Consider the following 288,358-nt stretch of genomic DNA (forward strand, 5'->3'; position numbering starts at 1 on the left):
TGTCTTATTCTTCATATTCCAATGAAAAGGGAACAATTTAATCTTGGCGTTGCTATCAAGCCCTTAGCCATGGATGTCGTAAACATTCCGAAGCTGTAGCCCGTTTTCTGGTGTCATATTCAAGCATCGGCAGAAGAAACTCGGAAAAGTCCTTAGCATCACGTTTACTCCAATTATAACAATTTCTGAGTGTGTCATATATACTCACAACTTTTCGTTTATTGTTACTTGTTTGTACATTTCTTCCGAAGAATTCGGAAGAAAACTTTCCTGACATTCCTATGTAGTGTGGAATTGGTCCAAGTTTTTCTTTCATACAATTCAAGTGTTCAACATCCTCTATAAATTTATCTGCATTTAGAGGAACGGGGAACAAAAAGTGTCCAGTGGCAAGTTCGAATGCGACGCAAGCGGAACTCCAAATATCAGCACTTGTGTCGTAAGGAGCTCCAATAATTACCTCAGGAGACCGATACACTCGTGCTTGTATTTTTTCCTTTAATTTGTGACTCACGTAGCACGTATTACCAAGATCACCCAACTTTACGCTCAGATGCTGAAAATCTTTGTTTCTTGCATTCTTACCTCGCAAATGACGGCTGCAGGAACATTTACTTTCTGCTTTGAGCTGTTTCCTTTTGTGTAAGTTTAGTTCTTTGGCATCGACTTCGCTGTCTCTTATCGCTTTTAATCCTAATTCAAACACTGTTCTTGCACTCAAGGAAATCAAAATGTTGTCTAGCTTTATATCAGTATGGATTATTTTACATTTGTCGTGTAAATAAACTAATGCGTCTAGAAGTTGAATCATAACACATTTGACACTGTCAAGGGGAAGCCCATTGTAACATCTATATTTTATTAAATCCGACAAATTGGGCCCTAATAGTTCGAGGGCAATACAAACGTGTTGTCCGTTGGCGGTCGAAAATTTGAATCCACTTTTAATTTGTACGATTTTCTTGCCCTTGAAATCTTTGATATTAACTTTTTGGATTTTTTGAAGTAACCTCGTTTCTCGTAAAGTTTGTTTTCCATAACGATCATTGTTTCTCACTATTTTGACAGCTACGAATTCTTGGTCCTTCTTGTCGTAACTTAACCACACTGTTGAGTAGTGTCCGCGGCCAATGGGCATTATAACGAAATACCTTCTATTCAATAACTCTCCCTTTTGGGCAGGATAATGGTAGCCTACTTCCTTTGAACGATGATCACTTCCAAATTTGTCCTCAACGTTTAATAAATCAAACCAATCACTGGCTTTGTTGTTCGGATCTTGTTTTGTACCTTTTGATCTTTTCCCGTTACGCCGTACGTTGTTGGAATTTTCGGAGATACTTAAACGTCGTCTGAGCGAATAGTCATCATCATCTGTAGAATATTCATCATCACCATAATTGCCGTTAGCACAAACAGAACACATTGACCCTGATGAAGAATTGCGACACTCATCATCCGAGGGTTCAATGCTTTCTTCCGAAAACTCGCAACTTTCCGATTCACTACAAGATGTCGATGAATGATTGTCGTCGTCTAGATTATCACAATAAGAAGCGAAGTAATATTTTTGAAGGTCTTTCTTTCCATCTATCGAAGATGTCAACCTTCTATTGTTATTCTGGAAGCTAAGGATATCAAGTACTTTCATAATTTTGGCGACCTTTGATGCAGACAGTGATGACTCGGAAATTGGTCTTTTCAATCCTCGCATTCTGTTGGAAGGCGAGATATCAAGAATTCTAACATTAATACTAAACACTTTTCTATATGAAGAATAACTTTATTTGTAACATGATGGTATGTTGGAATTAATATTATGGCACATACATATTTTTTTTTGTACTTTTTAAACTAAGGTTACTTACGTGAGTGTATTATTACGTCATTTTTAATCCTGCTTTTACTAAATCTAAATTGTGTAATAACTTATTTTATTTTTTAAAAAAAATCATGGAAATTGAACGACTGTTATTGTTATTGTTGGCTTTCTCTAGATCGATAAAAATGAATTTAATCTTGTTTGTGGTCGAATCAAGAAATAACAACTGAATGGATTGGCAATTTTTGAATGTGGTTAGTATGAACTAGAACTGCGAACTGGATTTTTATTAAAATGCATAGATATAGTAACAGAAGTTGGCGGAACATAAAAATGTCAAGTTGCAACAATGGGTTTGGGTACAAAAGCTCGCGGCCAGAACCTCGCGGCGACAACCTCGCGGATCAAAACCTCGCCTCCCAAAACCTCGCAGGACAAAATCTCGCCTGGCCAAAACCCCGCCTGGCCAAAACCCCGCCTGGCCAAAACCTCGCCGCCCAAAATCTCGCGGGCCAAAATCTCGCCGGGCCAGAACCTCGCCGTGCCAAAACCTCGTCTTCCAAAACCTCGCGCCCCAAAATATCGCCATACCCAAGATCTCGCCTGACCAAAATGTAAATGTTCCAACAGATGATAAGAATGACGGTATGAAAGACGCTGTTTCAGAAGAAGTATCATGGGTATTTGACCAAGTCCCGCGATACCATATGAAAATTCTATTTCTGTATTAGAGGATTTCAATGTGGAGGTAGGGCGACAGGATGTTTTTAAACTGGTTATAGGGAAAGAAAGTCTGCATAAGGAAAGTAATGACAACTAACGGGGTTAGTTTCGTGAACTTTGGAACATCCAAAAACTTAAAATTTTAACAAAAATCTAATAATATTTATGAAAGTATGAAATAATATATGAGTTTTTACGACGTCCCTTGATTTTGTCCTGTAGGTTAAAGGAGACGTAGATGACCAGGATGAAGGAAATGATCGAATAAACAAAGTGGGAGTAAACGGAAATAACCCACGCACACAATGTTTTGTATCTTATTATTATTATTATTATTATTATTATTATTATTATTATTATTATTATTATTATTATTATTATTATTATTATTATTATTATTATTTGTAATGTGGAATTGCATATTAAGAAACTCATTGGGTAAATTTTAAAGAAAACTTTCATTCGTGCCGGTGTTTTGACCACGCGAGGTTTTGGCCCGGCGAGATTTTGGGCGACGAGGTTTTGGCAACGCGAGGTTTTGGCCCGGCGAGACTTTGTCCGGCGAGGTTTTGGCCCGGCGAGATTTTGTCCCGCGAGGTTTTGGGCGGCGAGGTTTTGGCCACGCGAGGTTTTGGCCCGGCGAGATTTTGTCCCGCGAGGTTTTGGGCGGCGATGATTCGGCATTGAGATTTTGTCCGTATCCCGCAACAATGAATTCATTAGTTATTGGGTTATTCCATATGAACTAAACAAAAGGTGGCTCATATGTTTTAGATTTTGTGAAGTTTTATACAAATATTGTGGTACCCAAACGTAACACACCTGTAAAATTTTACAGATCTGCCTCAAAGGGAACTTCTGTAGGAGCCATTCGAAATTTGGGGGTTTTGTGCAAAAAACACCTAAGTCCGATCTCGACTTAGAGTACTGAAAATAATGTCAAAATTTGGCAATTATTTTTCATTAAAGCCCACCTAATATCAACCTAAAATTTTCAAAATAAGTAGCTCTGATGCTCCTCTTTAACATATGAAAAATTAGGAGGGTTTTTTTTTTTGTATGTTCAAGAAGAAAACAATTATGACAACGTAATTTAAGGGCGGACTTAGGCACTTTTTGCACAAAAGCCCCAAATTTCCAATGACTGTTTCCAGTTTTCCATGCTGAAAATGTTTATAATTGTCAAAACTGAGGTGATTTAATGAACGAATTGTGCCGGAAATTTGGAACTTCAAGTACCATAGCTGAAATGACTCAGATTCTATCATTAGTTACAAAATCATGGAATATTAAGACAACTGTTGAAACATTTCAAACAATCAAGTATCTCGTTCGTAAAGCCCAGAAGGTCATAAAGGAGTAGAGTATTTTAGCCAAACCTGGTTCTAAAAAACATGGTATTCCTTTAAACACCTGTAATTTAGTCACAGAATTTTACAACAGTGATGAAGTGCCCTGAAGTGCTGGATTCAGTGTCAGTGATGACGGATAACGGGTGGGCGGGGGGCTTCTTTGATCGAACATAATTGAAATTTGCCAGTTTTTGAAAAGAAAGCATGCCTGTGTCAGAATTAGCTTATTCAAGTTTTTTCGAACTTCAACCCAAAGAATGTGTGAATGTTGATGGAAAAAAGAAGCCACAATGTTGGGTGCATTGTGCTATTCATTAGGATGTGAAAATGCTATTGCATGCTATTCATTTTAATGGAAAGTACACAGATCTCATCAGCAATACAGTATGTCATATTAAATCAGAAGATTGTATGCTATGGAGATGCAATAAGTGTCCTCTGTACAGAACCTTACTGGCTACTTAGGTACATTAGAAGGACTGGCTCACTAACAAGATATACAGTACAAAGAATGGGTTCAAACTGACAGAACCCAAATGGAGACAATGATTAAAGACACACAAAAGAGACTTTGGATAACAAATATGTTTGACTATAGTTGATTTTGCTGAAAACTATTCCTGTATTATTCAAGATGAAGTTTAAGGGTACCATTGGACCAACATTCTACTGAACTGTGCAACATTCTAATTCGTTTGGAATCTACTTCCGAGATCCTGTAATTTCTGTTATCAAATGTCTCATTATGATGTGTTAGTGATATGTTAAAGCTCGATACAGTTACATTTTTATGCTTTCCAAGTTATTCTTTTGAAGTACGTTAACGATGTTTTTCCTCAGATTAAACACGTTATCTACTTTAGAGATGGGTCAGCAGCCGATATAAAAACTATACATAAAAAAAAAACTTTGTCAACTTATGCCTCCATAAATAATTTTGGACTCATTTGTGAGTGGAACTATTTTTCCACAAGCCACAGCAAAAGTGTTTGCGATGGCATGATGGGACGCTGAAATGTCTAGCGAGACATGCTATAGTTTACAGAGGCCAATGGATAACCGGATTGTTACTGTTGCCGATTTATTTGAATTTTGTCAAACTATAACCAACGTCAAACATTTTCCTATTTTTGTGACCGAAGATGTTCAAAACGTTCGTCCAATACTTCAAAAGAGACTGGAAAAGCCATCACGTTGCGAGGGATATGTGAAAATCGTCATTAGAGCAACCTACATTATGCTTTATTTTTTGTTTAATTATACTTTATTTTTTCCAAATTATGCTTTATTAGAATATGCTTTATTGTTAATTTCAATCATTGTTTTACATTAATCGTGTATCATGTATAATATTTACTATACATTAAATAATCTAAATATCTTGATCTATTTATTAATATTTTCTGCAACCAGTTTCTTTCATATTTAATGAACTTTCTACTTAATGCACTGTAAAGAGATATGCTTTACTCGAGTCAGTTTTTTTCTATCTTAGAGATGCGTCTTAGAGATGCATACATACAGAAAGGGAAAGTAAAAGATGTCACCAAAAAGTACAAAAAAATGTTCAAGTTCAAGAGGTACACATAATAATACAGTGTGGAGTTCTTGTGTACTATTTATTTTTTCTTTTCTTCACAGGAAAGGATTACACAAAAATTTACAGAAATAAAAATAAGCTTTTCATTGTTGCATTGTTATGTTGTCAATGATTTTACATTGTAAATATTGGCTTAAAAAATATTAATATAGTATATGTTAAACTTGCAGTTAAATCAAGTTTTCCAAGAATTATGCAATATATTTTAAATTATGCTTTATTTTCTAAAATTATGCTTTAGTTTGTTTCGGACCCTTAGACAACCACATCCATGTTCAAGGTACCAACCATATGTCTAAATTGCTATTATGCTTTCTATGCTTTTGGGTTGCTTTAATCATCATTATAAAAAAATGAAATGAAATCTTTGAGTTTTACGTCCCACGGTTATGCCGGTTAGGCTAAAGGAGACGGTGATAATGAGAGATGAGTGAAATGGTGGAATGAAGAATGTGGGAGGAAACGGGAGAACCCCGAGAAAACCCACGAGCACGGTGTTTGTCCACCACAAAGTTCACTTGGCGGGGGCTGGGATCGAACCCGGGACCCCAAGCACCAGAGGTGAACGCTCTACCACTGAGCCACCGCGCCCCCATAATCATCATTATAAAGAAAGATATCAGCCTGTCAAAACTTAAAGTTAGTAATATATCTTCTTCAAAGACAACATTCACTCTAAATACTCGAGCAGAATTGAAAGACATTAATTAACCTTTCATGTGATCAATTTATTGCGTGTATTTATGAAGACAAATGGTGGATTGGAAAAATAATTGAGAATTCACATAAACATCGTGACTGTAATGTGAATTTCCTTCATCCCCATGGATTCAAGAAAATATAAGGGGCGATTAACTGAAACCCGTTCAGCGGTCATAATTCATGAAATAAATTTTATTTCGAGCGGAAACTTGTACACTATCTAGAGGCGTCTATGGTTAGCGTGCAGTAAAAATATTGTTCAGAAGTCACATGAGCGTTGAGACACTTGTCCCACTGTGTCACTAACTTACAAAAGCGTCCATGTAAAATTTGGACGGCTGACTATCAAACCAATCACGCACAGCGTTCTGAACCTCAGCGTCAGACTGAAATCTCTGACCTTTCAATGCCTATTTTGGAGGCCCAAAGATGTGAAAGTCACAAGCTATGGATTGAATACCAATGCGTCTATCCGCAGCTATAGCCACATGTACCTTTTCATGCGTGTCTACACTGTTGTTTTGGAGACGCATGCATCACCATATATGTCTTTCATATGCAGGAACACTTCAGCTGGTTGACAACCTTCGGCACTCAGAAACTGGATGACGGCACGCTGGTCCTGTTTGGAAGGATTTTGAATCTTGAACGCCATCTTTCACTCGTTATACTGCAAAACGGAAACCGTATCAACAACATTCCTACACCCAACACACAGGGACATTAGCAATTACACACTATTAAAGAAACAATATCCTCCTACACACTATACCAATAATACATGAAACGAACGGGTTTTAGTTGATCGCCTCATATTTTTCTGGCCAAAAACATTTGACGCATGCTGGATAACGTATGAAAACTGAATCATTAATATTGGAGTACCCAGTATTTCAACTGGCATTGGCAGAAATTACAGCATTTCTGAAGAAGAAATTCAAGCTATTGAGACCTTCTCTGCAATTGGTAATAAGAGATCTTAGGCTCAATATTTCAAATTGCTTACAATCAACTAAGCATGTATATGTTATTTGTGTATATGACGATAGTTCATTATTGTTCAATATTTCTTTTGTTAAATCAATCAAACAATATTTTTTTTTAATTGTTGAATTTATTTTTTATTTTTTTTACAATAATTAAATTTATATTTAAAAAAAACAAAACTCTCTTGTTCATATAATGAATAATGTGCTTTTACATATAATAACAAAATATTATAATTTTGAAAATAAATTTTAAAATTATATAATCACAGGCACGTAAACAAAATGGTTATCACTTTTACGACAATTTTACTCTTGTAAGACTAAAACTTACACTACAATTTTTTCCAAGTTAGTTACTATTCGTTGCGTGTTACTTGCCACGGTGTTACTTGCCACTATTGGAATTTCGTGTTACTTGCCACGGTTACCTTATCGCATATTTATCTATCTATGACAGCGTGTCCGTTGCCACGCACTTGCATCTAGATTTCACCTTGAGGGGTTGGAAGTAATTTACTGTGTTGTTTTTTCTTGGCTGGAAAACTCATTCTAGTTTCTTATAACAGCGAAACACACTTTCTTCCACAATTTCTTCTTTATATATATATTTCTCCTTTAATGCTGGGCGTTTCTCTATTTCCTCAATTAATTTTTCGTAGTTTTTATCACTAATTAAAGACATGCTAGTCACTAATCAAAGAATGTATTAATTTCCATTGCGAACACTTCTTGTCACGCGCTACACAAGGAGCGAACTGCTACGTGAAAAAACTTGTAGAAAACATTTTGGAGATATCTCGACAACGTTTCTGTTGCCGTCGCCTCAGTGAGCGGACTCCCATAAGATTCAATGCACTTTTAGATGTTGCGCAACTGTTCCGTCGCCAAACTGTTGCCCTACTGTCGCCCTGCTTAGCGACACCTCGGCAACTATTCTGTCGCTGTCGCCTCAGTGAGCGGACTCCCGTAAGACTCAATGCATTTAGCCAGAGCAACAAGATAGTTGCCCGACAAAATGTTGCCAGTGAGCGGTAGACCTAAGGCAACAGCTTGGCGACGGAACAGTTGGGCAACATCTAAAAATGCATTGAGTCTTATGGGAGTCCGCTCACTGCGGCGACGGCGACAGAAAAGTTGCCGAGGTAGTCCAAGCAGAGAGAGATAAAAAAAAAATAGATGTTTTCTACAAGTTTTTTTCACATAACAGTTCGTTCCGTGTGTAGAATAGGAAAAAAAGTGTTCGCAATGGAAGCTAATACATGTATGTCTTTAATTAGTGATAAAGACAATGAAAAATTGATGAAATAGAGAAACACTCAGCGTTATATACCGGTATATAAAAAACGTTAGCAAGAATATTCAGATATAAATTGAAAGAAGAAATTGCAGGAGGAAGTGTGTTTCGCTATTGTAAGAAACTGGAATGAACTTCCCAGAAAAAAAAAAAATGACACAGGTATTTACACAGGAGTCTATTACATTTTGAAATGAAAATGAAATGAAACCTTGGAGTTTTGTTCCACGGTTATGCCGGGTAGGCTAAAGGAGACGGCGATGATGAGAATGAATGAAATGGCAAGATAAAGAAAATGGGAAAACCCATCCACACGGTTTTTGGCCACCACAAACCCCACTTAGCGCGAGCTGTGATCGAACCAGGGATCCTATGCACCAGGAGTGAACGCTTTACCACCGAAACCTATTAGATTTTGAATCTGATATCACAGTACAACCAAATGGACCAATGTCATTAGGCGTCTAATTATTATTAACAGGCGTCTAATTATTATTAACAAGGTAATATTACAGGTAAATCATTCTAATACACACATAGTACATGTTTACCTTAATGTCACTATTAGCCTTTCTTCAGGTGGTACAGCTAGTGTGAAGTTTGTGTTTATCTTTGATAAAAGTGCTGAAGGAAAACGCTAAATTTAGTTTCCATGCCTTTATGAGACAGCAAGTGCAAGGTATACCGCAAAAGAGAAGTAAAGTATCTTCTATAAAGTTTGACGAGAGAATACAATTCTCGAGAATCTGAGAAGAGGCTGTGTATCAGAATTTAAAAAAAATGTATCAGAAGTTTGAGTTACGTACAAAAGTTGGAATAGTTGATTAAGAAGAAAAGGGACATGCTTTTGGATTTTGTAAATAATTACTGTTTATAATCATAATCATTATGACGTGAGTAGTAAGGGCCTGACTATAGGAAACTTTTTGGCCCCTGGGTCCCTGCCTCAGGACCCATGGTCCCTGGCCGGGGTCAATGACCTAGGGGTACCTAGGACCACCCCCTCTAAATTTTGGCAGGGGTACCTTGGCCCACCCCCTAAATTTTGGCAGGGGTACATAGGACCATCCCCCTTAAATTTTGGAAATTGCCAAATCTAAAAATTTGGTATGGTAGCCTAGGACCATAGTATGTACCTCTATCAGTATTGGGTGTCTATGTCGTTCCCTTTCATGGGTAAAAAATTGCCAAAAATTCAAATTTCGGGGGTTTTTGACCTAATTTATCTCCTTGGATGAGGTATTATTACCTTATATGATTATATGGTCATGTATAGGGGTCCATTACCTATCATAAGACATAGGTACATTTGTGCACCCCTTTAAATTTTTGGGAGGGGTACCTTGGCCCACCCCTTAAATTTTGGAAATTGACCAATTTAAACATTGGGTATTATGGTACAGGACCCTAATATGTATCATGATAAATTTGGGCGGTCCACCTCGTTCCCTTCCAGGGGCACAAAATTGCCAAAATATAAACGTAAGCAATACGTTATACCACGTGTTTGGTTTTTGGTCGATTTTATCCCCTTTGATGAGATGTTATTACCTTATATGGTTATATGGTCATGTATAGGGGTCCATTACCTTTCATAAGATATCGGTATATTTGTACAATCCTTTAAAAATTTGGGAGGGGTACTTTGGCCCACCCCCTTAAATTTTGGAAATTGCCCAATTTCAACATTGGGTATTATAGTACAGGACCCTAATATGTATCATGATAAATTTGGGTGGTCCACCTCATTCCCTTCTAGGGGTACAAAATTGCCAAAATATAAACGTAAGCAATACGTTGTACCACGTGTTTGGTCTTTTGGCCCAATTTATCCTCTTGGATGAGGTTCTATTACCTTATATGGTCATGTATAGGGGTCTATTCCCTATCATAAGACATAGGTACATTTGTGCACTCCTTTCAAATTTGGGAGGGGTACTTTGGCCCACCCCTTCAATTTTTGAAATTGCCAAATCTAAAAATTTGGTATGGTAGCCTAGGACCATAGTATGTACCTCTATCAGTATTGGGTGTCTATGTCGTTCCCTTTCATGGATAAAAAATCGCCAAAAATTCAAATTTCGGGGTTTTTTGACCTAATTTATCCCCTTGGATGAGGTGTTATTACCCTATATAGTTATATGGGCGTATACAGGGGTCCATTACCTTTCATAAGACATGGGTATATTTGTGCACCCCTTGAAAAATTTGGGAGGGGTACTTTGGCCCACCCCTTAAATTTTGGAAATTGACCAATTTAAACATTTGGTATTATAGTACCGGATCCTAACATGTATTATGATAAATTTGGATGGTCCACCTCGTTTCCTTCTAGGGGTACAAAATTGTCAAAATATAAACGTAAGCAATACGTTGTACCACGTGTTTGGTCTTTTGGCCCAATTTAACCTCTTGGATGAGGTTCTATTACCTTATATGGTTATATGGTTATGTATAGGGGTCTATTCCCTATCATAAGACATAGGTACATTTGTGCACTCCTTTAAAAATTTGGGAGGGGTACTTTGGCCCACCCCTTAAATTTTAGAAATTGCTCATTTTATATATTTGGTATTATAGTACTGGACCCTAACATGTATTATGATAAATTTGGGTGGTCCACCTCGTTCCCTTTTAGGGGTACAAATTGCCAAAATATAAACGTAAGCAATACGTTGTACCACGTGTTTGGTTTGACCTAAGTTATCCCCTTGGATGAGGTTCTATTACCTTATATGGTTATATGGTTATGTATAGGGGTCTATTCCCTATCATAAGACATAGGTACATTTGTGCACTCCTTTAAAAATTTGGGAGGGGTACTTTGGACCACCCCTTTAATTTTGGAAATTGCCCCTTTTACATGTTTGGTATTATAGTATAGAACCCTAATATATATTACTATAAATTTGGGTGGTTCACCACGTTTCCTTTGATGGGTACGAAATTGCCAAATTTTAGTACAACCACGTGTTTGGTTTTGGCTCAATTTATCCCCTTGGATGAGGTCCTATTACCTTATATGGTTATATGATCATGTATAGGGGTCCATTCCATATCCCCTTAAATTTTGGAAATTTTCCAATTTAAGCATTCGGTATCATAGTACATGACCTCAACATGTATCATGATAAATTTGGGTGATCCATCTTGTTCCCTTTCATGAGTAAGAATTACTAAAATATAAACATAAGCAATATGTTGTACCATGCGTTTGGTTTTTGGCCCAATTTCTTCCCTTTGATGGGGTTCTATTACCTTATATGGTTATATGGTCATGTATATGGGTTCATTTCCTATCATAAGACATGGGTACATTGACGCACCCCTTGAAAAATTTGGGAGGGGTATTTTGGCTCATCCAGTCGGTTTTAGAAATTGTTTTAATATAAGCATTTGGTATCATAGTACAGGACTTCAATATGTACCACTATAAATTTGGATGGTCCACATCGTTCCCTTTCATGGGTAAAGAACTACCAAAAATCGAATTTCGGAGGTTATTGACACCTATTTAGCACGTTATATGGTTTATTACATTTATATGTTTATGTTCCCTTTTAAATTTGGGAATTATCAAATAACAAAATTCGGTAAACGTTTTCTAGGACCCATTGGTGTTCCTCTTATGGCCAAATATTCAAAATTTAAATGTTATTGACCGGTTTTATTATTGAATAAGTACAGGATTTATTACTTTTTTTCATAAGACACAGGTGTATTTGTGTACCAATCTTAAATTTTGGGAGGGGGTACATTTCTTATTGTCGTATCAATAATTGGTAATTGGATAGTATATCATTCATTGGGTAAATCATTGTCAAATATGAGTATGATCACGTGATCAGTTATTAACCTATGATGGGATTAGGAGTCCAGGACATTGGTACATTAAAACTTTGTAGTATAATTTAAGAATGCGTCATTGGTTTTGATTATTCACGCCAAATATAAACGTAAGCAAGACGTTGTACCACGTGATTGTCCTTGATGAGGTAGTGTACAGGGATTCATTTCCTTTGTTGTGGTACTTCTTAAGTTTGAGTACACACACTTCTAGAAAACAGTTGGTTCTACTCAGGTAAACAATTGACGGACATTATTGACCTTATTGAACATATAATAATATGATTAACTCTAAGACTTAGGTATATCAGGAGAAGTATTCTTTAAATTAGAAACAATACATTGAACTTTAGTCACAGCTCATAGTCTAAGATCATTGGTGGTGATTGATTTGAAATCTGATAGCTATCCTTATTGAATCTTATGACTCATAGATGAAAGGCAATACATGCTACAACACTGGCAAAGTTATTGTTAATGCAATTTGATTGGTTGATCACTATCTTTCCTGCAATTTGATTGGCTGATCACTATCTTTCGTGCAATCTGATTGGTTGATCACTATCTTTCGTGCAATCTGATTGGTTGATGAGTTTTAAATCTTTGCTGTATTCAGTTTTTAAGTTTTGTTTTACATTTAAAAATCTTGTTTTCGTTCAACATTTTGCACTCAATGATAAATATGATCAAAACCGTTTATTTGTTAATCGAATAGTTAAAAACCGGATAAAGTTTGACGGTTAACCGTGAAACGTAAAAATTTTTTAGTTTGAATTTTTTTTTGCTTGAAACATTTTGTTTGAAAATTCTTGCTTTCAAATTTTTTGTTTGAATTTTTTGTTTGAGAATTTTGTTTGAAATTTTTTTTGACCACTTTTGTTTCAAAATTTTTTGTTTAAAATTTTTTTGTTTGAAATTTTTTTCGTTTCAAAATTTTGTTTAAAATTTTTTGTTTGAAATTTTTTCGTTTCCAAATTTTTTGTTTGAAAAAAATTTTGTTTGAAATTTTTTTCGCTTCAAAATTTTGTTTGAATTTTTTTTTGGTTTGAAATTTTTTGTTTGAATTTTTTTTCGTTTCAAAATTTTGTTTCAAAGATTTTTTGTTTGAAATTTTTGTTTCAAAGTTTGAGTTGACATTTTTAAAAGTTTGTGCACCCATTAGTAAAGAACTGGAACTGTTTAGAACTAAAACCTTTGACAACATTGTGGTGCAATAGTACACGTCAGAACATAGGGTTGTACTTGAAATGAAAAAACACAATTCATTGAAATGGATCATTTTATTACACTCCACATACATCCATACCAGATAGTGGTTCTGGATATTGTCGATACAATGTATTTTGAACTTCTTGCACTAGTTTGTCTTTAGCATATAATTTTAATTCCAGTTGAAGTCTTTTAAGGTCTAATGCAATATCAATTGGTGGAAACTCAATGTCCATTTGATCACAAATAAACTGTTTATCAATACAGGTATGCACCCACGAACGATGTTGACAACCATCACAATATCTAGATACATGTTGTACAATATGCATAACACATTTTTCAAAATAGTACTTTTTCAGGAATATACTAGTTTTGTTGCACACTTCCACTGCATGTTTAACACACTGAAATACACTGATGAATTTGTTCCATTCCGTTTGTGTTAGATACACCATGTTGCGAGGGACATGGAATGTACTCTTTTTACGTAACAGCACCATCTTCTCTTCGAGGACTGTACGCATCACCACTTCATGATTTGAGCCTAATGATTTGACTATGGTCACATTTAGCTCATCATGAAAATAATCGTTCATTTGGTCGATTCGTGAACATAATATTTGCCATTCTTCACAGGTCAGTTGTACACCAAATTGTTCTGCTTTGCCCAATCGAATCACTGGTTCAAATGTTCTAGCACTGATACCAATCATCACATGTTTTGTTTGAAATATATTTATTGGATAATAGCTTGCGAAGATGAACTCTTTATCGTTAGAAGTACACATCTTTCCTCCTGAAAAGCACTTGCTCAAATGATTTCGTGGGATGACACTGTATTTGCTGGTTTATAGTTATTGCTGACGTCATTGGTAAGGAATGTGCTGACGTTTGAATTCATGATTTCATCACAGTTGCTGACGTCATGCCGACCAACCAAATTCATACAACTACAGCTGACGTCATTGGAAAGAAATGTGCTGATTCATGATTTCATCACAATGGCTGACGAATCCGGCTGCGTACTAAATTCAAGTTGATGACTTCGACCCAAGAATCCTTTGTAACATAAAGATACAGATCCAGTATTTAAGAAACGCAGCAGTTCTTCTTGTTTTGATGGTTCCATGGGTAAATATCTTGCTGGTAAAATTATATTCTTATCATTTTCAAGCTTCACTACGATTCTTACTCCAAACTTTGTAGGGATCATTTGGCTAGCTAAGATTCTATAAGGTACATTTTGTTGTAAATCAGTAATCTTGGTAAATGATTTCATCAAATCACGTGTGTTTAGAAACTGCAGACAAGTAGCCATGATGAAGTTATCATGAATACTAACTCGAACGATACTTATATATGATGCAAAACTGATGACGTTGCATGATCATGTTCTAACGTGTACTATTGCACCACAACGTTGCCAGATGTTTTTGTTCTAAACAGTTCCGGCTAGTGCATACCTGTATTGATAAACAGTTTATTTGTGATCAAATGGACATTGAGTTTCCATCAATTGATATTGCAATAGATCTTAAAAGCCTTCAACTGGAATTAAAATTATACGCTAAAGACAAACTAGTGGAAGAAGTTCAAAATACATTGTATCGACAATATCCAAATCCTTTATCTGGTATGGATGTGTGTGGAGTGTAATAAAATGATCCATTTCAATGATTTGTTTTTTTCATTTCAAGTACAACCCCATGTTCTGACGTGTACTATTGCACCACAATGTTGTCAAAGGTTTTTGTTTTAAACAGTTCCGGTTCTTTACTAATGAGTGCACAAACTTTTAAAAATGTCGAACCAAACTTTGAAACAAAAATTTCGAGAACAAAAATTTTCAAACAAAAATTTTCAAACGAAAAAAATTTCAAACAAAAAATTTCAAACCAAAAAAAATTCAAACAAAATTTTGAAGCGAAAAAAATTTCAAACAAAATTTTGAAACAAAAAATTTCAAACAAAAAATTTGGAAACGAAAAATTTTAAACAAAAAATTTTAAATAAAATTTTCGAACAAAAATTTTCAAACAAAAATTTCAAACGAAAAAATTTTCAAACAAAAAATTTCAAACGAAAAAATCTCAAACAAAATTTTGAAACAAAAAAATTTGGAAACGAAAAAATTTTCAAACAAAAAAATTTCAAGCAAAAAAAAATTCAAACTAAAAAAATTTTACGTTTCACGGTTAACCGTCAAACTTTATCCGGTTTTTAACTATTCGATTAACAAATAAACGGTTTTGATCATATTTATCAGTGAGTGCAAAATGTTCAACGAAACCAAGATTTTTAAATGTTAAACAAAACTTAAAACTGAATACAGCAAAGATTTGAAAATCATCAGCCAATCAGATTGCACGAAAGATAGTGATCAACCAATCAGATTGCAGGAAAGATAGTGATCAACCAATCAAATTGCATTAACAATAACTTTGCCAGTGTTGTAGCATGTATTGCCTTTCGTCTATGAGTCATAAGATTCAATAAGGATAGCTATCAGATTTCAAATCAATCACCACCAATGATCTTAGACTATGAGCTGTGACTAAAGTTCAATGTATTGTTTCTAATTTAAAGAATACTTCTCCTGATATACCTAAGTCTTAGAGTTAATCATATTATTATATGTTCAATAAGGTCAATAATGTCCGTCAATTGTTTACCTGAGTAGAACCAACTGTTTTCTAGAAGTGTGTGTACTCAAACTTAAGAAGTACCACAAGAAAGGAAATGAATCCCTGTACACTACCTCATCAAGGACAATCACGTGGTACAACGTCTTGCTTACGTTTATATTTGGCGTGAATAATCAATACCAATGACGCATTCTTAAATTATACTACAAAGTTTTAATGTACCAATGTCCTGGACTCCTAATCCCATCATAGGTTAATAACTGATCACGTGATCATACTCATATTTGACAATGATTTACCCAATGAATGATATACTATCCAATTACCAATTATTGATACGACAATAAGAAATGTACCCCCTCCCAAAATTTAAGATTGGTACACAAATACACCTGTGTCTTATGAAAAAAAGTAATAAATCCTGTACTTATTCAATAATAAAACCGGTCAATAACATTTAAATTTTGAATATTTGGCCATAAGAGGAACACTAATGGGTCCTAGAAAACGTTTACCGAATTTTGTTATTTGATAATTCCCAAATTTAAAAGGGAACATAAACATATAAATGTAATAAACCATATAACGTGCTAAATAGGTGTCAATAACCTCCGAAATTCGATTTTTGGTAGTTCTTTACCCATGAAAGGGAACGATGTGGACCATCCAAATTTATAGTGGTACATATTGAAGTCCTGTACTATGATACCAAATGCTTATATTAAAACAATTTCTAAAACCGACTGGATGAGCCAAAATACCCCTCCCAAATTTTTCAAGGGGTGCGTCAATGTACCCATGTTTTATGATAGGAAATGAACCCATATACATGACCATATAACCATATAAGGTAATAGAACCCCATCAAAGGGAAGAAATTGGGCCAAAAACCAAACGCATGGTACAACATATTGCTTATGTTTATATTTTAGTAATTCTTACTCATGAAAGGGAACAAGATGGATCACCCAAATTTATTATGATACATGTTGAGGTCATGTACTATGATACCGAATGCTTAAATTGGAAAATTTCCAAAATTTAAGGGGATATGGAATGGACCCCTATACATGATCATATAACCATATAAGGTAATAGGACCTCATCCAAGGGGATAAATTGAGCCAAAACCAAACACGTGGTTGTACTAAAATTTGGCAATTTCGTACCCATCAAAGGAAACGTGGTGAACCACCCAAATTTATAGTAATATATATTAGGGTTCTATACTATAATACCAAACATGTAAAAGGGGCAATTTCCAAAATTAAAGGGGTGGTCCAAAGTACCCCTCCCAAATTTTTAAAGGAGTGCACAAATGTACCTATGTCTTATGATAGGGAATAGACCCCTATACATAACCATATAACCATATAAGGTAATAGAACCTCATCCAAGGGGATAACTTAGGTCAAACCAAACACGTGGTACAACGTATTGCTTACGTTTATATTTTGGCAATTTGTACCCCTAAAAGGGAACGAGGTGGACCACCCAAATTTATCATAATACATGTTAGGGTCCAGTACTATAATACCAAATATATAAAATGAGCAATTTCTAAAATTTAAGGGGTGGGCCAAAGTACCCCTCCCAAATTTTTAAAGGAGTGCACAAATGTACCTATGTCTTATGATAGGGAATAGACCCCTATACATAACCATATAACCATATAAGGTAATAGAACCTCATCCAAGAGGTTAAATTGGGCCAAAAGACCAAACACGTGGTACAACGTATTGCTTACGTTTATATTTTGACAATTTTGTACCCCTAGAAGGAAACGAGGTGGACCATCCAAATTTATCATAATACATGTTAGGATCCGGTACTATAATACCAAATGTTTAAATTGGTCAATTTCCAAAATTTAAGGGGTGGGCCATGGTACCCCTCCCAAATTTTTCAAGGGGTGCATTAATATACCCATGTCTTATGAAAGGTAATGGACCCCTGTATACGCCCATATAACTATATAGGGTAATAACACCTCATCCAAGGGGATAAATTAGGTCAAAAACCCCCGAAATTTGAATTTTTGGCAATTTTTTACCCCTAAAAGGGAATGAGGTGGACCACCCAAATTTATCATAATACATATTAGGGTCCTGTACTATAATACCCAATGTTGAAATTGGGCAATTTCCAAAATTGAAGGGGTGGGCCAAGGTACCCCTCCCGGGGTGCACCAATGTACCTATGTCTTATGATAGATAATGGACCCCTATACATGACCATATAATCATATAAGGTAATAGGACCTCATCAAAGGGGGATAAAATGTACCAAATACCAAACACGTGGTTGTACTAAAATTTTGGCAATTTTGTACCCCTAAAAGGGAACGAGGTGGACCACCCAAATTTATAGTGATCTATATTAGTGTTCTATACTATAATACCAAATGTTTAAATTGGGCAATTTCCAAAATTAAAGGGGTGGGCCAAGGTGCCCCTACCGGGGGTGCACAAATGTACCTATGTCTTATGATAGGTAATGGACCCCTATACATGACCATATAATCATATAAGGTAATAGGACCTCATCCAAGGAGATAAATTAGGTCGAAAACCAAACACGTGGTTGTACTAAAATTTGGCAATTTTGTACCCCTAGAAGGGAACGAGGTGGACCACCCAAATTTATCATAATAATACATGTTAGGGTCCAGTACTATAATACCAAACATGTAAAAGGGGCAATTTCTAAAATGTAAGGGGTGGGCCAAAGTACCCCTCCCAAATTTTTAAAGGAGTGCACAAATGTACCTATGTCTTATGATAGGGAATAGACCCCTATACATAACCATATAATCATATAAGGTAATAGAACCTCATCCAAGAGGATAAATTGGGCCAAAAGACCAAACACGTGGTACAACGTATTGCTTACGTTTATATTTTGACAATTTTGTACCCCTAAAATGGAACGAGGTGGCTCACCCAAATTTATCATAATACATGTTAGGGTCCAGTACTATAATACCAAATATATAAAATGAGCAATTTCTAAAATTTAAGGGGTGGGCCAAAGTACCCCTCCCGGGGTGCACAAATGTACCTATGTCTTATGATAGGGAATAGCCCCCAATACATAACCATATAACCATATAAGGTAATAGAACCTCATCCAAGAGGATAAATTGGGCCAAAAGACCAAACACGTGGTACAACGTATTGCTTACGTTTATCTTTTGACAATTTTGTACCTCTAGAAGGAAACGAGGTGGACCATCCAAATTTATCATAATACATGTTAGGATCCGGTACTATAATACCAAATGTTTAAATTGGGCAATTTCCAAAATTTAAGGGGTGGGCCAAGGTACCCCTCCTGGGGGTGCACAAATGTACCTATGTCTTATGATAGGGAATAGACCCCTATACATAACCATATAAGGTAATAGGACTTCATCCAAGGAAATAAATTGGGCCAAAATACCAAACACGTGGTACAACGTATTGCTTACGTTTATATTTTGGCAAATTTGTACCCCTAGAAGAGAACGAGGTGGAACACCCAAATTTATCATAATACATGTTAGGGTCCGGTACTATAATACCAAATGTTTAAATTGGTCAATTTCCAAAATTTAAGGGGTGGGCCAAAGTATCCCTCCCAAATTTTTAAAGGAGTGCACCAATGTACCTATGTCTTATGATAGATAATGAACCCTATACATGACCATATAACCATATAAGGTAATAGAACCTCATCAAAGGGGGATAAAATGTACCAAATACCAAACACGTGGTTGTACTAAAATTTTGGCAATTTTGTACCCCTAAAAGGGAACTAGGTGGACCACCCAAATTTATAGTGATCTATATTAGTGTCCTATACTATAATACCCAATGTTGAAATTGGGCAATTTCCAAAATTAAAGGGGGTGGGCCAAGGTACCCCTCCCGGGGTGCACAAATGTACCTATGTCTTATGATAGGTAATGGACCCCTATACATGATCATATAATCATATAAGGTAATAGGACCTCATCCAAGGAGATAAATTAGGTCAAAAACCAAACACGTGGTACAACGTATTGCTTACGTTTATAGTTTTGGCAATTTTGTACCCCTAGAAGGGAATGAGGTGGACCACCCAAATTTATCATAATACATATTAGGGTCCTATACTATAATACCCAATGTTGAAATTGGGCATTTTCCAAAATTGAAGGGGTGGGCCAAGGTACCCCTCCCAAATTTTTCAAGGGGTGCATTAATATACCCATGTCTTATGAAAGGTAATGGACCCCTGTATACGCCCATATAACCATATAGGGTAATAACACCTCATCAAAGGAGATAAATTAGGTCAAAAACCCCCGAAATTTGAATTTTTGGCAATTTTTTACCCATGAAAGGGAACGACATAGACACCCAATACTGATAGAGGTACATACTATGGTTCTAGGCTACCACACCCAATTTTTAGATTTGGCAATTTCCGAAATTTAAGGGGGTGGTCCTATGTACCCCTGCCAAAATTTAGGGGGTGGGCCAAGGTACCCCTGCCAAAATTTAGAGGGAGTGGTCCTAGGTACCCCTAGGTCATTGACCCCGGCCAGGGACCATGGGTCCTGAGGCAGGGACCCAGGGGCCAAAAAGTGAGGCAAAGTAACCCCATTACTACTACGTGCAACCCGCAAGTGACAAGGTTCCTATTGGAACCACCTAGAAGTATGAGCGCTCGAATTACTGAAGAATTTCAATTGTTTGTGTCGATTTGCAAGAATACTCATTTCATCAGAATCTTGTTTCTTGTATTTCGTGCGAGTTTTGTGAGTTTTGTGACACGCATAAATGTAACAAGGTTCCTTTTTCTTAAATCAGAAATTTGCTTTGTTTCTTGTGTTTCAGATGATTGTCTTGCTTTGAAAACTGCTTGGGAAATTACTCCCACCCCGTCAGGGTCAAATCTAGATGCAGGTCCGTGGCAACGGACACGCTGTCATAGACAGATAAATATGCGATAAGGTAACCGTGGCAAGTAACACGAAATTCCAATAGTGGCAAGTAACACCGTGGCAAGTAACACGCAAACGTTACTATTTACCCTTAGCATGAGTGATAGTTGTTTATTGTATTCTAACAAAATTAGAGTTCAAATGACAAATATTTTTAGAACTGAAAAATCCGATAAATGAATATGTTTAAAAATAAAATTAGTATTGGTTTCACAGAAAGAGTTTTAGAGAACAGGTGAAATACTTTTAGTACATTTAGATGGCAAATATAAAACCCCAATGCCACAATGATATTATGAAGAGACAGAGCAAGAAATTACAGATATGAAAAAAATATAAGCTATTTATGTATTATGATCTTATGAATCCGTTAAATAATGGATATTCTATACATCAAATATTTTTCAAGAATGAGCCGCTAAAATGAATTATTTTTGAAAATTTATAAGGGAAAATTTATGTTTAATTAAGATAAAAGATTTCTTCTAACTTGTGTGAAGGGAAGGAGCTTAAGATACTAATCGCATTGCCTCTTTGTATAGCTAGGCTAATGCGTTGTACTAAAAATTGTTGGCTTCTGGCGTCGCCTGATTTAGCAATCAAATTGGAACCCAGTTCTTTCAAAAATTTGTGAGCTTCTTTGCTGAAAACCCCCATAGTTTCAGTTGCAAAAGCAACGAAAAGATGCTCTTCTTTCAGTTTAGAATATTTGGAGTGTTTTCTCTTGCAGGCCACTTCAGCTGCACTACCTGCTTCGTTTTGTGTTGATGGCAAATAAGATGGTGCAAAGGTATCCACGCATGTGACATCCCATATCAACCGTTGACCCATTTTCCATGGAGTTAGGGTAATTCCATCTGGCCGCTTTCCATCTTCTCGAAACATTCCTGGTGGTTCCAAAATGCTTGGAAAATCAATGCTCGCCAGTGTTCGTTTTATTATGTTGTTCAATTCACCATGGCGTACTAATCTTCCTCCACTTTTAGTACAACTTAGTGCGTGTAACCCTTTTTCATCCATTCTGCTTTGGCATGTACAAGTAAATGTATGGCAGATATTTACCCCCAGACGCAAAGCTACACATATTTGAAAAACTTTGTTATCTAAAAAGGTTCCAATTGTTTTAGATGGCGTGGCTTGCAACCAAGCACCGGTCTCTTTTTTCTGTAAAGCCTTCATACGCACAGTGTCAATTATACTTTCAGGAATTACTTCATTATCTATTACTTCCTGTAATAATATTGCATCCCAACTTTTTTGTAATTCTTTTGTCTCAGGAATTTTACTGTTGTAGATCCCCTTCCAAATTTCCAAAGCCTCATCCATGTGATGTATATCCACGTTGTCAACTGAACTATTTAAAATATTGGAGACAAGTGGACGCACCCCATGGCAAGAGGAAAGGAAGGCTGGTAGGCTCAAGTCCGATGCTTTCCGTATGTTTAGACCTCCTAGGCGGACTGGAAGGCTTGCTTGTGTCCATTGGGTTTCGTTTAGGGAATAGTTGATTATTAGCTGTAATGCCGAAGCAATTTTTGAGAAGAAAACAAGCTATGTGATTTGGTAAATTTTTTAGTCTCTCAGTTATTACTTTGAAACTATTCATATGTTTCTCGAAATGGATATCATACCCTTTTTCGTGGAGCGGAGACCCTAATAGCGATAATTCATCTGGTTGTAAAATACGTATGCCTGGCAACAGCTCTTTAAATTGGGTTTCTACGTCTGTGTCTATTTTACCCGATGTGTAATAGAGTTCACATTTCGATGGATTCACCTCTAGTCCAATTTTCTTAGATTCTGAAATTAAATGCTTCATGTCCTCTATGACTATATTCGGCGATCCTCCTAGGGTTCCATCATCCAGATAAAAGGCGTTCAATTCAGAACAAAGCGCTTGGACTATCGGATGAATAGCCAAACTAAACAACATTGGACCTGCAGGATCTCCCTGTTGGCATCCTACTTGCGATGAGATAGTTCTTTCTCCATAAAATAATAATGATGGATATGCATAGCTTTGCCAAAAAAAAGGATACAAATGTGGCATAAAAGATTTCACTTCTTTTAGCATTGAATCTCTTTCCACCGAATTAAATGCATTTTTGTAATCAATTTTTAAGATTACTTTGTTTGCGTTTTCATTCCTCTTTATGTATGTCCGTGTGGCATGTATAATAGCTTCATTGCCTTTTTTAGTTGCAAACCCCAGTTGGTGTGGTTGTAAGTATTGAGAGCATTGGTTGTAAACGAGCGAAACAGCTATCTTGGATGCTAGTCGTCGAAAAACACATCCAACTGCTATAGGTCTGATTCCGCCATCCTTTTTTCGTAAAGCACACAAATTGGCTCCAAAAAGGTATTGCCACACGTCTTGATTTACGTTTCCATTTAAAATGGTGTTAACCAATTTCGTTATTTCGCCTAGTAAAACAGACCCTGATGCTCCTGTAGATTTAGAAATTAAGTCTTTCAGGTGTTGAGGGGATAAGCCATCGATTCCAGAAGCGGAGCCACTCTTAAAATTATGGATTGCTCTTGATACCATGTCTTCATTTACAAGGAGAGATGTCAAGCACTCTGGTTGCTCCGGCATTTCTAAAACTCTGGAAGGAGACGGATGTTTGTTTTGTAGACTAGCAAAAGTTTCCTCACTCGAAGGAGCCAGAGAATCGTCAGATATCAGTAATCTTAAGGCACCCCTAGTATCAAAATCAGCGATTTTGGCTGTAATCAGTTTAGATAAGTCTGGTTTGATCTTCTTACTTGAAGTTGCAGGACATTCTACTACAGAGGACTCTCTTAGATTTTGTTTATGTTAGTGACTGAGGATGTTGTTCGGTTTCTGGGGATTCGTAGATTATGAAAAGCAAATCTAAACAATTTCTTCCAAGAAGTTAAATCATTTTTGTTGGCACAATCACTAATGATAGAAGAAAGTTTGTCTGCTACAGCACCTCGTATACCTCTTGGAATCCTTTTTATTACCCATATATTTGATTTTAATTTAGCCAACTCGTGCGTAAAGTCTTCCGTAATTGAGTGTTGTTCCTGTGTAGCGTGTTTTCTAGTCTTGTGTATGTTATATCCTTTCTTTGTAGGGAATTTTTTATCGCATTGAGAACAATACATTTCATTTTCGGATAAGATGGATAAATCTTGTGAACAGTTTGCATTTATCTTCATTGTTGAATTATTTAAAATTAGGCTTGATAGATAATGTTATTGTTGAAGAATTCGATTTTTTTAAAACTGACATGCAGTTTAACGAATAATAACTGACACGCATTTTGCACAATGCAACAAAACACGAAAACAGCACAAAATGAACAAAATCCACTGTGTTCCCTCAATCACCCCATCAGGGCAAAGCACTGCACGAAGAAGCCAACTCCAGTTACACAAAAATGCAAGGAACGACAAAAGTCAGATGACACCAAACACCAGACTCACTCCCAGTGCCGACCAGTGCCTGCAAATAATAAAATGTCCTCGGAGTCACCGGGGCATGTAGAATGTTAAATCCAAACACTTTCCTCAGCAATAAACCACACTTTTCCATTCAAAATGAAGTAAACTCACGGAGCGGCTCAAAAGCACGTCCATATCGTTTAACAATAACAATAACAATCACTATTCAAATAAGAAGTGGCATTTGAAAATGAAACAAAATGACAGAATCAAACAATATTATATAAGCTGCGTAATAGGCACATATTGTTTAAAAATATAAACTTCATAAATTATACTTAAGGTAAGTTTTTCTACATTTTTTTCATAAGAATCATCAACCATTGTAAAGAAACATACTTAGCCATGCAAGTCGTATTACTAGAAATTAAATAATATGAGACTTGAATTATTTTTTCTTCAACATACCTCCCCCCCAAAAAAAATGACCCTCCTAATTTTTTTATATAATAAAGGGGAATATCAGAGCTTTTTATTTCGAAAATTTGAGAATGATGTTAGGTGATCCTTTTTCAGATATAATTGTCAAATTTTTTCTATTTCTTTTTTCTTTGATGGTGAAATTCATATGCTTACTGACACTGACATTGAATCCAGCATTTCAGGGCATTTCATCACTGTTGTAAAATTCTGTGACTAATTAAAGGTGTTTAAAGGAATACTATTCTTATACATTATATATATAACCAGGTTTCGCTAAAATACTATACTCCTTTCTGACCTTCTGGGCTTTAGGAACGAGATAATCGATTGTTTGAAATTTTCAATAGTTTTCATGATATTCCATGAGTTTGGAACTAATGACAGAATCTGAGTCCTTTCAGCAATGATACTTGAAGTTTCAAATTTCTGGCACAATTCGTTCATTAAATCACTTCAGTCTTGACAATTTATATACATTTTCAGCATGGAACACTGGAAACAGTCATTAAAAATTTGATGCTTTTGTCCAAAACGTGTCTAAGTCCGCCCTCAACTTACGTTGTGTCATAATGGGTTTTTCTTGAACATACCAAAAAACACCCTCCTATTTTTTATATGTTAAAGAGGAACAGGTTTTTATATGTTCCTCTTTAACAACAGATATACTTATTTTGAAAATTTGAGGTTGATATTAGGTGGGCCTTTTTCAGAAATAATTGCCAAATTTTGACATCTTTCTTTTTTTTTCATCTTTAATGGCGAAATTCATATGCTTAACCCCACTTGGGAAGTTCATCACTACAATGTTTTAAATGCTACAAATTCTAAGATTGTTTTAGCGAAAACCATTTTCGAATAGGCTCAATATCTTCAGAGATCTAGCGGTTTCAGTACTTGAAGTCGAGGGCGGACGTAGGTGTTATTTTGCAGAAACCTCCCAAATTTCGAATGGCTCCTACAGCAGTCCCCTTTGATGTAGAACTGTAAAATTTTTACAGATGTGTTATGTTTGAGTGCCACAACCCTATGTTTGAGTTTTGAGGAAGATCTAGAACATATGGGCCACATTTTAGTTTCAAATTTGGTGATTTCATATGGAATGACCCGATTTTACATTTCAATATTAGTCTATCTGTTTTAAATTGTTATATATTATAAAATATTTTCCACTGCTTTTAACGTAGACTTTCAACATAACCTACACATACTAGGAAGGAAACGAACAAAGATAGGAAGGAAAATTGGGCATTCTATGTTCAGCGAAAGACTTAGAACAGAATAGAAAGACGAACGCACTGGAAGCGATTAGACAACAAGAGAAAGGGGTAAACTTATTTAGTATTTGGCTCGAGACGATTTCTCATCATTCCATTTCGGTTGAAATACGCATTCTAAGGGGGTGGAAGGGATTCATATGCGCCTTTCAAATATCTCCCATAAGCCTATTCACTTAATGCGAAGAACAGTCTTTTAGCTAGTAAATATTTAAATGGCATTCACTAAGATATATTAGGGGTCGTCCACATATTACGTAACGCGGCAAAGAGGGGAGGGGGTTCGGCCTTGTGTTACGAAGTATGACAAGGGGGAGGAGGGGTTTACGTCTTCGTTACGTAACACATGTTTTTTGCTATGTTTTTTAAAATTTTTGTTCTCAGTAACTAAGTAACTGCTGTATTTATATTTGTTTAACAGGGAAATGATAACAGGGAAATGAAATGTAGTATGAATGTCTGATTTTACACTTCAGGTGTACTCTTTCTCTTATAAAAACAATCTAGTTCTATCAGTTTTCTGAAATGAAATGAAATATCTCAGTTTAACGTTCCGCGACTATGCTTGTTAGGCTAACATAAGGGAGATGATGATTTAGGCAAGTGAATGATGATGATGATGATGATGATGATTATGGGAGAATTGGTGGAATGAAAAAGTGGGAGAAAATGGGAATACTCCTAGAAAACCCACGAACACGATATTCTCCACCACAAACTTAGTGACCTCACGCACCAGAGGTAAGCGCTAGTGAGCTACCGTGCCCTCATATTTTTTTTTTCTAAAAAAAAATATAGATGGAAATAGTTTACAATTACGTATCAGGTACAGAATAATATCTGTCCAATATTGCGTAGACATAATGGATTGCAGTATTGAATCCCCCACCAAAAAATTCTGGGTGCGCGCCAGCGTCAAGACATCATTCGTTTTAATTTTAAGTGTGTGTGTATGTAACTAAATGATAAACCAGAAAAAAAGTAACTCAATCTTGTGTAAAATGGTAGCGAAAAAAAAAAAACTTACGTACATTTGATGATATGATATGATTTACAAGTTCAACGTTATGAACAGTAATATATGATGAATTGGTTCCCCTAGTAACACTTTGACCCATATTCTATATCAATAAACACTGATATACGTAGTATGTAGTAAACCATTGTGCTCATCCGACTGCATATGTAGAGTTTGACACAACTCTTGAAAATCAGCCATCAAGACATACGTTGCTGCTTCGTGGAAGGCTAATTTGAAAGAAATTTTTGTTAATTTGTTTCTGTTATAAAACTTATCTTGATATTAGTACCGTTATTATTATCTAAAAATCAAACTTAGTTACTCGTAACGAATGGCTCTTCAAGGTTTAATTTCAATTAGGTAACCAACAGAAATTAAATTACTTAACCAATAGGTTAACATTCTTACAAAATTTGACCTTGTATACGCATTCGTTACGAGTTAGATTCATGAAGATGTGTTTAAATGAAACCCAAAGTAAACTCTGAATATGGAAATACCTGACGATGAGCTTTCACATCGATGGACTGAAACAAGCAGATGCGTTGTCGCTATTATTATTATTATTATTATTATTATTATTATTATTATTAATATTATTATTATTATTATTATTATTATTATTATTATTATTATTATTATTATTATTATTATTATTATTATTATTCAATTTTGTTCTGGAAACGCTTTAATGAAAAGTAAACGTAGCAACCCGGAATGACACTCATCAAGTTATGGTTAATGCCAGAAATTTTTTTTCAAGATGTGACTTGTGCTAGGTATGCATTCTGAAGGGGTCCAATACTAAAGCCACTATGTTTATATAGTATAGAAGGGTGTTCTTCTGCACCCGAAAAGACATTATATAATTGTAAAATATTTTTTTCAGAACCAAATAATAGAAGTAGACTGTTTTTATAAGAGAAAGAGTACAGATGAAATATAAGATCAAATTTTTTATGCTACATCAATTATTTCTCTTAAACAAGCAAAGTTTTATTGAGAAAGTGTACGAATGTATGTTGAGTTAAGAGTCTGCCTTACTAAAAATAATACAAAATTTACCATTTTTGGTTTGCTTGATTATTCATAAGTGAAAGGAGATAATGAAATGCAAGTCACCACTATCATAGATAATGCTATTCTACAACAGAAAATATGAACCTGAAGAATGTTCAGTGTTGCCATCCAAAGAAATTACAATGTAGCCAGAAATACAATTTCCCTAAAATCTAAGTTAAGACAGTGAGTAGAGGAATGAACTCAACTGCATTTGATTACGTATCATGTTGTTTTGGTTTCTTGTGAACTACTTTTTAAATAACGTTATTATTTAGTTTTAAGAACTGTATGTTAAAACTATTTTGTTTATTACAAACTAAATACAACTATTATTTAAAAAGTAGTTCACAGGAAACCAAAACAATATGATACATAACCAAATGCAGTTGAGTTTATTCCTCTACTCGCTGCCTTAACTCAGATTTTAGGGAAATTGTTTTTTCTGGCAACACTGAAATTTCTATGGATGGCAACACTGAACATTCTTCAGGTTTATATTTTCTGTTGTAGAATAGCATTATCTATGATTGTGGTGACTTGCATTCCATTATCTTCTTTCACTTATGAAAAAAGAAAAATGGTAAATTTTGTATTATTTTTAGTAAGGAAGGCTCTTAAGAAGTTTTGTGGGGGTCTGGACCCGGTGGGCACCCTCCCCGTGGGTGCGACTCTGGCTTATGCAGATTGAATCAATCTGATAGAAGATGATAAGAGGACAATAGAAAGAAATATACAGATTTTATTAAACGCCTGTGGGGACATGGGCTTAGAAGTAAAAGTGGAGAAAACCAAATGCATGGGAAGTTCGTTGTGACCTTAATATTGCAAACTATGGATACATTAAAATATGAAGTTATCCTTTCGACAAAGCGGATATATTCAAATATCTAGGATCAATATTAACAGACCAATACCGTATCCACGAAGAAATTACATGTCGACTGAAAGTGTCGACTTCGTATTATTATTCAGTCCAAAGTTTTTCATTTTCGCGAATTCTGTCGAAGAATTTGAAGTTTAAAATAATATATAAAACGTTAACTATGCTTGTTATGATGCATAGTTGCGAAACATAGTTGCAGGACTGGCAGTATTTGATAATAAAATCCTGAGGCGAATATTCAGACCCAAGAGGAACTTCAATGGGGAATGGCGAAAATTTCATAACAAAGAACGCATAATTTATACCGAATATAGGAGGTTCAGTTGGACAGGCCATGTAGTTAGAATGGAAAATGTAGGAACACTTTCAAAATTTTAAGTCGAAACCTAATTGGAAAGAGATCATTAGGAAGACCTAGGAGTAGATGGAGGACAATATTAAAATAGATCTTGCACTCTATGGGCAAAGTAGAAACTAGATCCAGTTGGGTAAGGGCAGAAGTCAATGTGAATGCAGTATTAAAACGTCGGGCTCCATAGGCCATAGGGTTAGTTAACTATTAATACATGCTGTTTTATCTTTGGATTTTGATGTCCCTTTTTAGCACCAAGACATAGAAGACATTTGCCTGTGGGATCATGTACGAGGTGTCCAGAATTTTCGGAAAATCCTTGTAAAAATAAGGACATTTAACTTACAAGAAGAAGACAGACTTTGGTAAGTGAACTTCGGGGCCATTTTTTGCGAGGTAGTAGTGCACATTTAAAGAGTTAATATTACAAACTGGGAGAGCGCAGTGGGCAATGGAAATGGGCAAAGGGAATGGTAATGGGCAATGGGAATTACAATGGAGTTGTGGGGGAAATCCCCTTTGCTAATACTGGATGTTGCTATAACCAAAGGAGATTTCCCCCTCATTCCCCTTGTAATTCGCACACTATGAACAGATGTAGACACGAAGTGTCAAGAACATTTTTTACACAACGACTGCGGTAACAATAATATTTACGAAATAGATTAAATTTTGTTCCCAGTTAACATGAAACGTTGAAAGATTTTACAAGTGATTGAAAATTTCTATTGTTTTAATTCATTATAAACATATGGGGAATTAATATTTTACTTATAGTTACAAATGGCTACTTTATTGGTTGAAGCAAAAAACAAAAAAAAGTTTGACTCCAATGGGAATCAAACCCGGGACCCTTTGCACTTGAGTCGCAGATCCTTCTCACTCTACCACGCCGTCACTTGATAAATTTGCACGTCGTACGATATATGCGGCGAGTAGAAAACTTTAAGACTTTTTTTTCTCTGTTACTTTTGGCCATTGCACTCTCCCAGTTTGTAATATTAACTCTTTAAATGTGCATTACCACCTTGCAAAAAATGACCCCGCAGTTCATTTACCAAAGTCTGCCTTCTCCTTGTTAGTCCTTAATATCTACCGATTATAAATTAATCATCATTCAACGAGTCCATTCTTAGAATAACGCTGACTGTGGCGTACGTGTTCGAGAACTGTTGTGATTCAGTTTGGATATCTTCAGTAGGAGGTGGATAATGTTCACTTTTTTTTTTTTTTTTTTTTTTTTTTTTTTTTTTTTTTTTACATGAAAACGCTGGTCTTCAAAAGACGAGGGACACACTTCGCAGCAATCTGTCTCATGTTGAGTTCATTCACTAGAACAATAGAAAACTTCATACTCACGTGAGGTATAGTCAAATACTAACATCAAACAAATAATGTTAAAAATAGCTTTGTTATGTTGTTATGTACGAGACATATTCAGTAAGTTTTGCCTTCAATCCTCTAATTTTTCAATTAATTGTTACACGTGAATAATTTTACTCTATAATGAAAGGTTGAACCTTGTGCTTTCGGAGGAGCTTTCCACTTGTCAATATAGTCCCTACCGATTTCGACGCACTTACGCCAACGATGCACTAGTTTTAGCGTCCCGTCGGTGAAGAATGAGGCCGGTTGCTGATTATATCAGTGCCTTGATGACCTGCACGTTGGATGCGAAATATTGGCTTTTCAAGTGTTCATTAAATTCTGGGAACAACCAAAAGTCACAGAGGGACAGGTCAGGACCGTAAGGTGGATGCGGCAAAACATCCCCGAAATTGAACTTCTACAGCTAGGCAATGGTCCCCGATTGTGCCATTTGGGATAAGGAAGACAATCCAGTCATTTTATAGAGGTATATAATGGCACTAAAATTCATTGTAGATTGTTGGAATATATTTGATGTTAATTGAATTTGTTACAGAGTTTATATATTTGTGAGGGTCATTAAAAATATTGACCTCCACGAATGGTATGATTTCATACAAAAAATATTAGCAAGTAAAATCTTCGATTTTCAGTATCTAATTTATATTTTATGTTATCAAGTCCATTTTGATCTTAGTTGAGCCCATGTATCTGTACATTATGACTGTATTAGAAATTTGGGCATTATAAACTATTGGTTTTAAGAAAGAGATTACTTTTCTGTTTATTGGTTATTTATACAGAGTGTCTCGAAAGTCCCCTGATATAAGGTAACTCTGTTATTATCAAAGTTACAACAAAATGTAAGCGGAAAAACCATATCCAAAAATATGATGTTTTCAATCTAAAATGAAGGATTTTTTTAAAAATCGGACGAGCCGTTTGGGCTGTACACTCTTTATGCCCCCAATGTTAAATGAAAATGAAACGTTGCCATTTACCTGGACTCTGTTTGAAATGGGGGCTGGCTATCGACATGTTAGCGTAAAAGACAGTAACTTCACTCACTTATGTTGTGGGTCCAGGTAAATAGCAACGTTGCATTTTCATTTAACATTGGGTGCATAAAGAGTGCAGAGCCCAAACGGCTCATTCGATTTTAAAAATTCCTTCACTTTAGATTGAAAATATCATATTTGGAGATGGTTTTTCCTGTTACATTTTGTTGTAACTCTGATAATAACAGAGTTACCCTATGTCAGGGGAGTTTGAGACACCTTGTATGTACATGTGCTTATTGTGGTTATTGATTTAGGAATGTCCGGGGTTGGAATTTACCATAATTCGCTCTTCTCGCTTGAGATAGTTATGTTATCATACCAAGTTTGCAGTTTCCAGCTGAAATCCTGAATTTAAATATTATTTCTGATGGAACTGACATCACTCTTGAGTCCGAACACCAGGGGCTACGATACTGTGCTTAAATGATTTCAGTCAATAGCCGGAACGCTTACCACGCTAATTTGTCGGAACACAGTCAATCACGGGACTCAATAAAAAAAAGGCCAAGTTCTAAATTAGTTTTAATATTGCATACTAGGTTTGCATAAAGTTTGTTTTAATATTTTTAGTGCGTCAATTCTTTTCATGAACGAACACGACATGGAAATAGTTGAATTTGGCCATATCAGCGAAAAGCATATTGTATTTGAAAAATTGTGTTCGCAGAACAAAACGAAAAGGATATTGGCCTATTTCTAATCCTGAAAATTCTATTTTCCGTTGTTTACAATGAGAATTCGCGCTGCAAATGCTTTTCCAATGTTGTTTAGGGGCATCCCGTTTTCGGTGATTATTCCTCAATAATATGTCCAATCGGGACGTGCGCTCCATTACGACACTCAGCGCGTGCTCTCGAACTACCATGTCAAATTTGGTCAATAACGATTCGGGCATCTCGGAGGAGTATGCAGACAAACGAAGTGAAGTAAAGAGGAGCTTTGCTCCAGTTACTAGTGGTTTGATAGATACACGCAAAATATAATACTACTACTAATAATGAATTAAGAGAAAGGTCCAAATGTTGATTAGAGACAAATGTCGCACAGGATCTGAGTTTCAATAAGAAACAAAGTTCCGGTGCGTCCTGATCTGCTTTAAGCCTTATTCCTCTAACTGAAGTTTCTCTCTAAAATAAATCGTCAATAATTGCTATGATTTTTTCAGGAAAATGTTCAGATTTTAGTCTCTTAAAATATGCTAGCGTTAGGCTTTGGAGAAGCTATTGACATTTCACAATCAAAGAGGAACCTTGACGAAGAGTCCCCGTTCGATCTCTAATTTAGTAAGCTTGTGGTGGGCAAAACAATATATTTCTAATTTTTCTGATTTTCATCCGCCTTCTTCCAAATTATTCTTAACACCAATTCTTTCACTGGTAACACTGCTTTCTTTTATTGCCTTCTACAAGTGTCCACCTACATAGGTTGGAGAAAGGTGTAGGAGTGTGTTGTTTGAAGTACCCTAAACACCCAAAAGCAATAAGAATCATGCTTATATAGAAAAGGAATAGGGCGTAAATCGAGTGCGTCCTGAGTAAAGAGCACATTAGAAGAACGCCTACCTTTCTACCTGAACGAAGAAGCTCTCGTGTATCTCGTGTAATAATTACCGGAAAGGCGCGTGAACCGTTACTTAAAAGGCATTTAACATCTCGACCACCTCGGAGGCTCCTGGATGGAAATTGGTTCTGTTGTTTGGAAAGGGATTGCCGCTGTAAAAGGACAGACGACTTTTAAATATGTTGTAAAAGGAAGAAAAAGAGAAAGCTTCAAATTCCTTTTATAAACAGTATTCGTTGTTCATTTATTAGCCTTTAATTATCTTCTTGACACTTCATTATAACACACAAGAAGAATAGGAGAACGTTCTAGAAGCTTTGGGAATGTATGTTTGGATGTCAATCGAAAACAATGATAAGTTATTTTAGTAGTGAATTAAGTTTTTTTCTTGCTTTCAACAATTTATTAAGTATTTATCACAAAGAGATTCATTTCTTCTAAGACACCTAAACCGTGCATTGTACAGGGTGAGGCAAAAAGATGTTAACATTAAATGGGGGTTTACTCACATGAAATTACAAGGCAAGGATTTGATTACATGGTTTCAACTTGACACCCATTCCGCTCAATGCACTTATGGGGTCTGTCCATTGTGGATTTATAGCTCACTGGGCCATTTGAGAAGGGTGAAGCGGTGTTTCAGGCAGTCCAAGTTGCTAGATTCGAGCAGAGGCGCCGTATTGCTGAAAATACCTTCACTGGAGAATGCCACGTGGCGCGTTATCCTCCATGAACGTACTCATAATGCAAGGTAATTCTCTCCATTGATGGTCTCTTCTTCAAAAAGAGAAGGGTCCAATCACTCCAAATTTGCTCACTGCACACCAAACATTTACTTTGGGGGAATCCCGCATGTGCTCGCAAACTTCTGCGAGAGCTCGGTCACCCAGATGACACAGTTGTGTTTGGTCAGACGGCCCTGATGTGGAATGTTGCTTCGTCAGAGAACTTGAACAGAATGTCCGGTTCCGTGCGCGCCATTTCCAAGATAATTTTTGCACCATTCATACGTGATTGCTTGTCCGCAAAGGTACACCCCGTCCGGTCCAGGCCGTGAATTTTTTTTTGTATTATGTTTGAGGACTAAAAAACCTCCATCCAGGCAGCTATTTTCTTTCGTTCCTCAATCTAATATAAGCACGGCAAGACGCCATGGTTTAATCTGCAAAACAAAAACTAAAACAACATCCATCCATTTAATGTTAATATCTTTTTGCCTCACCCCGTATAGCTTTCGGTAGGTTAGATACGGGAAAATAGCTTCATACCATATACAGGGTGATGCGATAAGGTACGTCTAAATTTTAGTAGCGATTCCTCTAAGGAAATGTCGGGTATACTCGTAAGTATATGGCAATATATTCACTACTACTCATAGGACTTCGGACACTTGCTCTATAAGTAATATTGACAAGGTATGCAGCGACTTTGACTATAGCATAGATGTAATATTAATAAATGGTACTTTGTAATAATATGCACAGCATGGTACAATACAATGCTTCAAAATAACGCGTTTGTTTCATATTTACGAGGGCTGTCCAGAAAGAATCATACTTTTTTGGCCTATCGCGGCAGTGGGTGGGGCTTGGTGTCAAATCGTTGCCACACTCAATACGCATCCAGATGTAGTAGCGTGAGAATTGTGACGCTCTTACTGTGCTTTCTGTGACGTATTACAACGTGCGCTTCAATAGGCACATCCCTTATCTTGTGAGATGCGTTCTGTGATTAGGTTTTTGTTGGCAAAAAATCCACAAGCCAATTGAAATCGATCGCCAACTGTGTAAAGCGTACGGACATGGAATTATTTCCACGTCTTTTCACGATAACGTTCGTCCACACACAACCAAGCGTGCTCGAGAGCTCTTGGAGGGTTTTGGATGGGAGGTGTTCGTTCACCCAATATACAACCCAAATTTGGCGCTGAACGACTACCACCTCTTCTCAGCGATGAAGACATGGCTCGCTACACAACGCTTTGACACTGATGCCGAACTGCATGCCGTGTAAGCGAGTGTTTGAAATCGCAAGCGGCAGATTTCTACCGCTACGGTATTGAAAAACTTGTGCTACGGTATGATACGTGCCTTAATTTGCATGGCGATTATGTGAAAAAATAGCTTAAAAATGTGCCTTTTAAATGTTTATAATACTAACATACGCCAACTTATTGAATCGAAATCCGGACGTCAACATACGCAACTCATATCCACACATAGCTCATGTAATAATAACCATGTTAGCATGGGGGCAATTTAAAGTGCATTCTCAATAACAAACTAGACCATTTAATTTTAGGTAGAGCCGTTAATGTGTTAAGATGGATAGTTATGATTGCATAAATAAAAATAGAGATATCAGATCAGGTAATTACCCAACTGGTGCTGTGGCCTTACGTCAAAATCAATAACAACTGTCATATTGAATTTAGAAGTTAGGTTATCAATTTGGTAACGAAGTTCAATAATAGAAGTGTGTTATCAATTTGTGACCAGCATGTACTCACCCAGATTTTGATCAGTGAAGATTTGAGAGGTTGATCCTTCTTGTCTGATGGTCACTTGAAAACTCTCTCGAGTTCACTGTTCTTTTTGTCCATTTACCTTTTCTTCCTAGTTTTTGGTAGCGTCATTTCTTCCGCTTACAATTACATTTTCAGAATTACCTCATAACTTGAAGTAGGAAGTGTTTGTTATTGCCTTGACACATTGCTACATAACGTAAGTTATACATATTTCCTATTAAAAGAATGTTTTATCTAGACATAGTTTTGAATTGTTACGAGACTTCCTTAATTTCTTTACACGTGTGAACGACCTAACAGCACCAGATTGGGAATTGAGTTTTATTTGCATTTAAAATATGAAGGTTTACAAAATATTAATGTCAAAATTAATAAAATATTATTTGCCCTTTACCAAATCGCTTTAGTCATATTACAATACAATTTTGTTTGTTTATTCTGTTACTTTTTATTATTATTTCAAAACGTCTGCTACTTTCTGGAGAGCCCTCGTATAAGTAAAATGGCAAAACTCCGAAGTATAAATACTTCCAAACGCATATAACAAGTTCCTCTGGACGAGCAATAGTACCGGTATGAAACAGGTAGACAGGAACTAACGATGGCTCTGGAGACAAGAGTTCATAGTGCCTGGAACGCTACTGTCGCCGTCAAAGGTAATACTAATGACTAGTAGAAGTGGATGAGTAAAGGTAAGTGTATAATTTCAAGAGGATGCCGCGAGAAAAGTCTTGTGTGCATTGAAAAATGGCAGCAATCGTTATCCTTCATAACGAAAGGTATTATGCAAGAAATTTCTAAAAAAATTAACAATACCCAACTCTATAGTTAAGTATGCGATATTACGAACTCAGCAAACTAGGAGAAATTTGATAAGAAAAGAGAAAGTTTCTTATCACTCAAGGGAAATTTCTTAAGAAAATCAACAAACACTGACCGGAACTCGGAGCTGGGTTTGCCGAGCCGAAGATGAACATGGTTATCAGGCGCGCGGGCATAGACACTTTTTGTTAAGGGGTCCTAACGTAAGTTAAAGGGAAGAGGGTCTAATACTACAAGACATTTACAGTGCCATCTTTTGATAAGCCTAAAGGGGACATATTAAAGGGTGCAGATCACCACTTCCCTATTCTCACATTTGTACATGAAACATTTTATTAAGAATATATATATATATATATATATATATATATATATATATATATATATATATATATATATATATATATATATATATATATACACATTCATTACTGAAAATCGGGGCCGCGGTGGCTCAGTGGTAGAGCCTTCACCTCTGGTGCTTGGGGTCCCGGGTTCGATCTCAGCCCCCGCCAAGTGAACTTTGCGGTGGACAAACACCGTGTGCGTGGGTTTTCTCGGGGTTCTCCCGTTTCCTCCTACTTTCTTTATTCCACCATTTCATTCATTTCTCATATTCACCGTCTCCTTTAGCCTAACCGGCATAAGCGTGGGACGTAAAACTCAAAGATTTCATTTCATTTTCATTACTGAAAATCGCAAGGAAAATTCAAGCGATAAGTTCACCAAAAAAAAAAAAAAAAAATAGCGTCAGCTTGGTGATTAGTTGACCTCGAGTTTTAAACGATTGAACCGGTTAAAGAATACCATAATTGGTGGTGACTTCACTGCTGCCAATAGGGAAAATTTTAGCGATAGAACTATATAGATATTTCAATGGTCAATAGATAGGCCTACACATCGTGGGTCAAATTCTGCAAATGTTATTTAGAACTTCTGTCGCATATTTTGCAAGTATTTTTGCATAATTTGGCTCCTTGCCATATAATGCATCCGTCTTAAGGTCGCCACATATGTTTCGGAAATCCAGATTTCCGGAAGGTTTGTAGGCGAACAGTGAACAGTTTTTCCTCTTTGCAGGCCGCCACTGATGTTCAGGAAATTCAGAGAGGACTAATTACACAGTTATTCCTCTCTGGATTTCCGGAATGTGTGTGAGCGAAAACTGAGCAGGGGAAAAACTGTCATTAGTTAAACTGCTATGGCTAATTTGATTAAAGCGAAATTCGATTCTGAATAACTATGGAGTTATTCCTCTCCGGTTTTCCGGAACCTGTGTGCTGACCTGATGAAGAGGAAATCCTCACAACACTCTGATCGGGAATGTACAGCTAAAACTGCACAGTTATTCAGAATTGAATTTCGCTTCGATCAAATTAAACTGAACAGTACAACTAGAAGAGGAAAAACTGCCCAGTTTTCAAGAATATACGTTCCGGAAACCCTCAAAGGAATAACTGTACAGTTATTCCTTTCTGGATTTCGAGAACGTGTGTGTCAATCTTTAGACGTAATTCGGGATACTGAAAATTTTCTTAAAATGTGGGATGTACTTCTTGTTCGAAACAGAAAACGACATTGAAGGCACTACATCTACTTGAACTGGTGTTATTCTGCACCTGAAAAGACGATAAGTAATTGTCAAGTACTGCCATCTATATTCTCAGAAGACATGACAGAAGCAGATTGTTTTTGTGTGTAAGAAAAGAAAGAGTACAGATGAAGTGTAACATCAAATCTTTAGGCCACATCAATCACTTCTCTGCTAAACATGTAGGGCAGTATGCAGAAAGAATTTGGTAATGAAGCGTTAGTCACTCAATTAGTGTCGTATTAACCCTGTACTAAGAAGAGTGTATTTTTTGTTATTCACAGTCTGCACAGAGAAAAATCCGTTCTCCGAACAGCGGTATATAGTACTGTACAAATATACGGTATCCTCTTGCTTACTATAGAAATCAGTACGGAGCATACGTTATCCGTATGCTTCATACGCACTGCCCGTAGATGTTACATCATGCCGTTGCAGAATATCTGACATCTAACAGTTTTCCGTATATCACATACATATACTTATGTTACCTTCGTCGGCTATATGTTATGTACGTCCATTTGTATGTGAGTTCCTGACAGCCTACATTGTTTCATACGGAAAGTACGTATAGATGGAACACTTATACAGAAAGTATTATAAGACATCCGTTTTCAGTTATACGTCTGCAGTACGTTAAGTCCAAAAACTACAGGAATTACGCATGTAACCTATCTTTTTAAGTACGCCACCTACATTTTTTCCCGTCAGTGTGCTTGAAGTTCAGTTAATAAGTTGATTTGGATATGATTAACTGATATAACCCCAACACCTCGAGTGAGAAAAATAAATGTGGCAACTACGGAAATCTAGACGTACATATGCGTAGTCTGTAATCATGAAAATACATGAAATACGAAATACGAAACATTTTCTTTGTAGTTTGACATCACAACTTATAAATAGTTATGAAGTCGAATTGTAATTAACGTATTCATTTATAAGGGGAATAAGTAGAAGTCGATTAATATTAGCGACGATAGAAGGATTATCTTGTAATTATAAGGGAAGATCATTTATCGATCAGTTTTATGTATCCCTCGGAAAACTGGAAATTTTCTACTCATCTGTCACTGTTCACGTTAAGAAACAGTTCTGCTATTGTAGAGGACTCGGCTTAATAGCTTCTTCATAGTAGGGTTGCCATTCGTCCCAGAAAATCCAGGACGTCACGGAATCGAGATCTGCGTTCCGAAAATACTTCTCGGGACGCTTAAATGTCCCGGATTTCAGCGAAGAAGGATGGGAGGGAATATTATTGTTTGCTTTTTTTTCCCCACAGGATTAGGTATATAATTATTCTCTTTAACTTCTGAGTATGACAATTCAAAAGTTGAGGGGGGGAAAAACTTGAATACATAAAACATGGATTTAATTAAGTTCACGATTTAACTACTTTGACATGAACGAAGCATTCGCTTCATTGGGCCAGAAACATGCCCGTATCCAGAGAATGTCTAGGGGGGCCGGGTCCCCCTAAATTTTTGCTGCTCCACTATAATGTTCACGGTAGGCTTCCAAAGGAACTATAATATGGTGATGAATTTTAATATGGTTGGATCGCGCCCCCCTAACTTCAGCCGGGCTCCACCTACATTTTTGGGCTGGCTTCGAGCCTGGCCAGCGACGAAAGGTTTTACTGCTCAATCTTATTGTTATCTTTAGTCTTCTGTTTCAATTTGCATCTTGCTTCTGAAATATTTTAATCAATAATCTCTGACCGATATTTTTGGTAATTTCCCGCTGGCCATTCAAGAAGAAAAATATTTTGTTAATTAATAAAACTAAACAGACAACAATGGGAAAATTTTGGAATATTTCTTAAAAAATAGAACTTTATGACGTGAGGGAAAACGTATATTTTGAATTTATTTGCAGCAGGTCTCTTTTTTCTTCTTTTTACGCGTTTACGTTGCCCCTTCTGAACCACCACTTGAATGAACCTTGAGTGTGCTAAAACAGACTCTGAAAGCCACGAAACATAGCAGATCATGAGAAATTTAAAAAAAAATCTTACCCAGGGAAGGGGATAACTCATCTGCTTACGTTTGCTTAACTAGGATGGAGAGAATGCCTACTAAAATGACTAAAAATGTGATTACGTAATACTTGAACAACTTCATCTAATGGAAGAAAGTAAATTAGTACATAACATTTTTCATTTTAAGCATTTCACAGATTCTCGTAATTTAGTGGCCTCTCGGATTTTCATTTTTGAAATATGGCAACCCTAGTCGATGAGGTAGAAGGAAAGAAAGAAAGAAAGACATGTAATTAATTGCCTTTTGTGTTCTCATAATGCAAATTTATTGCTGCTAAGCCAGGGTACCTTCTGCTTTAAATTAATTAGTCACATGTGATTAACTTAGTCAACTACTATGTACTAATCACAGATTCTGAATATACATATGATAACCATGCGTTAGTCAAACCCTTCGTATGATGCTAATCATACGTCAAAACAGCTGTGAATAAGGCCCGTATAGTTCTACTAAGAAAGCGTACAAATGAAGGAACTTCACAATGTTCTATCCATTTGTATATAGAAACATTTTCACACATCAGACTTAATATCCCCATTTACAATTTGTCTGCAATTACTTGTCACCTTTAACTAGTAATGAACATTAAAATCACTTGGGGTTTATCCTTGTATAATAACATTATCCTTATTATTATGCTTGTTTCGTGTGTCATGTTTACATAATTATAGTTAGCCGCTCTATTTACTTCTAAAAAGGGATTTATTTGCATTGAAACATTGTATTAAATGCTAAACATCTTAAGAAATACTACCACGGTATCAACTTTTGTCACACAAGTAAACTGTTTTAAATATTATAATTTGTCAACGACGTAAAGGAGGACATTCCATTCTAATTTATTACAGAAACGGTTAAAATAATTTAAGCAGAATAAGGTAATTATTAAAATTATGATGAGGGTCATTTGCCATCTTACATAATTATATTTTAACATTATTCTTCGTGATTTTCTGTTTTTTCTTCTTTCTTTACACGAAATATTTGTTTAGTGTTATTACATGCAGCTAGACAGAAGAAGAAGAAACATGATATACTGTATATTTACATATTGTGCATTATGAGATTCAAGAGTTAATTTTTTCAAAAACGAATGGATAAAGTGGACAAAACTGGGTGTGCGGTGGGTTTTCTCGGTATTCCTACTTTATCCATTCCACCATTGCATTCATTTTTCATCGTCACCGTCTCCTGTAGCCTAACCGGCATAAGCGTGGGACGTAAAACTGAACGATTTCAACAGTACACTGCTTGTTATAGTTAAGAATGGTTTGCAAGTTTTTCTACTGTGTCCTCCCATCTCGCCAAATTGCTTATCAGTCATTGATTTCTTTAGATTTATTTCTTATCAGTCTATTTTCTTTCTTATCAGTAGCCCAAGATAAGAATGTGATTTGATTTCTTTCTTAGTCTGATTTCTTTCTTATTTTTACCCTAAGATAAGGATATGAATTGATTTATTTCTTATGTGTTTGCACAAACCGTGGATCGTCTATGGACCCTTTTAGATTTCTTTCTTATCAGTAGCCCAAGATAAGAATGTGACTATTTGATTTTCAGTTTAACGTCCCTTTCAGTAGCAAGGCTATATGAGACATGGACCTACAGCTTAACGTGGAATCCGAACCACATGAGCTTCCGCCAGGAATCGAATCCGGGTCTCCCACGTCACGATAAGAGTTGCCGCCACTTTAGGCGAGATGGGAATTCCCATCTTACCTAATTCCACTTTGCATAAAATAGTGATTAGGGAATTTCTGTACTAAAGAGGGAATTTCTATAAGTACTAAATTATTAATCATCAGCGCTACGAAATTATGAAAATCATAATAATTCGTTGTCCTTGCAGAGGCCGCGGTGGCTCAGTAGGATACCGGCAAATGTGGAGAACGTAGACGTGAGAGTCCGGATACAAGACTTATTCTCCACTAAATAATGGCACCAAATCTGGCAAAACTTGCAAACGAATTAAATATCCTCCCTTTGCACACAGAAGCAGTATGGACGAGCATCGTTCATCAACTGCCCGACACTCAAGAATTACTTATGTGCATTGGACGTGCTACAACCCTTACCTGCAAGCATTGTGGTCACTCCCGACACATTTAAACATCGCTACACGTCATGCTCTGGTGCCGATATTATTTGAAACCTCCTCCTTCGTATGTTGAGCTTGATCTGTCATACTTCTGTTCCTTTATTTACCGTAGATCTCCTCTTCTTTCCTGCATTTCAGTATTACCCTAGAACCAAATACAATACGGTCCTCTGGTTAGTTGATACCAAATTGTTATATTTTCATCGTTCCATGCCGTGGTATGGTGAATGCTTATATTTTGACTTTTTTACAAAGAGAATGCCGCAAATATTTTTCAGTCAAGCTAGAAAGAACATTTTTCAGTGGCTTTTTGCAAGCGGCTCTGTCCCACCTGTCGGGAAGGCCATGGAGGCAATGAGTTGTGATTGTTAACTTTTTCTTTTAGTGATGCATTGCCCTCATCATCGTTCAGACGAGTCGGTTCACTCAGAACCACACTCAGACATTTCTTACCAGTCGTCGGTCCTAGATTACTCCTATTTCGTATCTATGTAATTTTTCACATGTAATAATAGTGACAGTATAATAAATACTAAAGTGGTAGATCGTTCACCTCTGGTGCTTGGGGTCCGTGGTTCGATCCCAGCTCGTGCCAAGTGAACTTTGTGGTGGACAAACACCGTGTGCGTGGGTTTCCTCGGGTTCTCCTGTTTCCTCCCACTTGCTTCGTTCCACTATTTCATTCATTTCTCATAATCGAGGAAACTTATTTTCTTATTATATTATTCAAATAAGGAATTCTCGATATTTTGTATCGGGTTATCCTAAGTGATTTCAACCGCAGTCAATGCGTTTCTCATAGTGTAAGTTAGTATTATACAGCTAAAAAAATATCTAACTAATTAGTCCCTGATGTTTTTTTTTCTGGCTATATATTAAATGTTCAAAATGCTGTATATCATATATAGGTTATGAATACAATAGATTTACTTGTTTTTAATTAATGTTAGGACGGAGGCTATCTCCTTGAAGGGTTACGCTCTTTGTTTGGAGTATTTATTTATGGTCTGTATCCAATATCTCGACAGCAGCAATGAAAGGACAACGAAAAAATGAAAATGAAATGAAACCTTTGAATTTTATGTCCCACGGTTATGCCGGCTAGGCTAAAGGAAACGGTGATGATGAGAAATGAATGAAATGGTGGAATACTTATCGTCTTTTCTTGTGCGGAATAATAATACCCGTTCAATACTACATAGGCGCAGTGGCTTTTAGTATTGGAACCCCTCTCCCAAATTTGGGCCTCTACTAACAAAAATTTCTGGGTGTGCGCCTAGTCGAGAGTGAAATACTAAATTTCCCCCTCCCTTTCACAGTCTAGGAAATACTGTATATTCCTCAATAGCTTTTGTAAAGAACATTTGATTTTGATAGAATAAGATGTATATGTTTTACGATCCCCCCCCCCCCACAATTCCTACTGTTTGAAGTTAGGCTCAATCAATTAGGGACTGGAGTCTATACATCATATTTTATAAAATACGTCTTGGGAAATCTTCGTTAAAAATTCTTCGAGTTTTATGAAACATAGTGAAATTGGTAACGGGTAAGGCGATGGGTCTTTAATAATAATAATAATAATAATAATAATAATAATAATAATAATAATATCACTCACTTCTACAGTGCGCAGTATAACTAGTGGTAAAACAAGCATCAAAATTTCATAAAGTACCCCCAAAAATTACTACAGTTAGCCTGTCCTCAAAGGCAGAAAACACTGTTTTGAAATATTTGTGCATCGTCTCCACTATATAACTTATATAATTTCTTAAATTTCAATCAGCTTATTATAAATTTCTCATTTGTTCCTTTTGAACGCGAATAGAAGAGGTAATAGTGAACAAAATCGAATTTCAAGAGATTTAAATGTTTCGTGACCCATATGATGAAAAAGTTATAATTGAAGAAGCATCTATCTGTTAGACAACCGTCGTTCTTTTCTTTGTTCATCCATTGGTACGCAAACATTCCTGGATGTCAAATTTTAAGGTTTTCATGAGAATCTACAGAGTGATATTTTGATTTTCAGCACTTTCTCGAAAGCAATGATGAAATACTAAAATTTTTGGTAGGTATACACTCGACCGATTTTTTGAAAAAATTGTATATATCTATCGCCGTATACGCTCAACCATTTAAAAAATACAGGGTGTCCGAGAAGACCTTTCCTGATTACAGAAATTGATAACTCAGGCTAGAAATAAGATAGAAATATGAAACTGGTGTTGAATTGTTTACAAACTATAAAAGTTTTGGTCACATCAGTACACTTCCACCTGAGCACCCTTGGTAGCACGTAGCACATCTAGGCGATATTCAATTTCCATCCACACATTAGCCAACATCACTGGAGGGATCGATGCAACGACTGTGGTTATTCGTTGCTGCAGGGTTTCAAGATCTGGTACACGTGTTCGGTAGACCTCATCCTTGACATAACCCCATAAAAAGAAGTCTAATGGGTTATGTCAGGAGAGCGTGGAGGCCAAGCTGTTGGTCCATCACGACCAATCCATCGCCCAGGAAATGTCCTATCGAGATAGGCACGGACGTCCAAACCCCAATGAGGTGGTGCACCGTCTTGCTGAAAAACGACATCAGGGCGATACTGAAGCAGCTGAGGAACAGCATACAGCTGCAACATATCCAGGTACACTGCAGATGTGATGGTATCCTCAGCGAAGAAGAATGGCCCGATAATTCGATCGTGCAATAACGCGCACCAAACATTCACCTTTGGACTGCCTCTGGTGAACTCCCTGACCTCCCTGGGGGGTTCTGAACCCCAAATGCGTACATTATGGCGATTCACTACTCCACTGACAAAGAATGTCGCTTCATCGGAAAAGGCAATTCGTCTGAGATAACCATTATCGTCCTCAATACGTGATAGCATTTCGACCGCAAAGTCATATCGACGTGTACCGTCGTCGGGCAACAAGGCCTGAACGAGTTGCATTTTGTAAGCACGAAACACTAAACGTTTGTGTAAAATGTCATGGATAGAGCTTTTTGGCATCTGTAATTCACGTGAGGCCCTGTGCACAGATTTCTTAGGACTTCTTAGAAAAGACTGCCGCACAGCCTCCACCGTGTCTGCTGAGGTTCTTGGTCGACCAGACCTCGGAAGGTCAGCAACCGACCCTGTGTTCTTGAACTTCTCATACCAGGCTTTAATGCTCTTGACATCCGGTGGAGTCCTCCCAAATGTTGTCTGGAACTGTCTCTGCACCGTGGTTGGTGATCGTGTCTCATGGTACCATAGGACACACTGTGCCTTCTCCTGGTTGGTTGGCATGGCTTCTTGGGCTTCTTACTTACGTACTACAAACCTAAAACAAACAAAATTGAGACTTGGTAAAACAGAACAAACCTAACACAGACAAAAACTTGTATAGTTTGTAAACAATTCAACACCCGTTTCATATTTCTATCTTATTTTTAGCCTGAGTTATCAATTTCTGTAATCAGGGAAGGACTTCTCGGACACCCTGTATGTTGTGGAGTTCAACCTTTGGGAAGGGGGTCCAATACTACGTCTATCTTCTTACTCGATAAGTGTAAAATACTTCCACCTTCATTTTCAGGAAAAGAAATTGATAGAACTAAATTGTTTTTATAAGAGAAAGAGTACAGATGAACTGTAAGATCAAATTTTCATCCTACATCAACTATTTCCGTATTAAACAAGCATAGTTTTACAAATGTGTGTTGAGTTAGTAAGTTTGAGGGGAACCGGACCCGTGGGTGCGTCCTTGACTGTAAGTCTTAGCCCTTGGAGTACCAAGATATAAATTTTACTTAAATGTCCAAGATGAGGTCAATTTGACCCGATACGTTTTTTTTGACTGTAAGGCCAGCAAAGAGATCAAATGATAATTGTTACAATACAAACAATGAACATTTATTGTAAAGAGGAAACTGTACCACATAAGAGAAACTAACAAAATGAGATTGGCGCCAAAACTAGCTTGCACGAAAATGCCATGCCCTCAGCGCTATCTACATTTGGCGGGATGAGAATTTTTTCTCCCCTCCTCTCGGAATATGACTGAAAACTCTTTTATTCCACGATTGACCAAGATGGGGTCATTTTGACCCCATTTTCCATTTCTGTAAATAAAAAGACAAATTAGATTCTACGATACTTGTTAAGTGTACAAAATTATTCAAGAGACTTTTATAGAAGCATTCCTAGAAGTCCATTCCAGCATATATTTTTTTAATGCAATAAAAAATAGATGATGTCTCGCTGGGGTCAAATTGACCCCATCTTGGTACTCCAAGGGTCAATGTAGTTTCTTCCGGTTCTATTTCACTTCCCTGTCTTGCATTATTGATATATGTGGGTAACCATTTGTGGTTGGCTTAATTTGACCAGTTTTTTTTTTTTTTTTCAAAATTGCTATTTTCATGTCTAGTTTTGTCCATTTTCTCATAGCTTTTTTTTTTTTTTTTTCATGCTATGCATGACAATTTTGACTAAACGGAAGTGGTTTAAGAAGTGAAACCGAAGGAAAATATACTTTATATTGTATTGGGAATAAAGGCAGTTCAATTCTTTCATTAGCAAAGGAAAATAAATTTTCCATAAGAACAAGCTATGTGTGTATGTGTGTGTGTGTGTGTGTGTGTGTGTGATGAAAACAATGAAAGAAATCACCAAACAATACATCTGGGACATCACATCTTACGTGAAACGTGACCAAAAAGATTTTTTTCCCTTTAAAGTAATATACCTACAACAAATAATACCGTACTGTTAAGTATTGTATTTCTCCTGTCTTCTTCTATTGCATTGACCCTTCTGTTCTTTAACAAATGCTTGCGAACTTGATATTTCAACCACAAATGCTTGCTTGTTAATAGATGCAGTTCATCATTTTTGCGACAAAAAGAAAGAGAGAGAGAGAAAAAAGGTGTTAACTTTTGCATGCTCCAGTTCCCTGCATCACGTTGCACTTCGACTCCTGCATCTGTAATGTTTCTTTCGTGTTATCATAGCTTTAGAATGGGTTGATAGATTAGACATTAGCAAGACGAACGCACATATCTATATGCTTAACGTAGAAGAAAAAGAAATATATATGTTTTCAATTCAGCTGTCACCATTTTAACTAATCGCATATTCCCACTTTTTATTCCCTAAAGAGAATTCCCGCGCGATTTCGTGACTGACCTAATTACGCGATGACTCATTCATTCCTTCCACAATAGGCTTATCGAGTGTATGCGCCGGGACAATAGCTGACAAAATCGTGTGATTTCTTTCTGTTCTTGTCTTTTGCATTTTGTCTCTACCCACGTGTACAGTCTTCATATGCATTAGTATTCTAATTTGCTGATAAATTGAACTCATTCGCATAGACCAGTAGCGTACCCAGGAATTTATTTCGGGGGGGGTCCAAACAAAATATGAAGCTATTTTATATTAAAATTGCTAAAATTGCCCCTAAAATTAGGCTAAATTTTTAAAAAGTCGAAATTTCGGGGGGGGGTCCGGACCCCCGTGTCCCCCCCCCTCCGTACGTCCCTGGCATAGACACTCAATAAAGATTACTCTTTAGCATTTGGACTACTTTTTTTTACCCTTTTATCTCCCATTTGATTGCCTGTCATTTTAAAATGGAGTTGTATCTCTAGTTTCTCACGCTTTTTTGTTTGTACCTTGATCTGTTGGCACGTCGACAGCATAAAAAAAAAAAAAAAAAAAAAAATGGCAAATTGTCTTTATTGCTTCTCCTCCTAGAAGTCACTGTTTCCCTCTACAGTCCGTTTCGCTCACGTGGAGAACTTCTCACGCTGCTCTTTTAAATAACAATATACGTTCAGTAAGGGTTGGCTTACGTGGTTAATTACAGCATGAATATACAGGGTGTTTCAAAACAACACCGACAACGTTTGGGAGGTGATTCCTGACACCTAGATAAGACAAAAAGTACTGACCAACCTGGGTGCACAAATGCTTCCTTTCGGAGTTACTGTATGCCGAAAACATGAAAAAATAACTTTTAAAGGTCCATAGCTCCAAACCTATGGGACCTACTGTAGTCGGGTCAAGACTTCACTTAGGAACTAGTATGTGCCCTATCCAAATATCCAAGTTTCACCATCCTGCAGTACTTCCGCAACAATTTTTATAGAGGTAGTTGGTGAGTACTTCAAATTATATGTACGTAACCAAACTCCTGTAAAAATTGTTGCGTGAGTACCTTAGGATTCCGAAACATGTATTTTTGGATAGCGCACATATTAGTTCCTAAATGAAATCTTGACCCGACTACTGTAGGTCCCACATTTTTGGAGCTATGCACCTCTAAAATTCACTTTTTCATGTTTTCGACAGCCAATAACTCCGAAAGGAAGCATTTGTGCACCCAAGTTGGTCTATACTTTTTTGTCTTATCTTGGTGTCAGGAATCACCTCCCAAACGTTGTTGGTGTTGTTTTGAAACACCCTGTATATATATTAGCATATTCCTTTTCAGCAGAAAGGAACATTGGAGAAAAAGTTAAAGTTGATATTTTCCTACGTTTTTCATTATTTTGTCAGAGTGAATGCAACTGTGTTTCTGAAACATTTTAATTTCAGTAAGATTTATTCTATTGTTCATCTACTATTTCTAACGACATCTAGAACACTTCAATACTACCAGAAGTTTCAATGTTATACAATAATTACTGAGTACAAGCTAAAAGATTTCAGACCAGGGCGCACTAACAGCATGAGCCTCTTTCTATACTTCGACGGTAATCCTGCTGCTGGCGCCACTGTTTTACATCCGTTGAAATATCATTAATGAAACCTAGGCTTGATATAAGCACTATGATCTTTTACCCTGTCTTGATCCGACATTCTAGCGCAGCGTTTCCCAACCGGTGTGCCGTGAATGGGCCGCTGGTGTGCCGCGAGGAAATCGAAACAAAATGATTAATCCTATAGCAATCAAATTGCAAAACGTAGGGAAAAATGTATATTTGTATTTCACATTACTATGAACCTCTGCTATGAATCTACAATTTTAAGTTTCAAGCCGTGTTACTTTTCTGTACATTTCTAATGTTGAAAAAAAAAAGTCTTTGTTATAGTTATGACCATTATTGCTTCTTTATTGTTGCAGAATATTTCGTAACTTGAAAAATTAAAATATCATTCAATCCTTTCAACAAATTACCTACATTTGTGTTTTAAAAGTAAAAGAGATTTGTTTGTTTGTTCGTTATTTAGTGATCTTCCTTCTTAGTAAAAGGTTGGATACAGTTTTCGAAAAAGAAAGCGTAATTTTAAAAACCTGAGTCCAATATTTCATTGCAATTGTTTTCTATTTTTAAATTAGAATGAAAAATAAGCACAATGATTTACCACAGGGAAAAACCAGTGATCGAGCTTTCTTCTCTGTGAGAAGGAGATCAGTAATCACAGAAAAAATACCACGGTATTTTATATTTACAAATAATAATATCTATAAGTGTGCCGCGAGAATCCAAGTTACACCCGTAGTGTGCCGCAAGTCGAAAAAGGTTGGGAAACGCTGCTCTAGCGTCTTCTAGTTGGTCTTATTTATTAATTTTTCGTATTTGCGTGTGAGGACTCATTTTCCAATATCTTTGGTATTGTTTCCGAATATGTAAAAGGAACGTTCAGAACACATGGGAATCAAGTTGAATTGCCAAAATGAAATGAAATGAAATCTTTGAGTTTTACGTCCCACGGTTATGCCGGTTAGGCTAAAGGAGACGGTAATGATAAAAGATGTGGTGGAATGAAGAAAGTGTGAGGAAACGGGACAACCTCGAGAAAACCCACGAGCACGGTGTTTGTCCACCACAAAGTTCACTTGGTGGGGGCTGGGATCGAACCCGGGACCCCAAGTACCAGAGGTGAAAGCTCTACCACTGAGCCACTGCGCCCCCTTGACACGGGACAAATAAGTCAGAAATCGGTAGAGTCCCTACAGAATCGGGCCGGTTGGCAACTCTGGTGGGTGGACGCCGAAAATTGGGAAACATCGGGAAAATCGGGAATCGAACCTAGGACCACGCTGACGTGAGTTTAACGCCGTAACCACTAGGCTACAGTGTTCCTATATTTAGTATAGTTATTTTCAATAATTGTACTGGAGATTTTTTTCGTAAGTGTAGCATTTAGGCTTGAAGACACCGTTCTGGAAAGTTCAGAAATGTTAACGACCGGTTCTGACGAACCAACTGAATGGCACCACTGTTTGTAAGAGCACCTTGATCCAAAAAGTTTGGAAATCACTTGCCTAATCTATACAACACTATCTTTCAGGATTTAGATTTCTGGGCTTTGGGCATCTAAGACTATTTAGAGCGTCACGTTTTGACGGATGACGTACCTCGGCGAGCACACTACCCGGGGAAAGGGAAGGAAGGAAGCGGTCTGGGACCTATAAGTTAGGTACCACCCCGGCATTTGCCTGGTGTGAATGAGGAAAACCCAGGAAAACCTCATTCAGGGTGGCTGGCCTGGAAAAGCGTTTTAAAAGTTTTTCGACCGAGTGCCCCTACCGGGAATCGAATCCGGGACCTGCACTATTTTTCAGTGCTTTGTGTCTGTCTTAAATGAGGAACTTCGGCTCGACTGAGAAACACTGAATATATCGTCCTTTTTATGCTATCCTCTGTATATATGCAGCCGAATATAGAGCAACATGTCATATAAAATCTGAAATTATTTGGGTTTTTGCTTTGTGTATGATATAAACAGAATAAGAGGGAGGGAAACAAAAATATTATTTAGGCGACTAATCTTTTGCCTCATGCGTAACGAAAGTACGCCACGCGGACCATAATAGAAAAAAAAAACGTTGGTTTGTTCTAATTACACAGTTAGTGATTGTTTTTTCTTAGTAACGTTATTTGGACATGGACTAATTCCCTCGGTATTATTGCCATAAACACAAAAAAGCATAAGAAAAGAATAAAAAATGGACGTTGAAAAGTTTTGATTGATGCTTGCTTCACATTTATTTACCTGTTTAGTAATAATAATAATATGAAGAAGAATCTGAAATATACATGTATCTTAAAACATTGTTGTCAATGTTACATCAAGTTTTCACGGTATAAAGGTCTAACCAGGGCGGATCCAGGAGGGAGGACGATCGGTGCGATTCCCCCTTCCCCCCAGAAGAGGAAACTTTTTTTAATTTCCTCTTAGGAGGAAATTTAAATAAAACCCATCCGCGAGTTTGACGCTCTTAAAAATAGCTCTAAGTACCAGTATTACAACCCACCGCTCCCCCAGAAGTCCGTCCTGGATCCGCCCCTGGGTCTAACCAAAACTATTTTAAAATTAAACTATCCATTGGCAGTAGTGGTTTCAGATTTCCCCCTGAGGACTTTCAGTAGATGGAGGAGTGAAAAATATTCCTATAAATATACTTGGTTAATTAGATTTAAATTTACAGTTCTTTTCAAAGAATAACTTACCTACCCCTGAACGAGCTTTCTGGTACGTGTCTGAAGTTACTCCCTCCCTTTGAAATTTCGATTCGAAACCGAAATCAATCGTTTGTTTTTCGTTTATATTAATTATTTTGAAGAAAAAAAAGTTTGTTTCGAAAACCTTCAAGAGATATATACAAAGGAAAGTTGTGGGGAACTTCACACTGTCTTCCCCCCACACACACTTTCAAATTTTGATTCAAAACTGAAGCCAGTCGTTTGTTATTGATTCTTTTGAAGAAAACATCATTTCTTTCGAAAAATGTAAGGAGATACGTATATACAAATTAAAGTTGGAGTGTAGCTAACCACCCTTGTCTTTCATATTTCAATTTCCATTCAAAATCGAAACCAATCATTTATTTTTCATTCGTTATTGATTCTTTTGAGAAAAAAAAATCGTTTGTTTCGAAAGCATAAAGAGATACTTATACTTTCACTGTTCCCCCACCCACCCGCCTACACTTACATATTTTAATCCAAAATGGAAGTCAATCATTTGTTTCTCCTTAATTATTGATCATTTTGAAAGAAATGTCTTTGTTCCGAAAATTGAGGCGCCTAGTACATGTATCTATTAAAATTCCAAAATGAAATTTCGTGACTGTTTCGTGACCTTTTCTTTACCAAATCATAAAATTTTCTAACATTTTCAACAGCGAATTTGTGTGCGAATTAGGCCGAATTTTCATCCTTGAGATACAAACGTATTTTGCTTGCGATTTGGTAGCGTCTAATGCCGACCATAGGCATTTTTGGTGGTGAATTTTGACGTTTTGTAGAACAAAACTTTTCAATTGTACTTACATTTGCACAGTTAAAAAATATCGTGACCCAAAAGCTAAATTTCGTGACTTTCATGACCGTTTTCTGATTTCGTGACTTTTCCGTGACATTCGTGACTTTCGTGACCGACAGACACCCTGTAATATCAAAATCCGACACATCCATTTCGCTTAGTTTCGAGTAATCTCGCAAAACGTGCAGTGAAACTCCATATACACGCGTACAAAGTCCCATATTTGAACTAGTTTTTTAGTATGAAGTATTAAACTTTGAAACAAAATTCTATTTCCATGAAATTCCTTTAGATCAAACATATAACAAGCGATATATAACTCAATTTGGGTAAATAATAATAATAATAATAATAATAATAATAAACGAATTAAGAGGATTTTGATACTAGGCGCCTCAATTATTAAAATACATTTACAAAATAGTTGGGATGTGGCCAAATATACCTTTCTTCCGATCACTTACAAATTTCAATTGAAAGCCAAAATCAATTGTTTGATACGCGTCTGTTGTTAATTATTTTGAGGAAAGAATCGTTTGTTTCGAAAGAAATGGGTGATGCAAATTCACACTGGTCCCACTGTCAAATTTCGATTAAACCGAAGATACTTGGGGACCCAACTTCACAGACGTCTTTCTGCAATGTCCAAGCGAGTTCGCATGATGTCAATTTGCGACAGGCGTGTATCGTATGTGTTGACTTTTTGCACTAGTGTAAATGATATCAATACTAGATACGCTACCTAGAAATATTTTATTAAGATATTATAGTTGCTTTTTTTAGCAAGTACTTATAGAAAAGAACAGAAATAACACTAGATGAAGAAAGAACAGTATTCTACCAACAGGTAACGTACCGAGCACTACGAGTGTCTGTCGTACGAGGTGGACAACTCTGTATTTGTCATCGGTTATGAGTATGAGTCAATCAGCAGACTTGCGTATTTGTGTAACACCCCTCGTTTCGGGAGACTCACAGCATTTTCATTATCTACCTGCTCCCTCAGCAGATTGTTTATCAGGGAGACTCACAGCATTTTCATTATCTACCTGCCCCCTCAGCAAAAGAAACTAATGAAATGCCCTTCCATTTGCCAATTCTCCTTGTCAGCATTGGAGTCAATTCAATAAATAACTAATTGGTTCATATTAACTTTGCATTCTTAGATAACTTATTTTAAAAAATCACTTAACAAAGCAACGTTTATTTTAAAATAATAACTGTGTGACAGTTTCGCCAACTACCTGAACATACTGGCTTTCATCAAACACTTAAGAGTCTTCATCCCGGCGAAATTAAAATACCGCTAATTTTACAGTAATTATGTGATATCTTCAAATAGATAAAATATAATCGAAATGTGGAACAAGAGCGCCCTAGACAATATTATTGTACATGAGAAACCGTTATCACGACTCACTTATCTGCTTTTGATTTCGAGCCATTTTGAAAATCGGCACTTATTTTCGCGTTTCTAAACAGCTGAAAATGGAAAGCCGCTAGGTGATTTGTGATAATGATACCTCACGCAAAATAATATTGTCTAGGGCGCTCTTGTTCCATATTTCAATTATCTTTTATCTGTTTGAAGATATCACATAATTACTGTAAAATTAGCGGTATTTTAATTTCGCCGGGATGTTCAGTGGCTGATGAAGTTAATAAGTTCAGTTAGTTGGCGAAACTGTCACACAGTTATTATTTTAAAATAAACGTTGTTTCGTTCAGCGATTTGTTTTTCTGGTTCAAGTTAATGAAATGTATCTGTGAACATGACATTCCTATCATTTGGTAATTGGGAGCAGTGCAATCAAAATAAACAACCGCTGAATTCTGCCGTATAATTGCCACTGAGAGCAATATGCATTACAGAACTTTTGTGATCAAGATTTATCACTCAATGCAAATAATAAACCAGATACAGTAAGTATTGTGTTTTGAAACGTTGCAAACTTAAACGAAAACGAATAACGCTAATGCGGAGCACAAAGGGCACAGAGATATCTTCGATCCCAGATGGTTTATGGTGGACAAAGAGCGTATGCGTAGGTTTGTTCGAGGTTCTCCTGTTTTCTCCCAATTTCTTCTTTCCGCCATTTCATTCATCTTCATCTTCACCGTCTCCTTTACTTTAGCCGGTATAACTGCAGAACGTAAAACTGGAAGGTTTTATTTCGTGAAAAGCATTCAGGGGAAATGTAGAAGTAAGCAATGCCAAATACGTTAATCATTTCCAAAGACTGGAACTAGTAGTGACATTTAACAATTTCATCAACATGTCTGCTATTTGATCTCGGGCATCTGCGGTAGATCACCAGTTGATGGTCAAATTTCGAATATGGTGGATATATATTAAAATTGTATGCACTCTTAAAATATATTTATTTATTTATAAACTTTTTAAAATATATTTAATCGTGTAATGTTAAGAATGCTTAAGAATGAACTCACAAGTAAACCTTACGTTTCGGTGAATCGAGTTACTGACCGAGACACACATGATAAAGTAGTACTAAATTTGGTCAGTATTTCAGTGAAGTTGTAGGTGCGAAGCTCCAGGGGTTTAGGAGATACAGCTACCAGAACATCACATGGAAGTACAGAATAGTCTTCATGCAGTTGGAGGTAAAAGCTCTGTAAGACGTCTTGTAATGACAAAAGGTGAATAACAAATATGGGTACATATTAGGACTAGGGGGAAGTCATATACTAAGGGTATACCTGACGGCGGCCATCTTGAAATCCGCCATTTTGAATTAAGATTAAGTTTTTAAAATAGGAATAGGGTCATGTGATACATGATTTAAGGCGCAAATTTAATCCGAAGAACAATGGTGAAGTTAATTTTGATTTACGCGCAATTGGTAAAAAAGTTAGAGGGAAATCAAATATTGTTGCAGCATATGTATTAGTCCTTTACCCCACCTTGTAAATTTTGTGTTAATGATAATAATTAAATAAAAAGCAGGTGGATAAATATTAGGTCTATGGTATGAGTTGCCTTGATGGCGGCCATGTTCAAATCCGCCATTTTGAATCAGACAAAAGTTTTTAACAAAACGCATAACATTGACACCTTATTAATAGCAAATTTTACCATAAATCCAACGGTATAACCATTTTTGCTTTATCATTAACCAGCATTGTTATTGCAAAACAAGTTGCTAATTTAAGGAAAAATGACCAAAGTGGAATTGAGTCATAATTGAACTTGGGTCTTTCTTCCAGAAAAGTCCTCAATTAGTACAATCAATATGTAGTTCAGAAAAGAGTGCATGACTTTACAAGGTGGGGTAAAGGACTAATACATATGCTGCAACAATATTTAATTTCCCTGTAACTTTTTACCAATTGCGCGTAAATCAAAATTAACGTCACCGTTGTTCTTCTGATAAAATTTGCGCCTTAAATCATGTTTCACATGACCCTATTCCTATTTTTAAAAACTTGACCTTAATTCAGAATGGCGAATTTCAAGATGGCCGCTGTTAGGTATACCCTTACTATATGACTTCCCCCTAGTCCTAATATGTACCCATATATTTGTTATTCACCTTTTGTCGTTACAAGAGGTCTTACAGAGATTTTACCTCCAACTGTATGAAGACTATTCTGTACTTCCATGTGATGTTCTGGTAGCTGTATCTCCTAAATCCCTGGTGCTTCGCACCTACAACTTGACTGAAACACTGACCATATTTAGCACTACTTTCTCATATGTGTCTCAGTCAGCAACTCGATTCACCCAAACGTAAGGTTTACTTGTCAGATTTTAATCATAGTTCTTGGCTGGTAAGTATTACTACACTGATTGCGTATTATTGCCGAGTGGTTATTGAGTTTCTCATCTGGAAAATGGTGTAGTATCTCTTTCAGCACCGAGGCTATATATGATCTACACCTTAAACGAACGATTCGAACCACATGAGCTCCTACTGGGAATCGAACCCGGTATGAATATACTGTTAACCCATGAATACAGATGTAGCTCCGGGAAAGAAGAATAATTTTCTCAGTCCGGGGGGGAACCCTCCCCCGAGGTATTCACTGAAATCATCACTGTCCATTGGTGTTCCGTAGTGACCGGTGCAATATTGAATAATAATAATTAGGTTAAGATTTTGATCATTTTGTATCTTTTTCACCAATGAAAAACGTTGGTCATTACGATATAATTTTGTTTCATTAAAAATTTAGTGATTTAGAATACATTTGTTGTAGCATTTTTGTATTTTTAAAACCAAATTCTCTATATTGGTATTTTACATTTTTGGCATATTTTGTCATTTTTATTATTCGTTTATCATTTTAATTGCTTATCTTCTAAACGTTTACGAAATTTAAATTGAAACAAGATGCAATAGTTTTAACGTAAAGGAAAGAACATATCCAGTTTTTCCTTCTACGAATTCTGCATTGTTGTGAGATGCAATTCTTGTATAAATCATACCTTTCCTTTCCCCTTCGCCATTGACTGTATGGATATTTTTAGATCATTCGTGAGCTAGATTAACGATTGATGCAGATAATTTTGTACAGCGTGCAATTTTGGTATTCTAAAATCCTATAGAATTAAAAAAGAAGTAGCTAATCTTCGAAACTAAATAGCTTTGATTCTGAATTTGGTGGTGGATATTTTTAATGCCACGGATGGTTGTACTCGATATTATAATGCATGTAATACGACAGTAACAACTGAAAGAAAATTTGCTGTGCAACAGCATGCAGGGGAAGAAACAGTAACATGGAATTAAGCAACATGCGAAGGAAGAAAACAATGCAATAAGTCCTTGGACAGTGTGGCACATCAAATCATTCTGCGTTTTTCGAAGATTTTTGTGAGGCGTATATCTGTGCTGCATGAATATAATGCCATGGCCCCTTGTAGCAACATCTTAGTTAGGCATTGTTCTTCTTCCAGAGCTAAAATAAGTTAAATTGCTATTAAATATCACTCTTGTGCTGGATACATTTCTTAGAAAAAAATGTCCCTGTAGAGCCCTCTCTGATTAGGATTTCCACCCGCTGGAAAAAATTTCCTGAATGAAAGCCTGAACTTAGGTTCTTCTGATTGGAAAAGAGAACCAATTAATGTTTTTCTTACACCCATACAGGGATGCCCAGAGCGGTATTTTAGGGTGAAGGTTGTGCCTATGAAAATAGTTGGGAGAAACGGGTCCATAATTTCTTTAAAAAATGATAGATTGAAACTGGGAAATGAAAATGTGGGAAAGAAAGATTCATTTCCGAGGGGGCAGAATGGTAACTTTGCAGTCAGAACAGTAGTGTCATCTCAGAGGGGCAGTAGGGCAACGTTGTCCGCTGCGGTTTCATTTTTTTTGTTAGTATAGTAGTATACAATTTATTATAAGGCGTGAGTTATAAGCTCAGGGAAGCAATTGCCCCTGACCTCCCCAAATGACACCCCTGGGACAGAGTGGTAATTTTGCGACAGAATGGTAAGTTTGGAGGAAATAATGATAAATTTGGGATAGAGAATGGTAATTTTGGGGAAGAATTGTAAATTTGTGGGGAGAATGGTAAATGAGGAAGAATTGTAAATTGAGGGGAGAATGGTAAATTTGGAGGAAATAATGATAAATTTAGGATATAAGAATAGTAATTTTGGGGAAGAATTGTAAATTTGTGCGGAGAATGGTAAATTTTGATTTGATTGATTGATTTTTACGTCCCGTTCAGCAGCGAGGCTATATAAGACATGGACCTACTGATTAACGTGGAATCCGAACCACATAAGCTCCCGCCGGGAATCGAACCCGGGTCTCCCGCGCCAAAGGCGCGTTCGCTAACCGCTTAGCCACGGAGGAGCTCAAAAAGAATGGTAAATGAGGAAGAATTGTAAATTTGAGGGGAGAATGGTAAATTTGGAGGAAATAATGATAAATTTAGGATACAGAATAGTAATTTCGGGAAAGAATTGCAAATTTGTGGGGAGAATGGTAAATGAGGAAGAATTGTAAATTTGAGGGGAGAATGGTAAATTTGGAGGAAACAATGATAAATTTGGGATACAGAATAGTAATTTTGGGGAAGAATTGAAAATTTGTGGGGAGAATGGTAAATGAGGAAGAATTGTAAATTTGAGGGGAGAATGGTAAATTTGGAGGGAATAATGATAAATTTAGGATACAGAATAGTAATTTTGGGGAAGAATTGTAAATTTGTGGGGAGAATGGTAAATGAGGAAGAATTGTAAATTTGAGGGGAGAATGGTAAATTTAGAGGAAATAATGATAAATTTAGGATACAGAATAGTAATTTCGGGAAAGAATTGCAAATTTGTGGGGAGAATGGTAAATGAGGAAGAATTGTAAATTTGAGGGGAGTATGGTAAATTTGGAGGAAATAATGATAAATTTGGGATACAGAATAGTAATTTTGGGGAAGAATTGAAAATTTGTGGGGAGAATGGTAAATGAGGAAGAATTGTAAATTTGAGGGGAGAATGGTAAATTTGGAGGGAATAATGATAAATTTAGGATACAGAATAGTAATTTTGGGGAAGAATTGTAAATTTGTGGGGAGAATCGTAAATGAGGAAAAATTGTAACTCTGAGGGGAGAATGGTAAATTTGGAGGAAACAATGATAAATTTGGGGTACAAAATAGTAATTTTGGGGCAGACTGGAAAATTTGTGGGAGAATGGTAAAATTGGTGAGAATTGTAAATTTGAGGGGAAAATGGTAAATTTGGGGGAAATAATTATAAATTTGGGGGACAGAATGTTAATTTTGGGGGAGAAAGGTAAAGTGGGGGAGAATGCTAAATTTTAGGGAAAGAATGGCGAATTTTGGTGTGGAAATTTGCAAATATGGAAGGCTGCACTCAAGTATTTCGGAAGAGAGAGATGGGCACACCTGCACCCACACATGCATTTACAATAATTGGTTAAGTCAATAAATGATAGTACCTACAATATAATCCATTAAATAGTTATCTGGAACTTTGTGTAATACGATTATAAGAACTGTGGGAATCAAAATTGTATTTATCATATTAACTTCGTGTGACTTTCTCATCCTCTTAAACGATGTCGTTATCACTACATAATTGCTTTATTTAATTAATTCGCTTTTCTCTTACTTACAATATTTTTTAAAAATAAACAAAAGTAGCACACTTAAATGACAATGTTCGTTTCATATGATTGTCTCAGTGAACGATTAAATAATAATAATAATCCGAATCGTAACATCTCTAATCTCATTATCAATGCAATTAAGATTTTCCACGTTTTGCCCTCGTGGTGGTGAGGTAATGATTATTTAATTTTATGCGTTTCCCATAATCATGTTACGAAAGAGTTTGTTCTAATTGGTTTTCTTTTGTGCAATTATTACAAGTAGTAGGAAGAAGCTTTAAAAATTTTAAACACATCACGATGGTTCGGATTCCATCTTAACCTTTAAACGCCGATTGACGTAACTACTGCATTGGGGCTTAGCTCAGCCTCTAGTTAAAGTAACAAGATGAGTTTGGCACCAATTTTTTTTTTTTTTTTTTTTTTTTTAAGATGCAGCTTTTTGCCGGTTTGCATTTTATGTATGTAGGGGTACCACGGCGGAGGGAGGAGTGTAAAAGTAGTGTTTTTTTTAACAAGGTTTTTTAAAGGGGGGTATTCCCCTTTGGGAGTACACTCATAAAAATTGGTATACACCGTATGAAGCAATGAACTAGGCCACCACATGGTAATATCCTGTATCTGTACTTTTTCTTTATATCGGGGGAGTAGGGAGGGAGCAAAGTTGGCCAATTTTTGGAGTTTCAGTCTTTTGACGTAAATTACATTTTTTTAACGAGAAAAATCAATATCTCATCCCCTAATTAAGCTAGAAAGATGATTTGGTACCAATATATCCCTGAGGGATGATGCTTTAGGCCAGTATATATTTTATGTAGGTGGGGGTACCACAGTCGAGGGGGTTTTCATAAATTTTTCATTAGGTTTTGGGGGTAAATTCCTCCCCTTTTGCAGTACACCCATAAAAATTGGTATGTGAAACAATAAAATAGTCCCCTACATGATAATAACCTGTACGTGTACTTGTTGCTTACACATTAGCATCATTTTGTCAGCGTATGATGACTACAACGGTCGCCAGGGTTCCGCAAAATCATTTTTTTCATATTTTTAAATGATTTTTTTTATGTTTCTTCTTCTTCTACTACGAATTTGATGGGAATTACACGAATTGGACTCTGTGGTCTATAAGCTTTCCAACGGAGTATGAATCATGACTGTGTAATAATTAGGGCGGTGACCAAGAGCCCCCAACGTGAGAGTCTACGATTTTGTTCAAATCCTCCGATGGCGTCTAAAGGTTAAATTGTAGATTGAAGTCTCGTATAACTTTTGTGCTGAAAGAGACGCTAAGCATATGTGTAATTCCCATCATACATCCACGTCATTCCTGAAATTCGTATTCTCATTCCAGGAAGAAATGTTACAAGATGGAACATCTATTACCATCTTTCCGGTTTATCATGAGAACTTACCTGGAAGCTCTACCAGTGTTGTACAAACTCCTTCCTCGGTTGATCATTTAATACTTTTCATTTGATATGTTAAAAGTAAAAGGTGGGACAATATGGGAGAGGTCTAATGAATCCGCGGAGTGTGTGAGAGTAAAGGCTCACACACTTTCTTAATTTCGGCACATAATCGAGGTGATGTCTGAAGTATACCTTGGCCGCGTTTACTTACCCAGGGTGCTCTAGGTACTCATTTCACAATGGCTAGGTGAACCATAAAGCCGCATTATGACGACGGTAGAATGAAAAAAAAAATATCGTTTCTACCGGGGATCGAACACGAGACTCTTACTGACTACGCTACAGCGCCATTCACTTGACATGAGGCTAGTTACTAGAAAAATCTACTTGTATTTGAATTTAACATCCAATATTACAACTTTAAGACTTAATATTATATATATTTCTATTGTTCTTCAATGTTTTTTTACCAGTAATTTTTGTATGTAGGTAAAAAAAATGTCAGAAATAGTTTTACAAAGCTAAAGTAAATAAATTTTAGATATTATTACTTTAATATTATCTGTTTCAAAAAGAAAAAAAGAAAAGAGAAAATAATCAGTCAAAAAATAATCATCATCATACCTTAAACCCTTAAACCATCCCCTTTTTATATACACTTTTTGTTTATTATTTACGTAATAATTGGCTGCATAGAGTAAATAACCGGTTTAGTCGAATTTTATTTATTTATTTATTTATTTACTTTTTTTGAAAATTGAGTTTTTACAGGTATAAGCTTCTTTTGGTGAGTTCTATATTGTGTAGAAGCGGCTAAGAAGAATTCATAAAATTGAGGAAGTTACAACATTTGGTTATGTCAAAATTAGCCAGGTAACTATTGTAAAATTTACTTTTAAAGTGCTCTCCTGTAAAATTCACTTTTCCCTACTTCGCCGGTTATTCACTTGGAACCAGCCAATTGATCTAAGTGTCAGTAAACATACGATTTAATCTCGGTCAGACGCAGTAATAAATTGTTATGGCTTATGGAAATTCCCTTGTTACAAAAAAAAAAAAAAAAAAAAAAAAAAAACTCTCACCTATTGTAGTGTGTGTTATTACAGCACCCTTCTCAAAGATAAAGAACGTTTACAAAGAAGAAAGACATTATTATTAAGTATTGTACTTTTTGGCAGGTTCTGGGACTAATGAGTTTATTTATTTATTTATTTTAAATTTGGGTCTGAAACTGTTTCTTCCACACTTCTCGATCTTCAGCCTCTTCTTTTAACTTCTAATATTTTCTTCTATTCTTCAAATTATCGAACAGTTGTGTTCTTCTTCTTCTTCTTCCTATTCCTCGCTTTCCTTCCATCTTTTCTTTTATGACGGTATGAAGTAGACAATTACCTTCGCAAGATGTGTCCAATCCAAATGGACTTCCAATGACGAATGCTAGCTAAAAGCGTATTTTTTTTTCTCAGCTTGATAAGTCGGAAAATTTGAAAATTCCGTGAACTGGGATGTTATCAATATTTGCAATCATTAAGGCTGTCTTCACATTAGGATCTTGTGAGCCGCTCACGTGAGCTGCTTATATGAACCTGTAGTGTGAAGGCGTTTAATACTTCTGAGCCGCTCAAAAGATCGTGATATCAAAATGGCAGCCATGCCAGAGCCAAAAGAAGCTGCAGCTTTAATCTTGGCGATAAATTGCAAAAAAAAGAAAGAAAGAAAGAAAGAAAAAAAGAGAAAAAGAAAAAGAAAAAGGAGATATAGAACAACTTCGATTCATCCCTTAAATCGATCAAGACTGTAAGAATGTTCATTTTACAGTCTCCTTCCTAAACTGAAAGAATTTTTAAAAATTACTTCAGGAAGTTTATATTTTCGTTTGACGAACTGAATAGTATAAAGTGTTGCATTTCATCAGAGTAACACCAAACTGAGAAAATTTTCAACATCAAATAAATGTACACTTTTCTCCATTCCAACTGAGTTCACACTTACGTGTGAAAGGCTCTCGACCCAGCTACCGGCGGGGGTGATTTTCAAAGCAGCTCAGAGCCGCGGCTCACTTGCACCGAAGCACATGTGTGAAGGCGTACATTTAAGACAATGTAAAGCTAGTAGCTGCAATTCAGGCGAGCGGCACAAAGGATCCTAGTGTGAAGGTCACCTAAAACAAATTTTCTAAAAAAGTAAATTGTGAATGTAGCCTAGTGTTCTCTTATAGCCAGATAAAAACCATGTGTTGACTTCATAACACAATTTTCTTTAAGTAATGTCTTATCATTTTAGACTCATGAATTAACTAACTAACTAACTGTATGGCCTATGGAACCCGGAGGTTCAAAGCCGCGTTCACAAAAGCTCTCCACTGACTTCTATCCTTAGCTAATTGGATCCAGTTCCTACTTTGTATTCCTATCTCTGCGAGATCCATCTTAACATTGTCCTCCCATCTGCGCCTAGGTCTTCCTAATGGTCGTTTTCCGATTGGTCTTCCAGTCAAGACTTTGAAAGCGTTTCTACTTTCTTCCATTCTAGCTTCATGACCCGCCCACCTAAGCCTCCTAGACTTGACGACCCTAACAATGTTCGGTAAACCATATAAATTATGTAGTTCCTCGTTATGAAGTTTCCGCCATTCCCCATTCCCGTTCCTCTTGGGTCCGAATATTCGTCTCAGGATCTTGTTCTCAAATACTTTCAGTCTATGTTCTTCCTTCAGAGTAAGTAACCATATTTCGCAGCCATACAGAACAACAGGCATAATTATCGTTTTGTATATTTTAAGCTTCAAATTCCTCGACAGAATTCGCGGAATAGACTCATGAATTACTAGTTAAAAATAGACTGACTGTTCAATAGTATTTTCTTAAGTTTATTTCTTTTTTTAATGGTTAAAAACATTCTTTTTCTCGCCAGTTCAATATATAACACACGTATTAAGTTTAATACGTAATATCTAGATAGGTTTTTAATGTAATGTCTTATGTTATTGTTATATATATTCATACAGAAAATTCGAGAACCGTATTACATTCATACATTGTTTCCTTGTTTCCTAATCATTCTAATAACGAGTGACAAACAGCATAGAAGTTGTTTCTGATTCAGTGATTCCAGAAAGAAAGAAAGAAAAAAAGTTTTAAGTAAGTTATCATCTACACAGCTATAATTATTATTATTAATTTTTCAGCACTTTTATCTAAACATAAATAATTTTATAGCACAATGCTCTACGTTAATTAGTTGTGTAAACTTTACATCGCTCTGATAAATCTTTGCATTTGTCCTTGGGGAGAATCTAAGCTACGTATTTCTGCCCTTAATTGATCATTTACTAGTGTGTTTATAAGAAACTCTATACATTGAATTCCTGAGCATATATTACCTGGCTTTGAACCACATTAATATGTGAATGGAAGTATTGAGCTTCCATTTGCAGAGACTCACAGGTTATCACGTCATGCTGTATTTTATTTTATTTTTTAATGAAACATTTATGAACGAAATTTGAACAAAATTAAAACGAAGAAAACATACTTCCTGAAGTAAACTATTTTTGAGGATTTTTTTTTTTCATGAGAAATTAATTATACCACTTTGTAGAGCTGTTAGCGAAATACAGGGTGGCGCGGAGCCCACTGACACAGTTCAAAGTTGGATATTGCGCAAGCGCGATAACTTGAGGTGTGTTACGGGCGGGAGATTGGAGGATGCCAGTTTGTAGGAATACAATAACAGTTACCATGGGCATCGTTGGAGTGTTTAACAATGTGTTATCTATGTTCGTACTTATTACGAAACGAAATCAGTCATTAAAGTGCAGCGATTGTTCAGACATTTGACTGTTTCCTGACATTACGCTAAATAAAGGTACATTGTAACAATTGCAGTGTTCTTATGAAATGGCATCCTATCCACTTTTCATCTCCCACCCACAACCCACTCCAACCTATCGTGCCTGCGCAATATAAAACTTTGAAATGTGTTAGTCCTCTCTGTGCCATCCTGTACAATATAAACAAATAATAAACTTCCGGTTAGGAAAAATACCAACCAAAGTAAAGTATATTTACACAACTTGTAGTCCTTAATTTGGTCTTTCTTTGTTTAACAAATAATTAAATCACGAGAATGGTATAGTATATGTTGTGCTCGGTCGACGAAGCTAATTTTATCTTGACTAAATTTGGAATGATGGTAGACTTTGAGTTTAGTACGCATACGAAATATAATAAAAAATGAATTGAAATATTTGAGTTTAACGGCGCACGAGTATGCCCTTTAGGCTAAGGGAGACAGATGATTAAGGCAACTGAATGATGACAGCAAAATTGGTGGAATGAGAAAGTAGGAGGAAATGGAGGCACACCGAGAAAACCCACAGACACGATGTGGTCCACCATAAACCTACTTGGAAGGGGATCGAATCACGGACCCCATGTACCAGAGGTAAGTGATATACGACTGAGCCACCGCGTCCCCTGGAAATTTGTATAAGTAAATCCGATAACAATAAAATATTCTTTCGTTAATGAGAGTGAGATGATCGTCCTTAATGACGGTAGTCCTACTCTCTTTTCTACTATAGTGCTGCCAAAATGTCTTAATCAGTGGCAAAAATGCGAACTAAAACTCACATTTACGCGTTGAGCCAATAAGGGTTCAGCTGTTGCTAAGCGAGAGAGCGGATGATGAAAGGGAGTGGAATTCCTTCAGCCGATAGCAGCGCTTGGAACGGAAGAGTAGGTGTCAAGTTAATGTGGTACATCTTTAGATCTAGTACCTACTCATGCTTAATCTCTCCCTGTAGTGTTTTTCTTTAGAATTCCATTACCCGGAGTGTGCATCCAGATCTCTGTGGTAGTGATAATTTTCCAGTGATCACAAAGGGTCATCCTATTACGAATTCATGCCATATCTGACGCTTAAATTCGAAGCGTACTGATTGGCCAATCTTTGAAGAACGCTGTGAGTTTTGTGCCCTGAACACTTATCCGTATGTGCCACTATATACATGTTTGAGCAAACTGTAATCGACGCTTCCCACGGTTGCATACCAGAATGTGGAGGCGATTTTCTACAGCGGACAGTTCCATGGTGATCTGTAGAAATTCGTGAGGATATCCTGGCTCTCAGTGTGCTCTTGCAACTTTTAATAAGCATCAAACTGTCGAGAACCTTAAACAATTTCGCATTCGTGCCTGTTCTAGATACCTGATAAAATCTTCGATACTTTGAAGTTGGAAATATTACGTAACGTCTCTTTCAACAGACGGACCCCTATGACTACTGTTTAGCGTCTGCTTCGCTCCATACATGGCAATTCTTCCCCTAGTGTGCTTGTTCTATCAGTAAACGGGATTCTGAAGACTAATTCCACAGATATAACCAACATATTGCGCTGACACTTTTCTTTTAACTCTGACCACTATTCAGTCGAGTTTAAACGCTTTTGCACTGGTACTGAGAAGAACCCTTTAAATTTCCGTACCTCCAATACTGCCAAAAGAACTCACAATGATATCATATCGAAACCTACCGAGAAATTTCGCTGAGAGCAAGGAAGTCCCTATAGAAACAACACACACAAAATAATGGCTGCGATTGTGAACTGGAAAGACCCGACAGTGATGGTTAAATGTCCCTCACTCTCCACAGTTATATAAATTTCTACTAATCAACAATAAAGAGACTCCACTTCCGTAAGAAAAGTTTGTGCAATGGCTGAATCTTCTCTGTCGTACCGGCTGATATTTAGAGACGTGCAGTAGCGTTGTTTGAGGAAATATCTTGAAGACAAGATGTATCTCTGCAAGAGGTTCAAGAGTTGAGAAGCAGAAGTGAGCAGAAAGGGAAAATACTTCTTTAAGTCAATACTACAACTCCACCTTCCTCATTTCCCCTGATTTAGTGGCAGTAAAAATGAGATTGTCAGTTGAAAACTCTTGGACCAAAGTTTCAATTTGGCTCCTGTAATAAACAAACGATTTCTGCAAAAAGAAACGATCCACACTAATACTGGACACTATTGTATAAGAATGATTTAATGCATTCATCGATTGACAGGTTGTTTGCGTGTGTTTTTCTCCAACAAAAGACAGTCCGTTTCGATCTATTCCGTGGACAAAACCACTTTGATCGGTGTTGTAACTGAAAGAGAGACATTGCAGCAGAAATTGCTCTCTGGTTATCATGGGCGCCCGGAGAAAAATTTTCTAGGAGGGGGCATCTCCATGGTTGCTATATTACGTCTTGTGTTTAATATAGGTGGTTTGCTATATTACGTATGCACTTGCGTGAGCCAGAGGGGGCCGGCTTCCCTGTTCCCCTTCGGGTGCCCATGCTAGCTGTCTCTACGAATTGTAGTGTGACTCGGTCTTTCTTCCTCCTCGTGCGATACACATTTCATAATTTTCCTGCCGTTAACCCGAAAATGTTTCTTGAAGTTGTTTAACCAAAGTATGGATGCGTTAAACTTACGTTTGCCAATTACATGTTCCCTGAAAATCTTGAAAGTCCGCAATTGTAACTCCTTATGAATAACACTTCGTTTGTCAAACTTCTACAGAACTCTCAGGGAGTTAGGATTTAGATTTCTGATCTTTCGGCATCTATGACCACGTCAAGTTTTGGGGGGATGGCATCCCTCGGCGAGCATACTATCCAGGGAAAGGGAAGGGAGAAAGGATTGGGAAAGGAAGGAAGCGGCCTGGGACTTATAAGTTAGGTACCACTCCAGGATTTCCCTGGTGGGAATGAGGAAAACCTCATTCAGGGTGGCTGTACAGAACTCTCGTTTTGTATAATTTCCCATACATCATATCCTTATATTCTACAACGTTTATAGGACATAGCTTCCAGCTGCATTTTTCACAATTATAGGTACCACACTGAAGTCACTGAACCAAATTTATTACGAACAGTAGATAACTCACGTCGTTGTTTACCACCTTCATTCACCGATAATGTTACAATCCTCTTGCTGTAGTCGTAACTAACAATAAATTTAATAATACCTGTAAATCTGATAGAAATAGAAAACTAGAAAAAAATCATACAATTTAAGGTCTTTGGTTTATCAAAACTCCTGTATGTACGTATTTATCATGTCTGTTCGTGTGTGGGTGTAGGGGGTAATTTTAGCCAGGGTGTAGAGGGTAAAAAAGTTAGAAATCGAGTACGCTGATAGAGTTGACTCACACTGAGAAAAATCCGTTCTCCGGACAGCGGTATATTGTACAAATATACGGAATCCTCTTGCTTACTACTGAAATTAGTACGGATCATACGTTATCCATATGCTACATAGGCACTGCTCTTAGATGTTACATCACGCCATTGCAGAATGTCTGACATCTAACAGTTTTCCGTATATCACATGCATATTCTTATGTTGCATTCCTCATGTTATGTATGTGAGACCCTGACCGTCTATATTGTTTCATACGGAAAGTACGTACAGGTGGAATACTTATATGGAAAATATTATAAAACATGCGTTTTCAGTTATAAGTTTGCTGTACGTTAAGTCCAAAAACTACAGGAATTACGCATGTAACCTTTTTAAGTTAGCCACCTACAATATTTTCTCAGTGCATTAACCGGAAATGAAGATATCAACCATTTCCGGTTTAATGTTGATCATTATAGAACAGAAACAGTAATAGCTAGCGATAAATCCTGCAAATCGATTAATCATCCAAAGAATACATTACATCTCCATCCTTAACTCTCTACTAATACCGGAAGTAAGAGAAATCCGTTACAACTTCCGATTTCAATATTGATCTATATAGAGCAAAGACACTAAGAGATAGCGAAAAGCGGTTTATTTGGAATCGATTTAGCATACTAAGAATAGGTACCATCTTCTGCGTTAACCCTCTATTCAAACCGGAAGTACAGAAATCAACTATTTCCGGTTTTAGCATTGATCGCCGTAGAATAAGAACGGTAACAGCGATAAACGGTTTCCTGCAATAAAGTAAGTGTCCAAAGAATATATATTTCTATCTTGACTCTAATCTCGGGAACACAGTAGTCTAATGGTTAGAGCGTTAGACTCACGTCCGCGTGGTCCTGGGTTCGAATCCCGGCCGGTGCTTCTCCAAATTTCGGCGTCCACCCAGCGTCGTGAGTCACATGATTAAAAGATGAGACAACCACTAGGTCTATAATGCTCCTGATATGCCTGTTAGAAACAGGGTAACGGAGCACACTTATATCATGTGTTTGTCGCTAAGCTGAATGTAATTCAGCTAATCGCTAACAGATGGCGTTGGAGCGGCTCATTCACACGAAAAGAGATTTTAACGCCAAGTGGTTTGGTTCAGTCTAATCTCTCTGCTAACACTGAAATTGGTAGAAATTTATTACCACTTCCGGTTTCAATATTAATTAAGAAAATATGACGATATACAAATCAAAGTCCTGACACGTGAAACGTGACACTGCTACTTACTCATTTTTTTAAATAAAATAAATGTATAAAGAATTGTTTATTATAATATATCTTATTTTAAATTTTAATAAATTACGTATGTAAATGAATTATTAATCAAACCAATCCAATATCTATAGAAGCTTATTGAGGTTTGTTTTGCACATCGTATGGTGCAATCCCAAGGTTATTTCGTATTCCACTGAGGAGCATGGTGTATCTAACGGTCCTCGAAGTTTCTGTGTTCATGATCCTGTTCCTCTGGATTTGATTTTATAGAATATCGAATAAAATAAATTAGACGATGAAGAAGAGGAAAGTATCCCGATTGGGCGGAAGCATTTTTTGTTTTAATCTAAAGAGTATGGTTATCGTAAGACGTCTTTCGGCAGGGGAGAACCGGGTTTGATTCCAAGTGAGATTTCACGTGGAGTTCAAACATTAAGCTCTAGATCAACGTCGTATGTCGTATATAGAAAGCGATCTTAAACTCCAAATCAATCTACCATAACTAATAGTCTGTGCTCTCTCCTCACACATACTTCACTGGGGCGCTCCCAGTAAGTTGGGAATAACACTTTCAAATTACCTTCAAAATTGACTTTCTTTGTTACACAATTTTGCCGTGTAAAGAAATCCCTCTGAGTGTGTCTAGAACAGAGATAGGCAGAGCTCCTTCGTGGCTAAATGGTTAGCGTACGCGCCTTTGGCGTGGGAGACCCAGGTTCGATTCCCGGCGGGAGCTCATGTTCGTTCGGATTCCACGTTAATCAGTAGGTTCCGTCTCATATAGCTTCGCTGCCGACAAGGACGTTAAACTCAAAATCAACTCAACTTAACAGAGATGGGCACTCTCATCCATTTTACGGTCATGAGATCCTGTTCGGTACATAAGATGAGAACAAGTGGGGATGAAGCTGGGGTTAATTATTGTTTGAGGAAGAATGAGGGTCATCGCATCAATGTTCTTTGAGGATTAGGAAATCAATGTTCCTTGAGGATTATGGCAAGTAGTATTACCCACAAGACGAGAAATTTCTCGTAAATTCGAGACGGGACGAGAAATATAATAATTCTCATTTCGTTTTCGAGACGAGACGAGAAATATAATAATTCTCATTTCGTTTTCGAGACGAGACAAGAAATATGATAATTCTCATTTCGTTTTCGAGACGAGACGAGAAATATGATAATTCTCATTTCGTTTTCGAGACGAGACGAGAAATATAATAATTCTTATTTCGTTTTCGAGACGAGACGAGAAATATGATAATTCTCATTTCTTTTCGAGACGAGACGAGAAATATGACAATTCTCATTTCGTTTTCGAGACGAAACGAGAAACATAATAATTCTCATTTCGTTTTCGAGACGAGACGAGAAATATGATAATTCTCATTTCGTTTTCGAGACGAGACGAGAAATATGACAATTCTCATTTCGTTTTCGAGACGAGACGAGAAATATAATAATTCTCATTTCGTTTTCGAGACGAGACGAGAAATATGGTAATTCTCATTTCGTTTTCGATACGAGACGAGAAATATAATAACTCTCATTTCGTTTTCGAAACGAGAAATTCTCGTGCCTGACAGGTATCACTAGTACACCCAAGCTTTCGATCTCAAACACTATTTTAGTATTACATGATTCATAATATTTAAAAAAAACTATAAACCGACAAAATGATTGTTGGAACACAATGAAAATATGTATCAACGTTTAAAGATACGCAAATCATTACATAATATATTATTAAGCAATAAACATGATTTAAATGCTTTGATATCATAGCCTTTGTGGACATCTCATGACACGAAAGAATTTAAATAACTTAGGGCATAAATTTTGTACATAAATTTACAAAACGGACCGAGATAAATTACAAGAATCGACATGAGACGACTCTTACAAAATTTACCAGACGTGACAAAAAAACCTTATTTCTCATCTTGTAAACAACGCTAATGCCGAGTGAGTGAATGTGAGGGAGTTGAGTGGAAGCAAGGACATCAATCTGATTTGAGGATGAGGGCCAGCGAATGAGTGTGATTGTGAGGGCTTCAATATCATTTCTAGAGAGAGGGGATGAACGAGCGAGTGTGAGAATGTTCATTGAGAGTAAGAGCATTAATTGCATTTGAGAATAAGTGCAATTGATAGTGAGGTATAGAAAAAAATGTCCATCTGTAAAGCAAACCAAACTCCCCTTTCTCTCCACATCTTTGGCATTGCAGAAGAGGAAATCAAGTGCTTAATCTTGACAAAGAGAGATATTTTTTTAAAAAAAGATACAGTGCCATGTAAAATCTAAATCTTTACTCCAATTCGCTAGCATTTGATGTCGCTGAGAAGTTACGGCTATTCCTTTTAGTCGCTATCAACCTCTGCTACCAAGAACTACCATTTTTATTTTTTGTCTTTTAAAATGGGTTCCCTTGAGGGATCTTAGATTTCCTCGAGGTACCCGTTTCCTTCCGCATTATCATTCTACCAATTCTTCCATGAACATCCACTTGCCTTAATCAAGCGTCTCCCTTAGCCTAACAGGCATAAACCTGGGACATTAAATTGAGAGTTATAACTTTTCTTTCTTTACTTTTGAATGTAAGAACATCTGCTTATAAGAGGAGCGGTGTTGTTTTTCTTATCATTTTAAGTTACTCCTTTATCATGATAGTGCTCTGACACTTTATAGATACAGATTGTACTTGTGTTCTTCGATTACATATTATTATGAAATTATTGTATGAATACGGTAAATACCCATTCAATTCCCAACCCTGTCATCGCTTGCAATTCCCATAATCATTTCACAAGCCCAGCTACCAAGAAACGACAATTTCCTATTCAAATTTACTATTATATTAAAAGATGGGTTATTTCTCACAATAGTACAGATAAGTATAACGCAGGTTTTAAAACATGTATAGCTATTATGGAAGTTATAATTAATTCTTTAGATATAATCCATATTTCAAGTTGATGGTGGAAAGAACCCACAAATTTACGTTTATCAGACCATGTGCATGAACGTGAGGGATCAGGGTTAGGATTTAGATTTCTGGGCTTTCGGCATCTATGGCCATGTTAGCCCGTCACTAGGATTAGGATTAGGAATTAGATTTCTGGGCTTTCGGCATATATGGCCATGTTAGCCCGTCACTAGGATTAGGATTAGGAATTAGATTTCTGGGCTTTCGGCATCTATGGCCATATGAGCCCGTCAATAGGATTAGGATTAGGAATTAGATTTCTGGGCTTTCGGCATCTATGGCCATGTTAGGCCCGTCACTAGGATTAAAAATAGGAATTCGATTTCTGGGCTTTCGGCATCTATGGCCATGTTAGGCCCGTCACTAGGATTAGGATTAGGAATTAGATTTCTGGGCTTTCGCCATCTATGGCCGTGTTAGCCCGTCACTAGGATTAGGATTAAATTTCTGGGCTTTCGGCATCTATGGCCATGTTAGCCCGTCACTAGGATTAGGATTAGGAATTAGATTTCTGGGCTTTCGGCATCTATGGCCATGTTAGCCCGTCACTAGGATTAGGATTAGAAATTCGATTTCTGGGCTTTCGGCATCTATGGCTATGTTAGCCCGCCAATAGGATTAGGATAAGAAGTTAGATTTCTGGGCTTTCGGCATCTATGGCCATATTAGCCCGTCACTAGGATTAGGATTAGGAATTAGATTTCTGGGCTTTCGTCATCTATGGCCATATTAGCCCGTCACTAGGATTAGGATTAGGAATTAGATTTCTGGGCTTTCGGCATCTATGGCCTTGCTAGTCCGTCACGTGCGAGGGATGACGTCTTTCGGCTATCACATTATCTAAGGAAAGGGAAGAATGCAGCCTGGGACCGACCGGCATTTGCCCCGTCTGAATAAGGAAAACTCAAGAAAACCTCACTCAGCATGGCGTGAGCGTGTTGGAGAATTTGTTTGATATCTCATCAATTTATCCAGAATCAATTTTCATAGAGCATTAATAATAAATAAACGATGTTCTTTAAATGAACTTCTTTTAGTCAGAATATGGATTTAATACTATAACTACAATGCCAGTGATAAAGGTCAACAGAAATGTTCATTTTATACATAAAACATGCTAAGGAATCACCTAGTTTCATTATTTTCTCTCTCTATGACCATGACAAAACAAATAGTGTACACTATTTTTATTGGCAATTCATTGTGATTACCTAGATCCATAATGTTGCATAGAATACGCAGGTAGGACATTTACCTGCTCATTTACATACGTACTTTGGCATATATTGTTTCCTTTATACTGTATTTATCTTTATGTAACGTTTTGTTATGCTTATGACATGAGAATGCACTTGTAAAAATGTCTATTTTCTGAACGCTTTCACTACCCCACACAAACACAGATTCATAAACAGAACAGAGTACATTTACTACAGGTGCATTGGAGCACACAACAGGTAGAGAGAAGAGAGGGAGGAATATTTTGGCGGGGAGGTAGCTCCGCGCGCGCGGGCGGGCGGGCGGCAAGGTATAATCGAAAAAAAAAAGAGGATCGCCGAAGCACCTACTGGTTGGCATACAAGAGCGCCGCGCCGGCTTACAATATAAAGCTATATACGTGAATGTGTGTAATGCTATTTCCCGACCTCCTCAAGATTCCCCACTGTACTACCTTTCGCCCCTCTCCCCCACTTTTGCTTGAGTTTTCTCCCCACTCTCCAGGCAAGGACTAACTGTACCTGCCTTGTGTCTGGGTCACAACTCGGTCATATAAAACGCTAGGTCGGGGGGACGGTTGTCCATTTGTAACGTATACCTCTTCTTGTCGACACACGGTACATATTCAATTCGTCCTTTTTTATTTAAAAAAAAATACGTAAAAAGGAACTGTTCAATTACGAAAGAAGAAGACTCCCCCAAGAAGATTCCCTCGGTTGAAACATCGGAACTTACTTTTGCCAGAGAAGAAAAATTTTGACAGTGATTTTTTTATTATTATTTTACAGTGTCTTAAAAAGTGGAGATAAGAACGTGTTTATTTTTTTATTTTTTTAGTTAGTGTCGGCAGAAGATTTTTTTAAAAAACAGAAATAATCAAATTTGCGCCGAAAATCACATCGTGCCAAGGATTAAAAAAACAAAACACTTTATTGAAACAAAATCTTCAATAAGGTAAGAAAAAAATGTGTTTTTAAGTGTTTTCTCACGTGTTGTGTTTTGTGTATGTGTGATTTTTTTTTCTGTTCAACACAGGATGATTTTTTTTTCCTCAACTGAAGGATTTTATCATGAGTGGACGGACATTTACTGATTTACCAGGATCAAGTGTTTTGTTTGATCAGTGACAGTGTGTGGCGTATTGTTGGATTGAATTGACAAGTGTGACGTAACAATGAAGAAGAAGGAAAAACATGTGACAATAAAAGTTATCTCACAATAGAAAACCATGTGCCAGAAACAGATATAAAGGATTACCGTCAGTTGCTGTGTTTCAAAGTCAGCTAAGCGTGCGGCTAAATTTCGCGAAAACAATTTGTGACAGTGGCTGTGAACTATTTTAAATGGAAAGCTTAGAATATGCAATATGCAATAGAGGGACTGTTTTGGTGTGTGTCTACGTATTTCGACCATAGGAAAACAAAACATTTGCCGTCTCATGCAGAGTCGTTTTGACGTATTATTAGCGTCATACTAAAGGCCTGACTACTGCAGGAAACATGTTAGTCGAACTCTTTAGTATGGCACTAATCACGCGTCAGATAGACTCTGCATAAGATCCTTGGTCTTTTATACGTAACTAACATTTTAAACTATAACTGATTTCCTGCTTAATTGAACCGTTCATTTCGAAAAAAAAAGAAGAAGAAGAAGAGATTAACTATGAAAAATGTAGAGCTGCGGTACTGTAGTCGCTAAGCCGTCTATCTGCCAATCAAGACGCCCGGATTCGATCCCTAGTAGGGGCAGAAAATTTGTCTTATTCTACCCACTTTCTGTGGTTCACTCAGCCTTTTTTATAATGGGTTCTGGGCAACCTGGAGAAGTTAAAGGACCGAAGTGTTTGTGAACTACATCACTTCCATGTTTCCCGAACAGGACAACCAAGATGTCCTCTTCTACCCGGACACGTCCTCTTTTTCATTTCCATGTTTCCCGAATAGGGTAACCAGACGTCCTCTTCTACCCGATCATGTCCTCTTTTTTTTTACTTTCATGTTTCCCGAATAGGGTAACCAAACGTCCACTTCTACCCGGTCATGTCTTATTTTTCACTTCTACGTTTCGCGAGTAGAATAACCACACTTCCTCTTCTACCCGGACATGTCCTCTTTTTTACTTTCACGTTTCGCGAGTAGGATAACCACACGTCCTCTTCTATCAAGACATGTCCTCTTTTTTACTTCCATGTTCCCTGAATATGGTAACCAGATGTCCTCTTCTACCCGGACGTGTTCCCTTTTTCACTTCTACGTTTTCCGAATAGGATAACCAGACGTCCTCTTCCACTCAGACATGTCCTCTTTTTCACCTCCATGTTTCCCGAATGGGATAACCTGACGTCCTCTCCTCTACCCGGACATGTGCTCTTTTTCATCTCCATGTCTCCCGAATAGGGTAACCAGACGTCTTTTTCAACCCGGACATGACCTCTATTTCGGGCCCTAAAATTTGCCGTAGTGGGTTCTTAGCAGTGGCGTAGCACACTTTTGCGGCTCCCCCGCAAAGTATAGAGAAGGGGCCCTAGTTGTAAAGCCGACAGAAGTAAGGTTGAAGTTCTACTTCTTTAAATCTTTATTCATCGCAAGACTTCGGGGCCCCCTATACCTCGCCCCCCCGCACTGCGGGGGTTGCGGGGGCAGCTGCTACGCCACTGGTTCTTAGGAAAAAACGGAAAAGTCTTCTTCTTGATGGATGCAGACAATTGCTTCAACTTCAATGTTTTTAATGTCTGTAAATAATTGTTAATATTAGCATTGTTGCAACGTTCAATTTCCAGGGAAATGCAACACCTAACTAGAACTCCGAAGGAAAGAAACAATATTTTCGTTAGCGGTATTATCAATAAAAGAATAGTTGCACAAGTTCCATTTTTCCGCTTTGCCAGTACGAGATTTGTGGTGTAACTCTATTCCCGAAATCAAAGAATTATGGAGCATTTACCTCCGTTCACAGTCCTTTGGTTTTCATGGACTTTCCCAAAATGGGTGCTGCTGTCTTTACTTGAACTATAAAAAACGATATTTTTGCGGCGCCGATTTGTATATAAGTTTGGGAGGCGCGTTCTGGTATGTGTGATTCATTTTCAAACATCCAAGTAAACAGTATCGAGATTAAGGATGCGCACGAAACGAGTCGAGACACGGCTCTTCCAATAGAGAAATATACATTTCTCCATAGACATCACTTCTACAGCATATTTTCGAGACGAGACAGCCACAAATCTTGTCTCGTGGGCATCACTAATCGAGATCCTGGGGTGCAAAAGCAAACTTTGTGAGGAGCTCTGATCGATGCCCATGCTTACTTTATTTTGATTTTAGCATCCTTTCAGCAGCGAAGGTATATGAGACGCGGACTTACAGCTTAATCTAGGATCTGAACCACTTAAGCTTTTGCCAAACCCGGTTCTCTCATGTCAAAAGCGCGTACGCTATCCGCTTAGCCACGAGGGAGTTCTATGCGTACTTTTGAAATGAAGAAAACCAAATTCACTTTGATACAGACACATCCAAATCACAGTTAATAATAATCGCTTCAAGAACAAACATGTCAGCTACTATCAAATTTTCTTTTATTTCGTTATAAATAGTTAGGTATCTTCTCTTCGCTCGTGAAATTCTTATATTTCAGAGTTAATTGCTCCTCAAATCGCACAGCTAAATTGTGTCTGAGAGCTGTCAACATATAATAAATATACCTATACAATAGTTCTTGCTTTACGCGCTATAATAACTTTTATCTTGTTAAGTTCAGTAGCACTTGTAGTGTAAAGTTTTCAGATTTTATAACTAATAAATCGGACTTCTGTTTGACACTATCGAATTGAGATATATTAGCTCAAGCAACTGTGTTTCTAACTGGCGTATGTCCCTCTTTCTGGTCCAATGGCCATCGCGTGTCTTTGGTCCACGAGGTCCCGGGTTCGATTCGTGATATAAGAGCATTAAACACACTACAGTGGTTCAGATTGCGGTTTAAACTATCGGTCTCGTCCTAAATACCCTTGAAGCTGGCAATGGTCGTAAATACAAATGAATCAACGAAGTCGAGAAAAATCCTCGGGTTCAGCCCTTTAACTGTACAGTCTCAGATTTTTTGTTTCCTTTAATCACTGTTAATCGCTTTCAGTATCACGAATAATTATGATCCAATTAATCCTATTTATTTATCACTAACTTTAAAACACTATGATTAAAAAAAAACAAGGAAAACAGGAATAGCGTGCACTTTCGGTACTGAATAATCACTGAAAGTTGTTCTCCTACCGGGAATCGATCACAAACGCAAGCAGACCGAAAGTATGTGCTCGATTAGGGCAATTTCAAGGCAGAGAAGCGTTTTTTTTTTTTTAAAGACAGAAAAGTATCTTTAATGAACATTTGAGACTATTCTAAAAGAACCAAAGTATATAATAATCCTCTTCTTATCTGAAGTTATGTATATTGTTCAGATACAGGAATTCTAAATTTGTGGTTTTATATTGATTTCAGTCTGATCATTTACCTAATTAAATCAAATTGTTAACGTGAACTTGTTAGTTTGACATGTATACAGTTTTCGTAAATTAGGCACTAGAAATCAATCGTTCACTTAGATCAAGATTTGATTCCAGATTTTGGAACATTAAAGGAAAAATCTTTGTTTTAGAAGTCCAAGGATTATCATGTCTTTTTTTTTTTCTAAATTGTTTACAGAAATCACATGTTAAAATTTAATTTCATTTCTGATTTCTCAGAATCTTTCTCGTAGTATATGCTTTTTTTTAAAAAAAAAAAATCCAAAAGTAAAGCATTTATCTAAATTGAAAACATAAATTCTCTCGAAATAGTTGAATTTTCTTGTTATATGTATAATTTTAAAGCCATTATTGATATTACATTCAAAAAAAAAAAAAAAAATGATTCCTGATCAAATTTCATTTATTCTTACGAAATTCCATGCAATCACGGTTGTCTGTCCACCCAAGATCAATGACGCATCTCATATATTCCCCCGACATTTTCCCACAATAGCAATACCTGCTTTTAAAGTTTGTGAATAGCTCTGAGTTTCAATAGCCAGCTACCACAGTCCATCTTTTATTATAAAGTGTTCTTTGGTGCGAAGTAGACACCTTTTAATAATAATAGCAATAAAAAAGTTAGTATTTACTTTAAATATGTCTTTCCAAAAAATGAAATGAAATGAAGCCTTTGAATTTTACGTAACGCGGTTATGCGGTTAGGCTAAAGCAGACAGTGATGATGAGAAATTAATGAAATGGTGGAATGAAGAAAGTGGGAGGAAACGGAAGAACCCCGAGGAAACTCACGCACGATGTTTGTCCACCACAAAGTTCATTTGCTGCAAGCTGGGATCGAACCAGGAACCCCATGCACCTAGAGGTGAAGTTCTATTAGCGACATCTATCAGCGTAACTATTTATTATTAAAATCAGCGTGATCTACAGACTGTGACGTTTGCCACTTTGTTAACAGGATGAACACCAGGATTTAGTTTACTTGTTCATTTAAGTTCATTGTCCTTTTTCAACAGCTAGGCTATATAACACGTGAACCTACAGTTTTTAAGGTGGAATCTAAATCATTGTAATGCACTTCCAGCGGGAATCGAACCGGGAAACACGTAAAGCAAAGCCCCACCCGTTAGCTCTTTAAACTAGCTGCAAGGGCGGTCAGTATTTAGAAAGCATTAACATGACTTCGTTTGATACTATTTATCCCAGAACTACGGGCAAAAAAAAAAAAAAAATCATAGTCTAAATGGGTATTAATCGAAGAATAAAATGCAATCTTTCAGTCTAACAGAACTCGGTTCAATTCAATAAATTGGAAGAATTTTCTCGTCTCGTCGGAGTCTTGTCTTTTAGTTTAACGTCCCACGATTATGCCCTTTAGGCTAAAGGAGACAGATGCTTAAGGCAAGTGAATGATAATGGAAGAATTGGTGGAATGAAAACATGGGATGAAACAGGAGTATCCCGAGAAAGCCCACGAACACGATGTTATCCACCACAAACTTACTTGGCCGGGGATTGTACCAGGGGCCACACACACCAGAGGTAAGCGCTTATACCACGGAGCCACCGTACGAAAGATTTTTCGAAAAAGGCACAGTAAAATACTGACAGTTATTGTGAATTATTTCTCTAGATTAACTTATATGCAAGGATACTACGACAAGAGGCGGTTGAAGTTATAATAATGATGACTTATATTTAAAGTACAATCAACCATAAAAAACAGCGGCTAATTAACCGTATAAAAAATAAGCAATCAACCACTGCATTTCTTTTTTCTGTGAGCTAGAAGGTCAAAAAACTTTAATCAGTAATTTTGAATAGAACTTTTTGTTAAACTGGCACCTTTTGCTTAGAATCATTCGGCCTCAAGCTTAAACAAATCATCTTTTGACACCGATATATATACTATAACGCTATCAATCGGAACAAAGATAATTGCGTCTATTAATTTGCCCTTTATCCCACCCAGGTAGCTGCACACTTGTTTTGGTTGACTTGTATTAATTTAATTTCCCGGCAGTGAGGTTATACAAAAAAAAAAAAAGTCTTATGCAGAGTCGTTTTGACGTATGATTAGCGTCATACTAAAGGCCTGACTACTGCAGGAAACATTAAGTTAGTCGAACTCTTTAGTATGGCACTAATCATGCGTCAGAACGACTCTGCATAAGGCCCTTATAGTTTAAACAGAGATTTAAACCACAGTAATGGGGGGTCAATGATCTTCCACAGGAATCTAACCCGTGACCTTGTGTACAAAAGGCACACACGAGATCAGCAAGGAGGATCTTGCATCTTATATGTCGGACAAAACTAAATCACATCTGATATTTGATTCCTTCCCCCCTCTTATTTGAAGATACGTATTACCTGTATGACTATAATATTCTCGTTTATCTATGTTTAGTCTCATACCTAAATAGTCCCTCTATTGCAGTGTGATTAAAAAAAAAAAAGTTTAATTCGCATTTCGCGAAATTGCAATTCGCTCCGTTGTGAAATCGAAGCTCTTTTGAGGTTCAAGGCCAGGAAGAAACATGTACAGCAGCGACATCTGGTGTGAACGACGCAGGAGAGCAAAACAACTGTTTTCTACTCTTAAACACTGATGTAGGAGTATATTCATCCACAAAACTTAAAGAAACAATCTGTGTATCCTCGTGTACTTCAATGTACGTCTCTGCAATAACAGAGACTTTTTTCTTTTATTTTATGTGTTCACTTATGTACCATGCAATTCAGTCCCTAAAATTTGTTAAGCTGGCTACATATTACAAAAGAAAGAAAGAAATTTACGATATTTCACAGCATCAACTGAATAACGTGTAACAGCGAGAGAAGAAAGAACATAATTTCGTAGAAGGTTCGTTTTGTTTGATTTTTTAGTTACAGTATCGGATTTTTAGAGCATCGATAGAATTGATTAAAAAAAAAAAAAAAAAAGAATGCTTGAAAGTAATATATCACAAGACAACAAATATTTTTTAAGTGTACCTAGTAAACTGAAAACTCTTCGCTAACTTTACCCCGAAGTTATTTTGGGCATATTTCATTTTTAAGATCTTAGAAGCTCCTTTCAGTACATGAAAAAGTCGTCCAGATATTGTAAATATTTTTATAATGTTAAAAACGGTGTTAATTTTTCCACATAAGTTATGCGTAACTTGTGCTTTCTTGTTTTGTTTTTTTTCAGTTTAGTGTCCCGTTCAGCAGCGAGGCTATATGGACGTGGACCTATAGCTTAACGTATAATCCGAACCTCATGAACTCCCGCCGGGAATCGAACCCGAATCTCCCATGCCATATGCGCATACGTTAACCGTTTTTTTTAATCAACCGATCATTCCTCAGTTTTCTGAGCACCCGAGTTTCTTCATACAGGTTTTAACCCTTACCAAAATAGACAGAACATATCTAGGACACCAACATACCTAGGATAGTTAAAATTCCAACCATGCTCTTCTGAGGAACTCGAACCCCCCAAAGGCTTGCGTCTCATGGTCCGACGCCGAACACCCGAGGCCACTTCGGCTATTGCCACCGGCTTATTTACGAGGAAGCTCTATTTTCTTGTGCTCTGACTGTCCCAAATTTTGAACATGATTTAATTATTCTATTACATTTATTTTAGTTTATTTACTAGAGTGTGGTCCATGTGAGAAAACTGAGAAGTATTTTACACTTTCATGGACAAGAGGCCAATGTTCGCAGTGGTCCCAGATTCAATCCACGGTACGGATGCTTGCCTCGGATAAAAAAAAAAAAAAAAAACTCAACCAAGGCCGATGACGTAGTCCTGCAATCCAGTTGTCTTATGGATGCGACATAGTGAAGCGGGAAACGTCCTGTACCTTGAGAGTTAATCTTATATGATGGTTTGTTCACCTGTCTAGTGCACTGGATTTATCCCTAATTGCAGTTTACAACTCATGTTAAAGTAGTAGGTCCCGTCCGTCAGAACCTCGGTGTCTCCGGAAGCGGATCTAGTTCAGGGCCGGGGGGCCTAGACTCCCTCCTCCCAGTTTTTTGAGTGTCAAAAATAATTGAATCTATTATTTATATATATTTTGAAAATTCATAGTAAAATTATAATATACCTATCATAGACTGAGTTCTCGCTGTCTTCCCCCAGTTTTTACCTTCTAGATTTGCTACTGGTAAGAACGCAGAGCACAAAATTTTAACTCAACTCAACTCAGATTTTACAAATTCGGTTTAAGCCGTAACTTGCCTCCTATCTCGTTTAAACCAGTGTTAAAAATCTTATCAATTAATGAACCAAGAAATAATAATTAGTTTAATCCTAAATTCAGTAAAACAGTTTTACAAAATTGAAGATATCTGATTGCATGTTGATATAATCTCTAGCTGTTCGCAATATTTAAATTAATTATCGTACTTTATGTGCAATGACCATTAGTTAATACAATTTTAACGGCCATTAATTTAAAGGTAAAAAAATAAAATAAAATAAAATAAAGTTGCAACTTACTGTACAGTAGTAGTTCAAGTGCAGAGTGACCTTCGTTATAATAAATTGTTTAAGGAGCATAACATGTAATGGTAACTGAATTTAAATTACGTACTCAACATTGAAATATGTGTTCATTAGTAAACGTTATCTCATAATACCGTACGTGACTTTATTATTATTTTTAAAAAAAATCACAGTTACATACATATAGAGGAAATGTGTTAACTGTTTATACACTGTAACATATCTTAAGATTATTATAAGTTATTATACTTGCATACAGAAAATATTATCTATTTATAAATTTAGATTTGATTCAGTTTAAAGGAAGGGACAAACAAACTTTTATGAAATAAAAATGAACATACACATTTAAAATATACAGAACTATAATTATGTCTGTTGTCTTGTATGATTACGAAACATTGTCAATGGAGAGCTTTTGTGAACACGGCATTGAACCTCCGGATCCCATAGGCTTTAGAGTTAGTTAGTGTGTGTGTGGTACTTTATATTTAGGTAACTACTGGCCGGATCTGAACGAATTTTGGTAGGGAAGTAGTCCATCGTCTAGTCTCCTGAGACCCTGCGTATTGCAAACGTTTTTCGAACGCCCGTCATGGCTACGAATATTTAAGAACATGCCCCAATCTCGGTTATTGTATTCGGGAAGTGTCCAAATTACTGCAGAAAAAGCAGCTGGTTTTTGTTTTTACCTACAAATGGCTCTATTGTCTGCTGAAGGCGGGAAGAAGACAATTGGGGTTATGGACGCATCTGATCCAAGTACATTGATCGAATAATTTCTCAGAAAATAAAACATGGTGAAGTAAATTTCAAGTTTAATGATTTACATATTTTATGCTTATATTACGAAGGGAAATCTACAATTTTCCTTGTGTATTGTATGCAATACATAGCAATTTGAGACCCAAAGTACTGCATACAATTCGACCCATTACCGATCAATAGGAAAGCAGCATGACAAAATGGTTTTTAAATATGTACTATTGGGTCTATTGTTACCTAATATACAAAATTTCATCAAAAGTTCTTGACAAATAAATGCTCGGGTCTCAGGAGGCTAGGGAATAAAGCTCGTTATGTTTGGTGGCCGAGCTCACCCAGGTACAGGCTCGACTCGCCTTGACGGAAAAGCGAATGACGGATCATATATGATATTTTAAATAAACTTTCTATGGGAATTGATGTTTAAATTAATATAAAAGCCATTAGAAACTGTATTCCAGAGCTTTGCTCGCCGGGAGCTTCTGAGTTTAGTCCACCAATTGAATTTCGCTTATTATTGTTGTTATTAGGTTATTATTATTATTATTATTATTATTATTATTATTATTATTATTATTATTACGTAATTATTTTTATTGTTATTTAATTATAGAAAGCGTACACAAAGACAATACATTCGATTTAGAGTTCGAATCCATTTTCGTAATGTTCCAGTTTTATAAATAATTTCAGCAGGAGACCCTCCGAAACATACGTACGTGACTTCTTTAATTGACCGTAACAGCTTAAATATTTCAGTAAATTTTCTTGTTTCTTACGGTAGCCGTATCTAAAGACATCCCGAAAATTCCTACTGACACGATTTTTAGTGTAGGTGCTAATTTGTTCAGGAAATTTAAACCTTCAGTTTTGTTCTACTTTGGAACCAAAAAAAGAAAAGAAAAGAAAAGAAAGAAAAAATTCGTGTGACTTGTGGTCGCTCGAAACCATGATGTCGCAAGTTCAGCAAAATCATTGTATCTTAGTGGGATTAATTATTCTTCTAATCTACTGTATTAACATGTCAGGAGGTGTCCATGTTGCAAAAGACGGATCATAAATAATACTAGTTACAACAATAAGCCTTATACGTACCTTCATAACTTTTTTTTTATTATTATTATCCTTATTATTGTTATCACGATGTCGTCTTTTGATGTGACTAATTTTGCCTACTTCGCGGTCAGTGGTGCAGTTGATTACCTGCGATTTTCAACTGTTTCTTTTTTTCTTCTTGTTATACGTTTTGCGCTGAGCAATGTAGCCAGAGCTTACTGGGTCAAGATGGCCTTGAGTCAGCGATTTCAACACGGAACTGCAGAGTAACTTGGCGGGCGGGAAAGATTACAAGCTGTTGGACGCCCGTCCCGGCAATGGACAGGAGAGAGAGCATTGAACGATCGGCCATGACAGCGAATTAAAAAAAAAAAAAAAAAAAGTGCTTTATAATCTTTTGGCCTCGTTGTACGATTAAAAGTGATAAATATAAGCTGATATAATAGAATAAACTGGACAATAAAGTTTGGTGTGTCTTCCCTTTGATATACACAACTGTGATTTCGTTTATGTATTATTCGTATACAAATTCTTTTCATATACATGTAAGTTTTTCAAAATGCCATATGCTGAAGAAAATGTTTTTACTCTATTTTTTTTTTCTTCGGATGGCGCTACTAGTGTGAAGATTGTCGGAACCTTTGATGACTTAAATCATCCGCATAACAGAATTTCTAGTTAAAGATATGGCTTGTCAACACTGTAGGAAATCGAGAGTTCTTCTCATTAAAAGAATATATTGGTTGACATGTGCACGACATGTCTGCATAATGAAGTTAAATATACTGTCCTAATGACAGTATCCATAATCCTATATTAGTGGTCTATTTCCATTCCACTTTGATATTTTCCCCTCTTTTATACAGGTCTATTCTGTTGAATCATAGGAAAAGGAACGGACAACCTTGCCTTTGCTCTACGGTATCACCTAGTTAAAATATGATTTAGATTTTCCTTCGAGCAGAAGACAAGATGTGGTTTATGGACATCCAAACATTGAGTTACATTCTCGTAATAAGTACCAGCCGCCGAACTAGAGGGTAACAAACGGACACTGCTAAGAATATATCAGTGTTGAATGAAACAGTTTAAAACGAGCATTGTAGCTACTTTTTTTGTGTGTGTGTGTTTCAGGGCCGTGCCGGGGGGAGGGAGCGGAGCGACGGCCCCGGGCGCCGAAGTAAGGGGGGTGAAAAAATCGGGAGAAAAGTGGGCAAAAGAAAGGAAAAAATACTTGGAATATATGTATAGGGGCGCCGTCGCATACTCTCGACCCGGGCGCTGATTTTCCATGGCACGGCACTGGTGTGTTTTGACCCTTCCCGAAAAGGACCAACCCTAATAGCATTATTCAAGCCTTTAAGGTTGAATCTGTAGATTTGCATAAGCTTGCTTTGACACGGCTGCTGACCTAACCAAGACTATAACAAACTTGCTTGTTTCTCGACTGTAAGCTTGCTTCAGACTTACCAATAATCTGTAACATAAGGATAGCCTTAAAACGTCTTTAAATTGATACACCTCTCAAGCATGGCTTAAACTTTATACTTAACAAAGCCATACACAGAGGTTAACTGTAACATGCACTCGTTTTTGTGCAATCTTCATTCTCACATCTGATCTCAGTGTACAGATGTTTATATATTAAAGCATTCTGTACAAGAATCATAAGTTACACTTGGCAAATCCACACATAGAAAGAATCTCTAAAGTTAAGCCTATGAAGGGAAACTAACGGCAAACTTAGACTTGTCGTAGACGTGCTTGCTTACTGGTAAGCAATATTAGTCCAACAACAATCACTCATACTTCAAGTACACATGTAATAAATACATGGTATTGTGTTTCTGGATGTACATATTTTTGTTACAATTTCCATCTATGAAGCGCATTATTAATTTTTGTCAATGGTTTAGAAGTCTGTGCATACGAGAATATGGGAAATACCGTCGAATTTTCTACTAATACACAGGTACTGGTCCTGCCTGTCTCATGGTACAGTAGACTTACCACGTGAATTACCGGTCGAACCCAATGGTACATACAATTCGCCCAATTGGGTGAAAAATTAGTAATCGAGTTCGTTCATGGACACGATTCATCCAATTAATCCCAAGATATGGACAATCAAATCGGCTCTTCAGGTATTCCTATGGGAGTATATAAAAAAAGTTCTGTAATGCTTGCCAATACCGAGCTACAGTGGATTGTGGAGTCCTTGGTTCGATCCCAGGCCAAGTTCGTTCGTGGTGGATAACATCGTGTCTGTGGAGTACTTCCGTTTCCTTCCACAACCTCATTCCACCAATTTTCCCATCACCATTCATTTGTTCTAATCATCCGTTTCCCTTAGCCTAAAAGCTATAATCGTGAGACGTTAAACTGAAAGAAACCATTTCATTTTTACAGTGGCTTGTGAATTATTTTGTGATCAATCTTTATTCATAATATATTGAAAGTAATTAATGTAAATGAAATGTTTAAGTTTTACGTCCCACGCTTATGCCGGCTAGGCTAAAGGAGACGGTGATAATAAGAAATGAAGGGGATAGTGGAATGAAGAAAGTGTGAGGAAACGAGAGAGCTCCGAAAAAAACACACGCACATGGTTTTTGTACACCACGAAGTTCACTTGGCGCGAGCTGGGATCGAACCGAGGACCCCATGGACCAGAGATGAACGCTCTACCACTGAACCACCATGGCCCGCATTTTCTAACGCCGGTTCTACATTGACAGTCCGCTCGCAGTATTACAGGGTATGTTTGGAAAGGCTTAGCACATGCAGAAATAATGAATAATGTTTTTTGGAAGCTGAGACTAGGAACTGGATTTACATTAAGTGTTATTCATCAGTCTAGTCAAGTAATTCACAGGATAAATTAAAAATGTGGCGGAGGTCTTACAGACATCAGTCTAAATAAACATACGGGATTTGTATATATCATTGTGGAGCCTATTAACATCAAAACACAATCTATACATAAACGTAACTACAGGGGATCCTGTGCAAGAACACTCACGGGAGGTCCACCCGGTCCCAACTCCAACCAAAAAAAACTTCCTAACTCAAACTACAATTGTATACTTTCTCAATGAAACTATAGTTGTTTAACAGGGAAATGATTGTTATAGCATGAAAATTTGATCTTACACTTCATCTGTACTCTTCCTCCTCTTATAAAAAACATTTTAGTTCTATCATTTTTTCCTCCAAATATGGATGGAATAATTTTACAATTACTTATCGTCATTTCGAATGTAGAATAATACCCATTCAATACTACATAGACGCTATGCCTTGTAGTATCGGGCCCCTCCCAACAAAAATTTCTAGATGCGCGCCTCGTCCTGTACTCTTAGAACACTATTACCCCCTAGAATATCGTTAGATTGCAGACTAAAATTGTGGTTGTTGAAAAGTTCTTTCAATTCTTAGAAGTAAGGGCACATGCCCTTTTAGCAAAATATCCTATTTACGGCAATGACTCTACGCGTTTCCTATCATCCGCCACTGATGACTTTGTCGGATATTTTACAACACAATACTGCTTGTTTCCTCCATGAATGTGAACATGAGCTGAAAAATATTGTGTATAACTTCTTACGACCTCCCGTAATATTTGCTAAAATTATAACGTATTGTAAATAATGCACGCCATGTAGCCACGTGCATCTTAATTGCATATTTTGAGTTAATTACTAGGTAGGACAACGTTTTTTTTTTCTTATGGCGGTACTTTGTAATAGCCCAACTTCCCCTCTCGTTTACTTCCGTGAGGATTTTTAGAACCGGATTCATTGTTTACTAACAAAGAAACAATAGCAAAATCTATGTTTCTTTTAAAAGTGTACGGAACAAAATAAAACAAAAAACACAGTGTTGGTAGCCTAATACAGCTACTTGTGTGAACAAAATCTGTTTCTCTCTCTTTTTGTTAGAAAATTGCTTCTTCTCCTTTGTTATGAATGCAAAACGAATAACGTTTACCAAAGATACAGTAATTTTCTTGGTATCAGATGTTAATAACAGTGGCGTACACAAGATGTGTTATTGAAGTTTGGTTAAATAATACACCATAACATGAATAATACGGTAGTTCACTCGGAATAAGCCCCTTGCAACAAGATCGAATCCAGGTAGATATCTGTTCATTTATTTGGAATTAAGAGCAGGGGACTCTAGTTCGATTTCCGGGAGAAGCTCATGTAGCTCGGATTCCACACTAGGTTCGATTCCTATAGTTTCAGAACTAAAAGTTATTCCAACTAAGAACGAAGCAACATTGAAAAGTATATATTCCTCGTGGCCAATGGTTAGCGTACACGTGTTCAGCGCGGAAGACTCGGGTTTGATTTCCAGCGGGAACTCATGTGGCTCGGATTCCACGTTGAGCTGCAAGGCTGCGGCTCATATGAGCTCGGTGTTGAATGAGATGCTAAACTCTAAAATAATGCAATGCAACACGAGGGAGATTCTGTAGAAATTTCTTGAATTACTGCAATAAGAACAATACTATATGGATTATGAAGGACAAAGTTCATATGAACTGCAGGTTCTAAAGGAAGATAAGTATAAGGCTCACATAATTTAGCTCAATAAACTTAAGGGTCTTCACTACAGCGAAATTAAACTACCGCTAATTTTATAGCTTTTCTGTAATATCCTGAAAACAAATAAAAATATTCGAACAGCAGAAAAGCAAAATATATTTATATATATTCGATTTGCAACCGTAGATAATTTAACATTTTTTGCGGGTTCTGTAAATAGCGGCATACCAAAACCAGATAGATGAACTGTGGTAAAGTTATCACATGCAAAATCGTATTGTCTAGTTCACTACGTTTGTGCTTTTCGAATATTTTTATTTGTTTTGAAGATATAGAAAAATCTCTAAAATTAGCGGTAGTTTATTTTCACAGTAGTGAAGACCTTTAATCTCTTCAGGATTTGACTCCCGACGACTTCTTTCTCTTCCCCAAACTAAAACTGACACCGAAAGGATGACGTATCATTTCTGCTGAGAACAACAGGAAAACCTTAACACTCAAACTCAATAATATTTCATTAAATGACTTTTTAAAGTAAATTTAAACATCTGATGGAGAGATCTAAATTGTTCATCGTAAAGAATGGGAAATACTTTGAATAATCATGATTACAGTTTGCTGGATCCATAAGTCTTTGAATGAAGGTGCTGTATTCCTGAATGAAGGAAATATTCCTATTTCCCTATATTTGAATTAACTCTGAAATTGCTAGGTGATTTCGTAGAGGTTTGTCCAGTAGAGGGCAAGACCTAAATTAGGAACCTAGGCCAGACAGTTCTCAGAATATTGGGTCTGTCTTTAGAGATATTTGAGGTTTATGATTGCTTGTATGAGGACGCATGTTCAAAACCTCTCTTAGAAGAATTTTAGTTCTGTATTAAGGGAAACTTTTGGACTGAAGCAATCAGAAATTAAGGATTTACTTAGGTGGGGACTCTGGGCTAAAAGAGGTGAACCTAGTCTCTCAAGTAAGCAAATGATTAGAGAAATCCAATCAATTTTTTTATTAAGAAATTTTGATTCATTGAGAGATTTTCCGAATAAAACCTTAGTCTAATTGGAAAGGGCTTATTTATAAACTTTCCCTGAACATTGGGTATTAAGTTGAAGATATTCATGCTCGTTAATTACCTTGACGATTAGCGAACATTTTTTTAAAATTTATATTAGATAAGTGTCTCGTGAAGTTTAAGTTGCAAGTAGAAGTTATAAGGAGAAGAAGAGGCACCATTACACACACCAGCAGCAGTCCTAGAACTTAGTTCATTAATATATCTTTATGCTGTTGGTTTAAATATATCAAACTCACGGGGGGGGGGGGGGGGAATTATCCGTAAATGATGCCTTTGAAGACTAGAATCTCAGTTTAACTCAAAATTCAAACTTCATGCAGTCTAATCGGGAATCAAAGGTCAGTTTCTCGTTCGAAAACGAAAATCGCTAACCATTATTCACGAAGGAACTGAAGTTTTCAATTTAGATACGCCTTACAACTTTGATTTACGCTATGTACCGAAAGTAGTCCAAAAATCACTTTAGTCTATGATGTAATGGCGAGCGAGATCATTGAAAAAAAAAAAAAAAGAACAAAAACAGTGCTGTTTCCTTCACCCACATTTTTGCACGCCTGACACGGACGTTGGGCAACGAGGCGATCGGTCGGGCGAATGGAAAATGAATTCCGTGGCCGGGAGCCATTTGTTGAGCCTGGTCACTCTAGCCAGCTAGGCAGCCAGCGAACGAACACACACACACACACACACAACGAAGCTAAAGCGCCCATTAGCTATAGAGCGCAAACACACCACAAGACCAACACAAAATGAAACAAACAGCGCGTCCGGCTTTTTGGTTTCTCGCTCACTGGGTCAATCTGCTTCTCTTGCAAATAAAAGAAGAAAAAGCACTCGAGGAAGCTTTTGCAACATATGTCCCAATGATCAAGGTCAAAGACATTTATGTTGTCTGTCTGCTGGCTGTACTGTGCTAGAAGGCCAACGACGTTATGAGATGTAAATTATGTGATCACAAGAGGACAAGTGCCGGAGATGGCTCTTTTCGCCAAGTGCGTTATGTGTTCGGAATCTTAAGTAGATTCTGTTAATACTGAAGTAATTTTAATAGCGGAAGAAATTGGATACTGACACGGCTGGCATAGTGAATCGGTCTAAGGTAGAGGTGGCCAAACTTTTTGATTCAGTGACTGTGAAAATCTTTGCTGAGCTACCATTGCCTGTTTCCTGATACCATAGCCTAGTAGTATATATATATAATTTTTATTAGAACAAACATTTAGGGAATACAGAAATATAATTAGTAAACATATGTATCTTATTGCTAACATCTTATTTCGAAGTTAAAAGAAGACAGCGTATTTTTCCAAATATAAGCCGGAAAAAGATGGTTTATATTTGGTCAAACACAAAGCACGAAGGAAGGCCCCGGCGAAATTAAAATACCGCTAATTTTACATTAATTATGTGATATCTTCAAATAGATAAAAGATAATCGAAATGTGGAACAAGAGCGCCCTAGATAATATCATTTTGCATAAGATACCGTTATCACGACTCACTTATCTGCTTTCGATTTCGAGCCATTTTGAAAATCGGCATTTATTTTCGCGTTTCTTAACAGCTGAAAACATAAAGCCACTAGGTGACTTGTGATAACGGTACCTCACGCAAAATAATATTGTCTAGGGCGCTCTTGTTCCATATTTCAATTATCTTTTATCTATTTGAAGATATCACATAATTACTGTAAAATTAGCGATATTTTAATTTCGCCGGGACGAAGACTCTTAAGAGTAGGATGCTGCACAAAGATTGGTTGAAGCAAACAAAGCTGTCAGATGAAGAACTATATTTCTCAAATAAGGGAATTTCTCTTTATGGTAAAGAGTGGCACAGTAGCTAAATAATAGAGCGTTCATCTCTGATGCGCGGGGTTCCTGGTTCGAGTAAGCCAAGTAAGTTTGTGGTAAACAATATTGTGTCCTTGGGTTTTCTCAGGGTTCTCCCGTTTCCTCCCACATTATCATTTCATAGATTCTTCCATCATCAACCCTTTGGGACGTTAAACTGAAAGATTTCATTTCATTTTCTCTCCTAGAACTGACATTTTATGAATTTTATTACCTTGTGCACCCTATAGTATTTGATAGGGTTCAATATTGTTGATATTCGTATTCTCAATGCTCCGAGTGTTCTGAATATATACTGAAAGTATTCTTGATGGTCTCGAAAAAGAAATTGATATAGATTTTCTTCTATTAATACCCAGCAGTGGTGTATGCAGTGAGGAGTTTCGGAGTTTGAACCTCCCACCTTGAGCAAAATATTATGCAAAAATAAACATTTATTATACAATGTAAATGTATAGGCCCTACAATATTAGCTTGAAAACTTGAACTCTCTCCGCCTTGACAAACTTCTGTGTACGCTTCTCATACCAAGCGGTGGATCAGTAGTAGAGCGTTCCCATCCGGTGCTTGGGGTCCCTGGTTCGATCCCAGCTCGCGCCGTGTGGACTTTGTGGTGGACAAACACCGTGCTCGTGGGTTTTCTCGGGGTTCTCCCTTTTCCTCCCACTTTCTTCACTCCACCATTTCACTCATCTCTCATCATCACCGTCTCCTTTAGCCTAACCAGCATAACCATGGGACTTTAAACTTCAAGATTTCATTTCATTTTTTTTCTCATACCAAGATAAAAAGAATTTCAATTAATATTATTTTGAAATTACACTCATCTCTGGTTTTACGAATTGAAAGAGATAATACCGCTCCGATATTGTCAATTTTCCCTAATTTCCGACATTATAAGTCCGTAATGAATAACATACACAAATTACGTTACGAAAAAAAAAAGAGAAATAATAATACAGTACTATATTTTAAATGAAATACACTATCCAGTCTGAAACTACGGGGTACGGTGGTTCAGTAGTAGAGCGCTTACATGTGCGTAGGGTTCCTGGTTCAATCCCCGTTCAAGTAAGTTTGTGGTGAGCTACTTCGTGTCCATGGTTTTTCTCTGGGTACGCCCGTCTTCTCCCACATTCTTATTCCACCAAATTTTCCATGATCACTCACTTACCTTAATCACCATCTTCTTTAACCTAAAGGGCATAACCGTAGAACGTTAAACCGAAAGATTTCCAATCTGAAATTGTAAAACACAAGATGCACTGTAAATATAGGTACACTATAATAAGGTAAATTTAGCCCTTTTAGTCTCAAATGAGGATTTACAGACTGAATCGGCTGCTTCACATTTTTATCCATTGGTTTCGAAGTCAACCCTCGTGTCTATCCGGATGGCGTATGTGCCTTTGACATAGAAGACCGGTTCTATTCTCGGCGAGAGCTTATGTGGTTCGGATCCTATGTTAAGCTATAGGTCTAAGTCTTATATAGCCTCGCTGCTAAAAGGGATTATAAACTCAAATCAAATCCATGAAATCGAGGTACGTAAACTCGTTTGTGATAAAACCGAGGGATGAGTACATAAACATACTGGTTGTAACACCTGCTCATATACATATAGTTCAATGGTAAATTTAATTTTCAAGGCGACAAGCGTATTGCAGTCCGTGTAATATTCTCTCTCTCTCTCTTAAAAAAAAAATATATTCTCATTCGTTTCTCAAAGTGTGGTTCTCAAGGTATTCCTTCTGGTTCACTTAGCTTGAACATGCTGGAAAAAAAAAAAGCCAGCGAGAAATGAAAATGAATTATGTATCAGACATTACAGTTAAGAATTTCAAACAGGAATAGATTACACAATTTAATAAGAAAAAAGTTATACAAATACTATTAAAAAATGAAATATTTCAGTTTTACGTCCTGTAGGCTAAAGGATTGAATTGTCAATGAAAGTGAAAGATTATGAAACAAATCAGTGAAATGAGAATGTGGGAGAAAGCCGAATAACTTCGAAAAACATATACTATGCATTGTCTTGCTAGTGACATAATAAAACTTCAAGATATCAGATTGAGATATATGTGTAGTTTATCTTAATAACTTCTATTGTTCTACAGCATCAAACTTCAGGTTTACAAAAAAAAAAAAAAAAAAAAAAAAAAAAAAGTTTTTCTCAAAAAGTACCCATGAGGATTTCACACTTACTCTTGTCATTTACCTCATGGTTACATCTATCAACTTGTATATACTTCATGTTTGGACAGTTTTTTTCTCGTTAAAACCTACTACAGCGATTCATTAAAAAAAATCTAAAAGGTGTAAATGTATCATCTATATTTTTGTCGGACCCCTAAATTTCAGTGACGCTCTTTGCATCATAATTTTCAGCATCTCAAGTGACAATGATACACTTTGTACAGTCAGCAGCAAAAAACCCGCAGTCTTTTGCTCCAAAATAAGTGTGCAGGTGAGAACGTCGAGGTTTCTCCTGGCATGATTCATGCCATTTAGACGTTATGTTGATTCCCTGTTCTGTTAGGCGTAGTTTTTTCACAATAAACTTACATGCTCTTGTTGCAGTTTTTTTTTTTTTTTTTTTTTGCTGCGGACTGTACCATATTTTTTCAGCACCTGAAATGTGATGACGCTATTTGCATCATAGTTCTCTATTCAATGACACATTTTGTGTCATGGTTTTCTCCATCTAAAATTTCAATGACTGAACAATTTGAAATGCTTACGGATAAATTCTTCTGCGTTTTTTTTTCGAGAAAATTGATTAAAACCAACCGCATACTTCATAATGACGCTCATGGTACTTCCAAATATAATACGGAATGATAGGAGAACAGTAGAAACAAATGCAGAGTCTTATTAAACACTTGCAGGGATATGGATTTGGAAGAAAATGCAGAGAAAACTAAATAAAAATAGTAGAAGTTCGCTGGAATTATAATACTGCAAATTGTGGATGCGTTAAAATATCAAATAATACTTTCGACAAAGTAGATACTTTCAGAAATCTAGGATCAATATTAACAAGAACAAAATATCCATGAAGAAGTTAAGTGTTGACTGAAGGAAAGGAATTCGTGTTATTATTCAGTTCAAAATCGCGAATTCTGTCGAGGAATTTGAAGTTTACAATATCTAAAACGATAATCATGCTTGTTGTACTGTATAGTTGCGAAACATGGTCGCTTACCCTGAGGGAAGAAAGCAGACAGAAAGTAATTGAGAATTAAATCCTGAGACAAATATTCGGATCCAAGAAAAACGGGAATGGACATTGGCGAAAACTTCATAACGAGGAAATGCATAATTTATAACGTTTGTCAAACGTTGTTAGGGTCATCAAGTCTAGAAAGTTAAGATGGGCAGGTTATGTAGCCAGAGTGGAAGAAAATGGGAATAGTTTCAAAGTTTTAACTGTAAATCCAATCGAAAAACGACCATTAGGAAGACCTAGGCGTAGATGGGAGGACAATATTAAGATGGATCTCGCAGAAATAGGACTACAAAGTAGAAACTGAATCCAATTGGCTAAGGATAGAAGTCAGTGGAGAGCTTTTGTGAGCGCGGCATTGAACCTACGGTTTTTCATAGACCATTGAGTTAGTTGTAAGTTAGTTATACTACTTACAAATACTGTATTATATGTGCAAAACCAGTTCTTCCTCATTCACGTCCCGTATTAATTTTTTTTTTGTCGTTAATTCAATTAGTATAGTATTGTCATTTTAATTGCAGATTAACATTCTACAATTTCTCCGTTTTAAAACGTGTATTACTGAAAGTATCGTGTTATTTTATTTTTCACAAATTATGTTTATCTCACTTTATAATAAGCTAATCTCCGTGTTTGCTTTACATAGTCGATCTTTGGGTATATTAGTAACAATAGAAATTCAATAGACAGAAAAAGAGCTACTATTGAACATATGAATCAATGAAATGACTAAATTAATCGAAATTTGTTAAGAAAGGAAGGCATTTATATTTAATCAAATAACAGGTTCTTATTCCTCCGAGCAATGTACTTGTAGCACGGCTTCCAGGAAAGGCTTACGTTCTTTTTTCCTGTTTTAAAGAGCTGTATTAGTCATTTATCTTTCTTTAGTTCTCGAAATAATTGTAACATTGAGCTTCTCATTACATAACAATAGAAGTACTTTTTTTTATTGACTAACCAAAACTAAACATATCAAGGATGTAGTACAATAGTATATCCTGTATGTAATTTGTTCATTTTTATTATAAAATTCAAGAATATCCACAAAGAGAGAATATATATATATATATATATATATATATATATATATATATATATATATATATATATATATATATATATATATATATATATATATATTAAAGTGTCAGAACATTATTTATTAAGTATTCGATAAAAAAAAATAATCAATGGTATTCTAATATGACAATATTATTTATTGTATAACCTACTGAGTTTTTAATCTATTATTTCTTAGTCCCATATTGTGCAGGAGCAAATGTTCCGTTCCGTTAATATTGTCTTGGAACTTGTGTCAATTTTTTTTAAAAAAAGTATGATATTTAAATTTTGGGGATATGTAATCTAATGGTTGGAGTGTTGGACTAACGTCAGCGTAGTTCCGGGTTCGATTCCCAGCCTGTGCTTCTCAATTTTCGGCTTGAACTCAGCGTTGTGAGATAATCTGGGGAGTCACGTGAATAAAAGATGTGACAGCCACTAGATCTAGAAAGATCCTGATGCGCATGACAGGAAGACATAGCGCGCTGACTTTGTTACTAGACTGGAAATAGTTTAGCCGGTCGCTAATAGATGGCGTTGGAGCGGATGAGACTGTTATGCCCGTGGTTAGTTTGGTTAGATATTTAAACTTTAGTATTTGTAAAGAGTTTGGTTTCTGAACCAAAATTGTTTACCCTGTATGTTCATGTATGTTCAGGAGACAAAAGAATCTCAATAACTACATGATGGACAATAATCAATTTTGGACAGGCTATAGACAGGCAATGGAGGTGATGTTCAAACCGGAAGTAGTAGGAATCAACCACTTCCGGTTGTAACGATGATCAGTGTAGAGGCAAAAAAGTAAAAAAAAGAGAGCGAGAAGCCATTTCCTGCAATTTATTAAGCGTGCCAAGAATACATTCAACTCCATCCTTAACTCTCTACTAATACCGGAAGTGATAGAAATTCAATACAACTTCCGGTTTCAGTATTGATCTACACAGAACAAAAAACTATAAGAGGTAGCGAAAAGTGTTTTTCTAAATTAGGTATTAGTATTAGGAATTAGATTTCTGGGCTTTCGGCATCTATGGCCATGTTAGCCCATCACTAGGATTAGGATTATAAATTAGATTTCTGGGCTTTCGGCATCTATGGCCATGTTAGCCCGTCACTAGGATTAGGATTAGGAATTAGATTTCTGGGCTTTCGGCATCTATGGCCATGTTAGCTCGTCACTAGGATTAGGATTAGGAATTAGATTTCTGGGCTTTCGGCATCTATGGCCATGTTAGCTCGTCACTAGGATTAGGATTAGGAATTAGATTTCTGGGCTTTCGGCATCTATGGCCATGTTAGCTCGTCACTAGGATTAGGATTAGGAATTAGATTTCTGGGCTTTCGGCATCTATGGCCATGTTAGCTCGTCACTAGGATTAGGATTAGGAATTAGATTTCTGGGCTTTCGGCATATATGGCCATCTTAGCCCGTCACGTATGAGGGCGATCACACTGTGCGAGGAAAGGGAAGAAAGGAAGCGGCCTGGAATCTGTATTTTAAGTACCATCCTGGCATTTGCCTGGTGTGAATGAGGAAAAATTCAAGAAAACCTCACTCAGGGTGGATGGCCTGAAAAGGCGTTCACACTTTTTCGACCGAGTGTTCCAATCGCGAATCGAACCAGGTTTTTTTTCTAAATTGATTTAACGTATAAAAATTAGAAATAAACTATTTTCGGTCCTAACGTTGACTGTTATAGAGTAAAAACGGTAATAGATAGCGATAAGCCGTTTTCTGTAATCAATTAAGTGTCCCAAGAATATATTTCATCTCCACTCTAATCTCTTTACTATGACTTGTACTATATCAGGAAGAGGCAGAAATCCGCTACCACTTCCGGTTTCAATAATACTTGAGAAAATATCACGCCATACAAACCAAATTCCTTCATGTGGTGTACACATGAAACTACTACTTGTTCATTCTATAGAAGGGGACCCTTTTCTCGATTTTTCTGAGAAATAAGCATGAGCATTTCATCGCTGAATGAGATATATCAGCTGCTATTTGTGTCATCTTTGGAAATATTTTCTCGTTTCACACGAATAATATTGTAGAATTCTCGAACATATCCAGCCTTACTGATCTCTTACAGGCAGCTTGTCTGAACCTTTTTTTTTTTAATGAAGATTACTTTTAACCATAGGCGGCGCCACAGTAGGTGCAGTGGGTGCAGCTGCACCCACATTAACTTCGATTTTCAGATTTCCTACAATCAGGGGGATAAAAGTGCGGGGGAACGTCGTTCCCCAACTTCGAGAAACTATCTGTGGCGTACCCCCGCTTTCTAAAAACAATTTATAATGGGCAAAGATAGACACGGGGGACAGCTTGACGTCATAGTCCCCCTGCCTTTTCAGATACACTTTTACCCCATGCCTACAATAATCCTTTCTATTTTGTATGTTTATTGTTTCTTATGTTTGGATATATTTGAGTGAGTTCTTAAGTCTCTCATAATTTACTTGCTATCATATAGGGGTTATTTTTTTTTTTTTAAGATTTTAATGCTCGATAGTGCGTTCTGGCAACAATATTAATATGTGTTGGCAGAGCATCTTGTTGGCTAGTTCGGAACGGAATTTCTCCAAGATGAATTATGTCAAGTCCAACCTAAATCAACTATGCTTCTACAGAGTCTCAACTCCATAATGTTGCTTGGACAGTTGAAAAGTTGATTTCAATGAGCATAGGTATTGAAGAAGTCATTGAAGAATTTAAAGCCATGGTTCCATTCAACAGAAAAATGTCCTTATAAAAGCTCTTGTAATTGATGTCATTGCAAAGAAAGTACTCTTGTACACTTCAAAATTCTGTTATTTCTTTGATAAATCCATAACTCACATACACGTGTATCCACATATGAAGTTTTTTTTAAATATGTACACTCATGTCAAAAATTATTGTCGCATGTCTATAAATATGTTGTTCTACGAATATAATTTGATAACGAATTCGCCCGGTATTTCTTACAGTGTTAGTATGTGTATAGTTGGTAAAGACATGTTTGTATCAAATTTCATGTCCAAAGAGCAGTAAATAAGAACAATAAAACGAAAACTAAACTTTCTTCTCCATTTAGTAACATTTTGTTTTACTCACTCTAATTTCCGTATTTATAATTCTTTTCCTATGAAATTTACCACAAATATACATTTCCCGATTATACACATAGTATCAGTATTAAAAGTACCCTGCAACATAATTATCAAATTATATTCTTACAAGAAGACAGTTATAGATATGCGACAATCATTTTGGACATGAGTGTACATAAAAGTTTTTATTGCGCACCATGTTAATATTTTTTATTACGTCTTATCCCTTCCCAGCCCACATTACCAAAATCTTGGCGCCGCCTATGCTTTTAATAGTCAAAATGTTTTGTAGGCTACTTTAATCTTGTCCCATTCGAAGACAAATTTATCACTTTAAGAAAATGATCATATACCAGTATACTTATGGTTTAAAAATACTATTACGTAATTTGTTTCAAATATTGTAAATTTTGTATTGGTATTAGTATGCAGAAGAAAATATATATTAGTTTTTTTTAAAGAGACTTTTAAGGCTATCAAGAACATTTTTTAAAATAAATATTACATCTATACAGGGAACCCGAGGAGTAACAGTCCATTTTTGGGTTACTGTACCACTGTAATGGACATGAAAGTGCAGAGCATTATAGAACACACTCTAAGTATACAAGATTTCAAAACAAGAGAGCCTTGATTTCTGAAAATGAACAACCCCATGACTCTATCCCTGATCAACAGGCCATAAATCTGAGAGAAACGGTCCTCGGTGGCTCAGTGATAGAGCTTCACCTCTGGTGGAGTCCCTGATTCGATCCCAGATCGCGCCAAGTGTACTTTGTGGTGGGCAAACACCATGTGCTTGGGTTTCCTCGAGGTTCTCCCTTTCCTACCACTTTCTTTATTCTTCAATTTCTTACATTTCCCATCATCATCGTCTCCTTTAGCCTAGCCGGCATAACCGTGGGACGTAAAACTCAAACCTAAGAGAACAATAGGTGACCCTTGGTTAGAAAGAGAAAAAAAAGTTGTCAAACGTTTCTTTTTCTCCAGAATTCTTTCATTTGATTTATCACAAAAAGTAATAACATTATGGTCTTTACATCTCAATTGTTTTGCTTTCTTTTCTTCTTTCTTGTTTCTTCTTCTACCTAATGATATCGGAAATCTGACAACATCCACCTACCACCGTCCTATACCCTGGCCGGTGAACGATGATTTCTGACAGCTTTGCACAAGGCCACGGCGAGCAAGCAGAAGACAGCAAGTCAACGAACCTTAGGCTTAGAACTTGTCGCGTCTCCATGGACACAACCGCACATTGCCAAACTTTCACTCACCTCCTCCCATCCTCAACGAGGAAGAAAACGATTCTCCCCTTGCGCGAGAAGCACATGGCAACACCGCATTCCTCAGTCGTCCTCGTGAGCTGAACTGTCAGAAACCATCGTTCGCCGGCCAGAGTATAAGAAGAATTGCCCTTTGATAGTAGAGCTTTTCTGTTTCAAATGTGCTCCTCCTGGTGCTGCTGTCGATGTGTGTTTTCCCGTACCTCCCTTAAAAGAGGAGGGACAAGTTGCTTTGACCGAAATTCTTCAATAGTTGAATGTGGAGAGGGTTGCCACATTGGCTGGCTTCACTGTGCACTATCTTGTTAGCTATTTTAAGTATCCTACGATCTTCACTCGCCAAGACCAAACGAATGAATGATAAATTGACAATACAGCCAAGGTCATCCACTTCTTTCGCGTAAGGAAAGTGAGGGTTTCGTCCGTAAGAGGGCTGCGAGGATGGGGCTGAAGTATGTTTCGCATATTTTCCGAGGGCACACTTGAAATAGAAATTCTCCCATGTTGTGTTTTCAAACGGACAATAAGTCAGATCAATGCTGCTCAACATGGCTGCCCTAACTATAAAGTGGATAGTTACTTTTCGGACACACTGTAAAAACTATTTTTTTTTGGTAATATTTACACTGTTATTTTTAAAAAAGAAATTGTATAATCTGTACTTGTTTGAGATTTTCAACTATAGCGTGAGATATCCAATGGACTTCGATATTATTTTCTGCTTTTTTGGAACTAACGTTTAGTCTAAGGTCCACAAGAACAAAATACTCTGTAGGACCACAGTTTGAGAACCACTGCTCTGAGGTGTACTGGTAGTAAAAATGTTTCGTGACTACGCAAGCAGTAGTGTATGACTCACTGAAAAAAATACAGATAACAAAACAAGAAAAGATTACACATTTTCTTTTTCATAAGCATTTGATGTACTACCTACTTAATTGATTCATGTAGCGATAAATAATAGTACCAAAAACTGTTTTGTTATGGAATACATAATGAAAAAAACAGCATACAAAATAACAAAACTTTTTTTAAAAAAAATCATTGCTCTAAATATGAAAAATAATAATAATAAAACTTAGGAATGAATGACATAAAATTTCCTCTGTATATATATGACTGTTATTCATATTATGTAGCTGATGCACTTGGCTTGCGTCAACTGGTTTCCGGTCACTGCGTACTCACAGTGTATCATCCATCATAAGTGGGTCCCTTACGGGCACGGGATGGGTGAATGCAACCGCCGTACAACAAAACCTCTGCCGGCCATTTATTACTTTAGCAGAAGGCTGTTGACGATCATTGACCACTTGACATACATAAACAGCTAACATGTTATTTTTCCTAATAAGCTACATACCAGTGTTTTATTACGGCCTTTTTATTTTTTTAGGGTATTACGATACATACAAGATTTGCTAACTATTCTGATAATAATAAACAAACATTTAAGTTCCGTATGTCACGCTAATTTCTAGAAATAAAGAGTTGTGCTATTACATGTCGCTACTTGTGCTGTCGCTTACACATTTACAAAAACAAATGTGTAAAAAGAAATCGCTGAATAATTGTGTAAATATGACATGGAGTTTGGGATACTTGATGTAAAAACCGATATAATAATAATAATAATAATAATAATAATAATAATAATAATAATAATAATAATAATAATAATAATAATAATAATAATAATAATAATAATAATGTAAATAAGAGATCAAGTTGAAGAATAAATTATTCCAACGTAACGTAAACTATATGTTGGCCTACTAACCACTTTCCGTCATTTATCCAATATTTTCATTCTTGTAATCCCATTCGCTATTTTACCTTCAAAATTCTCGGCAAAGCAGCCAATTATAACGTAAAGCCAACATTGGCAGTTGGTTAGCCTACCGTTCCCACTGTGAGGCTACTAACGTTGACAATTAAGTTTGTTAACAAATATTAGGCAAATCAGCCACTTGTAACGTAGGGCCAACTTTGGCATTTGGCTAGAATACCGTTTTCCATTGTTGGGGTTACTAACGTTGACAATTAAGTTAATTAGCAAATATTAGGCAAACCAGCCAATCGTAACGTTGGGCCAACGTTGGCAGTTGGGTAGCGTATCATTACTCACTATTGATCCTAACGTTTGTGCTGCTAGGAAATAGAGAGAAAATGAAGTCCGTGTAGAAGTGTTTAGACAATTGATCGCAAATTTGGAGCCAAAGAGCTTAGAGGGACAGAGAACAGCTGAATAAAATTAAGGAATGAAAGTGATAAGTGTTGTTATAAATAATCGCAAATCAGTATAAAGGCAACATACGTGTTAAACTCAAATATAATTATTTATGAACAACTTGTTGATGTGAAACTTTTTAATGTGAAATACAGTTAGAAAAGTATGAAGATCTTGATGTTAACATAATTTATTACTTATTATGTTCACCAGAATTTACAGTTACAAGTATAAATGTGTGTTTTATGTTGCGTTTATAATTATTTAAGAAAAAAATTAAGTGGTTAAGAAATATATATTAATATTTATTCTATTTTTCTTCTTTCAGGTGAGTTTCTCAGTTACAAAAGCAAAGGAACATATTCACAGTTCATTTTTTCGTAAGTTGACTATTTTTGTTTATAATGTGGTAGGTAGAATATATTGCAAGAACACGTACATATTTCAGCAATTATGTTCATGCAGAACAATATGACAAAGAACGTTATTGCTACTCGAAGTGTTACAATAATGAGTTGATGAAGATTTTGTATTTCCAATATGAAAGCGTATAATTGAATTTTGTTAGTTCCATGTAACCTCATATCCGATTTTGTTAGACCACTCTGTACTATGAATTAAAAAGGCAACAACCAAAGCTAATTCTTCTTTTCTCTAGTTTTTACGTTTAGAGTTTATGAAATTGATCTATATTCTTCTAATACACTTATGTTGCTTCTTTCTCTCCGTGAAACACGTTCACCCAAAGAATAAAAACCTGTTTTTTAGTTTAGTAAATCCGAAGGGGCAAAATTTAGTAGGATTCTGTATCATACACAAGATTTTCTGTACCAGCCGACGTACAAGTTTATTGCTTAGCCAGGACTAATCTGTACAGCCGCAAACAGACGAAAATCATGTGTGTCTTCCTGTTTGCACATCCTGGATACAGAAAATCATGGCTATCTACTTTCATAATCATTATCTGGTTTTGCGTACGGACACTCCACAGTACCATTTTTGTGTACGATCTAGATTTTCCTTCTGTCTAGAAATAAATATACAGGGAAAAGAAATGAGTATGTAGTGGCATCTAGGAAATCTGTACGGAACATACACCATCTAAGCTGACCTAGAGAATCTAGAAAATTTGCACCATATACAGATTGCAGCTGTCCTGCTGTGGTAGGAATAATGCTAGGAAAGCTGCCTGCAGCCGGAATCTACGGATTTTTTTTCCTGAATACGCTCCATTTTCTCTCCATATATCATTATTTTCATCTTTCGTTTCATTTTTCTTTTTCTTAAATAATAATAATAATAATAATTAATAATAATAATAATAATAATAATAATAATAATAATAATAATAATAATAATAATAATAATAATAATAATAACTATCTTAAAACATAACAACGTTGCAAAAACGATTCATCAGTTTTTGACACGTAACGTGGAACTTATCACCGATATCAAGCCATACTACAAATACCAGCCAAGTTCAGTACTTGGAAACGATAAATACGAACTCATACTGGGATCAAGAAATCAGAACAGATGTAATGATACCTGCAAACAGACCCGACATCACTATCAATAAAATGGACCAACAAATAACGCTCATAGACGTAGCAGTACCATTGACTCATAACATACGTACAACATTCAGTGCGAAAATAAGGAAATATAAAGACCTGGCTGACAAAATTTAAAAAAAAGTTATGGAAGTGTCAGAAAATTACAGTAAGATCAATCATTATCTCAGCTACAGCAATTGTCTCAAAAAGCACTGTGACACAATTGAGCAGATAAACACAAAACATCTCGTAACTAATCTATACAAAAATTAGTAATGCTAAACATTTGTCATATGGTCAGAAAGTTCTTTGGAGGAAAACTCTTCAAATAATCTACACTTGTCAGAGTGGGCTGTTTGAAAATAATAATAGTAAATATAAAATAATCATAAAGGCAGTATTCAAGTATATCTTACACAATCGCCAGAACTCATTTAATTTTACCCCCAAACTTGGCATATGAGAGTAAATCTTGATTGTTTTTAACAACGCATTTGAAACATTTTCCTAAGTAGACTTTGGATTCTTCAGTTGTGGGTCATGAAAGTTGAGGTATGAACTTAAGAATAGTTATCGAATTACTGAATTCATCAGATCATGATTAAAATATAACTGTGTTTACACAGCTTATTAGGGGTCCTCATTTTTCGAGTTCTGATCCTCTTTTTTTTTTAAGTCTCATTCTCTAAAATAGTCCCATATTAACCCATAAGAAAAATTAGCCCAAAATAATTAAATGGTGCCTCAAGTGAAATCAAGTTTTGAATACGTTTACAATGTACAACATGAGGCAAAGATACCTACTACATTTGGAACGGCTTGGGGGAGTGACGTCGTATTTCGGCTAGGAGCAATGGAGACAGCATCACATCTATAGTATAATTCTGGCCACCATCTTCAAGTCTGCCATCTTGGATTCAGGTTCATTTAAAAAAAATAGGAAAAGAAGTGTAACATTCTTTCTGGGTAGCTGTCACTACAAATTCACATCTGACGTTACTTCTAACTCATCTTTAATCATTTAATAGTTATTAACTTTGTAATATATGTAACTTCAATTGCCTTTCCAAACTTAGACGGTACATTTGCCTCGTATTTGTATACTGTAAATGCATTCAAAACTTAAGGTCGCTTGATGCACCATTTAATATTATTCAATTAAGGTAACTTTTCTCATCGGTTACTTTGAACTCGGGGATGAGACTAAGAAAAAAAAACGTGGGAAGTCGGAAAATGAGGATCATCCTAATAAACTGTATACACTCAGTATATATAATTTATATAATTTCGAATCCGTGTCACTGAAAGAGCGCTCTCTAATAGTGGGTCACAAATATAGCGACCCAAGTTAACTGTGAACTCACAGTATTTTATTTTCTTACTTGAATAGTTTATTACTTTATGGTTTTATTGTGTATTTTGTTTTTAGTAATGGGAAGAAACAAACAAACGTTTTAGTAAATTATGTGCATACATTACTTCTATATTAATAAACTACAGAATGTCAATTATTCGCACAGGAAATATTTTTAGAGATATATAATATAAATGTTGTTCCGGTTCCAAAATACTTAATGGTGCAAGTTCGATTTCACAACTACAAGAGTTACGTAAACGCTCATCCCCATTCCCCTTCTCAGGGGTCACATTTTGAAAAAAATCCGTCCTATATACAGCCTAGGGTAAAAGAAGAATGCTTACACAAAGTTTTAGGGTTGCATATCTAATAGTTTAAGAGCTTTGGTGAACTGTAGGCAAACTTTTCCTCGTTAGGTTGTATGTTTGGCAAAATACCGTCTTATCTACAGCCTACGATGTAAAGTGGATATATCTTTAAAATTAGTTGAAATGTCCTTTTTCGCACGGGAAGAATAATGTTTATGCAAAATATTTGAAAATAAAGAACTGAGAAGGATAAACAATGATTGAAATGCTCGTTCTTTGCACTGGGAAGTATTTTAACCTGCACGCATCCCAATGAAAGCGTTACCCTTGTTATGCAGGCCACCAACATTGGTTTAAACTACGAAGTGTTGCCTAATATGGTAGGGGTTGTTGTTAAACGTAAGACGTAACCCCCTTCCCATACCTGTCGTCAGCGGTCCTGTGGATGTCTTAGCCTCACATTATATTTTTTTCTTCAGATTGTAAGTCATACATGTGTTCAGACGCTACAAGTTGTCTACCTCATAACAGTGTCAAAGTAATTAGAAACTTCCGCAGCCAATATGTACCGTTCTGTGTATAGTATATCACATAATAGCTTAGCTACTATGTATGGATATAAAATTAGCGTTGAGATTCTTGAACGTTCTCATAAAAATTACTAATCACGAATCATTATATTTTTTTACTTAATTCATTTAATCCTTTAATTGTACCTTATCATTCGCCGATGATCAAGTTAATATTTTCACTACTTCTTCAACGTAACTTTCTACCCGTTATATTCCATAACTTTCTTTCTTTAACACTTACAAAGGTGCTGTTGAAAGTCACGGGTATAAATCCATGTCGACTGTAAAATTGTTTAAATTTTATTAAGCAAATTGCCCCAAGTTATTTGTCATTAAAGCTATGAATATATTTGTAATTAATTTACATGTTATAAAAATTCTTTAGAAAATAAGTTATGCGAAAAACGAAGTGTATCAAGGAGTAAAAGTGTATCAAAAGTGAGTATGAAACTCTGTTGTTGTATATAATCGCCATGCTCTCGAAGCTTCGAGCCATAACTAACAAATCTTAAAATATTGCGTCAAACACATTATGACTGGCACCTATTTACGTAGGTTTCCTTAACTTCTTCTATTTATGGCTTGAAGCCTATACAACAGCGCCATCCTGGCTAACTTAATAGTTTCGGAGAGATTTGGTGACAAGTGAATCAGTGGCTTTACTCTTTTATATGCAGTTTTCGTCGAAAAACAATATACAATTTAATAGATAGTGTTTGTGTTATGTTTTCGAAATCGCATTAGCACTACAAAATGTAGTGTGTGTTTCCTCAACAGATGTCAATACTCTTATGTTTGTAACATGCAACATAAACTAAATGGCCGGTACACGGCTCACTTTTGAAGAACTGCAGTCCATTATTTTAAAGTGGCATTTCGAAGTTTTAAAATGTCTCTGAAGTTCGTCAGTAGAGGCGTGAGCTTGAAACAGAACCTCCAACACAACTGAAAGTACACGGCTTTGTGACTAGTTCGAAATGCATGGTCCTACTTGTGATGATGTGCACAAGGGAATATCCGAAATATCTCATGCAGTTATATGCAAGTCCTGCTTCTTCGGTTACAGGTTTAGAAAAGTTTTGCAATCAGTTTGAGCACCTTCAGTAACTGTGGGGCTGCAGGAAACTTATACAGTATTGTGCTTCATTGCAATATGTATTAAGCTTGTAATATACAGAGTGTTTCCGATAACATTTGGGAGATGATTCCTGACACCAAGATAGCCCAATCTGGGTGCAGAAATCCGTCATTTCGGAGTTATAGGCTGCCGAAAACATGAAAAAAAAAATAACTTCAAAGGCCCATAGCTCCAATATTATGGGACCTACTGTTATCGGGTCAAGATTTCGCTTAGGGACTAGTATGTGCCCTATAAAAATATCCATGTTTCAGAATCCTGTGGTACTTCCACAACAATTTTTATAGAGCTAGTTGGTGAGTACTTCAAATTATACGCTCGTAGCCAAACTTCCTCTATAGAAATTGTTGTGTAAGTGTTGCAGGATTCTGAAACATGTATTTTTGGATAGCGCACATGTTAGTTCCTGAGTGAAGTCTTGACCCGAGGTCTTGATCCTAAGGTAAGTTCCATAGTATTGGAGCTAGGACCTTTCAAGTTCATTTTTTTCATTTTTTGGGGCAGCCTATAACTCCGAAAAGAAGAATTTATGCACCTAGGTTGGTCTATACTTTTTGTCTTATGTTGGTGTCAGGAATCACCTCTCAAAACGTTGTCGATGTTGTTTTGAAACACACTGTATAATAAAATTTAGCTGTAATATGCACTATACAGTTTTCTTTCATTAAAGTATGTGTACATTTTCTGACGAATTCTGACAGTGATACAATCAATGTTCACTTCAGGGGTTGGTCCGGGGGACTCAATGTGTGTTACTAGTATTATAACAGTACTACTTCAACTTCTTGTGTATTGAATTGAAAATCCCCCTCGGGGGGGGGGGGGCAATCCTGGAATCATCCCTAGCTACAACCCAGGCCATAATCATTATTTTTTTTTAAAAGGTGTGGGATATCTTAATAGACTTTAAATGGGAAAGGAGGCGTTGAGCGGAAAAATGCAAAAATACATGGTTCTCAGATTATCTACTATCTGTATGAAACACATAATCCCTTTGACAGCCCCAACAGCTGTTACTTGGCCTAAAACTATGTTCTCTACATTTGCTGTGAGTAAATAAGTTCAAAACAGACTTAGTTTCATTTTTGTTGTCGTTGCAATTGTTCCGGCAAGTTGAAAATGATTTCCCATCAGATGTCAACTTATTAAAAAGAAAAAGAAAAAAAAAAACATGAAAACAAAAACGAATCGATTAAACACAGGTTTTCTTTCCACTTCACGCTCTTCTTAACTTACATCCTTTTCCTTCTTCAGAGCAGGGTTGCCAGAACAATAAAAAGACATTTAATAATAATAGCCTCCATAAAATAAAAATAATTCAGAGTACATTTTTATAACTTTGAATAAATAGGTCATTTTTTTTCTTCAGAGAAAAAGAACTAGACTTTATAACTACCGTAATTTTATTGTTATTACCTGCTTTATATATGGAGTTTAGTTTTCTTTTTTGATACGAAATTTTGGAGTTATGTTGAAGAGTAGCTGAACATAATGGACAATAGGCAAATACTATTAAGAAAAACTGAATATAATATTAATTTAACGTTCCACAATTATTAGCCAGACTAAAGGAAACGACGATGATGATGAGATAAATGATAATGATGGAGATGGGAGTGGGGGAAGCGGGAGAACCCTGAGAAGCCCACTGATATATATATAGGGCCGGATCCAGAATTTTCTGACGGGGGGTACACCAATAACTACCAGTATATTTGAATTAAATGTAATTTAAAAAACTTTAGGCATCTGTGGTGTGAATTAGGAATTGCCCTGGAAGTGCTCAATGTCTGATCTCAGAAATCGAACCTACGACTTCCCGAAATCAAAGCCAACGCTTTACCAACTGAGGCACTGCCACTTTGTATCGGTATTATTTTCAGTATATAATTAGCTTGTAGTTTTAGATTAGTAATTTCTTTAATCATGGACACTTGGAATAAGATGGATACTTGTATTGTACAATCCTTATGAAAATGTTGCTATTTTTACTACTACTAATTTCTCATTTTAAATAGTGTATATTTACAACGAAGGAGGTTGCACGTGCATCGGTGCACCCCGTAAGTGTGGCACTGTATATATGGATGTATGTGTGTGTATGCTCAAGTATAACTCTGGATCCCCTGGAGCAATTTTTAACCAAACTTGGTACATATATTACTTATCGTCTGGGAAAAAAAAATAGTACTGTCGAAGCGAGAAAAAATGAAATGAAATCTTTAAGTTTTACGTCCCCTGTTTATGCCGATTAGGCTAAAGGAGACGGTGATGATGAGAAATGAACGAAATCGTGGAATGAAGAAAGTGCAAGGAAACGCGAGAACCCCGAGAAAACCCACACACACGGTGTTTGTCTACCACAAAGCTCACTTGGTGCGAGCTGGGATCAAACCAAGGACCCCATGCACCAGATGTGAAGGCTCTACCACTGAGCCAAAGCGACCCCTTATCGAAGCAAGACTTCTCTAGCACACCTAAGGGAGTGTGATGGAGAGACACATAAAATGATCATAAACGACCGATATTAGTGTCAAATTTATAGTTTTCGGAGTCCATGAGCTAATTGGCGAAAGTTCCGATGCCCTTTGAGTCGAAGTTCAGCCCCTAGTGAGGCTAAGGCTCCTTTGCACACCTATGAGTAGTACGAGGGGTAATATATAAAAATAATCTAAACCAGCCGATATTAGTGTTAAATTCTTCGTTTTCGAGATCACTGAGATGAACAGCGACACTTCCGATGATGTTTGATCCAAATCCAGCCCCTATTAGTACTCCTAAAAGGAGGGGAATGGTAACACGTGAAAATAAAAAATGACCGATATTACTATCAAATCTATAGTTTTGGAGGTCTCTAAGTTGGTTGGTGACATCTCTGACGCCCTTTAAGTCCAAGGACAGCTCGCAGTTGGAGTAAGAGTCCCTAGCACTCCCATGGGGAGGAGAGGAGGAGATATATAATATGGTCGAAAACTACCAATATTAGTATCGAATATATACTTTTTGAGGTCGATTAGATTAATACTAACATTCCCGATGATATTGAAGTCCGATTTAAGCTTCAATTAACATCCGGGGATGGAATGGTGAAATTTAAAAATATCGAAAACGACCGGCATTAGTGTCGAACCATTCGCTTTCAGCGTTGCAAAGTTAATTGGTGGCTGTCCTAATGCCATTTAAGTCCAAGTTCAGTCCCAATGAGGTCTTCCTTTCGTGCAGACATAAAATTATTAAAAACGACCGATATTAGGACCGAATTCATAGTTTTCAGGGTCACTAAGTCCATTGCTAGCAGTTCCGATTACTGTTAAGTTCCAGTTCAGTTTCCAGTAGGAGCAAGACCCCCCCCTAGCACACCTAGGGAGAGTGGAAGGGGAACATATATATGGAATTTAGTAAGTTACAGAATATTTAAGATTCGTTGAGATAATCAACTTTCTTTAGAAATTCTGGCCAAATTTCGGATGATGTGCTCTGTTGAGAAATGGTGCCCATCCTCCAATTTCTTTGCTTATGCTGCGCCACTGAATTTAATTTTACTATTGTCCTTAATTTGTATGGTTACACGAAAAAAAAAAAAACTGGGCAAAACTTGGGAAATGTTAAGAATGGAAACTGTTTAACCCAGCGTGAGTTTCCATACACAAGTAGTTTCCCAGTTATTAAGGTTTATTGTTATTGAATAATACGAAATGCCTACATATTCGTTTACAGCTTCATAAAAAATAAATGTTTAATAGCACTCCTCTCTATCTAAGTGTGAATACAGGTTTTTTCGAATAGTATGTTTGTTTACTGATTGGATTCACAAGTTTTTAGTACATTGAAGTAAAAATTACGGATTCAGTGCATCAACTCTGTTGTATATGTACGAGCGGCATATATTGTAATCACGCTCCATCCTAGCCATAGGGGCTAAGTACATGGTTCTGATTGGTTGAAGTTATCTGCTTCTCGCCACGTATCATATATATAGCACAAATCAAACGTTAGTTGCTGTTGGTCCTCGTAGCCGAGCGTGCTAGCGAACGGGACAGTAGTAGAAGTCATTTTAGGCGTGGGTTCAAACCCGGCCCAAGGAAAGTTATTTTATTATTTTTTAAAATTTTAATAGCACTTTTATCATTAAAATAAGATAAAAAATAATACTCATTTACTCTTTTACGTAATATATAATGCATAGAAAGTGATTTACTTACGTTACGAGACATGGCTGAGCGAGCGTTAGCGAGCAAAGGGTGGTTTAAGCCCCGCACGGCTCGTTTTGTTCGACCTTGACCCCTATGATAATACTACGTGATATTACGTCACACTCGGGTGGTGCAACTTCGAACCTCACCCGCTTCCTTGTGACCAACTAAAAAAAAAAAAAGTGGCTAGAGTAGCGCGTGAAAAAATGCGTGCGAGCGATTCATTATTCTATTCAAACCAATTTCTAATTCTTTTTTACACTAAAATTAATGATTTTAATTAGCAACAATATAGACAACAAAATGGAATAGAAAATGGAAGAGAACTTGTAATTTAAATATGCCTTCCTGTCATTTGGCTGCTCAAAGTCAACGGAAAACTACAGAAAAAATAGTTTTGAATGTCCAGAATTGGGATTCAAACAGTGTCAGAACTATCAGGTTATCGGTACGGGGCAGTAGAAAAATATTGCTTTAATGTATAGTGCCCACGAGACGTGACAAAACAAAAGTTTCATAACGAGTTACCAACGTGACTTCAGTTGTCTTAGTTTATACTTAGTACAACATAGAGTTCAGTTGATTTTTATTTTAATGTACCTTTCAGCAGCGAGGCTATATGAGACTGGACTCACTAATTAACGTGGAATCCGAACCACGAACTCTCGCTGGGAATCGAACCCGGGTCTCCCATGCCAAAGGCGCGTACGCTACCCACTTAGAGATGAAGGAGCTCAAATACAAAATAGAGAAGATTATTACATTTTGTGGGACACGAAATACAGATTTTATACAGTGAAAAATTTTAAACCTTCTTTGATGAGTGGTGTTACGCGTAACCCCTTAGTATACATGGAGTTAAATCGTAAACAACCCTAAACAATAAACAAAACGAACGAAAGCATTTTGCATATACTAATAGCAGTTGCAAAATTCTAAGAATGCCAAAACTTTCCCGTTTTTAACTCTTTTTGTGTATAAGCTATTTTCTTTGCTTTATATCAATTACGAAATACGTTTCAGTGTTACACATCGCCTAACGATGGAGACACTGTCTTCATTACAGGCTGGCCAAAAGGGTACAATGCTGAGTGTGTTTTAGTTTAGCAAGAACACGGAAGCAAGCTGTATATAAACTATCAATATGGGGCACAGCCGGTCTTTCTTTTCCCCTCAAGACAAAGCGTAAGCTGCTAGGTTACGAGGCAGTCAGAAGACTTTGTTATAAAAATTCTTTTTTTATTCTTTGCCTTTTGGCCATAAACACCTGCGAAGACTCTTCATTTGGTTTCCTTCTTCTTCACGCAGGATTCTTCTTCACCAGCAACAGACGTAAGTACCTTCCAATCAACGACCATTCTTTTTTTTCTCTTTATCTCTACTTTATTTGCACATTTCCGTTTTTCTTTATATTGTTATTGCCTCTGGGAAGAGAATTTTTAATAATAAATAACCACTGTTATAACCACTTGTGCTAATTTATGCCTTATTTGTATTTTATTGCGAGCACGTGTAACATGTAAAAGAAGTCTTTGATTAGTTTCCTATAATTTTTACTAGGTTATTTTATGATATCTGGTGACACATATTTAGCACGACATGCGTTCGTGTTTCTCGCGGTCGACGCGTCATGGGTGGTCATATTACATGGATAATATCTGCAATCCTGTAAGTAGAAGAATTGATGGATCCTCAACAGGGCCGGATTAAAGGGAGGCCTTCAGGTGGACAGGGGCTTCTACTCTTATCAAAATCTCAACCGGCTATCTAAAAAGAATCATAAACATACAATCATCATCATAAAATAAACCATGACCAAAAATAGGAAACATATTTTCTCTTAATTTTCCTATTGTACTTCCACAGAAAAGTATTAGGCGAAGTCAGCAAGGGCTATATATTTTTTTCGAGTGGGCATCCAGATGGGTTAATCCAGTTCTGATCATCAACAATCATGAACAGTGATGATTTCGGGGGGATAGCTCTGGAGAGAAATTGTCTCCTGTCACGGCGTTACGGAATTTCCCCCGAGGCCATATCTTCGCTCATGTTTAGTGTGAATTACGAGTCTTGTTGCAGTGCTATCTCTCATCCCTGTATATTTCAGAAAACTTCTTCCCCACTTACTCTATCATAAATAAGTGGCGTCACTAAGGCAGTGATAAAAGTGTTATTCAAAAAGCGCGCCGGTTTTCGATCGTCTGGCAAATTTTGTTTCTCGGTTGCCAACATTGTTTTGTGTTGTTGCTCTACCCACCAGCGGTGCAAATCTGTCTTCAACATTGGGGGAGACGGGTAAGACCGTTCTTATATATATATATATATATATATATATATATATATATATATATATATATATATATATATATATATATATAGAGAGAGAGAGAGAGAGAGAGAGAGAGATGTCTAAAATATTTATGAAGTTGAAACAGAATGTTATGGGGGATCAGAGGAGCAGAGTTGTCTTCAACTTTGGGAGGCGGGAAGATTTGAGGCTTATTCTGGGGGGGGGGACATCAATTTCATCTCACGTTCCTGTGTGGCAATCGGACAAAAATAATCAAATTTCTCCCCAAAACACATTTCAAATAGGATTGTTGGGGGCACAGTCCCCTTCAGTTCCAAGATTGGAAGGAACATGTCCCCCTTATCCCCCCGTGATTCGCGCCAGTGCTACCCACAAACACTTGTGTCAGTCCCCTCCTCGCACTTGTTAAAATTCAAGCACTGTTCAAAGAGTAAAGATCATTTAAATGTTAAAATGATTTAAATAGTTTGCATAGTAGAATACACAATGCAATATCTTCTAGATAGCCAGCTTCGTCTGGGTTCTTGAGTGAAAATAACGAAAGCGCCTCTGAAACTATGGTGAAACCGAGCATCATTATCATTATGATAATTACAAGTATCAAAACTTTATGTGCAATAGGCCTGTCTTTGTTAAAATCGAAGGATCTAGTAAGATGATTTGTTTTGTTTCAATGGTGCTACTTTTCATGGTCTTTAGAAGGAGAGAATCAGCCATTGCTGTAGGACAGCGTTTCCCAACCGGTGTGCCGCGACACACTGGTGTGCCGTGAATGGGCCGCCAGTGTGCCGCGAGGAATCGAAACAAACTTATTAATTTTATAGCAATCAAATTGCAAAACCTATTGAAAATTGTATATTTGTATTTCACATTAATATGAACCTCTACTATGAATCTACAATTTTAAGTTTCATACCGTGTTACTGTTCTGTACATTTCTAATATTGAAAAAAGTATTTGTTATCATTGTTATGACCATTATTGCTTCTTTATTGTTGCAGACTATTTCGTAACTTGAAAATTTAAAATATCATTCAATCCTTTCGACAAATTACCTATATTTGTGTTTTAAAAGTAAAATAGATTTGTTTGTTCGTTCGTTATTTAGTGATCTTTCTTCTTAGTAAAAGGTTGGATACAGTTGTTAAAAAGAAAACGTATTTTTAAAAACCTGAGTCCAATATTTCATTGCAATTGTTTTTTATTTTTAAATTAGAATGAAAAATAAGCGTAATGATTTACCAGCGGGAAAAAACAGTGATCGAGCTTTCTTCTCTGTGAGAAGATCAATAATCACAGAAAAAATACCACTGTGTTTTATATTTACAAATAATAATATCTATAAGTGTGCCGCGAGAATCCAAGTAACACCCGTAGTGTGCCGCAAGTTGAAAAAGGTTGGGAAACGCTGCTGTAGGAATGGCCCTCAGGAGAGAATGTTCCACATAACCAATCGGGAAACCATATATAAAAATAAATTTAAGATGTGCTCGTTATTATAACTTCTAGCGAGAGGATCAAGCTCCAATAATACGAGCTTCAAAAGAATTTGCTGGTTTAGAGCCCGACAAATAGTCTCCACTAGGGCCGATTCATTGATTGGGCTCCCCGATCGGGGCCCCGGTGAAATGTGTTACAGCACTGCATAGAATATAAGGTAGATTAATGCACTTCGGTGGATCATGCTATGGATATACCACATTGACTTGACACCTAGTCTTCCGTTCCAAACGCTGCTATCGGCTGAAGGAATTCCACTCCCTTTCGCTAAGGCTCTCTCGCTTAGCAACAGCTGAACCCTTATTGGCTCAATACGTGGGTGTGTCCAGAGAGTGAGCTTTAGTTCATATTTTTGCCACGGCTCAAGACATTTTGGCAGTACTATAGAATATAATTGGCGGATGGGTGTGTAAAGTGTGTTAAGTCAAAAATTAGTGTTTTTAGAGAAATCACATTTGGAAGTTCAGGCATAAATCCAGAATTCAGTTTTGGGAAAACGATTAGCTGTTGTAACTCTTCGTGTTAATAGGACTGTTATTTGGACTTATATCTGAAACCCAAAACCGGATTTTTGGACTTATATCTGAACTTTCAAATGCGACTTATCTAAAACACTAACTTTTGACTTAACGCACTTTACACACCCACCTATCAATTTACGGAGATATGTAACGGACCATAAGAGGTGAATAGGCTGCTCAGCACTATTTTTTTTCTCATTTAACCCAGGTCCGTAATTAGTGTTGCTCTCGAGACGAGACGAGATGAGAAATAAGACTTTTTCTTCTCTTGTCTCGTAAATTTTTATAGAAGTTTAGTATTGTCTTATCAAGACTGAAAAACTCTTAATCTCGTCTCATTTTGTAAATCTATGTACAAAGTTTATGCTCTGATTTTTCTCTCAATTTTATCTGAGATATCAGAATCCTTGAACGTCAAAAGAGCTTCATGAAAGGAGTGATATCATAACATTTATACGATATTTATTAGTGGAGTATTTAGCGTAATGACTTACGGATCTGTAAAACGTTGATAAATGATTTTCATTGTGTTCGCACAATCACATTATCAATTTCTATTATTTTTACTATAAATCATGTAGTCTAACTCTTAAAACATTGTCTGAGATCTAAAACTTGGATGAACTAGTGTTGCCCCCGAGACTCATGAAATTTTCGTCCCATCTCGAAAAAAAGATGAGGATTGTTATGTTTGTTGTCTCCTATCGAATTTGAAAATGGAGATTTTATCTCGACTCTTGTCTCGTTTTTGAGACGAGACGAAAAATTCCTTGTCGCATTGACAACACTAGTCGTAACTTTGGGTGACGAGAGTGCCGAGCCCCCGTACAGCAATCTGCATCCCGTGAAACTTTTGTTTAGATAAATATGTCTTAAAAAAGAAAAGCAATCAAGAATACAAGGTGAACTCAAATTATCTCCCTCTCGAGAAAGTTATCTCAGTCCCTTATGTCTTAGTGTTCTAGATACGGACCTACTTTAACCTACGAATGGTAATCACAGGATGACAAATTTCATGATTGGAATACCTACCACACGTTAAAACAATAGATTTGTGTTTTGTTTTGCTGATATGTTGTTAAATTCTTTTTTTTATTTATTTATTTTCTTCTTGTGTTATTAAGTTAGCGTTGGGAAAAGATGCCGAATGGTTTGACATACAAAGCTAATTGAGACAAATGTGTAGGTGCCTATAAGCCGCATCTTTTTTTCTTTACTTCCAAGAAACGCGTTAACTGCTGTAATTATCACGGTATTTAGTGCTACTGCTTGAAAAACGCCAAAGAAAGAAGGTATATTGAGTTTAAGTTTTCAGTTACTCAGTCTTCTGAAAAATCACGGAAGATGCAAAGACATCTTCATCTGTTAGATGAGGCTGCTATACATCTCATACGGATATAATATATCAGTGGTTAGTAATTACGTGAATAATTGTCACATATATTCTAAGATTATCAAGGAATTATTGCACACAGTACTTCTTAACATAATAGGTAGTCGTTTTCAGTAATATCTTGTAATATTACTTAAAATAATTCCTTGGGTACAAAACCTCGCCACCGCAAACCGCCCAGGACAAAATTTCGCCGGGCCAATATCTCGCCTGATTAAGACATCGTTGCCGAAAACCTCGCGTCCCAAAATCTCGCCTGGCCACTCGCGGTCCTAAATCTCGGGACACAGAATCTCAGCTGACCTAAATTAAGCCTTATCGACCAAAGCCAAACATAATTGTTTTTCTCGTTTTGAGGTCCTGAACACATATGTGAAGTTCAACGGTTGTTTTATTCAGTATAGGCATCCTATGACCAACTCTACTAATACCTTTAATGAGTCCTATCGTCATAATTAAGCGTTTCAAACCAAAGTCAAACTTTCTTCTTGGATTGAGGTCTTAAAGACGTATGTGAAGTTTATTTGTTGTTTTACTCAGTGTAGTCACCCTATGACTAATTCCACTAATTACTTTTAATTAGCCCTATCGCGTTTCCGACCAAAGTCGTAGTTTATTATTATTATTATTATTATTATTATTATTGAGGTACTGAACACGTATGTGAAGTTTGTAGGTTGTTTTATTCCAAGACTTCAAATACAAGAATTCGAGATTGTGGGTTTATTTTACACGTATATATCCATTCAATTTAAACCCGTCAATATTTATGCTTCTAACCTCAAAGGTAAACATGTTACTTAAGATTATTATTATTATTATTATTATTATTATTATTATTATTATTATTATTATTATTATTATTATTATTATTATTATTATTATTATTATTTGTAATATGGAATTTAATGTTAAAAAATTCGTTGGATAAATTTTATCGAGAGGTTTCATCCCGCAAGGTTTTGGCCAAGCGAGATTTTGGTCTGCGATGTTTTGGTTGGCAATATTTTGACCAGGCGAGATTTTTGCCGGCGAGGTTTTGGCCACACGAGGTCTTGGCCAGCGAGAATTTGGGAAACGATGTTTCGGTCGCGAAATTTTGACCGTATCCCAAAATAATAACTAACTCTATGGCCTATGGAACCTAGAAGTTTATTGCAGCCTTCAGAAAAGCTCTCCATTGATTTCTGTCATCAGCTATTTTGTATATTCCTATTTCTGCGAGGTTCATCTTAATATTGCCCTCTATCTGCGCCTGGGTCTTCGTAATGGTCTTTTCCGATTTAATTTCCAGTTAAAACTTTGATAGCTTTCCTACTTTCTTCCATTCTAGCTACATGACCTGCTCACCTAAGCCTCCTAGACCCTAACAATGTTTGGTAAATCATATAAATTATATAGTTCCTCGTTATGAGGATTCCGCCATTCCTCATTTCCGTTCCTCTTGGGTCCCAATATTCGTCTTAGGATCTTGTTGTCAAATACTTTCAATCTATGTTCATCCCTCAGAGTAAGCGACCATATTTCGCAACCATACAGCACGACAAAATAATACGTTACAGTAGAAGTAGCTTCAGAGTAGAACAATATTGAGAAATATATATTGATAAATAAATATGTAATACGTATATGCACATTATTGATTTAAACTTGAATCTTAGAGCGGTATACCATCACACAGTCTTCATGAAACATGATTATGTGGCAAATTATGTAGAAATGATTGTTCAGACAATTATGAAAATATTCATGAAAAAGCTCCATCCTAGTGTAATATGTAAATATACAGTATTGTAAATATAGAGCATTGTAAATATACACAGGGCCGGATTTCCCAATAGGCCCGGTAGGCCCGGGCCTATGGGCGCAAGCTCCCAGGAGGCGCACGGCCGAGAGAAAAAAATAAAAAATATGTAGAAATAAAAATAAATAGCCATAACTTAACATATTTTTTGAATTGATTTTAAAAAATCAGGCTAATAAAGCATTCTGATTTTGAAGTTCATTGGAACAAATAATTGTTGGTAAAGTTCACCAATCTTTTGTTAATACATTAACGGTATTTTGTTAAGCCCAGAACCAAGTATATTCCTCAAAAAACTTGCAATGATAAAATTGCATCGTGGAGTGGTGTTTAATCAATTAACATATAGGCCTGATATAATTTTTTTAATAAAGGTTTTTAGGAAAGTAACTTTAACCAGACTAGGGGGCGGAAAAAATTGTTGGGCCTAGGGGCGCCAAAATGCTAAATCCGGCCCTGAATATACAATACCAATTACAAGTAGTGTGTACGTAAAGAGCATGTGTTTGTCACCGTCAGGACATGAATAGAAAGAATCTATCATTTAACAGTAGATTTTGCTATATATACCGTACATAAATACAGTAAATAATAATTTCTTTCAGCAAAATAAAAGCTGACAATTATTGTTGGCAATGAATAACACACTTTTCAGTTCCACAAAAGTTATGGTTTTTTGATTTTCTCAAAAACTACACATGAGAATGTGCCCTTAAAGCATGTTATCTTGTTTAAGAGTTAAGTTACCGACATGTTTAAGAGTTAACCCTTTCGTGGGCAAGGAGAAGAAGAGTTCCCGCCAAGGAAACATAGGTATGCTCTTATTTGCTCCACTGGAAAGCGATATTCCCATTGGTTATGAGTCGTTTTCACTACGGAAATGGGAATTGCACTAGAGGAATCATTTCTTTTGGTAGCTTGGTTATTTTGAGTGCGTGATTGGTAACATGGAGGAGGTATAGTTCCATCACTTGTAGAAAAAATTGGCCCACGGAAGGGTTAAAGGCACATTTTATGTCGGAGCGTAGGTCCTACAAGTATATAGTATATAGAGTAGCATTTTTTTTGAAGATTGTTCAAACATATTGAAACGATATAACACTGAACAAGGAAGAAGTTTTACGAATTTAGTGATCTTCTACTGCCGTGATAAACTAAAACCCTATTACAAATACTTGTTCATGGCTTTAATTTTGTAATCTGACCTCACAATAGGTTGTTATAGAATATCCTAAACTCACAGCTAAATGTATGTCGAAGGAAGAACGAGAGGTAAGATTTATTTTATGCCAAAACAAAAATGACTTCGTATCTTTTTCTTCTTTTCCTCACAATTTCAATTAGGCAACAAATAAAACAAATGTGACAAGAACTATTCCTGCTGGTAGTAGTGGATAGCGCGTGCGACTTTGGTGCACGGAGTCCGGTGGAAGTTCTTTGAAATTTGAAAACATTGCGGTTGTTCGGATTCCGCCTTAAACTATAGGTCTATGTTTCATAGAACCTTGGCGCTAAAAAGAGCCCTAAATTCCAACTAACCAAATGTAACAAAAAGGTACGAATTTTGAGGCACTGATAATTTTGTTAGGCAACCAAAATGACACCTTGGTATGTTGGGTTGCATAACTCCATTGTGCTGGAAAACAGGACCCTAAACTCCAACCAACCAAATACGACAAAAACTTACGATCTTTCAGGCACTGATAATTTTGTTAGGCAACCAAAAATGAAATATTGATATGCTAGGTTGCATACCTTACAGGAAAACTGTCACCTTCAAATCCAATCCAGATACGCAGTCCAGAGCTGAACATAGAACTCACAGATATTGTATCATTAAAGGAACTTTCTTAATTGTAGAATCAACTACAGGATAACAAAGATAAAGCTAAAATTTCCTATTGTGCGTTAGTTTCTTTAAAAGACTTTTAATTAGAGGGAAAGAAACTTCCATCTTAAAATAAGCAGCTTTTTTTTCTACCTCTACAAAATAGCAATTGTTTTTTTTGGGGGGGGGATGCTTATACCGACAGCGTCGTATGTGTTTTATTTAGTGCGAATTTATCGGAGATTAATTTCCAGAGCCTATACAAGGTACGTTGAAGTTGCACTGTGAAGTAACATACGCAGCTAGCCCTTTAAGAGCTGTATTGTCAGGCAGGTAGTTCATTTTAATTTTGAATCCTTATTATTGTGACGCATTAGAACTACCAATTGATCAGATTATCAATAATAATAATAATAATAATAATAATAATAATAATAATAATAATAATAATAATAATAATAATATTGAATATTTCTCAATATGGAAACTACGTATAATTATTATTATTAAAATGCTTGACCTTTGACCCCAAAGGGGCTCAGTGGCTCAGTGGTAGAGCGATGATCTCTTGTCCGCTATACTGTATTCCTAGTTCGATCCCACACCATGTGAGTTTGTAGTGGACAACATTGTGTTCGTGGGTTCGCTCGAGATTCTTCCGCATTCTCATTCCACCAGTTTTTCATAGTTATTCACTTTCATTAATTATTCATATTTTTTGCCCATACGATACAATTGTGGGGCATAAAACATTTTATTTCGTTTGAGACACCTAATATTCGTACAGTATTATTTTTGTATTTCTTATTCACTTATATATATATATATATATATATATATATATATATAATCGTATAGTTCTCAAATTCTCCTCACTGAAATATCCGTGGAGATCATTTTCCTTAAAATCTTTTCTAGCGGAGAAATTCATGGTTTCACAGCCTGTTTCTTATAATAAATGAAAAATTGAGTCTACTAAATAAAATATGGCAAACTTGCTTTTTTAAAATTATAAGTAAGATAATTTACAGCTGTTTTAATTGAAACTTTTTATTTGAAAAGAAACTAAAAAACATTTCACGTCTATCGAATGGAAATGTTTGAGTAAGTTGTTAAATTATGATGACAGAAATTGAGCTTATTTTTTATTTTATTTTATGAAAAGAATGGACACAAATACTTTGTATAATGCGGATGGTTTGTTACAAGAAACCTGAACACTATGCAAAATCACGTCTATTTATTTTTATAAACTATCTAGAAAATGTTTTAAACATATAAGGGTTGTAACAAGAGGAAACAAAAACTATTTTTTTTTTAATTATTGTAAATGAAAATAATAATAGTAATAATAAAATCTTCTAGATTGGTAGTTTGACTGGTTAGAGTTCAGCGTACTTTTTCAGTATCGAGGCTATATTAGACGTGCATCTATAGTGTAAAATGAAATCTGAACCACCGTAAGACGTTCAGCTTCCAAGACTCTTAGTATCAAAGAATCGATTCTGGGATTCTGTGTACCATAGGCTCCGTAGTAGCTTTTACACCAGAGGAGAAGACATGATTATCTTCCAGTTCTAGGCCTAACGGTTATATACTCATATATCCTTTAGGCAGGGAGACAGATGATTAATAAAACTAAAATGATTATGAAATAAACTGATATGACAAAATTATTGGAGAAGACGGGAGAATCTCGAGAAAAACCCACAGATACGATGTGTCCACCACAATCACATAAACCTGGGGTTAAACCAGGAACCTCTCACACCAGAGATGTGTGAGCTCTCACTGAAACACCATATCCCTATTCAATATCTCTAATAGATGTATTTAACAATAGTATAAAATATTATTCAGTCTTCAGTTAAAATAATGGGGACTCGAGGCTACGCTACAAGATAGTGGATGTAGCCTATGAAATTTTTAAGTTTTATTTTTTTTTGCATGGTTTTCTGATAACTGTTTCATCAATCTTATCATAATCCATCGCATCAATAATCAATTCTAATACAATAACGTAAAATAACGTAATGACGAATCACTTAAAACAAGGGAAACTTGCATCTAGAGAAAGCAAGAACGAATAAGAAGCTTGAAGAAGAGTAAGAAACAAGTTCTATAAACAAAAGTATGAGAACTAAACAGCAACAATAATAATCAATTATTATAATAAATAATAATAATAATTTAGTTATTATTAACACTGAAAAATGTGAAATGAAAAAAGTATATTGTTTACAAATGGAGTTACACTCAATCTTATGTACTTCACATTCAGTAATTAATAATAGGACATAACCTATATTACCTACGAGACGTTTAGTTAATTAAAAACTAGTAAATCAATAAGCTTCATATCTCTCGCTATAAAAAGTCATTACAATTATAATTTAATATAATTATACACCCATGTAGTCGACTTGTATTTATATCCACGACTTTAAATAACACTTTTGTACGTGTTGAACTTGTCCTGTAATTCGTTTAATTCAATTTGCCGCTTCAAACAAATTGCACAATAAAAAATGTTGTATTTAGAAATGCATTACTTACTCTTTATCTGTTATGTTCATTAAGACAAAGTGACACACAATTTGCGAATAAATTATAGCCAATTATCTTATCAGACGTTGTTGGCTGATGATTTTCGAGGTCTACTCTTATAAGTGAAACTATCCAATTTATTTATTTATTTTTTTATTTTTTTAAAAACTTTAAATATGCACTTCCTTTTACTTATCAATGATCTAAAGTTGCGGAGTGTGTTAAATTAAATACATTAATTTAACGCTTTCATTTGTTTATTTTACATTTGCTGAAAAAAAATATGTACGGTAGTTAGCATGCAAATCCGTGTTAAATTATACAGTATGTGAATGTTTCGTTATGTTTATTAGAGTACGTAAAGTATTTTACACGAAGATATTGCATGTTTGTTTTATATTTCAATTCAGTCCCAGCTAAATGCACGGTGAATATCTTCTACATTTTTTTTTTATATAAAGACTATAAATGTGTTTCTCGAAATTCCTGTCTGAACATAGTCTTGTAACAATAGTTCTCATTTTCGTTAATTTATGGTTATTAGTATTCGATAGTTGAGCCTAAAATAGTTTTTGGCTGTTTGCTAACATCTTTTTATACGTTTTGATAGTGCTTGATTTATTTTGTAGTGTGCTATTGCTTCATCTTGTAAAGTTTTTTTTTTTACTTCATCTTGCACTATTCTTACCTGATTTTGTAGGTTTTTTTTTTTGCTCCATCTTGTAGTATTCTTACCTGATCTTGTAGAGTTTTTGCTTCATCTTGTAGTGTTCTTATTTGATCTTGTAGAGTTTTTGCTTCATTTGTTCCATCCAACACAAAGTACATACTAGGTATGTGTAAAGAATGTTCCTCGAGGTACATTGGAGTATACATGATAAGTACTTGAATAGAGAAATCATGTGAAATTCATACGAAGGGGATAAGGTTACTTCAGCCCTAAGGTACGTGCCTGACTCATATCGAGGAATGTACCTGATATGTGCATATCAAGTACCGGGTATGTACTTGACACATTTGCTGGCATATGTCAGGACTGTACTGGGCATAGGTCAGGAACATTCCTTTAAATACATAGGTATGTACCTGGAAGATATCAAATAAAGAAATCATGTGCTGTACATACCTATGTACAGGACCATATCTGTCTGTATTTTGAACGTATAAATTGTATGGAGAAATGTGAAATTAAAACATCACATACATACATTACGAAATATATAAAACATCAGCCCTTGGACTTTCATCCATAACTTATCTCGAAGAAACAAAAATTTTGTAGACGATGTTCCTTATTTGTTTTATATTAATTAAACATAATCAGTACACACCTCACGATGAACTACCGACTTCTTTCAAACCTCCTTTTTCCTATGAGCAACTGCGTCTGCGCGGGTGTAGACAAATGAATGTCGTAATGCGAAGAAACGTACGCGCGACTCAGCCGTGGTAAATGAGATATGTGCTATTCACGTTCCTCATATTCCAGTAAAGCATCCAAAATACCTTTCAAGTGTCAGAAACTCCTCGAAGAGTACTCACCTAGCGATACATGCTGGGACTATGAAATGTACACTCCTCAGGTACCAGGTACGTAAACGATTGGCACGGAAGTTGAATGATACGTGCCTAGCATGTACTTAGTAGGGTGGAATTGTATTCTTATTTGATCTTGTAGAGTCTTTTTTTTTGGCTTTATCTTGTAGTATTCTTTCTTAATCTTGAAGAGTTTTTTGCTTAATTTTATGAAAAATCTTACTTCATCGTGTAGATATTTTACTTTATCTTGTAGAGTTTTTACTCCATCTTGTACCAAACTTCATATCCTCCTGCACATGCATACATATATTCACAGACGTCTACATATTTTGCATACATTTCTATAAAGAGTACATAATCTTCTCAAAATTAGGATAAATACGCTTACTTCAAAGTTTTTGAAGAAAAGACATTGTGTAGGTGCAAATCCACTGCTGTTAGCAACTGCATAACATTTTCTTCCTTTAAAGGGTGGTCCTGTCTCGAAAGCTGAAGAATGGGTGTTGTGACAGAGAATCCGTCTCAAAACAGTATCGTTTTTAAAATGAGGTCAGCAGGTACTTTAGTTAACATGTAAACACGCCCATATTCTATATACATATGAGTATGTATACATGCATATAAACACAGAGTCACACATGGTGAAGTTCATTAAAGATACTTGAATGCTGCGCTCTTCAAGTGGAAGGCGATCTGTCTAACTGAAGTAGTCTTAACGTTACGCTTGTCAATCTTCATTTGTTTTTTCCTTTCAATAAAAGGAGACAAAAGTGGAATAAATATGCTTGTTGAAACTACTTCCTGTGACATATATACTAAAAGACAAAACATGAATGCAGTAGCACTCGTGTATAACGAATATTAAAGGTATTCTTAGTTTGTTTGTAATCAGTAGGTATTCAAGTAAGTTGAAAAGTATGTATTATAGTGATCTTGTTAAAGTTTACAAGGAATAGTATATTTTTACACTAACACCATGAGGAGCATTGCAACACTAGGCTCAATAATCTTGACGATGCTTTCATTAGATTACTTTTCTGTTCGATTGTTTGGTAAAATCAAATCATGCAACTTAAGTTTCACGCGCTTCTTTACTGAACTATTCTCTGTAGTTTCACGCAAACTACTCTGAAATTTTGTACACTTAAGTTTTTTATGAAAACCCGATGATAATACAATATTTTATCATATTTTTGTTGTAAAATATTAATAGTTACGTAGAAATAATTGTCGAGCACCTTCTTGTTATAGAACCTAAACCCTCACATAAGTTTGGTTGGTTCAAGATGACTAGACGTCTCTTGGCAAGGGCCGTAACTTGTGGGGGGCAGGGTGCCCCTCCAGGGAAGTTCCCAGCCGTTCGAGGAGTGCCTATTTTAAGACAAAATTTTCTTACTCCATATACAATACGAACATGAAATTATAAAAGAAGCATCAAACAGGTACACTACATTATGTAAACAAAACAACACACAAAAGGTAAATAAAAAAATGAGTCGTGGGCTCATTTAAGTAAAAAAAAAAGTCTACTATTAGGGGCTCTAGAAACAATATTTATTCATATGGCTTTGAGATTTGGCAAAATTGTCCCCTTAGTTAATTTGTCATGTATGAAAGGGGCGCAGGGCATGGGGGAGGGCTCACAGGCTCTGGGAGCCCACAAAGAGTAAAAGAAAGATGGAAAAAGGTGCACATTTTCAAATTTTGCGGAAGGGCCCAAATCAACTTTTTCTAGGGGGCCGAAATATTAATGTTTGCCCTCCCAGAAAAAAAATCTAAGTTACGGCGCTGCTCTTGGCTTCATATTAACTATAGTGATCGTAAGAAATCATGAAGCTTAACCTAGATCTACTAATTTCACCATCCAATAGAACGCGAGGATGTGTCTCAGTCTTCAACCCCCATCCATGAAATTTTGCCAAAGTTGTCTTTCGTGCTATGCAGAAAATGTCTTTTGAAGGTACAGTGTTGTCAAATTGCGGCTAAGTTTCGTTTTGTTATTATTCTTGTTGTCTTTGTTTTGTGTTTTTGCTATTATTATTGTTACTGTTTAATTTGAATAATTGATATTGTTCGTATTATAGGTCTTTAAGTGCTGTTTTCTTGTCGCTCGTTCTCCATGTGTTGTAAATTTTGCAGCAGTGTGGTGAACTTTTGTTGTTTCACGTTTTGTCAACTGTCCGTTCGGAACAAGGATGTTATAAAATAGAGGATCTGCTCATCCGTGTCTTCATCCTATGAACTCAATAAAGCCCAAAAAACAAGAGAGCATCGTCTGAGCCGGCACGCCTAGTTGGCTATTCTCGTTTCCGCCATGATAGTTGGCTCGAAACATTGCGATCTTAGTGGCGCGGAGCGGGCAGAGTAGGTGTGGTGAAACTGTGACGTATGGCTTCATGATTTTGTTGCATGGGCAGATCCTCTATTTTATAACATCCTTGGTTCGGAAGGCAGCTCTACGAATTCTTCCGTTGCATCACACGTGAGTCAAAGTGGTTCTATAATTGGAGTAGAGCTTCAGGAGTCTTTGTGGTCACTGTAGTTAGTTGTTCCGCCCGAGTTTTCACCCCGCTGTACAATACAGATTAAAATCATGGTTAACTGAAAGTTCTTATTCTGTACATTAACGATTATTATTATTATTTTTTAAGTTTGCACACCAACTATCCCAAACCCCATATAATTACGCATTTTTTCCCCAAGGATTTCGTTATACAGGCAAACGATAGTGCGGGTAGCGACATCTGCTTAGTATTATGATTAGCGTGGCTCCCAGACTGGGATGTATATAGTTTATTATTAGAATACTGATTATGGATTTTCCGAGTGCGGAAAGGATTCGTCCTTCTTAATTCAGTTTTAGTAAATCATTGTTATGAACATGTTGCATTTACTTAATTTTTTTAAACTAGTTTCTTTTATGTACTGTTCCCTAATTCTTTTTCTAAATAAATATTTGCGATAATTTTTTAATCTGACAAAGTTGAAGCTGCAGTTTCGATTACTCATAAGTCCGAGACGAAAAATCTGCACAAGTGGCCAGTTCATACAAGTCGAATTCGACAACTTCGTTGTCTACTTCTTTGAAATAGTTGCAGACACGATGCCGTTCTCAAAGAACACAAAAAAGATAAAAAGAAAAAGAAATAACTGTCAAGGAAGAAATGAAAACTCTCAGTTTAACGTCTCACGATTATGTCTAGTAGGCTTAGGGAGACGATGATTAAAGCAACTGAATGATGATGAAAGAATTGGTGGAATGAAAAATTGGGAGGAAATGAGAATACCCCATGAAACCCCATGTCCACCTCAAATTTGCTTGAGCGGGGATCGGGATGGTACCAGAAGCAAGCGCTGCACCAGTTTTTTAAAACTTAAGTACCTAATTACTATGTTTTGTATAATTTAACTCGTTTATCCAGTAACGACAGGGACACGAACACATAAACATCGAGGATAGTTAAAATTCCAAAAGCTCTCTCACCAGGAATCGAACCAGGCACCCCTACACCAAAGGTGCACGTACTAGCCACTAGACAGCGAGGAGAGCAAATGATTTTTTTTAAGTTTAACGTCCCACAATTATGCCCTTTAGGCTGAGAGACGATGATTGAATGTTGAGGGAATAATTGATGAAATGAGCAGGGGCGGATCCAGGGGGGGCGATCGGGGCAATCGCCCCCCCCCCAGAAGAGGATACTTTCTTATTTTACATATATAAATAAACCCATCCTAAAGTTTGGAGCCCTTAAAAGTAGCAGTATGACAACCCACCGCCCCTCCTCCAGAAGTCGGTTCTGGATCCGCCCCTGGGAATGAGAAAGTTGGAGGAAATGGGAGTAGTTTAAGAAAAGACACGATGTCCACGACAAATTTATTTGGCCGGGGTCGAACCAGAGACCCCACGCATTAAAGAGAAACGGTGCCACTGTGTAACCGTGTTCTCCTAACTGCCACGGTAGAGTATGCTAAATTGTGATGAACCACTTCGGATACTAGTGAAAAGCATAGAGTCAGGATGTAGTGGTGACAAGTACACCAACACTACACCAGACAAAGATGTGTCTTCATGTAAAATGCTTTTTCTAGCTCCTCAACAAAAAACTTACTGGTTATAGCTCAAATTAGAAATAAGCCAATAGTTAAAGAAAAATCAACTAACCTTAGACAACTGATCTGGGGAAAGTAAAATACCTACACCCTAACTAATACTTTGAAATAGATGCTATAAGGAAGTTGTACTTGTTTCATTACAAAACACATTACTGATAAAAGAGACATCGATTTAGATAAAACCTCTTACAAGCAGAAGCTCTCAAAAAAACAAATGAATAACGAATTGTGGGGGAATTGCAACGGACGCCGCATGTAGACACCTTACTTTTCATTTCGATAAAAGTAGTTGTAACTTTGGAAAGGAATTAAGAAGAAAGCCTGATAAATTAGAAACGACTTTCTCTTGTTCTTGTTGCCTTCTTTTGGGGCAGTGGAGCAATTGTACGTAACAGCGCGGAAAATAAAAGTTAACTCTTTCACAAAAAATCTTAATGCAAATTGAACCAGGAACAAAGTGTTATCGCAGTATGTGGCGTTATTTTTAAGGGAAATCTATGCTAGCTTTCTGTTAATCGGTTGCTGTGAATATTTTCCTTTGTTTATGAGGTCGATGTGTTTAAGTTTCTGCTGTTTATCGTTACTTATTAGTCTCGGTCAATTTTATTGTACTTCGAATTTCTTTGTAGTACTTCATTGTAACTTATACTAATAAAATTCACAATTTTCCTCTTTCTTTCTTTCAGGTCAGTACATGCAGAATTTTACTTCTCTATTACCTGGTAAGAACACTTTTGTTATTTGTTATTATTTTCTATATTGTTTCTTGTAAACATCCCATGAAATTGTATTAATTTAGCATATTACGAGGGTTAGCATGTAAGTCACGACAACTTTTCTTAGTATGAAAGTGGGACGAAACAAGACATCCTGAAATATGCAAATGGAAGGTTAGTACATATGTAAATGTTATATGTAGGTAGTTGGATGGAAATACATGTCCCCATCAGGATATAGTACGAGGAAAATAAATACAACGAATCGTTCGCTTCATACGTATTTCACTTTTAAGTACATTACAAACCATTACAAGCACAATTTTGACGTCATGCCTGCTTTCCTACTCGAAAATTACTGTTTTCTTTCAGTGCAGTTCATAACCATTGTCCTGTATATGTTTGTGAATGACATTGTTTTCGTTTTTTCTTCTTAATCTTACGTGGACCTTTTGTTGTTTCAGCCTTTTTCTATTTTTTTCTCTGTCTTACTAATGCACACCATATTGCACTCCTTGCAGCTATTTCTGTAAGCAATACCTTTCGTATTCTTTTCAATCAATACTTTTTCTTTCTTTTCTTGAAGATCTTTCTTCTTTTCCTGTTGATCGTATTCCTTCTTTCTTTTAACTGAGTTAAATTCAACTCGTACGTATACATATTATTATCAATTCGACTAATATGTGTATTCACTGATCAGTTAAAGATTATGATTAGATGCTACTTTCTGAACAAAGTCGTAGGGTTAACATAAGAGACACGGGACACAGCAGAACCGGTCGCCGGATCTCACTCGATCAGCCAGTGTAACACTTTTGCGTAGATTGGAGAAGGCCGTCGATATCTCGGAGCTTGATAAAGACCAGGTTGTAATGGCTGACCAGACACCTATGAAAAAGCATTTTGGAAACGATGTGATTTGTCGGGTGTTCGGTAGCTGCAGTGGTTAATGTTTTCCAAAGGTGGGACGGTGAAATGAGACCAAACGATAAGATATTAGACGACTAAATATCATTAAAGACGTCGGAGCTGGTACAACAGAATAGAGTGCAAATTGTGGCACAATTACCAGAAGATTTTAATAATGGACAAAGCACGAGTGTGTCTGAGTACATGGTTTACCGTATACTCTTAGATATGGAGCTCCACTGCCGACGATCCACAAGCATACCAATATTAACCACAAGGCATAATCGATAACGAGTGGAATGAGCAAGGGCCAATTCTCATTGGACCGCAGAGCAATAGCACAAGGTTGCATGGTCCAATGATTCATGATATTGCCTTCATCACACCGATGATTGGGTGAGAATTCGCCGTGTTCCTGGGGAACAGCTGTTCGAGACTTGCACAGAAGGATTAGACACAGACAGGCCGCTAGTTGCTCCATTATGGTTGGGAGAACATTCACATATTCATCCATGGACCCGACAGTGCGTGTGGAGGGCACCATGACGGCTCATAACTAGCGGCAGGTCATTGCTGATCACATACACCCATTTGCGTTCCCCGTATTTCCAGCTGGGAATAATATCTTTTAGCAGGACAATGCTCCTTGTACCAAGGTCAACATTGTGCTGCAGTGGTGAGTATCAATTGCTCCAATGACTCCCAAATTTACTCAATCGTAACCCAGTTGAACAGCTTTAGGATGTCATAACGCAAACATCAGATTCGAACTCATCGACCCTTCTACAGAATTTGCAGCAATTAAGTGACTTGTGTATACAGGTGTAGTACGTCGGCATGTCTCCAGCCATTTGTCAAGGCATTATGCTTCTATGCCCAAACCACATCGTTTGTGCCTCGGGAGTCAAAGCTGGGCATATCAGATATAATAGGTTTCATAATATTCTGACTTGTCAGTGTATATTGGGGGTATGTTCACGCATAACTTCGACATGAGTGCATGGTTTTTCTTTCTTCCTTTCCTCTTCTTCTCCTTCTTCTTTGTGAGAGGGTATACTTCCACTTAGATACCATGTAAATTTAATCAGAATCTAATGATACAATAGTCTTCGGAACTAGACCAAAAAGCTTCCCATGGCTGACAATATTAACAGCGTAATTATGTGTATGTTCACGTATACTATAATTCCTTAATGTGTAGACTGATTTGAAAAAAGAATAGAAATATTTGTTCGCGTATGTTCCGTTGGCCGATTCCTTTTATAGGAAGTTAGTGTCCTTAGTTTGGGTATCTACCTAAACAATTGGAAAAAGTGGAAAAAATAAAACAAACTTTAAAAAAATACATTAATCAACTTTGAACAAGTGCAAAATACAGAAAATAATGTGTGTATTTATGAATATACTATATTTGGCATAATTTGAGTGTAATTTGTCTTAAAATCTTCATATATATACCTTCTGCATATGAATGGACCCCCCAAATTTATAGAAAATTTGGCGCCCTTGCCTCAGTGGAACGGCAACATATTTACGATGGATTTCAACCAATCGAAGACTAAACTGCTTCTGTTCCTCGTGTTTTGTCAAGGCTTCCTTATATTTTTGGATAAGACTTATACCTCTTTCAGCTACGCACATCACCACAGCGAATTATTTTAATAATTCACAAACTTCTTGGAAAAAAGGATTATCTCGCCATCTACTGATCATAACGAAAGCTACGAACTTATATCTGTCCAGTTATTAGCACAGCTACTATGTTAAATTACACTGTAGTGTTGACACCTATAATGTAGTATACAAGAATGTAATGGGGCGTATACCCATTACCCACCTAATATTTTTATAGTGCAGCATATATTTAACTTAAATTTACAAATGAATTAGTAGATACGGAGGTAAGCATACGCTACATTTTCAAAACAGTCCAGTGTATACATCCCAAAAATTCTAGCATTAGATCATTGGTAATAGTACAAGAACAAAAAAGGTTTAAAATGGAGCGAGCTGTAAATATTGAGCCATAGGGCTGAAATTTTGCAGGCAAGTAGCTTTGTGGACGATTAACTTGAACAAGTTGATTTTTTATATTTGGTTTTGGACCACCCTAATATATATATATATATATATATATATATATATATATATATATATATATATATATATATATATATATATATATAATCACAAGATTTTCCTAAGCTCTATATCACTATCTGTTTTCTTTCTATCTTGACGTCATATACATTTAGATTGTAAAGAATTACAAGAGTTTAACGGTGTTACACATACATCTGACTGCGATACAAATAATCCTAACGATGGCGCACTTAGTTGAAAACCGCTGTAGATCCTACAAAAGAAATAAAAGACTGATCGATCAAAGTGTTACATTCTTGTGTTTTATAGGTGATGGTAATTTGTCAAAGATATACAGCATATCTGAAATTATTATTATTATTAATAATAATATAACAAGAGCTATTATCTGGTTTCGGTCGAAAATATCCCCTGCAGTTAAACCCCATCCTACCATTAATCCTAATTTTCAATAGTACCGTTATCTACTATCGCGTGATCTACCTTTCCCATTATTTTTTTCTCACTTCGCTATCATTGCAACCGAATGGTGCGGGGAGAGGAACAATCAAGTATTATAACACGATTCCATTGTTAAGTGACTGTCACCACAAAGGAGTTCCGGTGACAATAAAAACAGTGATATGATTCGTTCCCTATATTTAAACTTTCTACAGGAGAATGTGTTAGTTGAAAGAATTGATAGTCACAAACTATGTAGAGATGCACACTCGTCTCGTTCACTGAAAAAGGCGCTTTATGAAATTTGAGACGAGAGGAGACAAGTGTCTGCCCGTTTCGAAAATTTCAGACGAGACGACTCGTGAAATGTCTCGTCTCGTCTCGAATACCTCGAGAAAACAGTCTTATTTTTTTAAAAAAAATTCTAGCGTAAATTACCCACTTTGCTGGGATAAAATAAAAAAAAATAGTGGGTTAATTTCCGTAAGTCAATCACTTTTTACTATTACTGAAGGCTATCTGATATTGGTCATGTTCGATCATTTTTATATATTTCCCCCTATCCCAAGTTGCGGTGCTGAATTTGGATTTAAACAGCATTGGCAATGTTACTGTTCATCTCAGCGACCCCGAAAAACTATGGATTCGACACTAATATCGATCATTTTCGATCCTCCCCTCACTTAAGTTGCACCGTCAAAGTGAAATGATGAAAACAATTCTAGACCCAAACCTCATCTATGTTGAAAATTTGATCGTGGTCGGTCGTCTGGTTCAAGAATTATTAAGTCACAAACATAGTTACTTTCGTTCTTATTTATTCGAATAAAGCTTGATTTCGAAAAAAAGTATTAACTCAGAAAGAGCTATCTTATCTGTCTTTGAATCAATACTGTACCAGAATTCATTATTTTAAAAAGATTTAGAATACCTAAAGTTAATAGTTGACCTTATGATATCAAGCTTTATTAATTATTAAGTAAAAAATAGTGACTGCGGACACATTACATAAGATGCATACATAACAGTATTATTTTAAGGGCTATTATTATTATTATTATTATTATTATTATTATTATTATTATTATTATTATTATTATTATTATTATTATTATTATTATTATTATTATTATGTATATGACCTTGGATGTTTGAGTTCAGCCTGTATGAAATTTTGTGTACGCCATGATACAGGAATTGGGGCCGCGGTGGCTCAGTGATAGAGCGTTCACCTCTGGTACTTGGAATCCCGGGTTGAAATCCTGCTCCTGCCAAGTGAACTTTGTGCTGGGCAAACACCGTGTGCGTGGGTTTTCTCGGGGTTCTCCCGTTTCCTCCCACCTTCTTCATTCCACCATTTCATTCATCTCTCATCATCACCGTCTCCTTTAGCCTAACCGGCATAAGCATGGGACGTAAAGCTCAAAAATTTCATTTCATTTTTTTCCATGATACAGTATAATACAAATACGTATTCAGATTTCGTTTAGGTGTGAAGTTGAAGTATCGAGATTGACCAGTTTAACGTTGGTCTGGAGTTTAACGTCCCTCTCAGCACCGACACTATATGAGACGTAGATTGGGGATTTACACCCTGGGATAATTTCGAATGTGCGGCGGAGCGGTAATTGCCCCAGAGCCACCCCTTGAAACATTTATTAACTCACTTGAGTAAAATGCATTTGAAATGAATTATTAATTACCTACGATACTATGAAATCATTACAGGTTGCATTATAACTTTAAGTTAGGCTACTTAATTCAACTCTTCCGAGTAATATATGCTCTGTCATTTTCAATGCACAAATTAAGGCACGGTGGCTCAGTTGTAGAATGCTTATCTCTGGTGCGTGGGGGTCCCTGGTTCGAGTCCCGGCCAAGTAATTTTGTGTTGGACTAACATCATGTCCATGAGTATCCTCGGGTACTCCTGTTTCCTCCCACATTCTCGATCCACCATCATTCACTTGCCTTAATCATCCATCTCCCTCATCCTAAAGGGCATAATCGTGAGAACGTTAAGGGTCTTCACTGTAGCGAAATTAAACTACCGCTAATTTTTGAGTTTTTCTGTAATATCTTCAAATCAAATAAAAAATATTCAAAAAGCAGAAACATAGTAAAACTATGCAATACGATTTTCCATGTGATACCTTTACCACAATTCACCTATCCAGTTTTGGTATCACGCTATTTACATTACCCGCAAAAAAAAAATAAATAAATAAATAAATAAATAAAATAAAATAAAATAAAAAAAATAAATAAATAAAAATACTAAATCTATCTACAGTTGCAAATCGAGAGCAGATAGATGAGTTGTGATAACGGTATCAGATGCAAAATCATATTATCTAGTTCACTACGTTTTTGCTTTTCGAGTATTTTTATTTGTTTTGAAGATATTACAGAAAAACTCTAAAATTAGCGGTAGTTTAATTTCGCTGTAGTGAAGACCCTTAAACTAAATCATTTAATACACAAATACCATAATGCACAAATTACACTTTAACATCTTCGCATATTACATAACTAATGATTTTGGATTCTATTGCAGTTTATCAAATTCAGAACTCACTGCAGACCCAGGCTGTTTAAATCTTTTATTAGGATCACGTAATGGGACTTACAGGATTGTTCTGTTAGTAGTCGGTTCATCCATTCGTTACTCCGCACGCTAGCTCTTGAAAAAGACAAATTTTTGAATTCTGTGTCTCTAACACATAGCTAACGCAATTACCGGGAGTCAATCCGTCAATCCTTCGTTAATGGAGTCAATCAATTAATCCTTTGTTAATAGAGTAAATCCATTTATCCTTCCTGAATGGAGTGAATCCGTTAATTCTTTGTTAATAGAGTCAATCCATTAATCCTTCGTTAATGAAGTCAATCCGTTAATTCTTCGTTAATGGAATAAATCCATTAATCCTTTGTTAGTAGAGTAAATCCAATAATCCTTCTTTAATGGAGTCAATCCGTTAATTTTTTGTTAATTAAGTTAATCTATTAATGCTTCGTTAATAGACTCAATCCATTAATCCTTCGTTAATGCAATCAATCCGTTAATCCTTCGTTAATGGAGCCAATCTGTTAATCATTCGTTAATGGAGTCAATCCGTTAATTCTTTGTTAATAAAGTTAATCCATTAATCCTTCGTTAATTGAGTCAGTCCGTTAATTATTCGTTAACAGGGTCAATCCGTTAACATCTTAATGGGTAACGGTGAGTTTGACGGTGGCTATATATATATATATATATATCCATATCTAATACATGTAAGTTCTCACGATCCTTGTTTGCTGTCTTTAATTGAGTTTATTCAAGTTATAGATTGCTTATCCGGATGGAGGTACCGTGTTCGATAACGCTGCACAAGTAACTCAATTACATTAGTAATTGTGGCCATATAACCTAATGGTGCTTCTAGAAGGAAAAAATTGGGAAGGGGGCAGCCAGAATACCCATACTATGATGTATATATAATGAGTTTACGCAAATCATTTAATTTAAACGTTTATACGGATTTCGTTAACAGGAACTAAGAATATACTAAGAAAAATCCGTGATCCGTACGGCGGTATATTGTACAAATATACAGAATCCATATGTTTACCGCGTAAATCTGTACGAAGAATATGCTATCCACACGAAACATATGCTATATACGTACTGCCTCTTTCCCGCTTAGATGTTACATTATGCTGCTGAAGGATGTCTGACAGTCTTCCTTATATTACATACTATATGATTTTACTTACATACGTCAGCTATATATGTTATATACGTCCATCTGTATGTGGAATTCTTATCGCCTATACACAATTCTTTCTTTCATACGGAAAGTACGTATAGATGGGACACTTATACGGAAAGTATTCCTTACAACCTATATACAGTTCTTTCTTTCATACGGAAAGTACGTGTAGATGGAACACTTATACGGAAAGTATTCCTTACAACCTATATACAGTTCTTTCTTTCATACGGAAAGTACGTGTAGATGGAACACTTATACGGAAAGTATTCCTTACAACCTATATACAGTTCTTTCTTTGATACGGAAAGTACGTATAGATGGAACACTTATACGGAAAGTATTCCTTACAACCTATATACAGTTCTTTCTTTGATACGGAAAGTACGTATAAATGGAACACTTATACGGAAAGTATTCCTTACAACCTATATACAGTTCTTTCTTTGATACGGAAAGTACGTATAGATGGAACACTTATACGGAAAGTATTCCTTACAACCTATATACAGTTCTTTCTTTGATACGGAAAGTACGTATAGATGGAACACTTATACGGAAAGTATTGTAAAACAAACATTTTCAGTTATACGTTTGGTCTAGGATGTTACATATAGCCTACATTAAGTCCAAAAACTACATGATTTACGCATGTAACCTACGTTTTACGTATTCCACATATGTTTTTTCTCTGTGTAAAAAATGAATAATTTGTTTCACTAGTTACAGTTAGACATGCAATACGAATTAGTAATTAAGAAATTGCAGGCATTTATAGGTACGGTAGCTATATAAATTAGTCACAAGTCATTGCGCTTTATATCGCCAAAAATCGTAATTAATATTCAAGTTAGAAATTGTTGGGGAACATAAATGTTGAGTGTAAATATACAAATCATCAGTATTGATATTATCCTAGGAGTATCCAATAAAGAATAAAATGCAACCCTTACTTTATAAACTTTAAATAATACATAAGTAATAGCTTCAATTATTTTTGTCACTAAAATAACGCTCCCGGCCAGGATCCGCCACTGAAATAACCACTACTTTTGAAATACAAACGAACGTTTATCCTTTGATAAATTTGTATTCATCGTAATCTCACTTAATTGCCAATCTATCAAGGACTAAATCCTTTATAAAATCACTTCTTACAACGTATTATTCACAAACCACCGATTATACACAATACCACACTAGTCAAATGAGAACAGACTAACTACTAGTGTCAAGCGACTTATTGGAGAGATTAATTAAATGTAGTTTCACTTCCTTCATTGGGATGCATAAATTTCACATAAATAAACATTTATTAAAAGTTCGATTCCTCTTTGTGTTCCTATAGGAGTAGTCACTGTTATACACTGTTACTAACGATTCCGGTCCGGTCTGGTAACCTACAACGAACAGGCAACAGAGATGTAACTTACATGATCCTAGTAACCAGCAAAAGAACATTTTTTTATTTCTCTTTTACCTCGTCGTGCTGTTCTACTTGTTATTTTATTTCTTAACCAAAAATCTTGGCCTGACAGGTGTTAACAGTTAATGCCTGCTTCGGGTTTTCTTCTTTTTCTTCTTCCTGCAGTGTAGCCAGAAAAGCAGTCGGCATTTTTTTTCTTATCTTGTGTTTCTGTTCTCTTCTTCGCAGAATGAACGAAACAATTTCTTGGTATTTCTGCCGATGGCGCTGGGAAAAATAACATGAAAGAACTGGTATACATATATTTAAGCAATGCGGGTCAATTAACAGGATGACAACAGATATGTTATTATTATTTGTACATAATCAGTGAGGAAGGTATTTATGCCCCCGAAATCAGCTAGTTATTTTGAATACCTATAACAATTGAACTTCAAGTACGATAGACATCCCACCCTTATCATCCAAATAGCAACGGATCCCCTTGAATTGAAGTAATATATATATAGTGTTATTGATATAGTAGATTGATATATTAGTAGAAGAGTAGAAGGAATGTTAAATTTAGGGGAAGAAAGATAAATTTGGAAGAAGAAAGGTAAATTTAGTGGAAGAAGGGTGAATTGGGGAGAAGAATGGTAAATTTAGAAGAAGAAAGATGAATTGGGGGAAGAAAGATAAATTGGGGGAAGAATGGTACATTTGGGAGAAGAATAGTAGATTTTGGAGAAGAATGGTAAATTTGAGGGAAGAATAATAAATTTTGTGAAGGATAGATTTGGAGGAAGAGTGATAAATGTGGGGAAGAATGACACATTTGGGAGAACAATAGTAAATTTAGAAGAAGTTGTAAATTTGGAGGAACAAACGTAAATTTGGGGAAAGAAGGGTGAATTGGGGAGAAGAATGGTAAATTTAGAAGAAGAAAGATGAATTGGGGGAAGAATGATACATTTGGGAGAGGGATACTAGATTTTGGAGAAGAATGGTAAATTTGAGGGAAGAATAATAAATTTTGTGAAGGATGGATTTGGAGGAAGAGTGATAAATCTGGGGAAGAATGACACATTTGGGAGAAGAATAGTAAATTTAGAAGAAGTTGTAAATTTGGAGGAACAAACGTAAATTTGGGGAAAGAAGGGTGAATTTCGGGGAAGAATGATAAATTTTGGGAAGAAAGATGGATTTGGAGGAAGAACGATCAATGTGGTTAAGAAAGGTGAATTTGGAGAGACAAAGGCAAATTTGAGAAAACAAAGGCGAATTTCATTGAAGAATAGTAGATTTTGGAGAAGAATGGTAAATTTGAGGGAAGAATAATAAATTTTGTGAAGGATAGATTTGGAGGAAGAGTGATAAATGTGGGGAAGAATGACACATTTGGGAGAACAATAGTAAATTTAGAAGAAGTTGAATTTGGGTGGGAAAATGATAAATGTGAGGAAGAAAGGTGAGTTTGGAGGAAGTGCGATAAATCTAGGGGAAGAATGATAAATTATGGAGAAGACTAGTAAATTTGAGGAAAAGATAATAAATTTGATTGGGAAAGGTGAATTTGGTAAGAATAGTAAATTTGCTGGCAGAAAGGTAAATGTGTAGGCATAATGGTAAATTTAGGAGACACGGTAGTAAATTTGGAAGAAAAGCGGCAAAGTTGAGGACAAAAATGGTAAATTTGTAGGCATAATGTTAAATTTAATGGAAGAATGATACATTTGGAGGAGTAAGTTAAATTTAGGGACAGAATACTAAATTGGAGGAAAAATGGTAAATTTTGGGAGTGGCGCCCAAACCCTTGGAGAGGTGTGTACTCCCGTCCATCTCTGATACACGTATAAAACAGTAAGTTTTCATTTTTTTTTTTTTTTGTTTCTACAGTAAACTTAATACTTTTTTTTCTTCTCTTCATCTCTCACTTTGCAGAGTGAATACTGTTATCATATTGTGAACTCGACAAAGTATACAGTCTTCGTGCTCTTGATTTGCAGGTTTTTGGTTTCCAATGTGGTCAACCGCGCCCACAAAATTACCCTTCTCCAACACTGTCTTCACATGATCACGTACATCAAATGTACAATAACTGGTTGAACTCTTTCCTTTTTTCTTTTTCTTTCTCGCCTTTTTCTCAATTGTTATCATTGGTGATTCTAACGTTAACAATAAATCATTGTTGGCTAAAGAATTACTAGGTTTCAGTTACGAATGGAAGGCACTGCGAAAGATCTAGTATTAAATTTGCCAAATGGATAAAAAGAAATAGGTTATTGTCTTGCACTGAAATTTGCACCTGGATGATTGAGCCTCTGTAACCTGTGGCAAAATTCTTTTTGATCCATGAGATTCAATACAACCTAACTCAAACTACTTTGAATTCTTGTTATTGTGAAAAATTTTTTCAGTTGTTTGTTTGCCACTGTCCAGGTGAGCACCCAGAAATTTTTGTTGGGAGAAGTGCAAGCTTTGAAGGGGATGTCCAACAGGCCTGTAGCCAGCCCAAAAATTACGGGGGGGGGGGGGTCCGGCTGAAGTTAGGGGGGCCCGATGCAACCATATTATAGTTCATTTGCCACGTTATGCCTGTTAGACTAAATGAGGGGTGATTAAGGCAAACTTACTTGGCCGGGGATCGAATATGATAAATTTATATCGTTGTGTGAGATTCGCCGCAACTTAACTAGGATCGTTACCAAGACATAGAGTCTTTCAGCATCTCCACCATCTCAACACAATATCGTGTCGTGCCTTATTGGGATGTATTTGCTCTTCGGACACGATATTAGTTGCTTCTGTCTATTATCCGTAATAGACAGGAATTACAGAATTAACATGCGAGAGGTTATACTACAAATTAGATTCTGAACACATGCTATTAAATTAGTCATTTATTGTCAAGAATTAATGATGCTTATGTGTAGTGTGTATGTTTGAGAATAATTAGTTAATTGTCAGATCACATAAGATAGACTGTTGGCTATTCACTCAACTGAGAGCAACTCGAGATGTAATACCACATACCTGAAGTTGATGGATTCGAACTCATGGACTCTGAGTTCAGTCTTTGCGTCGTTTCCCAGTGGAAGGATTTCCACCGTTAAGACTCGCTGTTGATCCAACTGCCTATGGTCTGGGCTCCTGGTGGCTGATCCTCCACCACTGATCTTCCAGGACTGATCATTCAGGTCTGATCCTGATTCTCTTTGGCGTAACCTTTTTATGTCATCCTCTAGACGATGATGTTGTGGTTTCTTTCCTTACCAAATTTTGATGTTACTACATCTCTTTGCTGAAACCGTAGTTTCTACATTGTCTCTCAGTGATCAAATTTCCAAACAGTCTACGTTTGCGATTTCCACAATTTTACTCAACTTTTAGAATGTGTTAGTGTTAACAGAAATTTACAAAGTTTTACAATTTAATCTTTTCTCAATGTTTGTTGACATTGTGATGACACGTGCAGACTCGTGTCTGTATATCGTTACTTCATTCAAAACAAAACAAACATAAACATAATGTAATCTTATTTGGTAACTAGTCTGTCTGCATTATTTCTTACTTCTGAAATGCAAGCCAATTTAAAATATAATTTATTTTTCATTTTTAACTTTAGATAGCCAAATAAATGAATTTAACATAGAGAATTTATATCTAAATTTAACGTTCTTGGAACGCTTGGTTGGAATGATTTTTACTATTTCCAGTTTGAATACAGGGGTTAAGGGAAGTGAAAAATAATCCCTTCTCCTTATCCGATATTGTTTTTTTTTTTTTTTTTTTGTTTTATGTAGATCCATCTTAAAACCGGAAGTTGTTTCAGATTTCCATCACTTCCTATTTTAGTGCAGGGTTGAGAATGAAGATAAAATGTATTCTTGGGGGAGGGGGTGTTTAATCAATTATAGGAAACCGTTTTTGGGTATCTGTTATTATTTTCGCTCTATAGTGATTAACGTAAAAACCGGAAATGTTTGATCTCTACCACTTACGTTGGGTGGATCATCTCAGGCAACGAAATCGATTACATCCTGGCCAAATTTGATGGTGATCCATCGAGTAGTTTTTTGAGATTATTATTTCTTTTTATTTTGCCTCCCGGACGGACGCACAGACAGGGTAAATATATAAAGGAGTTTTGGTAAAGTGGATAACAGGCACACACAAGGGTGCCCATATTGTGGTTTCCAAGGGGAAGGGGGGCAAGTACAAGCGACATTCCAAATATAGTTTCAAATTTTGCTGTAACTAACGTAAAAATTCTATTGAGTTTTCGATATTCCGAAGTGCGATTTCTTCTAGGGGGGTGAGCGCCCCACCTTGCCCCCTGATGGGCGCTCTTGGGCACACACAAGGAAATTTTTGTTGGAAGGGGTCCAAACTTTGGGGATAGGGGTCCAATACAACAATCCACTACGTCTACGCAGTATTTATTGAACGGGCATTATTCTGCACCCGAAAAGATAATAAGTAATTGTAAAATACTTTCCTGTATTTTCGAAAAAAAAGATAGAACTAGATTGTTTTTATAAGGGAAAGAAATAAAATCTGTCAGTTTGATGTCTCACGGTTATGCCGGCTGAGCTAAAAGAGACGATGATGATGAGAAATGAATGGAAGGAATAAAGTAGGAGGAAACGGAAGAACCCCAAGATACCAGCACACACCGGTGATTGTCCACCACAAATTTCACTTGGTGCGAGCTGAGATCGAACCAGAGACCCCATACCCCAGAAGTGAACGCTCTGCCACTGAGCCACCATGACTCACTTTGTAACAGAAAGAGTACAGATGAAGCGTAAGATCAAGTTTTCATACTACATCAATTATTTCCCTGTTAACCCAGTATAGTTTTATTGAGAGACTGTAAAAATGTATGTTGCGTTAGGAAGCTTTGGAGGGGGTTTGGATCCAATATACTCTCCGTGGGTGCGCCAATCATGGATAGTCTGGAAACCTAATCTGACTTGCATTTTAAGATATCTTTTCTACTTTCATGTGTACGGTATACAGCAAAAAGTTAAATGTCTGTTTAAAGTAGATAAGGAAAATTAGGGTAGTGGGATAATGTTATAGACACGGTCTAAGAGCACGTGGCGTTTCTCCCCTCAGTTATATCATCTGTATGTAAGCAAAGCACAATTTCTCACTCTCTTGAACACTAATTCGTAACAAAGGACCGTGACTGATTACATACAAAAAACACAAACAAGAAAAAAGAAAGAAAGAAAAATGAATGAAAGAGGATGAATAAAGATACATTTACAGCTTAACAACATTAAGAAAAAAAAAGTGACATAATTTTATGTCACCATTAAGTGACATAAGACATTTTCAAGCTAACGCCTGAAGAAAAGTAACACTTGTTAAAAACACGCTAAAAAGTTTTATACGTATTGTAACTGTTGAAATTATAAAATATATATAAAAATAAATACTTTTTTTTATATAAAGGGTACATAATCCTAGAGGATAAAGGGTAATTCTCCCCACTTAATACTTTTGAAATATAATTTCTGTACTAACAAGTTATTAGGGGTGAATAAAGCGACTGTTGTTAAGAAGCTTACTAATTAATTACAGCAATTCATATGTAATTAAAATGTATTTTAATTAACAGGTGAATTAGTGCTATGAGATGGCACAAAAAACAACTAGGACCTTATGCAGAGTCGTTTCGACGTATGATTACCGCCAAACTAAGGGTTTGAATAACACATGGTTATCACAAGTGTATTCAGGATATGATTATCACGTAGTAGTTGACTAAGTTAATCACATGACTAATTAATTTACATCAGAGGGTACCCTGATTTAGCCACCGTTTAACCCAAGGATGTTATAAATAGAGGATCTGCCCAAATGTATCTTCATCCTATTAAATCGGTGAAGCCAAAAAGCAACCGAGCATCGGCACGTCTGATTGGCTACTCTCGTTTCTATGATCGTCTGATTGGCTACTTTCGTTTTCGCCATGATTGTTGGTTCAAAACATTGCTGTCTTATTGGGCGGAGTGGGCAGAGTAGGGGTGGCGAAACTGTGACGTATGGCTTCAAGATTTTATTGTAAGGGCAGATCCTCTATTTTATAAGATCCTTGGTTTAACCACGATAAACTTACATTATGAGAATACAAAGGTAATTAATTACCTGTCTTTCTTTCTTTCTTTCCTTCACCTCATCGGATGAGTTAACTATGGAGCAGCTATTAAGCCAAGTCCTCTACAATAGCAGAAGTGTTGCTTAAAGTGAACAGTGAGAGATGAGCAGAAAATATCCAGTTTTCTGAGGGATACATACAACTGACCGTACAACATAATCCTTTTGTTGTTGCTAATCTTAATTGATTTCTACTTATTCCTGCCATATATACATCCCTCAGAAATAAATATTAATTGTAACTCGGTTTCGTAATTATTTGTAGTCTGTTGTGATGTCAAACCACAAAGAAAATATTTCGAATTTCGTATTTCATATTTCGTATTTCGTATTTCATATATTTCCATTTTTACAGACTATACATATGCACGTCTACATTTCCATAGTTGCCACATTTATTATTTTCACCCGATGTATTGGGGTTATATTAGTTATAATCATACCCCAAAATCAACTTATTAGCTGAACTCCAAATTGACTTTAAATACCAGAAAGTACTCCCTCCTTAGTACTGAACTAATATGACACTAATCACATGACTAAAGCGTGATTAACGAATTATCTCTGAATACCAGTCCTAGAGTTTAGTATGATTTGGCAACATTGTAAAGAAATTAAAAGCGAAAAGCATAGTTAATCTCGTCTTGAACCTTCTGTGAGGTATTATATTTATAAGCCGTAGCTCTAACAGCCTGGTCTGCTATGTCTCTAAAAGTTGTCTTAAATAAATATATGTAGGCTACGAAAATGGCACGTGTCAAGATGGCCGAAATTGCCTGTTTTAAGTAAAAATGTTTTTCACACTGTCACTGTAAGTAAAAAGGAGAAGCGGCGCATGTACTCGTGGAAGATGTAACACAGTGTATGAAAATTGTATCAAACATTTAAATTGTTGAAAGTAAAAATTGTAAACAGTAATTTTTTTAAAAAGAAAATAGCGAGAGCAAAGCTCCCAAACACTTGTTCTTCACAGCGCCATCTCTTCTCCAAAGTTAATCTTTCTAAATTAATCACCTGACCTCAAAAGAATCTGTGATTTTCCTCTTCACATTTTTCTGTACTATGCACAACCCTCCGTAACATACAGTATATTTGCAGTATCCCAAGTTTAATAATTATGCTTGTTCAAATGTGTTGAAATATTCCAGTGCGAAGAGGTTTCTCTCTTTCTGTTTTAAATTATTTCTTATTCCTACGTCTACTATGATTATTTCGCACTCTATTTCTATATAAATCAACTCTTAAGGATTTTGAATTACTAAATACACTAGAACGGCTTCAAAATAAATACGAAAATGTTATGATATTATGCCTAATCATGCCATTTCAGATATTAATTTTCACTTCAGCAATTAAAAAAATGAAATGTTGAATTTTAATTTTAAATACCTTAACAGCCAGTTTCAAATGTGCTCCTGTGCAATCGAATTGTGTTTGTGCGTGTGCATTTCGCGTGCTCGGGGGTCTTGGGGTTTATTTTTTGAATAAGAACTTCGACGAATTTTGACTCAATATCATGAGGCATATAACATCTACATATTAGCCCTAAGTTACTTATATTTGAATTTCTGAAACTAAGTAAAACGTAGTTTACTCACTAAATGTTCAATGATAACTCACAAAATAATATGTATTTAAACTGATGTATTTTCCGAAGATTTTCTGTATTTACCTTTTTATTTTTCACAAAATTCCTTCTTTATAATTGAGAATACATGCACTATCAATCAGTGATGCCAACCTGGAACCTCATAAAATCCCATCTTGAAAACCAGAAATTTCCCTCGCGCTTCAAAAATTTACAAAATATGAAACCTGAAACTACTGTATGTCACTCATATCACTTTTCTCAATATTTAGATGAATTATTCGTAAATTCCGATCTTCTAAACTCCTAAGAAGTATTTTCTATTAGGAATTAAATAGCTTAAAATTACTATTGAAATCTTTGATGAAAACAAGCCCATTTTGTTGTAATGTTTCTTTCAGATACAATGTTCCGGGGGGTTCACTTCGTATTCCGGGGGACACTGCTGGTACTATTCCATTTATTATTATATTATAGACAAATTATTTTGGTCTGCCCTTGGAGGTACTTGCAGAGCTCCGGAGGGGGGGCAGTGCTCCCCTAAATACAGGTCTGGAAGAAACACTGTTTTGTTGTCAGAATTTAGTATTTCTATCACGCTTTTGTGCCATGTTCTACTGAACGTAATGAAACGAGATTAATTTAACTCTCCAATTATTCCGTATGGAACGTTTTAGAACTTGACTGCTTTCCGTTTGGTAATTTACTTTCTTCCATTCATGATTAAGAAAAAAAATCCAGAGTACAATTTACGTTTCTTGTTGCTTGTTTTCAGATTCACAAATTCCTGTTTAAATCACTTTCACACTAACATGCACTTTCCAAAAGCAAAAATCACTTTCACACTAAGGCCCGCTGTACACTATGAGATAAATCCTAGGAAATATTCTACCAAAGACATACCAAACGTTCTGAGCGCAGAATTGAACAAACTAAACGTTGGACACAAACTCATCACTAGAGCAACCCACATTATGCTTTATTTTTTGTTTAATTATGCTTTATTTATTTCAAATTATGCTTTATTATGCTTTATTCTTAATTTCAATCATTGTTTTACATTAATCCTATATAATGCATAATACTTATTATACCCTAAATATTAGTATCTTGATCTATTTATTAATATTTTATGCAACCAGTTTCTTTCATATTTAATGAACTTTCTACTTAATGCACTGTAAAGAGATATACTTTACTCGAGTCAGTTTTTTTTTTTAAATCACTTGTGTGAGCCTTAGAGGTGCATATATACAGAAAGGGACAGTAAAAGATGCCACCAAAATGTACAGAAGGTGCTCAAGTTCAAGAGGTACATAAAACAATATAGTGTGGAGTTCTTATGTATTATTCATTGTTGGCGGAAGTTTTCTTCTTCTCCTTTTTTTCTTTTCTCCGCATCAAAGGATTACACCGAAAAGTTTACAGAAATAAAAATAAACTTTTCATTGTTGCATTGTTATGTTCTCAATGATTTTGTATTGTAAATATTGGTTTTGAAAAACATTAATACAGTATGTTAAACTTGTAGTTAAAGAGATTTTTTAAAGAATTGTGCTAAATATTTTAAATTATGCTTTATTTTCTAAAATTATGCTTTTAAAATTAGTTTCTTCTGGACCCTCAAACAATCACAACCATGTTCAAGGTACTAACCATATGTGTAAACTCCTGTTATCCTTTTTATGCTTTTGGGTTGCTCTACTCATCACTAAACTGTTGAAGCCAGTACCACTTCAGCGAGCAGGATTGTAAGGAAGCTCTTCAATGACCAGAATACAGTAAAGAAGAAAATAATCCTAGCTAAGTCCCACTATAACAACACTAGAGAAAGTCTTAATAATAATAATAATAATAATAATAATAATAATAATAATAATAATAATAATAATAATAATAATAATAATAATAATAATAATACAATGACTGTAATCCCACCCAGCAACATAACTATCACTCATTGCCATCAGCTCCACCTACAGCATGTTCACTGGTCAGCACAAACTAAAAAGAAAAGAAAAAATATGATAAACTGGACGAGATACAGTAAAAATGGCCGACCTACATACGAAACGACCGACACCTTCTGTGCTTGTATACAGTATGCAAGTACACACAAGGAGGCAACTCAAACCACAAAAAGATGTGAATTAACATCGCCTTGTTGTGTAGCACAAGATACAGATGTATACTGTACAAGTTATAGTAATAATCCTATCTGTTAAGAAGCGTGACCAGTGCTTTGATAAAGCATGGCCTGGCAACCTTTCCGGATCTCTTACGGCACGAATTGATGTTATCGCGATTTGCTTCTGCTCTTGCAAGAGCGATTGCGTGATGTCATTGGGCTATTTATTACCCCCTTTCATTGGTTCAATTCTTCTTTAAAAGTTGATAGATAGACAGATAAAAAAAATAAAAAATAAAAGAAGATATTAATAATAAAAGACTTCCGCCATTAGTACCGCTTGTCATCAACAATAATTTGTTTTCTTTAAATTTTGCGTTAACTATCATTGAATCAGGCCTGATTTATTTCTCATGCAGCGTAGCTAAATGTAATGAGTTCTAGATGCTTCATGAACGATTTAATCCAATAAGATCCCGACCAATAAATGGCTTGGCTTGAAGAAAGATATGGACCGCTTTAGTGACGTAACTAAGGGGGAGCAAACAGGGCTTGTGCCCCGGGCGCTGGATTGAGGGTGGGCAAAACTGGATAAACATTTATTTCACTATAAGACAAGGAAAAGAATTTTAGGAAACTAAAGATTATAAATATATACAGTATCTTGTGACAAACACAGAATGCAAATCCTAAGCAAAAACACAGTTTACCCTCATGGATTTAAGGATTAGGAATGAGATTTTTGGGCTTTCGCCATATATGGAGATTGTTAGCCCATCACGTATCAAAGGTGACGTCTCTTGGTGATCAAACTGCCGGGGAAAGGGAAAGAAGAAAGGAATGGAGAAGGAAGGAAGCGGCCTGGGATCATTATATGAGGTACCATCCCGATATTGGTCTGGTGTGAATGAGGGAACCCTCACTCAAGATGGCTGGCCCCAAAATGTTTTAATTTTTCGACCGAGAGTCCCTACCGGAAATCGAACCCTGGACTGCTCGTTCCAAAGACGAGAGCATTAGTGACTACGCTACACGGAACCACCCTCATAGATTTAAGTCGAATTAAGCAATATGGGGGGGGGGGGGGTTATTAGAGTGAACTTTTATAAGGCAGCGAAAAAATTCAAATTTATTTTTTTTTTTTTTTTTAAAGAAAAATATTATACATCCCTCCGATTTTTTCTAGTTACGATCTAAGTTTAATCACTGTAGACAACTTCAAATCTATTTGATTTCAAAAATTTTTTTCTTGGTCTTTGGACAAAGTGCTTGCTCTGCTTTTAAAAGCAGACTTTGCCACTGTCTATTCATACTATTACAAAATATATAGATTCGCATACAATTGAGCGTGACAGAAAGTGAAATAACCAGATGATAATTAGCATCTAATTCAATTATTACTCTTTTCATTTTCAGGAGGTTGGCTGGAGTCACGAGCGCCACAGCAGTGGGAGAATGCTGCTGCTCAAGTTCCTCATCACCAGCCTTCTATTTGCTGGGGTAAGTTCAAATTTCATTGTTCTTTTCAAGTACTACAAGACGTGCCCTAACAAAGTCCGATAGTCGGAAGAAAGTAGAGCTCAATTGGTTGTTATGTTTCAATATTTAGCTTTGCTAATGTCCTCTAGTAGCTCAGTATTCACTAAATTATTACTGCGCCCCATAATAGTACGTTCTTTCGTGACCATAGCAAGGATCTTATAAAATAAAGGATCTGCCCTTACAACAAAATCTTGAAGCCAAACGTCACATTTTCGCCACCCCTACTCTGCCTACTCCGCCCAATAGGATCGCAATGTTTTGAGCCAACAATCATGGCGGAAACGAAAGTATCCAATCAGACAATGGCAGAAACGAGAGTAGCCAATCAGACGTGCCGATGCTCGGTTGTTTTTTGGCTTCATCGATTTAATAGGATGAAGATACATATGAGCAGATCCTCTATTTATAACATCCTTGGACCATAGATATTTCATGTTCTGCTCTTTCCGTTAAAAAAAACATCTCTGGTTTCCTTACGCGTTACCATTTTGAGTCACTATTGAAGATGATCAATAACACAAGACATTTACATTGTGAACAAGAAAGACCGACCAATTCCTATTGACTATGATAAATGGACCGGTTATACACGTACGCCAGTGTTGGGAGATTTAGTTGAAAGTTGGAGTGTAAGATTGTGTTCATGTTGGCTGGTGTCAAACGTAGAGCTCCGTGTTGTCAGTGGAGCTTTTGTCCAAAATGGAAGTCAATTGTAGCAACCACGCAATCGTTTACTATAGTAATCCATTGCAGAAAGCTCTGCGGAGCCATTTGGTATCAAAATTATGCTGCGACGCGTTAGTATGATTATATCACCAAACGTTGGACATCTTAATATTGACCTAGTGCAGAATCACTATCACTACACTTTCTATTTCAAGTATGCTCCTGCTGGTGCTGCTGTCGATGTGTATTTTCCTGTATCTCCCTAGAAAGAGGGGGGACAAGATGCTTTGGCCGAAATCTTTCAATAGTTGAATGTGGACAGGGTGGCCACATTGACGGGCTTCACTGTGCACTGTCTTGTTAGCCATTACGATCTTCACTCCTCGCCAAGGCCGAAAGATTGAATGACAAATTGGCAACACAGCTGACGTCATTCACTTCTTTTCCCGAAGCAAAGGGAAAGTTTCCTCCGTAAGATGGCAGTGAGGGTGGGGCTCAAGTATATTTCACATAGTTTCCTAGGGCACATTTGAAATAGAAAGACTCTAGATTCATTCATCTGTTTTTTTTTCCTTTCAATTTGCCAAAAATAAATAAATAAATAAATAAAAGCAATGTCGCTGCGGAGATTATGTGACCTTGCTAAGATATTTCGTTTGTCACTGCGTTGCAATATTATCATCATCTGACCAAATAGTTTAAACAGAACTGAGCAACAGTGCACATCGCCTGAATATAAGTGACTAAACTTGTATTTCCGTTTTAACCTGTATGTTTGCCGAATTGTAGACTTCTTCCTCTGGGGATTTCTGAAGACCCCCCGCGTCTTTAAAACCCAGTAATAACACTGGATGAACTGAATGTCCTCATTCGTTGATCCGTATTGAAATTGTAACTATTCCTGTCATCCAGCTGCAAGATACATTTGAACGTAATTTCATGACAATTTCACGAACGCTTCGAGAAGGTCGGTGGCTATCCGCGTAATGTGATCATCAAAACGTTGTCATAGACTAGAGAAACTCTGATTGAATTTGAAATACACTATTTCCACCCAGACTTTATGTGACTGTGTTCTATTGTAATAAAGTGTTTCTCACACAGTTTCGTCCTTTGATTTTCCCCTGAAAAATCAAGGACATTCATTATATATCGCACCAGTTTTATTCGAACTTCTCTGATCAGAATTAAACTTGGCTTAGTAGTAAGTTTTGATATATTATATAGGCATGCAAATTATTATGTAGTGCAGGTTTTTGATTATCGAGTTACGGGCAGACAATTTTTGAGTTATATTAAAAAAAAAATCGTATACCTAGCTGATTCGATCAGAATCGAACTTCGATGTAACGGGTAGACTTTTACCTGTTGCTTCATAAAAGTGTGTGAAATTTGTTGTGCACCCTTCTGGTTTCTAAGTTACGTACAATCAAAGTCCTAAATTAATTCGCTGGACATAGTAAAGAAAATGTAACAGATACTTTTTAAATAGCAATTAATGGTCAGTCTTTAGAAAGATATTAAAAAACAAATGAAGTATGATTTTTTTTTACGACTTCCCATATTTCAACTGTAACCTGGAGTGGATTCATGCTCTGTACAATGTATGAAAATAACAAATAAAACATTAACGCTTTTGTAGGGAACTATTTCTCTTCATGTTTTATCTTGTCACTTGATTGATGCTGAATGTTACGTGATAGTTGCTACGGAACATCGAGAGCCATTGGACTTCGTTTGTGGTACATTTTATTATATATATGTTATATATTCGCAGCTTGCTCTTCCAGTCCCACATTGTGTTCTTAACAGTGACAGATTGTGAGTGTGAAAACTTATACACAATGATTATAGTTAACTTATTAGAATGGAAATTTATGACAGCCGTAAACATATTTAATCGTCTTGCATCAATCAACGAAATGGGCGTTACACACACACAAGTCAATGTTTTCCAAGCGTTATTCATCATTATTAGTCTTTCCAGTCCCCTAACAAACAGGGCCAACATTTTAGAAATGTACACAGCACAATTATATCGTTGGTTGATAATAATAATAATAATAATAATAATAATAATAATAATAATAATAATAATAATAATAATAATAATAATAGGGTCTAATAATAAAAGTTCTGGTACATAGTAAAAAGGATCACGAACTAGAAGTTTCAATTTCATCCGGTAGATGTCATCCGCTGGAGGACGTTTGCTACCATCTAACGGTGAGATGTGTAATTTCTACCACTTAGAAAAAGAAAAAAAATGCTTTTGTTCAAGAGTTATCGTCTGCATTGAACGGATCGACATAAGCAACCGTTACCCATTAAGATGTTAACGATTGATTCCGTTAAAGAACTTAAATCCAATAATTGCTCAACCTATCTATTGTAGAAAAAAATAATTCAAAAGTTGATTTCGTTCAAGAGTTATCGTGTGTACTAACGGATAGACATAAGTCACCGTTACCCGTTAAAAATGTTAACGGATTCACTCCTTTGACGAACTTGGCCGAAATAATTGCTCTAGTTATCCATTACAAAAGGCAGAATTAAAAAAAAATCTTTCGTTCAAGAGTTATCGTGTGCACTAACGGATGAACATATTTCTAAATCACCGTTACCCGTCACGATGTTAACGGATTGACTCCGTTAAGGAGCTCGGCGAAGATAATTGCTCTAGTTTTATATTGCAAAAACAAAATTTAAAAAGGTTTTAGTTCAATAGTTATCGTATGCACTAACGGATGGATATATTTCTAAGTCACCGTTACCCGTCACGATGTTATCATATGCACTAACGGATGGATATATTTCTAAGTCATTGTAACCCGTCACGATGATAACGGATTGACTCCGTTAAGGAACTCGGCGAAGATAATTGCTCTAGCTTTATATTGCACAAACAAAATTAAAAAGAAAAAGGTTTTCATTCAAGAGTTATCGTGTGCACTAACGGATGGACATAAGTCACCGTTATCCATTAAGATATTAACGGATAGACTCCGTTAACAAACTTGGTCGAGATAATTACTAGCTATCTATTGAAAAAAAAAACAGAATTAAAAGAAGTTTTCTTTCAAGAGATAACAAATGTGGTTTAAATGTCGTTGTATCACATACCCTTCGTGGAATTCTCGTGACACTGAAGGGTTATGTTATGATCACTTGTAGGCGATTTTTTTAAAGGCATACATTTGGTAAGTAAAGTTACAAAAGGAGACGAGACCTCTACGAGAATTACGAAAAGAGACGAGGAAAATCGTACTTCTCGTCTCTCTTGTGAGCAACACTAAAAATGTTATTTAAACACACTAATCTCCGTGGTGATTTTTTTGTTTTTTCCCCCTATGGGGCCGCTATAATGATTTTGTAAATGATTAAAAAAAATAAAAAAAAATGCAACATTACTGCCCGTTAGCACAATACTCTTCGAAGGAACTACGCCGGTTTCTTCTAATGGAAAAGTCTCACCAAAATCGGATTAACGGCCTCCTAAGCAAGTAATGAAACAGAGTCCCTATATAGGCCTCGAGGGGACCTACGCGGCCCGTTAAGAAGGAAAACTGGGTCTCGCCTTTGCAGCGAGTGGTCGCGGGATCGATTCCGCATAGATAAACTCTATCAAAAAGATGTAACAGTTTTTTTTAGGCCAGTTATGATGAGTGAGGTGAATTTACCGAGCTATGTGTGTCACCGATGGACGTCATTCCTCATGTGTATGACAGGCTAACATGCATAGATGCTGAAGACCCAGAAATCTAATCCCTAATTCCTAAGAAAGGAAACCGTAAATCCCAAGGGGCTTTCGCGGTGATTTTTACCTTTAGTAATGTAGACTATGTATAATAATAATAATAATAATAATAATAATAATAATAATAATAATAATAATAATAATAATAATAATAATAATAATAATAATAATAATAATAGAAATTGCTAAAAGCTTTTAATAACGAATGAGAGGGCTTACTACAATCAAAACAGAAACAACTTACAAAAGCATGAGTTCCATACACAGATTGGACAGTTCCATACAACCACTTGAACTGATGTAATCCGGCTCTCTTGTAGTCGAAAATAGCGTTGTGGGGAACGGCCTGTATTGTTAGAGTTAATCTTGCATGATAGTCTGTAGGTGCGCATCCGGAATTTTTTTGTTGGGATGGGTGCAAAGTTTTTTCTGGGGGGGGGGTCCAATACGTCTATATATAGTATCAAACCTGTGTTATTGTGCACCCGAAACGACGATAAGTAATTGTTAATTACTACCGCTTATATTCTCAGAAAATCTGATAAAACTAGATTATTTTTAATAAGGAAAGAGAGATGTAAAATCAAATATTTAGACTACCTCCATAATTTCTCTGTTAAACATGAGGAATGATCAAAAATAAAGGTTACAAACCTTATTATGGCTTGTATGTGAGACATAACTGGAAAATCAACACACCACTTATCAATAGCTCTCAACGTAACCACAATTTTTCTTCAACCGCTTATCACAACGGCAGATAAAGTTTCTGTACCATTTGCATAGAAATTCGCGTCAAGTTCTGGCAACTATGAGGCAGCGGTTCTGACCTAATCACAGATAATGGTGGCCAGCCATTTTTTTTGTCCAGGGCCGTAACTTGTTGGGGTGGGTGGGCAGGAGAAGCAATTGCCCCCCCTTCCAGGGAAGCTTCACGCCGTTCGAGGGGGGGGGCACTTAAAGACAAAATTTTCTTATTCCATGTACGATACGAACAAGAAATTATAAATGAAACATTAAATAGGTTTACTACATTACATAAACAAAACAGCACACAAAAGGTAAATAAAACAAAAAGGAGTCATGGGCCAATTTCAGTAAAAAAGTCTACCATTAGGGGCCCTATAAATAATATTTATTTGTATGGTTTTGAGATTTCTCAATATTGTCCCCTTAATTAGTCATTTATGGAAGGGGCCCAGGGGCGTAACTAACGGCACCACAAACCTCGCTGTGCGGGAGGGTCCACAGGTTCCGAGAGCAAATAAAATGTAAGAGAAAGATGGAAAGAGGGGGCTCAAGAATTAAAAAAGCAACTTTTCTAGGGGGCCCAAATACGCGTATTAATGCTTGCCCCCCCCCCCCCAGAAAAAAATATAAAGTTAGGACGCTGGCTAGGTCAGGGCTATAGAAGGGGTGCTTTAGTCGTTCCAAGTGTGACGTCAGTGGTTGAAGTACTGGATCTACCGCTGTGTCCAGGGTTCTAATTAACAATATCGGTCTGTCTTTCTTTGAAGGCACGATATCACTTCCCTACTTGTTGCTTTGAAATATAGCTCTCCCCATACAATCTACGTATGAATGTCAGCAGATGTAGTGTTTTTGCCCCACAGAAACCGCACCACTGACTTCACTTTTACTCTTGACCAATTTTCTAGACGAGTCATCATTTTTAAATGTCCGCTTCTCGGGTATACATTATCATAGTCCGAAGTCTTCAAACCTTCACCAAGACAGACATATTATTTTGTTAAGTTACCGTGAATAACATAGAAGATTTATGCTTTGTAACCTTTTCTTCCGAGCATCCCTCGTATGTTATGAAAGTGTACAAATGTTAAATCGGGTTTCGAAGTATTTTAGGGGGGCGGGACAAGCCCAGTGGATCTCCCGTGAGTGCACTCCTCCTGGTCTGTGTACCCGTGAACTGTACCAGATGTAACTCCTCTGTCGTGTTTCGGAGCTACGCTAATGGGACGCCCTTTTAGCAGTAAGAGCAACTGTTAACTTAAAATATGTTATTTAAATAAGGGGCGAAACAATCAGTGAAAAAGGATTAACAAAAAGTAGAAAAATTGAAAATCGCATCTCTAGTGCATTAAAAAAAGGGTGGCGTGGTGGCTCAGTGGTAGAGCGTTCACCTCTGGTGCTTGGGGTCCCTGGTTCCACCCCAGCTCGCGCCGTGTGGACTTTGTGCTGGACAAACACCGGTTTTCTTGGGGTTCTCCCGTTTCCTCCCACTTTCTTCATTACACCATTTCACTCATCTCTCATCATCACCGTCTCCTTTAGCCTAACCGGCATAATCGTGGGACATACAACTTAAAGATTTCATTTCATTTCATCTTTGCATTTAGAAAGAAAAAAAAAAGAGAGAGCCGAAAAACTAAATGAAATGCATTAAGGACGTTCTGCAGAAGGTCATTGGCAAGCCTAATGGACTGAGGTCAGTGTACACAAAATACTATTGACCCAGTTGCTGTGACAAAAATGTATACAATTTCGTCCAATCCAACTGTTTGTAGCTGCCGTACTGGTAGGTACTGACTGGTTGGTCCTCTGGCGGCGTTCACCTGAACTATACCCAGTACAGGCCACAAGCTGTTTTGTTACACAAGCAATGAGGAGGAATAAATCGCTTGTGAGAGCATGTTACGGATTGAAACAAGTATACGTACACACATACATGTATGTATTATATACGTACATGTACGGCTAATGGCTATGCCAAGTCAATTTTCGAAACAAGGAAAGGAATTTGAGTTCAGATGGAACGTAGAAGAAGAACGTTAAACATTGCCATTAGGTGTTGTGAACATACCGGCAATTAAACTGTTTATCACACAGAGATTCTTCCGCGGTCTGTTAAGCGTTTTCATGTTTCATTTATGTTTTATAATAAAAATATCTAGAAAGGATATGACGAAAATTTGGTGGTGTAGGAAATTGCTGGCCAAAAATAATAATTAAGAAAAAAAAATAACTGGAAACGGGTAATATTAAAACCAGATTAAAAAAAAAAAAATCTACAGTATTAACGTTTAGTGGAGTAGACTATCCAAAGGTGAGACATATACCCAGGGGCGTACCTTTTTGGGGATTCGCCCAGCCGAAACTTCGTAAAAATGAAATGAAATCTTTTAGTTTTACGTTCCACGGTTATGCCGGCCAGTCTAAAGGAGACGATGATGATAAGAAATGAACGCAATGGTAGAATGAATAAAGTGGGTGGAAACGAGAGAACCCAGAGAAAACCCACGAACACGGTGTTCGTTCACTACAAAGCCTATTAGGCGCGAGCTAGGATCGAACTAAGGGCCCCATGTACCAGAGGTGAACGCTCTATCACTGACCTACCGTACCCCCTCCCCAAACTTCGTAACTCGACTAGGCAAGGTTAGGGCAACTGAGAAAGGCGGACACGAAACCAGTAAACACACATACACATAGACGACGAGGAAATGTTTTTGTCATATTAAATTGATAACTAGCTGAACTTGCGCCCTCTACACAGCGCATTATTCAAATCTGTACATGTCCCTTTACAGACACAAGTGAAGGACGTCTTGATAAAAATAGAAGTATCATAAAGTGAGATTTTTTCGATTCTTTTTTCAATATCTCTCACCATTTGCAAGATTTGAGCTTACTTTCGGTTTGAGTTTCTAATTCATGTATGATCAGTGTTTTCTTTCTTCTTGCACTCAGTATGTAATGAGCAAACATATTACACACACAATTAATTATAATGTCAGTGATATGCTATATGGTGTTCATTGGGCCAAACACTCCAAACAATAAAGAATCATCTTAGACTGGAGAAATGGTTATCCTTCGTTTTTCATTATCATTTGGCCATGAAACAAACTTCGGAGAGATATACTAACCCCGTATACAAATGTGTGGTGTTGGAATGTATAGCTCGTAGGATATGATGCTTTACTTTTCTAAAATTTCAATACTTCAAGTGTACCTTTAAAATGTAATAAAGAAATAACGAGAATTAAAAAGAAATGTTTAATTAGAGTTGAACAACCTACAGAAAATTTTCAATCGATCAGTGTAAACGGCATCTTTCTAGAGCTCTAGAAATGGAAAAAAAAAACATTCCTAGACCCAAACTTTAAAAAGAAAAAAAATCGTTCCAGGACTTGCCAAAAGGAATAATACTTAATAATAATAATAATATTTGTTGAATAATTTCAGTTCATCTTTCATTGCAAATCTATCTATGAATAACGATATCCGCAGAACTGTGTAAGCTGTTTTTAATTTGTAATATCAATTTTCATGTATAAGACCATAAATCCTGAGATTTAAAAAAGAAGAAATTGTATTTTGATCATATCATGATATTCAACTTGTGAAAAAGTCTCTTATAACGAGTATCTGATTTCGATTCATTTTCAAGTTCTCAGATAAAAGTGTTGCGTTGCCTTTGTGTAGCTTCCATATATATGCATGGAAGCTTTAATCCATCATGTATAAACGGAACATAACAAGCTTTGAGAATTCTGTCAATCAACCTAACATGCAATATAATTCCATGACACTTACAGCGTAATATCAACATATTTGCTCAATATATGTAACCCAAGCAAAGAAAAATATGTTTCTATCAAGAACATGATGCGAGAGGTTATGAATTGCAAAAAGAAGAGAAAAAAAACCGTGGGAAGAGTTCAATAGTTCACTTAGTATACAAAATGGTTCGAAATCTTCAATTGCTAAGAATGACGTTTTGAATACGGAATGAAGCCGGATGGTTTGTTGACCTAATGTGTAGGTGAGTAATATCCTACAAAAAAAATCCATATGAACTAGCTCTTCTGATATATGTCATCATATGTGTAGGCCTATGTACTGTTTATAGATACAGAATGACTACAACTTAATATGTAATACTCATTATTGAATTTTCAATGTAAATATTAGAACACCAAATTTGACATGCACAGTATCCAGAACTGATATAAAAACAAATCTGCAGGTGTTGCATTTATGCTTTGTAGATTAAATGAGAGGAAGATTTAATGAAATAACAACTGAGATTGTACCGCTGATTGAGTAGATCTCAAAGAAAGCAAATAATTCTTATATTGAGATCACTTTAACTCTTGTTCTTTTGAGCCAATCAAGTGTAATTCCAAATATTCTCGGTGTTGCCACATTTATAGCCACATGGATAAACTATTTCCACCGTTCGTTTTCGAGAAGAGACGGGAATTTTCTCCTCTCGTTAGCAACAAAAATATTCAGAATAATGCATTAAGTCTGTGGACCTTCGGCACATGGCCCGCAGGCCACAGGCAGCCCGCACATCTAGTTGCCGTAGTATGCGCCCTTTTTTTAAAAAAAAAAAAATAGTCTGCACTAAACATGAAAACAAGTTGAAATGAAAATTATTATTATTTTTTTAAATTTCACATATCATGCTTCAGCTCTTTAGGTTAGAGATGACGGAGCGAATGGCAAATGAAAGAATTGGTGGAATGTGAAAGTGGGAGGAAATGGGGGAAAACGAGAAAATCCATATACACAATGTTGTCCATTATAAACTCACATGCATCCCTAGTAGCAAGATTGATTGGCCCAACGTTGGTTAAATGTATGGTTGGTCAACCAACTATTCCCCCGACTTTCACGCAACGATACTAGAATTGACTGTATTCCCAACCAAGAAATATGTTACTTCAGTGTTGGCTAAATGTCGGGGAATCGCTCTTTTGGTTGGGAAATGGTTACCAAAGTGGCCAAACCTTACGTTGGGCCAACGTTTGTATGTCGCATCGCCGCCATTTTCCCAACGTTGGGCCAACCGATTTTGCTACTAGGGATTGGATCAAACTAGTACCAGAAATTAGCTCTTTAGGACCGAGGGGCATTGTACCTCCCCTCCCTATAAAATCCGATTAAAAACTATTCTAGCATAGTATTGCTTAGTAGCTTTCTGGCGTAATTGAAATTGTTAAATTTGACATCAGTGTTTGATCGCTTGAAGACCCTTACAACACAAATATTCACTTGCATAGCTTCAATTAATACTCTCTGATGTAAGACTCTCTGGTAACTTAATATGGCAGATCCATTAACATGTTGAGAAATTTCTTTCTAATAATTCAATTGTTCTATCATTTGGAATTATACAAAAATATGTCTGTTAGCCTTTGTGAGTTAATTTAAAGATTGGTGTTAATTAAGGGAAAGCAGTATCGTATAGTTCTCGAATTCTCCTCACTGAAATCTCCGTGGAGATAATTTTTTTCTTAAAATCATTTCCAGGAGAGAAATTCATGCTTTCACACCCTGTTTCTTATAATAAACACAAATATAAACGTATAATTTAATTCGCGAAAAAGGGTTTTGATTGGTAAAACTTGAATAATATTGTTCAACATCTGTACAATCATCACCAAAAGTTTCAGGTCATGTGAATTTGTGATGGATTATCTCGGAATTTGTCATGTTCTCTCCCACATTCTCATTTTACTAATTATTTCATCATCACCCATTTGCACTGATCACCCGTCTCCTGTAGTCTACTGTAGAGGGGGACACAGTCGCTCAGGGTCTCTGGTGCGTTACCTCTGGTGTGTAGAATCCCAGGTTCGATCCCGGCCAAGTAAGTTTGTGGTGGACAGCGTCATATCCTGGGATTTTTCGGGGTACTCCCATTTCCTCCCACTTTCTCATTCCACCAAGTCTTCCATCATCATTAAATTGCTTTAATCATCGTCTCCCTTAGCCTAAAGAGCATAATCGTGTGACGTCAAAGTGAAAGACTTTATTTCATTTTTTTTTCATTTACCCTATAGGGTATTATCGTGGAACGTAAGACCGAAATATTTCACTTTAGAGGCCTCACCCCGGCGAAATTAAAATACCGCTAATTTTACAGTAATTACGTGATATCTTCAAATAGATAAAAGATAATCGAAATATGGAACAAGAGCACCCTAGACAATATTATTTTGCGTGAGGTACCGTTATCACAAGTCACCTAGTGGCTTTCCGTTTCCAGCTGTTTAGAAACGCGAAAATAAATGCCGATTTTTAAAAATGGCTCTAAATCGAAAGCAGATAAGTGAGTCGTGATAACGGTATCTTTTGTAAAATGCTATTGTCTAGGACGCTCTTGTTCCATATTTCGATTATCTTTTATCTATTTGAAGATATCACATAATTATTATAAAATTAGCGGTATTTTAATTTCGCCGGGAGGAGGCCTCTTAAGATAGACTGGATATGAACATTCCTTTTCAGTACCTAGGCTATATGAGTCAGTTACCGCTTAAACAAAGATCTTGTCCTGATAAACAATCTAATCCAGGAATCATACATGCAGAAAACATCCCATTGTTAGCCACTTGACTATGAATGGGCAGTTGAGCCATTAGCGTGCCCTAAATCTGAGGATTCTAAATGAGTGTGTTGATTTAAATACTTAGGTAAGAGAAATGTGAATTATTGTCTGAAAATAGTCTAATGTTGAGGTATATGATGTTCAAAATAAGATAAATGAATATCATTGTCTTTAATTTAAGTTGAATTAGATCATATCCAAGAAAACTAGGAAAACCTGGAAAATGTCTAATTTATTTAAAAATTTTCAAAGTTCGGCTACGCTGTCAGGGAAGCTTACTTAATCTAAATTAGGTTTTACAACCAGAATATAACTATAGTACTAACATATACTTCTTGTAACAACACTAATCGATCACCGTTAAGTGGCCTCGTGTAGCGTAATAACTAGCGTTCTCGTCTTTAGTGAGAGCAGTACCGAATTCGATTCCCGATGAGGACAGACGGTCGAAAACGTGTTAAAGCTTTTTCAGGCCTGCCATCCTGAGTGAGGTTTTCCTGGGTTTTTCCCTTTCATATCAGACAAATGTCAGGTTGGTATCTAACATGACAGTTTCCTTCTTTTCCCAATTCTTTCTTCCTTCCCTTTCCTACAGATAGTGTGATCGTTGAGGGAGAGCATCCCTCATACATGACGGGCTAACATGGCCATAGATGCCGAAAGCCCAGAAATCTAATTTCTAATCCTAATCCTAATGACGGGCTAACATGGTCATATATGCTGAAAGCCCAGAAATCTAATTCCTAATCCTAATCCTAATGACGGGCTAACATGGTCATATATGCTGAAAGCCCAGAAATCTAATTCCTAATCCTAATCCTAATGACGGGCTAACATAGCCATAAATGCCGAAAGCCCAGAAATCTAATTTCTAATCCTAATCCTAGTGACGGGCTAACATGGTCATATATGCTGAAAGCCCAGAAATCTAATTCCTAATCCTAATCCTAATGACGGGCTAACATAGCCATAAATGCCGAAAGCCCAGAAATCTAATTCCTAATCCTAATCCTAGTGATGGGCTAACATGGCCATAGATGCCGAAAGCCTAGAGAAATCTAATTCCTAATCCTAATCCTAATGACGGGCTAACATAGCCATAAATGCCGAAAGCCCAGAAATCTAAATCCTAATCCTAATCCCTGATCACCGCTAACATTTCAGATTTACATTTTTCTATATATCAACTTCTTATCTCTACCTAATTCTTCTTTCTACTTCCTGTCTCATTTCTGCACTGATTCAGATAATATCTTGTTATAATGCATGTACTATTGTATCAAATTCATAATTATATTATAGCCTGCCCTTGATGTACTTTATCATTCGTAATGTTTTACTATACATACTACTAATTCTTGTTATCAATTTCTCAGCAGCTTTTCATCTTTCATTTATCTAACTAATTGCTTATATTCTTACGGTATTTCTTGTTTTACTACGAGCCATCCCAAATTTTTTGAACTAATACATTTTCGAGATAAACTATCCCCAAAATAAGTAACAATTTTGAACCAATACTCTTTAGGCATACACTACCTCCAAAATACATGCAACTATTTTGAACTAATACTTTTTCGAGATCCATTATCCCTCCCAGAAAGAACGTATGTAACTACTTTGTGAACTAACACTCTTTAACTGTACACTATCTCCAAAATATGTAACTATTTTTTTAAATACTTTTTGAGATTCACTATCTCCAAAAAACCTTGTGTAACTACTTTTAATTAATATTCTTCCGAGTTCCACTATCGCAAAAATATGTAACAATTTTGAACTAATACTCTTTAGGCATACACTAGACCTATCTCCAAAGAATGTAACTATTTTGAACTAACACTTTTTCGAGATGCACTATTCCTCAAAAACCCTTATGTAACTATTTCAAACTAATTCTCTTTAGCCATACAAAAATGAAATGAAATCTTCCGGTTATTCCGACTGGGCTAAAGGAGATGGTGATAATGAGAAATGAATGAAATGCTTGAATGAAGAAAGTGAAAGGAAACGGGAGAACTCCGAGGAAACCCACGCACACTATGTTTGTCCACCACAAAGATGCATGAATAGAACCCCATGCACCAGAGGTGAACGCTCTACCACTGAGCCACTGTGGCCTCTTAGCCATACATTATTTCCAAAATATGTAACTATTTTCAACTAATACTTTTCTAGATGCAATATCCGCCCCCCCAAAAAACTTATGTAACTATTTTGAACTAACACTTTTCCGAGATATATTTATCTCCAAAATGTACAACTACTTGAACTAATACTCATCCGACATAAACTATCCCCAAAATATGTAAATATTTGGAACCAATAATTTTTAGGTATACACTATCTCCAAAGTACTTAACTATCTTCAACTAATATTTTTTTCGAGATACACTTACGTAATCTTATGAAACTATTTTGAACTAATACTTTTCGAGATACACTATCTCCAGCTACTTGAACTAATATTTTTCCGAGATACACTTTCCCCAAAATATGTACCTATTTTGAACTATTTTTTCTGGTATACAATATCTCCAGAATATGTACCTATTTTGAACTTTTTTTCCGAAATCCACTATTATCAAATATGTAATTACTTTGAACTAATACTTGGGGCTGCAGTGGCTCAGTGGTAGAGCCTTCACGTCTGGTGCACGGGCTCCTTGTTTCGATCACAGCTCGCGCCAAGTGAACCTTATGATGGACAAACACCGTGTGCGAGGGTTTTCTCGGAGTTTTCCCGTTTCGTCCCCTTTTTTCATTCCACTATTTCATTCATTTCTCATCATCACATTTTCCATTAGCCAAGCCGACATAACCATAGGACGAAAAACTTAAGATTTTCAATCATTTGATTTTGAACGAATACTCTTCAGAGATGCAGACTCTAAGTTCAATCCTTGGTGGAAGAGTACTGAAAGCATTACGTGGTTCAAATTCCACTTTAAACTTTTAAGTCCATGTTTCATATCCGATCGATGTTGAAATTGGACGCTTAATTTCAACAAACAAACAAACAATCTTCCGAGGTACATTGTGTTCGAAGTATATAAGTAAGTAGTTCGAGCTAATATTTATCCCCCAAGATATATCATCTTTCAAATATGTAATATTTTGAATTGATATTCTTCCGAGATACACTATCTCTAAAAATATGCCTTAAAAAATGTTCAAACTTGAGCTCCGCAGATTTCCAACTTTGAGAACTTTGAATCATTTGTGTTATTTTAACTTGTTCTAAGTTGAGCTACACTGTGTCCAAAATATGAGAAATCCGAGTCGTTGGCCTTGTCCTTTTGGTGTTACTTTTAAGAGGTAGAGGCACAGGTTGGTTAGTCCACTTGTTTTGGACGTTCCTTTTAGGAAGAAGCAAACGAGCACTTACCTATACCCAGTATAGCTTGTTTAGCTTCCCAGTCTGGGGCAGCCCAGAGCTGGGGGCAAATAACGCCTCATTGACCTAATCTCGTGTGAACTTTAGGTCATGGTTAAAGACGCCCAAGGCTAACAGCGGAACACGTGAGAACTACGCATAACACAGCAAATGATGGCTTCGCCTCACCGCACTGCGCCAAGCCTCCGTGGTTTGTAGCTGGTTCACAGGTTTCACGCAACCTGAGGAGAAGAGACTATGTCAGTTCATTCATACGACGAGTACGCGTGCCAATTTTCCCCTCTTGAAGGCCAATCAGTGATCGTGCGAACTGCATACATGTATATGGAAAGTTTAGACATGTTGACGACGCCTCGACATATCGTTGACTCCCATTACAACTTGTAATAGCAGATCTATAAGGAAGACATATGTGGATTGATGCCGGTATAGAACAGAGGTGCCGGTAACATAAATACTGTATACTTATTTCTGTATACTTATTTCTAAGCGTATTTCTTCGTGTATTTTCAAACGTTTCTGGAATATTCAGAGATATTTATAACTTTTCCAGCATTTTCTAGAAACTTTTTTATTTATCTGTTCTACTAGATTTTTTTTTTAAAGACAATTTATTAAGACTTGTTTTGGACTTATTAAGTATTCTGCCTTTTGGTAAATTCTGGGACTAATGAGATTTTTTCGTTTTTTCTTTCTCTCTCTCTCTTTCTTTCTTTCTTTCTTTTTTTTCACACTTTAGATTTGAGCCTGGAAATGTTTTTTCCATATTTCTCGATCTTCACTTTCCTCTTTCAACTTCCAATATTTTCTTCTATTTTTCAAATGATCGTTCAGTTGTGTTCTTCTTATTATTATTCTTCGCTTTTTTCCCCCATCTTTCCTTCTATGGCGGTATGAAGAAGACAATTTCTTCGCATGATGTGTCCAATTCAATTGGCCTTCCTACGAAGGATGGTGGCTAGAAGTGTCCTCTTCTCTCCTATCCGTTTTAAAACATATTCGTTTGTTACTCTCTCTGTGCATTTTATCTTCTACATCTTCCTCCAACACTACATTTCGAAGCTCTCTAAATATTTCTTTAACTTCCGTAATGTTCAAGTGTCTGAATCATACAGTGTAGTACTCCATATGTAGCACTTGGCTAGCTTCTTCCACAAAACAATATTAATGCTGCTAGTTAACAGTGAAATTTTCTTGAACGCTTCTATGGCTATGGCTATTCTTGACCTGATCTCTTTGGTGCAGCAAGCGTCTCTCGTCAATATATATATATATATATATATATATATATATATATATATATATATATATATATATATATATATATATATATATATATAGGGTGGTAGGTAACTCCACCGACAAACTTTGGGAGCTGATTCCTTATATGAAATGAAAGAAAAAAAAGTTCTGATAAACATAGGTCGAAAAACGTATCCTTTCAGAGTTATGAACCGCCGAAAATCCGAAAATTCATGTTTCTAAACGCTCTACTTTAGAAACTACAGGACCGATCCCAAGCGGTTTAAGGGATTATAAAGGAACTAGTATGCGATCTATCTAAATAACCATGTTTTACCATCCTCCGTTATCGGCGAAACGAACACGTCATTAGTATTTAAAGGAGTATCCCTATATCTCAGCTTCCTTTTCACAGTTCGTTTCGCCGATAACGGACTATGGAAAACGGACTACGGACTACATTTAGATAGATCGCATACTAGTTCCTTTGTAATTCCTGAAACCGCTTGGGATAGGTCCTATAGTTTCGAAGGCAGGGCGTTTCGAAACATGATTTTTCGAATTTTCGGCGGTTCATAACTCTGAAACGAGACGTTTTTCGACCTATGTTTATCAGAACTTTTTTCTTTCATTTCATATAAGGAATCACCTCCCAAAGTTTGTCGGTGGTGTTACCTACCATCCTGTATATATATATATATATATATATATATATATATATATATATATATATATATATATATATATATATATATATATTCTTACTTCAACCCCACGTTTACCATACAGGAGGCGATTCAACCCCTCTAAACGATCATTCTGGATACACTAGTGGTAACAGCTCACGCACAATTTTCGGGAAAATCAGGAAAAAAACAATTTTTTACTTCATGTAAATCTAACAATTGATGGTGTATGACAACCACGCCATCAATTAATATGAAACTGATGGCAAAGTATGCACTAATTAAGGTTTTCATTATGAAATTACCAAGATGGCAGTAAACGGTATGGTTAATTAGACTAAAATACCCAAAATTATTATTAATAATTCATTGAACTTTTTTGTTTAACTATAATGCTATCAGGGGACACCGAAGTGTAGTGGTTACAGCGTGGGACTCTCGTCCGCGTAGTCTAGGGTTTTGATTCCCAGCCGGTGCTCCACAATTTTTGACGTCCGCCTAGCGTCATGAGGCAAACTGGGGAGTCGCGTGAATAAAAGGCTAGAAAGTTCCTGATGCGTCTGTTAGAGCATGCTGACCACATGTTCGTCACTAAGGTGGACGTAGTTCAGCCGATCACTAACAGATGGTGTTGGAGCAGCTCAAACTCACAAATGGCTGTTACGACAGGTGGTTTGGTTTATAATATTATCCGTCGATAATAAGACATATATTAATGAATGGATGACATTGAACTGAACAAAATGACATGGTTGAAAGTGAATTCCAATGCGTAGTTTTTGAAAAATCAAGAAAAATGTTTTATTATGAAGATATACCGTTCATTGCCAATCTGATGCAATTGAGAGTTTTTCTTCTGCCGGAATACATGATTTATTTATGTATGTACTGTATACGATAAATATAAGCAGATAAATAGTAGTTTATCAATCTCATACAGGTGATAACTTTTATTCTGTCGGAGTACATTATTTATTTATGTATGTACTGTATATGATAAATACACACATATAAATAGCAGATTATCAATCTGATACAGGCGATAACTTTTATTCAGCCGGAATACATAATTTGTTTTTGTATTTACTGTATATGATAAATACATACAGATAAATAGCAGATTATCAATCTGATACAGGTGATAACTTTTATTCTGTCGGGGTGCATTATTTATTTATGTATGTACTATATATGATAAACACACAAAAATAAATAGCAGATTATCAATCTGATACAGGTGATAACTTTTATTCTGCCGGAATACGTGATTTGTTTTTGTATTTACTGTATAAGATAAATATACACAGTTAAATAGCAGATTATCAATCTGATACTGCTAATAATTTTTATTCTGTCGGAACACATTATTTCTTTATGTATATTATTCATTGTAGCTTCGGAAAATTTAAGGTTGCTAATAAAACTCCAACTGACCAAAGCAGTAATATATTTTAATGGTATATACAATATATATACTGCTTTGATCAGTTGGGGTTATGTTAGCAATATTGTTTATGTATGTACTGTATATGAAAAATATACGCACTGTTACATATCAGATAGTGGGTACTGTTATTCAATTTCTCCTAACAGTGGCACCAAGAGCGCACCCATCAAAAGGTCCACTGGAACCGAACTATCCCGAAATACATTTACACGCTTTCTTAAGAGTCTTCACCCCGGCGAAATTAAAATACCGCTATTTTTACAATAATTATGTAATATCTTCAAATAGATAAAAGATAATCGAAATGTGGAACAAGAGCGCCCTAGACAATATTATTTTACATGATATGATCTCTTGTTCCATATTTCAATTATCTTTTATCTATTTGAAGATATCACATAATTACTGTAAAATTACCGGTATTTTAATTTCGCCGGGATGAAGACTCTTAAAAAATTTTTACTAGTTCAGCAGAGAATTGATTGATGTAACATAAACATTTGGTCTTACACTTCATATATACGCTTCCTTATAATCTAGTTCTATCATTTTTTTATGAGCATATAGGTGGCAGGATTTATTAATTATTTATCTTCTTTCGGATGTAAAATAACATCGGTTCAATACTTCATAAATTTAATGCCTTGTAGTATTTGATCCCCCACCCCCCAAAACACTTTGGATCCCTCCTAACTAAAATTTCTGGGTGCTCACCTGAGTCACACTCATATTGATTGTAAAATAATAATAATAATAATAATAATAATAATAATAATAATAATAATAATAATAATAATAATAATAATAATAATAATAACTTTCAACCATCATCTCCCGAATAAGTATTAATATTGAACGCTAATTTTTATATTATTCAATTTATTTATTTATTTATTTATTTATTCATATTTGTAATCCTGCATCCTGCATCTACCTTTCACTTCAGACCGAGTAAAGCTTTCGTGCCAAAGACCGACTCTTCAGAGACAGTTAAACCTAGAAAATATGTAAATGAACAGCATATGACATGCATTCAATAATTTGTTTAGCGCAGTAGTAGATTTTTGTGCATATCACTCAGCACGTAAACATATAAATTGCCTTTAAACTTAAGGCGTCTGATTCCAGAGCAAGCAGTGGAACGTATATATATATGTAAGACACACATACACACCTCATTGCATACAAATCCACACGCAACACAAGTGCTACTACTGAAAGAACACATATATCCACACTCATCATAGGTAACTGTAATGCCACTTAAAATTCCTCAACAAGTTTTCTCACTCGGATGCGTGACCTGCAAATTAAAAGGAAGTGTTCTTTTCAAAAAGAAGACACTGGTTCATTAGGCGAAAAGATAAAAGAAATTAAAAGAAAGAAAAAAAAGTTTTTTTTTGGTTTGCCCTACCCCATAGGGATTTTAGATCAATGGAGTGAGGGGGCTTTAATTTTGGTATCCCAAAGCATGCCTATTGTCTTTTTTGCTGTAGGATACTTCTCTTTCAGAAAATGATATTGTTGCATACGTGTATTGGCTTCCACACGTTCAACGTGCCCTACAACATTATTCAATGTTATTTGACATTGTATGTACATTGTTTCATCTGAATCGAAGTAATAAGAAACACATTGTTTATAGTGTTTTTCTTTCTATTGTTTTGGAAACTTATAATAACTACTATATCATTAAGATGATATAGTAGTCGATTGTTTCTTGTTAAATAAGCACTCGATATGGATCCTACTGTGGTAAATAGACCCTATTCCGTCGGTAAAATAGTTCTGTTCTCGGATCTCCGGGACAGGATAGTTGCAAGTGGTCTATAGAAGAAAGGTAAGGAAGTATTAGGATTTAGATGTCTGGGCTTTTGGCATCTATGGCCATTTAGCCCGTCACATTTGAGAGATGACATACCTTGGCGAACACACTATCCAGGGAAAGGGAAGGAAGGAAGCGGACTGGGACCTCTAAGTTAGGTACCACCTCAGCATTTGCCTGGTGTGAAAGAGGAAAACCCAGCAAAACCTCATTCAGGATGGCTGGCCCGAAAAACCTTTTTACACTTTTTCTACCGAGTGCCTCCAGCGGGAATCGAACCGGGACCGTTCGCACCGCGTAATTGATTATAAGAAATATTTAAAATTTCTAGAAAGACTCTTTTAAGATTGAAAACAGCTTCAAGTAGAAATCTTAAAAGATACAATATACCTAAAAAAAAATCACCAAAAGGTGGACTTGATTCTTTTATGCACAGAACACGCCATGTGTAACATATTTCTTTGGAGCCCACCGGAAATAAATGAGGCCGAAAGTACTGACGGAAACACGCCATACTTGGTCCGTCTGTAGTAAGGGTTACTGAATGCTTCTTTGTAGAAGCTTTTCAGTTGCATCTGTAATTGTATGGCTTTTTTTAAAAAAGTTGTGCTAACAAAAACAAAAGAAATTCACATAAATCCTTCCAACATCCTGTTGAAGGACTGATTGCAAGATTAAGTGCTACCGAAACTATACACTGTGCCAATGAGAGAGAAAAAAGCTGAAAAATGTTACAAATATTAGGTCTTGAAAATCCTTCTCAACCTATTCACCGCAATATAAATATCTTTTTTTTTTTTCATTTTAATCTATTGAGTTATTGCAGTGAAGAATAATAAAAGTTAATAGTTCCTTCTTATAAGCCCAGTGAGGCAGAAAAGCGCCGGAGGCCGAAATGAAAAGAGAGCTCTTCGGTTGTTGAAGATTTAAGAGCATTTATACATACAGATTAGAGACAGTTGCAAAAGAAAAAAAGACGTTTTATGGAGTAAAACTTAACAAAGCACGTTTATAGCATGCTGCTCTTAAATCCTTTTTTTCATTGTTTTTATTTTGCTCATCGTTTGTAGTAATGTGAATTATGCCCATAAATCTTCTCAGTTGTTGATGGCCGAGGAGTTCAGTTGTGTAACATTTTCCTGATTATGCCTTTTTCATCGGTTTCACTGACATGTTTATTTGTTTTGCTTGGTTCAAATAAAGACCTATACGTTCAGTTGTGTTTGAAAAAAAAAAAAAATGAGTGCTCAATCACATTTATTAGATATAGTATTTTATAATTTACGAACATTATTCTAATATTTTTGAGGGGGTGACAGGGAGGGAAGATGAAAGGAAAGCGAAGAATAGGAAAGAACACAAGTGATCGATGATTTGAAAAAGAAAATAAAATATTGGGAGTTAGAAGAGGAAGCTGAAAATCGAGAAACATGGAAGAAATATTTCCAGACCCAAACTGACAAATAAGAAAAAAAAAACTCATTAGTCCTAGCACCTGCTGAAAGGCACAATACTTAATAATCACTTAACAAATATTATTAGACTAAGAGTTAAGATGAAAGCAAAAAAAACATTAAATGTTGATCACGTATATAGCGATATCGTAATTATGCCATTTTTGAAGTCTTGTTTATGGGTTTATGTCAGTGTTGACAAATAACATCAGCTACTGACACATATCTGTTGGTATTGTTGTAGGAGGATAAAAAGAAAGACAACAAATAAATAACAGTAACTACCGTTTGATACACCCACCCCAAATATTTTTCCTCTTCGTTGGAACCTACATTTCTTGAAGAAAGACAGAAAGAAAGAGACCGCAAGATTACGTGACTATCTGCAGTGTATTTAGGCCAATGCACTTAGATTTGTATACTTGTAACATTACAAAAGACTTTTTTCTTTGAACACTTCATCATATGAAGAAATATTGTAAACAAAACGAAAAACATGGGCATATAATTTTATTTCTGTTTTAAGATTAACAATGAAAAAAGTATAATCTTGTATGGAAAAATTATTTACATACAACTGGCAACTATGAAGGTCGTTCCTTGATTTCTTTTGTTTGATTTTTCTTTCTTTGCTTTGAACTTTTCTATTTTCTCCCAAACGTACAAAACAATCTGTTGTTGCTCTTTCATTCAAACGTCAGGACTGTTGTTCAAACAAAGGGTTGTTTGTGCTGTTGTTACAGCATAAGATGTCTTCCTTTTTACATACAAACTTTTATAGGCGGGGAAAATCCTCGCCACATTGTCGTGATTTGTTTTGGTGCGCTACTTAAACAAAACAATAACAACTTCCGTTGCTTGCTACGCGAGAGAAGAAAATTGCATGCCTTCGATACTCGTATTGTAAACGTCTTGTCTTGTCTGCAAAACAATTATAATGTATGAAAGTGTATTGCATTTTTTAAAAAAAAGAATTACTTCACTCCACTTCACTTCACTTCAGTGCAATATCTGTTTTTATATTATCTGTTCTGGTGATTAATTAGTTTATGATGATTGTACGTACATACAACTGCAGTGTCCTGAGTTCCTCTCTAAATCTATGTTTGTTTGAACAATATCCGTTATGCAAATGTCCCACAAAACTAGTTACGCAATGAGGTTGACTCCTTAAAGGACATTGTTAGCATAACACGGACAAGCGTGTTTTGTATGCAGAAGAGCATAACAAACATACCATAAGGCATTACAGCGGATACTACCTCTTTCGGAAATAAAAAAAGCTAATAGCAAGGCGCCGATTTCTCTGTAAATTTGGAGGGCCCATTCAGATGCAGAAAGTATATATATGAGGATTTTAAGTCAAATTGCATTCAAATTATGCCAAATATTGTATATTCATAAATACAATAGAGGGTCCCACATGAGCTTTGGGGGGAGGGGGCCAGGATCGGCGCCCTTGGCTAATTGGTTGGCATTTTGTTCAGAAACTACGTGACAACTTAAGTCTATTAACACGTTGGCTACCAATGCCCCATATATGGGACACAGCGGATTTTACGAGGGACCGATCCATAGACATAAACCGCCACTATAGACCGGTCATAAGAAAATTACCTTACCCACGGACCATCTGCTAGAACGAGCCCGAGCGTCTCACATATGGGACGCTGGTCCTTGGTGAAAACCAATGCGTCCCAAATATACTTTTTGTGTCGGTAGCGAACGTGTTAAACGATTTTCGGTACAGATTAAGAATATTAAGACCAATTTGCCAGATTTACAGTAAAATCTAGTATTTACAAAGATGGAGAAGCAATCACATACAGTCTAGTATTGTATGTGGAGAAGCAATCACATACAATATAAACTCTTTAGGCAGTATTCAGAGAGAATTCGTTAATCAAGCGTTAGTCACGTGATTAGTTAGTGTCGCATTAGTTCTGTAGTAAGGAGGGTGTACTTTTTGGTATTCAGAGTCTGCTTGGAGTTCGGCTACTAAGTTGATTTGGGTATGATTAACTAATGTAACCCCAACACATCGAGTGAGAAAAATAAATGTGGCAACTACGGAAATCTAGACGTGCGCATGTGTAGTCTGTAAAAATGAAAATATTTGAAATACGAAATTCGAAATATTTTCTTTGGGGTTTGACATCACAGCAACTTAAAAATAATTATGAAATCGGATTATAATAAATAAGTTTATTGACTTCTGATGGATGTATTTATGGCAGGAATAATTAGAAGTCTTTTAATATTAGCGACAATAGATGAATTATGTTGTAATTATAAGGGAAGATCATTTATCGATCAGTTGTATCCATTCCTTAGAAAACTGGACATTTTCTACTCATTTCTCACTATTCACTTTAAGAATCAGTTCTGCTATTGTAGAGGACGAGCTAAATAGTTGCTTCATAGTTAATTCACCCGGTTAGGTGAAAGGACCTTTGTATTCTTTTGTATTCTCATAAAGTAAGTTTATTGTGGCTAAATCAGTTTACCTTCTGTCCTAAATTAATTAGTCACATGTGATTAACTTAGTCAACTACTATGCTAATCAGACATTCTGAATACTCTTCTGATAATCATGTGGTAGTCAAACCCATAATACAGCGCTGATCACACGCCAACATGACTTTGCATAAGGCCCTCTAATACCTTACATAACACTTCCGAAGGTATTTTAAAGTCACATTTATTATAAATAGCACCTGTTCCAATGCCTTTAGCGTCCTAACCCTCATCACTGCTCTTTTTTTTGTCACTATCACTTTACTTTATGCTAAGTCTCTCTGGTTCGATTGCAAGCCAAGTGAGTTTGTGATGGACAACGTAGTCGTGGGTTCTCTCGCGGTTGTCTGGTTTCCTTCCTCATTCTCATTCCACAAATTAATTCCTAATACTTCACTTTCATTATTCACCAGTCTCTGTTTGCCTAAAGGGTATAAGCATGGACGTTAAAATGAAATATAATGTATTCCATTTCATTTTTTCCGCGCTACTGCTGTTCCAGACCCCATAATACCTACTGAAACACAAACAACTATTCTTATGCAGAAATATCTAGTACAAATGGAAAGTTATTAATAGATTAATAGTTTTTAAATCATTAATAGATTATTTTCTGCGTATGTGTATATCCAGTCAGTGAATCAAATATGGCGATGAACAGTTTGAGGTCATTTACGTAGTCAGTGAATACTAAAAGTATGACACAAAATAAACTATTCTACAAAAAAATTACTTTATCATTGAGAGCTAAACTTTCATATTATGACGCAAAATAGTCCAGCATCGTGTATTAGTCCATTTTGTCACTAATGCAATAATAAGCTCCTCTACCATCACTCAATGGTTATCATCAGGGGGCGGAAATTCATGACCTAAAAATATAGATATATATCATCTATAAAATACCCTTAAAAACCATGAAAAAATGACCTAAAAATTATGAAAATGACGATTAAATTTGTAACTGTATCTTTAAAAGAATACAACAAACATACCAAATAATGGGCATCGTGTCTGAGATACCAGAAAAAGATAAGGTAGCTTCTTCAGCTTCAGGTAAGGTAGCTTTGTACGTTTGATTTTAAATGAAAATAAACAAATAAAATATAAGTGTAAACAATTTAGTGATTAACACAAATGCAGCAAGTTATTCAGCATAAAATGTACGTATTTCCCCCATCTCGGCGAACTATGTAGCATGATGTATTTCAATCTCCTTCTCGATACTGCAAAAATAAAGAAATAATACCTCCATGCAAATCGTGTAATTACCTGTATTGTTTAGAATTAACAAATTGTATTTGAAAAATCGGAAAGTGAAAATCAGAGACACATTCGAGTGACGGGTGAATTTTCTTACACTCCCTCATTCCAACAAGGTACAGATTGTTTTCCCACTTATCTTACATATGACTGCACTACACCACCATTATCTCGATAACAGGAACAAAGACTAATGTCTGTAGTTCATAACCTCCTTCGTTTACTTGTAAATTGTCATCTTAAAAGAAAATATGTTTACGAAATGAAATGAAGTGAAATCTTTTACTTTTACGTCCCCCGGTTATGCCGGCTAGGCTAAAGGAGACGGTGATAATGAGAAACGAATGAACTAGTAGAGTGAAGAAAATGGGAGGAAACGGGGGAATCCAGAGAAAACTCACGCACACTGTGTTCGTCCACCACAAAGGTCACTTGGCGCGAGTTGAGATCGAACCAAGGACCCCATGCACCGGAGGTGAACGCTCTACCACTGAACCACCGCGGCCCCCAAAATGTGTTTATATTTGTGCAAAGTCTTGAGCATATTGTTAACATGAAACGAATAATAAAACATGGAAGAAACATATCAAAAATGACGAAAAATCACCGAAACAGAAAAAAACGACAAAAAATGATCTCAAAATTGAAAATTGTCAAAAAACACTTCAAAATTACCTTTTTTTTTGTTTCAGAACGAAGTGTAATATTATATGTATTTGCTGGGCATTATATCCGCGATACCAGAAAAAAGCTGTTATTTTATCAAGTTCCGACCTCTAGTTATCAGAAAAGGTTACTACGGTTCATTGTCACAGATATAAATTTGCGTCACGGAACTTTTAGGTACCATAGCAACATCTTTAGCCGTACAGATATTGGACCCAAGTTGCAGTTTTGAGCAATCTGCTGTTAATTTGTGGAAGTTATCTAGAATATGGTAGATATTTCAGGTGTGGAATCGGGGTTGGTGAAAGAATTATAAAGCTCGCTGTAAACGTATTAGCGAGCTTTACATACAAGTATATTAAACGCGGCTCTCCACAGACAGGAGAACATTACTTAACTTGATTTAGCTTTTATTTCACTGAAAAAAAAAAAAGGGGAAAAACTTCTCTCTCTAGCGCGGCATTTCGTACGGAGTAATGTTGGTTGCATAAGCAACAGGCATTATCCGTTCTTAACAACTCCAGCAGCTTTAACAACTAACAACTTTGGATATTTTCTATATTGTGGATTAGTCAAACACAAATTAATAAGGTATTTTCAAAGACAAGTAAATAAATAGTTGTATGCGAGATTGCCCATATTAACTATACGTATACAGGTGAACCTCGATAACTGGAATGCTTTCACATTCCCTTGAACTCTCCATAACACTCCATGTTAAAATAACCTCTATAAGTCGAATGTTTAAAAATTACAACCTCGATAATTCGAATTTTAAGGGTTTCATAATCATATTTTAAAAAAAACCTCGATAGCTCAAACTTTCATATCTGCGAACATCTACAAGTCGAAGTTTTCCTCTATAAGTCGAGTTTCTTTCGATGTTACCTCGATAACAGGAAACTATAGCTCTATGCTATTACGTATTTGTCATTGTTGTTAGTCCTGTCGTTGTGGCTAATGTGTACACTCATTACACCACACCACAAGTAATTGTGTTTCACTCATATCTAGACATGAAAGCACCCCTCCAAAACAATACATGTGCAGTGTTTTATTTTTGGTAGCCATCTTATTTAATTAAAAAAAAAAAAACTTTCACAACTTCGAGGTCTAGAGGTTATATAGTCACTTTCAATGAAAAGCACTGAACCTCAGTATTTCGAATTTTTGTTGGGGCTACGTTGATAACTCGAACGTTGATTACTGGAAAATCTCGATAACTCGAAGTTTTGTGTAGTTTTTATAGCAGCGTTCCCCAACCTTTTTCAACTTACGGCACACTATGGATGTTATCTATATTCTCGCGGCACACTTATAGATATATTAAACACAATGGTATTTTTTTTCTGTGATTATTGATCTCCTTCTCACAGAGAAGAAAGCTCTATTACTGGTTTTTCTCTGTGGTAAATCATTACGCTTATTTTTCATTCTAATTTTAAAATAGAAAACAATTGCAATGGAATATTGGACTCAGGTTTTTAAAAATACGCTTTCTTTTTAAAAACTGTATTCAACCTTTTACTAAGAAGGAAAATCACTAAATAACGAAAGAACAAACAAATGTATTTTACGTTTAAAACACAAATGTAGGTAATTTGTCGAAAGGATTGAATATTTTAAATTTTCAAGTTACGAAGTAGTCTGCAACAATAAACAAGCAATAATGGTCATAACAATGACAACAAATACTTTTTTCAACATTAGAAATATACAGAACAGTAACTTGCTATGAAACTTAAAATTGTAGATTCATAGTAGAGGTTCATAGTAATGTGAAATAAAAATATACATTTTCTCCTACATTTTACAATTTGATTGCTATAAAATTAATAATTTTGTTTTGATTCCTCGCGGCACACCAGCGGCCCATTCACGGCACACCGGTTGGGAAACGCTGTTCTATAGGTTTGAGTTATTGGTGTTCCATCATATTGTAAAAAAAAAAGGCATGTTACATCGTCTGCTGAACCGTTTGAAATGAATTTTTGAACATATTTATTACCTATATCGAATTGGGTTTTTATGATGTCACTGATACCAAAAATAGAATATGTCAGGAGCAGCTCAAGTTAATGATATCAAACTTGGTAGCTAAGCTCCTTAATAAAATTAAGCGGATACGCCTCCCAGTGTATTTAAAAAATTCGTATTTAATGGGAGAGGAGAATAACCTCTATAATTTAACTATATATATATATATATATATATATATATATATATATATATATATATATATATATATATATATATATATATATATATAATTAGATTAATATTGTCTGTCTCATCATCACGAAAAAACGGTTTGACCGTTTTAAATAAATTCTTGAACATAGTTAACACTCGGATTGAGATGGGATTTTAAGGATTTTGGTTGACCAAAAACTACTTCATGTATTTACTCTGTCTGTTCGGGAGATATGAAATCTTAAGAAGAAATTGACGGGTCGCTATCAATTTTGACCCAAATAAAGAGGGTTGAAAGTTAGAAATAGACTTTGTTGATAGACATGATTCATCCAGTTGATTCCAAGATACAGGCAATCAAAAAAAAAAAAAGTTTTCCGTGTATTCTTATGGGAGTAATTATGGATATCCCCCTTGCTTGATAGACTACCCGCAGTTACTGTTAGGTTAGCGGGTTAGTATAATGCTCAGGATGCGGAAATCACTAATCTGCCCGCGTAACACAACGCTAAAATAAAACTAAGTGAATTGATACTAGACAAATCTAAAGACATAAATATATTTTCTATTTCCAAACATTAATTCATCTCATTAAAAGTTTTGAGTAGGGAATGGAGGGCGAAGAGAAATGCGAAATTTCGTACTTCAATTTTCTCTTTGTACACACAGTGATAAACCAAACTCTTTTCCGTGGTATACACTATGTTGCTTTTACTCGTTATTTGTTTTATCTCAAAATCCAAAATCTTTTCCAAGGGTAATACGAGCTTACTATTATTATTATTATAAAACATGTCCAACAGAATCTCAAATTATTACAGCCAATTTCCATTGTATACTAGTTTCCCCTAAATAAAGATTGTATTAATCGTAAACTTCAATGTAATAATATAAATATTAACTATAACTAATGTTTCTATACAATAGATAATGCGTAACTTAATATAGAAACTGACTCGTTCCCAAAAATTTCAATACATCAACAGAACCAGTAATCTCGTCGTTCGAGTATATTAATCACTTTGAATGTCACTTCAAAATCAGTACTGATCTACATTCGTCGTAAGCAGGGGTGAACCTATAGGGAGAGTCTACGGCGTCCGGACTCCCCTCCAAGAAACTTCCTAACTGAACACACATTTGCACACTTTTTCTTAATAAAAGTACACTTGTTTAACAGCGAAAATGTTTGATGTAACATGAAAATTTGATCTTACATTTCATCTGTACTGTTTCTCTTACAAAAACAATGTAGCTCTATCATTCCCCCCCCCCCCCCTGAAAATAAAGGTGGAAGTATTTTACAATTACGTATCGTCTTTTCGGCCGCAGAATGATACCTTCAATACTCACAAACGTAGTGGCTTGTAATATTGGACCGACCTCCCCCAAAAGTTTGGACCCCTTCCAACAAAAAATGCTGGTCGCGCACCTTAGTCTGAGTCTATTTAAAGAGAAGGGGCACAGGCTACCGAGTGAGGTAGCATTTTATGTATTTGACATGCAAATCAGTGTAGAATTCATTATTCTTTGAGAGAAGGAAGAACAACCGTTTCTGCACACTTTAAGAAAGGAGAATGCTAAATTTGGAGGTGGAGTTGTACCCAAGCTATTGGAGGGATGGGACACCGCAAGTACTTCTGCTAGTAAACAAATAAATGATAAACCTTTAGATTAATACCTAGGCTTGTTAGACAGTTTTAATGATAAATAAATAATGTTTTCTTTTTCCACTTTTTTACTCCTTCTTTCAACATAAAACACGACATAACTGCGTCAATGTAATTTGATCACATATTTGTGAAGAGAGTTAACCATATAATCAAAAGCTATGCCGCTTTGGAAAAAGAAAAAAAAAAGAAAGAAACAAATAAAAGAAAAGGCTTCAAGGAAAGGGCAGAGAAGCGTCTAATCAAAAAGATTCATTCTCACTTGCTTGTCTACCTATATATGTAACCATGGCATGAACTGGTATCTTGTCCGTGTTTAACCCCGCGGCAGAAGACGGGACTATTAGCTATTACGAGCACAACGAAGCACCCGACGTGCATGGAATTCTTAGCAATGATGTCTTTTTGGTAGGTAAAGTAAGGGGCAGTGGGACACACGGAAGAAGAAAGGTGCACACACACACACACACACACATACATAGATATACACATGTAATTTGATTTACACATATTATAACCAATGTTGTTGTACATATGAGCACATCCAAAAATACTTAACGGTATTTGTGTGAATGTGTGTGTACTTAACATAATGCGGCACGGTCGACAGTTCCAATTTACTGAAACATGTCGCGTTACGCTCTTTGATTCTAACTAGTTGTTTGCCTCGTTTAGCAATCAATTTTAACATTGTTAAATCCTCGCCTTTTTTGCTCTTAGAAGTTCTTATTAGTGTCATTAAATTTAATTTGTCACACATATTACATTTGCTTAGTGACATAGGCTACACTGCAATCTGTAAGAACCTAACACACTCAAATTAAAACGACTCATTGACAACGGCGCCGATTTCTCTGTAAATTTGGGGGGAGGGGCATTCAGATGCAGAAGGTATATATATGAAGATTTTAAGACAAATTGCACCCAAATTATGCCAAATATTTGCATACTTATATATACAATAGGTGCCCACATGAGCTTTTGGGGGGCCCGGGCCCCATCGGTTCCCCAGGATCGGTGCCCTCACTAATTAAGAAGTATGTTGTCTTAACATTGCTGTTAAAAGCACAGATTCTCGTAATTGTAATAGTTTTGATGTTAAAAATAATTGATCGTTATTTCAGGATCAATCATTGTTGTTTTAATGTAAAACAATTGATAGTTATTGTTCTAATACCAACTAGCTGAACCTGTGCTATTTGCACAGTGCATAGTTCTAATATAAGCATGAATCTCCTACCCACTTATCACTATATCTGTGCAAGTCCCTTTACGAATACAAGTAAATGACAGGAAGATTCTCAAAGGGAGGGAATTACTATAGACGAACATATAAATGTAGTATTTTATATATAGGAGATTCATGCATTAAGGATGTTGGGGAAAAGTTTGTGGCAAACTTGGATAAGTAATAGATGATACCAAATGTAAATATTTTTTCTTATAATTACATATTCGAGTACGTCTCATTGTGGGTCCAGAAGCCTTCGAAGTTGCCAGCTTGTAATAGGTTTTGTCATTCAGATTAAAGCAAAGCGCCTGAAATATTCATCAACCCGCTATACTTAGCTCCTCTGCTGGTTGCCTTTCACAAGGGTATCAACGTAATTTCAATATCAAACTAACAGAGCCAAAACGACGCGTGGAATAGAAAAATAAAGTTTTTTTTTTTGACAATTTGAATGAGAACTGGCACACCTACACAGAAATTTGGAAAATGAAATGAAATCTTTAAGTTCTACGTCCTACAGTTATGCCGGTTAGGCTAAAGGAGACGGTGATTATGAGAAATGAATGAAATGGTGGAATAAAGAAAGTGGTAGGAAACGGGAGAACCCCGAGAAAACCCACGAGCACAGTGTTTGTCCATCACAAAGTCCACACGGCGCGAGCTGGGATCGAACCAGAGATCCCAAGCATCGGAGGTGAACGCTCTACCACTGAGCCACCGCGCCCCCCCCCCACAAAAATTTGGAATTAACCATCGTAAACGACACGTTTATAGCACTTGTGGTTTCCGAGATCTCATTGTCGAAAGGATTGGCCACAAACATTAACTTTTCTAGCATTTTAGTAAATAGATCGTTATTATTTAATAATAAACAACAATTGACTGTTTATCAAGATCGTTGCTTTTAGATTAATCATCACTATTGTAATATTAAACAATCATTGATTATTGTTTAAAGAAACATCTTTATTGTTTTAACTAATTGTTAGGTTCCAAGCCAGGTGCGCATTCAGAGCTCCTTCGTGGCTAAGAGGTTAGCGTACGTGCCTATGTTGTGGGAGATCCGGGTTCGATTCCCGGTGGGAGCTCATGTGGTTCGAATTCCACGTTAATCAGTAGGTCCACGTCTCATATAGCCTCGCTGCTGAGCGGGACGTTAAACTCAAAATCAACTCAACTCAACTCAGGTGCGCATTGGGAAATTTTTGTTGAGAGGGGTATAATACTACAAGACACTACATCTATGTAATATTGACCCGGTCACACACGTACATAGGAATTTATTTCGGGAGAGTCCATGTTCAATATGGGTATAAATTATATTCAAATTTGGAAAATCACTCCTAAAATTAAATTAAGTTTACAGAAAATTCAGGATTTCGGGGGTTCGGAGGGGAAGGTCCGAGCCCCAGGCCCATTCTTGCATATGTTCTTGGAACTGCTGTTATTCTGCACCCCCAAAAACGATAGGCCTTTATTAAGTACTGGCATCTATATTCTCAGAAAATAAATATAGAACTAAATTGTTTCTGTTAGAAAAGAAAGGGTACAAATGAAGTGTAAGTTCAAATCTTTAGGTTACATCAATCATTTCTCCGTTAAACAAGTAAATTTATTAAGAAAGTATACAAATGTAAGTCGAATTATAAAGTTTTGGGGGTCTGAACCCAGTGGAACACCCACGCGGGTGCGCCTCTGACCTAAGCCTTCGGCTTACTGTATACGTTAAACTACTTTACTAATAATTTATAACAACAACAACAACAACAACAACAACAACAACTACTACTACTACTACTACTACTACTACTACTACTACTACCACCACCACTACTGCTACTACTACTACTACTAATAATAATAATTCTCTCTACTCGGAGAGGTTGACTACATATCTTTTGGATCTATGCTCGGCATAGTTCTGCTATCTGGTGCGATTCTTTTTTATCTCTGGTGCGATTCTTTCAAAGTAGCAGAGACACTTCCCGTTAAAGGAGTTAACGTAAATATATTGAGAATTAATACTAGAGATGCAAAAAAGCCGGCTTTTTTGAATCGATAGTTTTTTTCACATAAAAACCCGGCTTTTTTGGAAAAAAACCGAGAATTTTGGAAATTTTGGCTTTTTTCATTTTCATGATTTTTCTATCCAAATAGCTTTCTTATAGTATATTCTATAGTTAGATAAGATTTCCACGACCTGAATGCCATATTTAGCTCTGTAATTCACCATCAAGATGGATGGAGCACATATTTTAAAAATTAAAGCTAACATGAAGAATGTAGTATTTGAGGGCAATTTTACAGTTTATTTAACTTTATTTTAACTTTTGAGTTAACGACATTTTTTTCCTTCTCTAGATCATTTTAGTTTGTCATCCGTGTTTCATTTCTAAGAGCTTAGTACTCCAGCTTCTAGCACGAAAGTTAAACTTACGTTTTTCTATATATCCGTCAAAGCATACGTTTTTCAATATGTCCGTCAAACTGTATTTCCACATTTCTGTTATACTGTAGTTGTGCAATGATTTAGCAATAATTTTCCAGATACAACCTTGAATACCAATTTATACAAATAATCAATAGCGGATTTAGAAAAGTACTTTGGGAGGGGTTTCTCTGATTGTTTCGTTTTCTAAAAAGTACTAATTTTATTTGGGAGCAGCTTGAAGTTTATGAGTACAGGCATAACTAATATTTCATTTCGTTTATATGTTTAGCAATAATCTTCCGGATACAACCTTGAAGATCATTGTATACTGAGAATCAGTGGCGAATTTAAAAAAGTGTTTTGGGAGGGGTTTTCTTACTACTAATGTTTAGTTTTTCTAAACATTCGTAATTTTTATTTGACGGGAGCTTAAAGTTTATGAGTAAAGGCATAACTAATAGATATTTCGTTCGTTTTAGACATTCCACAACTTTGGAGAACAGGCTTCAGTCCGAAAGACCGATCCTCTAACCTTCGCAAAACTGTCACTGCTTTTAATTAGTAATAATAACGATTTAAAAACAATAAGAAAGGAAGTCGGCCAACTCCTACACTCCTCGTCGGCCAGTACACGCACTATTTCTACATTCTCAGATGGAATGAAGGAAGGCTTTGTCAGAATGGTCGAATGCTGGGTTGAATCCCGGACTTCCCGATAGAAGCGCAAAAGCCAACCACTCAGTCACGTTTGTTGTGCAGTTGTATTTAGCTTAACTTAAATATATTCCGTAGTCTTTTTTTTTTTTTTTTTTTTTTTTTGTTCCGTAATGATATGTTGAATCCCTCTTGTTAAAAATTCAGAAAACTTGAGGACTGGGTAAACCGTGATGGTGGTCAAGGGCGCCCATGTTGTGGTTTCCAAGGAGGGGCAAGTATAAGCGACGTTTCAAAAATAGTTTCAAATTTTGCTGTAACTAATGTAAAAATCCTATTGGATTTTCAATATTCTGAAGTACATTTTCCTCTAGGGGAGGCAAGCGCCCCCTTAACCCCCCTGATGGGCGCCCTTGATGGTGGTTATAAAAAACTTGACTGTAGAATTTCAAGAATATACAGAACCATGTGCAGCCTTTAATTGTATCATACAAATCTAAGTATTTCTCTTATGTTTTATTTTAATTTTATTTTGTTTCAAAAAGAGGGTATGGAATATTTTGAAGTAAAAATACTACATACAATTTTGCTAGTTATTTGTGTATTTTTTGAAAGAAGTTTTTACTCTTAGGGTTGGCTCGTTTACACCAGCTGTTTTTTTTAAATAACTGGTTTAAACTAAAAAAATTAAAAGAACAAAAATGCGAATCGTGTGAACTTCATGGTGACGTTTCACATGTCAAACCATCTGCATTAGTCTTATTTCCTTTTCACCTTTTAATCAAGGTGTCCCATGTTCAATTCTCGGTCGAACCACAACCCTTCTTTCATGTGTAAACCAAGTACTCTTTCGGATGTCACTTTAAGCGAAAGTCTTCTCCTTGATAACCTCGGTATTACGTAAGGATGTTAAGCCTAAACATACAAAACGAAACCAAATTATATATTTCTGCATGCCTGTTGTTTTATAAAGAAGCGAAGGTTGCTTAAATATATTGATTAAAATTGGTAAAATTTATCGATTGCCTACTTAGCTTCCAACATTAGCTTGGATTGGACTTTCAATGATACCTACATACTAAATTTGTAATTTAATACCTCAGTTTTAGAAAAATAAACACACTGCTGAACAAGACTGCACTTATTTAATATAAAAACACATTTACACGTGACGTTTCGATCTTCTATCCAAGATCCTCATCAGACGTACACTCACGTCTGATGAGGATCTTGGATAGAAGATCGAAACGTCACGTGTAAATGTGTTTTTATATTAAATAAGTGGTCTTGTTCAGCAGTGTGTTTATTTTTCTGATTTTATTCGTAAGACGTTGACTATGATTGTGTGTCACTCAGTTTTAGCGCACTGATTATAATGCGTTGACCTTTAAATTTTACATGCAAATTAAATTTTACAGGATTTTCCCGTTATTGTTTTACATTTAAAAGAATGACGGGATTTTCCCGATGGCTAGGGCGGGAGTTTCTCAATTTAAGAAATTTACTGACCGGACTTCTTTAAGCTTATGGGACCTCTTCCAGCATAACCCCGTTGTTGAATAATAACTCCAAGGCGAAACAAACTTATTTCTGTGAATATGTAATATAAATACATAAAGCAAAATATCTAAATCAAAAAACCTTGTTTAAACCCCAAAAAAGCCTGGTTTAAACTGCCCCCCCAAAACGGGTTTTTGGCATTTTCAGAAACAACCATGGTTCTTGCCAACCCTGCTTACTTTTGTATATAGAAGGTTAAAAAATCTTATTATATACATTGGTTAATCCTTTGGAATTCATAATGTAAAAATGTTGAAGTAAAATTGTTTAAAATATCTTCGAAATTCATGGTTTACTTTCGAGGTTTTATATTATTATCGGCATCAACCAATGACTTTCTGTGTTATAGAGAAGCGAAACAAAGTCTGCTTTATCGATTTAAAGCAGAATTTTGAAAAAAGCCCAAAATTTCCCAAGCAAAAAAGCAAAGCAGAAAAAACCGAGTTTTTTTCCAAAAAAGCCGGTTTTTTTCCGAACCCTTGCATCTCTAATTAATACCATATATTGTAAAACGTGTACCTTAGGTTCGCTCTTCATTTATTCCCACAGCGAATTGAACCTAATTCTCCGACGTGAAAAATTGAGAATGAAAAAAAAAAAAGTTTATTTACTTTGTGCTTTAAATGTGTTATTTTGTTCTTTTGAATGTGAAAATCAGTTAACGAAATAAAGGTATCACGTACGTCTGACGTGAGATCTCCCACGTACACTTAAAGCGTAGCACAATCTTTAACTAATAATTAAATTCCCATAAGAATAAGAATTTAAAATCAATTGAGAAAAGCAGTTGGCAACATTGAAGTGCAGAATGGAATAATATGCAAATGATGATACCAATTTCTTGTAGGTTAAAAGAAAAGAAAAAAAAGCCATACCTTGTTATTTCCTGGAACGAACAATGGTTTTCGCTTGTAGGATGTGCAATGCTTAATTCTTTGAAACCGAATCTCACGATCTCATCCATATTCATAAGCTCTCAGGTATTCAAGCTGCATGGGAACATGGACAAAAATATGCATGAATTATGTTTCTTTTATAAATACCTGCAAAGGAAATCATTTTAAACTCGTTCCCTTTAAAAAGGAGCATTTAGTAAGTCCACTGCACAGATTGATGTTTAGTAGCATGATAAACAAAAATCTAAATTTTGTAAGAAAATATTTGTTTGAATTATTTCAAAGGAGAATCACAATGTTTGAAATATAACATTAAAATGTTACAGTTGATTAGCAAGGTTCAGGAAGACTGAAGTTCGATTCTCAGTGGGAATGGATGTTTTCCGGCTCCCATGTTAAATATTGGTCTGAATTAGAACTAGTAGCTTCTCATAGAAACTTAGATCAAGTTTACATTAGCATCTGGGGCTGCTATCCTTAACAAGACACAAAAAATATCACCAATTTCAGCATCGAGAACATATTAGGAAATGAAAAAAATCTAATATTTCTTTTATTAACGCGCCTGCTTGCAACAGATGCAGGGCCCTCCAGCTTCGCCCTGTCCTGACGTGAACCAGACGCAATTCTAGTTTGTAGCGATCACCTAGCATAGATTGATGCATGTTCTTCGCACTGTAGAAACAATTGCATGGCAGCACTACTTTCTACTGTGGAATGATACAAATTCCAAAAGCTAATGGAAAGTCAAGACAAGAAATTTAAGTCGTCGAATAGCTCCAAAGGCTACATGAAATAAGTCGTCTATCTTCCATATACTATTGAATTCAATTTCTAGCAGGTTCGTTTCTTGAAAAGCTTAATATCCCACAATTATGTACTGGGGCTAAGGAAGACTGTGATGGTGATGATAACGAACAAAATGGTAGGATGAAAAAAACTGCGAGGGAACGCCAAGAAAACTGTCCACACAAAGTCCACTTGGCGAGAGCTATGATCAAAATAAGGACTCCACACACCAGAAATGAGCGCTTAGTTCCACCCTAGTTTAATAGAAAATACATTTGTGAAACAAACATAATTTGAGAGGGAGAAGTTTATACGAAGTGATAAAACACGTTACTTAATATGTAAGTTCTTAATGTTGAAAAAGGACAAAGGAGAAATCTTTAACAAGTGTCAATTGTCCGTAAGGGATGGGTCCTCCTAAAGTAAATCCGCGTGCATATGCAACTACTCTCATAACGAACATTATGTAAAGTCGTTAAGGTCCCGTTTTAGCCAGGAAAGTCCCTTGTTTCAACTGTTGCTCCGTATCTTTCTGATACTCAAACGAGACGCATAAATGTCCCGTTTTCCTGCAAATATGGACAAAGTGATCCGTACTTATTATTCAAAACATAATCGATCAAAGCAAGTTCTCATGCTTTGGTTAAAATGACTGTATAGAACAAATTTTCGTACCAATACTTATTAGGAACTTTTACGCCATACCTGGAACTGTCAATTGATAGGTATTGCTTAAGGAACGCTGAGATACCACCCTTACTTGTGTATTATGTAATGCGTACTGGTGTTCAAAACGCAATTTGGGAATTTTACCCCCCCCCCCCCCCACTCTCCGGTTTTACAAGTTAAAATTCGACGGCTTAATATCATAGGGACGTATCTACAAAAAGTTTTTTTTTGTTTGTAGAAAACAAAAACTTTTTTCGTATTTGATGTTAGTTTTTGGTAATCCAAAATGCTTTTTATTTAATCAGCCGTTCTTTACAAGAAAGTGTGACTTATAATCATTTCACAGAAAGAAACATTCGACCTTTGATAATGTCAGAAATATTCGTATCTCAAGAAAAACAATTTTTTTTGTGGATACGTTTCTTTGACACTAAGCCGTCGAATTCTGGTCAATTTAAATGTAGTAAGAGTTCATTTCTAAGAAAAAACTGAAAAAAAATCCATTATCCGGACAGCGGTATATTGTACACATATACGGAATCTGTATGTTTACTACGGAAATCTGTACATAGCATACGTTTCCATATGCTTCATACGTACTGACTATTTCCTGTTTAGATATGTATCATGTCGTTGCAGGATATCTGACATCTAACAGTCTTCCGTATATTACATACGTATACGTATGTTACATACGTCAACTATATGTTATATACGTCCATCTGTATGTGAGATCCTGACCGCCTATATACACAGTTGTTTGTTTCATACCGAAAGTATGTTTATTCGGAATACTTACACGTGAAGTACGTATAAAACATACGTTTGCTGCATGGTGTACGTTAGGTTGTACGTTAAGTCCAAAAACTACAGAATTTACGCATGATATCTACTGTTTACGTACGAAATATGTTTTTTTCTCTGTGCACAAGTTCATATTTCAATTCGAAATCAATAGGACAGTACGCAACGCTCTACCACTGAGCCACCACCTTCCGCTCTAACAGATCCGTATTCTTCATTAATCTACAGGACAGAAATATGGAATGTGAAACAATATATATATATATATATATATATATATATATATATATATATATATATATATATATATATATATATATATATATATATATATATATAAAACCAGCAAACACCAATTCAACCAACGCAACGCAATTTGCAAGTCTTAAATAAAATTCAAGAATGCCTGAGAAAGTGACTCTTAGATATTCATAAAAGAATACAAAACGTTTTTAATGGAGATGATGATTATAACTTACATTTAAGACAGCAACTGAGCTAGGAGTCACAGAATACTGTAATTCTTCTTTTCTTCTCCCACGGTAAGCCACAGAATGTAAGAGTATATGAAGAGAACAATTGCTGAAATTCTTGTATCACTTTAAACTTTGTATAACATCGACATAATTGTTAACGGTGTTGTATGCGAAACCGGTGAGACTTGCCATATTCCATTCACATTATTCTCTCTTAAAAGAAAGACAGGGAGAGAAAGACATAAAACAGTCTCTTTTAACTAGTAATACTGTGGTGTAAGTCTTCTCAATGTGGAATTTGCTTTCATTTTGAAGCTTGCACTGTTATGATTTATGCGTTTTGTTATACTGTTTATTTCTGTGCAGATTTATTGTACGGATGCATACAATAAAATCGTTATATAGATATATATCGACTTTTCATATCTTAAACAATCATTTTTCTTGGGGGACTTGCATTCCTCTGCACTGTTTCTTCCAGACTTTTTTGGGGGGCACTGCTCGTGGAGCTCTGAGAGTGCTCTCCCCGGAGGAGACCAAATAATACGTCTATACTATATAATATTAAATAGAATAGTACCAGCAGTGCCTCCCTGGAACATTAAGTGTGCACCCGGAACATTGTCTTAAAAAAATCCTCTGTACAGATTTACTTTAGGAAGGATTCAGTGTACGTACGCGTTAAGAACTATCGTGGAAAAGACTAACCAACTTGTGCTATGTGATCATTAAAAAGCACGAATGCTATCTAACCAAGTCAGGCAGAAGCGCAACAGAGGAACCCGAGCGGAAGGGGTCTGTCCGTAGGGAGCTGGCCTGTAAGCGAAGGTGGATATACACATAAACGAGGATACCGCAAAACACTATATGGCATAAAATTACTTACCTTACGTGTTGAATTATGTGTTTGTATGATACTAAAAACGTTAGAGGTAATATCCCGATATTTTTCATAGCTTGTATATTTGTGATCTAAAGAAACAATATATTACTAACGTACAATTTCACCACTATGTGGACATTTCTTTAGTTGCGCGTCATAAATTAGATTTCAGATACGTCACTTCACTTCACTTTGTATAATATGGCTACTAGGTACATCATGGGCGAATCCATGCATAACAGGTTTGACTTCCATTAATTTATTTTTACGTAGATGCGCATCTCACAGATAAGAACACAACATAATTAATTAGCTACACACTAGTGTATTAAAATATTGCCATAAATTTGTTCTGTAAATTTTACAAATCTCTGGATCCGTACAAAAAAACTCTGCACCTTTACTTCATCTAACCTAATCTAAGGTAATCAAGATAAACTTTCTCCACACTACGCTCTCGCGAAGGTCTGATAAAACTAAATATAAGTGTTTCTCTTTTAACCATCAAATCTCGTACACAGAGGCTTAAAATGTATTCAAGCGTGTATGAAGAATTAATTATAATTTTCATGATAACAAGAACATATTTTTTGAACACTTTATATCATTTTAATTAATTTGTGTTGGAAAGGGAACTTCTAAAATTTTATTACGCGTTTCACGTAAAACAAAATTATTCAAAGATGAGACACATAGGTGCACCCTGCAGAGGGGAGGGTCCACTGGATCTGGACCCACCCAAAAACTTCCTAACTCAACATACATTTGTACACTTTCTCAAGAAATGTATACTTTTTTAACAGGGAAATAATTGAGTAGCGTGAAACATATACCAATGGATAGATTTGAGTGATCTGAACATACTGATTTGGGTGCAATAGTGTACGTAGTATTTAATCACTCAATCTTTTCAGGAGAAGTGTTCGATTTGATTTTAGTTTAGTGTCTCTTCTCAGCATCCATGCTAAATGAGACGTGGACCTACGTCTTAACTTAGAATCCGAAACAGACGAGCTCCTGTTGGTAATCGAACCTGCGGGTCTCCACGTCAAATGCGCGAGCGTTAATCGCTTAGCCACAAGGGAGCTCTCAAAACAAGCGTGACTTTTGTATATATACGAGAACTATTTGCAGTTGTTTAAACAAGAACTACGACATATTCCCTCTATCAATTGTATGTGTGACATTTGTTTACAGTTCAAGCCACGGGTCGAATCATAGTTCTGCAATCGAGAATTGAATTCGAATCTTCAGACCATAGACCAGAAAACTCACTATTTAGTCACGAAAAGAGCTTGTTGTGTATTGACACTAAAGTTAGATTAATATAATCTTTTACAATTCGTTTGATTTTGATGTGGATTTTTAGTTTAGCGTCCCTTTCAGCAGCGAGGATATGTGAGACATGGACCTATAGCTTAATATGGAATCCGGAACACATGAGCTCTGGCTGGGAATCGAACCAGGGTCTCTCACATGAAAGGCGCGTATGCTAACCGCTTAGCCACGGGGGAGCTCCTTTCGCAATTCGTCTTTATAATAAATTAGAAATAAGAAATTTAATTATTTTTAACAAAGTATATGATATGATTGATACTGAAATTAAATAAAATGAGACTTTCAGTTTTACATATCATGATTATGTCCTGTAGGCTGAAGCAGACGAATAATTAAGGAAAGTGAGTGAATATGAAGGAATTTATGGAATGAAAATGTGTGAGGAAACCGGCCGAACACCAAGAAAATTTATAGACACTATATATATATACCATAAATTCGCATGTGTGTAATGTTTTCGTTAACCACTCAAGTCAGTTCGACGTACATGTATACGGACTCTCATAGTGCTTCTAGAGGCGGTTCGACGTGCATGTATACGTCCCGTGTAGTAGTGACGAAATGATGCATATTATGACATTTGTTGTTCGAGGAGTTAAATAATCGTTTCTTTTAACAACTGATATGGCATCGTGGTTTCTTACACAAAATCGTAGAAATGCAATGCAAAGGCAAAATTAGGTAGCAAAATGTGTTGCATCTATGATCAACATTTAATACCGAATTTGAACTTTTTTTTTGTGAAAAAAATTGCGCTATTCGATATCGTTGTCTTTTCTTCGTTATAGAAGGATTCTCTTTCAATCTCACTAGGGGCGTATCGTCCATCGTCCCTGAGTAAACGGAATAAAGCATTAAAGTAAACCGCGATAAAGACAGTAAAGGGGATCACACAAACCTTTCATTTATGAATGAATGGGATATGGTTAGCCACTGTTAAAGCCACAGTTACTCGTTTATATGTTTTTCAAAGATAAGGTATATAAAAATAATAGCTTCAATTATTTTTGTCACTCAAAAAAAAACTGGGGGAGCTTAGGCCCCTCCGGCTTTGGACAAGATCCGCCACTGATAAAAGGGTAGTATAGATTTTCGTGTTTAATTTTAATACGTGATACTTTTCTGATATCCTCAATCTGAAATACAAAAGCAATAACTATGCCTCATTAAGGAAGTTCATTAGTGATCACGGAAATCACAAAAGAACCTTTAAAAAAAGAAAAAAGAAAAAAGGGAGATAGATAGATCAATTGGTATCGAATTTCAACAGCGAAAAGTCAGACAAAATACACTGTAATTTTCATTCCGACCGACAAATAAATAAAAAAAAATCCTATAATTTTCCCAATAACAGAGACAGAAAGAGAGAGATTATCTCTGAACAGAAATATTGGTGTGTTGAATCTTCCACTCACGTACTTCGATTGGATGTTATAGGAGGCCTTGATGCTATGTACTGCTGGCCGACTGACCTGCCCTCTGCTGGGAAAGATCCGTTACTTTTAGTACTACGTGATGAAGAGAATCATGGGTAAAGAATATTCTCTTGGCAATTCTTTTTTAATAGTTCTTCGTCTTCTTTTTTCTTGTTTTCTTGTTCTCCATTGACATATATATTACACAATTAGTCAAATCTTTTACAATTATGACTTATACATAATAATTTTAAAGCTTTTGTTAATTTATTATTGTAATAATTGTAGTAATAAATGTACGAAATAGCTGCATACCAGATACAAGCTTTGTCTGGTTTAATTGATATCTTCGAGAATTATCTGATTTGTTATGCAATAATTCTTTAGATTAACGTGTCGTTAATTACTACTTCACATCTCGGTAAGAGCATTTTACTGTTATAATTTATCGCAATGGGATCACGATTTAGCACAACAAGTCATTAAGATAGTTGGTTTGTCTGATCGCAGTTTAGCTTCTCCTTTCAGCGCTGCAGCTATTTGAGACTTGGACCTACAGTTAAGGTGGATTTCGAACCAAAGTTATGTGTTCAAATTTTTCTAGGTTCTCCCATAGCGAATCGAAACTGAGGCTGCGTGCTAGGCACCAGACCAGCGGGTTGGACTTAATATAAAAATGAAAATGAAATGAAATCTTTGAGTTTTACGTCCCACGATTATGCCGGTTAGGCTAAAGGAGACGGTGATGGTGAGTGGGAGGAAACGCGAGAACCCCGAGAAAACCCACGCACACGGTGTTTGTCCACCACAAAGTTCACTTGGCGGGGGCTGGGATCGAACCCGGGACCCCAAGCACCAGAGGTGAACGCTCTACCACTGAGCCACCGCAGCCCCAGGACTAAATATAGTTGAGCATATAATGAATACTATAAAGTAGTTTCCTGGGCGAGGTGCATTTACCTCACTCAGTGATGTGCACATAATGTAATCAAAGGAGGGAATTTAATCCCAAGGTTAGATATTGCCTTAGATATGAGTGATATTTTGTTCATATCTTAATATGGTAAAACGATATTTCTCCAGCGAAGTAACTAGGCTAATTGTCGCCCGGGGCAGGTACTCGCCTTAGCGCTACCCTGACCAACTAAACCAAGACGTTCCATCAAGTATTTGTCCAATTTTGGGCCCTCTCAATTCGGATCCTGGGGCACAAGCCCCGTTTGCCCCCTAGTTACGTCACTTTATTTCTCCATAATATCTTGTAGAAAGAAGGACTGGAAACCCTTTACGTACGCCATTGACATAACTAGGTCTTCCAGATTAGGATATCCTTCCTCATCGGTAGAAAGATGGTCTGAATTCAAATAAATATTGTATGCTTTTTTAAAATTTAAATAGTACTGCTGAAAGTAACGCTGCTCACAAGTAGAGACGAAATGAAAAAAAAAAAAAAAAAGACTTTCTCGTCTCAATTCTCGAAAAATTCTTTCTCGAAACGTTTTTCTTGTCTCCTTTTAAAAATTTTATGTACAAAATTTATGCTCTGATTTTTTTTTTCTTAATTTCATCTAGAATTTATAAAAATCCTTCCGCGTCACTACAGGTTCACGAAATGTGCGATGTAACATTTAAACCATATTCATTGTTAAACTATAGTGTGTAAATGACTTGTGTATCTTTAAAACGTTGATAAATGATCATTGTATTCGTAAAATAGCTTTATCAATTTATAATTTGTCTCGACTCGAGAATGAGATGAGATTTTTTTTTTTTTTTATTTCTCGCTTTCAAAATGTTTTCTCATCTTGTCAGCAATACTAGTTCAAAGTCTTATTGTATGTACGAATGAGATTATTGTAATTTATCAAAGTAGTTTTGTACCAATATGCACGGTGGCTCAATAGTAGAGCGCTTATTTTTGCTGCGTGGGGTCCACGGTTCAATCCCAGACCAAGTAAGTTTTTGGAGGATAACATCGTGTCCGTGGGTTTTCTCGGGGTACTCCCGTTTCCTCCCACCTTTTCATTTTGCCATTTTTTTTCCACCATCATTCACTTGCCTTAACCATTCGTCTCCATTAGCCTAAAAGGGCACAATCGTGGGTTGTTCAACTGAAAGATTTTATTTCATTTCTGTATGTATGAACTTCCTCAATATTTTTTCCTGAGAAATTTATAGTCTAATAGCTGACATGGAAGGTTGATTACTATCACTTGAAAAATAAGAACGTTGATTTCTATTATTATTATTATTATTAATAATAATAATAATAATAATAATAATAATAATAATAATAATAATAATAATAATAATAATAATAATAATAATAATAATAATAATAATAAAAGTTTGAAGGGAAACGTTGGAAGGCCTTTATAAAACGAAGGTGTTGTTTCAAATTACAAATCACACCTTTCACAACATATATATGTGTTGAAATTGTAACACACATATATAGGGTGTCCCAAAAGTAGGTATACAGCCCTGTATTGATCAAGTATAACATTCTAGTTTATAGATTTATTTGCTTCGGCTGTTGCAAGCTTAAGGCATAAGTAAAAACACATTAAGAAAAATAATTTAAAAAAAAACTAAGCCTACCTGATTGATAACAATAAGAAGTGATAAAAATGCAATGAGCTGACTAGCACAGTACTGTGTACCTACTTTTGGGCCACCCTGTATAATTAAATATTGCGGTCTCAGTTCGTTTAAAATTATTTTAGTATGCACCAAAACTTACCACTATAATTATTACAATAAATTAAACTACTTTTATCCCTTTTAAACTTTGTATTTCCTTAATATTTATCATTAATTTCGCAGAAATTAGAAATACACTTCAATCAGCTATGGCTTCCTCACTTATTATATCTTTAACCAGTGTTGCCACAGTCCTAGCTCTGAAGTGGGCTGAAAAATAGTACCAAATTGAAGCAAAAAGGGCTGAATTTTATACCAGTGTAATACACGGCTCTATAACACGAAACTGAAAGAGGTAATGTTGTAGAACAACCCCCCCTCTTCCAAGATCACAAATCAATGTGTCGATATAGATCTATAAAACGCAGAAATGTTTGGATATCTTTATATTCGTCAATATGGCGCCACTAATAAACAACTTAGCCCTCTAAGCCAGCAATTATGTCAATGTATTTTTCGTGCTATTATCTTCTGGTGTAGAATCTTTGCAATGACATAAATTATAGACTTACTTGGACACATGCTGGTCTTCTTCAGAATATTCAACACTTGATTCAATGTGTTTGTGTGGTTCTATTTCTTTTTAAGGTTTGAAGATAGTATTTCCACCACACTGTATCCTTCTCGTCTCCTTCATGCATGGCGCGCATGCACCCACCTAGCGTTATTTGTATCCCAGTATAGTTCGAATTACGAATTTTCCACACAAAGTTCCTAAGTGTTAAGTGGTGCAACGCCACAGGATGAGATGCAGGAAAATCATACTGACACTTTAGAAAATGTGACAAGTATTTGTTAAATGGTGCTGAATTGGGTAGAATTGTACCAACTTTTTCACAAAAGGGGTTGAAAATGCCAGCGTGGTACCAACGGGCCGATGAATGACAAAAAGGGCTGAATTTGGTACAATTGTACCAAGTGTGGCAACACTGTCTTTAACTGTATAAATATAACAAGTTTAAACATGTTTGGCAACAAGCTTTGTTATCATAAGGTACCGGACTATTGTCCTTATTGCAATATCACTAAATATACATAATCAGTGTGCCTTTCGCTAGTACTTTGGTAGTAGATCTAGTGCCTTTTATGTTTCTGTGTTCTAGTACGTTCACAAACAAATCTAGTACTTTTCTCCTCCTATTCTTTTCTCATAAATTCATTTGGGAAAGAAATAGGAATCTCATGAAAATTTGGCAATGTACAAAAATTTCACTGTTTCTGGTAACGTTTTTTGTGTTGTTTTTTTTTTCAACAGCGGTATTTACAAGAGCGAAGTGGGACTTAAGTGCCTCCTCCAACTAATAAATAGCCACAGTAAACAATATTAAATATTTGGTGATCCGTTTAAACAGTAGACTATTAAGGAATTAACCCTTTGACTGCCACAATGTATTAACGAAAACTATATCTATCTCTGGGGCCAAAACGTAATTTTGATTTTTCTCATTTTATTTGGACCGATTCTGCGTACTGCATGTGTATAATCTTAGAAAACCAAAAACATGTGAGGCATTCTTTAAGTCCCACGCGGCACAATTTTATACAAACAGTGAGGCATAGCGTTGATGCCTCACGGCGGTTAAAGAGTTAAAACTCGGATTTTCTTAATAAGCCCATTTTACGATATTACTTGTTTTCTCCCGACATCCTCTATATTTGTCACACTTGTGTTACTTTAGTGATTTTACAGTGAGTTCTAATACGATAATTAAGCATGCATTCCGCTAGGATTTTTAGTTTGGGAGTGTAAAGTCAAATTTCGGATGGTTTAAGTGGTTTGCACAGTTTGAATTGAATTTTGAGGTGTAAAAAATTTAAAGTTGGGGGTTCTTTAACCCTTATCCGGGCAAGACATTTTTGTAACGTAAACGGGCAACCGGGGCCTGTGAGGCCCAGTATATATTTTAAGTGCAGAATACACAAAATCAATGCCTATTGTCACTTACTGTTTAGACTAGTCTAGAATGTAGTCTAGAATGTACCGGTATATATTTTTGTCAAGTAGCAAAACTTCGTGTCACGCTTTTGTAAGCGAAGCAGAATAGCAAATCCGGTCCAGACATTTTTGTAACGTAAACGTGCAACCGGGGCCTGTCAGGCCCAGTATATATTTTAAGTGCAGAACACTCAAAATTCAATGTCTGTTGCCGCATACTGTTCCGACTAAAGGTTACAATAGTCACGTGTTCAATATATAATTATGTGACAATTTGATCTAATATTTGACAGGAATTTCACTAAAGTTATACGGGGCCTCCTAGGCCCGGGTTGCCCGGTTACGTCAGGAAAAGATTTTCAAATTAAAAAAAAAAAAAAAAAACATTAGCTTTACCAACTCGATATGTTCATGATTTTAACTTCGACGAAAGATAGAATAATTCAGTATTTTATGTCTTCGAAATATGTATGGTTATTGAGAAATTTTAGAAAAATGAAGCTACTGGGCCTGGGAGGCCCCGGTTGCCCGGATAAGGGTGAAATAATGTGGGGATTACTCCTCCACCTAGAGGGGAAGTGAGCTGACGGAAACCTTCTAATAGCATATTAATATCGTAAAATGTCACAAACAGGGTGAAATTGGAGCAGATAAAATTTTAATACTCTTTCACCAGATCTAGTACTTTTTTCTGCATAGGTTAGTACGAAATATTTTTGCTGGGTGGTTTCAGTGTACATAAACGTTATCGGTGCAAAATATATAATCTTCACAACTTTAGCTGCCTCTCAAATACCTATTGATCTGTGTAAGTAATAGGGATTCATGATTTAAAGATCACCACCATTCAAGTGTAATGCAACAGTTTAATTATGTTACTAGTACTTCTTAATTTTTCAATCTTTTGAGACTGAACAAGATGGCAGATTAAAAGGATCTTTTTTTGTTTTTCTTTGTCAAAGATTCAGACGAGTCACGATTTTTATGAAAGAAAACTAATTAAAGTAATAACAATAATAATAATAAAAAAATAAAACAGAACCACTTATCAACACATGCAAGAGACTTCTTTGACGTTGCTATCAACAAATTTGATTCTTCGTTATTATTTCTTTTCGGAATTTTCTTTCTTCACTTCAAGAAGTGAAAAGAAAAATAAAACATAAATACCGTTAAGTTTCAGTAGTTGGAATACGAGCGCTCTAACGCGTTAACTAAACTGGATTGAGTCTATATTAACAAGTTAGCTGGATAAAAAAAAGACCTCTTTTTTTATCTCTCTATGTCTGTATGCGATCCTGTTTATGATCTGTAGAATTATGTAACATGAAACAAAAAAAAAGTAGCTATCCATGATTTAAGATGGAAGATAGTGGAACAAAGAAACGAAAATAAAATAAAAAAAATAAATAAGAAGAACAAGCTATGTGGGAGTTCTAGAACTGATTGACCGGCCGTGTCTCTACAATCAATTTTCTCTCCTGTTAAGTACTATTTAATGCAGTAATGTCCTTTTTAGAATGCATCAAAAACAGAGAGGATCTTGTTTTCCCCTGTTGACCTAAATCCTGTTGTTTGAACACAGTTTTCCGATGTTAGTTTGTAGATAAACTTTTCGGATAATGTAGTTCTTTGCTTACCATTACAAATTTATTATGTGGTATTAATGAAGTTTATTTGTGGCATAAATCAGAAGCAGCTAACGGAATGTTAGCAGTTAATAACAAGGCCGCGAAGGGGGGGGGGAAGAATACCATTCACCATATAAAAAAAGTAGTTGTGTTTAAACAACACACACACACACACACAAAATAGTGGCCATTTAGCGGTTGAATTAAAATATATAAACCTTGGCTACCCAGTAATGAAAGAATGAACCTCACATATTTACTATCGTTTCTGCCACATAATGCTCAGTAAACAGAACAAATAGCACATTTTACCTTTCTGTTCGTAGGGCTACAATCGAGAACGCATCACTGTTAGGACTATGTCAGTCACGTTCAAGGGCGCCGTGAAGATTTTATGTATATCAAGATTTTAAGACAAATTGCACTCAAATTATGCCAAATATTGTATATTCATAAATACAATAGGGGAGCCCACATGAACTTTGGAGGGGGGGACGGCCCCTTCAGGATCAGCACCCTTGGACTTACGTTAAGAGAAATCAAACAACTGTAGATAAAATCTTCATATCTACTGTATATTTTCATCTACAGTAATTATGTAATTAAATGAATAACATTTTCTAACAGAAAAAACAGTCAACAGCATCAGATTGGCAATGAATTTTAGAATTTTAGAATTTATTTAGAAGAAGAAGAAAAATATATATGATATCTACTAATGAACTATATTGGATTTGTAATCTTTGATATTAATACAATCAAATTTTGTGTTAGGTACACCAATGTAATAGAATTATATTAATGTGAAATTCATACATATTAAAATATCATTAAGAAATTACACTATAACGCAAGGAACATAAATGTAATGAAGAAAAAAAATATGTAATAAGTATATACACGTATGGCAATGGCAACTCCCTTTTCCCCGAGTGATACATCTCGAAACTCAAGAAGATATACCACCCCGGCGGTTCAGGATACCATATACTCAGGGGTGCCCACAAAGGGGGGCTGACGCAAACTGCGTCATTGAAATATTTGGGGGGTTAAAAACCTATATAAATATGTTTGAGGGGGTGTAAAAATTAATCGAAAAGATTTTTTTTTACATGGAAGAACACCTACGGATAGACAATTGAGTGCGTCATGGACATGGGGGGGGGGAAATACTGATATACTCCACTAACAAGTGTTATATTAATGTAATGGAACATCTATAAGTAATGTCAGGAAACGAATTCCAGAAGAGATTTTGTCCTGGCGATACTAAATATTTTTGTGTATGAAAGAGCTATGAAAAGATAAGACAATGGGTTCACATGAGCAATATGTAAACCTGATTTTCCGTTGTTTATCTTACTTTAATGTATCAAATTTTTAATGTCCACTCTTCGGTAACATTTTATCTTTTAATTTAAGTATCTTTATATTCTTTAAACTAATCTTTTGTATATTTTAACGTCTCTTTCTTCCTTAATTTGGATTGAGAGTTCATTAGAAATCTTTGGAGTTTTATACGTTAGAAAGGGCTATATTAAGTTATAGATTTTCTGGTTCCAATAACTTCTAAATTTTTGTGTTACACTTCCGGTTGTGTATAAGACGACATAGGAATTAGAAATTATATTTCTGGGGAATACTGACATCTATGACCTATCTACGCCTAATGCGTAAAAGGGATGACGTAATTCGGTGATCACATTACTCGGAAATTGGGGAAGGAAGAAAAGAAGCGATCTAGGACGGTTATGTTATCCCGGCATTTCTCTGGTATGAATGAAGAAAAACCAGGAATTACATCACTCAGGATGCGTGGCCTGTAACAGCTTTTACACTTTTTCGACCGAGTGTTGTCCCCACCACGAATTGAACCCAGGATCACTCGTACTAAAGGCGTGAGCGTCTAGAAATTTTTATCCCTCCTCAACTTCTTTTGAGGGTTTACTGTGATGCTATACCATTAGAAACAATACAATCGATATGACGACTGTTCTACGTCGTTGCCGGCCTTATACGGCGAAATGTGGACACTTTGAACATTTATGTCCTTAAGTTAGAAAACACCACAGACAATTTTACACTTGTCTGATTTAATTAGTAAGATATCATTTTTAAAGATTGTATATATATATATATATATATATATATATATATATATATATATATATATATATATATATATATATATATATTATTTATATAGCGGGTGGCCCAAAAGTAGGTTTTAGAGGTTTTTGCTCGCAAATAATTGATAGCACATCATACCAAATGTTTCTTATTCCTCTGAAGATCATAAAATAGTGACTTTGACAAAGATTTCAAATAAATTCGCCCTTCAAATATCTTTTTGAGTAGATGTACCAAATTTTATGCTTGTCTTAGCTCGTAGTTTATTGCAATACTTTCTTTATTTGTCGATACTTACTGAATCATGCACATTGATAAAGGTTGGCCCATAATTATCTATATGATGTTTCAAAAGGCTGTGGTAAAGAAACTAGCGACATAACTTGAACATAAAATTAAAAATAAACACATTGCTGTCATACCTTTCCTTAAAAGAATTTTAATTTCAGTTCTTCATGGCATGCACCATCCAAATCGATATATGCCTGAAGATGAATTGTAACGTTGTCACAAGCAGCTTGACAGACCCGTACTGATATCCTACGGAACTCTTCTGTGATAGTTCGGCCAAATTGCACGTGTAATGTTCATACACTTTGTCCTTTAAAACACCCCACAAGAAAAAAGTTAGGTGATGTTAAATCGGGAGATCGAGCTGACCACTTCACAGACCCACGTCGACCGATCCAGCGGTTCGGGAATGTTTCGTTCAGCCACTCTCGCACTGGTATGGCATAGTATGGCTCCCACTCTCAGAGTACACAGTGTTGCCGTATCGAAACATTTGTCCAGAATTACAAATACTACAGTCAGTAGAGGATCATATAAATAATTATGGGCCACCCCGTATTTTAATACAGTTTTCAAAGTGTGTAAGAGAAGAGAGATGTAAAATCCAAGAATCACAAATGACAATACTGAAAAAAAGTGTTAAACGGTGTTAAATGTCTGCAGTGTGTTTTATTTATTTATTTATTTTTAGCCCATTGCTTTATATGTGGAATTATTTTTATATATTTTTTTTCTTGAAATGGACTGAATTTTAATGGTTTCGTTTTACTAATTTCTTCTTTAAATCTAATATCTTTTGTGGTGTAAAATTTTAATGTTTAATTTGAGTAATATTAGGTTTTATTATTATTATTCAAATTCATTAAAAAAAGACATGTAACTAAACATGAGGAATATATTAGTAAAATTACATAATCATAATTCCAGATCGTTTTAAAGAAAATAGGAAGATTAATCTATTATATCATACAATAGCAAATATGATTTTTTATCTGATCGCATCACGCAATAACTACTGAACTGATTCAAATAATACTTGGTATAATTACCAACTTTAAACCCCTCAGGGATAATATATTAAATTAATTAAAATGTATATCCTAAATGGGAGGATTAAAATGTATTTCCTAATTGAGTGGTAACATATAAAAATAACCGAACACGACGCATAATAGTGTTCAAATTCGTAGTTATGGTAGTGACATACTGACACTCTCAATATCATTGAAATCCGGGTTCAGCTTTAATCTGAATAGAGGAGTCGTAAGATGAAAAGAGGGTCATGTTACGGATTGTAATTATTATAGTTTCATTGTAATGTATATCCTAAGGGGGAAGAGGTTCAAATATGAGGGTCGTCCGGAAAGTAAAGAACGTTTTGGTGTGGTTAAATAAAAATAAAAGATATCAGCACAAAACTTTATTTACAAAGTCACAGGACCTTACTCTACTTTTTTATGTAATCGCCATAGTTGTCAAGACACTTTCTATAAAGTGAGACCAGGTTTTCAATGCCGATGCTATATTCATCTGCCGTCAAGATGTGAGCTAGGCGGTCACTGTTTGCTTGAGTTCCTCGTCGTTTACGAACTGTTTTCCACCCCCCACCCCCAAAATCGTGTAACGTGCTCAAAGTGAAACGTCGGTTTTCTTGAACATTTTTTTCGACCTTTTACTTCAGTCTTTTTCGATACAATTGATGGCCTCCCACTCCGATCTTCATCATGCACGCTGATCCTTCCTTCATTAAACATAATGTACTATTTCCTCATTAATGACTCGTTCATTGCACTATCACCATAAACGTTCCTTATTAGCCTATAAATTTCAATAGGCTTAACTTTTAGCACGTTAAGAAAACGAATGAAACTCCGTACTTCACATTTGGCGGGATTTTCGATTGGCGCCACCATTTTGAATCGCTGCAAAAACAAGTAGTGTGTCCACACAGCGTTGAGACTCAGCTCACACTGAGGTGAAGGAAGGAGATAACTGTCGCGCACGCGATCGCAGTAGTACGCAATCTTTCTTTACTTTCTGGATGGCCCTCGTACTTTCCATAAATATATTCCCTCCGTTCAAAGAAGGGATGTTTCAACTAGTCGCCCACATAAATAATTGGGCTAAGAAATAAATGTGACATAGGTACTCAATATCCACCATCTTGAGTTCTCTTGGGTTGTTTTAAATATCAATATATCTAAACCGTCTCTCATTGAGCAACTTCTGCTGATTCTGTTATATTCTATATTGTTGATTGATGGCTTTCCAGTTAAGACCTAAGGTTCATTTTTCTCTTGTAATATTTATTTTTAATGTGAATTGAATAGTATTGTTAATAATAATGACTAAAATGTGGATTTTTCTTCTTGTTTTTTGCAGCTGGTTGGCGGGGAAGAAAAAGTCGACGTCGTTGAAGCCGTCCCAGCAGAAGTAGAAGAACAACACCTCGCTCAGGACAGGGAAGACACAGAAGGAAGTCCACTTCCAGATCAACTGGCTTTGGAAACTGTTGAGAAGGATTCTGGCATACATCCTGGATCAGATTATGGTGGTCCACCACCTCGCCACTCGGGACACCCATTGGCAATTCCTGTACGTAATGGACCACTTGTACTGCCACCCCATGTCCATGGAAAGCCTCCTCCAGGATTCGTACATGGAAAACCCCCAGGACCTGTCTTCGATCGCAACCACGACCACTACCATGGACCTCCTCCTCCTCCCCCACCACCATCAAACAAGCATGGCCATCCCCCACCACCACCTCAGCCACAAAGAGGGGATGGTAACAATGAGAACCTGAAGGCTCAAGGTACACAACATATTGCTCATGTATACGACGCACCGCCTCTGTTACACGACAAACTCCATCTTCCTCACGATGGTGGCGATTTCAATATTCTACCCCCGTCAGGACCCACAGGACCTGTGCCTGGATTTAGTCTTGGATCTCTGGGAGCAGGTGATCCATGGCCAGCACCTATGCCGGATATGCCAAAGATAATCTCCTTAGATGTTAAATGCGAGAAGAATCTAATGAAAGTATACGTAGGCTTTGACAAACCATTCTACGGAATTATCTTTAGCAAAGGTCATTATAGTAACGTGAATTGTGTACATCTTCCCGCTGGTCTCGGTAGAACGTCGGCAAACTTCGACATTAGCATACACTCCTGTGGAACTACTGGAAATACCGAGAACGGGTTATATGGCTATGGAGCCGATTCAGGGTCAGGTACATATTTTGAAAACATTATTGTAATTCAATATGATCCTCAAGTGCAAGAAGTTTGGGATCAAGCCAGGAAACTTCGCTGCACGTGGCATGACCAATACGAAAAATCCGTAACATTCCGTCCCTTCCCAGTCGATATGCTTGACGTCGTCCGTGCTGATTTTGCCGGAGACAACGTCGGATGCTGGATGCAGATACAGGTTGGCAAAGGCCCATGGGCATCCGAAGTCTCTGGTCTCGTAAAGATTGGACAAACAATGACTATGGTGCTTGCTATTAAAGATGACGACAACAAGTTTGACATGCTGGTGCGAAATTGTATGGCTCACGATGGTAAACGTGCTCCTATTCAATTGGTTGATCAAAAGGGTTGTGTAACAAGACCAAAATTAATGTCGAGGTTTACCAAAATCAAGAACTTTGGTGCTAGTGCTTCAGTTCTTTCGTACGCGCACTTCCAAGCGTTTAAGTTCCCAGATTCTATGGAAGTCCACTTCCAGTGTACTATCCAGATATGTAGGTACCAATGTCCAGAACAGTGTTCTGACCCAATTATCCACTTGGACACTCATCTGAAAGAAGCATATGGACCTCCAATTGATGCCTATCAACCAGCCGGGCGTCCACGTGATGAGAGAAGAGTCCGAAGATCAGTTCCTGCAGATGCCGACGACGACGACGCTGCTGAGGAAGCAGAAGATCCAGAGAAAGAAGTTGGACTTAACAAGATCATCAGGGTTGTTTCAACTGGAGATCTAACTTTTGCGCTGGAGAATGCCCGGGACAATACAACCACAATGGTGTTCCCAGCGAAAAACGAAGATTCAGGACTTATTTGTATGACAACTCCAGGATTTGCAGCAACTCTAGTCGTACTTCTTGCCATTCTGATTATTTCTTGTCTTCTTTCTGCTTTCCTTTGTGTGAGGTTGAGGCCATTCTCAGGTGATAAGTCACTCGTATCCACAATTAATAACCCTACATTTACACAGAAGAACAAAACTCGGTTCTAAATAAGTTCGAGAAACAGCAAAAAAGGCAAAAACAATTCATACTCACTTTCGGGTCGGTGCTGAAAATAAAAACTGTTTATAAAGAATTGGATTTGGACCAATGAGGGCAAGGAATGATAAAGAAGGAAAAAAATATTTACAGTGCAATTTTGTAGTTTTGCGTAAATCCCCGGTGAAATCCAAAGATGTACCACTTAAGAACGTTCAAGTCATGTTTGTTTTGTTTTTGGTATCAGGTGTTTAGTGTTGCTATTCGTTCTGGTAACGGTGACGCTAACCCTGCTCTCTAGTGCGCTTTGATCCGTGGGATGTTGTATCCCTAAGTATTGATAATAATACTATAAGTTATCATAACACTAAATATATAGTATAGTGAACGGGGTCTTACTTGCGATAACTAGTAAGAGAGAATAGTTTACGAAGTTGCAAACACTGCAAATCTTAGATAATTTTGTCTTCTATTGAAGATACTTTAACATATGTGATATTCTACACTTAAACGTTAAAAAAAGAAACCTTCATTGCCTTGCCCCCTTTTTCTATTCACATTTCGAAAATAAATATAGATAAAGCAATGAACTGCACACCTCTGAATCCCACGGATCATTCTAGTTCTGTTATAACGTGAAATAAAACTGAAAATATATATACATATTTTGGTGATTTGTCCACCACAGTTGCTTGCAAGGCATAAAAAAAGAAAACATATATATGTCCTGCTGGTCGAGGTGAAGCCCGAGAAACCTCTCAGGACAAATAGAAATGTTACTAAGTTCAGGTGGTTAAATGGACTGGAGAGTAGTTTATTTTTTTTACATATTTTACTCATAAACTTATATAGTGGAGACAAATAGAAACACTTTCTTGTGTGAGGTCAACTCTTTCAAGAAGGTTGGGTTATGTAGTTTTTGAGACTCTCCAATTAAAAAAAAAAGTCTTGCAAAGCACAGTGGATGGGGTGTTTCTTTCCTTTTCTTGTGTTATCTTGTCTGTACTTTGCTTTGGTCTTATTAGAAATAGATGGATACAAATTTGATTTCCTCTGCATTTTCTTTTGGGGTATCACTGTCTATAAGTAGAACATTTTTCGATAACGTACGAGCGAATAATTGAAGTTTAGGTAAATTTATGGTGGATAAGCTTGTGTTTGATATGGTGGATATTAGCTCAGATCTACAATGAAATCTAGCAAAGAAAATACGAATGTTCAAAATTTGAATTAAAGATATATATTTTTCATTGATCGATATATAAGCTCGTAACTCCACTTAGCTTTTCGATTAAACGGGTAATCTACAAGGATAAATAATGTAAAAAACTTAGCTAGTTAAATTTAAAATATGTTCATAGCTTAAAGTAATATCAATCAAAATTTCTATAAAACAAATAACACATTTTTGTCTCCCATACTTGGTGACAAACTTTTGTGAGCTTAGCTTTAAAATAGCAACAACTATTTTATATACTAAGTCTATGAATATATATATATATATATATATATATATATATATATATATATATATATATATATATAATTAACGAAATAGAATAAAACTTAGCTAGTTGTTTTATCAAGTTGAATTTATAATTTAAGAAAAAACAATCTTATTAAAATTCAAACTTGTTGCTAAGCTGTGGAAGATTCCAGCATCACTACGCAATTTTTAAGACGTTCGTTTGACAGAAGGTGTGAAGAATGCATTGTAATTGTAACTACCTTGTAATATCTCTCAGAATATGCCAGAGGAATCAAATTTGCAAATTTTTAAAAATCATATTAAACAAATTGACAGTCATTATTATCTACTTAAGGTGCTTTGTTTTGTCTATTACCATTTCTTCTCTGTAGACTGTCTATTTTTTTCATTTACATTTGTTTTCTTTTTTGTATGGAAAACAGTGGGTGACCTTTTTTTTTGAAACTCTGTATAACTTTACCTTTTTTGTTTTCATATTGTGTAATGCTGTACCAGAAGTTCAGAAAAGATAGAAAAAAAGACTGTATCTTATCGACATTTCAATTCATTAGTAATAATTCATTTTGAAGCCATCTCAGTGATAGTCTTTCAGGGATAAATATTTATAGAAACGATTATTTTATATTCTTTGGTGGTGTACATTTTTTTTTTTTATTTCTATCAATGACGGATGATCTCAATAAGATGTTTAAAATCTTTTTTGAGATCTATTTAAGTCACTCTTGTTACTTTTCACTCTACTGCTACCCTTTTTTCAACCTTACCTCCCTCCCAAACAATTTTTAAAATGCAACTTTAACGTGAAATGTTAGTATTTCGAGGGAAACGATACAAACAATTTTTATGTAGGGTAGATGGTTTATTTGAAGAAAAAAAAAAACGATTAAGTGAGTTTCTGTGAATGTAAGAGAGAACTTGAAAAATTGTTTATATGTTTCACCTCAGGATTTGCAAACAGGCCTCATTTAAAACTTCATAATCGTTGTCACAATTTATTTAAGTTATTTGTGTGTTTTTTTCTAAGGAAGTATTTTTTAATTTATTTTATATGCATATATTTGTTTTTGTTCTATTTTCTAAATCTATCTTTAGTGTGTGTATGCGTGTGACCTGCATGTGATTTTCAAAACTTGCACCTTCAACTTTTTTAATGGAATTAACCCTTTCTTCTTCTTCATAATTATTATTTGTAATTAATTCTATTCAAACTGTGTTTTTGCACTGCCACATATCACGCCAGTATAACTACATATTCAATCATAGACACACACATAAGTTTTCACTGGTTTTATTAAGTTTATTGCTTAGAGACTTTATTTTCAGCCTAATCATAAATAACAAATGCCTTTTCTGTTTTCAACAACTTTAATTCTAGTTATAGTGACTTATATTACAGTAAAATTAACATTTGAATTATAATCAGTACGTAATTTCTTACATTAAGTTTTATGTAATTGCTATCGTATTTATGATAATCAAACTTCCATTTTCGTACTAGTTTCGTGTTAACAACAAGTTAGAAAAAAAAACAATTTGTAAACTTCATTTGCTATTAAAAGCAAAAGAGCATAAGCGAAACAGAAAATTGCGCTGAGACGCCATATTTCTATCACTTTGATGTGAAATATGGGTCGCACGTAATTGCAGAAAATTTTATGATCCAAATAGTGAATATCAACAAACGAAAACTTAACTAGTACTCTTGTAAATTTTTATTTTTCTACTAGTATCTAAATAGTACTAGTAGAAAACTTTACACGTAATAAAACAGGCAATTTCGTATCATTATTTTCACATTATTTGAATGCGAACAGTGTCGATCCAGAATGTATTTATCTATATCAGCCAACATTTTAAGATAATAAATCAAAATTGCTGTTTAATAATAATCAAATAAACTTTTTAACAAATGATTTATTGCAGAAAAAATCTTTGTACGTTTCCAAATTGGGAGCTGCAAGAAATTATGATTGTAATTAAATTATATCCTACCTTGTTTTAGAATTATATGTTTCATGTAATGTTTCACGAATTCACAATAATCAACAGCATTCGTGTGATTTCCTGTGAAGACAACGAAATAATTTTACATTATTTTATTATATTTTACAAAGAGTTATAACACACTCAAAAAATACTAGATATTCTTTGTGTTTAACATAGAATAAATGAAAACTAACATTAGAATCATACTAAACTCTTCTGTTGACTTCAGTTGTTTACAACTTCCACTTATTTCAACTTTTCTTTATTATTTAAAACCTTTCTTCTCTGAACACGTTTGCCAGTCTCTTCATTCCTTCTTGACGGAACGTGTTCTTGATGAAAATGATTTGCTCATTTTTTATTTATATATATCATATAAATATATATATTTATATACAAGTATACATCAATGTGCAGGTAAAAAAAAAGACACGATTTAATGAAGTTTTTTTTTCTTAAATAGGCTTGTGTTGTAAATCTGTTGCTTTTGGTTTGGCACATGATTCTTTTCTTGTTAAATGTGTCCCAAATTATTACTATTATTACATACCTTTTTTCTCTATATACACGTGAAAAAAGAGCTAATAATGCAAGAAATACTTAACATTTCACTGGGACTAAATTATGAACTCAGTCCCTGTTTTGTAAATAATAGTGTTTGTGTGTGTGAATGAGTGATGATTGCTACAGATACATGTATATGCTCGTGTGTGTATATAATTTGTGTTTTTTATTCAGATGAATACTTCTGTTTTTTTCTTTCCTTTTCTGTTCATCACTTGAGTAATAAAAAACCCAGGAGACATTGATACATGTCATCTGTAAACAATGGAGTGAATGATTGATGAATGATTCGTCATTAAAACATGACAAGAACTAACGATGTAATTTGAAAGTTTTGAAATAAAAAAAAATAACATTACTTTGTATATGTGTGTGTTATTTTGTTTATTTTCTTTAAAATCCTAAACTCAACGGGCCTTATACAGAATAGTTCTGACGCGTGATTAGTGCCATACTAAAGAGATCGACGAACATATGTTTTCTGCAGGCATTTAGTATTACGCTAATCATACGTCAAAACGACTCTGCATAAGACCCATCCTGTTTACAATACGTCCAATCCCACAACGCAGTTATAAAAGTCTTACATACCAGTGGCGTAGTCAGAGGAAGACCGAAACGACTCAATCCCCCTTATTGTGCTGATATCAGTGTTGCCAGATTGGGCTATAAGTAGCGGATTGGGTGAATTTTTAAGTGCTTACGGTACCAAAATTTCAAATTGATCGGCATGTTACTTTTTGGGCTACTTTTAATTATCTACAGACTATAATTCTTAAGAATGCGCTACTCCTTTATTTTCATATATGAAATCACAAATTTTTAGTTTTATATAATACAATAAAAGTTTTATTTGCTAAGTATTTTATTCACAATGATCAATGAATAACAGTTATATAAAAGGTAACACGTTTGTTACTAATTTAATTTTTGTTTCGGTAATTTTTATTCTACAGATTCGACAACACTATAGGTCTTCCAGTAAGAGAAAGTCTCTGACAGTTCGCAGCGGCGTTGCCACTACTCACATCTCAATGCTTAAGGACCGAGCGAAAAAGATACCATAAATAAACACATTTACCTAAACAAACAGGCGGTACAAATCACCTAGACTATGAAATTGTTACGACAAAATAAAAAAATATTTATGTATTTTATAATACGCAACTATAATATACCCAAAATGCGAAAACCCAAGGAGATAACGAAAGATAATAGCCATCGCAACACAACCTATGTTATTATAAAAAGAAAAAAGCATTTCAAGATTTTTCATTAATTGTATCTTGTATTTTTTTTTAAACATTTACATTGGCTGCTAATGCTTATGGGTACGAAAGGTGCGGACAAGAAAGAGAAAATATGTAGGCATGGACTTTTGTCAGTTGAGATTGTTTCATCTTTGCCTAAGGGAAAATCGTTGAAACTCAGTCACAACGGCGTGTTTCTTCCAGACATGTTTTGAGGGCACTGACCCCCGGAGTTCTGAGAGTGCCCCCCGGAGCAATCCAAAATAATATGTTTATAATATAATAATAAATGGAATAGTACCGTGTGAAAATAATATATGTCCCTCCGAATATTAAGAACGCTCCCCGGAACATTTTTTTTCTGTAAGAAACACTGACAACGGCTAACCCCGACTTTCGAACCCACAACCTCTCCAATGCTAAGCCAACACTCTACCACTGAGCCACGGTTGCTCGATGTAATATATATATTTGTAAAAGCAATTAAAAAGAAAGAAGTCCTTACTGGTATTAAAGACTTACCTTCTTAATTTCATTCAAGCGGACTCACACCACAATCTTCGTATATATCTGATTCCTCCAGGTCCTTGTCTGTCTCGTTTTCACTACTACTGTCACTGTCTCCCAGGGAAATTACAAGTTGATCAACGGTATCTTCCAGTAACCCCTCTTTCTTCCAGGCTTCACGTATTATTGTCCACGTATGTTGGACGACGTCGTACCAGTTCTTTGCTGTTATGTTGTCAATTGCCTCGCAAGCTAACTTTTCTACGGCAGTCAAAGTAAAGTTTTTGTTTTGATCGGCAACGTAGTTCTTAATTTGAGCCCAAATCAATTCAATTGAATTAAAATGACAGTGGTATGGTGGGAGGCGAATTACTTTGTGTCCAGGCGTTCGGAGCACTTCAACCGTTGGAACATTGAGATTATTTGGGCACTTCTCCTTTGTTATTCTCTTCACTGTTGTTGTGCCAATTTTGAGAGCTGCAGCAACTCTTTCAACTACTTTTGTAAGTGGAATCAAGGGGCCACCATTGTCTCTTTCTTGCTCGAAATATGTCCGCAAATTAAAAATCAACTCACGACATTGACTGTTCAAAGTAGCACCTCTGCCGAATTTGCTTTTCTTGCTATTAGGGGCCATTGGAAAATATGAACGAAGGCAAAACTAACACAAAACACGATAATACACTGAAAATGCAAGTAAATACAAATACGCCAGCAAGTATGAAAGAATAGCAAATCACACACCAAACACTGACAGATAATCACTAACTAGCACAGCCACTTAAAATAAATATTTGAATATTTAACTTAAAAACAACAAAGGATTAACAGTATCTTTTTTTCTTCTCACTCAACTAGAAGAGTTACATATAAATGACAGTGAGATTGACCGGTCTGAAAACCGGCAACGTTGTAACATCTGTTTGGAATTTTGGGTAGAAACCAGCTTTTTTTTTTTGAGTGTTGCCAACGACACAGTAAACGTACTAATTCTATGATCAGATACCATATAACTTCGTACTAAGCTGAATAGTAGTAGTACGTTTTATTGTGCTGAAATCCGTCAGGAGCAAATTATAACTGTTTTTCAAATTATCGTTGTGAATTTATTACAATAATAAAAGTTATCTTTTTTAAAAAAAAGAAAGAAAAAATAGTATATTTTCATAAGTTTCCCCTTTTTCCTGTGCTGAGAGGTCTTGCCAAGAAGAGAGGATGTGAAACGAATAATGCTGCGAAGTGGCCAGTTGAACAACAGCAGAGTTTGAGGGATCGAGGAACGGTCAGCACATGCCGCTTGGTATTGTTTCAAAAGCCCCCTACTGCATTAGGTTTCTTCCACCCTCCTCGTCTTCTCCACTTCTGAAGGAAAGTTTACCGTGACGATATTCGGGTTGAAGAATTCGTGAAGAAAGAAAAGTTCATGACGATTAAAAAAAAAAAAAAAAAGATAGAATTCGCTTGCTTAGCGGAGCTGTGAATTTGGAAAGCTTAATGTTCGAGTTGAAGAATTCAAATCATACTCGAACCTGGCCATCTTGACTAACGTTTTCCATAGTTCTACTAGGGAATGAAGGGACGGTACCCTGTCCGCAAGCTACAATAACCAATTAACGGGACGTGTAACTCCACAAAAGAAGGACGAGTGAAAAAGCCTGAATAATCCATAAACAAAAAGTTTTACTATTTTAAAAATATGAATGCACTAAAAGGAGCCATTTCTTTTTCATTTTCCATTATGCCACCAGTAAACAACGAAAAAGCGCTTTTTAAATTCTACTTTAAAAATTCAACAACGAAGCCAAAGGGCCTGACTAACGATTTTCCAGGGATTCACTCAGTCTCATTAGGAGATGGCGGGATGGTAACTTATTAATAATAAGGCCATGGTACTTCCGTCCTTTTTCTGCCCATGAACCATAGTAGTCATTGATGATAACACAGGCAAACTAATTTTCTTGAGGCCATAGGCACCCATACGGTTTTCCTTCGTAGGATGTAAAGCTTTACATGAATCGCAATAAGGAAGTACTGTATACAGAACTTGAGTTTTTTAATTGTACAAATTGTACAGCATTAAGACTTTATATATAGGCCTGATGGAGGTGTTCCCTGTTCTGTATTTATTTATTTATTTATTTATGTATTTACTAGCTGAAATTCCACAACCGAATAGGTTTATAGAAAGTATTTGAACCCTTTCCTCCTTAGGATACACATTACAATGAAAGTGGAATGATAAATCTGTAATGTCCCCTATTTTCATCCCGTCAGCTTCTCATGCCAATGGGGAATGAATTTGGACTTAAACGGAGTCGATAGTACTGTTGATAACGAGACGAGAAGTACTTTTTTGAATTCGAGAATTGAGACTCGTAGGCAACAGTAGTTAAACCGTCTTAGACCCCAAACACTACTTTAGAGCTCTCTCGTGACTAAGCGGTAAATGTATGCGCCTTTGGCGTGCGAGACCCAGATTTGATCCCGGCGGGAGCTCATGTGGTACGGATTCCACAATAAACTCTGGGTACACGTCTCATATGGCTTTGCTGCTGAAAGGGACGCTAAAGTCCAAATTAAATCAAACCAAACACTGCTTTTGTGTTATATGAATAATAGTATTAAAAACTATAAATTGATAAAGTGATTGTACGAACACAATGAAGAGCGTATTAATGTTTAAATATACGCATGTCATTACACATTACACTGCAATATCACATTTATTTTCTCTATTTGTGGCCTCTCGTGACACGGAATGATTCTAATGAAATTAAGAATAAAATCAGGATATTTTGTACATAAATTTACAAACCGAGACAAGACGAGAAATGTTTTTCTCGAGAATTGAGACGAGAAAAAATTCTTCGAGAATCAAAGCGAGATTTCTAGAAAACTTATGAGACTAGACAAGAAAACGTTATTTTCTAGTCTCTTCTCGACTCGTTTCGTGATTTGGGGCAGCGGTGGCTCAGTGGTAGAGCGTTCACTTCTGGTGCATGGGGTTCTGGGTTCAAACCCTGCTCCTGCCAAGTGAACTTTGTAGTGGATAAACACCGTGTACGTGGGTTTCCTCGGGGTGCTCCCGTTTCCTTCCACTTTCTTCATTTCATCATTTCATTCATTTCTCATCATCACCGTCTTCTTTAGCCTAGCAGGCATAAACGTAGAAAGTAAAATTCAAAGATTTTATTTCATTTCATTTTTTCGTTTCGTGATCAACACTAATTGGATGTGTCAGTAGTCACCTCACAATCAGTTACCCCTACATGTCACCTCCTCTTACCCTCACTTCTGACTCACATGCCAATGGGAAATGAATTTGGACTGACGGGGACGTCATTATTCATCTCAGCGACCGCGAAAGCTATGTATTAGACAACAATATCAGTAGTTTTCTACTATCTTTATATTACCTCTCCATTTTTTTTCGGAAAAAAGATCCCCGCTGCCCCATTTTAATCAAAGCAAGTATTATTTTAATTTTTGGGCTCAGTAGTTATTGCATGATTTTTTTTTTTTGGTATAAAGTATGAATCCCACTCCTCTTAAAATGTGTAATTTATTCAACTTAATATCATACAAACCGAAGGTTGACAATCATGCTACATATCATTTTAATTCATTCAGTAGTTATTCCATGATATGATTTTTCGTATAAGGTATGATCCCCCTTTCCGCTAGCAGTTTAATTAATTTAACATAATATGAACTGTGGGGTGCCTAAAGTTGATAATGATGTCAAGAATCATTTTAATTGGTTCAGTAGTTATTGTATGATGCGATCAGAAGAAACTTATATACGCATTTATATGCTAATCAATCTTGCAGTTTTATGTCCCATGGTTATGCCGCCGGCTAGGCTAAAGGAGACGGTGATGATGAGAAATTAATGAAATGATGGAATGAAGAAGTGGGAGGAAACGGGAGAACCCCGAGGAAACCTACGCACACGGTGTTTGTCCACCACAAGGTTCACTTGGCGGGGGCTGGGATCGAACCCGGGACTCCAAGCACCAGAGGTGAACGCTCTACCACTGAGCCACCGCGGCCTCTTTTATATGTTAGACTTATTTATTTATTGAGCAGCACATAGAAGTCTGTTCGATTCGAAAGTAAAAAAAAAAAAAAGGAAGGAAAAGAAAAAATCGGATAATGTAAAAAGAAACAGAAACAAAGGACATATGAAGAAACAATATTATATGTGAAGGGAGTAAAAGAATCTTTTCACCTATAGTAGCAGTTTCTTCAATGGAGTAAAACAGATTGACGCGGTTGGTAACACTACCGTCAAACTAGCGGCTGCAATTTCCCTCCGCACGTGGTAAGAAATGTCAGAGACCATCTCTTACTGGAAGCCCTCTAGTCGTGTTGAGTTGTGCTGTTGCAGTATCACTGATCGTGGTGCTGTCTCTCATCCTAATAGTTGAACGGAGCTGTGTAAATATGAACATTGCAAATTTAATGTGTTACGGTATTGTCCACATTAACATAATGAGTAACTACAAGAAAACTTGCAAAATCCGTTGATACTAGATGAAAAATTTACAAATGAATTAAAAAAGTGAGGAGTAAGTGAACAAGCATACTCTAAACGTTGTAAAGTGACTTAAGTAAACATGTCTCATTGGAAATAAGAAAGGTCGCTCATTCTATACTATCACTGTCTGTCCAGTTCATTGCAGACTGCAGTTCCTACTGCTCCTGACGTAGTAGGGAGTTTGTGGTAACACGCTACCTGCCAACAGTCCGAAGCTGCAGTCGCCACCTAACTGTTGCTAACCCAGAAATTTGACTATTTCCATTAAGTCGATAAGGATATATTTATGATTAGTTAAAGTATACAGTTACACAATGATTTAATTTTATGTTTAGGCTACAAAAAGTTCAAATCCGCTACTTTTGGAGCACAAACCTCGCTACTTTTTAATCTTCAAATCTGTCTCAACACTGACTGATACTGAAAATAGATTATACTTACATGCAGTATGTTCCATTTGTGATGCCGATATTACTATCATATTTTTAAAAAATAACAATAAAACAAGTATTGTATACAGCGGTCACGTTTTATTTTTTTAAAAAAAACTTATTTCCCAGAAGCTTTATATTTAATGCATTATAAAATTCTCAGGAAAATAACTATATGTTGTATCCTTAATCTCTTTGAGCTCTTTCCCCTAGCTTTTGCGTCACCTGCGGATGCAAAAGCATGAAAAATAAAGAAATGTTTTTAAATATTCCGAAATATTACTAAGGTCCTGCTTAGCTTATGCATATTTATGATTGGCATGAAACTTCATTTCTGGTTCTCATTTTTTCTCGCACAAATCTACTTTGTGCAAATAACTATCGCCAAACTAGAATATTTGGTCATCAATGGCTACTGAAAGTTTAGCTCTACATATTTATATATACTTATGGTATAAGCCTCCTTGATGGGTTTCTGGCTACGTCACTGACACACGGAGATCACAATTTGAGTCCAGTTGCATCAATCTGTGTAAAATTATTATTATTATTATTATTATTATTATTATTATTATTATTATTATTTATAATATAATAATAATAATAATAATAATAATAATAATAATAATAATAATAATAATAATAATAATAATAATAATAATAATGTTATTTGAATGTTATGATTAGCTTAAAAATACAAATAAATAGAGCAATTTTAACCAGGTGAACAAGATATCTATTTCTCAAGACTATTCCACAATAAATTATCTACTTTATAAATTAAAATTCAATTCCAAAATTCACTTTTCTTTGTAACTCTTATTCTACGTTTTTTTTTTTTTTTTTTTTTTTTTTACAAAAACTAAAACGTAGTTATCCATTAAAACTAATTGAATTAATGTTATGAAGTGTTAATGAAAAAAGAAAAATTGGAAATAAAAAGTTATCAGTACATGTGGGAAAATAACGGAAATTCTAGAAAAAAATAAATTTAAGACTCGGTATTTATCATGTATTTCAGCATTAGGAAATATAATAGCTGTTAACGGCGGCATGTGTTTCGGGATTCATTTTTAATATCCATTTGCTTTTGAGCTTACATTTAGTAAATGATTTTTGCAACGCACTAAACCGACATAAGTAAAAAAGGACCCGAAATAATGAAAATGATATGAAATCTTTGAGTTTTACGTCCCACTATTATGCCGGTAGGCTAAAGGAGACGGTGATGATGAGAAATGAATGAAATGGTAGAATGAAGAAAGTGGAAGGAAACGAAGAACCCCGGGAAAACACATGAGCACGATGTTTGTCCACCACAAGTCCACACGGTGCGAGCTGGGATCGAACCATAGACCCCAAGCACCGATTGTGAACGCTCTACCACTGAGCCACCGCGACCCCCCGAAATAATGAGTTGTTAGTCATTGCTATTTATAAGTTCATAGAAGGAACCATTTCTATGCTGGAGTTAGTGCTAGGTGGAGACCCCTTTTGCGGCACACGAAACTTTAAATGTATGTGACGTGATTATCAGTAAATCCCACATGACGTCCTGTGACAGCTGGTACCAGACGTCATGGACTGCCTCAAGCAAGTGTCGTTTGTTTGCGGGTATGTACTGCCATTTGTGCAATTTTATTTGCACTAAGATGTCACATGATTAATGTCCAGGCCACGGCAGAGTTTGAACCCCATTTTGATTCTTCCAGTGGATGGGCCACTTTGGCTTATGACATGGTGACCCGCAGTGTGCGATTTAAGTTATTGATATTTTGGAAGGCTGTGGATAAAATGAGACCCAAAGAGACCCAAAAGTTTGAAAGTGCAATAATTAAATATGATGCAATGAACCTCCTCCTAGAAACACACACGAATATGGTGATCTGACAAAGAATTATGAAAGTCACGTCTAAATATTAACGCTGACACCTCTAATTTGTCATGATTTTATGGTATATACAATATTGAAAATATTTAATTTTAAAAAGTTTTGCAGTAAGGTATAATCCAGGCCAATACGGGCAGAGAAACAAAAAAAATCTTACCTTGATAGTCTCATATGTTATTGAATTTAGCAGATGTTAAAGTTCAGGACAAAGTAAGAATCTAGTATTTTTTGTCGATAAAAAAATCCTAGCCTGAGATACAGGACTTTAAAGATGGCTCCTTGGGCACAATTTCTCAGTGCGATTTTCAGGAGGATATTAAAATGTTTCTGCATCTCATTAATTAAATTCAGCAAGATCTCTGAAACGGTTCATGATAGTTTGTTACTTTTTATTTTATTTGAAAGATAATAATTTACTGATTTAAATTATATCCTATATGTCCAAGTGAGTGTATTAAAACTTCTGATTTCTTTTATTTTTTTAAATCAAGAAAGTCAACCCCAAGAATGTTGATCATTTTTTTCATTCACCAAAATCATACAATACTACATTCTCTAAAAAAGGAGAACTTCTACTTTTCAGTTGGATAGAATTTAAACAATTGAAAGTTTTGCCATATATTAAACTAGTTTTCGTTACCAATTTCTCACATATTGGTCTCATAAAATCAAAATCTAGTGTTATTTGACATGACATTTTAATCTATACTATTGTATAATAGAGTAGAAGTTTGTGAATTATCATCGCCCAGGTCACACTACTATAAATACTTACGTGAAAATTAGAGAGAATCAGGCCCGTATCCACGGGGGGGCAAGAGGGCCCCCCTAAATTTTGGCTGGCCCCCATAAAATTTCACGGTAGGCTTGCAAATGAACTATAATATGGTGATGAAGTATAATATGATTGGGTCGGGCCCCCCCTAATTTCTACTGCCCCCCCTAAATTTTTGGGCTGGCTACGGGCCTGGAGAGAATACTCTTTTTTGCCAACAAATCAAGGATTTCTGGAATTAATGAGATTAGCCTCTTTTGTTGGGGAAAAGACGCTAATCCTCTAAGAATAGTGTGTCTCAGGAATCTATGGCATAAGGGAGATAAAACTCTGGTATGAAAATTTGACGCGAAGCGCTTACCTTACCCCCCCCCCAAAAAAAAAAAAATCAGGTCAAAAATTGCCATAGTCAAAGAAGCATTCAGCAAGAAAAGATCACTAACTAGCAGGCTTAATATTAGTGTAATGAAGAAGTTGATCAAGTTTTACGTATGGAATATTGAAATGTACGATTCAGAAACTTAGACATTAAGGAAGTTAGAGAAGAAATATTTAGAGACCTTCGAAATGTGGTATTGAAGGAAGATGGAGAAGATAAAATGGACAGAGAGAATAACAAACGAAGGTGTTTTAAAACAGATAGGAGAGAAGAGGATGCTTTTAGCCAGCATCCTTTGTAGAAAGGCCAATGGGATTGGACACATCTTTCGAAGAAATTGTCTTCTTCATACCGTCATAGAAGGAAAGGTGGAAGGAAAGAGAGGAATAGGAAGAAGAAGAACAGAACTGATCGATGATTTGAAAAATAGAAGAAAATATTAGAAATTGAAAGAGGAAGATGTTCACTCTACCTTGGGACGGGTTGTAAATCTTGTCACAAGGCTTCTAACAAGTATGTGTTATTTCTGAATGATTCCATCGCTGTGACGCATCTCGAGCTACGCACGGCGATTTAACATTGTAAGAAGACTGCAGATAAGGGAATGGACCTCAGTAAAGAACGAAGCGAGAAAAGGTGTAAGTAGACTCCAATCTAGATGACATGAACTGTAAACATATGTTTATACATGTTGATTAAAACTATTATTCAATCTTCCGTTATGTCGTTTATTAATTCCATATCATTTATCGGCAGTTTGTCAAACTACATGTTCTGTTGCATATAATTACATATTATTTCATATACTTTGTATTTATTCATTAATTTCTTTAACCATATTTCATAGTATATATACTTAACAAGCAGAACTACATTCATAAGCATTAAATACACACTTCTTATAAGTGACTAAACAGATATATCAGAGATACATATTTTTGATTGGAGTTCACAGAAATACCACGAAAGTTAGAAACTCATATTAAAGTAATTCATAGCTACACTATTAAACATTAAACACACGTTGTTTCAAAATTACTTAATTATGTCAGAATATCGTGACAAACTATGACAAATAAATATTATTGTCAATAGAATTAGAATAAATTATTGGCGAGTAATACTCAGAAGGCATTTTGTTTAATTTGTTTTGTTGAAAGGACTTTGTATTTGGTAGTTTATTGGCAGGGTTTTGAGAGGCCTTTATGTTTGAAGTTCTTCCGGCAGGACATTTCTGTCCATAAACAACTGGGCACACATTACCTTCAAGTAGAGCCGGACACATATAATTTCGTAAAGGCTCTTCTGGCGTTGTTTTCGCGGAAAATTCCTTTTCTTTCGGCAATGTGTGTGTCTTTGGTCTTTGCTTTTTATCCTTGTAATCGAACCTACTACCGACAACCTCACTCTTTGGCTCGATTCCTGACACTCGTATTCTAGATCTGCTACCATCTTGATATTTTCTGCCGCCTATCAAAACAGGAGGTTCAACCACAGTATACTCAAATTTATCTTTGTTTAATCAGAAAGTTCCGAATGTAGGGACTCGCTTAAGTTGAAAATGTAAAATTTTGTTATATAAAGTCTTCGAACACAGGTTTTAGCGTTTTTGAAAGTTCCACTTCTAAGGGAAAAAAATTAAATATTGGAATTTGCTTTTATTTATTTACATAGTACCGAATATGGAGACTTGGCTTAAGTTAGGGACGTATATTTCGGCATATAAATTCCTAAATATAAATGATGATAGGACATGTCTTTCAGCATTTTAGTAAATCCCATTCCTTACGAGGAGAAAAAACATTACTATAATACCCAATTTCTCCTTCTTCATTGAGAAAATACTCATTATGAGAATTTGCTTAAGTTGCAAGATGTGAAAATCGGTATATAAACTCTTAAATAAAAACAATATTCAGATACATATTTCAGAATCTGCGAAAATTTCACTTCTAAAGGAGATAAGGGGGGGGGGGGACAATTTCTGTAATATTAAGATTTCCAATTATTTTTACTCAAAAGGTGCTGAATGTAAGGACTCACTTCAGGTGTGAAATTTAAGTGAACTCTTAATTTAAAATAAAGGAAACACGTATTCCAGCGTTTTCGAAAATTCCATTCCTTGGAAGTGGACTGGGGGTGGGGTGGGGACGGGAAAATATGTACTATTATATGGAACAGTGAGATTGATTCACTGAAAATTCAGGGCATACTAATATATCTAGAAACGTGAGGTTTGGGCAGAAATCTCCTATTGTTACATGAATAATGAATAAGAAAGAAACTTTATAAAATACATATGCTAAGGGAGGTAAAGAGGATTCAAATTTTTTCTTCAGAGTAGAATATTACATAAATTATTGAAGTTAAGGAGACGAAACTCGGAATATAAACTCCTCATTAATAAATGAGTGGACACATATCACAGGGTTTTAAAGGATTTCCGTTTTAAGAAGAAAGGGGCATTTTCTATTTTGTTTCTCCCACCGTTGTCTATTATTTGTGACCACATCATGGGAAAATGGCCGAAAATAAATTTTGAAACGCACTTAGTGCCTACCTCGAGCTAGATTTTAATCACCAAGGGCGTATCCTAATGAAATATAGGGTTTAAAATTAACGAGAAAACAGAGTATCTCACGACCCGTTCAAGCTGGGAAGATGAAAATTTGTAAATTAACTCCTAATTACAAATATGCGGATACTTTCAAAATTCCAGTTTCAAGAGAAGGGAGCGTGCAATTTCTATATTCTTTCACTACATTGGAATAGACGTTGTCTGTTGTTTGTAATCGCATCACGGGAAACGGGTTCCCCGTTTAAAATGAACCTTGGATGATTTTCTGCTTCAAAATGTTTATTATTTCATATTGATTAACGGGCGTATCCTAAGGGAGTATGAGAGTTCAAAATTTATACCAAAAATAGAATGTCTTATGGGCTTTTAAAATTACACTTTCATTGAAATATCTATCCTAAGATGGGATAGAGGTGCAGATATTTTGCATAAACCTATTCTTCCTGTGATAGAAATGGGCATTTGAGCTGGTTCTGCATACAGATAAGTAACAGACTCAGAGCTTTCAAACATATTGAAGCTTCCAGAATATATGCACAATTTCCAAAACATGTTGCAGATTCCAAGGCATACCAGTTCTGTGCACTCTGCTGAGAACTAAAATTAGTAATTCAATGAACTAAAAATGTGTTTAACTGCACCAGTATCTTTCGTTGATATTGACTGATGCCCTTCAGTTGAACCAATAGGAACTGGGGCATCCACTATGTTGAAAAAAATCGTGAATTGAAAGTGAGTTCTGTTGGTGGTGTTGCTGTCTTGCAGGTAGAAACCTATATCGAGGACGCCGGTACATGTGCTAGCAAAAGTTTGTGATGACTTAATTTAACTCACAATTGATACCTATAACATCTGCAAACCACCAGTCTCAGTCATTCACACAAGCCACAAACATCCTCCTTCGTAGGTTGTAAATCTGAATATTCTCCTGCCGTTTCTGAGATTTTGATTAGAGAAATGAAATTTCTTCTTTCTTGATCTTTAAAGTTTGTGCAATGTAAGTCCAAATCCATTCATAGAGATAGTTTGGTTGGACCATTCTTCTATTTTCTGTTGTCAGAATTTTTCAACTTACTTCTTGAGCAACAGAATGAAGGTTGTTGATGTGCATGACTTTAGTACTCTTGCAAAATCCCCGATATTCTCAATTGCAGCTATACTTGGGCTGTAAAGATCATGTTTCATAGTGTAAGGCTTTAGAAGGCCCCGCTAGACCATTGCAAGTTTCCTTCCCATGACCTGCAGTGCTATATACTCACTCAATTGGCACAAGTGACTTCGTCAATTTAGACAGTTGGTCACGATTTTTGAAGTGATTAGGGGCATCACCAGAAATAATGACGATCTTTTCTGCTTGTGATTGCAAGTGTTAAAGAATTTTATGTATTGCCAACTGTGCATGTGCTAAGACATGTTCTCTGTCATCACTTACAATTGCAATACTTGTGTGGTCTTGTTTATAAAATATGTGACTTCTATAGAAATTGAAATTTAGTTATTATTCCAGTGATACGGCAGCCTTGTATTTCTTGTGGCAGAATCACAGGCCGGTTTACAGCAAAATCACGGTGAAACACTAAACACAATTGTTCAGCGTTCACACGTTTCCTCACTTTTGTAATGAATTGTTGAGTGCTTTCATTGCTCATTTCCCAAATTCATCAACAAAGGTATCAATGGCAAAAATTGTCTTAATGAGGTTATTCTTCTGCCCTGTTGCATATGTACCGTGTCATGCGAAAACGAACTAAGCGCCACTTTCATACTTTTAAGAAAATTACGTATAAAGGTTGATGTCCAGCATTAATGTAGCCGTAATCAAAAGTGAAATTATGTTTTTTTTTTTTTTTTTTTTTTTTTTTTTTTTTTTTGGAAAGGTGTTGGTTTTCCTCTCTTTTCGATTGTGCAAAACGTTCTAATCCTTATCAGGAACCGATCGTCGCATTTACGTGGATTTTCAAAGTTTGGCGCGTAGTTCATTTTTGCATAACACGGTACATATGTAACCTGAAAACAGTCATCTGCTATATTTTCCAGACTGAGTGTCTGTAGGGCGAATTACATAAACAGACATCTCTAGGTGTATATGGAACCACTTACTTAGGTGGTAATGCATAAAATGTTCATCTTTCATGTGAAGTACTGTATGTTCCTTCTTATATATGGCGAAAGTTCTTATATATGGAACCACCCACTTACTGTAGGTCGTAATACATAAAATGTTAATCTTCTAATGTGGAATATTGTATGTTCCTTCTTATATATGGCGAAAGTTGCTTTAATACTGCTGGTCATATATCCTTAAATTTTTACCACTTTTTCTCCTACAACTGTTATAATTTTAGTGTCTTTTTTTTTGTTGACGCTCTGACAGGAACAGTCCCAATTATCTTCCAAATAAAATGACTGCAATTTGAAATGTACAAAGTACATCATTCACAGAATGACCATAATACGAATCCGGTTTACCGAACTCTCCTTTTGCAGACTTCACATTTCTTGTTCTGTCCACCATGTATTTTTGTTGCAGAGTGTGGCAAAAAAAAAAAAAAAAAAGTTAATTGTTAGGACTTGCACCTTTTCATCGTAGTATATACAAGATTCAACAGATGAATTGATTCTTGATGTAAATTCCTGGTAAGTTATACAAGCTTCTTTTGGTTCATTTTCTTCTGAAAATGGAACTTCTACTTTGAAAAGTTTGGTTAGTTTTGATTTGGTGTACTCACCCACAGCTGCAATAATTTTACTGTGCTTTCTTGAAGTATACAGCTTATGAGTTGATTTTACTGACCATGATTTCTCAACAGGACTAACACTAATTTCCATAGCTGACTGATTCAGGGAATGTATAAAGGTAAGCAAGAAAATTCTGTCGTTTTTTCACCCACCACCTTCGAACATCGATATGTCAAATACGACGAACTTGGAAGATCAAAAATAGTCCCTATCAGCATCGACGAACTTCTGCCAACCTTCTGGAAGGCCATGGATTCCATCACGTGGAACGTGGTGGGCTGTGAAGCGAAGAAGGTATCAAGTGCATTTTGCACCTCTACTATGGATTTGAACTGGTGTCCTCTAAGGTGATTGTCCAAGGAATGGAATAGGAGACAATCGGAGGGTGCGATATCCGGAGAGTATGGCAGATGCAATGGTGTTTCCTATCCAAAGCGCAGAATGGTGTCATCCTAGCCACGTACGGTTTAGTGTTGTCCTGTAACAGAAGGACCCCTTTGCGATTCAGAAGTGCTGGTTCCAGAGTTTTGAGTTCTTCTTGAACATGCCTCAATTGCTGAGAGTACACAGTTGTATTGATGCTGTGACCAGCTGGTAGCAGTTCCCGATGCATGATGGCGTGAGCAGTCCACCAAACACAGAGGAGGACCTTCTTGTGGTGCAGTGCTGGTTTCGGCTGTTTTGGAATCGGATCATGGGATGCTAACCAATGATGACTGTGCCGTGGAGCTTCGTACAGACCCACTTCTCTTCACATGTCAACACCCTGTCAGAAATAGCTCCTTCCTCAGACGAGACAGCAAAGAAACACAGGTGTCTGCTCGCGTTGCCTTCTGGCCCGGAATCAAATAATGTGGGACCCATCGATCCAACTTGTAGTGCTTCCCAAATTGATGGAGGTGCTGCCGAATGGTTTCTCTATTCACACTGAATTGTGGTCCCAATTTCTCACATGTCTAGCCACTGTTTGCCTCAACTACTGCCTGAAGATCTTCATTTTGTACGTGTGTTGGTCTTCCGGCACGTGGTGCGTCTTCGAGTGTTTCGTCACTGTCGTTAAACTTGTTAAACCACCGCTGCGCTGTGCGCGTAGTCAAGATACACTCACCAAAGACTTGGCATATCTTCCTCCCCGTTGCAGCGGCGTTTTTGCCCAGTTTGAACTCGTACAGCATAGACGCCCGTATGACGCTCTGTGGAGGTCCCATATTCCTTACGCAAGTTTACGGTGTAACTGAACTGCCACAACTAGGTACCCACACCAACAACTGACCTTCGCCTTATTTCCATTCGCATTCAATTCACAGTGTGAGGGCCAATTGAACAGAGACCTCCACAAAAAGTGACAGAACTTTCTTGGTTACTTTTATAGTTCCACTACAGATACAAAATATTCTTCACCCACACCATAAGAGACTTCTTGGTCAGTTTGTCTCATTATTAATATTCTGTCAAAGCATTTAGAACACAGAAAGTCATCACTGGAAACATCTTGGCTTTGAAACAAAGTCTTGAACAATCTGATTCCAAACCTGAAGAAAATTATAATTCTATATATCACTCCTTTATCGATATGGGACAACTAAACTCTCTTGTGGCTCCAGTCAGAGGAGATTTGAAACTCAGTCTTTTAAACAAAACACCGTACAACTCAATCAATCGGCAGGAAGCTTACATAAATTTGATGAACTGCTCTCTTGGTTTGCCTGATGATAACTGAGTTGTCAATTCATGTGTTCTCCCTTTTAGACCAAACACACAGAATTAACTGGATGATTTTAGATTGTTCTAGAAGGTTCTGTTACGTTCTAGAATTATCTAGGCGGTTTAACAATGTTCGAGGAGGTTCTGTTACATTCTGGAACTATCTGGATGGCTTTTGAATGTTTTGAAAGGTTCTGGTATATTTTGAAATTATCTGGATGGTTCCAGAATGTTCTAAAGGGTTCTATTATATTCTGGAATTATCTGGATGGTTCCAGAACGTTCTAAGAGGTTCTTCTGGAATATTCTGGAATATTCTAGATGGTTCTACATTGTTTCAGAAGACCATTAATGATTTGGAAGGTTTTATGTAAAGAAAATCCAGAACAATAAAAGTTCACAAGTTTCAACTTTGTTTAATTTATCATTTTTATTCCAGCACATTGAACATATTGGTCCGAGAGTGGATTTTCCAGAACCAAAGTGACGTGTTCTCCTTCTGATGTGTAGTACCTTTAAGCATAGAACTCCTGTGAAGTTCTCAGCAATTTTGGGATTGATGTTCAGACAGAAAGAAAACTTAAAAACTCAATCAAGTTATTAGCCGCGAATGTTAAAACATTAACATTATTGATATAAGCTATTAAACTCAAAAGTGACAAACACCGTGCTCGTGGGTTTTCTCGGGGTTCTCCCGTTTCCTCCCACTTTCTTCATTCCACCATTTCACTCATCTCTCATCATCACCGTCTCCTTTAGCCTAACCGGCATAACCGTGGGACGTAAAACTCAAAGATTTCATTTCATTTTTTAAACTCAAAAGTGGAAGTTCTCCTGCTCAGAGAATGTAGTACTGTAAGGTACTAATAAACAGTAAAATTATAAACATTTTTTGGAATTGGTATTTTTCTTTGATTAAAAAATATCAAATGACTCCAGAACTTGGACATATACAGTGTGTTTGAAAAGGAACTCCCTAGTTTTAATGTGTCCTAGAATTTATACAAAGTGACATACACTATTCTCGTTTGTGATGTTTGATTCATCAACTCTCCAAGTTTGGTTTCCCTGCAGTTGGCAGGTCTGCTTGACCTTGAGACGGCACCAGTGCTGTTTTTTCCTCTATTTCCTCAGTTAAGTCCAGGCAGGCGTGCAGTGCAGAGCAACTCACCTTGGCCACCACGAAGCCCATACTTAACCCCACTGGACTTTTTCTTTTGGGGCCACATAAAAAAATGTTGTGTACAATGAAAAGATCAGAGACATCAATCATTTACGGGAAAGAATCGTCGCGGCGGTTGGGGCAGTTACACCTGAAATGTTGGCGAATGCGTGGCGAGAAGTGGAATATCGTCTCCACATGTGCAGGGCCACAAATGGATCCCACGTTGAAGTCTACCAACATAAAAAAAAAAAAAAAAAAAACTTGAAGGAATTCTCTTTCATGATATGTACTCATTGATGTAAGTATTCATTCATTTCCCAATTAAATTTATACTTAAAACTAGGGAGTTCTTTTCCAAACACCCTGTATTTCCAAACGGAGGATGTCATTTGAATTAGCAAATGATTATGTTTCAAATAAAACAAGAAACAATCAAATATCTTAAAGCGCTCCAGAGATGTAACATTTTAATATTTTGCTGAAAATCACACGTGAGAAATAGCGCTCTATATTTCGGGCCAAGATCTTTTTAAGAGAAAATTTAAAAAAAGTATGGGTTTCTTACTTTATTCTAAATTTTAACATTTTTTAAAGTTCAATAACATCTGCGACTCAAGGTAACGAATTTCTATGGGGGAGCATGATGGTTCAGTGGTAGAGCGCTTACCTCTGGTCCGTGGGATCCTTGGTTCGATCCCGAGGCAAGTGAACTTTGGTGGACAACATCATGTCCTTGGGTTTTCTCTGGGGTTGTCACGTTTCATCGCACATTATCATTTCACAATACTTTCATCATCATTCACTTGCGTTAATCATCATCTCCCTTAGATCTAAAAAGGCATAAACGTGGGACGTTAAACTCATATATTTTCTGAATTTCTCTGAACTAGGCTATACTATTACAAGACTAATAGTTTTGAGAAATATACTCCTGGTGACCCGTGATCCATAACTTGTGGGTGTCCCGTAACAGTTCGCCTATTTCAAAGAATAATAACCTATCTTACAATACCTAATATATCTGTCAATATTGGTCTGCCTATCACAAAAAAAAAAATAAATAAAAAATGAGGTTTCTATGACTATCTTTCCAATGTATAGCAGACATCATGACTCTTACAGCATCCTGTCTCACCGCAGGATAGTTGAAGTTTGCTGAATCACTGTCGGTCGATCACTCGCAGACTTATTGTTGATAACTGTTCGAGAATTGAAATAGTAATAATTAACATTAACAATAGTAATAATTAGTTGGAAAAGTAACAATTAATTACTGTAATTATCAAATAATTCCTGCAACGCCCGAGAAAAAATATATATCCTAAAATACGGTGCAATCAGAAATTCAACAAAGTAATTCGGGTTGCATATAGTCGAGGGGTAAGAAAGCTTTCACACTAGTTTTCTCCGATCTGAATGATTTAACACTGGTGATAGATATTTAGTTCATTGGACTGCCTATATGGCGGCGTTGCTCAACTTTTGCCAGAATATCATACATTTTTGTGTGATTGGTCGCCCACGGCGAGAAGCATGTTGCAGATCGAAATTTCAAGAACGAAAGAGATTGTTTTACTGACTTTCGTGCCTATGTCTCCTGTCTCAAGTGCCTATTTAAAACAAAACTATAGGGAGTCACGATGGCCATTGGTAGAGGCTTACATCTCGTTTCAAGAGCCGGACGTTTGATCCTAGACCATGCGAGTTCGTGACGAACAACATTGAGAGAGAGAGAGAGAGAAAGAGAGGGAGAGAGAGAGAGATTAAAATGTGGGAACAGAGAGGAATACATTCACGTACGCAAGCTTAGAATTGGAGTAACAAAAAATCGGACAACATTCATATTCTGAGCAAAATTGTGATTTTGTGAAGCATAAGAATCCAACATTCTCAGTCTAACCTGTGAGAATGCCACCCGTAGTTGTCGAATTAAGGGGTCTAATCACTGCGAAATTAAAATACCGCTAATTTTACAGTAATTATGTGATATCTATCTTCAAATAGATAAAAGATAATCGAAAAGTGGAACGAGAGCGCGCTAGACAATATTATTTTACAAGAGATAACGTTATCACGAGTCACCTAGTAGCTTTACGTTTGTAGCCATTTATAAACCCGAAAATAAATGCCGATTTTCTAAGTAGCTGGAAATCGAAATCAGATAAGTGAGTCGTGATAACGGTATTTCATGTAAAATAATATTATCTACGAGTTTTTGTTCCACATTTTGATTATCTTTTATCTATTTGAAGATCACATTATTACTGTAAAATTAGCCGTATTTTAATTTAGCAGTGATGGGGCCTCTTTAAGATGCAGAACTTAGTTGATCAGTTGATTGTACAGTGAGAGAAAGATCTTAACATATATAGAATGAAGATTTTTTTTGAAAAAAAAAAAAAAGTCATAGCCTTCGAACCAAAGAACTTTCGGTTATGAAGCCACGACGACGTTAACCACTCAACCATGAAGAAGGCTATTTGATAAACCAGGTTCTGGGATATCTCAAGAATACCAACACTTTTGAGGCATGCAGATTGAAAATATTTATTACTTCTATTACTCAAACAGGCGTTGCCATGTGTCGAAAAAATAATGTTTGAGAAGCATGGTAGTCACGAAAGTTCAACATTTGAAGTACTACAAGGTCTCACAAGTAAACATTCTCACCCAACAATCGGGATTTAGAAATAGTATTTAAAGTACTATTCCATATTTTTAATTCATACGCTTCAAATTCTAAGACAGAATTCGCGACAACAAAAGATTTTGAACTGAATAATAACATGAATTTTCTGCTTTCAGTCGACAATTAATTCTTTTCGTATTGCAGCCATGTTTTATTACACTCACTTTTTAGCTATTATAGTAATCAACAGTTATACATCTGTGAGAAAACATTTTTAATACATTTTCAATGAAATTTTAATGTAAAAGAAAACCATTTACGACAGACCAATGTGCAATGTGGAGGCAAAATTTCACACTTTCATCTCGGCACAAACATCATCTTTCTTCAATTATTCATTCGCTAAAAGCTGACTGAATTTCTGAGCCATATTTTGACTACGATAGAACGAGAGTATAAATCCCTTTCAGATTAGAAATAGAATTCGGATCGCTCGGTTGGAAAGCAGGCGCTAGCGAGTAAACCGGCTTTCAAGTGTTAGTGGTGTAACTTTTGCGATCTTCAGAATCTTGTGTAATCCATTTATGAAAGGAGCGAAATTTTTGGTCGCCATGTGGTCATTGCAGACGAAATGTTTTACTTTGCCGATAGGCACCTAAGTTTTTATTTTGTTATGGTGGCCGAACTCTCTGATTTGGCAACTGGACTCAAACTACAAGTTCTGTACCTTGATTTATGATATTACACTTCGCGCATACTCTTAATATAAAGTTTTACTTTAGTCAGACTTCATTTTTAATTAAATCCAAATAACCTTGTTTCTTCACTCGAACATTTCTATTACATAGTGACAGCTACTATATTGTTTCATACGAATTTTCCAGAATATTAATTTGTTAATTAATTAATAATTTAATGTTTTGAAATTCAATGCAGGAATATTGCCGAATAAGAATTTCGCTAGTTATGAAACTTTTTACCACCAACCAGTATACTAAGATCAATGTGTTGAGAATAACTGACCTATTGAATTTAAGAGAAAAGCAATGATTTTATATTAAACAAGAACATGAATTTTATTAGTAACTAACAAATGTTCCTATTCGGGTCAATTCATCGAAAAAGAAACGCCAACCTAAAACAAATTCCAACAAAAGGTCTGCGAACGGTTTTTGTTTCTACCAGGTACGCTGATTATCAGGAAGAAAGTTTACCAAAATCTGGCAACCTGAAGTTGCTTTTTTTTTCTTTTTTTTTTTCAAGATGGCCATCGACCCGATCGACTCCCCTGGATCTGCCGATGGTACTATCAAAGAAGATATATTCCTGTATGTTACTACTCGTAATAAAGTAAGCATTCTATTTTTTTTTTTTTTTTTTTTTTTTTTTTTTTTTTTTTTTTTTTTTTTTATCTGACGGAGTAAAGGTATAAATTCATCAGTTTTAGAACATAACTTCTAGGGAAGAGACTTCAACTTCCAGTCATTAGGTTATGCTCTCTGGCACAGATGTAAAGAAAAGCTCTATTATTTGAAATAATTATATATTTAATGTAAGATCAATTATAATTAGATTAATATTTAACAGAAAAAAAATACACATTAATTCTGATGAAAAGATTAATAATAATAATAGTAAGGACACAAAAATGAAATGGCATCAGTATAAAGTTCTTAATAGTTCCTGAAGAGGCGCTCTCATCCTTGAATTTTTAATACAGATGCTGCCATCTATGAAGCATTTATTTACTTACACTGTAGTACGTATCTCTGATATTTGGATGAAGAATCCATCTTCCGATATTTTCGTGTTATGTTTGCTGTAATAACGTTTGCACGAAGAGGGGATTGAATCACAAGAAGTACTATTCCTGTCAGAGGTGACCATTGAGTGATGTCCTAAAATTTTCACAGGGATATAAACTGTTTCGTGAACATCTATGATTGGAAAAAAAGACATACAGTAGGAAGTCGAAAATCTGAACTAATTGGGACCACAGACAGTTCGGATTTTCGAAAATGACTGAGAAAATGACATTTAGACTTAAATATACTGTACGTTATGCTCTTTTATCGATACAGTGATTATACAGTACATACAGTAATTACAACACCGTACGTAAGGCTACTTACATTTAATGTTTCTGAAGAACCTGCTCGTACACTAAATTACATTGTTCTTGTAACTCACATTTAAAACTTAACTTGTATAGGCCTAAGGGAAAATAAAAATAAAATTATGTATGACAAGCAATTACATATGAATGAGCTTTTGTAAAAACACTGATTTCACACAACGCCGACGGACAAACCTATTGTTTGTTTATCGCTAGGGTTGGAAAATATGTAAAAAGCTTCTAGGGACTGCGTTCGGGTTTTTGACGTTTGGATTATCGACGTTCTACTGTATATGACAAAAGATAAGTTTTTTTTAAAAAATGAAAAATATAAAACGCTTGAATTAACATTTCCATTAAAATATAAGCACTGCGAGACTATTTTATAGTCTAAAAGCATTGTATGCTATTTTCTTGATAATTAGATAAATTACTCCATTAATCAGGAACGTATATAGGAATTTATTTTGGCGGGCTAGGTTCAAATATTTCGGGAGGTCCAAATTTAATATTAGGACAAATTATAGTACAATTTGTAAAATCACAAATTGGCACTCAATATTAAGTTCTATAAAAAAGATTACCATCTTTCATCTGTAGCTGTGTTTGCTTTATCTTTCACTAACATAATAGGTTATTATTTAAAGAAAGAAAACAGACTCAACGAGATGGTATTTGTAGTGTTTAGTAATTTCTGAGTGCGAGTACTCTTTCCGTGTTCCTCATTGTTCATGATGGGGTAACATACAGGGTGTTCGGAATGGGACTGACGGTTTTTAAAAGTGTATAGTTCTAATACGGTCAGAGATACATAAGAAAAATACGCATTTTAAAGAAGAACTCAAAATGTTTATTTGGGTTTACATACAAGTCATTCTAACTCAGTGTAACTCCACGTGAGCTCCATTTGTAACTCTAACAATATCTAGCCTGAACTCAATCTCTCTCCACGTATTCTGTAACATCTGAGGTGTTACTGAAGCAATCGCATTCATAATACGGTTCTTCAGTTCATCAAGGTTACGCACCTTTTCACCAGAATACACAAGGTCTTTCACATATCCCCACAAGAAGAAGTCCAGGGGTATGACATCAGGAGAGCGTGGAGGCTACCTAATTGACCATCATGGTCTATCCAACGGCTAGGAAATTCAGTAACAAGGTATTCCCTCACTTGAAGGCTACAATGTGGCGGGGCACCATCCAATTGGAATATCAGTTGAGGTTGCAAATGTTGTAACTGAGGAACATCAAAGTGTTGAAGCATGTCTAAGAACACATTTCCTGTTATGGTTTGCTCTATGAAAAAGAAGGGGCCTATAACTGTATTATGTGTTAAATCACACCAAACATTCAATTTGGGACTGTCTCTAGAATGATCTGTGTACGCATGCGGATTCTCAGATCCCCATATTCTAACATTGTGTCTGTTAACACAACCAGACAAGTGAAAAGTTGCCTCATCAGAGAAAACAACGTTCAATAGGAAATTATGGTCATAATCAATCCTGTCCAGAATTTCAGTAGCAAATGCTGCTCTCTGTGGCTTATCGTTGGGCTTATCTTACAACAATTGAATCTTATATGCGCAGAAACGCAATCGTTTATGTACCACATCGTGCACTGTTGACTTTGGAATTGCCAATTGCCTGTTCGCTGCGCGAATTGACTTCCTCGGGCTACATGAGAAACACTCTCTTATTACTTCCACATTTTCTTCTGACCCGTAAGGGAAATTCTGAGAACAGGGGGTTGGAAATTACCTTAGAAACATGCAGAATTATAGTTATGCTTACAACAACAATAAAATTATATTATACATGTAGTAGTCTTCGCCTAGGTGAGATTTTGCTCCCAGACCACCTAACCAATTTGTTCGGAATACGGCCTCGCACAATATAATATAATGCTACGTGCTACTGTGGCACAATATTTCGCTTTCTTCCTACTGTGTCTTCCACAGAATTTAATTGAGCTAAAACGCTGTCACTGAATTCAAACACCTCGCAAAGCATTTTAGTGAACCCCCCTGTTTTTTTTGTGTTTTTTTGGCCCTTCTACGTTAAGAGGCAAAAAATGTTCAAATACATGTTTCATTACTTTAAATGAATAATCAAACTAGCAACTTTCATGTCTCTAGTCGTTAGGGATACCGAGATATAGGCGTCTTATAACAATAATAATAATAATAATAATAATAATAATAATAATAATAATAATAATAATAATAATAATAATAATAATAATAATAATAATAATAATAATAATAATAATAATAATAATACAAAACGCTGAAATACGTATTGAATTGTTTTAAGTGAGAAGTCCATATACCAAATTCCATGTTTCTAACCTTCAAAGATTGTTAGATATTGATATCTTATAATAATTGCAATCCCCGTCCCTTTTTCTTTGCACCACTTTTCCGCATTTTACTAAAGTATCAAAAAATGTTGAAACGCGTGTCAAATTATTATAAATGAGAAATATAAATACAAATTTCAAGTCTCTAACCTTAAGAGATGATTATCTTATTAAAATAATTTCCACCCCATTCCTTTCTTTGAATTTCCCAAAAATCCTTCCTTGATGATACCCTAGATCACAAATCTTATCTGCTGTCCGAATTTCAAGTTTCTATCTTAAGCGGTTTGACCTGTGCGAAGATCAAGACCACTTCTTTTATATACACTGAGAAAAAAAATGTAGGTGGCGTACTTAAAAAGATAGGTTACATGCGTAATTCCTGTAGTTTTTGGACTTAACGTACAGCAGACGTATAACTGAAAACGCATGTTTTATAACACTTTCTGTATAAGTGTTCCATCTATACGTACTTTCCGTATGAAACAATGTAGGCGGTCAGGATCTCACATACAAGTGGACGTATATAACATATAGCTGACGAAGGTAATATAAGTATATGCATGTGATATACGTAAAACTGTTAGATGTCAGACATAGTGATGGGCAGTGAGAATATTCCCGGTGGGAAGGAAAATAAAAAATGGGAATATTCCTGTTTTTTTCCCTGGCATATAAATTCCCGGGAAGGAATTTATTTAGGGATGCGCACGAGTCGAGACATGTCTCGAATCTCGACTCGACTCGACTCGAATTCGAGTCGAGATTCGAGTCGAGACACACTTTGTAAAATTCGAGACGAGTCGAGACAAACGTGTTTCTCGACTCGAATTTTGGAGTCGAGACACGAGTCGAGTCGAGACAGCTCATAAAAATCTCGACTCGACTCGAATGTCTCGAAAATTTTTCTAAAACTTTTAATATTATTATGAAGAAATTATTCATTCAGGAACAGCCTTGAAACCAATTCCAGCATTTATTACTTTAGAAAGGTACAGAACGTATAAATTTAATAGTTAATCTTCCGAGATCAAGATTTAATTTTCAGCTCAATTCAGTTAATTAAAACTAGTAATTAATGTCGTGATATTTGATTGTACTTCAAATACAATAATAATTTAATAATAATAATAATAATAATAATAATAATAATAATAATAATAATAATAATAATAATAATAATAATTGATTATCTAGTTTGTATAAAACTATTATCCGTAGCCTATATCTAGTCTGTATAAGAACATTGCAATAAAGTGAACATCATAAATTCTCTGAATGAGCAATTGGCAGTCTATAGTAATTTAGCATAGTTATAACTATTGTGTTTTTATTTCCATGAACGCCATAGGGCTACATAACTTCTGGACAGGGCCGGATTTAGGGGGGTGCAAAGGTGCACGCTACCCCCCTTTGTTGTAAATATACCTATCTAAAATGAGAAGCTAGCAGTGAAAATACCGCGACACTGGTGTGTCGTGAATGGGCCACTGGTGTACCGCGAGGATATCAAAACAAAATTATTAATTCTATAGCAATCAAATTGCAAAACGTAGGGGAAAATGTATATTTGTATTGCACATTACTATGAACCTCTACTATGAATCTACAATTTTAAGTTACATGCCGTGTTACTTTTCTGTACATTTCTAATGTTGAAAAAAGTATTTCTTATTGTTATGACCATTATTGCTTCTTTATCGTTACAGACTATTTCGTATCTTGAAAATTTAAAATATCATTCAATCCTTTCGATAAATTATTCACATTTGTGTTTTAAAAGTAAAATAGATTTATTTGTTCGTTCGTTATTTAATGATCTTCATTCTTAGTAAAAGGTTGGATACAGTTTTCGAAAGAGTAAGCGTATTTTTAATAACCTGAGTCCAACATTTCATTGCAGTTATTTTCTCCTTTTAAATTAGAATGAAAAATAAGCATAGTGATTTACCACGAGGAAAACCCAGTGATCGAGCTTTTTTCTCTGTGCGAAGGAAATCAGTAATCAAAGAAAAAAATACCAGTGTGTTTTATATTTACAAATAATAATATTTATAAGTGTGCCGCGAGAAACCATGTTACACCCGTAGTGTGCTGCAAGTTGAAAAAGGTTGGGAAGCGCTGGTTTAGAGGAAAGAATAATTGGTACACTCTCTCCTCCCTGCTCTCTCTCTGCCTAGTATATTTTCTTTATTTTATTGTCTCCGAAACACCATTCCAGACAAATGCTTTTCGGTAGAAAAGCTAGGAACAAACCATCCCGCTCTTGGACAAAGTGGGCAACATGCGGTAGTCAGGTCAATGAACCTGCTTTGGAAATTTTCGTGCAATTTAGGTTACTGAGAGGGTGTAGTTTCTTCAACTATGCCGCCTTCTAGTATGGCTCGTGCCATAAATAAGTCATCGTCTGATCATATGGGAAACACTGCTAGTTGTCCTTGCCTGACATCTGTTTCATACGTATTCATATTAGCCAGTGACAGCGATAAAGAGCGCGCATACCCTGGGTTGCGGGGGAGCATACTTGAGGGAGCCTCTAAAGGTACTCAGCAAGGCTCCTTTTACTTGTCATTTATAATTTTAATGCATTTTGAAAGCGTTTCTACACAGCTTATAATTAATTCTAACAGTTTCACAGAATAAAACCAGTTGAGAATGTTCCATGAGCATTGCCAGAACGAACTTAAAAAGAATGGAGATATGGAGCGGGAAGGAAAACTGTCATTGTTCCTACCTCGCAAAAATTAGTAATTAGTAAAATATTATCTCTCTATGACTTACAGTTCTCGAGATATGGCTGCTTAAATATCTAGAAATTTGAACTTTTTGGCCAGTATTTGGAGAACGGTGGCCAGTTGGCCAGTAGACAGTTAATCAGTGGACACTGGTTATTATTTGGTATTAAAATGTTCACCACCCTCTTAGGTATTGATCAATACCAATATGATCTCTCTACAACTTACGGCTCCCAAGCTATTGCTCCTTAAATATCTAGAAATTGGCCATTTTTGGCCAACATCACGGGAACGGTAAGTTATAGAGAGATGATATTGGTGTTAATCAATATCTAAGAGAAAGGTAAACAATTTGGTACCGATATTAATTAGTGGCCACTGGCCATTGGCCAAACCAGTGGCCAGTTGAACAGTGGCCACCGGTTACTATTTGGTACCAAAAAGTTTACCATCTTCTTAGGTATTGATCAATATCAATGTCATCTCTCTACAACTTATGGTCCCTCAGCTATGGCTCCTTAAATAGCTAGAAATTGGCCATGTTTTTGGCCAATATCACGGGAACGGTAAGTCATAGAGAGATGATATTGGTGTTAGTCAATACCTAAGAGGATGGTATGCATTTTAGTACCGATATTAATTGGTGACCACTATACAACTGGCCATTGGCCAAACTAGTGGCCAATTGGCCAGTGTTAATCGGTTACTATTTGGTACCAAAATGTTCACCATTCTCTTAGGTAATGAACAACATCAATGTGATCTCTCTGTGACTTATGGTTCCCGAGATATGGCTCCTTAAATCTCTGGAAGTCGGCTATTTTTTGGCCAATATCTTGGGAACGGTAAGAGTGACGCGAAAAATTTAATCACTTTTTCTGATAGTTTTTGAAGCTCTATCAAATACACGGTTCAAAATTGAAAAATCGCAAATAACAGACAGACGGACAGACAGACACACAGACATAAAGAATTCAGTATCGAACTTTTTAAGTTCGTTGATAATGAAGTAATAATTAAAATCAAATAATGAGGAATGACTGTGAACATGAATGTCAGGTTCCTCTTTGCGATTTTCCAAAGATTTTATTTTCCAGTGTAACATTTGAATATTATTATGTTAGTCTATAATGCCATATTTTCGATATCGTGTATCTTAGACTAGAATTACAGTGTATTACAATAAATTATCGTATTTACCAGAAATATCTTCCAAGAAAATAATTCGAGATATAACAACTTGTTATTTGAAGAAGACAGTTGCTTACTGACAAGGGCGTGGCTCCACTGAGATCCGAACGAGACAATTGTGTTCGCATTGGATATGTTATAACTAGACGAATCCCGAAGTTATACGTGTCACCGGGCGGGATATCGTGAGTTACAACATATTCAACGAACTTAAAAAGTTCGTTACTGAATTCTCTATGTCTGTGTGTCTATCTGTCCGTCTGTCTGTTATTTGCATTTTTTTCAATTTTATACACTGCATTAGATAGAGCATCAAAAACTATCAGACAAAATGATTAAATTTTTCGCGTCAATCTAACCGTTCGCAAGATAGTGGCCAAAAAATGACCGATTTACAGAAATTTAAGTAGCCATATATCGGGAACCGTAACTCATAGAGAGATCATATTGGTGTTGATCAATATCTAAAAGGATGGTAAACATTTTGGTACCAAATAGGAACCGGTAGTCACTGTCCAACTGGCCAGTAGTTTGGCCAATGGCCAGTTGGCCAGTGGCCACCAATTAATATAAGGACAAAAATTTTTAACATTCTATTAGGGATTGATTACCACCAATATCATATCTCTATGGCTTACCGTTCCCGTGATATTGGCCAAAAACATGGCCAATTTCTAGATATTTATAAAGCCATAGGTAGGAAATTACCTGCTAGAATGTTTTGAACCGAGTCATTTGTTCGGAAACGATTGGGTAAATGGAAAACATGTATCCCATCATTTTCAAGGCCACACTTTTTTGGGGTAAAAACTTTTTACTAAAAAGTTTGCCCCAGGGTTCCCCGCAGGGCCCCAGACGGGATCCAACTAAAAAGTTTCAAATGGCAAGGGGGGTTAAGTAGCACATCGTTTGAAATCTATTGTAAAATGAAGGAAAATGGAGCAAGTCTCGACTCTCTACGACAACCCTGTGCAAAATGGCGGCGGGTCAAAATGAAAACAAAAACTTAATTGAAAAGTCCACGCCACCCGTATAAATCGAAAATGGTGAGACAAATGTAAAAACAAGAAAGGACGTGTGGTATTACGAGATCGAGCTGAAGAGAATTTCACAGTAAATATCAAGCTCAAGCTCGAATTAGTGAGAAACTTGACTAGTGTGATCCTCATTGAGATTAGCGAACGCGAGCTCCATTGAGGATAGAGAGCATGAGCCCGAGTGAGTCACGGTTGCAAAATTACCAATTTTACTTCTTTCTTTCTTTCTTTCTTTTCTTTTCTTTCTTTTTTCTACTCCAATGCGTAAGGTTTATGAACAGCAGAATTGCTTGCTAGAAAGACCTTAATTAGCATTGCTTGAATTATCCATATACTAGGAACTGCTTAGATATCTAATGCAACTTACGTTCGCCTTTTTTACAATTCAGGTTGTAATTAAAACCTTGAATACTGAGCAGATGAGCACGCAGAATGTTTTGTTGGGGTGTATTTCTAATACGCAATTAATTCTTCATAAACAAATACAACTCTATAGTATCTGAAGCGGCTTGAGTTGGATTGAATGAAAACGTGAACATGTATTCGAACTGCGCAATGTATTGTTAATTATCATGAACTGGAACAATTAGAAAAAAAAATGGAAGCGCGACTGATGAGCACCAAACATCATAATTTCAAAAGGCATGGTCAAAGCTCACACCTCAAAGACCAGAAAAAAAGATTGCCCCATCAACTAACCGTTGTCTTGTCCAAGTCAGATGCTTCTTTTCATTGTAAAATTTCCTGCAAGTTAATCAGCATGTTTAAAATTTCCTACATTTTAAATTTATTTAGTATGTACTGATCAGTCATAACATTATGACTACCAACCTACTATCGATATAATTTCCGTCCAGGCGATATCTGTGTCACCTGCCGACGAATGCCTCCTAGACATTCACGCGTACGGTACATGTAGTATCAGTGAGAGTGCTGGCCGTGTGTAGAATGGGGAAGGCGCGCGATCTGAGTTTGACCGGTTGTAATGGCCCGCAGACTCGGCAGGAGAATTTCGGAAACTGCAGGACTTGTCGGATGTTCGAGGAGTGCTGTGGTGAGTGTCTTCAACAAGTCGCGAAACCAAGGGAAAACGACGTCCAAACGTCGAGGGGTTGGGCGCTCCCACCACATTACAGATGTCGGGCGTCATAGGCTGGGCAGACTGGTAAAACAAGACAGGCAGCGAACTGTGGCAGAGCTAAATCATACTTTATTACTGGGCAAAGTACAAGTGCGTTTGAACACACAGTGCACCGAACACCCCTAACGATGGACCTCCGAAGCCCATGTCCCATCTGTGTGCGAATGTTAACACCACGACATCGGCAACTACGACTGAAATGAACACATGACCATCGTCATTAAACCTTAGCACAGTGGCAGAGCGTTGCATTGTCTGATGAATCCCGATACCTTCTTCATCATGACGATGGGAGGGTGCGAATCCGTCGTGTTTCAAGAGAACAGTTCTTTGACACCTGTACTGCGGGACGGAGACAAGCTGGCGGTGGCTTAATTATGCTCCGGAAAACATTCACGTGAGCATCCATGTGTCTAGTGAAGCTCGAGCAAGGCACCATGACGGCCAAGGCGTATCACACACTGCTTGCAGACGACGACCATGTTTCCCAACGGGAGTGTCATTTTTCGAAAAGATAATGCACCATATCACAAGGCCAGGATTGTGATGGAGTGGTTCGAGGAACACAGAGGCAAGTTCCAAGTGATGTGCTGGCCGCCCAACTCGCCTGATCTGACCTAATCGAACACAAATGGGATGTGATTGAACATGACTTCAGAGCGCATCGCCCCTCCCCGGAATTTACGGGAATTAGATGACCTGTGTGCAAGAGCGCCGATCCTGGGGGGCCGAGGGGGCTCCCCCAAAGCTCATGTGAGCCCCCGCATTGTATTTATGAATATACAGTATTTGGCATAATTTGAATACAATTTGAATTAAAATCCTCATATATATGCCTTCTGCATCTGAATGCCCCCCACATTTACAGAAAAATCGGCGCCCTTGCCTATGTGTACCAATCAACTCTCTCCAGTGACCTTTCAAGGATCATTGTGTCCATGCCAAAACGCGTCGCCCTTGTTATCCGTGCCAAAGTTGGACACACTGACAATAAGGTAGGTAGTCATAATATTCTGGCTGATGTGTGCGTATATTTTAACTCGTATATTTTGTCTCGACTCGAATTCGAGTCGAGTCGAGACAGAGACTGTCGAGTCGAGACACGAGTCGAGACAGAAACATATTTTCGAGTCGAGACACGAGTCGAGACAACATTTTCTCGAGACGAGTCGAGACAGGCTTAAATCTCGACTCGACTCGACTCGAATGCATCCCTAAATTTATTTCCATTTCTTTATTTATCTTTCAATTTATAAGAACCATGTGCCTAATTACTTTATTTTCGTTTATTATTATTTACTTCTAGGTTTTAAGTAATTTGGAGATTGAAAAGGATACCATTCCAACAAGTGCCAGAATTACCATATATTAGTGCATATAAATGTTTTGGCCCTCAATATAATCAGTATTGTACAAAGGAAATACGTTTAAGAACATTCGAACATTGGCCTGTTTCAATAAAACAACGTCCGGAACAATTGGGGATTAAAAAGATAAAATTCTTTGACAGTACTTTATATAACTAATAATATGATATTTTAAGTTCCATTTCCATTTGCAGTAGAAAGTAGCAAAGTACTAATTTACAAATGATGAGAAGGAGGCAGTTTGTAAAGTTTTGTAGAAATTCTGTAGAAATAGAGATGAAGTACTATCAATGCACTCGAAACCACCGTTAGTAATAGACATCGGTCTGTCTCCTGTCTCTGACTCAAATTTCTGAAACTCAAATTTCTTACATGTGAATTAACGCATGAAATTTCGAGTAACAGGTAGAAAGAAAGGTCGTGTGTGGCAATGTTAAGTGCTAAATTATAAAACTAGGTCAGTATCTTGCAAATATTGTGAACATAAATATGTATGCGCAAATGTGTCTTCTAAGACATGGTGAGATATGTGTCTTCTGACAGCTACCCAACCCAATTTGTTTATAACGTTCAAAAATTTAATATGTTTATAATATCAATAGTAGAGTCAAGTTTAGAAGATCCACTTACGTTTAATTTAAACTGTTTAGCGGTGTAAAAGTATGTGGACTTACTATACCATTTTTTCACATATTTACTTGCATACAACATATTGTAAGTAAATATACATTTATGCGTACTCTCTAAATATAATAAAATATTAATAAAACAACACAATGCCGTTCAGAATATACATTTTGAAGAATCCTCTGGACATAACAGTTACAATACACGGTGATAAGAAACGAATTTACCTTTGAAATCGTAATATAGTAATAGAATTCATTTTTCTTTGTGCTTGCACATAAATTCCCGGAATATTCCCATTTTTGGGAATCTTCCTGGTAATTTTCCCAGGGAATATTCCCGAAAAACATCTTCCCGGAAATTCACCCATCACTAGTCAGACATCCTGCAACGGCATGATGTAACATTTGAGGGCAGTGCCTATGTAGCATACGGATAACGTATGCTCCGTACTGATTTCTATAGTAAGCAAGAGTATACCGTATATTTGTACGATATACCGCTGTCCGGAGAACGGATTTTTCTCTGTGTATGATTACAATAACAGCTTGTATTATCTCCAAAGAAAATATAAATACCATTAAAAGTCACAATAAATGTTTCCGTGTTCATCCCCAAGAGTCACAGTTCTTTGTTGATCTAGCAGCTAGCGAACGTACCTTTGATCTTTGATACATGTGGTTTGATACCCGGTGAGTGAACATCGAACGCACTACAGTGATTCAGATCCAACTTTAAACTCTAGTTCTCGTTCTGTAAACACCGCTTTTGACGAACGACGTAAATACATATATATCAATCAACCAATCGAAAAGTCTCATCTCGGATTCAGAGAGCTTTTCGGTAAGGAGCGCTGAAGATTCTATATTTCTCTTCATTCAAGGTAAACGTAATTGAAGTTTCGGGTTTTGAATTCCATCCCCACATCTTTTGTCTTCTAGGACACAATTTTAAAATATTCATTTTTAGTTCAAAGAGTGAGCCGTCTTTTCTTCTTCCTACAGCTGTTCATCCAACGAATGAATCATTCTCGCTCATTTGCGGCTTATGGTGACCGTCTCAAGGAACTAGGGACAGAAGTATCACAATTCAAATAGTCTGTATTAAGTACCATTAAGCACTATACATTTTGATTATATTCGGCTAGGCTTGTCACACAGATTGGATCGATCAGGAAAAGACAATATTCTATTTGTATTTCCGAACAATAAATGCTGGAAGTAAACGACCTTTGGGGAGGGGACGGTTGGTCCCTCCGCCCCCACATGGATCCGCCAGTGGTTGACAGGAAATCTGTAGATTTAAGACTTCACTTGTTACATTACGCCTGAATATTTGTCGTCATGTTGACATTGCGTCCTTTGGCATTTGACGAGTTTACTGTTTTGTTTGGTAGAGATGTCTACAGGCGGAATTTAGGGCACACTTGACGCCCATGAAGTTTCTTTGGGCGATATACTAATTTTCCGTTGTAAATGACACTATCAACTTAAACTGCACCATAAGAATGCTTTTAAGAACGGCAAAATGTTTACAAAGCAATAAAATATAGTCTACCAAGTAAATTAACTTGGTTTCGTCATAACCAAATCAGGCCCCCTTCACTACTTTTTTTCGGGGAAGAATCATACATTTGCGGGGAATGGCGCCCAACCATTTCGGGGGGCACAGAGCTGTATTTGAGGGTAGGTAAATATGGAAGACTATAGGAAAAGAATTGCGACAATTTATAAAATTACACATATGAACTTTCATGTCATAAATGATTGTAATGCTACACAGTAAAAAATGGTGGTTAATTCAACTCAAATTTAACACAGGGCAGTGGTTCCAGCGTGACTACAACTATGCGGTGTTAATTCAACACAGACCCCGCGGTGTTAGCGTTTAACACTGGCGGTGTGTTACGTTTTTAACACACAACCGGTGTTGAGCGGTGTTAAATTCGGATCTGTGTTATTATTTTCGGTGTTGATTCGACACCATGTCATTGTCGGTAGTGTGGGGAAAAGTGTTGAGTGTTACTTGTGGCGGTGTTGCACCAACACGAAGAAAGTAACACAGTGTGTAGTGTTAATTATTTTGTGTTAATATTACACATGTCAAGTATTAATATAACACAGTTCCTATGTTATTTTAACATCATTTTCGTATTATTTCAACACACAATCTGTGTCATAATTCAAGGTCAAAGGCGTATAAGTAACACCGTTTTGGTGTTAATTCAACACTCCCTGTGTTAAAATTCTAGGTCAGACCACCAGACTAACACAGTTTTTGGTGTTAGTTCGACTCCAGTTCTGTGTTACTACGACACCTATTTCCGTGTTGAAATAACTCCGTGTGCGGTGTTAATGGAACCATTTGTCTGTGTTAGAAAAGCTTGTGGTGTGCACGCTTACGATGCTCAGAGATTCTACTTTTAAAATAAGAATAGTAAACTACGGAACACTTCATGTAGAAATCTTCATGAACTTTTTTTTCCTCCTTTCCAATACTTATTGTGAAGTATTTCTTGATGGTTCGAAACACAACTTTCACCAACAATTTGTTCAAGAATGATAGGAAACTCTTACCAATATGCTTATAGTATGTTTGCCCCTTAATCGTGTTTCTACTGGTTTCCCGCCATTTTTGAAAATACAGTCCCCGATGTTGACTGGTGAGCTCTAGTGCAGTGTAGAAGTGACAGTAATACGGTGTTGTTTTTCGCTGTTGACACATTTCTTCAGAAACATTATGTAAAACAATTAAGAACACATCACTCGGTTTGCACGTTGAAATTTTGCGAATACCTGGATCTGTTTAAGTATTGCTTTGTACTGTGTTTGACTGTAGCTTCAATTCATAAGCCTTTATAATTATAGACGGTCAGCAAATTTGGCAATCACTCAGAAAACAACACCGAAGATTCTACACTTGTGCAATTTAACACACAGGCTGGGTGTCATTTCAACTACTGGCATTTGACACGCAACTCCAAATGAAGAGTGAATTGTTCTGACCACCTGTTTGTGTTATATTTTAATACAATCGTGTTAATACATAGGCATGTCGTTGAAATAACACAACGATTTTTTTTTACAGTGTATGCTTTTAGCAGTGCATTACATCTTGTTTTCAACCTTATTCTTAGCAGCTGTTCAAGGATATCGATACAAAAAAAAGTGACAAGATTCGCCTAATAACCTCAGGCAAAGGAATTTACATCTCATGAGAAAAAAAATAGGCGAATCTTGAATCCTAGATTCGCTTTTGAAGATTCGCATCATGCGAAATTATGTTGGTATGTTGATAGGTTTATGACAGTTATTACAGTAAGAATATATTTTCAAAAGTTCATATTAAAACAGTGCAAGCATAATTATGTGACTAAGTATGTCTGAAATGGGACTTAGTCCCATCAAAGTTACTCTAAATTTACCAAAAAGGACCATTTTTTAAAAAAATCAACGGGGAGTGTAGTGAAACAACACAGTGGTGGTAAATTGCGTGTGATTCCACTGCAAAAGCGAAGTTTTCGGACAAAATACCCTATACGGTGCTATGGTCCCGGTTTCGATTCCCGGTGAGGGTACATTTGAATGAAAAAGGTGGTTCGGATTCCACTATAAGCAATAAGTGCGCGTCTCCTTTAGCCGTCATATCATTACCGTGGAACGTTAAGCTCAAGCAACAAATCAAAATACCGTATGCATAGAGATCTACACATTTGTAATAGTGTCCTACATTTGACTCTCTCCTCTTTAAGGGAAAAATTTTCTGAATGTACCAGAAATTGAATTCCTTACACATTCATCTTTGAATGCATCAAATGAGTACAGTCGGGAGCTTTTCGTGAGAAATGAAGAATTCCATGGACACATAACGTCAAGGTTTATCGGTGACTTCCTAACTCCTCGTGAATCCTGGGTTCTATACCAATCATATATATATATATATATATATATATATATATATATATATATATATATATATTACTTTTGATACATCAGAAGATTTTGGTACGATTTGTGTAGCCGCAATCTTAACGCGCGCTAAAGAAAATGTCAAGAGTATTAATAAACTGAAATCATGGTGAAATATTGATTCATACTTTTCCGGAGGTTTCGCCTCTTAAGCGCCACCTATCTAAAACGGTGACGTTTTTTGTAGAAACCTTCCTACTCCTGATCCTGGACTTTTCTCCGCGTTTTTACAGGACACTGTTCATCAGACTTATCTCAGCCAAGGGTGTACAGTGTCACTGCATTAATAGGGGAACTGTCTTACCTGGACTACTATCCAAACGGGTAGTCCGACCTTGAGTTCATTCACACATCTCATTATCATCATATATACATTAGTCACGCTAGTTTTTTGCATCTGGGCAGTTGCCCAACGGACGGTCTTTAAAGATGGCGGATTCACGCACCAACTCTGGCAAACGCATGGGCAGTCGGCACACTACTCTTCCTTCTGTCGTAGACGAACCTCCTGTGTGTCCCACGAAGGTGAGGCCACGGAAGGGATCGTCAAAAGCGCAGACAAGTGCCACAACTTCTCGCACACGCAGAGATTCTCATACTTCCGTTGCATCTGTGGAATCCACGACCTCCGTTCGATCCAGATCACCTCAGTCTAAAGACAGCTATGCGTCAAGGGTGCAAGATTCCCCGCCAAAGAAAAAACATCATCACGAAGACTCTGGTACTGACAATATGGAAATAGGAGCTTCCGAATCGCCAACTTCACGTGTTCCAACTTTTTCTATATTACTCCGTAATTATGACAGCAAGTTTTCCAATGAGAAGTTTGTCTCACTCCAACTTCGCAAATATCTACCACGTGCTGCTCTCAAAGAAATAGTTCATACCCGAAATGGGTACATTCTCAAAACAGCAGACCCTGATCTTTATACCACAATTCGCAACAAGGTCCCAATAGATACTTTCGGGGCAAATGCCGAAATCACTCGACTGACAGATTCATTTCGCAAACAACCACCTCCACCACGGCGGCCTTCCTTTCTCTCTGTGGTTATCCGCGGGGTAGATCCATCATACACAGATGAGGAAATCCATGAGGAATTAAAACTCGATGGATACTCTATAACTAAAGTACTTAGGATCCGTAACGACCGTGGGCCCACCTACATGGTTCGTATTCTTACTCCGCATCAAGACACGATTGACGATCTCCTCGCTCATGGGGCATATATTTATAATCGCAAACACAGAGTTGAACCATCGCGTTCACTAGCACCATTGCCCATACGCTGCGAGCGCTGTCAGGAATACAATACTCATACCACATCTGAATGTAAAAACAACTACAAGTGCAGATACTGTGCCGGACCCCACTCAACACGGCTCTGCACCAATTTAAACCAACCAGCGAAGTGCTCGACGTGTCCTGACAACCATCCCACTTATAGTTACAAGTGTAAAGCCAAGCCGGAACCAACACCAGCCCATCCCGAACTTGTTGTTCCACTACGTACGGCATCCGTCGCCCCTTCCACTCCACCATCCACTGACACCCCTGTCACATTAAATCAATTGCTAACCTTTTTCACTCTGGCACTCCAGAATATTCACCCCTTCATACGGCCACACATTTTACAGCAAATTACTCTGGCAGCCAAAACCACATTTCATATCAATTTTACAGCTACGTATTCTGGCAATACAGTACATTTTCATGCATCTCCAACCACTCACATCAGTTAATCACTCCTACATCATGGCTTTGAACTTTCTGTATTTGAATATTAGATCATTCACCACAAACAAACTCCTGTTTGAGACTCTCCTTCGGGAGGAACGTATCACAGTTTTCCTGCTAAATGAAACATTCTTGACAAAAGCAACTCCATGTCGCATACCAGGCTACACTATACTCAGGGCAGACAATCAGATCCCAGCACAACGCGCAAATGGGGGCGTGGCAATTGGTTTCTCTCCGCATCTCCCATATCGTCAGCATCATTGTGTCATTAATCTGTTACCTGAACATCTCATCACCACTATATATTTCAAATCTCTCAACATCACGTTTGCAACCATTTACGTACGTCCTGGTCACCCTCTACCGACTCAGTTTGTTCAGTATATCTCAAACACATACCGTCACTATATCATAATGGCCGATTTCAATCTCCATAGTCGCTCACATCTGGATCGTGTCACTTTCGAAGCTTTTATAACCACAAGTACAACTGGAATCATACATCCTCTCCCAAAGCCTACTCGACCCATCTCCAACACAACGCCCGACATTGTCATCACCTCTGCAAATCTCTCCACCCGTAGCGTCCTTAATGTTCTTGATACAATCGGTAGCGATCACGCTCCTGTCCAGTTTAAGCTTCAACTCCACCCTACTGCATCACCTCGATCGCAGATGCCTTCCCGTACTTGTTATCGCTTCGATAAAGCAAACTGGACCCATTATCACAATTACTTGACGCAACATACATCTCATCTCACATCACCCACTACCGAAGAGGAACTATATTCTACTATTGATTCTATTACCACTTCCATCCAGGAAGTCAGTCAACTTTATATACCAACTAGTAAATGCACTCCATATCAGCCACGCCTACCACCACAATATCTGAATATGATAACCCGTTCACGTCAACTTTTCCGAGATTACCTTTGCACCAGAAACCCCGAATCATTACATCATCATAAACAATTACAGCGCACAGTGCACAATTACATTAAAGCATACAAATTACGATGCTGGGTCAAAACCTGCAACAACCTAGCGACCACCAGTCATCCAACAAGATACTGGAAAAGATTCAACGCTTTATGCGGCAAGTCCAGCAACACTCCATACCCCATACTGATTGGGAACTCTGCTCCTCCCACAGATACAGATACAGCAAATGCTTTTGCCGATCACTTCCAGACAATCTTCACACCCCCACCCTCTGAGGGCAGGCCACACATAGCTGATCGAATAAACCCATCTACCCCCTTTTTACAGCCTAGTCATCTACATGTACTCAACCAAAATCAACCCATCACCGCCCCCATAACAGTAACAGAGCTCAGCGATATCATACGTTATAAACGAAATACAGCACCAGGGTTAGATAACATCACATATCGCCAAATCCGAGAGTGTCCTTCTACCTTGCTACTTCTTCTTGCAAATATTTTCACCTTCATCCTGCGTACTGGATACTTTCCTATGTCTTGGAAAACCTCAAAAACTCTTATGTTCCCAAAACCGCATAAACCACCCCACGAACTCTCTTCCTACAGACCGATTCAACTAACAGCAACATTCAGCAAGATACTTGAACGTATTCTCGTAAAACGCCTCCATAGCTACCTCACTCGCAGAAACATCCTACCTCTCACCCAAGCAGGATTCCGCCCTATGTTTTCTATAAATGATCAGGTTTTACGCCTCACCAGCCTAATCAGCACGCATTACAATTCAGTGAATCCATCATGTTTGGTGCTCTTTGATTTGGAAAAGCTTTTGACAAAGTGTGGCATCTCGGTCTAATTCACAAACTCATCAGACTTCAGCTACCTACCGAATACATACGTCTCATTTTTAACTTTCTCTCCGGCCGCCTTACATATGTTGCCATTCGCAATAGCCTGTCTCATCCGATTTTCTTATTATCAGGAGTTCCGCAAGGTTCCGCTCTTTCCCCTCTCCTATACATTCTATTTGTAGCTGACATGCCACGCCTCCCAGATCACGTCCACGCCTTTCAGTACGCAGATGACACTGCTTTTCTTGCTCTTGGCACATCTATTCAACATATCAACCGTATCTTGCAAATCGCTATAGACGACTTCTGCCGCTGGTGTAGATACTGGAAACTTACCATAAATGCTACCAAGACACAGGCCATCATCTTTCTCCCGAAGCGGAAAACATCTAAAGTACGCAGAAATAGACGTTGTCTTTCTCTCCATGTGGATCAGGTTCCGTTGCAAGCTACCAGGACAGTAACTTACTTAGGCATCACTTTTGATACTCATCTTACATGGATGCAACATCTTAAAGCAATTACGACAAAAACTTATAACAGACTTAATTTACTTAAACGTCTCGCCGGTACAACTTGGGGTCTATCACCGCACACTATTCTAAACACTTACAAGGTTTTTCTTCGCCCTACTTTAACCTATGGGTTTACAGCTTGGATAGCCGCTTCCGACAAATTCTACCATAAGCTACTTGTCCTTGAACGCCACGCTTTCCGTATAGCCTTTCGTATACAATTGCCCAGCCCAACACGTGACCTTTATAGCCGTATTTTTTTTCCAACGTTGCAATTTCACCTCGAAACCCTCCGACTCTCTTACATCCGTAGCCGTTTTCAAGCTCACCATCCTCTTCTGTTTGACACAATGCATTATTTAGCATTACATCCTACGCCTTCACGACATGTACACACTCCCTTATCCCTTCTTTTCACGTTATATCACTACACACTTCCTCCCGATGATCCCATGCTTATGCTTCTAGATGATTACATCATTCATACTCATCTTCCCCTCATTTTCCCATCATTTCACGCACAGTGATTTCCTTTGTATACTAACTTGGGTTCCCACCGTCTTACATCATAGCCTAGAGTCCCCCTAGGCAAGAAGATAACCTCATGCGTCTATTAACATCTCACCGTTGTGTTGTTTTGTGCATTGCACCTCACTCCATCCTTCATCTCCATCATCACCTAACTAAAGAATCGTATCTTACACTACATCGTTTCTATATTTCCTAATTTCACAATAAGCCTCTTTTCATCCATGTTATATTTCTCTCTTATTATGTATGCTATTTCCATCACTTTCTCAGTACTGACAATCTCACTTTCCATTTCATTATTATTATTATCATTATTGTTATTAGTATTATTATTATTATAAACTAACAATCACAATGTTTGTAATAAATAATTTATTTGTAATTCCTAACAACTAATGAATGTATGTATGTCTTTCATTCCTGGAATTTTCATCACTGTATCAATATATGTAAACTATGAACGTTCTTTCTCCAAGCCAAATGTTAAGGAACGCAAAGTTCCTTAAGTCCAGCATTTCAACGAATAAAGATGTAATAAAGCACTTAGACCACCTCCCGACCTTTAAACCTCAGTCTCCTCACAGTACTTCCCTCAAACAGGGCGTAACCCTGTAAAAGGTAGCTAGCTTTGGCTAGCATTGTAAAAAAAAAATAAAAATAAAAATAAAAAAATATTGATTAGAGAAAGCATTCGATCGAATTTGGCATTATGGTCTATTTTACAAATTGCTTAAATTTGGACTACCACTGACATATGTTAGAGTAATTTTCTCATTCATAATGAATCGAATCGCATATGTATGTATCAACAATACCATTTCCCATCCCATCTTTCCATACACAGGAGTACCTCAAGGGTCCAGCTTGTCTCCTCTTCTATACATTTTGTATGCATCAGACGTACCAGTACCTGCTCCTCCAACTTATTTATTTCAATATGCTGATGATACTGTTTTCCTAACTCTTGGAAGAACTATACAACATATTAATAGAAGCTTACAACTCACAGTTAATCAATTTCTTGCGTGGTGTACGAAATGGAAACTTACTGTAAATGAGGAGAAAACTCAAACACTTGTCATCATACCACCTAAATGCCGCAGTAAAGTTCACCGCAACCCTAAGCTGCTTGATATCACTGTTGGAACACACCGATTAAAACCGACTAACTCAGTGACGTATTTAGGAATAACATACGATAACAAACTACAATGGACGGCTCATTTCCAGAAACTTGTGCTTAAAGCAAAAAATAGGCTACAATTGCTTCGCAGACTCGTAGGACAGCACTGGGGGCTAAATTCAAGACTGCTTATTAACACTTATAAAGCGTTCATGCGTAGCATACTTACATTCGGACATATTGCTTGGTCCCCAGCACAGTCTAGATTCTACAATAGGCTCGAAATTATGGAGCGCCATGCAGTGCGCTTAGCATACCGCATCAAATTACCATATCCTAACCGAGAACTATATAATCGAATAGACTTTCCACCACTTGTAGAACATATCTCACTCTTACGTAAACGATACATAGCCAAATGCCTAGAATCTCATAAAGATATTTTTCTGGACACAATATTCATAGACTCAGAGCAGGATTCCACTTTCAAATATTGTCATACACCGTTAAGTATATTGATCACACTTCACGTAAACAGCCTTCCTATGGATCACTTTCATCGCAGATTCTTCCAACGTCAAATCATTCATCAAGTCATCCCTCATCTTTTTCCATAGCTGCACAGTTCTTCCTCAACAATAATCTGGGCTCCCCATGTCTACATCAGTCTTGAGCCGCCCCAAGACAGAAGCCTAACATGCATTCGTTATTATTAACCATTTCATTGTGTTGTGGCGTATAATGCACTTTCATCTCATCAATCATGCTAATATATATTTATAAAAATTCTAATTATATTCAACATAGTATATATCCTTTCAGTTTTTTTTCATTATTTTTTCGCTTATTCCTTGTTTATAAATTTCTCATGTTATATATATAAATATTGAGCAACTCAACATACTTCGAACCTAACTTCTCTTGTAGTTAGTTACTGTACTAAGCTGTGACCAAGTATTGCAAACGTACTTGCGAGAACAGTACACAAAAGAAGTCTGACAAAAGATCCTCATCTTCTGGAGGGTTTTACCTTAAATTTTTGAAGGTCATTGTTGTTTCCACACTCTGACCACCTGTTTTGTCGCTTTGCTTGGGCTGTGCCACTTATTCTTCACCGTATAGATATACCTTATGCGGTGCATACTCTTTATTGCACCATGCATAAGCTACCAGCATTAATTCAAGGTCCTACACCTAAACCCGTGGTGGATGCCAAACGAGATCCCCGAAGTAATCGGCGTAGCCGCCAGTTATCGGAAGGTAGTCTAGAGTCTGCTGAGAAGAGATCCCGCTCTCGTTCTCCTACCTTTCTCAAAGGTTCAGAAGATCCAGAACCGATGCAGACCACTGCATCAAATCCTACCACGTCCACTGTTGCTATGCAACAGTCATATGCAGCCACTCTTGCTCGACCAAAGCTATATTCATTCCTTCTGACCAATTTCGATCCCAAGTATAGTAACACTCGCCATATCTTCAACCAAATCATCAAATACCTACCGCGAGCCAGTATCCACCAGATTGTCTTCACCAGGGGTGGTGTTATTATCAAGTCCGAAGATGAAAATTTTGGTACAACGCTTCGTAATAAGACGAGTTACGAAATTTTCGGAAAAGCTGCACAATTATCGAAGCTTCCAGATAAAATCAAGCAAAATCCTCCACCTCCCAGAACACCCATGATGTCGGTTGTTATTACAGGAGTGTTACCGGAAATAACTGATGAAGAAGTGCTTGAGGAATTAAAGGCTGAGGGCATTGAGGTGTCGAAATGTATTCGTATCAAAAATAATAATGGACCAACATACATGATTCGAGTTCTGACCACTTCTCAAGCTGCCATTGATACCTTGTTACAAGAGGGCGCGTTTATCTTTAAAAAGCGTCACAGGGTAGAACCATCTCGTACCTACCTCTTCCAGTCCGGTGCGAGCGGTGTCAAGTATCAAGCAATCAACATGTGACTGCTAAATGTCCAAATGTTGCAAAATGTGGATACTGTACTGGCAATCATGAGACCAAAGACTGTCCGAATATATTAAAACCCCCTCAATGTTCTACTTGTTCAAGTGACAAACATCCGACATATAGCTATAAATGTAAAGCTAAACCGCCAGCCAATCCGGATCATCCTGAGATGACCGTCCCGCTCCGTACCACAGATTCAACCGTGCCTGTATCGCAATCTATTACATCTCCATTAATTGTTGAAAACTTTCTTCGATATATTACCCTTATACTGTAAAATATCTTTCCTCTTCAACGCCAACTTATTCTCGATCATGTCATTGCAGCTGCATCAGCTATCTTTCAAGACAATCTGTATGCTACTTACTCCGGACCTTATGTTCATTTTCACATCGTACCTAAAGACACAGCAGTCTAAATCCATAACGTTGTATGTAAACATGGCTCTTACAATTCTTTTTATGAACATTCGCTCCTTAGCGTCACACCGTATACTATTTGAACAGTTACTGCTAGAGGAGAATATCGATATCTTTCTACTGAATGAAACTGCGCTCAAACCAACCACATATATCCGCTTTCCTCGCTATAACTTTCTTCGCTGTGACTATGCAGACAATAATGCACGAGCCCAAGGCGGTGCTGCAATCGGAATACGCCATAAAATCATTCATAGAGATCACTCCATTGCTCTCCATTATCAGTTTCCTGAGCACTTAGTAACAACAGTTTACCTTCCAAATCTTGCACTAATTGTGGCTACAATCTACATCCGTCCCGGTCATGTCATTCCTCTTGAGTTTTTCACGTATTTGTTTCAGCAATTTCGATACCTATTAATATTGGCTGACATTAATATCCATAGTCGTTCTGTAAGAGATAAAGAACTTTTTCTCGACCATATAACACTTAATTTACATGGACATGTTCATCATTTACCAAAACATACGCGTCCAAGCAGCCAGACGACACCTGACGTTGTTATTAGCACGGCTTCAATTGTCGATAAATGCACCATACAAATTCTTGATTGTATAGGTAGCGACCACCTTCCGATAAAAGTGCTTGTCAACCATAAAAGACAACGGGCTGAACCAAGTTTAAGAACCATCAAGATATACGACAAGGCTAACTGGGAACAGTATCGCTCTGATATAGATGCCACTCTTGCTAATTTAGCACCACCTACAACTGAATTAGACCTTGAGAACGCCATCTATAGCATCGTAGAGGCTATAACAAGTAGCGCTGACAAACATATACCTCAGTACCACGGCAAGACATATCAGCCAATGTTACCACCTCAATACTTGGCTCTCGTTCGTAAATCTCGACATTACTTTCGGGAATACTAAAGAACTCGAAACCCAGAGTATTTGACACAAGCCCGTAGATGGCAACGGACGGTGCATAATTATATTATTGCTCACAAACGGCTTAACTGGAGCAAAACCTGCAATCAGCTGAATACAGAATCACACCCGACGAAATATTGGAAGAAGTTTAATCTTCTAACTGGTCAGAAAGTAAGTTCTACTTATCCTCTTCTACATAACGACCAGCCTTTACATACAGACAAAGAGAAAGCAGACGTTTTCGCCACCCATCTGCAGACAGTCTTTACACCTCCTCCAAGCATTCACCGCCGCAGTCCCAAAGTTTCAGAAGACGCAATTAACAAATTACTACGTGGGTTGCTATATATATTTCTGGCCTAGGCAACACTAAGTGTTGCCAGGTGCAATCTGACATTTCCATTGGAAAGTTTGACATTTTGTAGCATAAATGTACTCAGAACTTTTTGACTTACGACAATTTTTTTTTCTTTTACAGGTACTTGAAGAAATCAACTTGGCAAAAAAATGGAATTAACTCGTGAACATTTTCGTGCGATCATTTTTCACAACTTTCGACGTGGATTATCACGACAAGAGTGCATCGATGAACTTAAATCTTTGTATGGCGACGAAGCACCATCCTATAGCACTGTGAAAAACTGGTACAACGAATTCAATCGTGGCCGACGCTCGCTCAAAGACGAATTCCGTGAAGGTCGTCCAAAAACAGCCGTTGTGCCAGAAAACATCGATGCCGTACGTGAACTGATAATGCAAGACCGTCATGTGACTTACCGTGAGATAGAGGCATGCCTAGGCATTTCTTCCACCAGCATACATTCGATATTGCATGAACACCTGGCCGTAAAAAAGGTTTGTTCTCGTTGGATCCCGCACAATTTGACAATCGCTCAAAAGAAAGCTCGTGTGGATTGGTGTAAAGAAATGCTGAAAAAATACGATCGCGGTGCTTCAAAAGACGTTTATAAGATCGTCACAGGTGACGAATCATGGATCTATGCGTATGAGCCCGAAACAAAACAGCAATCGACCGTGTGGGTCTTCCAAGACGAGCCAAATCCAACGAAAGTTGTTCGTGGAAGAAGCACTTCGAAGCAAATGGTCGCCTGTTTCTTCGGCATAACTGGTCATGTGGCGACTGTTCCGCTTGAGCAACGTAGGACGGTCAATTCTGAGTGGTACACCACCATTTGTTTGCCTGAAGTCTTCGGAGAAATTCGAAAAATGAACAAGAGAAGACGAATCATTGTGCACCATGACAATGCGAGCTCTCACACATCGGCTCAAACCAGCGCATTTTTGACCGGCCAAAACGTCGAAGTGATGGGTCATCCGCCGTACAGCCCTGACTTGGCACCCAATGACTTCTTTTTATTCCCACACATCAAGAAAAAAATGCGTGGTCAACGATTTTCGTCGCCAGAAAATGCTGTTGAAGCATTCAAAAACCATGTTTTGGAGGTGTCTCAATCGGAGTGGAAAAAGTGCTTCGAAAATTGGTTTGAGCGCATGCAAAAGTGTATAAATCTTGATGGAGAATATTTTGAAAAACAATAAAACCATTTTCGTTGATAAATATTCGTATTTTCATTATTAGGCCAGAAATATATATAGCAGCCCTCGTACAACCTTCCGTCCATCACACTTTAGACATCAATAATCCTTTGACTAGGGACATCACTTCTGGAGATATTCATTCCGTTATTAAGCGCAAACGTAGCACTGCTCGTGGCTTCGGTCAAATATCGTACAGACTTCTTAAAGAATGTTCAGTAAGCTTCTTCATTTTTCTGGCCACAGTATATACCTTTATAATCCGTACTGGATACTATCCTTCCGATTGGAAGGTTTCAAAAGTTTGCATGTTTCTTAAACCGAACAAACCGCCAGATTCTGTACAATCATATCGTCCCATCCAGCTTACTTCCACCTTGGGCAAAGTCTTTGAAAAAATACTCGTATTACGTTTACACCCCTATATCTCTGAACGTCAACTTTTACCACTTCATCAGACTGGATTTAGACCTCATTACAGTATAAATGATCAATTATTACGCTTAACTACAATTCTTACTAATCAATATAATAAATCTCTTCCATCCTGTCTTATACTAATGGATCTTGAAAAGGCATTCGACCGAATTTGGCACTACGGATTACTTTATAAACTGCTTAAGTTGGGTATCCCTCTTTCATATATGCGAGTCATATATTCGTTCATACTTAACCGTATTGCATATGTCAGCGTAAACAAGTCCTTATCTCATCCAGTCTTCCCACACACAGGGGTGCCGCAAGGCTCTAGTATATCGCCTCTTTTATACATCTTATATGCTTCAGATTTGCCATCTCCAGCTCCGAACACTTATCTATTCCAATATGCTGACGATACAGCCTTCCTAACATTAGAAAAAACAATACAACAAATTAACATAGATTTGCAGGCTGCGATTACAGCTTTCCTCGACTGGTGTGGCAAGTGGTATTGTCAGTTAACGAAGACAAAACTCAGACACTAGTTGTTCTCCCCCCTAAGTGTCGTAGTAAAGTTCGACGTAACCCAAATTTATTGCAGATACGGGTAGGCGAACACATTCTTCATCCTTCCAAAACAGTTACGTATTTAGGTATCGTCTTTGACGAGAAACTACGATGGATACCCCAACTTCAGAAACTTGCTACGAAGGCTAAAAATAGACTACAACTTCTGCGACGTCTTGTTGGTCAGAACTGGGGTCTAAACTCTAAGTTACTGCTTAACACCTACAAAGCCTTCATGAGAAGTGTACTCACTTTTGGTCACCTAGCATGGTGTTCAGCCCCTCAGAAATTTTATAATAGACTAGAAATTCTAGAGAGACACGCCATTCGCTTAGCATATTGGATCAAACTCCCATACCATAATACTGATTTATATGACAAAATTGACTTTCCTCCGCTCGTTCACCACATCGCCCACTTGCGTCTAAAGTTTATAGCCAAGAATCTCCAGGATCGAAAGGATATCTTTCTAGATACAATATTTACAGACTTACAGCAAGAATCTCCATATAAATACTATTATACACCACTCCGAATCTTGCTTTCACTATACCTTCGCAGTATTCCAACAGATCATCATCATACAGAGTTCTTCCATCATCACCTCATTCACCAGCATATTCCTAATCTTTTTCCATTATAGCACTGTCTCTCTACACCACTAATAAGGGCTCTCCATATGTCTCTCATCAGTCCTGAGCTGCCCCAGGACAGAAGATTAACATGCATTTGTCCATTGTAACATCACTATAATGTATTGTGGCGTCAAGAGCACCTCGTTCATCACCATACATTAGTCGTCAATTTCTAACTTAATATATTTGAACAATACTCCGTATATTCCTCATTTTTTGCTTCTGCACTATTTATTATCACTGTTTTTGCACACAGGTTATTGTTTTGTATGTGCACCTTTGTTCACTAGTTTAATATTATTGTTGTAACATTTGTTTAATATGTTATTATTATTATTATTATTATTATTATTGTTTATGTATATTCCTTTAAAGCTCACTAACCACCTATAAATTAAAGAAAGAAAAATGATGATCCCAAACCCCAGGCCAAGAGAGAGGGCGAAACCCTCTAGTGGCAGATTGTAATAACCTCCATGATACTAGATTGGTATTACACAGAATTGCTCTTCCACTAATTGATGCCCCTCAATTTCTGAATAAAGAAATAAAGTATTACCTACACCTACTCACCTCAAAAAAAAAAAAAATATTATATATATTGAGCATACTCTCGATCGATATTTAATTTGATCCAAACAGCTGTGACGTACCAGACGTCAGAACAGCTGCATTTTGATTCCTTCCTGTTCCTCATCCCGGATTCTTTCTCTTGCATTACTTTTGAGCTCTGTCCGTCAGACTTATTTAGTCAAGGGCGTCCAGTGCTACGAGTTTGGCAAGTGAATTTATCTAACCTTGACGGCTATCCGAACGGGTCGTCTTACCATCATTGCTCATCTCATCTCATCTCATCTCATCTCATCTACTCATACTCATCAGTCGGCTTCCGGAGTAGTTTTAGGCCTTGTGCCTAGTCTGCGGTTTTCACTATGACGGATCCTGGCTCTCAACCTGGTCTTTCATCAGCTGGTAAACACGAAGGCTTACCACCGGTGTTCGTAGCTCCCCCTGCTGTTTCCACGAAGGTGGAGAAGCAGAGAGACTACAAACAACGCCAATGACGTGCCTCAGAACGATCAAACGCCTCCACAGCATCGAACGCATCTAGTCGTTCCAGATCTCCACTTGGCCAGGAACTTTACGCGGATCGAGTGAAAAACTCTCCACCAAAAAAGAAACCACATTTAGTTAACGACCAGAACTCCAATATGGAAGCAGAACCATCTACCATCCATCACTCATCTCATTCAAGCAACTCATCTTCATCTCAAAAACCCACTCTTTACACCTTTCTCTTACAAAACTTCGACACCAAATATACCAACGAAAAGTTTGTCACTGTTCAGCTTCGCAAGTATCTTCCTCGCGCTCAGCTTTCTGAAGTCATTAAAACCCGGAATGGAATCATTTTAAAGTCACCAGATCCCAATTTTCCAATCACAGTTCGTAACAAAGCATCATTCGAGATATTTGGCAAACAGGCATCCATTACTCCACTGAACTCTACCCGTCAGAAGCAACCTCCTCCGCCAAAACGACCGCCACTACTTTCTGTAGTCATTCGAGGCTTCGACCCATCGTATAACGATGATGAGATACAGGAGGAACTCCAGTATGAGGGTCACACGGTGAGCAAAGTTATGCGAATTCGCAATGACTCTGGTCCTACCTACATGGTACGGGTACTAACATCGTCGCAAGACGCAATTGACACTCTGCTCACCCAAGGGGCTTATATCTATAGTCGTAAACATCGGGTTGAACCATCTCGATCCTCTGCTCCATTACCGCTCAGATGTGAAAAGTGCCGAACATACAACTCTCATCCTACTTCCGCATGCAAAAATCCGTATGTTTGTGGCTATTGCTCAGGACCTCATTCCACTCGAACATGTCCAAACATGACGCAACCCCCTAAGTGTCCCACTTGTACTGACCAACATCCTGCTTACAGTTATAAGTGCAAGGGAAAACCATCGGCCCAAGCAGCACACCCTGAGCTCGTTGTTCCACTACGCACTCCAGAAACCTTAAATACTTCTACCAACCAATCTGTAGATGAATCTGTCACTATCAGCAGACTGCTCGAGTTTCTCGCCTCACCCTCCAAAACATCCATCCATTTCAGAGACAACACGTTCTTCATCACATCATTCAAGCTGCCAAATCTGTATTTCATGTTTATCTTCACGCTACTTATTCCAACAACTACGTCTATTTTCATACCAGCAGGCTTGAAACTCCAGTTTAAATTCCTCCACTATGGATATTGTATTTTTATTTCTGAATATTCGTTCTCCACTCAAGGACAAAACAGTCTTCGAAACGCTACTTCTAGAAGAACACGTTTCCGCCTTTCTTTTAAATGAAACCTTTCTGAAACCATCTACCACATGCAGCATTCCTCGCTACATACTATTACGACACGATAATCGACCTCCATTTCTCCGAGCGAATGGTGGCGCTGCAATTGGTCTCTTAAATAAATTACCTTTTCGACATCACCACTGTCCTCTTCTGCAACTTCCAGAACATGTCATCACCACACTCTATTTCAAAAATATCACCATTACTCTTGCGAGCATTTATGTTCGCCCAGGGGTTCCAATCCCTCACGAGTTCTTCTCACACATTTCCAACACATACCATCATTATATGATTCTTGCCGATATCAACATTCACAGTCGCTCGGCTACCGAGAAAACTGCCTTCACCAATTTCATTACAGCGAATACGACTGGTACCCTCATTGATCTTCCTTCGGCAACTCGTCCCATTTCAGATACCACACCCGACATAGCAATAATTTCCACCAGTATTATCAATCATTGTACAGTTTCAGTTCTAGACTTACTAGGTAGCGATCATGCACCTATCAAAGTAACTTATCACACTGGCCACGCTACTCGTCAATCATTACCTTCTCCTCGCTTCTCTCCACGATATGATAAGGCTGACTGGCCTGGTTACCGCACCTACATTTCTAACGCCTTAAGCGACTATGAAGAGCCAACCACCGATAGCGACCTTTCACATCAAGTAACTGTCATCACTAGTACTATCCAACAGGCTTCTACACTATATATTCCGCAAACCGAATCTATACCCTACCGCCCGAAACTACCTCCTCACTATCTAGCTTTAGTTCGTCGCTCCCGTCAATTCTATCGTGAATATCTTCGTACACGCAATCCCGACGCTCTCAGGCTTCATTATCAGTTACAACGAACAGTACGTAATTACATCTCTGCGTATAAACTCCGGCAATGGGTGAAAACTTGCAACCATCTCTCTGACATCTCTCATCCGACGCGCTATTGGAAACGTTTTAACGCTCTCTGTTGTAAGCATACCAAACCCTCTTATCCGTTACTTCTCCAAGATACACCCTTGCACTCCGATGTGGACAAAGCAAATGCATTTGCAGATTATCTTCAGACAATCTTCACACCTCAAGCACCAGAGCCCACAGGTTCCACCCATCCCGTCGAAAGAATCAATCCCGCTTCTCGCATACTTCAACCAAATACCACTCACACTCTTCCAGAGCACGTCCTTACCAGCCCCATTACAGTACCTGAAATCACATCTGTCCTTCAACGGAAACGGAATACAGCACCTGGTTTCAATAACATTACCTACAGACATATTAAAGAAGGTCCCATGGTACTGCATGTTCTCTTGGTATTGCTATATACATTCATCCCCCGTACTGGGTTTTTCCCCGTTGAATGGAAGGTCTCCAAAACGCTAATGTTTTTGAAGCCCAATAAGCCACCATCAGCTGTATCATCTTACCGGCCAATACAATTAACTAGTACATTCAGTAAAATCTTCGAGAGGATCCTTGTGAAACGTTTACATCCATATCTGCTAGACCGACAGTTAATACCCACTCACCAAGCGGGCTTCCGTCCAGCTTTCTCAATCAACGATCAACTGTTGCGACTCACCACTCTTATCACCAACCATTTTAACTCCATTCGACCTTCTTGTTTACTTCTCTTTGATCTGGAGAAAGCGTTCGACAAAGTGTGGCATCTGGCCCTTCTATATAAACTCATTCATTTTAAACTTCCTCTGCCATACATCCGCATTATCTATCATTTCCTCGTTGGACGAATTTCTTACATCGCCGTCAACGACCAACTGTCTCACCCTATATTTCTTCTCTCTGGTGTACCGCAAGGATCTGCTCTCTCTCCACTTTTATACATTCCCTTCGTAGCTGATCTTCCGCATCTCCCTCCCGATGTGCATCTTTTGCAATATGCCGATGATACAGCATTTCTAGCTCTGGGAAACACTATCTCTCACATCAACATCGTCTTACAGGAATCAATTGACAGCTTTGTTCACTGGTGTACTAAATGGCATCTCAAGATCAACGCAGCGAAGACTCAAGCAATAGTTTTAATACCTCCACGTAAGCGCACTAAAGTCTATAGAAATCCTTCTCTGTTGTCACTACGTGTACAAGATACTCCTATTCTGGCCACTAAAACAGTCACATACTTAGGCATCGTCTTTGACCATCATCTAACTTGGAAACAACACCTCAAACATGTCGCAACTAAAGCCTACAACAGACTCAATCTCCTAAAACGTTTAACAGGCACCACCTGGGGTCTAAAACCCCATACTGTTCTTAATACATATAAGGTTTTCCTTCGACCTGTTTTGACCTACGGTTTCACCTCCTGGATTTCAGCACCTCCTTCGTACTATACCAAATTGGCCATTTTAGAGCGACATGCATTTCGTATTGCCTTCAGGATTACTCTTTCCAGCCCTACCCGTGCACTCTATTCACGCATCTCTTTTCCCGTTCTTTATTCACATCTAGAAGCCCTCCGTCTCAAATTTATAACTAGTCGCTATACAACACATCAGCCTCTTCTTTTGGAAACCATGCGCCATCTTGCTCTTTATTCATCACCGCCACGCTTTCACTTTACCCCCCTCCATCTACTTTTTACACTATATTGCTATACACTTCCCCCAGACCATTTGGACCATCTTATACTACAAGATTATCTTTTGCATGCTCATCTTCCTCATATCTTTCCATCTTTTTTTTGCACAGTGATCTCATCATGACTAACAGGGCTCATCTCGTCTTCATCAGCCTAGAGTAGCCCCTAGGCAGAAGGTAACTGCATTCGTTCTGCTAACCCGCTCTCATCTTGTGTTGTGGCGTGATTGCACCTCACCTCGTCCCTCATTCTCATTCTATTTTCTACTCTCAATATATATATATATTTATTTATATCCATTTATCTTACAGCACTAATTATTTCACATTGCACTTAATTTATCATTTACTCAAGTCTATACCTGCACTTACTTACACTATTATTTGTTCAATTATTTGCTTATTTGTTAGATTTAACTATATACTCGTTGTATTCTGTTTATCATCCGCACCTTAATTATGATTATGATCGCAAAGATCATAATGTCCCAACTTTATATTATTTGTTATGTTTCTGAAATAAAGATATATAGTTATCTCCCTTAGCCCAACACCTATCCTTTACAGCCTCCTTTTCTCTCCACACCTCGTCCTTGAAAGAGGGTGTAGCCCTCTAAAAGGTAGCTAGCCTCTGGCTAGCATTAAAAATATATATATATTGAGTTTCACAGAACGAAACGTAATGGAAATCCAACATCTTGCTCTCAGGAAATGTTCTTCGCATAGCGCCATAGATCAAAGAATGTCCCTCTCAGAGAGACACTGAAAACATGTCATGGATAGGGGTCGACGACCGAAACACCCTCATATTTTATTGGATAATGAAATTGATATACTTATGTCAAGCTTCATGTTTTCTTGCGATCACTTTAGTGAAACAAAGAGAAGCTATATTTACATACACAGAGAAGTGGGAGAGGCTTCGTGGCAGATAAATGCCATCAACAATATAGTACTTTCTTTTGTGTAAGTATTGTGCAACACAGGGCATCGGGTGACTAAGTGTGAAGTAAACACACCGCCACGCCTTCGAAACGGAAATGCGTATTTAATTTAAATCTAGAGAAAGAATATACTTTCATTTTAAAAAAATGCAAAGTCGGATCACAAAATATAATCTGGGAATCATGTTTATACCCCTCTCCAGCCCCGGATTCATATGTGTCCCATTTTTGCAAAATTAAAATTCTGGTCACCTTGAGGCTACTCTCATCTTCCAGGAAGCGAACCGCCCCCTTCAAACGATACTTCTGGATCCGCTAGTGCTGTCAACCCACTGACGAACAATTTTCCCCACTAAATGAAAACTGAAGCAACCATTTAGCAAGAAAGCAGCAGTCATTCAGGTTTTGCTTGCACAAGGGAAGGGGGGGAGGAGACAAGACACTGCGATGTAAATAGTATTTCACTTCTTCATTAATATATTATTAAAGTATTGGTTAAATTTATATATATCTGAAATTCAGTGGAGAATATATAAATATCATGTCCCATCTGAAACCCTAAATTACACCACTGCCGAGAACGACCGTCATCGACAATACTGATGAATGGTTTTCTCATTCTTCAACTTTATACAAGCTAATTTTTATATTCTCAATAGATGGCAGCGTAAAAGTTTCTTGGATGCTTCAAGAGTTTTGAAAAATGTGTACACCCACTGAAATATTTTCACACACACTCCAATTACTAACAATACTTTTAAGGAAGTTTGTTTACGTTTCTCTCTCATAATATAATACCTAATAGATATTTTAAAATTTACTACAACTTTCGCTGATATAAATGTTCTACTTTAGGTATATTAGGAAAAGGCGAGTAGTTTCGTTGTCTCATATAGCCTCGGGACGTTAAACCCGAGTGGTTCGGAAACTATTTTTGTAAAACGTGGATTTGATTTCACGTTTATTATTAAATCAACCAAAAAAATTTCTCTTTAGTGCTTATTCATCCTTATTGTTTTTAAGTCAGTTATCAATGATGGTGGAAGCTGAAGCACTTAAAGTGTCAAGTATTCTTTATAAACTAACCAGTAACTTTTTGATTATAGTTTATAACGCCTTAATTTTATGGTTCGAAGTTAAGGGAGACAGTGGTAATTTCAGGGCAGAGGAATAAGGAAGACGATGCACCAGATGTGAGAGGTCTATATATATATATATATATATATATAAAGTCAGCGGCTCCTGACAAGCAACAGTTTTTACTGAAATAGTCTTAAGAATAACGGAAAGTTTCCGAGTAATGTAAAATCCATAGTTGATTAGGATTAGGGATTACATTTCTGGGCTCTCGACAACTAGGCCTATCTCAATGTTACCCCGTCACTAGGGTTGCCAACTGGCCGGTTTTTGACCGTCCTGGCCGGAAATATTGATGTTATTTTGATTAAAGCCGGTGACCGGATAAACTTCTTACCAGCCCCTTTATAACCGGTTTTCTCAAATTTTTTATCTAGTTCGAAGCAATCTCATCTAGTTCGAAGTATAGATTTAAAAAGTAACTTTCGTTCTGTAAATCCAAACTGTCATCTTTCACCATAATCTGTTTAGATAATTTTAAAGAGAGGACGGACTGTATCAGGGAAAATTTCACATTTACTTGTAGGGAATTTAACACATTTATTGAGAGTGAAAAAAGACTTCTTAAAGCAATTTCCTGTAGTTGAAGTACAAGTTTAAAGAGTAAATTTCGTTTTCCAAATCCGAAATTGTCACGTAAGGATTAATAAATATGCTTTTCTTCATCTGTATCGATAATTTTAAAGAAGTGACAGTTACTGGTAAATATAATAAAATGATCAATGCTGATTTCAGTTTCTCATTTGTAGAACAATGTATCTGGTAAGCTTATTAGTGAATGTACTAAGGATATACAGAATAATTGTGCTAATGCACTTTTGTTCACGATAGTACATTTTCTTCTCATGGATGGATCTGAACAAAGATACTTCACACTTACAAGGAACCCTAGGTATCTATCAGAGCCCGATTTTCATGCAACTTTGTATATATAGAGATTACCTCGGGAAACTCGCACAGCCAAAATTGTAGCTGCAGAGTCCAAGACGTTGGGGCACTAGAACCCGAGAGAGATCAAAAGTGGAACGTCAGTACATTAAGGACATGGTGAGAAAATGCACGTTTTTCTTTAAAACTAATCATTGTAGCGACACGAAATGAGCATACATGGATACGAGATGGTCGATATGATTTGTTAAAGGTTATAAAAAGAATATCCGCCATCTTGAAAGAGGCCATGTTGAAACTGATGTGATTGGTGTAAATGAGAAGAGGGTCGTCCGATGCATTAATTTGAACGTAAATAGCCACAAAAACCTATTGGTGAAGTCTATTGTGGGATTATATTATTCCTGTGCTTCTGATAGAGTGGTTTAGGTACAAGATAAGCAAAGTGTATGTCATGACACTCGAGCAGGGTATGGAGCGCTATAGGTGGACTTATATGACGTTCTGATTTCTGTTCGAATTAAGTCAAGTCTAATAAAAAGTTACTAGTTAATATCAACCATGACATTATTATGAAGATTGAACTCGTCATATCAGTACATCCACACCAATTACATGGTGACTGTGACACAAGTGATGTAGTGCTAAAATTATATTTCGCTCGGTTTTCTATTTGCACTGATCCCACTCATTGCGCTCCATAATCTGCATCTGCTTGAGTGTTATAAGATACACTTTGCTCATCTTGTACCTAATGCACAGGAATAATGTAATACCACAAAAGACTTCACCAACAGACCAGAAGCACAGAAATAATGTAATCCAACAACAGACTTCACCAATAGGTTTTTGTGGCTATTTACGTTCAAATTAATGCATCGGATGACCCTCTTCTCATTTACACCAATCACACCAGTTTCAACATGGCCTCTTTCAAGATGGCGGATATTCTTTTTATAACTTTTAACAGATCATATCGACCATCTCGTATCCATGTTTGCTCATTTCGTGTCGCTACAATGATTAGTTTTAAAGAAAAACGTGCATTTTCTCACCATGTGCTTAATGTATTGACGTTCCACTTTTGATCTTTCTCGGGCCCTAGTGTCCCAACGTCTTGGACTCTGCAGCTACAATTTTGGCTGTGCGAGTTTCCCGAGGTACTCTCTCTATATACAAAGTTGCATGAAAATCGGGCTCTGATAGATACCTAGGGTTCCTTGTTAGACCTATTTTACAGCGGATTTTGATAGAGGTGTCTTTTTTCTAATTTTTCAGAGTTGGCAACCCTACTGTCACGTATGACGGGTTATGTCCTCGGCGATCACACTGCCCGGGGATTTGGGTAGATAAAAAGGACTGGGGAGGAAGGAAGTGGCTTGGAGCCATTATATTAGACTTCATCCCAGCATTTGCCTAGAGTGAATAAGGAAAATCCCAGGAAGTTTCAGGGTGGCTGGCCTGAAAAAGCTGTTACACTTTTTTGACCGAGTGTCCCCACCGGGAATCGAACCCGGGACCGCTCGTACAAGAAATGAAATGAAATATTTCATTTTTTTCGTCTCGCAATTATACCGGCTAGGCTAAAAGAGACGGTGATGATGAGAAATGAGTTCAAAGTCGAATGAGAAAAGTGAAAGGAAAGGCGAGAAACCCGACAAACCCCACGAACACGGAATTTGTCCCCTACAAAGTACATTTGGCGCGAGCTGGGATCGAACCAGGGGCCCCACGCACCAGAAGTGAACGCTCTACCACTGAGACACCGTGCCCCTCGCCTGTACCGGAAATCCACAGTTGAAATCCACCCGAGTCCAAAATCTGTTTTAGCCTTTAGGTCCGAGCCTGTGTGATAATCAAACGAGCCTGAAATAAGCCCGAATTACAGAAACTTAGCGCAAAAATTGTATTTTTATTTATGGCAATTACAATTTTAATTTTACAGTTGTACTTTAAATCTTCTCCAGAAAGAACGCCCCAATAAATATCATTGTAGATACAAAATCCCTGATAAATTTAAAAATTTACAACCCTAGCCCTAAGTGATATTCCTATATGTTTTGTATGTCTGAGTCCGGTTTGCGGGCCCGGCCGGGCCTAAGCCCGTTTGCTCAGCCCGAGCCCGTGCAGACGTCTACTCTATAGTGACAAACATTAAAATCAGAAATGGTATCTCGATTAATAACTTTTGACTCAAATATGCCGTTTGGTGATCCACCTTAAGGATGCAAGGTGATCTGAGGAAAGAAAACTGAAAAGGGAAGGGAAAAATAGGAATTTTTTGGTATAACTGTACCCTTAGACTATCGATCGTAAGGTAAAATCCATTCAAGAATTTGAGCCCCTTTAATCATATGTCTCAGAGTGATTGACAGGATACCTCTGCGAATACGACGGTGTTGCCTAATTTTTCGAAGTAAGTGCAGAACAAAGGGTAATATCAAAACTTATTACATATTGAATTTCTATTGTACTTAACAGCATCACGGATACAGATATATTCAGGACATATGATTAGAGGGGCTCAAATTCTTGGATGGGTTTTACCTTACGATCGATAGTCTAAGGGTACAGTTATACCAAAAAATTCCTAATTTCCCTTCCCTTTTCAGTTTTCTTTCCTCAGATCACCTTGCATCCTTAAGGTGGATCACCACCCGGAAGTTAATACATATTTTAGCTCATTCCCTTAATTACTGCGTAATGAAACGTTACATATTATAAATATTGTAATATAAGATAGAGTTATGTTCCAGCTACAACATAAGACTCTGATTCATTTGGTTGTGTGTTCTGATATCGAAAAAGATAGCAAATAAAAGAAATATTTGATTCGTTTTACAATGAGCACACAAGATGGCACCTCCTGTCAGATCTAACTAGAAGTGCTCAGTTTTATGAAATGCTCATTTGTGTGTGGAGAGTATTTTAGAATAACGTTCTTATTACGAAATAAATATATTGTTTGAGCGTTTCTCGTGTTATGTTTCACATTTTATTTCAATTTTAATTTATATGTAAGGAAATAGATTTTGAGAAGAAACTTGCGCAGAAAGCCATAATGCGTTACTGCCAAATTTGTACGTTTACTGTCGTAGTCACAATAAGAAGATCCCTAGATTCTAGCGTTGCAGTTCGTAAAGCGGAACTTAGCTGTGAATTGCGGTAAGGGACGCAAACTAGCTTCTCCAATAAATATCCAAGCAGAATTCCATCATTATTTCTTTTATTATCTGACACCAGTAAACATTCGACACTATCTGGCAACGCCGTATTATTTAAGCAGCGTTTAGCATAGCACCGAGGACACCTAGTGATCCACCTTAAGAGAACAGCTTGTTGGTGCCGAGTTTAGTGACGAATTTTTCTCACTCAGAGATAAACCAAGGTTGGCAGCCAAAACGTTCTAAGAGCCTCTGCATTTCAATTAGCAACCTCACATTTGCAGTGAAGAGAACACCTACGACCCTGTTTTAAATATCACTGAGCAAGCAGAATAGACGTGTGAGAGAGAGAGAGAAAGAGAGAGACTAGTTAGTATTGCCACTTAATCATCTACTTTAAGAAACAAACACATTTGTTTTTTGTAAGAGGAAAAGAGATGCGAACCATGATTCACTGATTCAGCATACGAGTCCAGTATCCTGATTACATTTAATACTGCATGTTTCTTTCGTCCCATTGAAGGACGGAAAGGGAAGAATCAAATACGAAAATTTCGGTATAATGTTAGCTCGTGTAGTGTAGCCAAGCGATCTAATGCATTAGGCAAAATAGTTTGAATTTACATCTTTTATTAAATACTTCACAATTCTGTTATCACACGCGATTCTCATATCACATTATTATTAAAATACAGCGATATTTGTAGATAACTCATTTCTAAGTGGTTGTGTTCTCAATAAACACAGAGACAGTAATGAGAAGCCAGTAAACCTAGCGTTGATAAAAGACTGTGATAGTTGGCAAACATGCGTAGTCGATGGTTTTGTACACTCATGTCCAAAATTATTGTCGCATGTCTATAAATATGTTGTATGAATATAATTTGACAACGAATTCGCCCGGTATTTCTTATAATATTAGAATGTGTATAATCGGCAAAGACATGTATGTGGCAAATTTCATGTCAAAAGAGCAATAAATAAGAACAATAAAACGAAAAGAAAATGTTCCTGTCCACTTAGCAACATTTTTCTTTACTTATTATAATTTTCGTATTTATAATTATTTTCCTATGAAATTTACCACAAATATACATTTCCCGATTATACACGTAGTTTTAGTATTAAAAGTACCCTGGAAAATCATTATCAAATTTTATTATTACAAGAAGACAGTTATAGATATGCGACAATCATTTTGGACATGAGTGTACATACTCTACTCGTGTATTCATGGCTTATTGAATACTGCTCACACTTGTTTTATTCTATTTTACATATGGAGGGAACAGGGTAAAAACGATAATAGAAAACTGAAAAATGGCGGAGATTAATAGGTGAATACAGCATATTCAATAGTTTGACCGTGTTAACAGAAGACGGGAAACCCGAACAGTGTCCGTAGGATTCCTTAAGAAAACTTCCCTTGACTTACACAAAATTTTCCCCTTTTCTCATGACAATAGTTATGTGATAAAATTTATTTAACTATAATAAATGAAGTGCCACCGACATTTGTTTTGTTAATTTGTTTTTGCTTCTATTTCTATAACTTTTTCTTCAGTTTTTTTAAACAAAAAATACAAATACAATAAACCAAGAATAGGTACAAATTATGCTCCTTTGAACACACATAAACACACACTATTGCTATTGTATTCGTTCATTTCTGAGGAACAAAGGAAAGTTTAAATATTATATACTACTGGTCAATTAGTCCTCTCAAGAATATCCCTGGATTTTCACGTTTTATCGAAAAAATCCCTTTTTCCCTTTTAAAGTATGATGGTGGCGGTAACAGAACTTGAATACGTTTAAATTTCCTAAGTGTCCTCATATGGCCGAGGGATTTCAGGCATGTAGATGTACTTTTGATGTTTACAAATATGGACTCGAACCCCTCACCTCCCTCGTTTTTACTTTTGTTTTTTACTTTTGGCAGCTACAGCGGAAAGTTTGTTTTATTCTTTACGAATTGCAAATGGAGTTTACATTCAAAATAAGAGGAATTATGGCGGCATTTACTTGGATATATATTTAAATTGCACAAAGGGATAAACACAATGCGCAAAGACAAAACCTATTACCGGTATTGAACGTTATCAATAATAATTACTACGAAAGACTAAAACGAACAGTTGAGCTTCTACGATTTTGGCTAAAGTATGTTATGGACTACTATGTTCAATACATCTCAGCGGACTCGAACCCACGTCCACGCGCACCACGACGTAACTAAATATTGTGTGCCTTATTGCACAAAAACTTATTCGACAAAAATATGTGTAATATTGCTCCCGACTTTTATGTCTACGTAGGATCGATCCATGTGCATGTCATATGGACTTGATGGGATAAACACTATGTGCCTGGCTTTTCTGGAAACGGAAGAGAAAATGGGACCAGAACCTAATCTTCAAAGAATCATTTGCGAAATTGATGCCGTGCGTGTGGCGTCGCAAGTATAAAAGCATACCACATAATTGCTCGTTGAAGTGTAAACTATCTGCCGTAAAAGTAAAATATTTTATAGATATTATTATTACACTTATAAGCGTACTTTGCACTTGCACGACACAATCACTACAAAATATATTATTTCTGTACTTAATCCTGGGTTGTATGTTAATTTCGTTTATTAGTGGGCACTAATTTATCTACAGGTCGTCGAACAAATGAATTTCGGCGCACACTTTGATGTAAATAACCTTACAGAAAGAAACCGGTTTGTTACACCGATCAACTCTAAACATCGTAATATTTGGCTCATGATTTTAGATAGAAAGATAGTGTAGGGAAAACGTGCTTCACTTCTGAGTTGTATAACTAGTTAACATAGGTTCAAAATCTGTTCAAGCCGAAGAATTGCTTTTTTAACAAAGTAATCCTGAAGAATCGAAAAGTGATATCTCGTACTCAATGGGCAATCTTTAAGAATGTGGTGGCAAACACCTGTATAATGATAGAGATCATTTACGAATCTTGATTGGGAAATTGTAGATATCATCTATGTGGATTACGAGGACAGTGCGAAACACCTAATTAACACTTAACTGATCTAGAATCCACTTTTCATGTTATCTTAGAAACAATATGCCATTACTTAAATTTTCAGTAGAGTAATCTTTGAATATCAGTATCGTGCTGGACTTGTAAATAGAAAATATTGGTTCGATTCCCCAGCAGATAGTATCTTTTCGCATAAAATAATGGCTACAACCAGAGATTTATCTGCGGTTTGAGATCCTACAAGGCATCACTGACGAGAATGCGAGTAAACAGTGTGTGCGTTCTTTATCATACAGTATTGATAAGTAGTTTTCATATTTATATTCGTCTTTCTCTTTCTTGACATTCCTTTAGTATGCCTCTGCACCTTTCTCTCTATCTCTCTCTTGTTAATTGTTATCTTCGTCTCTTACATGTTGCTTCTCTCTTTCTTTCTCTCTCTCTCACACACACACTTGCAAAAAACAAACACATACATTCCTTTTATGCGTGTAGGTATTCCGGAGATAAAACCGAACCAATTTTGACAAATCCCTAATAAACAGAAGGATCCTGGTTCAAAACTTGACTCGTTCCCGTTAGGAAAATTTAATTAACTGAGAATTTTAGAGTCGTGTGTTTTGTGCTCTGGGAATAACATCTCCAATCCTGGACCATTCTGAACGAAATACTGTTTCAACGCAAGGCAGCAAGTAAAATCTCTTCTTTGTCTTCCAGGTTGCCGAGTCTTAATCGAATCACCGCAGCAGTACGGGTTCGAGTCTGCTACCAGTGGTGGTTCATGATCTAACCCACATCACCAGTCTGACACCATGTCCCGTTTCAGCTTTCGCGTGTTCATTCTGTCTTGCAAATTAGAATTTTATATTGACAGTAAGTGAAATCGATAGTGGGTGTTCGGAACAGTTAAATCTTTATATATGACTAGAAAACGGGCCCAGTTTTTGATTATTTCAATCGAAGCGTTTATTTATATTAGTTCGATACAAAATTCGTTTACATCCTATAATTTATTTCAACGTCCTATTATTTAATGTGTTTCACGTTTAAAATACGAAATATGCAAGGTACGTCTATAAGGAATATCCAATTTTGCTTTTGAACATTTGTAAGTTTTCATTACGATACAGTTTAGATTTTTAATATAGGCTCTTTCTGCTGGAAATTTAGTAGAAAAATCCGATTGATTTGTTTCAATTTGCATTGTAGTCTAAAATGGAAGGTATAAGGCACTATGTATTATGACACATGATAATAATATTAGCATTTTATTAAAAAAACAGTGAATACTATGATGGTTTTGTGGATAAAAGAAATTTTAACAAAACGAAAATTGGAGTCAAATCACCCCGCACATCATACACATATATTTTTCATAAAATTTCAGTAGAGATACTAAACCTGAAAACTAACAAAAGTGAAGTTACATTATTGAAACACATAATGTAAAACATCCTGAGTTTTACATAATATACCCTACTGCATCATGTAAAACAAAAATAAGGTTTGAACAACATTGATTTTTTCTTCGAATGTTTGAGGCTAAATATAATCACTGCAGCCTTCAGTTGCAGTTGAGGTGGAATCAAATTTTTTTCGGGTCCGAATAATTTTTAACCATACTGTGTAACAATGTTGTATGTAATCATGTTTTACTGTATAATTTTCAGTTTACATACTAAAAAATCCGTTTTGTTTTCGTCCAAATAAAATTAATTTAGAAGTGTCAGAATAATAAGAAATATAGGTCTTCGGAAAATAATTTTCTATTTATATATTATTTTCTCCGCAAATTTTGCGTATGGGCATCTTATTTGGATGAATATAAAATATGCATTCTTATTTCGATGTAATTCATAGATCATCACTTGGGTAGAATTTTCTGAATTTTTCACCAATCCGATTTTTGTTAGAATGCTTTGGACCCCCTTCATCCCGATGAGATACCCATATCCTGCTAAAATCCGGTTTGATCCAGTTTTTACAATTTTTATTCGTTTTGTATTTTACGCCGTGAATTTTCTGCGTTGTGATTGGGAACTAGATGCCACCTTAGTGATTTGGCGCGTCTCTACTTTGTTCTTTGTCGTGTAGACTCAAAGGAGTAAAGTGTTCATATCGACACAGGTACAATTTTAATCAATTCTACAGGAAAAGTTACCAGAAATCAGGTAACGTTGTCTAAATCATGAAATAAACAGTTTGGAAGCAAATGGAATCCTGAATTATTAAAATTTCGAGCTGTGAAACAGGAAGATGTGGAATCAATTGCCGTGATCATCACGTTTGATGCTGCAATCATTCTAGGACAGGAATAAAGTGATACTGGATTTTGATTTTTCGTAGTGTGAGCTTTTAGACTAAGAGCTGGAGGTTCGAAATTCACTTCAGGATTTTCCCCGTTCTTACAAACTTATATCCGATAGCCTGTCCATGCATACTTTCGTGTGTGTGTGTAGTATACTTGTAATTTAGGGGATAACATGGCTGTATACGTAGGTTTTGTAGCAGTCAAGTTAAATTTTAAAATGTCAGAATAAACTCTAATAGGGACTTCTATTTACTCTTAATTTGACCTAGCTTCCAAACTTAGTGTGGGTTAAATAATGACGTAAGCATTCCTTTCTCTCTGGAAGGGAATCTTCCTTAATCTATTCATTTGGGATCAATTTTAATAATAATATAATTTAGAAAATGGGTTAGTTTTGGCACAAGGACCATTCCGTCCTAATTATCCCCAATTCTTTTTTCGCATTAGAACAGATTGAAGATATGTTGGTGTTCAGAAAAGTGTGATTTTATTTAGTGTAGATATGTAGAATTGGATGTTCTGTAGTAATATGTGTAGTTTAGTATGTTGTGAGTATATGTAATGTATGTGTGAGAGTGTTTGATAACTTATTTAAGGACTAGAATAACTTATTTAAGAACCAGTATTGTTGACTTTTCAATTATTCATCTCTTTCGGCCTAACCTAATAGGTAACTCGTTCGTAAATCAAATCTGTCATGATTCTGCATATTTATTTCATAATATACAACATGTAGTTTGTTTTAATCGTACACAGCGCATTTCCTAGTACACATAATTATCACTTGACAGCGCCCTCTGACATCGAGGAAACGATCTCATAACGCTAGTCTTTTGTTTAACGAAATAGTTATGAAGCTGATCAATGAAAAATGCGAGTATTTTTTTTAAATATATCTTAATTTCCACGATGGATACTGTTTTCGTGAGTAACTAAATCTTTAAAATATACTATTGAGATCTCATCCCAGAAGTGGCTATACGTTCTATTAACAAATACATGCATATTGATGAAAAACAAACTTTGCTTACTTTTTTTTAACTATAATCGGTTGTTAAGAATTCTACTCCCGTCGTCGGAGACTGGAATTGTTGCTACTTCATATTTTCAAATCTTTTTTTCTGCGAATATTTGTTGATTTCAGAATATATATATAGTTATAAATGAGTACGATACAGAAATATCTATGAATCGTTTTACATAGAAAAGTGCATGTTAGAACTGTAAATAAGTAAATAACATTAAATTCTGTTTGCATACATACGTTTACCAAGGTGCAGTGTGTAAATATAGGGTATCGTTACTATTGGGAGTAGTGAGTGTTGGTTCAAAGCTAGGAAGCTACAAAGTTTCTGTGTAGTCGTCATTGCTCGAGATTTTTTTTATTTAAGTCTATAACCCCTATTCCATCATTCTTATTGAATAATGTGAATATGGGTTATAACGAATAGGTTAAGTATTTACTCATAGTGGCGTGTATAGTTTTGAGCGTATTTAAAAATCGGGTGTCTGGAAATGAATCTTTATATAAAATATAGATAAATAAATTTGAATAAGTAATTATATGTGAGAGTAGTACATGTAGTTGAATAATGGGTAACCTTATAGTAGATGTGAGCCGAGTTTACTCTTTTGCCACTGGATAGGGTCGTGACTTAAAAACAGTTGTGTGACTGTTTATGTTGTAACGTTTATTTTTCCCATAATGTTAATTTAATGTAGATGTTTTATTTTATATTTATATCTAGTACGAATCATAAAATTTTAAATAAATTTTGGAGAAAAGAAAAAAAAATCCTATTCATGATGTTTTCCTTTTAGGCCATAATTACTGGTTCGTCTATACCCCACCGAACAGATGCCCGAAGAGTAGTGTGGCCATCACCACCATTCGCGCGCCAATCCAATGCAGTACAGAACAACCACAATGGCTTAAAAGGATTAACTCAAATTCTGACCAGACAAGTTTTGTTTCTAAAATTAACGAACGTTTATTGCATCTGACTATTAAAAAAATGTTGTGTCATTAATTCCAAGATCTTGCTGAAGCGACACCCAGCATCGAAACCTTTAAGCTTTATTTAAATGAAGACTATCATTAATCTTATTTATAGTACTTCAACTTGAAGACAATATTAATCAATCAACTGTATGTACAAATATGTACTGATTTCGATTTGACCAAATAAAAATGTAAATATCTGTATATCTTTATTGCAATTTCATATTCTTTAATTAACAATAATACTCCTTCATCTCTTAAGGAGTCATTTTCAAGAATAGATAACAAGATTCCTTTAAGAAATTGGAAAAGGAAAATAACTCATTGCTACCACTAAACATAGTATAGTTTACAGTTGAGGTTAACTCCGTATCTCACCAGGCGTGCCCATACTTATAATCTCCAATCAATAAACACACAACACAAAAAAAATGTTACTATTATTTTCCCTATAATTCAGCATATTTGAAATACTGAATACATTCCCTTTACGGAGGACAAAGGCTTGATATCTATATCTCATTTCATTCAACAATATTCACTTAGTTATCCGCACGACCGTGCATGACATTAATATCAAAGCAATACAACACACAATAAGAAAGAAATCTACCTAACTAATCTAATCTAACCTAACCTATAACTATCCTACTTTTACCTCATCTAGTACGAATATTGAAACCACATTTCATATTTAAGAGGGCGGATAACTTGCACATTATATATATATATATATATATATATATATATATATATATATATATATATATATATTCACATCATACGAAATTCACACAATAATAAAAGAAATCAGACACATAGATAAATTGCACGCTATAACTGGAGTTGCCTCAACATCTATTTATGCTATCAGGAATAACAAATTTATTTTTCACTAGTTTCTCGAAAGTATGCAAATGAGGTTTTGATTATGCAACATAATTCAATTTCGGTGGAATTTTGAATGTATATGTTAACAGTATCACAACAACAACGCTCATGAAAGAAGGAAAAAAAATCCTAACTTAAAGTGACTATGTAATCAGTACCGTCAACAGTATCAATATATATATCAAATAACATGTTTTTAAGATGTCAACATCAAGACGATGTGCAGAGCTTTCACTATCTGGTCTCATAGCAGCTGCTAATTATAAGACTCGAAGTTCATGACTATTAGATTTTGTCGTTCCTCATTTCCTTCTCCTTTAAAGACTGTCTGAGCTTGTGTAACTTAACGATATGCTTAACAACTCTTCATCATCATCACATACATAATGGAGAAATGACTATTGTCCCTGTTTAACAATTTCGAATTTAGTCATCAAAACAATGTCACTGATACCCCAAAGTCACTAATACTCCAAAGGGTTTAAAGAGAATTTCTCATGGAACTTCTAGAGGTCAACAAAATGGAGGATATAGTCACTAACCTGTATCCTGAGATGCTCACACAGTATCAAAATCTTACCACCTGGTTGACTGTCTGGTTGGTTCCAACATTACCTGAGCATCCTCCTTGTTCCCAAATTACCCTGAATAGCACCAAGAAAACATCTTGGACGGCTTCCATCTCTTTTGATCAACCTCCAGTTGAATTGCCATGTTAAAGATAGGCCGTTCCCAGAAGAAACATTTTTCGTCACAATTTATATATATCACAAGAGCCCTATTTTTGCCTAATTATGTGCCAGGTTAGTCCAATTTCAGGTTTTGACAGGTTTTACGGTCCAAAATTTCCTTTTAAATGCACATTTCCTTTTTATATTTTAGCAGGGCTCTTGGGCTCTTTTCCTGTTATATTTTATATAGGATCTTCTGTACACCTCACACACACCCTCTTGACAACACTAGATTTAACTATAATAAGTATTGATATTTAATTTTTATGGCTCGTAAAATATAAAATCAGTTTTAACAAAAAGAAAAGAGAATTTATTTATTTATTTCCGCATATTCCATTATTCTTTTTCTTCTATATTGAGTATTTAATGTGGCTATTCCCACTTTGAGACAACAACATGGCAGACATTTGTTTACATCTCAGAGATACGCACAATTTGTGCAAGGTCAGGCTTCAAAACCCCAGAACAGGTAAGTTTATCATGGAACACATTAAGGTGTTCGTACTTTTATAAGAATAATGGCAATTATGCTAAATATAATTTGAATCTCTATAAAGATAAACAATAAATTCTACCTTTCTTCCGGTCAAATATTAGGCCTAAAATTATGTAAACAAAAATAGCTATCAATGTCATATTGTCGGTACTGATTTACAATATGCTAGTCAGCAGTAATACATATAATAAAAATAACCTACCGATAAAATGTACAAGGAGTACTGTAATATAGAATTTTATCTAATGTTACCGGTAGTGAAAACATACCGTAACATTTTTCCCCGGCCGTTAAGAAAAAAAATATGAAGAATGTTTAAAGATAAATATTTTTTTTATTTGTAATTCTTTAATAAATCTACTCTCTTCTCCGCCGAACAATCAAAAAGCTTTACATTACTTAAATTTTGATTCGGCCCTTCTCTCCCTTTCAAATCTTTCAAAAACACAGAATTGTGATGAATTCGAACCACTACATAAGGACCAGTGTATACGGGCATATATTTATGAGTGATTCTTTTGTATGCACCTAAAAGAAAGTGGGTCTTAACCATTACTAAATTACCCTCCTGTATAACTACGGGTTGCGCTGATTTAGCACATAATTTCCGTTTACCTTTGGTTAACATTCGAGGAAACGCCTGTAGATATCGCCTTGATTCCTCTACCCCCTGCAATTCCAGTGGCCAAGGGAAACTTTCTTTAAATCTATCAATAGCTGAATATGAAATGAAAAGTTCAGCTGGACTATTTATCACGTTGTTGTACGAATAATTTAATAAATTTTGAGCATCTTTTAATACATTTTTCCATTTAGTGTGATTCTCGTAACACATTAATCGAACAATTCAGTTTAATTCCCGATGGGAACATTCCACGATTCCGTTGGCCTTAGGATTATAGGGTGTAGTAAGAATATGATGTATCTTATGCTCCAAACAATAATTTTTCCAGCGATTGGAGACAAACTATGTTCTTAAAATGTTTATAAGTCAAATTAAATCTGCAATTTCAGTAAGATTGTTTTTCATAGAGAGAGAGAAAGAAGTTCCGGAAAGCAGACGCCTACCCTTGAGGGCGACTGTATATTGTATTTTCCGGTCCAGTATAAAAACTATTATTCGAATTACTTGGATACACTCCTACTGCAGAATATGGGGGAGTCAGAGCAGATGTCACTGTAGTAATTCCCGGAACCGGTAGAGAGGTATTCGGTGTAAATAACGTGACCGGAGGTAATGCGCTAAATGGTGGCTTTGCTTCATATATATTTGTCACATATGGTGGGGGAATATTACCATAATTTATTCCTGGAACAAAAGAATTACTGTTATTCGTTCCGGAACGCCAACCTTGGTTAAAGGAACCGAATCTTCTATTAGCACGTTCATTTTTACGTTGAGTACTATAATTTTTGTTTCTGGAAAAATTCTTTCTATATCCAGTCGAGTAATTTTTTTCAAATTTAGGTTCCATGTTTATAGGTTCCGTTTGAGCCGAATTGTCAGTTCTCGAGAGCTTATTGTGACCTATACTAGCTTGTCTAATATTGGGTCTCTTTAATTGAATCTTCAAATTTGACGCATTTCCGGAATTACCAGTAGATTCACCCTCCAATTCTGTTAATCTCATCATTAAATCGTGAACAGAATTTACAGAACCCAATTTTAATATTTTTTCTCGTCAGCAGGTAAACAATCAAGAATTAAGTCCTTTAATTCCGAATCTGAAGGTGAACTTACGACCAAGTGATATGAATCAATTATCGACCAGGCAAAATCAGATAAAGAAGAAAACTTAGATTTGTCATATCTCATCGAATAGAGATGGCGTTTCTGCGCCCTCTCCATCCGAGGATATATACTGATTCTTGAAGAGGTTGACGAAATCCCGGAAAGTTCTAATTTTGTGCGAAATACTACGATACCAGGATTTCGCAGAGTCTTCCAGACACCTAGCTATAATGTATCTTCGATCTTTTTCTCTTAATTGATACATACTCATGGTTTGGAGTAAACCCTCCAAGAATATTCTACCCGAAGCAGTCATTTTACCATCAAATTTTGGAAAATTGTGCATTTCCCGAAGATACGCACCAATTGGCCTAGGTGGTGGAGAATCATCAGATTCGTCACTCCCTTCAAGAGTTGTTTTTGCCGGTACATCGACTATTCCTAACTTATCATACATATCCGTACCAGAATCTAAATTAACATCATGCGGTTTAACCCGGTCACACCGATTTGCATAAATTTCTCGTTGACTTTTACATCTTCGCCGGATATATTTCTTTCGCCTATTCGCGGAGGAATTTTCTGAGTTTCTCGGCATATTATGCTCATCAAGCGTATCCTTCCCTTGGTCGGATTCGGATGTTGAGCAATCATTTGAGGCTCCTATCCCATTACTGGTATTCTCTTTATTCGTCTTTGTCACCGCGAGCTCTTTCAATAATGTTTCTAAAGGACCTTCAGAAATTGGTTCCTCTACTTTATCACGAGTGGCATTAGTTTCTACCCGTGTCCTTCGACCCTTACGAGAAAGAGAGTTCTCTCGGATTAACCGCTCGCACCTAGCTTCCTGATTATCCAGTCGACGTGACAACTTTTCTATCTTTTTCCCAAATTTATTAATATTTTCAGTAATGAGACCTTCGCATCTAGTTTCTGCCATAAGAAACCTTTCGTTTACTGTCTGTTCAATACTTTCCCTAGTTTCACGGCATTTTTCTAAACTGTGTTTAAACGCAGCTACTGTGTCACGTTCTAAAATTTTCACATTGTTAGCTATTTTCTCATTTGCATCTTTCAGGTCTCTATACTCTTTAATTTGTGGTTCCTTTACATGATTGTCATTTACATTACAATTCTCTTGACAATTCTCTATGTCAAGTTTTAATTTTCCTAAATCACTATTCACATCGTCAATTTTGGAATTAATTTCTTGGGATACTACCTCTCGATTTTTCTCAACATCATTTGCTAATATTTCTAAGTCAGATTTGACTTTATTTACATCACTCACTGCAGAAGCTATCTCACCCGAAAGTTCTAATCTAACCTGGTTTAAGTTTTGCATTAACTGTGATTTTACTGACTGAATTTCAGAGTTTACAGTCGACAATTGAGCCTCAACAGAAGACAACTTTCTGTCCAGTTTTGTTTCCAAACTTCCAATTATACCTTTTAGACTTTCCAAAAGCGGCCCTCCTGCTATTTCAATTTGAGGGACCGATTTACGTGACACTACCGTGTGTTCTCTGTCAATTTCACTGGGGTTATCACCCGTCTTATTCATAGCTGAGCACTTTTGACAAATCCATTTACCTTCATTTTCTTTTATATTTGTCACATCAGCCTGACTTAACTTAATACATGTCGTGTGGAATAGTTGTCCACAACTATCACATCCTACAGATTCCACACAATCTAAAATTCGAGTCTTTCCACAACACCCATGAGTATCTGGCTCACACCTCTCTTCATCAAAATTAATGAACATTATAATATCATATTTCGCTTGTCACACAATCTCAAAAAGATCAAAAAGGGGAAAGAAAAGAAACTAACTTAACCTCATTTGCTTTTCGCTTACTTACCCTAAAGGTTTCGTGCCAGTAAATGTACACTCCCGCTTTTATTTTATTCCCATATATCCGTGGCTAAAGGGTCGCCAATTTTGTAACGTTTATTTTTCCCATAATGTTAATTTAATGTAGATGTTTTATTTTATATTTATATCTAGTACGAATCATAAAATTTTAAATAAATTTTGGAGAAAAGAAAAAAAAAATCCTATTCATGATGTTTTCCTTTTAGGCCATAATTACTGGTTCGTCTATACCCCACTGAACAGATGCCCGAAGAGTAGTGTGGCCATCACCACCATTCGCGCGCCAATCCAATGCAGTACAGAACAACCACAATGGCTTAAAAGGATTAACTCAAATTCTGACCAGACAAGTTTTGTTTCTAAAATTAACGAACGTTTATTGCATCTGACTATTAAAAAAAATCTTATTTATAGTACTTCAGCTTGAAGACAATATTAATCAATCAACTGTATGTACAAATATGTACTGTTTTCGATTTGACCAAATAAAAATGTAAATATATGTATATCTTTATTGCAATTTCATATTCTTTAATTAACAATAATACTCCTTCATCTCTTAAGGAGTCATTTTCAAGAATAGATAACAAGATTCCTTTAAGAAATTGGAAAAGGAAAATAACTCATTGCTACCACTAAACATAGTATAGTTTACAGTTGAGGTTAACTCCATATCTCACCAGACGTGCCCATACTTATAATCTCCAATCAATAAACACACAACACAAAAAAATGTTACTATTATTTTCCCTATAATTCAGCATATTTGAAATACTGAATACATTCCCTTTACGGAGGACAAAGGCTTGATATCTATATCTCATTTCATTCAACAATATTCACTTAGTTATCCGCACGACCGTGCATGACATTAATATCAAAGCAATACAACACACAATAAGAAAGAAATCTATCTAACTAATCTAATCTAACCTAACCTATAACTATCCTACTTTTACCTCATCTAGTACGAATATTGAAACCACATTTCATATTTAAGAGGGCGGATAACTTGCACATTATATATATATATATATATATATATATATATATATATATATATATATATATATATATATATTCACATCATACGAAATTCACACAATAATAAAAGAAATCAGACACATAGATAAATTGCACGCTATAACTGGAGTTGCCTCAACATCTGTTTATGCTATCAGGAATAACAAATTTATTTTTCACTAGTTTCTCGAAAGTATGCAAATGAGGTTTTGATTATGCAACATAATTCAATTTCGGTGGAATTTTGAATGTATATGTTAACAGTATCACAACAACAACGCTCATGAAAGAAGGAAAAAAAATCCTAACTTAAAGTGACTATGTAATCAGTACCGTCAACAGTATCAATATATATATCAAATAACATGTTTTTAAGATGTCAACATCAAGACGATGTGCAGAGCTTTCACTATCTGGTCTCATAGCAGCTGCTAATTATAAGACTCGAAGTTCATGACTATTAGATTTTGTCGTTCCTCATTTCCTTCTCCTTTAAAGACTGTCTGAGCTTGTGTAACTTAACGATATGCTTAACAACTCTTCATCATCATCACATACATAATGGAGAAATGACTATTGTCCCTGTTTAACAATTTCGAATTTAGTCATCAAAACAATGTCACTGATACCCCAAAGTCACTAATACTCCAAAGGGTTTAAAGAGAATTTCTCATGGAACTTCTAGAGGTCAACAAAATGGAGGATATAGTCACTAACCTGTATCCTGAGATGCTCACACAGTATCAAAATCTTACCACCTGGTTGACTGTCTGGTTGGTTCCAACATTACCTGAGCATCCTCCTTGTTCCCAAATTACCCTGAATAGCACCAAGAAAACATCTTGGACGGCTTCCATCTCTTTTGATCAACCTCCAGTTGAATTGCCATGTTAAAGATAGGCCGTTCCCAGAAGAAACATTTTTCGTCACAATTTATATATATCACAAGAGCCCTATTTTTGCCTAATTATGTGCCAGGTTAGTCCAATTTCAGGTTTTGACAGGTTTTACGGTCCAAAATTTCCTTTTAAATGCACATTTCCTTTTTATATTTTAGCAGGGCTCTTGGGCTCTTTTCCTGTTATATTTTATATAGGATCTTCTGTACACCTCACACACACCCTCTTGACAACACTAGATTTAACTATAATAAGTATTGATATTTAATTTTTATGGCTCGTAAAATATAAAATCAGTTTTAACAAAAAGAAAAGAGAATTTATTTATTTATTTCCGCATATTCCATTATTCTTTTTCTTCTATATTGAGTATTTAATGTGGCTATTCCCACTTTGAGACAACAACATGGCAGACATTTGTTTACATCTCAGAGATACGCACAATTCGTGCAAGGTCAGGCTTCAAAACCCCAGAACAGGTAAGTTTATCATGGAACACATTAAGGTGTTCGTACTTTTATAAGAATAATGGCAATTATGCTAAATATAATTTGAATCTCTATAAAGATAAACAATAAATTCTATCTTTCTTCCGGTCAAACATTAGGCCTAAAATTATGTAAACAAAAATAACCTATAACATTTTTTTCGTACATTAATGCCGAATAACTTTTGGATTTAAAACAATTTCATTATTATTGACTACAATCGTAATAATAAATAGGTTATCTCATTTCATCGTAGTATAATTCCGTAGTATTAACAAGATAAATATAGTGACTGCAAAGTACATCATCTGAGTTGTCATGCTACATCACTTACGTTATGTAGCTATCAATGTCATATTGTCGGTACTGATTTACAATATGCTAGTCAGCAGTAATACATATAATAAAAATAACCTACCGATAAAATGTACAAGGAGTACTGTAATATAGAATTTTATCTAATGTTACCGGTAGTGAAAACATACCGTAACAATGTATGATAATAAATGTTCGAGCAGTGGCACTGACATTGAAAAATTTGTACAAAGGAACACTGTATACATGATTGACTATGTTTACACCTGGTAGTTTGTCTGAGTAACCGTAATTATTTAAATTGAGATTAAAGCATCGCCAGTGAAATGAACTAGTTGAGCGATGAAAGGAATCGTATTGCTAGAAACGATTAACATTTCGTAATTTTTATGCAAATTTTCCTCATTTACACATTTTAGTTACTCAAGTGAATCCGATCTGCAAATATTTGTATGCATTAACGGTGTACCCTGTCTGTCGATGTGAGTAGTGTCATTTAATATTTTCGTGTAGTGCAAGAGGACTTTTTCACAACGTTATAATAAAGTAATGAATTATTGTGCAGTTAAAGTATACGTGTACCATCAAGCTTCAACTCGCAGTAGTACTTGGTTGATATTTGAGATCTTTTTCTTCAATATTACCATACAAAGTTGTTACTGTCCCCATAGGTGACGGAATGGATAAGGGCGAATATATACTACGTTTACTACAGTAAAAGTTTATTTATCCCTACCAAAATGTCGATGTTCCCCGTCCACATATCTTCATTTTCCTTGTTTCTAAACGATGTAGTAATCGAATTTAATCGACATCTCAAGACCTCACGAATCTTGCCGACTGGGAGTGATTGGTAAGATTTGGCTTATTTAAACTTGTCATTACAAAATTATTTTATTTATTTTTTAAAAATTTTGGCTACCCTCATTTAGGATTCTCTTCACTTATTGGCGTCTGAACTTTTCCTCTATACTTTAACCTAAAATCTTTTGAGTTTTTCTGAGGGGTCGGATATTTTTTTATTTAGAAATT

General features: G+C 36.3%; 2 protein-coding genes across 3 annotated transcripts; one reads left to right on the top strand and one right to left on the bottom strand.

The window, feature by feature from the left end:
• Window positions 1–55: 55 nt before the first annotated feature.
• On the bottom strand, window positions 56–1,714 carry LOC145683158 (serine/threonine-protein kinase SRPK-like). Its single transcript, XM_081754522.1, has one exon. It carries the CDS (start codon window positions 1,712–1,714, stop codon window positions 56–58), a length of 1,659 nt encoding a protein of 552 aa, XP_081610648.1.
• Window positions 1,715–74,716: 73,002 nt separating this feature from the next.
• On the top strand, window positions 74,717–210,452 carry LOC145684148 (uncharacterized). 2 transcript variants are annotated; one of them, XM_081756098.1, is made up of 4 exons: window positions 74,717–75,105; window positions 130,759–130,794; window positions 150,705–150,788; window positions 205,196–210,452. In XM_081756098.1, the coding sequence occupies exons 3-4, from the start codon at window positions 150,744–150,746 to the stop codon at window positions 207,062–207,064; spliced, it is 1,914 nt and encodes a 637-aa protein (XP_081612224.1). In that variant the 5' UTR covers window positions 74,717–75,105; window positions 130,759–130,794; window positions 150,705–150,743; the 3' UTR covers window positions 207,065–210,452. The 2 variants fall into 2 exon arrangements, with proteins under 2 accessions (XP_081612224.1, XP_081612223.1); XM_081756097.1 differs by lacking the exon at window positions 130,759–130,794.
• Window positions 210,453–288,358: the final 77,906 nt, after the last annotated feature.

This window comes from Thermobia domestica, chromosome 4 (assembly GCF_964235325.1).
Source record: "Thermobia domestica chromosome 4, izTheDome1.hap1.1, whole genome shotgun sequence".
Lineage (NCBI taxonomy): Eukaryota > Metazoa > Arthropoda > Insecta > Zygentoma > Lepismatidae > Thermobia > Thermobia domestica.

What these genes read in the sequence shown, in the direction of transcription:
- LOC145683158 (XM_081754522.1), bottom strand. Translation starts at nt 1,714, where the DNA reads ATGCGAGGATTGAAAAGACCAATTTCCGAGTCATCACTGTCTGCATCA.
- LOC145684148 (XM_081756098.1), top strand. Translation starts at nt 150,744, where the DNA reads ATGCTGCTGCTCAAGTTCCTCATCACCAGCCTTCTATTTGCTGGG. An exon ending in CCAGCCTTCTATTTGCTGGG is followed by an intron (nt 150,789 to 205,195) that starts GTAAGTTCAAAT and finishes TGTTTTTTGCAG; the next exon opens with CTGGTTGGCGGGGAAGAAAA.